General features: G+C 43.6%; 2 protein-coding genes across 3 annotated transcripts; both read right to left on the bottom strand.

Moving 5' to 3' along the window:
- Window positions 1–98,615: 98,615 nt before the first annotated feature.
- On the bottom strand, window positions 98,616–224,292 carry INSC (INSC spindle orientation adaptor protein). 2 transcript variants are annotated; one of them, XM_082660485.1, is made up of 13 exons: window positions 224,092–224,292; window positions 188,517–188,617; window positions 162,535–162,880; window positions 161,500–161,552; window positions 160,242–160,365; window positions 146,937–147,050; window positions 140,936–141,061; window positions 124,376–124,547; window positions 120,196–120,374; window positions 110,921–110,987; window positions 106,644–106,799; window positions 105,031–105,107; window positions 98,616–98,836 (listed from the first exon to the last, which is right to left on the bottom strand). In XM_082660485.1, the coding sequence occupies exons 1-13, from the start codon at window positions 224,185–224,187 to the stop codon at window positions 98,708–98,710; spliced, it is 1,740 nt and encodes a 579-aa protein (XP_082516611.1). In that variant the 5' UTR covers window positions 224,188–224,292; the 3' UTR covers window positions 98,616–98,707. The 2 variants fall into 2 exon arrangements, with proteins under 2 accessions (XP_082516611.1, XP_082516612.1); XM_082660486.1 differs by lacking the exons at window positions 140,936–141,061; window positions 224,092–224,292 and having other exon boundaries at window positions 188,517–188,612.
- A 27,563-nt stretch (window positions 224,293–251,855) lies between these two features.
- CALCB (calcitonin related polypeptide beta) lies at window positions 251,856–254,454 on the bottom strand (the record flags this gene model as incomplete). The annotated part of the gene is made up of 3 exons (XM_082660813.1): window positions 251,856–252,015; window positions 253,972–254,103; window positions 254,369–254,454. The coding sequence occupies 3 exons, from the start codon at window positions 254,452–254,454 to the stop codon at window positions 251,856–251,858; spliced, it is 378 nt and encodes a 125-aa protein (XP_082516939.1).
- Between the last annotated feature and the right edge of the window lie 33,904 nt (window positions 254,455–288,358).

The following is a 288,358-nucleotide window of genomic DNA, read 5'->3' as shown; positions in this document are numbered from 1 at the left end:
TATCTTAAAGGCTCCACACTGGCTGGGGTGAAGCTGCCCAGAGGCCCCTCCTTGGATCAGGTGGGACCTGCTAGGCTGCCAGACTGGTTCATTAGTGGCCTGACATCACACATCTGCAATTGGGTAATTTCTCCCTCCCGCCATAATGAGAGCTCATAACTATGTTTTATATAAAGCCTATTATGCATTTGCGCAGAGACCATAAAGGGTCAGTGATTATAAACTGTGTTGGGAGTCTCTGGGGCACCCATCATACTACCCAGTCCAGACCCACCCTGTGGGATGCATTTGAATGACAAAGGATGGGTGTGTTGGGAGGGGAGGGAGCTGTGAGTGTAGAACTCCTGGCCGACCAGGAAGGGTTTCTGGAATATGGCCCTGTCCTAAAGCACCCTGGTACCACCTATTAGAATTTAAGACAGACTTAGAGTTTGCTGAAAATATGAGGTCTAGGAGGAGGTCATGTTTTGAAGCCCTTTTTCATTTTAATTTCTCTCTTACTTTTTCATATTTATATATAAATATATAAACATATGCAATATTTGATTCTGCTTTTACTGAAACTTTTTTGGAAAGGAGGCCACTCTTCCGTCTGGACGATAAAGGATTTTTGAGGACTGGCATAAGGTCTGAATCTTCACCCTTAGGTTCTGTTAGCATCTCCACACTTGCTAACTGTGTTACCTTGAACCATACACATTAACTTCGTGGGTCTCAGTTTCCTCATTCATAAAATAGGATCACCATACCTCACATTTTTGGCAGGACTGTTTTGAGAATTAAAGCATAACAACATATATATTGAGATTTATGAGTTTCAGGTACTTTCTATGTGTCAATTCATTTAAACCTCTCAGCAACCCTTTGTGGTGGGCCCTGGTGTCATTTCCAATTTTAAAACGTAGAAACTGAGAAGTTAGGAGGTTGGCTCAAGATCACAGGGCCGATTAGTGACACAGCTAAGATTCAAGCCCAGGCAATCTGACTCTGGAGCCAAAGAACCCAGCAACAGTGCCTAGAACAAAGTAAACACTCAAAAAATAAATGGAAGTTTCCATCATCATTCTTACCAGCTTCGAGTCAATTCCACGCACAAATCTTTATGACTATTATCAGACTTTTGGTATGACTCCAGGTCCTATCAAAGGGGATAGAGACATTCTGAGGGGCCACTGCAAAGTAGAGCCAGAGTTGCCTGGTACCCCCAGAGGGTTGAACCCTAGGCTACTGAGGGGATAGAACAGAGCCCTGAGAATGAGACAGAGACAAAGATGGCAGGAAAAGGACACAGGGTACAAGACCAGAAATTTAGCCTCTAGTCCCCACTGTCACCTGACAATCATGGGACCCTGAGCAAAGTCAGCTGCCCTCAAGGTTCTGCCCAAGAGATGGCAGGGGCTGTCTGGACTGGCTCCGGGACTAGATGTGAGGGGTGAAGAATAGGCCAGAGAAGAGAGCATGCTCACACTGAAATATGGTTTACACTGAGCAGGGGGTCATGGGCCCGTTGCTGGGTTTCCTTCCTGGAGGTCACCCAGCTTGTTTGGAAGGCCTAGCCTCATTGTCCTGAGGTTACCAGAAGCACAACCAACAGAAGACCTTGGTAGAGAGGATCAAGGAGCCAGAGCTCTGGCCTGGCCCACCAAGGATCTGTGGCATACCCGGGCCCAGTTACAGCCCCTTCTGACCTCAGTTTTTCCCATCTGAAAAATGAGAGGGTGGATGAAACAAATTTTAATGGCTCTAACATCTTGAAAATTCCACATCCCCAAGCCTGACTTTATCCACAGCCTTATACTAATATCCTTGGGGCAGAGCGATTTCATTTAGGTCAAATGATTTCCCTGCACATAAACAGAAGTGAAACAAAGGCCCCCTTTCTCCAAGTCGTCAGCTCTCTCACACACAGGCACACACACACTTACACACATGCACGTAAACCCTCATAATGTTCATACAGGCCACTCCCCTCCCCAGTCGTGCACAAAGGCTCACACACACAGGCACGCAGAGGCACAAACACCTGGACTCTCTAAGCCGCTCCTTCCCCCACCCCACTACTGCTCACTCCCCACCCCCAGCCCTTCCAATTCCCCTGCTGGGAAGCAGAGCGGCCCTACCAACCTCCTGAAGTTACCTAATCTGATGGGCTGGTGCCACCCAATGGTCAGGATCAGAAATGCATCCTTGGTTCCAAGAACCAAAAGGATTGGAAAGGGTCCAGGGTCATTGCATCCACCCCTCTCCCTCTAACAAGGCTGTATCCAGAGCTGCCTTAGACGGATGAGGCTTTCTATAATCTTTAAAACCTTTCAAACAAGAATTTCCTTGCATGTCGCTCCTAAAAAGGCTCTTCTTTTCCGAAGGTCAGGGTATTATCATCAACACTCTGGGCAGGCTTGCAGTAGAGCCTAAAATAATTGTGTGTGAACTCTGTTCAGCACCATTCTAGAAGCTTTAGATGTGATATCTTTTTAATCCTCACAACAGCTGTCTTGGCAGGGCGTGTATTATGATCTTCATTTCAAAGAGCTACAACCAAGAAGGAGTGGCACTAAGACTGGACTCTAACTCAGCAGCCACTTGGCCATCCTGGACCTCAGTTTCATCCTTTGTACCTGACTGTTTCCAGTCATTCATTCAGTCATTCTTTCCTTCATTGAGTATTGACTGAGCACCTATTATGGACCAGGATCTGTGTTGGTCCATAATAGGTGGTCTGAGAATTCAGCAATCACTGATGATGGCCTTTGCCCTTAAGGAAGTCTCAGTCCACTAGAATCAATGACCACTACCGTCCTCCTAGGTCCCTGACTCTATGATCTTAGTGTATCTTCTCTGCCAACTTGGACAAAAGCCCTGAGGAGAGGTCAAGGGGAGAAAAGTGAAAAGCTGTAGCCCAGGGGGAAGAGGCAGCCAGCCTACAGAGCAGGAGGAAGGCCAGCGTCCTTGCCCAAGAGGCCCCTGATCCACACCCTGCTAGTCTGGGACTGGTCAGTCTGGAGCTGCCTCAAGCCCTTTCAGGGCCCAGATCCTCTCAGAAAGGAAGAGGAGTGAGCTGTGGTTATTTGGCTTCAGAACAGCTGCCGCTTGGGCCATACCAGAGAGTTCGGGGCATACCAGAGAGGTCAGAGCCAGAAGTGCGGAAGCACGTCCGGGAATAGAAGATGAAGTGGGAGAACAAAGCTTTAATGATAGTTGTGGTTGTTGCTCTGACAGTCACAGCCCCTGTAACCAGATTCCACCCGGTCTTACTAGGTATCTGTCTCTCCATATATTTCCTCATAGAGTCACACTGCCCCAGATTCACTTCCTATACCCCAAACACCCTACGGTCTACGAGTGCTTAACCTTTGCTCTTTCTCTTACTAATTAACGGACAGAGTAAAAAAATAATAGAATCCTATAATGTCAAGCCCTGCAAGAAATCATCTAGTCCAAACTTTGTGGATGAGAAAAATACAACCAGAGAGGGGTTAGGACTTGTCCAAGGTCACACAGACAATGAGTAGCATGGTTGGGCCTAGAATTCAGGCACCCCTTTCCAGTGTAAAGACATTTTTCTACTTTCCCTCTTATTTTCCATTCACATGCAGTTAGACACTGATGAGAGTCTACTTTAATTCTGAAACTTTTTTTTTTTTTTTTTTTTTTTTTGCGGTACGTGGGCCTCTCACTGTTGTGACCTCTCCCTTTGCAGAGCAACAGGTTCCGGACGCACATGCTCAGCGGCCATGGCTCATGGGCACAGCCGCTCCGCGGCATGTGGGATCTTCCCAGACCGGGGCACAAACCCGTGTCCCCTGCCTCGGCAGGCGGACTCTCAACCACTGTGCCACCACGGAAGCCCCTGAAACATCTTTTTATCTTTCCTCTCGTCTTCACTTCTCCCATTCAACCCTGTGAGATCATATGCCCCTGGAAGATAGAAAATCTCTTTCCTTCTTCCAAAGCCTTAATATTTAGCACAATGATAAACATGTAAATGCTTAAAATTGGATGGGTGGATGGATGGAAGGATGGAGAGAAGCATGGATGAGTAAAGTCTTCTACATGGAATTTTTGCTCTCACATCTTACCTTGTCCCCCAGTTTCCAATTTCCCCACAACCTGTCCTCCACAGTGGTCTTAGAATGACCTCTTTAAAAATAAAACTGAATCTTTCTCTTCCCTTTGCAAAAGCATTGAAAACTTTCCTATCATCCAATGGATAAATCAAGACCATCTGGTCTACAATATTCTAAACGGGTCTGTCATCTACCATGCCAGCCTCATGTGCTATTAACAATGTAAACACATCATACACATTCATACCCCAAACTCTAGAAGTACCTGACAACTTGCTATTCCCTGAATGAAGAAACATGTGTGGCCTCATCTCCAGGAACTTCTTGTGTCAGATTCCTTTCCTGCCAATACCAGAATCTGTTAACAACCTAACCAACCTTCAAAGCCCAATTGAAATGCCTCCTCCATGAAGTCCTCCCTAACTCCCTTAATGAAATGTCTATGCTCAGAGCACGTAGTTCTTCAGACTTTGGTAAGCATGGCGCACCTCATTCTGCCCCTCCTAAAATGACCTTTTGAAACCTTTATGCTGCCTTTATCCTGGGCATTGTACTTAGTCGTTTTTAATGTCCATATCTCCCAACAGACTCTTGGCCGCAGATCTGAGGATCTCACACAAAGTAAGTGCTTATTCAGCATTTGTTGAATGGAAGTTCTTCTTACTGCACCATATGTTCCAATTGTCCCTGAGGGTGCAGTTTTATTTTATTCTAAAACCACTTAAGTTACTTTCTAGGCCATTATAAGCAAGAGCCCTGTGGGGGTGGAACAGAGTCTCCAACGAGCCACAGCTCTAGGGCAGCGGCAGGGCAGGATTGTAGAGATGAAAATTGCATACAAAAAAGCAGATCTCTTAGGGAGGAAGGAGGGTGAGGGAAAAGAACTAGATCCCATTGGGGGAAGACCCAAGGAGTCAAATTTTGATTCAACATAAAGATCTTGGTCACGATGAAATCTGTACAGCAATGAATCAGGCTGAGCAATACCTCAGGAAGTAGTGAGCCCTCTGGTCCTGCAAATATGTAAGTAGTGGCTATAGATGACCACTGAGGACAAACCTGAGAATATAAGGTATTGTATAGCAATACCTTATATAGGTTGGCCAATAGACTTGTAAGGTCCACTCCAGCACTGAGAATCTGGGATCTCATCAAACCTCACAGGAGTGGCCCAAGCAAAATTACCCAAAGTTAGTTTTTTAGGACAATTACTGCTCTTTCTCTCTCTCCATTTCAGCACTTCCTCTCACCCTGATCCTCCAAGAACTCTGCCATCACAGAGTTGCTGGGAGTAGGAGATGCTCTTGGTGCCCCTCCCATATCCAGCCCACCCTGGAGGTCACCTGTGCCTTGATGGACATTTCTCATATACACCGACCTCTCAGGAGGCCCCAGTGGGACTGAGGCCCAGGTGCCCACAGAAGTAACCAACCCACTAACATACCTTTCCTTGGCTTCTCTCCTTTCCTTGTACCCCCCCACTATTTCACTTCTTCCTGGAACCACTTTCTAAATAATCTACGTGTACCCAAATCTTTGTCTTGGGGTCTGCACTGGGGGATACAACATGTTCTACATGTTGAGGGGTCAAAACACAAACTTTGTGGTTACTGAACACTGGATAGGAAACCCAGTTTAGTGACCTCGGGAAAGGTAATAAATCTCTCTGAACCACCTTCAATGTATAAAAAGAGTTTAGTAAGACCTACTTCCCAGACTTCATAGCACTGTGTGTGACACAGCTCTGTATAGTTATATTCACTGAGAGCTTACTATGTGCCAGGAACTGTGCTAAGATAAATGCCTTATATATAAATATATATATTTATATATTATCTCTAATCTTCACACCAAAGGAAAAGTAGGAAGAAAACTGTAGTGGACTCATGGTGGCCCCAAAGAGATATGTCCACATAATAACCCCCAGAACTTGTGACCTCATTTAGAAAACAGGTCTTTGCAGATATAATTAAGTTAATGATCTCAAGATGAGAACTTCCTGGTTCACCTAGGCGGACCCTAAATTCACTGAAGGATGTTCTTATAAGGACAGAATAGAAGAAGACACTGAGGAGAAGGTCATGTGGAGGTAGATGCAGAGATTACAGTGATGAATCCACAAGCCAAGGGGCACCTGGAGTTACTAGAAGCTGGAAGAGGCAAGGAAGGATTCTCCCCTAGAGGCTGTAGAGGGAGCTCAACCCTGCTGACACCTTGGTTTTGGATTTCTGGCCTCCAGAACTGTAAGGAAATACATTTCTGCTGTTTTAGCCACCAAGTTTGTTATAGTTTGTTATAGCAGCCCTGTAAAGCTGATACAAAGGTACTATTGTCCTTGTTATACACCTCAGGAAACCAAGGCTTACAGAAAAGTGCCTTACCCAGAGTCATCCAGCCAGAATACGGCAGAGCTGGGATTTGAACCCAAGTCTGTCTGACTGCATAGTTGCCACTCTTAGCCACTACATCAAGGGAAATAAGTTGTGTGATGTGCCTAGCACTGTGCCTAGCATTATAGATGCTCAGAGAGTGTTGATTTGCTCACTCTATCTAAACTTTCTCTTCCCAGTGCCCATTTTACCCACTGACCATTAATAGGTAGTCAAGAGTTAATCAGATAACCCTGTTCCTGCTAACCCATGAGATTTTCTACAATGGGTTTCTACCTGGGATACGGTTACATTACATATATCTAAGAGGTTCTTAAGAATCACCTTGTCTGGTAAGCATTTCAGATCCATGGCAGCTGGTGGAAAAGGTAGATTGGGGTCCATGCCTTGAGTTAATGTCAGTCTGAATTGAAGATGTACCAGCGTCATCAGGATAGATTCTTTAATTAACCTGCTAATCCTGTCAGGGATCGGGTTCACTGTCTTTCTCCAGAAATGTGTTATGTGTCTCTTCTTTCACCACTTTGTCATTTGCTCTATTTTAGATTCAAGGTGTCCTTAAGCTGTGCTTTAAAAGACTCTCTGTCCTCTAAGTCAACAGCTGTTGGCAAAGTGGACCCTCAGACAGTATCTCATTGCTTAATCATCACAGCGCTTCTCACAATGTCTGCAAGAAGCAAACATTCAGTGATTTTGATGCAATAAATACATTTTGAGCAACTACTGTGTGCTTGGCCCTGATCTATGCATTGCAGAAGACAAATAAGACCCAGGTCCTGCCTCTCAGAGATAAAATAAAGCAGGTAACTGTAGCATTTCCCAGTCTTTTTACTTCATGATGGGCACAGAAAATTATAATAATTTTAAGGGAAAATTTACAAGGCTGCTAGAGGTCTGAGGCAATCAGCCCAGGGGTTCCAGCTCCCCAGGCCCCACCAATCACCCCACGGGACTGGACAACCAGGATTCCCACACACTAGTGAGCCATTCACCCTCTACCTTTTGGGAAGATATGCTGGTAGAAAACCATAGTTCTCATCTTTGCTCTTTGCAGGCATTTGTGTCCCATCAGTTGAATGTGGATTCTCCAGTTAAAATCCAACACTGCTGTACTTTTCCAGTAATGAGGATCACTTATTTAGCTATGACCTTTTTTTCCCACAATTTTTTAAAACTTCAGTCTACCTCTAAACTGCTAGACTGGGCTCCCAGGAAACGAAATGAATAGGCAAGGAATAAGATATTAACAGGAAAACTCAGAGACAATTGAATTGTTTTGCTTCTTGTTTAGTGTGAGGATATGGGAGTGGTTTTACAGTTTGTTTTCTGGTATATGCATTTAGAAAGAGGTTCTTTCAAAGATCTGTAAAGGCGGCCCGGATTTCCAGGCATTTCACAACCTGAACAGGTTTCCAAATCCATTGAAACAAAACAAGAACTAATAAATTTGTCCTCCAAAAAGTACAAATAAGGTGCTCAGAGATGATAAAATTTCTGTGTGTGGTGAATAAATGGATGAAAGAATGAATTTTCCTCCCCAAAGTTATGTTTAGTTATACTCACTGTTACCCTGTTGTTTTTATTTTTCATCGACACAGTAGAGGGTGTTGGGGGAGAGGAAATCAATGAGAAAAGCCAGCATTGTGGGTGAACATACCAGAACCTCAGTGGTTTCCTACCAGAGATGTACACTTAAATCTAATCATGAGCAAACATCAGACAAACCCAGAGTGAGGGACACAGTACAAAACAGATGATTTACACTCTTAAAAATACGTCCATATTTCAGACGAGGGAATTTTTCCAGATAAAAGGAGACTAAAGAATCACAAAATTTAAATACAATGTGTTATCCTGAATTGGATCCTGAGCCAGAAAAAAAAAGTGCTATAAAAGACGTTATTAAGATAATTGGTGAAATTTGAATAATGTCTGTAGATTAATATCGATCTTAAATTTGATTTTGATAATTATACCGCAGTTACATAAGGAAATAGCCACATTCTTGGGAAAAGCACACTGAAATACTTAGGAAAAAAGGAATATATATATATATATATGTATATATACATAATTACATATTTATAATTATATATGGTATATATTAACTATAAAGGACTGTGGCAAAATGAGGCAAATGTTGACAATTGGTGAACCAGGTATAAGGTATATAGGAGCTCTTTCACTATTATTGAAACTTTCCTGTAAGATTAAAATTATTAAAAGTTAAAAATTAAAAAGCTAGTACATAAGTCATTAAAAATTATAGCTTGAATCTCTTTGCATTGCTTCCCACTTCCTGTATACTTTGCTCCCTTCTGCGCTTGCTTTTAAAACTTCCCCACCAAAAAAAAAAAAATTGCTGAAAAAAATAGGGAAAATAAATCTAACATTTCCTACTACTTGGTGGTAGGAACAATTCACTGATGTTCTGCAAATATGCTGGTTGAGTAAAAAACAGAATCACAGTAGAAAGAGCTTAGCTCTTTGAAGAAAGGATCACATATGGAGGAGACCAAACAATGCCTTGAAAATAGCCTCTAGTGCTGAGATTCTTCATATTTAATCAAGCCTGGCCAAAAGCATTGACTGTCCTGCCTAACTACAACTGGCCTGGGTACTTGTGGTACCCAAGTTTGGGCCTCAGTTTATCCACTGTATTAGTTTGCCAGGGCTGCCATAACAAAATACCACAGATGGGGTGGCTTAAACCACAGAAATTTCACAGTCCTGGAGGCTACAGATCCAAAGTAAAAGTGTCGGCAGAGTTGGTTCTTTCTGAAGGCTGTGGGGGAAGGATCTGTCCCAATTCTCTCTCCTTGGCTTGTAGAAAGCCATCTTTTATCTGTGTCTTTTCACATCTTCTACCCTCTGTAAGTGTCGCAGGGTCCAAGTTTTTCCTTTTTGTAAGGACATCAATCATATTGGATTAGAGCCCACCCTAATGACCTTATTTTAACTTGATTACCTCTATAAACACTATCTCCAAATAAGGTTGCATTCAGAGGTATAAGGGGTTAGGACTTCAATATATGAATTTTAGGGGGGGACACAACTCAACCCATAACACCCATCTGTGAATGGAGTCCTGGACTCTATTATCTCTAAGAGTCCTTGTAGCATTTTACATTTCTAGAAGTCCAAAACCCTCAATATCCAATCAATACACATTAATTGGCCAAAACAGAGCTCCAATCCATTCCAAAGATATGGAATTTCACATTTCCAAGCCTGCAATGAGGAAATAAGTCAAACTTTGGAGAAAACACATCGGCAGCCCATCTCTACCATCTTTTGAATGATCAAAGCAGTAAGATGGAGATGTTGAACATGACCACTGGGGCTTGTTCCCTAATGGACTATCCACCATAGTCTTCTAGTATATTTCCTGTGGCTGAAGGTTGAAGGATTAGCAAATCTTTTTAATCATTCTTTGCATAAATACTGAATGAGTGCCTACTATGTGTCAAGAACAGTGCTAGTGCTGAAATGACCAACATTCCAGTGGAGCTTACATTCTGGTGGGAGTGAATGAGGGTCACGCTTACTGCCAACTAAATCCTTCTGTTTAGATGGAATAGGAAGGAAAAGAGATGGGGAGATAGGGGTTCTGAGCTGTGCATACTTCAACACGAAGCTATTCCAGTAACGGTTAGGGTGTGTCCTGGAGGGACCCTGAAATGAGAAATTGCTTTAAATCTACTATCCCCTCATTTTCGCTCATTTCCCATTGGCCTCTCATAATGGAGCTTCTCAAATTTCTTGAGTGTGATTCTATGAGATTTTCAAGGGTAATTTTGACTGAGATTCTTGCCTTAAACTTTGGAGCCATACGCCCACGATCCCTGAGGTAAAATCAGCTGATAAAATCAACTAGTATGCCAGTTTATGGACCTATGATTAATAACCAAGTTTGGTGGATATAAGAGAGAGAAAGAGAGAGAGAGAGAGAGAGGGAGGGTGGGAGAAAGTGGACAATTTACAAGAAAGAGATAGCAAACTAATAATAAACTCTCCTTTCTGTTCCTCAATCCCCCAAACTAGTGTTTCCTTGTTTGCTTATTTTTGTTTAAGGAAGTAAAGACCTGTGTTTAGATTAGAGGCTCCGGATATCATGGTTCTGAAGGACTTGTCATCCTCAGGTATAAATTATAAGGTGTATAAAAGATAAGGCTAACTGCAAAGCTAGACAAAGTTTGGACGAAAATAAACTCCAGACTTTTATCTCAAAGGCATAAGGGTTCTGTCCCAATTCTGAGTTCACAGTAGGCCTGATTAAAAATCTGTTGGTTAAAAAAATTACCTTTCATTATAATGCATTTTCTCATTTTTCTTCCATGTTGAGAGTGACTATTTCCGTTTGTGATGATCAGCCTCACATAGATGCAAATGTGCTAAGTAAAATCAGGTGTATCAGAGCGCCTGTCTTACAAAAGACCTTTTTACAGCCTAACCCAGCAAGCGGAGAATTATTCCTGCTCTATGTACTATATGCAAATGCTCAGATTATAGCTAATTATATTGTTGCAAAGCAGAGCCAAGAAACTGCTACAATACTCCTAGTCTCCTTGGGGAACACACCATGAAAAGAACTCTTTTTTTCCTCCTTTGTAAATTACACCATGATATAATTGGGTCTCACTGTTCATGTAACACCCCACTCAGGGACAGCGCAAGAGAAACGAACAATGTCTTACTAAGGCCCTGTTAAGATCATTAAATGTAGATCACAACACACTAGCAGGCGCCCAAATCTTAATGTGTCACAGTAACAAAACCGGGAAAAGAAAAAAGTGACTAGTTGCGTCATATTATTTTTCTCTTACAATGGAGTTTAAGGTAATAAAGTGTTAATGAATTTGGCCCTGTGTAGTTGGCATTGTGAGAGAACTTTTTAAAAATTTTTTACTACATTGTAGGAAAAATTGTCGTATTCTTTTAAGCAGCTGTTTAGAGAAAAGATTTGACAGTGTATAATTGACTCTATTTTTACTGCATTTTCATACGGCATTGTTAGGATTATATACTGTACTGAGTTCTGCTTTTCAGTTTTATGCACTAAGAAATTTTCCCCTTAGACAACTTTTCACTAGGGATAAACCAGAGCCCAGCTAGACAGTCAAAAATGCCCATCCCCAGCTTCTCCCACTGGACACCCTGAGAGGAGCTGTTGAATTATTGTCGCAATGCTTTCCGAGGGAAGAGACCTCTAAGATCAACTCCCTCGGCCTACAGCTGAAGTAATATATAAATATATTTCTAGAATTACACACGCACACCCAGACACACACAGAGCACACCAAAATGGTAACCATAGTTCTCCAGGTTTTCTCTAGGAGCTAAGAATTTGAGAACGGTGTGTGATTTTTCCTTTATTTATTTATTTATATATTTATTGCATTTCTCATTTTTTTTCAAAAGCAACATTCTCCTGGGAGAGGGAAGAGTGTTTTTAATAAGCCAGCTCCCCGACTCCTACCACAGTGCCCTTTCCTTCTGCCAGGCTGATTATGTGTTGCAGACACACTTGTTGACCACTTCATTCCTAAGATCTTGTGCATTTTAAGTTTAGCTTTATTTCTCTTTGGATTCAAATCAATGTGTCATAGATTCTAAGAAGATATTCCAAATTTGTCTCTTTTTTCCCCCTCCCACTTTTTTTTTTTTTTTTTTGCAGTACGCGGGCGTCTTACTCTTGTGGCCTCTCCCGTTGCGGAGCACAGGCTCCGGACGCGCAGGCTCAGCGGCCATGGCTCACGGGCCCAGCCGCTCCGCGGCAGGTGGGATCTTCCCGTACCGGGACACGAACCCGTGTCCCCTGCCTCGGCAGGCGGACTCTCAACCACTGCGCCACCAGCCCCCCCTCCCACTTTTGATTATAACAATGTAATATTGCCTGCTGGTTGAGTAGAGCAGTGATAGAAATATTTGACAGCCAGTAAAACTGGGGGCCAAGGCATCAGAAAGGACAGTGGTTACAAACCTCCTGTGCCATCCTAGCATGTCCTGGCTGGACATCAGCCCTAGTTAAGACCATGACCTTTGGAGTCAGAGAAGCTTGTGTTTTTAACTTGGCTCCATCATATACTGGGCATATGACCTCAGGACAGCTACTCTCCTAAAGCCCTTTTAATGAGACCGACCATTGAAAACCCAGTAGGGGATTATGAAGATTAAATGAGATAATGCATTTATAAAGCACTTAGCAACATGCCCGACACAGAGTGAGTATTCAATAAGCGATGGCTGTAGCTGTTATGATCCATGACAGACAAGGATCCAGAGCATTATATTTTTTTATAAAAGGGAGGCATTAAAACCCTTGTCTTGACAAACTGTTAATTGATTCTCTGACTCTCCCACATCCACCCCTCTTTGTGCACCTTCCCCTTGTCCATTCATATATTTCCGTGAACTTGTGGTTGCTGCCAAACGAATAGAGCGAAACGGGAACTCAGTTTAATTGAAAATGCATGTGTCAGGCTTCCCTGGTGGCGCAGTGGTTGAGAGTCCGCCTGCCGATGCAGGGGACACGGGTTCGTGCCCCGGTACGGGAAGATCCCACATGCCGCGGAGGGGCTGGGCCCGTGAGACATGGCCACTGAGCCTGTGCGTCCGGAGCCTGTGCTCCGCAACGGGAGAGGCCACAACAGTGAGATGCCCGCGTACCACAAAAAAAAAAAAAAAAAAGAAAATGCATATGTCATTGTAACAATGTGAGAAAGGTGCCATCGTTCAGGCCCTCACTTCCCATCACACACACATATGGGTGCTCGCACGTACACACACATGCAAACACACACACACATTCACACACAGAATAAGGTGCACTGCATGTGTCTGAAATTATTCTGCAGTTTGCCAAGGAAGGAAAGGCCTCTATTTTTCAGTGTAGGGGTGATAATCTGTGGAGGTGAAATGACATTTTTGTAATAGTGATAACAACAGCACAACTTACATAGTACTGTTATGTGCTCTTTATACATATTAATGGATATACCACTCACTGCAATGCTACAAGATAGGCAGTAACATGATACCTGTTTCACAGATGAAGAAACTGAGTCACAGAGAGGTTAACTGATTGGCCCCAAGATCACACAGAAAGTAAGGGGCTGAGGTGGGATTCACACCCAAGAAGTCTGCCTTCAGCAATATACATTTACTGTTCTCTTACAATCTAACATCTCCCACATGTTGAGAATTTTCTCTGTGCCAGGTACCCTGTGTTTATGGTATCTCATTTACTCACCCTACTAGATATTGTAAAGTTGGCAAGGGATAGAACCCAGGTCCAAACTTAGTCCTATCTGACCCTAAAATCACTCTGTTAGCCCCCAGAATATACAAGAGAGGGGTGTCTTCTGAGGAAACTCTAGGAGAACCAACTCAAGTGCCACCTACCTCAGAATTGTTTCCATCAACAGCTGCCTATACTTATCTCACCTTGCCAGCAATCCACATAACCCTTAGCACCTGCACCTCAAGAGTTTGTTGCCTTTGGTTTCCACAATTGTGTCACATGAATTCCTGGAAGCTCCCTGAAGAAAAACATGTTATTTGAGAGCCAGGCTCATATCTTTCCCCTCTTCTATCCCCACAGCATCTCGCACAGAATTAAGCACATAATGGGAAGTCGCTCATTTTGGTGAAGACTTTACGTGAAATCTAAAAATCTAAAAAAATAGAAGTACCACAGAAAAAGAGGTAACCTTTGTGCCCCAAATTCTCATCCTTTGTCCATGCTCCAATTATCACTTCAGTAAGACAGAACCTTGTCACTTTATATCAATAACAGGACTCACAGAGCAGCAGGGACAATGCCCTCCTCAGAATAACTTCTAATGATGAAGCAAGAGTCAAGTCAGGAGACATCTCTGATGCAAGTTTCATGGTGATTTTACTAAAGGACTCATCAAATCAGTGCATTGTTATGTGACTTTAACTTTTGACTTTCATAATAGTCTGAAACAATTCTCTTCCAATGCCTATAGCCACTGCTATTACCTTAGTACCGGTTCTCATGAATTCTCCTAAGTGGTCTCCTTGTTTTAGTCCATGACCTCTCCCTTCCATCCTATCTATGGCAAAAACAAAAAGCTGTGTGGTCACCAGATTCATTTCCTTTTCCTTCTGGGCACATAGATGGATAACATTCATCCCCCTTTGCAGTTAGATGAGGCCTACGACTGGGTCCAGACCAATGAAGTGTAGAGCAATGTCATGCATGCCACTTCCAGTGTGGCCCATAAAAATCCCCTACTTGCCATCTTTCACTCCCCTCCCATTTCACAGTGACCACATATTGATGTTGAAAATGGGACAACAAAATGGAAGACTCCAGGTTCCCGAGTCAACATTTGGCAAACAACTGCCTGTTCTTCACTGAAAGGTGTGTGAAGAGAGAAAAACAGAATTTTTATTGGATTATGTCACTGATCTTTGGGGTTGTTTGTTATAGCAGTCAGTGGTTACTTACTCTAGTACTTGCTCCATGATGGCAGATGAGTCAATCTCTAGTGGAGCGCCAATCGTTTCACTTCCAAAAATTACCAGGAATTTCTATCCCATGTTGGAGAGTCTTCTGACCAGGGACCATGTCTCACTCATCTCTGAATCCCCAGTACTTAACACACCACCTGACCCAGAGAAGAGAAGGAAACAAATAAACCTCTTTATTTAGTAAATATGTGAAAGTGCCTACTACTGTATACTTGACATCCTCCCAGGTACTGGGCAGACCAGGTGAACCAAAAATATTCCCTGATTTCCCAGAGCTTATTTTCTAGTAAGGGACACAGACCACAACATACCAACAAAAAAATATATATTTTAACATAATTTCAGATACTTGTATTATGTAGGAAATGAAATGTAGCAATGGTATAGTGATTGACTTGAAATGGAAGACTATTGTCCATAACTTGGTTAAGAAAGAGTCTTCTCAAGAGATAACATTTAAACTAAGACTTAAATTCATTTATCCATATAACAAATAATTCTTGACCCATTTAATTTGTTTTACTCACTGTGCTAGGAACTAGCAGGTGATAGATATTTACTGAGTGTACTAATGAATAAATTTAGCATGAAATTCAGTTCTTTAACTTGGTATCCATGACCTGGCTTCAACTCATTTTCAACAAAGAAAGAGGATCAAGGCAGTAGGAAGGAAGAAAAAGACAATGACAAAAGGTCAGAGTTAGAGAGAGAAAAGGGAAACAGGAGAGGGGACACAGGCTGGGAGGTAGTCTGATCCTGTGTCAATCCATTCTCTTTGATCAGCTGCCTCTGCAGCCCCAGATAACAAATGCCTCCTGATAGACTTGGAGGCTTCCATTCCGGACTGTCCCATCTAACTCAGTGAGGGCACCTGGGATCCCCTTCCTAATGACCCCCTTCATGCTTGACCAGCATCCTCAGAAAAGTGCTCTCTAGGCCCATCCACCTCTTGGACTCCAGATGGGCCCCCTTTATCTGACAACCTCCCTGCACTCTTCGGGTTTCTTCTAAACACTGGCCGCTTCCAGATCCATCTTTAAGCATTCCCTGAAGGCTAAGGCCCATGGCCACTAAACAAAGACAGAAGTTTCCAGCAAGCCTTGCTGAGGAAATGAGATTCAACATTACCCTAGAGAAATTCTCAATATACAATAGCCAGGCTACAGTCTCGGAAAAAGTTATGCCTAGTGCCAAGATGTTCACACCAAAGCTTCCTCTATGCCCTATAGGGCTCCACTGGCAGTTATGGGTTATAACTCTGGAGAACATGACTTTCAAATATCCCAGTGACAGGATCCTTTCCACAAGCAATAGAAATATCCTTAAAATGCTATTGTGTGAAGAGCCTAAACCACACACTGCAGCCTAATTTTTTACTCTGAGAGCAAAATATTCCTCTCAAACCATATATTACTATTGCTCTGTTCTCCCGTCTTATCCTTCCCTATCTGATGCCACCCCAGTCGTGACAACCAAATATGTCTCCAGACATTGCCAAATGCCCCCTGGCGTGAGGGAGACAAAATCACTCCCAGTTGAGAATCACTGCTCTGGTTGGAGAAGGATGGTCCTTCCCTATATCCCCATAGCATAAGGAGGGGGAAGAGAGGAGTGGAGAGGAGAAGAGGGGAAAGGGAGGAGAGGGGAAGGGGACACGAGCTATCTTGGTTGGGTCTCTCTATGCCCTGCAACCAATGGAGCCTGAGTAGGACAGCTTCCTCTGAGGCTGGTAGGAGCTCAACATAGTAGCTATTATTATAGTCACTGTCATTACAATTACTATTTATAGAGGGGAGTTGAGCATGGGGGTGGGGTTGGACCAGCTGATCTTTAAAGTTCCTTCAATCCCCGGGAGCCTCTGGTTCCTCACCCAGAAAGCCCCCAAGTGTGATGTTTCCTTCTTGGTAGCAATCTTACCATCTCGCCTCCCATACCCTTCACTGCTGTCTCTTCAATCTTTCCACCTCACCAATTCAAAATACTTTCCTAACACATGAAAATACAGTGCAAATAGCAAAAGTCAAGTCCCAAGTTTCTGTCAAATCACCTAATCGTGAAACTAGCAAAGTCAAATGCAGAAAGTCTATAAATTAAAATTCCCTGTTTCAACAGTGAACACCTGACCCAGAGCTCCAGCAGATGGCTGGGAGTGACATCAGCCATGTTGACTCTGGACCTAAGTGGTCCTTCCAGGAATGCCTCCTGAAATCCTGGTCTTTCCTGGGCCTTCATGGTGACTGTCCCAGTACCACAGTCCCAGGGACTGGCAAGTTGGGCCCAGGCTGTTTTTCTTCCTGTCTAAAGATCAAGGAAGGATGAAGCTCAGCCAGGTAGAAGCCCAAGGGGCAACCTGACATGCCAATGTGTAAACCCTTTGGGAGGAATGGAAGTATGAGAGTAGTCCTCACACAGAGTCCAAGTGCAGCTGGGAGATGTCCCAGCAGAACACTGCCATGAATAACCAACCCCTCCTGACATCATTCTTTCTAAGTCACTGTTTGTGCCACATCTGTTGAAATACAGATAAATTATTCTGAAAATATTTATTGAACACTTACTATGTGCCAGGAAAATTCACCCACCTACCATAAATATACCTATATAACTGCACATGATTACCAGGACACAGAGAGACACACGAGGTTACACAGACACACATATTCCATAAATGGTAGCACATACGTGAATATATACAAATATACACGCAAACACATAGCATTGTAATGTATATGTGTGTAGTCACACAGAATCGCACATATTACATTACAGTTGGTGCAAGTGACAGAAACAACTCACATTGGCATTAATTAGAAGGTGAATTCATTGTTTACAGAATCAAGATGAGGTGGTACAATGAAGCTGGGTGCAGAGCAAGGATACAGCTGAGTCTCAGGAACAATTGAACTCGGAACTATGGACTTTATCAATTTCATGTCCTGCTTTGGTCTCTATCTGTCTGGTCTCTTTCTATCTGGGCTGACTTTGCGTGAAAGGCATATGTGTAGCCAAATGAGGGAAATATGACCTTTATTCACGTACGGGAAACGTAACCAGACATTTCCTGATCTCTAGCCACAGATCATGGTAAATAGAAATTACTAAAGTGCTTTCTGGCTCCAAAACCAAAAGTCCAAGGGATGGGAAAATTGATCCCAGTGCCCATTTGCTTAGTCAGCTTAGGATAGGTTATGCTGCAACATATAGGTAACAACAACAATGAAAACCCCTAAAATCTCCATGGTCTATTCCCACAAGGTTTACTTTACTTGTACCACACGTTTCTCATGGGCTGGCTATGGCTCTGCTCTACAGCATCTCCTGTCTGGGACCCAGGATGACAGAAGAGCCTTTACCTGAATATCACAAGTCTCATGGCAGAGGAAAAGGAGAAGAAGTGGCAAGACAGGCAAGGGCTCTTAGAACTTCTACTCAAGTGTGACATGTGTAACCTGGGTTCTCATTTCCGTTGGCCAAAGGAGGTCATTCAGTCATTCCTAACATCAATGGGGGAAAGGGGAAAAAGAAAGGTTTGAACAGTAATCCAAACTACCACTCCATCTCCTGACCATTGAAACCAGGTGAGTGGGTACTAGAATTGACTCATCCTTAGACAAATTAAATTGGGCCAGGAGGCAGGACCAGGTTGTGCTACTATGGTGACTTCAGTGGTAATACCGTGAATAAGGAGTAACACTGTTATAAGTCGCCCCAAATGGGGATTGCTGGGCAGATAATACCATTGTGTTACAGAGATATCTCAGATGAACTGACGTGCAGATATGTGCTCAGCCCAACAAACCACATGGCGTACACGTGTACACACACTTGATAACTCCCAGGTATGAATACAGGCACACATACACAGATAGGCACACACACATGCATGTGCACACATGTGAACCTGTAGCGGTGCCTGTTTGTGCACACATACATGCACCATGCACATGTTGGGGTCCAGTCTGCCTTCATTTACATGTGAACCCACACGCACATGCCACCCTCAAGCACACATGCACACTCCAGCTCAGCGGGGAGTGGCTGCTTCTTCGCTGGAGAGATCAAAGGCAGCTGCTCCCTCTGCATATTTAAGGAGCCCCTGCTGCGAGCCTGTAGCTCTTAGCTGAGCCCCCTGCCTAGGCAAAGCCCCACTCTGGGAAATGCCGCCCACCCCCAACTCCACCCCAGGGGAAAGTCTTTGGAATCTGATCACTTACTTCCCCAAGCCTTTTAGGAAGGATCCAGAGAGAAGCCCAGGGTGGGGCTCTGGAGGAGCAGTGCAGCCTGGCCCCCAGGTCCAGGGCCCGGGGCTGCAGTCAGGCCTATCAGGCAGAGGGGATAGTGCCCTTGGGGCAGCCAAGCTCAGTTCAGGGGAGGAAGGACTGGCATTGCCCATTTGCCGAGAGCCTGTATTTCCTCCTGAGGGGCACGCCTGCTGCCCAGGAACGTCAGATTTGAGGCTTTGTAGAAGGAGGCCCAGACACGGAGCGGAGCCCCCGGACACAGGCCTGACTTTGCCACAAATTCATTTGGACCAGTCACTTTCCTTTTTGGGCCTCAGTTTCCTAGAAAAGTATACATTCAGAGCTACCTGAAACCGCCCAATCTAGGAATGGCAAACACCTGGCACACCTACCTCTGCTGAAACTCATTCCAGGCACGGGGACACCGCAAACCCAACACAGCGCCCCTTCTGGCCAAAACAGAATGAGGCCTCAATCATTTTACACTAAATACTCTAGAGATACTGATTCATCAGAGTAGACTCATGAAAGGAAACCTATCACCAGTCCTGATCTATTCCTAGGACTTCATTGAATCGATGAAGAAAATGAGGCCCAGAAAAGGAAGAACTCTTCTTCTAATCTCGCAGAAGTAAGTTAGGAGGTTGAAATAGATGAACTCTCAACCTTCCTTTCCCCTTCCACCCTCCCCAACCCTGCTCTCATCCAAAAGAGGCAAGTGGGTTTCCTCTTGTTTGCAACCTCTGATCAATTTGCAAGAACCGTAGGAAACTTGGTGTTGAGCAGATTCCCTAAGACTGTGCCTGGGCTCCATAGGAAAGGGCATAGTGATCAATTACCAACATCTGCTATCAGCACAGGTAGGCAGAGTGGGGCACCAGGCCCCATTCTAGGCTAAGCCATGTTTATTATAGGGGCAAATGACACACTTTCCTACATATGCAAGATAATAATCCTGATTTGCCTGTAAAAGGAAATATGTTCTTTCCCAGGAGTGGAGATGTTCTGTGTTGAGCCCTGGGAAGGGTGTAGGAGCCTATTTAAAATGATAGGGAGAGTGGGAGGGAGGGAGACACACAAGGGAAGAGATATGGGAACATATGTATATGTATAACTGATTCACTTTGTTATAAAGCAGAAACTAACACACCATTGTAAAGCAATTATACTCCAATAAAGATGTAAAAAAAAAAATAAAATAAAATATAATGATACTGCTGGACTTCCCTGGCAGTCCAGTGGTTAAGACTCCGCGCTTCCACGTCAAGGGGGCACTGGTTCGATCCCTGGTGGGGAAAGTAAGATCCCACATGCCACGTGATGCGGCCAGAAAAACAAACACAAACAAACAAAAATGACACTGCCAAGGAGGAGATAAATCCTAAATTCTGGGCTCAACAGCCAACTGGCATTCTCTTAAAATCTGTTTCTACGCTGATTGAATCTGCCCACCAGAAAAAGTATCCACATAGTATCCACACTCTCTGGTTCCTTTTGCAATAATAACAATACCAAAGCAACAACAATATAATAACAATTATTGAGTACCTACTGTATGTCAGGTACTATGCTTGGCTCTATACACACAGTGTGTCTAATTCTCTCAACAGTGCTGCAAGGTAGGTTGTATATTCATACTTTACAGGTAAAGAAATGGATGCTCAGAGAAGTTATGTGACTTGCCCAATAACACTCGGGTAGGAAGAGGGTAGGATTTGAGCCCATATCTGTGTGCCAAAACCTCTTCTCTTTTCACTAAATAATGGTCAGATCTGTTCTGAATCAAAAAAAGAGACAACATGAGCTCTGAAGAAGCCAGATAGCTTTGGCGTGGGGGAAGACAGAATGGAATATTGGTACCCATATCTTAACAGCATTTCTCCCATCCCTCGCTTCTTAAATTCTGCATTCAGTCAAATTTAAAACTAGAGCATATCACCCACATTTCCAGATTTTAGTAAACAGATATTATGAAAATTTTATTTCAACTGCTGAATGCTGTTTATTAGGCTTTTATTCTTTTATCTTTTTACCACAAAAGCATAACACCACCAGCGAAGAAAATGGAAAAAATACAAATACACATGCAGAAGAAAATACAAAATACTCCTAACCTCTTCCTAACCTCTCCACCAGAAATGACCATTGTTAATACTTTAGTACACAACCTTCCAGAATTTTTCTATACATACTTTGTTTACATGAATTCATCCTGCAATACCATTTTTATAATTTGCCTTTTCTTTTCATGACCTCATGTTATTCAACTACTGCATCATTTTAATCCACTGGTTAACAGCACATTGTGTGAGTGTATCATATTTTATTTAGCCAACACCTATTATTGGACATTTAGGTTGTTTTCAATTAAATGTCATCAACATAAAAATTATTATAAATAAATTTTTGCACATCTTCATGGTAGGTGATTTCCTTAGGATAAATTTCTAGAATTTGAGGGTCAAATACACGAATATTTTAAGGGCTTGTTACCTAATCCAAATCGCCCTCCAAAAAATTTTGTATCAACTTATAAATTCTGTCAGCTTCTCCTGATCTTTGCCAATACTGGACATTTCAGTTTTAAATCTTTGACTGCTTCTTCACACTTGTGAACATGAAAACAGAGTGAGGCACTTTGGAGAGGCCCCATGGGGCACCCTGCGGGTCACAGGCGTTGATGGTGAAAATGGACATGTTGATTGATTTAAGTGGACAGGCATTGGCATCACTTGAAAAGAAGAGCCGATACATCAGATCATCTGACGACACGCTACCCCACAAGCACACTGCATAGATCCAAGTGTAACATACTGTGGAGCATGACCTCCCCAGTCAGAGAGTGAGCTCTCTGAGGGTGGGGACTAAGCCATACTTGTCCCTACAACCTGCCAGGGCCTACTGCAGGGCCCTGCACACAGGTAGTGTCTCTGGATCTACTGTCTTCATCTTGGTCAATGATGAAATCATTGGGGGTTACGGCATCCAGCCTGAGGCCCCACAGTAAAAACTGGAAAGTGAGATGGCCTGGCTCAGAGGAACAGTCATGGGGCTTGGATTCAGGAGTTCTGAGTTCAAGTTCTGGCTCCCTTACTTACTTTGGGCAAATTTTTTAACCTCTTTGAATCTATTTGCCTCAACTAGAAAAACACATCAGTACTGAATCATAAGCCTGGGTTAAATGAATTGATGGATAATGCAATTGTTAAGCACTGTTACCAATATCCTTGTACTAATGATCGTATCAAACACTTGGAGTTGTTGTCTGGATGTTCTTCACCTGGGCAAAAATGCAAACTCAGAATTAATCACTTTGAAATTTTCTTCTCCTTAAAATAAAAATCCCAATAAATGATCAGGGTTAGGGTGTCCAGGACGATAGACCAGAGTTTGAATCTTGGCTTTACCACTTAGTAGCTTTGCGATCTTGGGCAAGTAACCTAAACATTCAAAAGCTCAAGTCTTCTTTACTGTAAAATAGGGATAATAATAGCGTTAACTTCAGAAAGGAAAGAGTATATCCATTGTGAGGACCAAAGGAGATAATATACGTTCAAGTGCCTGGCCCAGCCTGGAGGTATAGCAGGAACTCAAGAAATATCTTCTTCTCCCTAACTATAAATAGGACTCCCCTATCAATCAACCTCAGCCTTCTAGCTGTCATTTTTTGTTGTGTAAGAAATCACCCCAAACTTATTGGCTTAAAATAACAGCCACGCATTTAGCTCAGAATTCTGTGGATCGGCAATGGCTGGGAACTGCTGGGTGGTTCTTCTGCTGCCTCTGCTGGGCTCATGCACGTGGCTGCAGTCAGCTAGCATGGAATGGCTTCAATCACATGTCTGGCAAATGGCAGAGTATCACTGGGGCAAAGGAGATAACTAGGTCATGGGTCTCATCAGCCCATGCGCTACCAGGCGCTTGTTCACATGATGCTAAGTGCAAATTTCCAAAAGCAGCAAGAGGGCAAGTCACTGTGCACAAGTCCGCCAATGGCCCTCTGGCAAAAGCCAGACACATAGCCAATCCCATATTCAAAAGGTGGAGAGCTAGACTCTACCTCTGGGTGGGAGAAGCTCCCACATCACATTAAATAGGAGTGTAAATACTGGGATGGGAGGAATCCACGGCCATTTTTGCCATTTATCTTAGAGGTGAGTGCTTCTTCCAGGGCTGTCTGCACCCTGTGACCCAGTTATTCACACAGAAAGTATATCTCCTCTATGCACGTCAGAAAAGTCTTCCATAACTTTCCCAGTGTTCCTGCAAACCAGTGCCAACGTGGTGCCATGATCTCCAGCCTAGAAGCCTGTGAGCAGGAGACAGAGACAAAAGAACAAATGCTTAAATTATCTGATGAATGTCAGATACATTAAACTAATTTATGTAATAATGTAAGCACAGTGATGGGAATGTAATATGAGAGACATAAATTATACATTATTATTGTCAGCTCTAGCACTTATCTTAGTAGTGTGTCAAAATACATCCTGATATGTTAACATTTATAGAAATGAACAACAAGTGCTTGTGCTCAGGGATCTGGCAGTGAGAAGCTGGATGTCATTTGCATGTGTACACCAAGCCATCATTGTCTTGCCCCGGAATGACCAAGGACACGAGAAGAAGGTGCCTATGTGCTTCACTTCCCTAACAAGCTCTCAGCTCAAATGCCCCTGGCATGAGTTCCAGAGTGTGGTCAATATGGGAAGCCATGAAATATGGGAAACACGGTCTTGGGGTCAGACTGACAATTTATCAGCTCTCTAATCCAAGTCATCACACCTCTTCAAACCTCAGTTTCCATATCTATGAAATGGGAATAATAAATCTATCCTCAAAAGATTGCCATAAGCATAAAATGAAATTATTTTGTTTGTCTTCTCATGGAGGCATCTCTGGGGTAGTGGTAGGGGATGTATCTGAAGCAATTTTAAACATTGGGAACCTGCAGGAAGGCTTTCCTACTCATCTCAAGCACAGTTAGTGACTGCATGACTATGGTTATCTTTATTTATCTCCATTCCATCCACAAGATACTGTCTGATATTCCCCTTTCTCTGTCGTGTTATGGCCAGACTATAAATTTTATGTCCAGAGTTTAACACTAATAGCAAACTCCTAGGGCTAATCTGCAAGGAACTATGGGTTGACCTTGAACACATCCAAGGCCTGGCCTCTGAGGCAAGCAAGACACAGAAGTCTCTAGACATTAGAGGAACCTGCAAGTAGGACAGCTCCCATGGAGAAACATGGCCCTGGGGAGGGGAATCTGGCATACAGGGGCAGGTAGATGGGCAACCATCCTCAGGAGGAATGACCCAAGGATGACGGCCCATCCTAAGGAAGGCAAGGGGGGGTCTCTAGCTAAACCAAAGCCAAGTTCTGAGCACAGGAAACCCCAGGGCAGAAGAATGAAAAGGAGGGGCAGGCAGAAGCTTGGTAGAGAACCCCATGAGAGACTCCGTGTACAGCCCCAGAAACTCAGTGTCCAGCAAGGGCAGAGGTGAACCAGAGCTGATTCAAACCTGCCTGCCCAGTATACCCACTGGCCTGGACACATGAGCAGGCTGAATCTATAGGGATGGGGGGCAGGGGGAGGGACACAGAAGGTACTGAGTCCAGAAGTGGGAAGTTGGAGAAATAGAATCCAGACCTGGGAGAACAGCAATGGCTCTGAGGCTAGAACATGCACCCCTGGAATCTGTCTCCGCTCCCCTCTCCTTAAGACCCCCACCTTCGGGACTTCCCTGGTGGCACAGTGGTTAAGAATCTGCCTGCCAGTGCTGGGGACACAGGTTCAAGCCCTGGTCCAGGAAGATCCCACATGCCACGGAGCAACTAAGCCCGTGCGCCACAACTACTGGGCTTGCACTCTAGAGCCCACGTGCCATAACTACTGAGTCCACGTGCCTAGAGCCTGTGCTCCGCAACAGGGGAAACCACCGCAATGAGAAGCCCGCGCACTGCAACGAGGAGTGGCCCCCGCTCGCCGCAACTAGAGAGAGCCCCTGCGCAGCAACGAAGACCCAACACAGCCAAAAAAGAAAAAAAAAAAAAAAAAAAGACACCCCCCCGCCTCCCCGCACCTTCCAGGCCTATTATCCCTTCTGCAGCTGGAACTCAGGAGGGTCCAGATCTACTTTTTACAGCTCAGTTTCTTCATTCTGAATGGGAGCCAAAAGGCCTCGCCACTTAATCTATGCCCCTTCTAGACCAGCCATCTCCCCAGGGCTGGGTCTAGGGAGGGGCAGGCAAGGAGCTTAGCGTGTACATTTAAGGAGGAGCTCCCTCTCGGGTTCATGCAGGTGCAAGCCCAGCACCTAAGAGGGAGTGCCTCCTTCAGTCTGACACCTGCTTGCCTCCCTTGCCCCACCCTAGTCCTGGCCCTGAGCCCCTAGCCCTCTAGGGCCTGTGTGAGGAGGTCTAGGTTTGAAGCAAAGAACGTCCTTGGAGCTCCCAGGGAAATCCTCAAGGCCACAGCGTCCTCTGCTCTCACAGGTCACTCTGACATGAGGAGAACGACTCAGCTCTCTGCCGGGAGCAGGACACCTTCTCTTGGCCCCTGACAGCCCCTGGGGAAATAAGCAGAGATCTGAATACTTAAATCCAGTCCTGCCCTCCCCGGCCCGGGAAGGCCTACATGGCAACCCCATTACCCGTGGGATAACATCCAACCTTCTTAACTTGGCATTCAAGGCCATTATCTGTTCTGGCTTTTAGCACCCTCTGTTGTGACCACTTGCTATGTGACTAACGGGACTGGATGTTGAGCATCTCCAGGGAAAGCCCTACCCCCCTTCCCGTTCCTGGTGCGTAGATATCTGATGAGTTCCTAAGCACCTATTTTACGCAAATGCTGTGTCAGGCGCTGGGTATACTACAGAACTTATACTCTAGTTGGGAGACACAAACAAAATACAAATTAAATACATCATATACTACATGATACATGTGGTAATAAGAAAAGAAACCCCAGCAAAGTGACAGTGAGACAGAATGGGCTTTGCTATTTTAAATATAGTGCTCAGGGAAGGTCTCTGAGGAGTTGCTGTTTGAGGAGAGAGCTATAGGAGTCAAGGGAGTAAGCCATGTGGATATTTGTGAGATCATCTCCCATGTGAGGACAGCAAGGAAGGCCCACGCAGGTGTGTGTCAAAGGAGAAATGCATGCCTCCTCTCACACCCCCTGACATGTGCCTTGGCCACATCACAGCAATTTTTCATGAGTAGACTGTTGCACATGCTATTCCCTCTGTTTGACGTGCCTTCTACCCTGTCTTCTCTGCTTGGAAAACTCCTACTCATTCTTCAAAACCCATCCTTAAATCACTTATCTGTAGGTTTCCCTGACAGGTAGGTACAATGGGCTTCTTCGTCCTCTGTGCTCTTACAGCAGTTTGCACATCCTCAATGATAGCAGTTGAATAGGTCTGTCTCCTCTATAGATCATGAACTCTCCAAGGGCAGAAACCTCCTTGTTCCAATACAGAACTCTGTTTATAGGTATTCCTACTAACAATGATCAAGCTTACCTTCATGACTGTTCCCTTGTTTCTAAGTAAAATATGTCTCTCCCTTTTTCATGATCTGCTTTGTAGGGTGATTACAAAAGTCTGCAAAGATAGTAATAAGAAATGACTTTCTTCCACAGATGCATTTACAGGTTAATCCTAGGCTCAACTTTATTTTTTTTTTAATCTCTGTCATCTAATTCAACAAGTCAAAATAAATTGTTGGGGAGGGGAAAACTCACCCCATCCCCTCGTAGTTCTTTGAGCTGTCGGAATTTAAATGGCATAAAACAAATTAACAGGGGAAAAAGCAAATTTAATTACATACACACAGGGAATCCACATAAAGGTGGGAGATTCCAAAGACAGTCAGGCAAAAGGAGGTACATGTGTCTTTCTGGACTAAGGAGAAGGGGGCAGCGTCTGGGACTTCAAAGGGAAAGAAGGCAGTCACAGGAAGATGAAAAAAAAGCAAATGTTTGGGAAACAAATGTTTGCTGGGCCATGTAGAAACAATGGGACCCCAGAGAGGAATTTTAACAAACAGATTTTGCTAGGTTCCTTCGTGTCTACCATACCTAGTTCATATTATAGTATAGATATCTCTGGTGATACTTCCCTTCTCAGAACAGCTCCTCTGTCTAAATCCTTTTAGGTAGTTAGGGGAAAGGTCAAAGTTTCTTCCTGAGATTTTGTTTCTTAAAAACAATCAGCCCAAAATAATCTTCATGCCAAAGAGTCACATTTGGGGTGACTCTTTGTACAAAGCAAATTTTGCTTTCCTTCAAAATAAATCCTGGCACTGTAATAGCAGATTCCAAAGAAAGATCTTCACCATTCGAATGGGATATCCTGAAGTCAGGACACTTTTAAAAAAAAAAAACTATCCATGCATCATCATTTGCCCAGCAATGCCTAGTACCTTAGATGAAAGTCAGAAAATGTTTGATGAATGAAAAGTTATGGGTCTTCCTTGGGAGAACATGAGTAGAGAAGAGATGCCCTTTTGTTAAATGTATTTTGTCGGTGCAGCCAGCCCAACACAAGACTTTCAACTAGAGCACAGGTCAGCAAACCAGAGCCCCAGGCCAAGGATGGCCCCCAACTCTTGTTTTTGTAAGTAAAGTTTTATCGGAACACAGCCACTCCCATCTGTTTACTTATTATTGTCTGTGGCTGCTTTCACAGGACAATGGCAGAGTTGAGTGGTTATGACATGGATTGTATGGTCTTTTACTGAAAAAGTTTGCTGGCCTCTGAATTAGAGAATCATGGAAGGTAATGCATAGTCAAGTATAGATTGCCCTGTGAACAGCCCCTAAATGCTATCTATGGTAAAGACTCTCTCCGTGTCATTTCCTTCCTCTACAGTACAGATAGCCTTCCTCAGCTCAGTTTTCCTAGGCACTGTGTTGGTATAATGACCACAGACCCCTCCCCACCTGAAGGGGCTAGAAGATGGAGGTGCCCAAAAGCAGGCTTCAGCTGGGAGGGATGCCAACTCTCTTTTCATCTGATCTACAACCCCCCGACACCCAACCGGCAATATCATTTTCCCCATCTTCTTGCAAAGCCAAGCAACTTTGCCCACCCATTTGCCATTCGACAAAGTCTTTTAAACAGATGACTTTTAATAAGTTAATCCATTCATTGTCTGGAGCTCTGAAAACTGACATAAAAGCACAATGACGCCTAATTAAACTTGTTCTGTGAAAACTAATTTGTCAAACCCAGAAGCACAGTTCATAGATAAATGCTAATATTTGAAAGTCAAATTAAAGTTGAAAAGCTTTGTAATAACAGTTAATTAACTCTTGTTTTGTTTTCCTTCACTGCAAACTGGAACCAACTGCATTGCGGGCGCCTCTTTAACATTTTGGACCACAAAGATAAAATTCAAAGCTTTGAGATACGCCTTTGATGTTGGTATTCTCTGCAGATTTGATATTATTTTAAGTCTCTTTGTTTAAAAATTCATTTTTATTATCCCTGCATGAAATGCATGGCAATTCCCCAAATAACGAGCCATCAGTGCAATTAACATCGTCGATCGACACCAGCGTCCTGATAATTAATACAGACGCGCTGCCTCCCCAGCGAGAACTGTGAGGGCTTGGTTTTTCAGAGCAACTGTTCATTTACAGACTCAGCTTCAACCTAATGAAAATGGATTGTGAAACTTTAATGAACAAGACTTTGCTGTCATAATAATAAAGACTTTGAAACAACGTGGAGGCCTCCGTAGCAAGCGTCTGGCGCTGTGCTTGTTGCTACAGTACATCAAACCAATTAAGCCATATGATGAATATTTACACCGAGGTTTTTTTCAGCTCTATGACATAAGATAAACTCGTAAAAGTGAGCATTAATTCTGCATCAACAGTTTCTGACATTACGTCGCAGCAACGACGCGTCTGCCCAGCCAAAAGTCTATGTCTGCCTACCTCTGTTTTGTCTTAATAAATGTCAACGAAGGATTAGAACGTTCTGAAAATCCAATTTGCATGCACAGGTTGTGAGTAAAAGTGCAAGGAAAATATCTTCCTTGAGGTGCATGTATATTTGTGTATGTGTGTGTGTTTTGTTTGTGGGTATGTGTATGATAGTACCCAGGGGGGCCTGTTTTGTACGTGTGCCTGGGGGAGTGTGTGTCTGCCTTGTGTACACGGCTCTGTGGGGATAGGGTGTGTAACGGTGCATAAACTCATTTCTCTGTGCATATATCACTTGTGTGTATACATTTCTATCTCTGAGAAGGTGTATATGGGAATGATTTTATGGGTTTGTTTGGGTTCATATGACTATTCCTTGTATCCGTTCAACAATATTTACTGAGCACCTATTATGTGCTAGATAACGTGAAGTGACAATGGTTATAAAATCTTTGAAAGCATCTCTACTCAGGGCACTATGATCTGGAGGGAGACTCTGTACATCAATTAGTATCTAATCAGAGTACAATGTGCCAAGTGCTAAAATGGGAAAAGGAAACAGTATTTTGGGTGTGCATAACAGGAACATATAACGTAAAGTAAGAGAAATTAGGAAAGACTTCTCAGAAGAACTGGGATGTAAGCTGAGGCCCAAAGATAAGGAGGAGTTAGCCAGGCAAAGAGGGGGAGACAGGTGAAGAAGATGCATCCAGATGCCTTTGTGTGCATACATGTGCTGCGAGCATGGCAGGTGGATTGTGTCTAGGGTCTGTGTGGTGTCAGTGTGTGTGCTTTGAACAAAACATGCATGCATGCACCTCTGTATATCCAGGCCTTAGTGTCTCAGGAATCATAGCACTCCCTGGCTGGAAATATCTCAAGACCAGACACCACTCATCTAGACTATAAATGATGCAAATGGAGAGCAAAGGGCCATGACTTTGGAAGGTTCCTGGCAGCAACTCTGGATTAAAAGATCTGTCACCCCCATTTCTAATCTAACCCAAGTTTGTAAGTCAAGCTTTCATGTATCTATGATTGCCTGAGGTTCTTATTTACAGAAACATAGAGCTTCCCAGAGGCTAACGGAAGATGAATTTACCCTGTGATTTTGAGCACAAGCTCAGTAGCTTAAGAATTTTCAAGTCAGGGGCTTCCAAACAATCTTCTTCTAGATGTAAGAGTGTCAGATACAGACAAGTCAACCAAACTACCGTAACTTCTGAACATAGCTGTATCTCAGTCATATACAATTGTGCACACATGCATGGACACAAAAGAACAATTCCTGATCCTATTATGGTTTAAAAAAATGTCAAGGCATTAGCATTGTTCACAGGCAAGCTCTATCAGAGCAGTGTAAGATTGCACAAGGTGGAGGAAGGGTCATAACTGATACTACTTGTGTTCAGAGCACATATAGGTACAAGGGAGGAAACAATTGGGCCAAAAGAGCTGTCACAAACCGTGTACTTTATCCACGGGGAGCTTTTCAGGCATTTGAAAATTCATTTTACTCACAAAATTCTTGGATGTTCTTTTCCTAGCCTATGGAAGAGGAGAGGCACTCACTCAAATTTGTAGAGAAAGCTACTATTTGCAGATGCATCAGCAGAAGTGATGAGGCAAAACTGTATTCTGGGGCCATTTATCGTGGAGGCACACAGGCCAACCTACTTTCCCAAACGTTCTCTCTGAGCAGTTGTTGGCGTTCATCATGATGATCCTGAGTCACCAAGAGAGGTTAAATCACTCAGTTTCCTCTGGTGAAGAAAGGTATAAAGATCTGCAGCAAAATCATTTTTAAAGTTTAAAGGGTTAGCCCTTGGCTATCCAGAAAGTTCGACTACCTCGGTTCAGATTCACTAGCATAAACTGAGTGCCAACTAAGCATTGGACAAGATATTTCCACCAGTCATCTCACAGAATCCTTATCAAAATTCTGAGAAGTAGAATTTATTACCCTTATTTTAGAGAAGAGGAAATAGAAGCAGAAAGAAGTTGGGTAGTAAAGGGCAGGCACACTTCTTTTGGTTCTCACTCTTTCTACTTTTCGATACTTATTGCAGAACAATGGATTGCCCCAGGGCTCCAGAGACATGAGGTCTTAGGACAGATGCTTAAAATTTCCCCACATGTCTGTTGGCAGGCAATGCCATCACTATTTGAGAGGTGTCTTCCCCTTGCATTTATCCAAATCCTCAGTCAGCATCGTAGTTCTGACTTGGCCTCCCTCTCAGAATCGGCAGAAATAGGGACTTCTAAAGGCAAAACCTGAAGAAAGATTAGAGTACTCAGAGTGATGCATCAGAGGACACAGACTCTTTGACACACCAAAAAGGCCTGGGGAAAGGAAAGTGACATTTATGCTTTTCTGTGTGTTTTCTTATGTAGTCCGCACAATGGTCTTGTAAATATATATATCTATAATGTGAGTACGTGCATAAGTGCACATTACAGAATTCCCCAATGCTGTGCCAGGCACCATGCAAGCATTATCTCTACTCTTAAAGATGTAGCAAGTGGATAACACAACCCCAAGAAATCTGTGGGGCAGAGAGGTTTAGCAAGTTACCCAAAGTCACAAAACTACGAGTGGTAGTGCTGGGATTTGAACACAGAGTGTGTGACTCTAAGTCTTTAGGTTATATTATTCTGCCTTCTGAGAATAAGCCCTTAGGCAAAAAGTGGCTAAGCCTATCACATCTGCAAAGATCTGTCCAGTCTGGGGTTCATGATACAAAAAGAGGGTTGATTGTCTTTTATCATGGGCTACTGGGACAGCCCAGCTCCCTGGCTGGGGTCTCCCCAGTCTTACAGGCTTGGAGAGAAGACCTAGTTCTATGTCTTCTGAAAGTAGGAGAGCCTCGTCATTCATCCTGGAGATTTAGAACAGAGACTCCAGGGACCTACAGACCTCAAGCATCATCTTATCCAACCTCTTTGCAATATCCCAGGGTGCCCTCTTGAAAACCTCTCAGTGCCTACAAATTCATCCCAAATGTGGACCATTCTATCTTTGTAGAGAGTTCTTGTTCTACAGAGTTAAACTAGAGTTAAAATCTGTCTCTCTACAGCTTCCACCCACTGGTCCAAACCTGAGCCCTTCCTCCGTGGACTCCCTTTCCATTCCAAGTGTAGAAGCAATGAGGGCATGTGCTTCTCCTCAGAATGCACACCTGGGGTCTGTTGGTGTCTCCATTTTCCTGATTGAGCTTCAGTGGGTCTCAGACTTGAGGACTGTCTGGCAGTCGGACCAGCACTGAGTCCTGGGAGGATCTGGCCAGCCCCCTCTGCAGTAGGGCTGAGGGAGGGATGTGTACTCTGCTCAGGCTTCAGCCTCTACATCCCCTGCTGGTCAGACCTTCCAAGAAAGTCCCATCCCATCAGACAGGGCCTCCTCTCCAGCCTCAACACTGGAGTCTAGGATCCGTGTGAATCATCGCCCCCAGGTGTCTAAAGATCTGTTAAGTCCTTAGCAAATTACAAGAGTGCCCAATGAATGTATGTTATTATATTATGTTATTATTGTTGTTACCTGACAATAGTATCCAAGGGTAATTAGAAGGGGGTTGGAGGGGGCACTAAGACTCACCAAAGACCCTACACTGCCTCTGATTTGATAAGAAAATCTGAGTCCTAATTATAGTTCCACCATTAAAAAATACTGATGAGGAGGAAGAGGAAGAGGAATTCGATGCTAAGGGCCACAACAAGAGCAATCACCATTGCTACCAGGCACGTGGAATTGAATGCTTACAGCAACTTTGTAAAGTGGATACTATTATTCGTCTTGTTTTACAGATGAGGAAACCGAGGCCTAGAGAAGTAACTTGCCAAGGTCACATAACTGGTAAGTAATGGGATGAGAATTTTGGTGGTCCAAGAATCCCTGGGTCTATACTATTAACCGCCATGTGATACTTCCTGTCACTAACCTGCTGTGTGAGTTTGGGCAAGACACTTCCCTCCCTGGGCCTTAATTCTGCATCACCTGGGGTTTTCACAGCTCCAACAGACCAAAGAATTGACTTGAGAAAAGCAGTGGAGGCCCCGGAGAAGCCGAATCTCCCCCACTGGGCAGCCACCCTCCACCTTCCTGCATCTGAATTCCCTCCTGGCTGCCAGGGCAGCTCTCAGGCTCATCTGAACATGCAAATCAGAATTAATTATTCAAGACTGGGCCTACTTTGCATACCAATTCCATTTTCTTCTGTGTGGGAAGGTTCTCACCCCTTTTAACAGTTTCGAATAATGTGCATCAGACCTTCAAAATAAAAACAAAAGTTTAAGAAAAGAAAACTGGAGGAAGAAGGGATAAGCTGGTTTCTTTCTCTGGGTGTTCTTTCTGGCTAGGGCTGGGCCTTGCTGGCTGGAAACCAGGACGGCAGAGGCCTCTGCAGGCTGGATGGTCTCTGCCATTGATGGTGGACAAGGAGTTCTTGAATTTCTGAATCGTGGATATCTCTGAGAATCTGATGAAAGCTGTGGAGTCTCATCTCCAGAAAAGATAAAAACCTACAAAATGTGGCATACAATTATGGAGTGATTCCCTGAGAACCTGAAACTCAGCTCTGGACCCCTGGTTAGAAAGCCAGGAATTGCTCAAATCAGAAATATTATGGGGATGAAGGCCCAGCAGGATTCCTGGGCATGCAGGTGTGTCAATGAGTTAAGAAAGATGCCCAACCTAGTCAAACACAGTTTACCTGAGATGCCTAAAGACCCCTGGTCCTTCACTGAGACAAAGGTGGACCAGGGCCCATCCCAAGGCATGAGAGCCTTGATTGGCTCACTTGAGAGTATGTGCTTCAAGGAAGATATCTTCAACCACATTTCCGCAGAAGATGAAAAATTTGTTATTTATAAATTATACTATTTTATATGATCACAACTTTAAAAATAATCACACAGAAAAAAAGATGAGCAGAAAATAAGTAAAATTTTTGTGGAAGTTATCACTGAGTATAACAATAGGTACTGATTTTCTTTTTGCTGATTTTCTATATTTTTTTCTAATTTTCTATAATGAAAAGTTTTGCCTCATGATTAAAAACACATGAAGTTTACCTTAGATGTTAAAATGGAAGACCCATGGGTAGCCCTTGATTAGTCTCTAAGAACAGAGACACATGGTGATATTAATATCTATCATGATATTAAAAAAAATAATAATAAAAGTTGAATTAACATGTAGGTACAGCTATGATGACCTGAATGAGGTAGAGAAAAGAAAACTGGCCAGAGGAGAAACAGAAGAATGAACCATACGCTCAGAGAGAGGCAGAACCTATGTGCCCCTCCCCTCCGCCACCAGAACAAGAGAGAAAAGTCACACCCTGGACCCCGACTCCCTCAAGAGACCTGGCTGAGTTCTGTGACATAGCTTTAATCTTTCCAATAAATCCTCTTTTTGCCTAAACTGGTTTGAGTGGGCTTGGTCTCATGTAACCAAATAATACCTAAGACAGTGGGGAAGCCGAACAGGACATGTATGGCTAGTCTATGATTGGGTGTCTGTGACATCTGAGTGAGTGTGGGTGACATCTGAGAAATTATGTGTAACATCTGCATGGGTGTGTTTGTGTAACAGGCTGAGTGTGTGTAACATCCAAGCATTTGTGACATCTTGAGAGAGAGTGTGTATGAGATCAAAGTCAATGTATGTAGCACTGGAATAAGTATGCGTAGTTAGCTGGAGTCAATAAATGTTTAAATCTGTGACCTGTCAGTTGTAATTTCTATCAATTTCCCCTCCACAATCTAGTCTTACACTCAGCCCAAGGGTCCCATCTTTGCAAATCTCACCTGGTGCCAGGGAAGACTTTCTCGGGACACTTTTCTGCCCAGCTCCACAGGCCTGGGGAGAGAAGAGCAGCCGTCAAGTTCACCCCCTCCCTGCTCTTCAGGCAATGTCAGCTGATTCTCTGCAACTCCTTTGGAAAACTCAAGCCCAGAGCCAAGAGGCATCTTCCCCTCGATCTTAGCATCAGGCTAGGATCTCATCTGATGCTCAAAGCAACTCTTAAGCATTATCAGTGCAGAGATAACCATTCCCTTGTCACAGATAAGTAAAATTGAGGTCCATAGTGATGAAAAGACTTGTCCAACTCGCACAGGATTTGTGACAAGCAGTCAGGGTTTGAACTCAGGTCTCCTGACTCCAGAGCCTGTGTTCTTCCCAGTATGTCACACTCCTCCCAACCAGACTCTGCAGATGTCATGAATAGTTTTTCTCAGCCCTACTCAGGTCTCAGTTCTCTTCCAATTTCCCATCAAGAGCTCCCAGATGGGCATCCATGGCAATACTGAGCCCATGGCAGCAGAAGTAACTACAGCCACTTGCTGGTGGCTCTGAGCCCAGTGGCACAGGAGTTGACACAGGGACAAAGGACACTGAGCCTGCAAAATACACAGGCCTACACCTGAGCAGTGTTGAGAAGGCTGATTCATTCTGTGGATTTCTTGGGGTTGTTTTTATTTGGAGAACTGATGACACAGAGATTGCTGCATAAAACCCTGCTAAAAGTGTTTCATCAAGGCTGATGCAGACTCAGAAAGCCCAGGAGATGTGGCCTGGTTGAGCACTGTAGCAGAAGTACATTTCTAAAGCTGTTTGGGGAAAATGGGGAGACTCTAGCCATATCCAATGAGTGTTGGGAAGGCATCATACTTGGCAGAGGTCTAGAAGAATGTATCATTTCATTAAATGCTTAGGTCACTGGTGTGTGTGACCTTGTTTCATCCTGTTTCCTTCCCTGTTGGTTCAATGAGACCTGCCCAGCCCACCTGCTCATTGCCCTGTTGGTTCAATGAGGACCAGCTGCAGTGACCAGTGAAACTACGTGAGTTAACTCCTATTCCATTACCCCAAACTATGTGACTTTCCCAGGCGAATTCCTACAGCTACAATAGGCTTGAAACTCCAATGGGATTTTCTCTCTAAAGGGAACCTAATGGTTCCAACCCCATTCCTACTGCAGGATCATGCAGAACAATATCCCTCCTGGACTCCTCACTGTGAATACATCCATCAGATCCTTTCCTCAGAGTGGGATTTTATGGGAAGGATGTGGGGAGCATACAGGGAAACTGGCTAAAGTTGAGGAAGAGGTGGAAAGTATGGGAACATAAAGATGGCAAGCTGAAAACCTGGAAGACAAACTGTACCAACACCTCAGTTTGCAGGTTTGTCCACTCACTTTCAAAGTGGAGATCCTTGTGGCTGAGCACTGATGAAATTTCTGCATGTTGGGCACAGTTGCAAGCATTTCATGTCCATTAACTCTCTTAATCTCTTTTTCCTCCAGCTCTTGGGCTCACTACCTTGCACAAATAAAGTAATTCATGGGCTAAAAGATTACCAAAATGGCTAAGGTGGATAACTGGGATAGTGAGATAGTAGAAGGACAGAAAATGGTCTCAGGGTAAGTCCTTTGTGTCACTGACATGAGTTTTGAAAACATTTTCCTGCTCAGATTTTTCATAAACTCTTTTCAGTGGATCAATTTTTATCCTAGCTGTCCTTTTCCCACTTGGCTAAGAAACCATCAAATGAAAAATGGTAGATTTCTATTAGAAACAGAAGGTGAAATCACAAGTACCACTATTAATGAGGTGATTTAAAAATATATATATTCAATCAAGAGTAATTGGGGCTGAGCATAGTAAGTCATGGAAAATTATAAGCTCTGCCCACTCTAGGGCATGACTGACTATTAAAATCTTTTTCACACCATTGCCTACAGAAAGCAGCTGGGCACCATGCCACCAGGGAGGTGGAAGCAGAATGGCCCCATTCCCTAAACAGGCTTGCAAAAAAGAGGACAATCAGTTGAATTGCTGAATCAAACTTGACCCTTTTTATGCCACATCAAGTGGATTTTTGACAAAGAATAGTCAAGAGTTAACTCCTCAAGAACAAGCCATGGGATAACATATTCAGTGGAGAAACATATATTCAATACATTTATGGAATACCCACTGTGAGCCTTTACATTGGTTATCCCATTTTCTTAAATTCTCAAAACAAATATATATATAGCCCATTACATTCACCCTTGTTCATAAAGCCTGAAACTGGAGTTCAGAGAAGCCAAGGTGAACATGGTCGATCCATGGCAGAGCTGCAGTGGTATATGCTGACTCCACTCCCACAGTTCTTCTCATAAGGCCACAGACAGCTTTTTGCTTGTTCTGCCTTCACCCAGCCATGGTTCGACCTTAGTTAACCAGAACTTGAACCTGGGGATTTTCTTGAATGTTCTTCTCCATTTTACTCAGAGGTAAAGGGAAAGCCCTCCCATTTCAACCTTGGTAGTTGATACATTTGGAACAATGTCTGGATCTCTTTTCTGTATTGGCCTGTGCCAAGAATGTGGTGAATTAGAGCCTTTCTAGGAAGGAACCACTTGCAAAAATGACCTCTTTGAACACACTTCTCACTGTCCAGGACTACAAGCGGTGGGAATCCCAGAATCTCTGAATGTCTAGGTTCTCTTATCTGGGCCCTTGTCTTCTTGCCACTCCTTCCTTTTCCCCTGCTCCCACCATGTTACAGATTAGGACCCAGAAAAAGGCAGGGACTTGGTTGACTTAGATATGGCCTGATCCTAGTTTGTATCTTTTCTTTCTTACTAATAAATCCTTTATATGAGGCTGCTTCATTGTGTTTTACATCATATCCCCCCACAAAAAGCAGAGGAAAAATTAAAATTATAGTTTGATGAAGTGTTTGATTAGCTAGGATCTGTTTTGTCAAGGTTAGAGGCCACGCTGTATGATGGAAAGAAGTCTAAACCAAGAACTAGTTACAAGGGTCCCAGTCTCAAATTCGCCATCCGTTACAGGTGTGACCAGGTGTCAATTTCTTCAACTTCACGTGGAACTAATGATACTTACTTACTTCACAAGATGGTTGTGAAGATCAAGCAATATAATGAGTATTAAAGTATTTGGAACATATAAAAGGGCTTTCAAAATTGTATGTGACTTGTGCTTGTGACTTAGACCAGCAGCATCCCCATCTCTGATACCTGTAATTTAAGCATTACCAGGACAATAAATGGAGTAGCATGAAAAGAGCAAAGTCTTTGGGATCAGATTGGCACTGGTTCAAATGCTGAATCTACTTGCTATTTGAATGCCCTTGAACAAATTAATTATGCTCACTCAGTCTCCGTTTTCCACCTATGAAGTGAAAATAGCAAGACTTTTCTCACTGAGTTGTGTAGAAGACTAAAATGGTGTGCCAGTAAATGTTTAACAGTCAGATTTCTGAACTAAAAAAAGCCCTGGTTTGTAGTGTTTTCTGGTTTCTGTGGTGTAAATACTCTCATCACAGCTGACTTCAAGTTACCAACATGGCATCATTGGATGCTGAGTTGGGAAGCTGTGCCCACTTGGCTCTTGCAAGCCAGCCTGAGCCAGCACAAGCCCACCTCACAGGTTAGATGAGTTAATGAATGTGAAGACCCAGGACAGGTTTCCTGTTTACCAGGAAATTGATAAATGTACATTGACTTTATTTTGCTTGGGCTCTGTCCTCCAGGGCTCAGAATCTGAGGCAAACTGGGAGGCAGGGATTGGGGTTGGGGATGGGACCTACAGGCAGATTCATTCGTGGGGGTAAAGGAAGTAAGAGTGATAACTGGAAGGAAGGGGCATTCTGGCACTGCAGTGAGGACCAGATAACTAGAGGAAGATAATCAGTGGAAGAAGGAGGAATCCTTCCCCCAAGTCCTGGATGCAGTGAAGGACTTGAATTCATACCCAGTCCTGGGACCATCCGGATCCTCTTCATTCCACCATCACCTAGGTAACTGGGGCAGTGTGGGAGTAGTTGCCTGGCAACAATGCCCACTTCTCTACTCCTGTACACACCCACATGCCCTGACCTCTGGTGACATTCCCTCCCATAGGCCACCACCCGTCCCAGCAACACATCTGCTGCTCCCAGCCCCTGGCTAAGCCAGGCCCAGGGCCTGTTTAATCAGAGCACATCAGCCCAGAAATCCACAGGTCAGCCTGCTCACATGGAAGAAAAGCACCAAAGAAAAAGAGCCCAAACCAAGAGAGAGGAACCTTGGAGTCTAGCCTCAGCTTCACACAGGACCTGCTGCTGTGGGACCTTGGACAGGTAGGTTGCTTGACTTCTCTGAGTGTTTGTTTCTTCATCCTCAAAGTGGAGGTTTCCCTCTCATCTGTATAATGGGGATTCTCTTTCACCTGCAAAATGGGAATTATAATGCCTGCTGGGCCAACACACAGAATTGTCCTTGGGTCCATGTGTGTGAAGAGTCCCCTGATGTACATCAAGTGCAAGGGGTGTCAAGGTGATTATTACAATTGCCAGCAATCCTGGCATCAAATGGACTTCCAGCCTCTCCAGAGTTCCCTGAAGCTAGGCAGAGACCTTGGCACCAGGAAACCAAGGGCTGAGTGAAGCCGAATCCCTTCCAGGACAAAGCAGATGATGTGCTCTAACGGATTCTGAAGAGGGTTTGTGCTCCTGCCCTTAACCATTGTAGAACCATTCACGTAGGCAGCACGGAATCCTGCCCAGCAGCTCTTTCTCCCCGAGAAGAAAATTGGCAGCCCTGGGAAGTGAGCAGCTCTCAGGTTAGACTTGATTAGGGACCAATTTGGGCCTGTTAGCCGAGCCTCCAGTATCATCTCGGCCAATTACTGGCCCAGCCTGGCCTGCAGCTGGCTGCTCCCTTCCAAGCTGGACATTTTTATTTCCAGCAAAGCTCTCCCTGAGCCTGAGGCAAGAGACCAGGGTGACTGTGGCCCATTAAAAAGATGGAGAGAGAAATAACTCACTCAGTAAGGTAATGGTGTGGGTGTGGCCTGAGCTGGAGCTTTAAATTAAAAAAAAAAATCCTCAATAAACAGTCTTGTGCCTTAAGTATGGGAATTTATAAACTCTCCCCAGCTATGGGGCTCTGATGACTATTAAACTTCACGTCTGGCAGAGGAATTTTGGCCTTATGGGCTAACCGTGCTGCTTTACCTCTGCCAAGCCAAACAGGCTGGCAACCCAGGAGGGAGGCCAGTGAAGCCGTGCTCAGACTGCTCCCACCTTCCCAGAGTTCCTGGGGCCGGGCTATCCCCCAAACAGTGCTGGTCCCTAGGAACCAGGAATTCTGCCAGAAGACTCTCCTTCCGGCTGCTTTCCCTGCCTCTGCAGGAACCTGGCACTCACTCCGGCTCCCTCCAGGCAAAGCATTGCTCCCAGGAATGCACGCGAGAAGGGTCACATCTCAGAATAATGTACTACCTCCTCCCCCGTGGCGGGTGCTGCCTTGTGTATTTAACAGCATGGTACTTCAGTCTCAGCATGGCGGTCAAAGCCCCCCACAATCTGCCCCTTCTTACCTCATTTCTCGCCCTTCTCCGCCTCCCACGTACCCCTCCATGCACTCTTCATACAGTCTCCTGCCTTTGGGTCTCTGCTTATGCTGCCGCCTCTGCCTAGACGCCCACGCCCTTATATTGTAATGGTTAAGTGTATGGACCCCAGGGCCAACCTAGAGTTGGAATCCCTACTTGCCAGCTATTTCACTTTCGCAAATTTAACCCGTTAATACCTCAGACTCCTCAACTCTAAAATAGAGATTATGATACCTGCATCCTAGGGTTAGTGTGAGGATTAAATGAGCACATGTGTGTGCCTACGTATGCATATGGGTATGCATTGTGTTTGGCACGTAGGAAGCATTATATAGCTATTTGTCGTCATTATTAACCTTTAAGATAAATGTCAGCAAACTACAGCCTGCAGACCAAACCCATCTACCTGTTTTCATAAAATAAAGTTTTATTGGAGCATAGCCACAGCCACACGCATTTGCTGACATATTTTTTATGACTGTTTTCCTGCTATAATGGCAGAGTTGTGCAATTGTGACAGAGACACCGTGGTCCCAAATCCTAAACTATTTACTATCTGCCAATTGTATTGACCCCTACTTTAAGCTCTAGTTAAAGATGATGCTGATGCTAACACCCTCCACCCCATCCCAGGCTGCATTAGGCATCCTTTCTGTCCCCACCCCGCACTTCCATCCTTTCCCTTTCGCACACTTACACGCTGCAGTGATCTGCTAGGGATCTGCTTCCACCATTGGACTGTGAGCCCTTCAAGGGAAGGAACCGTATTTTCTTCATTTGCTCTTCTCCCAGAGGTCACAGCAAATAAGTTATGACTAATGGATGAACTAGGAATGGATCATACCTGGAGCCACAAAGAGACTCAAGCACAAACTTCGTAGGCTGAACAATGCTGCCCAATTTGGAATGGGGCGCCTAGCTCACTGAGTGGAGGCACCTGAGACATTGACAGGAGAAGCCTCAGCTGTGTCTCATTCTTTTCTGTGCCTCCCAAGATAGAGCCATTTCAGACTGAAATAGCTTCACAAACATGAGCTGATGAGGCAGAAGGAAGAGCAACCTTGATATCCACAAACAAGTTTTTGTTATTATTAGTTTTCAGTGTCTCAAAGGCTCATTTCCTTTTCTCCATCTTTCAGTAACCGAGTGTAGTGCTCAGAGGTGACTCAGCAAGTTACACACATGAGGTTTGAGGGGATGGATGGTGATGAGTCAGGAACAGGGCTAAGGAGCCAAGAAACACAACAGGAAATAACATTCCCAAGTAATAAGGAGGCTAAGAAAACGGAAAGATGGCCAAGTTTGAGGTTTTCTAGCACTTTCTTCCACCTAACCTTCAGTCAAGAAAAGAAGGACATTTAAGTTGAAGATAAAATTGGTAGGAGAAAGGATGTTATGACCTTGATGAATACCTTATTGTCACAATCATGCAAGCGGGAGCTACCAACTCACAGCCTTGAAAGAAATGATTGTCTTGACATCAGATATGGAAAGTACTCTATGAGTCACAGAGGGAAGGAGGGAATATAGTGATGGTCAGGCAAACAACACACAGATAGAAAAGGAACCTCAGTCCCTGCCTTCAGAGAGTCCATCATCTAATGAGAGGTTAAAACCAGTCGGACTGTAATTGTCCGCGTAAACCTGAGCAAAAACCCAACTGACAATGTACACAATGAACCCCAGAGACTAAATCAGTTCCTATTACTGTGAAATCTCAGTTTAACTAAAGATTCCCAGCCAGTGACGCACTGACTGTAAGCAATATTTAAAACAATAAAACCACCCCCTAACAGGAAAAGAATTCAAAGAAGCCCTTGGGGTCGCTGTAAAAATGTTTGGCCTACATAAACACTTGCTACGTAATCGAGGACCCAAGAATGCTGGGCAAAAGATTAGGTGAGATGTAACTTTGACAGAGTTACCAGTAGAAGTTACCCTTCTGACCAAGGGCAGCAGAAATTCCAGAAAGGGAAGGTGCCACAAGCTTAGCATTTTCTGAAGTGTATTCCTTGGGTTGTTTCTAGATATTTTACCTAGAAGTTGTTAAGTGGGCATCTTTATAGTAGAACCTTGACTCTTAGAAAGGGATAAAATATATGGCATTTCTTAAATTTCTCACATGTATTTGATCAGGAAACATCTTTTATATAGAGTATCACCCAGCTCTCATGCTCGGCAGAGACAATTAGGAAAATGATAAAAGTGTTGGTAAAATTGTGAGCTCTTTGAGGAAAGAGTGATTTATTTCTTTTGGTCTTGCCAGTGCCCAGGACTGCACCTGGCACAAAGTGTTCAGAAAATGGTTAGTGGAGTGGAACCTCCTAAAGTGAGAAGCTGAGGTCCTGAGCTTAAGTCACAGATAATCATAGCCTCAGTCCTCATGAACTTTCCACAGCACAGAGAAGGTAGAGAGAAGTTCCATGAGGATGCTTCTCCAGTCTCCAGAGTCCAACAGAGCTCAATTTAGAATAATTTTTGCCAGAAGAAACTTGGATAGCTTGTCCCATCAGCTCAGGATAAAGGTTACTCTTCCTTGACAGATGATTGAGTCAGATTCTTCTGAAACAGGGAGGGCCTATGAACCCTCTTTCAGAAACTGAAGTAGCCAACCAGCTCATGACTCCCCCAAAGTAGCCATCACACAGGGAAAATGCCATCTGTCACTTTCATCTGAAATTAGCAGGATTTCCTGAATGATAACATTTTACAGAATGTTTAGCAGAAATACTCGGGCCAGATATAAATAGGTTTCTAATAATCTCATGAACAAAACTGTATTCTATAACATTCTTGCTGTAACCTTATATACACTATTAAAGTACCTAAAAATTATAGAAATTATTTTATCGGCTACATTAATTTCCTCTTGAAACATCTCAACGTATCAACTCGAAATTAAGCATCAGAATTCTGCAGTTGCATTTAAATGTGTTAATACTCAGGTAAACAAACCCAAGGCTGAAATTGTCTACAAAGAATGGAAGGCAGCTTGTTGGAGGTTCACAAACACAATGTAGGATAATTATACGCTAAAACACTTAACCTTGGGAACATGCAGGAAATTTACAAAGATCAATTGCTCATAAAAAAAGAAAAAAATTTTAATCAAATGAGAGAGTTATCTAGTAAATGGTTAGAAAACTTGATGGGAATTCCTTTGATAATACCATTTTGATTTGATTAGTTGTACTATTTTTATATCTTTAGTAAACAGAGTTTGATTATACTGCTGAGTTTCTTTTCTGGAGAAATATTACAAACCCATTAGTGGCTATGAAGAAAACGTAGAAGGAAGATTCAAAATACATTTTTAAATTACAACCCACCCTTCTCTCCTTCTCCTTGTTTTCTAGTGATGTTAGTTTGTGAGGGCCACGGTAGCATAGTATAGTAGCCCCCCCTATCCTCAGGGCATCTGATTCAAGACCCCCAGTGAATGCCTAAAACCACAGATAGTACCAAACCCTAAATATACAGTTGGCCCTCCGCATCCATGGGTTGTGCATGCATTGATCCAACCTATCATGGATTGAAAATATTAAAGAAAAAAATTCCAGAAAGTTTCAAAAAGCAAAACTTGAATTTGCCATGTGTTGGCAACTATTTACATAGTATTTACATTGTATGAGGTATTGTAAGTAATCTAGAGATGATTCAACGTATAAGGAAGGATGTGTATAGGTTATATGCAAATACTATGACATTTCACATAAGGGACTTGAGCATCTGTGGATTTTGGTATCCACAGGGGACCAGTGCCCTGTGAGTACTGAGGGACAGCCGTACTGTGTTTTTTCCTATACCTACATATCTATAAAGTTTAGTTTATAAATTAGGACAGTAAGGGATTAATAACAATAACTAATAAGAAATAGAATAATTATAATAATACACTGTAATAAAAGTTACATGAATGTGGTCTCTCTCTCGCTCTCAAAACATCTTATTGTATAAAATTAATGCCTTTTCCATCTTAACTTAAGCACCTATCATGCAACGTGGCCATAACTTTTGCAGTATGAGGAAGGAGAGTAAAACTAGCACAGATTTCTTTTTCTTTCGTCATAATTTCATGGATAGGTGATTCGTTCTTACCATAGATCTTAGTAACTTCGGCATATGATTTTTATTTTCTTTCCTTATTAAGTTAAGAACTTTCACCTTTTCACTTATAGAAAGCACTTTACGGCTTCTCTTTGGCAGATCTGAATCGCCAGCATCACTATTCTTGCACTTTGGAACCTTTATTAAATAAAATAAGGAGGACTTGAACACAAGCACTGCGATACCAGGACAGTCGGATCTGATAACCTAGATGGCTACTAAGTGACCAATGGGCAGGCTGTGCTGGACACAGGGACGGTTCACATCCGAAAGGCATGAAACAAGATGGCATGGGGTGGTGAAAGTTTCATCATGCTACTCGGAATGGTGAGCAATATAAAACGTATGAATTGTTTATTTCTGGAAGTTTCCATTTAATATTTTCTGACCACAGTTGACTGCAGATAACTGAAACCTGGCAAGCGAAACCGTGGATAAGGGGAGACTAGTGTACCACAGACTGGGTGACTTAAACAATAGAAATTTATTTTCTCACAATTTTGAGGCCAGAAATCAGAAATCAAAGTGTTGGCAGGGTTGGTTCCTTCTGAGACCTCTCTGCTTGGCTTGTGGATGACTGTCTTCTCCCCTTGTCTTCACATGGTCTTCCCTCTGTGTCTACCCTTGTCCAAGTTTCCTCTTTTTATATAGACACCAGTTATATTTGGTTAGGACCCACCCTAGCGACCTCATTTTAACTTCATTACTTCTTTAAAGACCTCATTCCAAATAGTTACATTCTAAAGTATTAGGGATTAGGACTTCAGCATATGAATTTGGGGGGGAACACAATTAAGCCCATAAGACTTCTCTTCCTCCATTTCTTAAAGGAGAGAATATCACTGCCTTAAATTTTTCCACTTGATATTTACATTATGCTCTCTAACTTTGTCGTTTACTACAATTATTTCTATCAATTTTTATCTCGATTTTTATCTCCTAAATTTCTCTCTCATTTCTCTTCCTCAAGTCTTCATCATCCCTCACTTAGTTCCTGCAGCAGATTTTTCCCTGACTTCTCCCAGCATCCAGCAGCCAGAGTGATCTTTCTACATAAAAAATCTTATAGCTGCTTCTCTGTTTAAAACCTTTCCTGAATATTTAAACATCCAAAATTCTAAGGAGCTATAAATTACACTCCCGTGGATTTATCCAAAGGAAAGAATCAGAAAATTATACGGGTATTTACTTGCAAAGAGTTTTGTTACAGAATTGTTTACAATAGAGAAAATTGAAAGTCATCCAAGTCCCTAAGAATAGAAGACTGATTAAATACAAATTATATATGCATCCATGCAATAAAATACCATGCAGTCATAAAAGGGATGAGACCAGGGGACATGTTTGTTGACAATTTTAAAATGTCTGTCCTCTATTAAATAAATTTTAAAAAGCTAAACTGTATATATGGTATGTTCTTATTTAAGACACAGATGGTTAAAAGATGGATAGATTGAGAGATAGATCAATAGATAAATAGAATTCTGGAGAGACAAAGATCAAATTTTTGCCAGTAGTTATCTTTGGTAGTATTACAAGTGATTTTATGTTTATCTGCATTATCCAATTCTTCAAAAACAAATATATATTGCTCATATAATAAAGAAATTAAAGTTTAAAAAGAAAAACTCAGCTAATTCCCATTTCCCCACAGATATAAGTTCAAGCTTCTTAGCATGACATCCAAAGATCTTCACCCTGGATCTAGACTACCTTTCCAGGTGTACCTCCTGTTATCCCTCCTCGCCATCCCCCACCCTATCCTCCACCACTCCCTGTTCCCCTATCCTGCTATCTCCTCTCTTGCTGTCTCTTATTTCTGTGTTCTTTCATATGTTTTCCTTGATACTAGTGAATTACCTTTCTCCACAACTTTTGACTGACAAACTCCTATTCATCCTTTAAAACCCATATCAAATATCACCTCCCCTGTAAAGTTTTCACTGTCCTTCAAGATATAGTTGCTCCCTCTTCTGGATTCTTCTTTGGTTATGCTTCAAGCTCAGCATGTAGCTTCTTTTATCTTGATTAATGTTCCTTTCACTACTCTGTGGGCTAAATTAGACTCTTAAGGAGTTAAAGAGCCCGTGAAAAATTGGCTCCCACTTCTGATGGGGTGTCTTTGCTGTAGGGCAAAGTGGGAGGATTAAAGGGAGTCTTTAGAATTTGGACCCAGTCCCCCTTCCTTTGGGCAAGCTTTTCCTGACCACTCCCACCCCTGCCTCAGGCTAGACCAGATCCCTCCCAGTTATCTTCTTGGCTATTTCCTCCACTGATTACTGCCAGCCTCCCTCTGAAGACTGTTTTCTCCGTTGGGGCAGGATCCATGCAGGTCCAATGAGCATCTCCAGTGCTCATCACTGTAGGTACTCAGGTCTTTCTTGAATAAGTAAACAAGTGAGTACAGTGCCAGCCCCGTGCCTAGCCCACAGCAGCCTCTAGGCAATATGTCCTCTTCCCCATGCCTTTCTCTGGTACTATGAAGTTTGAATAGCCCACACCCTGTTCTATGCCCAAGAAATCCCTACCCTCTACAGGAGATCCTAGAAGAAATCACATCACTGCTCTCTTTCAGAATGATGTGGAAATATCTCCACCAGAGACGTTCTTCTGAGGCTGGAGGAAGCTCTGCCTCGTGCTGCATAATGAACTGTGACATTTCTCTCAGATTTCTTTATGGCTCTTCCAGGAAGGACCCCTTTCAGGACCATTAAGAAGAGTGTGGACAAAGATATATGCATTAAAAAAAAACAGAAGGAAATAAAATAAAGTGTTAACCCCGGCTTTCTCAGGGTGGTGGGTCAATGTGAGAGATTCTTCTCCATACTTTTCTATAATTTCTAAATTTCCTGTATTAAACATGCTTTGTGTTTATAATAATAAAACAGCACCTTTTTTAAGAGAAAGGCTGTCCTGGTATGCCTGCAATGACACATGAGTAAATCTCAGATTGCATTTCATCATTGGTATACACACCCTTATCGGACAGCAGAGTGGAGCACAAAATGACCTCAGATCAATCTTCTTCACAGATCATGGGATACCTGCCTGTCTGGGTACAAATCAGAATCAGAAAGCTTGGACCAAACAAGCAGGAGATGGTTCTCCTGCCCAGGAAAGCTCCATGGGCCTCAGGATGAAAGTCACTGCGTCTCCGGGAAAGAAGAGAGGTCTCAAAGTCTCTGCAAATATTAGAGAACTAAACTCCCTCACTTGATTCAATTAGTCTCATATTACCTTATTTTCATCAGTCTGGTTGCCCTTCATCTGCAGCAGCTCCCAGTATAACAACCTCTCTTAAAATATGCTTTCAGATCTGTTGTGACCGTGGCAGACTGTTTTAGGGCCACCACGTCCGTTGTTGGGAACACTATACACTCATTAATCATAAGATCCAGCTACAATGGAGAGGTTAAGAGAGCAGAGAGCCTGGAACCAAACTGCCCAGTTCAAATCTCAGCTCTGACACTAAAACTGTATGATATTGCCCAAACTCTTTGACATCTCTGTGCCTCAGCTGAAATGATGATAATGATAGTACCTACCTCAGGGGGTAGCTAGGAGGATTAATGGGGTTCATCCACGTAAAGCACTGAGGGCAGTTTCTGGCACAAGGAATTTGAGACAAGTATTAGCTGTTATCATTACTGTGACCAAAACTGCGCTGCTGTTCATTTAGGTTTTTCTGTTTGGCTGTTGTGAGGAGAGAAGAGTTTAGCTGCTAAAACTCCCCATCGACTGATATGAAGATTAAAGTCAAACCCCCTCAGATCTTGGGCTTTCCCCATGTCGGAATTGTGCAATTGATTTTTAAACCTAGAGGCAGCAAAATGGATTTACATATTTTCCAAAGAAATTCCAGAGAGAAAGTGAGAGGCCGAGTAGAGAGGGGCAGAGAAAGAACAGTGACAGAGAGAGACAGAGACAGAGAAACAGTACAGACTGAAACTGCTAGCCTGGCAGCAGGAATGAGGGCCTCAAAAAGCTGTTCATTTCCCAGCTGGGGTGGTTTTTTTTTTTTTCCCCCTGGGTCTTTCCTTTTTTCATTTGTGTTCACACTTCCCCCTCTTGTGGCTCTTCAGAAAATCACACGTGCTTCTTGCTTTTCAGCGGATTTCCAAACTGGTGAACACTCAAGGCTGGCGGCCCTGGCGGAGGCAGCTGAGTCAAGCCTGGGGCGGGGAGGCCAGTCCACACAGACCACCTGCTCCTTTTCCAAGCGTCCGGCAAGCAGAAAGAGTCTGCTTCTCTCTCTCATCACTAAAGAAAGAAGAGTTCTAGGAATGAGTGCCACATCCTTATGGGGATGCTCCCAAAGGGGTTTTTTGGGGGTGTCGGGAGAGGGCATGGACTCATTTGGGAACAGGCCAGTAGGAGAGAAAATGATCCAAGTTCAAGGAGATCTGTGTCCCTCATGGCTCATATGCACCCCTTCCAAGCCATCTCTGTGTCTCTGCTCACACTGTAACCTACACCAAGTACCCATCCTTCAAGAACTAGGGTAAATGTCACCCCTTTCATGATCTTTTTTACCCCCTCCCCAGACCCTTATTCCCAGTGGAAGTGTTTTGTTCCTCCCTACAGCACCTTATCTAGGACACTAATGTGGCACTAATGTGGCACTAATGTAGCACTGGTCAGGTCTGCTTTCTGTTGCCATTATATGTGCCTTTGTCTTATCATCCCATGAGACAGTGAAGAGTACAGGGAAGGGGCTGGGTTTCATTCATCTCCAAAGACTCAGCCTCCAGCATAAGGCTTGCTATATAAGAAGTGCTTAGGATACACTAGATGAATGCTCTTTGGTTGTGTGCTGGGATGTGTGACTTCATGCAGTGAATGTCTCCCTTCCATGACAGAGGGGCCAAGTCAGGCTGGATCTGAGGGTCCAGGAGTCCCCAAGTGCATCCATTCTTTCCTATGAGGACTTTCCAGACAAAGGCAATTATAGTTACCTATGTCTCCATTTCAAATTTAGAGCCTACCTGCATTTGAAAAGTGTTTAAATGATCTCTGCAACTTATTTTCAGATGATTCAGAAGAAAATGAAGTTAGTGAAGGAGGCAGAAGAGGAGAGGAGGAAAAGGAGGAGGAGATGTAGACAGTGACGAAGAAGAAGGGGTTGGGGAAGAAGGAGGAGGGGGGAAAAGAAAGAACAAATGTCACATTTGGCGAACCTAGCTGCAGGGTATATGGATGGCCATTGTACTTTTCTTTCCATCTTTCTGTAGTTTTGAAGTTTTTCAGAACAAAAAGTTGGGAGGAAATGCAAAAAAAAAATGGTTTGCAGTTTAAAATTAAAGTAAATGGCAGAGTAAGAAATAAAATCAGGACACAATTAAAATTACTGTCTCTCAATCTAGGGACTATGCATGGGCCTTAGGGTTTACAAACCTCAGGAAATTTCAAGTACAAATGTTACGTTACTGCATTTTTCTAAGGAGGAAGTTTATATTTTTCATCAGATCCTCAAGGGGTTTGTAACATCCCATTCACCTCAAACATGTTACAACAGTAACCTAAAGGGAACGGAGAGAATGGCTGTTACCAGACACAGGAGAATCAGTAGCCATAAAATGACAGACTAAAGTCATCAAATTTCAGAGACAAGAAATACCTCGGAGATCAAGTAGCCCAGACCTCTACATCCAGATGGGGAAACTTAAGTCCAAAGGAAGGTCAGTGAGTTTGACGCCAACAAATTTAACATGTTTCACTGGCTCATAAATGACAACTGGGTCCACAATGGTCTCCTTATGTCAGGGGGAATATTTCCCCCCAGAAAAGCCATCCTGAAAAACATTACCAGACAATGGCCATTTGTCAGCCCCCCTAGACAAGGACATGCATCTTTGTTCTGAACCAGATGACCACATTCTTACAGGGTTGATTGCAAAGGAAACTTTGTCGAGGGGTTACGGGTGTCTCAGTGGGACCGCGGACACTCTGAGCTGTAGGGTAGAAGAAGCGGACCACTAACTAAGATTGATGGATGGTGAGAGCCCTGGCAGGATGAACAATGCAGGGACGGCCAAGTGGGGGAGCAAAATTAGTTTGCAAGATTAGAACTTATTAAGACAAGTCAGACAACTGTCATGTCACAGCTCCTCACAGTAATGCTGATTGGCAGGCAAGCATTTCTGATTCTGATGGCCACGGCTGCGAGGCGTCTGCAATCTGTCTCGCATGACATCCACTGGCTGGCAAATCCCCCCCGCAGGAGAAGTCAGCTTTTCTTAGAAAACTGTGTCCCCGGGGTCTCGTTGGGCAGGCCTCCCGGGCCAAATGTGCGTGGCAAAGTAGGAGAAGGTAGGGAGGATGCGGCGGCGGTCAAGAATTTCAGCTGAAGTGGAAAGGTAGACTTCCTGAGCTCAATGCAACAAGTACTTCTGGGTCACTCACAGACCGGGAGCCAGATGCGTACAGCAGGGAGATACAAAAGGCACCATGATCCCTGCCTTAAGGAATGTTCAGCTTCACTGGGGAACCCAGATGTATACACGTGGCCAAGTTCAACAGGATGCAAAGCAGGCCAGAGGCAGCAAAGGCCATCCCGGGCCAAGCCCCATCCAACTGATTCTAATGAATGACCACTTATCTCTGCCCCACTCACTCTTCTCTAGACTAGTAGGTCAGTAGTTCAGCCTATCAGTTTTCATTATCATTCAAACTGGAAGAATTTGGAAATCGTTATGACTGATTTATACCCAAGTCTTGGGTAGCACATTTTCTTTACTTGTTTGCATTGTTTGAAATGTTGAATGTGGACCTTCTAAACTGACTTTATTAAATATTGAGAAAACACAAGAGAACATTTGTAAAAGCATGTGTATTCATCTATGTAGGCCAGGTTATACTGCAGTGACAAGCCTGAAATGCCAGTGGCTTAACATAACAAACATGGATTTCTTACTCTGCAAAAATCCACTGCTGATCCAGATACCTCCTTGTGATAACTCTTCAAAATAATGAAATTCAGCGATTCGGGCTGCTTTGATATTGTGGCCCCTTCATCTCAACATGAAGCCATGGAAGGGAAAGAGCTGGAAATCACACACCAACTTTTCCATTCTTTGGCCCAGAAATCTCATGCATACACACACACACACACACACACACACACACACACACACACCAGTTCTGCCTACAGCTCATTGGCTTGGAAGAGTCACATGGCCTTGCCTAAGTTCAAGGGGGTAGAGACCTGGGAGGGAACAGATGAAATATCTCTGCTACAACTTGAAGGCATGGAGCACACACTTTTTTACTCATCAACAAATTTTAAAAAAAGAACATTATTAGTGTATGTGCCTGTGTCCCCTTCTCAGATGCCAGCCCCATTCCATCCCCCTCAGAAGTAAATGTCATCTTGAATTTTGTATTTCCTTATTCTTCTTTAGATTTTCCCACATATTATTGTATCCTTAAACAACATAGTATTCAGTTATGCATTTTTGAACTTCATATAAATGGATGCATGAACTTTGTGACATTCCTTTTTTGCTCAACAAGATTTATCCATTTTTCTGCACAGCTGGAGTTCAATCATTTTTCACTGTCTTATAGATTTCCACGGAAAGGAACAAATTGCCCATAATACTGCTGAATGGACATTTGGATTTTCTCCAGTCTGGGATATTGCAGAGGATGCTACTGTACACATCCTTGTGAATGTCTCCGGATAGACTTGGGCAAAAATTTCTCTAAAAAAATTTACTTAAGATGGAATGTCTGAGATATAAGTAGGAATGATGAGCATAGAAGTTGATAATTATATAAATCTAAAAAAACTTAATTATATAAAACAATATAATTATGTCTTATGGGTTAGGAAAAAACAAGGGTAAATAGGCCAAAACCATAACAATTGTCTGGCAAGGATTGGTTGAAGGTAAAATATTTTAAGGTCCTTGTAATGCTTGGGATGGTAGTAAATATATTGTTCAACTTTTTTACTTTGACAAGTTAACCATGCATGATGCTTTTCCAGGATAACCAGTAAAAGAAGAGAAATTAAATGAACATGAAAAATATGAGGGAAAAAATACTCAATTCAAAAAAAGCAAGAAGAAAGAAAAGAAAGAAAAGGTAAGACACATAGAAAACACAAAATAAGGTGGTAAAAACAAATAGTTATAATAAATATAGATAGATTTGATCTATTTAAAGACAAATATTGAACAGTCAGCTCTACTCACCACTAGTCCCTCCCATCAGAAAACTTACACAAGCCTCTTAGATAGCATCGTCCACCAGAGGGCAGACAGCAGAAGCAAGAAGAAATACAATCCTGCAGCCTGTGGAACAAAAACCACATTCACAGAAAGATAGACAAGATGAAAAGGCAGAGGGCTGTGTATCAGATGAAGGAACAAGATAAAACCCCAGAAAAGCAACTAAATGAAGTGGAGATAGGCAACTTTCCAGAAAAAGAATTCAGAATAATGACAGTGAAGATGATTCAGGACCTCGGAGAAAGAATGGAGACAAAGATGGAGAAGATGCAAGAAATGTTTAACAAAGACCTAGAAGAATTAAAGAGCAAACAAACAGAGATGAACAATACAATAACTGAAATGAAAACTACACTAGAAGGAATCAATAGTAGAATTACTGAGGCAGAAGAACGGATAAGTGACCTGGAAGACAGAATGGTGGAATTCACTGCTGTGGAAAAGAATAAAAAAAAAGAATGAAAACAAATGAAGACAGCCTAAGAGACCTCTGGGATAACATTAAATGCAACAACATTTACATTATAGGGGTCCCAGAAGGAGAAAAGGGAAAGAACCAGAGAAAATATTTGAAGAGATTATAGTCGAAAATTTCCCTAACATGGGAAAGGAAATAGCCACCCAAGTCCAGGAAGCACAGTAAGTCCCATACAGGGTAAACCCAAAGAGAAACATGCTGAGACACATAGTAATCAAATTGGCAAAAATTAAAGACAAAGAAAAATTATTGAAAGCAGCAAGGGAAAAATGACAACATACAAGGGAACTCCCATAAGGTTAACAGCTGATTTCTCAGCAGAAACTACAAGTCAGAAGGGAGTGGCATGATATACTTAAAGTGGTAAAAGGGAAGAACCTACAACCAAGATTACTCTACCTGGCAAGGATCTCATTCAGATTTGACGGAGAAATCAAAAGCTTTACAGACAAGCAAAAGCTAAGAGAATTCAGCACTACCAAACCAGCTTTACAACAAATGCTAAAGGAACTTCCCTAGGCATGAAACACAAGAGAAGGAAAAACTACAAGAATAAACCCAAAACAATTAAGAAAATGGTAATAGGAACATACATATCAATAATTGCCTTAAATGTAAATGGTTTAAATGCTCCAACCAAAAGACATAGATTGACTGAATGGATACAAAAACAAGACCCATATATATGTTGTCTACAAGAGACCAACTTCAGACCTAGGGACGCATACAGACTGAAAGTGAGGGGATGGAAAAAGATATTCCATGCAAATGGAAATCAATAGAAAGCTGGAGCAGCAATACTCAGATAAAATAGACTTTAAAATAAAGAAAGTTACAAGAGACAAGGAAGGACACTACATAATGATCAAGGGATCAATCCAAGAAGAGGATATAACAATTATAAATATATATGCACCCAACATAGGAGCACCTCAATACATAAGGCAACTGCTAACAGCTCTAAAGAGGAAAGCAACAGTAACACAATAATAGTGGGGGACTTTAACACCTCAATTACACCAATGGACAGATCATCCAAAATGAAAATAAATAAGGAAACAGAAGATTTAATTGACACAATCAACCAGATAGTTTTAATTGATATTTATAGGACATTCCATTCAAAAACAGCAGATTACACTTTCTTCTCAAGTGCGCACAGAACATTCTCCAGGATAGATCACATCCTGGGTCACAAATCAAGCCTCAGTAAAGTTAAGAAAATTGAACTCATATCAAGCATCTTTTCTGACCACGACACTATGAGATTAGAAATGAATTACAGGGAAAAAACGTAAAAAACACAAACACATGGAGGCTGAACAATACGTTACTAAATAACCAAGAGATCACTGAAGAAATCAAAGAGGAAATCAAAAAATACCTAGAGACAAATGACAATGAAAACACAATGATCCAATACCTATGGGATGCAGCAAAAGCAGTTGAAGAGGGAAGTTTACAGCTATAGAAGCCTACCTCAAGAAACAAGAAAAATCTCAAATAAACAATCTAACCCTACACCTAAAGGAACTAGAGAAAGAAGAACAAACAAAACCCAAAGTTAGCAGAAGGAAAGAAATCATAAAGATCAAAACAGAAATAAATGAAAGAGAAACAAAGAAAACAATAGCAAAGATCAATAAAATTAAAGGCTGGTTCTTTGAGAAGATAAACAAAATTGATAAACCATTAGCCAGACTCATCAAGAAAAAGAGAGAGAGGATGCAAATCAATAAAATTAGAAATGAAAAAGGAGAAGTTACCACAGACACCACAGAAATACAAAACATCCTAAGAGACTACTACAAGCAACTCTATGCCAAGAAAATGGACAACCTGGAAGAAATGGACAAATTCTTAGAAAGGTATAACCTTCCAGACTGAACCAGGAAGAAATAGAAAATATGAACAGACCAATCCCAAGTAATGATATTGAAACTGTGATTAAAAATCTTCCAACAAACAAAAGTTCAGGACCAGATGGCTTCACAGGTGAATTCCATCAAACATTTAGAGAAGAGCTAACACCCATCTTTCTCAAACTCTTCCCAAAAATTGCAGAGGAAGGAACACTCCCAAACTCATTCTATGAGGCCATCATCACCCTGATACCAAAACCAGACAAAGATACTACAAAAAAAGAAAATTACAGACCAATATCACTGATGAATATAGATGCAAAAATCCTCAACAAAATACTAGCAAACAGAATCCAACAACACATTAAAAGGTTGTACGATGTATGAACATATGATGTTCATATCGTGTATGAACACCATGATGAAGTGGGATTTATCCCAGGGATGCAAGGATTCTTCAGTATACGCAAATCAATGTGATACACCATATTAACAAATTGAAGAATAAAAACCATATGATCATCTTGATAGATGCAGAAAAAGCTTTTGACAAAATTCAACATCCATTTATGATAAAAACTCTCCAGAAAGTGGGCATACAAGGAACCTACCTCAACATAATAAAGGGCATATATGACAAAACCACAGCAAACATCATTCTCAATGGTGAAAAACTGAAAGCATTTCCTCTAAGATCAGGAACAAGACAAGGTTGCCCACTCTCACCACTATTATTCAACATAGTTTTGGAAGTCCTAGCCACGGCAATCAGAGAAGAAAAAGAAATAAAAGGAATACAAATTGGAAAAGAAGAAGTAAAACTGTCACTGTTTGCAGATGACATGATACTATACATAGAGAATCCTAAAAATGCCACCAGAAAACTACTAGAGCTAATCAATGAATTTGGTAAAGTTGCAGAATACAAAATTAATGCACAGAAATCTCTTGCATTCCTATACACTAATGATGAAAAATCTGAAAGAGAAATTAAGGAAACACTCCCATTTACCATTGCAACAAAAAGAATAAAATACCTAGGAAGAAACCTACCTAGGGAGACAAAAGACCTGTATGCAGAAAACTATAAGACACTGATGAAAGAAATTAAAGATGATACCAACAGATGGAGAGATATACCATGTTCTTGGACTGGAAGAATCAATATTGTGAAAATGACTATACTACCCAAAGCAATCTACAGATTCAATACAATCCCGATCAAATTACCAATGGCATTTTTTACTGAACTAGAACAAAATATCTTAAAATTTGTATGGAGTCACAAAAGACCCCCAATAGCCAAAGCAGTCTTGAGGGAAAAAAATGGAGCTGGAGGAATCAGCCTCCATGACTTCAGACTATACTACAAAGCTACAGTAATCAAGACAATATGGTACTGGCACAAAAACAGAAACATAGATCAATGGAACAGGATGGAAAGCCCAGAGAGAAACCCACACACCTATGGTCAACTAATCTATGACAAAGGAGGCAAGGATATACAATGGAGAAAAGGCAGTCTCTTCAATAAGTGGTGCTGGGAAAACTGGACAGCTACATGTAAAAGAATGAAATTAGAACACTCCCTAACACCATAAACAAAAATAAACTCAAAGTGGATTAGAGACCTAAATGTAAGACTGGACACTATAAAACTCTTAGAGGAAAACGTAGGAAGAACACTCTTTGACATAAATCACAGCAAGATCTTTTTTGATCCACCTCCTAGAGTAATGGAAATAAAAACAAAAATAAACAAATGGGACCTAATGAAACTTAAAAGCTTTTGCACAGCAAAGCAAACCATAAACAAGACGAAAAGACAGCCTCAGAATGGGAGAAAATATTTGAAAATGAATCAACAAACGATTAATCTCCAAAGTATATAAACAGCTCATACAGTTCAATATTAAAGAAATAAACAACCCAATCCAAAAATGGGCAGAAGACCTAAATAGACATTTCTCCGAAGAAGACATACAGAATGCCAAGGAGCACATGAAAAGCTGCTCAACATCACTAATATTAGAGAATGCAAATCAAAACTACAATGAGGTATCACCTCACACTAGTTAGAATGGGTATCATCAGAAAATCTAAAAGCAACAAATGCTGGAGAGGGTGTGGAGAAAAGGGAACCCTCTTGCACTGTTGGTGGGAATGTAAACTGATACAGCCACTATGGAGAACAGTATGAAGGTTCCTTAAAAAACTAAAAATAGAATTACCATATGATCCAGCAATCCCACTACTGGGCATATACTCAGAGAAAACCATAATTCCAAAAGACACATGCACCCCAATGTTCATTGCAGCACTATTTACAATAGCCAGGTCATGGAAGCAACCTAAATGCCCATTGACAGATGAATGGATAAGGAAGTTGTGGTACATATATAGAATGGAATATTACTCAGCCATAAAAAGGAATGAAATTGAGTCAGTTATTGAGACGTGGATGGATCTAGAGACTGTCATACAGAGTGAAGTAGGTGAGAAAGAGAAAAACAAATATCGTATATTAATGCATGTATGTGGAACCTAGAAAAATGGTACAGATGAACCGGTTTGCAGGGCAGAATTTGAGACATAGATGTAGAGAACAAATGTATGGACACCAAGGGGGAAAGTCGCGGGGTGGGGTGGGGATGGTGTTCTGCTGAATTGGGCGATTGGGATTGACATGTATACACTGATGTGTATAAAATGGATGACTAATAAGAACCTGGTGTATAAAAAAGTAAATAAAATAAAATTTAAAAAAAAGACAAATATTGTCAGACTGATTTAAAAAACAAAAAAGAAAACAGTCATCTCTGACCAGGAGGTACCTCCAACAGTAGAACAGATCTCCACACAACTCCCTTTGGACCTGAGGTATGACCCCACCACATGGGATATCTACCCTCAGGCTGTGGGTTCAAGGCTTCCAGGACAGAATTTGCATTAATGCTACACTAATTTCTTGAAATAAATTGCAAGCCTTCCATGTTTGTCCCTGGACTGGAATAGTTTCAGTACCATTGTCCTTTCTTTTTCTTTAAATGTTAGTTCCAGCTCAACTCTCAATTTTAGATACAATTTATAAAGTTTTCTCATGGGATGTAGTAAAGAAAAAACATGTCCAAAAGAAGTAATACAGATGTTTAAATGGAAGTTGGAGATAAGCTGATGTGCTATTGAACTCAATATGAGTTCTGAGAGAAAGGCAGGATCAGGTACCCATCAAAGAAGTCTTTCAGCCAGAGCACCTGAAAGGATGACTTGTCACCATCTGAGATGAAGGCGGCTGCAGGAGCACAGGAAAATACCCTCTTGGACAGAGTAAAGCATCCAGGCCACCTGATATAAAGATTTTCATCTCATGAAGTGCATTTATATACAAATATTTAGTGAATAATTTCAGCATAATGAAGAAGTTAGCATTATGAAAATCCAAAAGATCATCCCTCTTGAAGAAGACTCAGTTTGATTAACTATACCAAAGAACCATGGTGATTTGCAAAATTTCATACATACAGATAGTCAACAATTTGGCCCTGGGGAATTTGAGGAGAACCTGGCCCAAGGATGCAGTGTTGGATAATCCCCCAGGGCACCATTTAACTCTGCTACAATATGAACAGTACACCCTGGGAATTGTGCAATCCAGTGGCCATGGCTTGACCCATCTAATTCTACTAGGAAGAGCTGTGGAGAGAGAAAGGATAGGGAACCTATAATGCCTACAGGAGGCACATATAATGAAAAGCTTCCTTGGTGAAAAGTGAACTGTCATGGATGGAAACTTGCCATGGAATGAAGTCTGGGGTCAGCTTAAAAGCTAACCTGATCATCAATGTAGACAAGTTGCTTTCTTATTTCTGGAAAACCACCAATCTTAGCTATATGGGCAAAACTTTGACTCCCGTGGAGCTAAACAATGAAGACTTTTGGGGGTTCATTTTGAGGACTCTCTGAATGCAGGGGAGAACTGTGGCTGTGCTTTGCAGACCCTGTAAATCTCAGTTCTCAGATTGATGGGTCTTGTAAGACCATGCTGTACACAGCAGCATGATGTGACTGGGCTCAGCTCGTGCCATATCCACACTGATCGACTTATTGTCATTAGTATCATTAACATGCATGCTGTCTCCTTGTTGGTCTCTGGATCTGTTTGGAGTTTTTAAAGGAGCAGAACTACTGGTGAGGCCTCAAACTGATGACCATGTCCATTTTTCTTTTTAAAACAAAAGCCTTTTATTAGCAACCATGCTTGTGACCAAAATGAAGGGGGAAAAAGACATATTAAAATGACGTGGTTCCAGGCAAAATGAATTTGAGTTTTCATGTGCAGTTTGGGTTTGTGATATTCTTTATCTCTTTTGTTGCAATCTCTTGTTTTAGTATTGTGATAAAGTTGATTATAATGACATGTCTAAACAATGAAGACTTAAACAAAAGAAACAGACAAGAAGATGTCATGTGGGATGCTGTTCAAAAGACGACCTATTTTAACTATTGCAAACCATCTTCTTTTCACAGTAGGGTCTTCATTCACCAACTACTATTAAAGAAGTTTCCATGAAAGACTTTGAAGAAAAAGAAACAAAATCCAAAAGACACCAAGAATTCCAATTGGCTATGGGTGGAGAAAAGAAGGACTATATCACAGCTGAGGAAGAAAAAAAGGCCTCCATAGAATGGAGAAGGTGAAAACATTACACTGTAAGTGCCTAAAGATAGTCAAGAGACCTTGGCCATTTGATTACAGATTAGAAAAATAGGCATCAGTGCCTCAAATGAAGGCTCAGAACATGTAGAAAAACCCATGAAGTCTTATAATTGTGGCTAATTGAATATTTAATAGGTTACTTTAATATGTAATAGGCAAAGATTTAATCAAAGTACCCATTCCAAAAGAATAACTGAGTATTCTGAATGAGCACCTGGAAGGGAAAAAGTATTACAGTACTGATAGAATAATAACTGCTAATGAAATATCTATACCTTTGAAGGCAAAATTGTTGACATACTGAGTAGAGTATCATTGTTTCACAAGCAGTGACTACTAGTTAATTAGGATATTTTATCACAAGGAATTCAGATTCAAATGAATGCAGAAATGTAAAAACTGCAGATTACCCTGTAGTTCTCGATGAATAACAGATGTTACATTTTTCTGTATCATTTTGAATTTAGTAACGTAGGTATTTAGAATAATTTTTAATTTCAAACATCATTTTTTCCCCAAGAAACTAAAGCTATAAGAAAAACTGCAACAGTGTATATGCTGTCTGTAAAATCATATACATTTTGCCTTCCATGACCACTGTTCAGAAGAGTTAGGCTGAGGTTATAGGACTGTTCTAAAAATGCTGTGACAGAGTGACTGAAATATCACATAGATAGAGTCTGAACAATCAGGTAACTAGTCAATCATGAAATCTTTCTATTCTAACCTTACTTGAAAAATTATATGAAGTAGTTGGAAGAGCAGATCGGATGTTACAAATGGGACTTCTAGAATATATGGAGAAAAACATACCTCTCTTCTGAGACTCTTCCTCTCCATGATGAACAGTATTCAGACTGGCCATTCACTGTGTGTGCTGGAGCATCCCATTGCTCACTAATCTCGGATACAACTGTAAAAGTGCATTCATACCAACAGGATGTGCATATTGAGATAACCCGTAATCAAACATGGGATTTTATAGAGTCTGCAATAGCAACCCAGGTATATGGGGGAAATATTGGCCTTTTTCCTAGCCCCTGGTTCCACCCATTTAAGAGAAGTTCTACTTGTCCTTCTTAACTCATTCCCTGTAAAACTTGGTGTTTCATTCCTCACAGATGAGGGACATCACCAGGAAGTCTCTGTTTATTAAATATATGTAACAATAGGGGAGAGCTTCAAGATGGCGGAAGAGTAAGAAGTGGAGATCACCTTCCTCCCCAAAACTACATCAGAAATACATCTACATGTGGAACAACTCCTACAGAACACCTACTGAACGCTGGCAGAAGACCTCAGACCTCCCAAAAGGTAAAAAACTCCCCACGTACCTGGGTAGGGCAAAAGAAAAAAGAAAAAACAGTGACAAAAGAATAGGGACGGGACCTGCACCAGTGGGAGGGAGCTGTGAAGGAGGAAAGGTTTCCACACACTAGAAGCCCCTTTGCAGGTGGAGACTGCGGGTGGCGGAGGGGGGGAGCTTCGGAGCCGCAGAGGAGAGCACAGCAACAGGGGTGCGGAGGGCAAAGCAGAGAGATTCCCGCACAGAGGATCACTGCCAACCAGCACTCACCAGCCTGAGAGGCTTGTCTGCTCACGCGCCGGGGCGGGCGGGGCTGGGAGCTGAGGCTCGGGCTTCGCTGGGATCCCAGGGAGAGGACAGGGGTCGGCGGCGTGAACACAGCCTGAAGGGGGCTAGTGCACCACAGCTAGCCTGGAGGGAGTCCGGGAAAAGGTCTGGACCTGCCTAAGAGGCAAGAGACCATTGTTTCAGGGTGCACGAGGAGAGGGCATTCAGAGCACTGCCTAAACGAGATCCAGAGATCGGCATGAGCCACGGCTTTCAGCGCGGACCCCAGAGACGAGCATGAGACGCTAAGGCTGCTGCTGCCGCCACCAAGAAGCCTGTGTGCAAGCACAGGTCACTATCCACACCTCCCCTCCTGGGAGCCTGTGCAGCCCGCCACTGCCAGGGTCCCGGGATCCAGGGACAACTTCCCCGGGAGAACGCACAGCGCGCCTCAGGCTGGTGCAACGTCACACCGGCCTCTGCCGCCACAGGCTCGCCCCGCATCCGTACCCCTCCCTTCCCCCTCCACCAATCAGCGGCTCCTTTAACACCGTCCTGTCTGAGCGAAGAACAGACGCCTTCAGGCAACCTACACGCAGAGGCGGGTCCAAATCCAAAGCTGAACCCTGGGAGCTGTGCAAATAAAGAAGAGAAAGGGAAATCTCTCCCAGCAGCCTCAGGAGCAACGGATTAAATCTCCACAACCAACTTGATGTACCCTGCATCTGTGGAATACCTGAATAGACAATGAATCATCCCAAATTGAGGAGGTGGACTTTGGGGGCAACGATATATATATTTTTTCCCTTTTTCTCTTTTTGTGAGTGTGTATGTGTATACTTCTGTGTGTGATTTTGTCTCTATAGCTTTGCTTTTACCATTTGTCCTAGGGCTCTGTCTGTCCGTTTTTTGTTTGTTTTTATTATTTAAAAATTTTTCTCATAATAATTATTTTAATAACTTTATTTTATTTTATCTTCTTCTTTCTTTCTCTCTATTTTCCCCCCTTTTATTCTGAGCTTGTGGAGGACAGGATTTTGGTGCTGCAGCCAGGCATCAGAGCTGTGCCTCTGAGGTGGGAGAGCCAAGTTCAGGACACTGGTCCACAAGAGACCTCCCAGCTCCGTGTAATATCAAAAGGCGAAAATCTCCCAGAGATCTCCTTCTCAATGCCAAGACCCAGCTCCACTCAACGACCAGCAAGCTCCAGTGCTGGACACCCTATGCCAAACATCTAGCAAGACAGGAACACAGCCCCATCCATTAGCAGAGAGGCTGTGTAAAATCATAATAAGGCCACACACACCCTAAAACACACCACCAGACGTGGACCTGCCCAACAGAAAGACAAGATCCAGCCTCATCCACCAGAACACAGGCACTAGTCCCCTCCACCAGGAAGCATACAGAACCCACGGAACCAAACTTAGCCACTGGGGAAAGACACCAAAAACAATGGGAACTACGAACCTGCAGGCTGCAAAAAGGAGACCCCAGACACAGTAAGTTAAGCAAAATGAGAAGACAGAGAAACACACAGCAGATGAAGGAGCAAGGCAAAAACCCACCTGACCTAACAAATGAAGGGGAAATAGGCAGTCTACCTGAGAAGGAATTCAGAATAATGATAGTAAAGCTGATCCAAAATCTTGGAAACAGAATAGAGAAAATACAAGAAATGTTTAACAAGGACCTAGAAGAACTAAAGAGCAAACAGACAGTGATGAGCAACACAATAAATGAAATTAAAAATTCTCTAGAAGGGATCAATAGTAGAATAACTGAGACAGAAGAACGGATAAATGACCTAGAAGATAAAAGAGTGGAAATAACTACTGCAGAGCAGAATAAAGAAAAAAGAATGAAAAGAATTGAGGACAGTCTCAGAGACCTCTGGGACAACATTAAATGCACCAACATTCAAATTATAAGGGTCCCAGAAGAAGAAGAGAAAAAGAAAGGGACTGAGAAAATATTTGAAGAGATTATAGTTGAAAACTTCCCTAATATGGGAAAGGAAATAGTTAATCAAGTCCAGAAAGCACAGAGAATCCCATACAGGATAAATCCAAGGAGAAACATGCCAAGACACATATTAATCAAACTATCGAAACTTAAATACAAAGAACAAATATTAAAAGAAGCAAGGGAAAAACAACAAATAACACATAAGGGAATCCCCATATGGTTAACAGCTGATCTTTCAGCAGAAACTCTGCAAGCCAGAAGGGACTGGCAGGACACATTTAAAGTGATGAAGGAGAAAAACCTACAACCAAGATTACTCTACCTGGCAAGGATCTCATTCAGATTTGACAGAGAAATAAAAACCTTTACAGACCAGCAAAAGCTAAGAGAATTCAGCACCACCAAACCAGCTTTACAGCAAATGCTAAAGGAACTTCCCTAGGCAGGAAACACAAGAGAAGGAAAAGACTACAAGAATAAACCCAAAACAATTAAGAAAATGGTAATAGGAACATACATATCAATAATTGCCTTCAATGTAAATGGTTTAAATGCTCCAACCAAAAGACATAGATTGGCTGAATGGATACAAAAACAAGACCCATATATATGTTGTCTACAAGAGACCCACTTCAGGCCTAGGGACACATACAGACTGAAAGTGAGGGGATGGAAAAAGATATTCCATGCAAATGGAAATCACAAGCTGGAGTAGCAATTCTCATATCAGATAAAGTAGACTTTAAAACAAAGACTATTCCAAGAGACAAAGAAGAACACTGCATAATGATCAAGGGATCAATCCAAGAAGAAGATATAACAATTGGAAATATTTATGCACCCAACACAGGAGCACCTCAATATATAAGGCAAATACTAACAGCCATAAAATGGGAAATTGACAGTAACACAATCATAGTAGGGGACTTTAACACCCCACTTTCACCAAAGGACAGATCATCCCAAAGGAAAATAAATAAGGAAACAAAAGCTTTAAATAACACATTAAACAAGATGGACTTTCTTGATATTTATAGGACATTCCATCCAAAAACAACAGAGTACACATTCTTCTCAAGTGCTCGTGGAACATACTCCAGTACAGATCATATCGTGGGTCACAAATCAAGCCTTGGTAAATTTAAGAAAATTGAAATAATATCACGTGTCTTTTCTGACCACAAAGCTATGAGATTAGATATCAATTATAGGAAAAACTGTGTAAGAAATGCAAACACATGGAGGCTAAACAACACACTACTTAATAACCGAGAGATCACTGAAGAAATCAAAGAGGAAATCAAAAAATACCTAGAAACAAATGACAATGAAAACACAATACCCCAAAACCTATGGGATGCAGCAAAAGCAGTTCTAAGAGGGAAGTTTATAGCAATACAATTCTACCTTAAGAAACAAGAAACATCTCAAATAAACAACCTAACCTTACACCTAAAGCAATTAGAGAAAGAAGAACAAAAAAACCCCAAAGTTAGCAGAAGGAAAGAAATCATAAAGATCAGATCAGAAATAAATGAAAAAGAAGTGAAGGAAATGATAGTAAAGATCAATAAAACTAAAAGCTGATTCTTTGAGAAGATAAACAAAATTGATAAACTATTAACTAGACTTATCAAGAAAAAAAGGGAGAAGTCTGAAATCAATAGAATTAGAAATAAAAAAGGAGAAATAACAACTGACACTGCAGAAATACAAAAGATCATGAGAGATTACTACAAGCAACTGTATACCAATAAAATGGACATCCTGGAAGAAATGGACAAATTCTTAGAAATGCACAACTTCTGAGACTGAACCAGGAAGAAATAGAACATATAAACAGACCCATCACAAGCACTGAAATTGAAACTGTGATTAAAACTCTTCCAACAAACAAAAGCTCAGGACCAGATGGCTTCACAGGCGAACTCTATCAAACATTTAGAGAAAAGTTAACACCTATCCTTCTCAAACTCTTCCAAAATATAACAGAGGGAGGAACACTCCCAAACTCATTTTACGAGGCCACCATCACCCTGATACCAAAAGCAGACAAAGATGTCACAAAGAAAGAAAACTACAGGCCAATATAACTGATGAACATAGATGCAAAAATCCTCAACAAAGTACTAGAAAACAGAATCCAACAGCACATTAAAAGGATCATATACTATGATCAAGTGGGGTTTATCCCAGGAATGCAAGGATTCTTCAATATATGCAAATCAATCAACATGATACACCATATTAACAAATTGAAGGAGAAAAACCATATGATCATCTCAATAGATGCAGAGAAAGCTTTCAACAAAATTCAACACCCATTTATGATAAAAACCCTGCAGAAAGTAGGCATAGAGGGAAATTTCCTCAACATAATAAAGGCCATATATGACAAACCCACAGCCAACATCATCCTCAATGGTGAAAAACTGAAAGCATTTCCACTAAGATCAGGAACAAGACAAGGTTGCCCACTCTCACCACTATTATTCAACATAGTTTTGGAAGTTTTTAGCCACAGCAATCAGAGAAGAAAAAGAAATAAAAGGAATCCAAATTGCAAAACAAGAAGTAAAGCTGTCACTGTTTGCAGATGACATGATACTATGCATAGAGATTCCTAAAGATGCTACCAGAAAACTACTAGAGCTAATCAATGAATTTGGTAAAGTAGCAGGATACAAAATTAATGCACAGAAATCTCTTGCATTTCTATACACTAATGATGAAAAATCTGAAAGTGAAATTAAGAAACACTCCCATTTACCATTGCAACAAAAAGAATAAAATATCTAGGAATAAACCTACCTAAGGAGACAAAAGACCTGTATGCAGAAAATTGTAAGACACTGATGAAAGAAATTAAAGATGATACAAATAGATGGAGAGATATACCATGTTCTTGGATTGGAAGACTCAACATTGTGAAAGAGACTCTACTACCCAAAGCAATCTACAGATTTAATGCAATCCCTATCAAATTACCACTGGCATTTTTCACAGAACTAGGACAAACAATTTCACAATTTTTATGGAAACACAAAAGACCCCGAATAGCCAAAGCAACCTTGTGAAAGAAAAACAGAGCTGGAGGAATCAGGCTCCCTGACTTCAGACTATACTACAAAGCTACAGTAATCAGGAAAGTATGGTACTGGCACAAAAACAGAAATATAGATCAATGGAATAGGATAGAAAGCCCAGAGATAAACCCACGCACACACGGTCACCTTATCTTTGATGAAGGAGACAAAAATATACAGTGGATAAAAGACAGCCTCTTCAAAAAGTTGTGCTGGGAAAACTGGACAGCTAGATGTAAAAGAATGAAATTAGAACACTCCCTAACTCCATACACAAAAATAAACTGAAAATGGATTAAAGACCTAAATGTAAGGCCAGACACCATCAAACTCTTAGAGGAAAACATAGGCAGAACACTCTAGGACATAAATCACAGCAAGACCCTTTTTGACCCACCTCCTAGAGAAATGGAAATAAAAGCAAAAATAAACAAATGGGACCTAATGAAACTTAAAAGCTTTTGCACAGCAAAAGAAACCATAAACAAGACGAAAAGACAGCCCTCAGAATGGGAGAAAATATTTGCAAATGAAGCAATTGACAAAAGATTAATCTCCAAAATTTACAAGCAGCTCATGCAGCTCAACATTAAAAAAACAGAAAACCCAATCCAAAAATGGGCAGAAGACCTAAATAGACATTTCTCCAAAGAAGATATACAGATTGCCAACAGACACATGAAAGAATGCTCAACATCATTCATCATTAGAGAAATGCAAATCAAAACTACAATGAGATATCATCTCACACTGGTCAGAATGGCCATCATCAAAAACTCTACAAACAATAAATGCTGGAGAGGGTGTGGAGAAAAGGGAACCCTCTGGCACTGTTGGTGGGAGTGTAAATTGATACAGCCACTATAGAGAACAGTATGGACGTTCCTTAAAAAACTAAAAATAGAACTACCTTATGACCCAGCAATCCCACTACTGGGCATATACCCTGAGAAAACCATAATTCAAAAAGAGTCATGTACCAAAATATTCTTTGCAGCTCTATTTACAATAGCCAGGACATGGAAGCAACCTAAGTTTCCATCAACAGATGATTGGATAAAGAAGATGTGGCACATATATACAATGGAATATTACTCAGCCATAAAAAGTAACGAAATTGAGTTACTTGTAGTGAGGTGGATGGACCTAGAGTCTGTCATACAGAGTGAAGTAAGTCAGAAAGAGAAAGACAAATACCGTATGCTAACACATATAATGGAATCTAAGAAAAAAAAGGTCATGAAGAACCTAGGGGTAAGATGGGAATAAGGATGCAGACCTGCTCGAGAATGGACTTGAAGATATGGGGAAGGGGAAGGGGAAGCTTTGACAAAGTGAGAGAGTGGCATGGACATATATACACGACCAAACGTAAAATAGATAGCTAGTGGGAAGCAGCCGCATAGCACAGGGAGATCAGCTCAGTGCTTTGTGACCACCTAGAGGGGTGGGATAGGGAGGGTGGGAGGGAGGGAGATGCAAGAGGGAAGAGATATGGGAACATATGTATATGTATACCTGATTCACTTTGTTGTAAAGCAGAAACTAACACACCATTGTAAAGCAATTATACTCCAATAAAGATGTTAAAAAAAAAAGAAGAAGAAAGCAAGGAAGAAAAGAAGGAAACAATTTTCTTATCTCATTGTAATAAGGCAGTATTCCTTAAAAAAAAAAGGCTTTAAACCTTAAATTCTCTTTCCTAATCAAAATGTGCTTTTGTATCTTTACACTATTCCTCTTATAACCTGTATTATTCATGATGTTTAATTCTTGAAATAGCACATGGCTGAAAACAGAAGCTAACCCTCTTGTCCACTGTGAATTAAATCTTCTTTTCCTAGGACCCATCTACAATGTACTGTTTGGGGTTTGCCAACATAATTATTTTCTCTGAAATAAGTTCCAGCATTTTGCCTTTTTAATATATAGTTATACAATATATTGTTAACACAATATAGTTAATATAGTCAATATAGTAAATACAACTATAACACACATGATATGATGCCACTTTGGTGACTTTCTTCATCCATGTAATTCTGAAATTTGAAAGTATATTTTTCATATTCTAATGAACTGAGTATTACCTTTGCAAGGATAGAAATATAAAATAAATTCATAATAAAAAAACAAAAAACAGATGAATGGATAAAGAAGATGTGGCACATATATACAATGGAATATTACTCAGCCATAAAAAGGCATGAAACTGAGTTATTTGTAGTGAGGTGGAGGGACCTAGAGACTGTCATACAGAGTGAAGTAAGTCAGAAAGAGAAAAATAAATACTGTATGCTAACACATATATATAGAATCTAAAAAAAAAAAAAAAGGTCATGAAGAACCTTGGACCAAGATGGGAATAAAGATGCAGACTTACTAGAGAATGAACTTGAGGATACGGGGAGGGGGAAGGGTAAGCTGGGACAAAGTGAGAGAGTGGCATGGACATATATACACTACCAAACATAAAATAGATAGCTAGTGGGAAGCAGCTGCATAGCACAGGGAGATCAGCTCAGTGCTTTGTGACCACCTAGAGGGGTGGGATAGGGAGGGTGGGAGGGAGGGATATGCAAGAAGGAAGAGATATGGGGACATATGTATATGTATAACTGATTCACTTTGTTATAAAGCATAAACTAACACACCATTGTAAAGCAATTATACTCCAATAAAGATGGTTTAAATAAATAAATAAATAAATAAATAAATAAATAAAATAACCTTGAATTCCACAAAAGAAACCAATAAATGACCTGCAAATTTCTAACAGACTCCTATGAAGTCCGCTGCAGTTCCCAAGGCATCTGGAAAAGTGTCTGTTCTGATGTGTCCCTGACATTCAAGTCTTGAATAATGTGCAAAGTGGCTCTTTGAGATCACATTATGTCATCCATCCATTGAATTCCATCTCTGACCAAATATGAACACAATAGTGACATGTTCCTTCAACCTGTAACTTAAAATGTGGGTCAAGAACTGATCTGGAGAATGTGGGATGCCTCTACTACTTCCTAAGGAACATCTGGAGTATATGAATCCACAGCTGCCTTTGTCTATCTCAGTGCTTCCTGGATGACTGTTATCCACCTTTCTTCTTTAGCATACTCCCTATGAATGAATGTGGTATCTTTCACTGAACGTGATCCAACTCTGTAAGTTATCCTAAAATATGTGTGCCCAAGATTAAATGCTGGACAAAGGCTTTTGTTTATTCCAATGAGGCCTTAGAAAAACAATCTGTCTCTTATCTAGGTCCTATCTAGTCTTATCTGGGTGTAGTCTCATTAATGAGAAATGGTCAATATTCCTTTTTATGGCACTTATCCTAGTGTATTCCAAAATTCCATATCATTGATAAAAAAAAAAAAGTGACGTCTCCCTCTTCTACTCTTAATTGGAAAAGAAAACATTTCCAAGAAATGATCTAGACTCATTATGCGGATCTTCTGCTGGCCCTGTGGAGATATCCAAACTACCTCATAAAACATCTTACTTTCATGTGAGCACCGATGATACTTCTTTGATGAACAGTTGGTAAGATGCTGGTTTTGGCCTTAGTTCAGTGTGATATTATATATGATAAAAGTGTGAGGCTTCTCTTTTCTATTCTTAATAGTATAAATGTGCCCAGAAATGCTTGTATATAGCCTTTAAAGTATCAGAGTGGGCCTTGAAGAACATCCAATTATGTTCCATCAAAGAACAGTAGTCCTGATACCTCTTTTATCCCTTCTTCTGTTGGTATTGGAGTATTCATCCCTTCACTAATGATGTAGAGATGTGTGACATTTCTCCTTTCCTGTGACTCAAAGGGGCATACCTTATATTCATCATGAGACTATGAATTGGACTCCACCTTTTTATAGACAAATAGCTTTTGAACCTACACAACAAATTGCTCTGCTCTTGGTGTCATTCTAGAAAGATCTTTATTTTAACCTATTTTATTCACTTCTCCAAAAATACAAATCATCTGCCTCTAAGGATAAAATTAACTCTTGGGTGGATTCTCACTTTTTCTCCATATCTAAGAAGAATTTTGAGACCTTACCCTTATATTCTGGTAAACACCTCCTGTTCCTGGAAATCATGTTAGAACTTGAACAAGTACATGTCTGTGGTCTCAGGCCTGATGGACTTTGTTTGTGAGTCCCTGCACACAATTCTAGACTGAGAGAATCACAAGTCTCTTGGAAAATTTCATTTAGACAAAAGATATTTTGCACTTCTAAATTTTAGATAAATTTTACTATGGTGACTGAAAGAAAAAAATGTATTGATATAATATAGGAATACAGATAGATTAAAAGTTAAAGAAAAAAGGAAAAACATATATCTTACAAATACCATACTAAAGGAGTAATAAGATGTTTTCAATGAAATATAAAATAAACATGAAATTAAGGGAATACACAAAACCAAAAATTAGTTCTTTGAACGTGCTAATAAAATTTACAAACTTCTGGCAAACTTGATTGATATAAAAAATAAAAGCTCAAAAATACTAGAAATGAAGTATAGGACATAATTTGAATTTGGTAGAATTTAAAAGATAGTAAGGATATATTCTGAAATTTTTATGCCAATAAATATAGAAATATGAATTATAAAACCCTTCAAAAATACAGTGTACCAAAAACTGACTCTAAAAAAAAAGGTGAATAGTCCAATAATCCTTAAATAAAGTGAACTGGTCCTTTAAAAAAAAATCTTCCCACTAAGATCTTACTGATTAGCTTTACTGATTAGTCAAAATATTCTTACCTTAAAAATTATTCCAGAAAGAAATTTATATAACTTTCATTGAATATAGCATGACCTTGATTTCAAAACCTTATATGGATAAAACAAGAAAGAAATTTGGTGACAAAGAGACACTACAGAAAGTCTATTTGCATTCAAAGAACACATATAAAGATTTTATAATACACTCATTCCACCCAACTTATACATTATTGTTGACAGATATTTTAATTTAACTTTAGTTTTCTTAATCCACAAAAAAACCTTACTATTGCTTTATAAAATGTTCACTAAAATGTACCCACACATTTGCCACTTTCTTTACTGTTCATCCTTCATCCCTCAGACCTTCCTTCTAGAATCACATTTATTGTGCTTAAAACAGTCTTTAGAATTTCCTTTAGTGAGGACTGTTTGATGACAAATTCTCATAGATATTGTTTATCTCCTTCTATTCTTAAAAATTATTTCCAGGTAGCTATTTTCTCTCAGTGCACAGTAGGAAGAATAGTGCTCCCTCCCCAAGGAGACCCACACCCTAATGCCTAGAACCTGTGACTATGTTACATCACACAGCAAAAGGGAGTTTGCAGATGCAATTAAGCTTATTCATCCTAGAAAAGGGAGGGGGGTGGGGGTTGGTAGCCTGAGATACCCAGGTGAGTCCAATCTAACCACATGAGCCTTTAAAAGCAGAGAACTTACTGGGCTGAAGTCAGAGATATGCAGCAGAAGAGGAAGAGAAGACAGAGAGATTCCAAGCATGAGGAGGATTTGAGACTCTGCTGCTGACTCTGAGATGCAGGGACCCATCCACAAACACCAGAGAGAGCCTCTAGGATCTGAGGGGCCAGCAAGGAAACACGAACTTCAGTCCTCCAGGTAAGGAACTAGCTTATATCAGCAACCTCAATGAGCTTGGAAATGGATTCTTCCCAGGGCTTCCCAATAAGAGGCCAGCTTGCTGACAGCGTGTTTTCAGCCTTATAAAACTCAGAGCAGAGAGACTGGAGGAGTCAACCTGGACTAGGGACCACAGAACCGTGAGATGATACATTGTGTTATTTTAAACTGCTAAATTAGTGGTAATTTGTTATGACAGCAATAGAAAACTAATACTCAGTACATTGACAATCTCATTTCACCTATGGCTTTCATTTTTGCTGTTGAAAAACCAGCTGTTGTTCTAATTATCATTTTTTTAAAGTATTTTTTTTCTCTGACTACCTGTAAGATCTTTGATGTTCTGTGATTTCATTTTTATATATCTGCATGTGTATTCCTTTTTTTTTTTTTTTTTTTTTTGCGGTACGCGGGCCTCTCACTGTTGTGGCCTCTCCCGTTGCGGAGCACAGGCTCCGGACGCGCAGGCCCAGCGGCCATGGCTCACGGGCCCAGCCGCTCCGCGGCATGTGGGATCCTCCCAGACCGGGGCACGAACCCGTGTCCCCTGCATCGGCAGGCGGACTGTCAACCACTGCGCCACCAGGGAAGCCTCTACATGTGTATTCCTTTTTATTTGTCCTACTGGGAAATCATTATGATATCTTTTATCAGTGTTGGGAAATTGTGAGCCCTGACATCTTCAAATGCTTTCTTCCTCTTCTGGAATTCCAGTTTGGTATATATTGAAACTATTGGCTCTATATTCAATTTTTTTTACCTTCTCTTACATGTTATCCATCAAAGACTCTCACATGTACACTTTTTTCAGATATATCTTTCAGTTTATCAGTTCACTCTTCAGCAGCTTCTAATCTGCTTTTTTTCTTCCAGTTTTATTGAGATGTAATTGACATAAAGCACTGTATATGTTTAAGGTGTATAGCACAATATTTGGATTTACATATATCATGAAGTGATTAGTGAAAATCCATCATCTCATATAGAACAAAAATTAAAGAAATAGAAAAAATATTTTTTTCTTATGAGAACTCAGGATTTACTCGCTTAACAACTGTCATATAACACACAGCAGTGTTAATGATATTTATCATGTTGTACATTACTTCCCAGTACTTATTTATCTTATGCCTGGAAGTGTGTACCTTTCGACTGCCTTCATCCACTTCCCCTCCCCCCACCACCACCTCTGGTAACAAATCTGATCTTTTTCTACGAGTTTGTTTGTTTTTAAAGTATAATTGTCCTACAACACTGTTAGTTCCTGTTACACAACATAGTGATTGGTATTTCTATACATTTCAAAATGATCACCTTTTTAAAACCATCTATGGAATTCTTATTTCAATTATTTTATTTTTTATTCTTAGAAGTTTTATTTTTTCTATTTTAAACCCATTTCATCATTTATAACAGTCTTGCTCTTTTCAAATATTGTGAATCCTCTATTTCTCTAAAAATTAAATATTCTCATTAATATACTGTATTTGATGATTCGAATATCTACATTCAATGTAGGTCTATTTCTTCTATTGTTTTCTTCTGGCCTTTTCTTACAGCGCTTAATTTCCTCTTGGTTTGTTGGGTTTGTGGCTTTTTTTTTTTTTTTTTTTTACTGGGTTTATATATCTTGGAACCGTACCTGTAGAAATGCTTCAAGGCCTTTGAAATTGTTTCATCCAGAGAAAACTTTATTTTCATCTGATTAAGGGACCACTTTAATTAAAATCCTTGGCTTGGATATTTTTTGACTCACCCAAGTAATGTAAATTCAGGTTGCAAATTCATGTAAGAACCATCCTGTGGCATAAACTTCCCTCCGTATTGGTGCCAAGAATCAAGACAGGCAGTTTCCTTTCAGTCTCCTGGGTCAGAGGTTTGGGCTTATTTATAGCTCACGTTTATACTGAGGATGCAATCCTTTAGAGCCCCAACTGTTTTTTTGTTTTGTTTTGTTTTGTTTGCGGTACGCGGGCCTCTCACTGTTGTGGCCTCTCCCGTTGCGGAGCACAGGCTCCAGACGCACAGGCTCAGTGGCCATGGCTCACGGACCCAGCCGCTCTGCAGCATGTGGGATCCTCCCGGACCGGGGCACAAACCCGTGTCCCTTGCATCTGCCGGCGGACTCTCAACCCCTGCGCCACCAGGGAAGCCCCAGAGCCCCAACTTTTTGTTGGCAAGCTTCTCTTTAGACTCTGCACTTCAAGCAGGCTCTGGACTTGGTTTTAACTCAGCAATACCACACAAGGCTCTGAAAGCCATAGCTCCTTTTCATCTGGTTTAGCAAATACCCTCCTGGTAAAATACCCTGCCCCTGGGTTTCTACTTTCACTTGGTTCATAGCTTCTTATTCCCTTATTAGAACCTTTAATAAGGTGTTGTCTATAATGTATTTATTGTTTTCAGTGAGACCCATCAGGGTCCCCTGTATCTGGCACATTGCTAGAAATGGAAGTTCCGTGTGCTCTTATTCTTCAAGATGAATTCTCCAAGGGGAGGGCAAGCTACCACCTGCCTCTTTCCTCTCTCTCTTCGGTACCTTCTGAGGCACTAGGACCCAGCAAATGGGAACCCCATCCTACACTCCAATAATTAGGATAGGATTACTTGTCTGATTCACGCTGCTATCCCCTGCACTGAAACCCAGTCCCACTGTTCCCACTATGTCTGATGCTCATGCCATCTGGAGTTCTGAATCTTCCTCACCAACCCCAAATCAGTCCAGCCTGATTCCCATACCTGGCACAGAAGTGGGTTACACCTGAGTGCACTTGATCTTTAATTGCCTGTTTCTTTTCTGGGAGGTCTGCCCTTTTCCTGCTAACGTTCCCATCTCTCACAATATTCCTTAGAGCAAACACTGCAGAGCCCTAACCTTGCTAGAACCAAGTGCTGACAACAGCAGGTTCCAGAATGTGGCATGCGGTAAGAAAGGAAGAATCACAAACTTTGGAACCAAAAATATCAAAGTTTACAGTTTACCTGGGGGTGAATTACCACTTAAATTCTCTAAGCCTCCTTTTTCTCATTTGTAAATAATCTTTGTCAGATTATTGAAAGTACCAGAGATGAGGTATAAAGTATCAAATGCAAAACAGGTATTTAATTAGGTACCAAATGGCAGAAGAATACAAAGCTGATGGGGTTTCTGTGGTTGAGACTGTGTTACCCTGTACTGTGAAAACTGGATTTGGGGAATTACAGAAAGAACAAGAAGTCTGCTGTTAGGTATCACTCTGATGCAGGAAAGTAGAATCAACTATCTGAGGCCAAAATGGAATGTGTACTAGTGTGGAGGTGTAGAAAGACTGACAACCAAAAAAACTAAAACCAAAACTGAGAATGTAGAAGAAAAGAACTTAGATCAGAGGCAGCAAGCAATGCCCTAGGAGCAAACGGTAAATCCTTGATATTTCTTATACTACTCTTCCCTCCCTCACCACTGGCAGGCATTACGAATTAATGATGATGAAAATAATAATAATAATAGCTATATATGTTACTGTTCTAAGCTCTTTACCAAATTCATTCATTTATTCCTAAGAACAATTCCATGATGCAGGTGTAGTTAGTATTTTATAGCTAAAGACACTAAAGCATGAAGAAGAAACTTGTCCAAGATTAAGCAAGCAACAGAGCAGCCGGAATGCAAGCCCTTAGCCACTTTGATATGTCGCCTCTCCAAGAGTATACCGTCATGCTCTTATCAGAAGTCCCACTGATATAGCCATGCAGGAAGCCACTGTCAATTATCTGAGTTGTCTCCTAAACAGAAAAAAAAAAAAAATCTGAGAACTGACTTTTATCCAACAATAGAAAAAAATGAGTGAAATTGCGTAAAAATCTAATTTGAACTCATCATACAACTCTTTCTTATATTGGGAGAGTATGGGATAGAAGAGAGAAAAAATTAGTTATTTATGTCATGATCAATAGTTTCTTTCCAAGAGAAAATAATTTCATGAGTATCTACAGAAGCAGCTTTCAACATTTTTACCACAACGGAATTCTTTTCATTCGTTTGTAAAGATAATCCTACTTTTAAATAAAAATTCCCCTATCAAACAAAGTGCAGTTTTTAAGGAATAAGTGACTTTCTTGTCTTTATTAAGCAACAACAAAATCTAATGACTATTAGAGCTTTCAATCAGCATGTATACAGCAAGCCCCAAGTAAAGGAACCTGGTGTCTTAGTGCTCTGAGCTACCTCTCCTCAGTTCATGATCTCCATTTACATCTTTACTGACTCACCAAGGGGTCCATAGAACCCAGTCAGATTGGATTTTGATTCTGGAGAGATATTTGGGAAGTGATCTAGAGCCCAGTGAACCAGAACATGACAGGATTTCCTTTCCTGTTACACAAGGACAGAGCAATTGCTGAGTTGGGCCCAGAAAACAAGGACTTCGTAGTGTATGGTTACAACATGGCCCCTTCATCTCTCTTTGGATTTTGACAAGCAACTTGGCATTTTTGTTGCTGAGACTGTTACAGAATAGTGATTGTTAATTATACCCTAGATGTCCTGCCTCATTCTGCCATGGATGTATTATGCTAAATGTGGGCAGTGAGCAAAAGATCTTAAATTTGATTTCAAGTTGCATATCTCAGCCTGCTGCCAGACCCGCCCAGGGCAGAAAGCATCAAAAGCAAACTGTTGAGAGTTCTGCTCCAGAATTCCTAGTTCCTAGGCTGGGAGGTATTCAAAGCGTTCAGCAAATGTCAGTATGAATTTTTATTTTTTGGATTTTATTTTATTCTTTTATACAGCAGGTTCTTATTAGTTATCCATTTTATACACATCAGTGTATACATGTCAATCCCAATCTCCCAATTCATCCCACCACCACCCCTTACCAGTTTACCCCCTTGGTGTCCATACATTTGTTCTCCACATCTGTGTCTCTATTTCTGCCCTGGAAACCGGTTCATCTGTACCTCTTTTCTAGGTTCCACATACATGTGTTAATATACGATATTTATTTTTCTCTTTCTGACTTACTTCACTCTGTATGACAGTCTCTATATCCATCCACATCTCTACAAATGACCCAATTTCGTTCATTCCATTGTATATATGTACCACATCTTCTTTATCCATTCATTTGTTGATGGGCATTTAAGTTGCTTCCATGACCTGACTATTGTAAATAGTGCTGCAATGAACATTGGGGTGCACGTGTCTTTTTGAATTATGGTTTTCTCTGAGTATATGCCCAGTAGTGGGATTTCTGGATCATATGGTAATTCTATTTTTAGTTTTTAAAGGAACCTCCATACTGTTCTCCATAGTGGCTGTATCAATTTACATTCCCACCAACAGTGTAGTAAGGTTCCCTTTTCTCCACACCCTCTCCAACATTTATTGTTTGTAGACATTTCGATGATGGCCATTCTGACCAGTGTGAGGAAATATCTCATTGTAGCTTTGATTTGCACTTCTATAATAATTAGCAATGTTGAGCATCTTTTCATGTGCTTCTTGGCCAGCTGTATGTCTTCTTTGGAAAAATGTCTATTTAGATCTTCTGCCCATTTTTGATTGGGTTGTTTTTCTGATATCGAACTGCATGAGCTGTTTGTATATTTTGGAGATTAATCCCTTGTTGGTCACTTCATTTGCAAATATTTTCTCCCATTCTGTGGGCTATCTTTTCATTTTGTGTATGGTTTCCTTTGCTGTGCAAAAGCTTTTAGGTTTAATTAGGTCCCATTTTTTAATTTTTGTTTTTATTTTTCTTACTCTAGGAGGTGGATCCAAAAAGATATTGCTGTGATTTATGTCAAAGAGTGTTCTGCCTATGTTTTCCTCTAAAAGTTTTATAGTATCCAGTCTTACATTTAGGTCTTTAATCCACTTTGAATTTATTTTTGGGTATGGTAATACACAATGTTCTAATTTCATTCTTTTACATGTGGCTATCCAGTTTCCCAGCACAAATTATTGAAGTGACTGTCTTTTCTCCATTAAATATTCTTGTCTCCTTTGTTTAATTAATTAATCTACAACAATTAATTAAATGCCCATAGGTGTGTGGGTTTATTTCTGGGCTTTCTATTCTGTTCCATTGATCTATATGTCTGTTTTTGTGCCAGTGTCATACTGTTTTGATTACTGTAGGTTTATAGTATAGTCTGATGTCAGGGATCCTGATTCCTCCAGCTCTGCTTTTCTTTCTCAAAATTGCTTTGCCTATTTGGGATCATCTCTGTTTCAATATAAATTTAAAAATTTTTTGTTCTCCTTCTGTGAAAAATGCCATTGGTAATTTGGTAGGGATTGCATTGAATCTGTAGATTGCTTTGGGTAATATAGTCATTTTGACAATATTGATTCTTCCAATCCAAGAACATGGTATATCTTTCCATCTGTTTGAGCCATCTTCAATTTCTTTCATGAGCATCTTAGAGTTTTTGGAGTACAGGTCTTTTGCCTCTTTAGGTAGGTTTATTCCTAGGAAATTTATTCTTTTTGATGCAATGGTAAATGCATCTTTTGTTGTTAGTGTATAAAAATGAAACCGATTTCTGTGTATTAATTTTGTATGCTGCAACTTTATCAAATAATTGATGAGCTCTAGTAGTTTTCTGGTAGCATCTTTAGGATTTTTTATGTATAGTATCACGTCATCTGCAAACAGTGACAGTGTTACTCTTTTTCCAATTTGGATTCCTTTTGTTTCTTTTTTTTTTAATCTCTGATTGACATGGCTAGACTTCCAAAACTATGTTGAATAAAAGTGGCAAGAGTGGACATCCTTGTCTTGTTCCTGATCTTAGAGGAAATGCTTTCAGCTTTTCACTGTTGAGTATGATGTTAGCTATGGTTTTGTCATGTATGGCCTTTATTATGTTGAGGTAGGTTCCCTCTATGCCCACTTTCTGGAGAGTTTGTATCATAAAAGGGCATTGAATTTTGTCAAAAGGTTTTTCTGCATCTTTTGAGATTAATCATATGGTTTTTAGTCTTCAATTTTTTAATGTGGTGTATCATACTGATTGATTTGCAAATATTGACAAATTCTTGCATCCCTGGGATAAATTCCACTTGATCATGGTATATGAACTTCTTAATGTATTGCTAGATTCAGTTTGCTAGTATTTTGTTGAGAATTTTTGCATCTATGTTCAGCAGTGATATTGGCTTGTTATTTTTCTTGTGAGTGTGATGTCTTTGTCTGGTTTTGGTAACGGGGGTGATGGCGACCTTATACAATGAGTTTGGGAGTGCTCCTTCCTCTGAAATTTTTTGGAATAATTTCAGAAGCGTAGGTGTTAAGTCTTCTCAATATTTGATAGAATTTGCCTGTGATGCCATCTGGTCCTGGTCTTTTGTCTGTTGAGAGAATTTTAATCAAGTTTCATTTTCAGTACTTGCGATTGGTCTCTTCATATTTTCTATTTCTTCCTGGTTCAGTCTTGGAAGATTGAACCTTCCTAAGAATTTTTCCATTTCTTCTAGGTTGTCCATTTTATTGACATATAATTGCTTGTAGTAGTGTCTTATGATCCTTTGTATTTCTGTGATGTCAGTTGTAACTTCTTTTTCATTTCTAATTTTATTGATTTGAGTCCTCTCCCTCTTTTTCTTGATGAGTCTGGCTAAAGGTTTATCAGTTTTGATTATCTTTTCAAACAACCAGTTTCACTGAGTTTTGCTATTGTTTTCCATCTCTATTTCATTTATTTCTGCTCTGATCTTTATGATTTCTTTCCTTCTACTAACTTTGGGTTTTGTTTGTTCTTCTTTCTCTAGTTACTTTAGGTGTAAGGTTAGGTTGTTTATTTGAGATTTTTCTTGTTTCCTGAGGTACGATTGTATTGCTATAAACTTCCCTCTTAGAACTGCTGTTACTGCATCCCATAGGTTTTGAATCATTGTGTTTTCATTGTCATTTGTCTCTAGGTATTTTTTGATTTCCTCTTAGATTTCTTCAGTGATCCATTAGTGTGCTTTTTGTTTTGTTTTGTAGCATATTATTTACCCTCTACGTGGTTGTGTTTTTTGCAGTTTTTTTTTCTTGTAGTTGATTTCTAATCTCATAGCACTTTGGTCAGAAAAGATGCTTGATACAATTTCAATTTTCTTAAATTTACTGAGGCTTGCTTTGTGGCTCAGCATGTGATCTATCTTGGAGAATGTTCCATGTGCACTTGAGAAGAATGTGTGTTCTGCTGCTTTCAAATGGAAAGTTTTATAAATATCAATTAAGTCCCTCTGATCTAATGTGTCATTTAAGGTCTGTGCTTCATTATTGATTTTCTATCTGCATGATCTGTCCATTGATGTAAGTGTGGTGTTAAAGTCCCCTGCTATTATTGTGTTACTGTCAATTTCTCATTTTATGGCTGTTAGCATTTGCCTCATACAATAAGGTGTGCCTATGTTGGGTGCATATATATTTACAATTGCTATATCTCCTTCTTGGATTGATCCCTTGATCATTATGTAGTGTCCTTCTTCGTTGCTTGTAATGATCTTTATTTTAAAGTCTATTTTGTCTGATATGCGTATTGCTACTCCAGCTTTCTTTTGATTTCCATTTGTATGGAATACCTTTTCCATCTTTTCACTTTCAGCCTGTATGTGTCCCAAGATCTGAAGTGGGTCTCTGGTGGACAGCATATATAGGGGTGTTGTTTTTCCATCCATTCAGCCAGTGAATGTCTTTCGGTTGGAATATTTAATCCATTTACATTTAAGGTAATTACCGACATGTATGTTCTTAATGACATTTTGTTAACTGTTTTGGATTTGTTTTTGTAGGTCTTTTTTTCCCCTTCCTCCTTTGTTCTTTTCTCTTGTGATTTGATGATAACTTTAGTGGTGTGTTTGGATTCCTTTTCTTTTTTGTGTGTGTATGTATTACAGAGTTTTGGTTTGTGGTTATCATGAGGTTTTGATATAGCAGTCTGTATATATGCAAGATTCTTTTATGTTGCTGGTCTTTTAATTTCAAATGCGTTCCAATATCCTGAATTTGTACTCTCCTCACAATTGCTGCTTTTGATATCATATTTTTGTGTTGATAATTTGCTATTTTACTGTATGTTTGCCTTTACTGTAAGATTTCTCATTCATAATTTTCTTTTTTCTATTTGTGGTCTTTTCTTTTCCACCTATAGAAGTTCCTTTAGCATTTGTTGTAAAGCTGATTTGGTGGCACTGAATTCTCTTAGCTTTTGATTGTCTGTAAAGCTTTTGATTTCTCCATCAAATATGAATTAGAGGCTTGCTGGGTAGAGCATTATTTGTTGTAGATTTTCCCCTTTCATCACTTTAAATATATCATGACATTTCCTTCTGACCTGCAGAGTTTCTGCTGAAAAATCAGCTGATAACCTTATGGGGATTCCCTTATGTTATTTGTTGTTTTCCCTTGTTGCTTTTAATATTTTCCCTTTGTCTTTAATTTTTGTCAGTTTGATTACTATGTGTCTCAGCACATTCCTCCTTGGGTTACTCCTGCCTCGGACTTTTTGTGCTTCATGGACGTGGGTGACTATTTCCTTTTCCATGTTAGGGAAGTTTTCAGCTATCTTCAAATATTTTCTCAGGTCCTCTCTCTCTCTCTCTCTCTCTCTCTCTCTCTCTCTCTCTCTCTCTCTCTCTCTCTCTCTTCTCCTTCTGGGACCCCTATAATGTGAATGTTGGTATGCTTAATGTTGTCCCAGAGATCCTTTATACTGTCCCCATTTTTTTTCATTCCTTCTTCTTTATTCTGTTCTGCAGCAGTGATTTCCACCATTTTGTCTTCCAGCTCACTTATCTATTTTTCTGTCTCATTTTTTCTGCTATTGATTTCTTGTAGTGTATTTTTCATTTCAGTTATTGTATTGTTCATCTGTTTGTTCTTTATATCTTCTAGCTCTTTGTTAAACATTTCTTGTATCTTCTCGGTCGGTGTCTCCATTCTTTTTCCAAAATCTTGGGTCATCTTTACTATCATTACATTTAATTATTTTTTTGGTAGATTGCCTATCTCCACTTCACTTAGTTCTTATGGGGTTTTATCTTGTTCCTTTATCTAGAACATATTCCTTTGTCATCTCATTTTGTCTAACTTTCTGTGATTGTGGTTTCCATTCCATAGGCTGCAGCGTTGTAGTTTCTCTTGCTTCTCATGTCTTCCCCCTGGTAAATGAGGCTGGTCTAAGAGGCTTGTGCAGGCTTCCTGGTGGGAGGGACTTCTGCCAGCCCACTGGTGAGTGGAGCTGGGTCTTGTCCCTCTGGTGGGCAGGGCCATGTCAAGTGTTGTATTTAGAGATGGCTGTGGGCTCAGGAAAATTTGGGGCAGCCTGTCTGCTGCTGGGTGGTGCTGTGTTCCCACCCTGTTGGTTGGCCTGAGGCATCCCAGCACTGGAGCCTACAGGCTGTTGGCTGGGGCCAGGCCTTGTGACAAAATGGTGGCCTCCAGGAGATCTCACACCAGTGAGTGAGACCTTGTGTGCACACTCCAAGAGAACCAATTCTCTTTCCCTCAGTCCTGTGGAGTTCCTGTGATCAAGTCCCACTGACTTTCAAAGCCAAATGTTTTGGGGTCTCCTTCTCCCAATGCCAGACCCCCAGGCTGGGGAACTTGATGTGGGGCTCAGAATTCTCACTCCTGTGGGAGAACCTCTGGAATATAATTATTTTCCAGTTTGTGGGTAGCCCACAAGTCAGGTATGGGATTTGATTTTATCACAAATGTGCCCCTCCTACCATCATATTGTGGCTTCTTCTTTGTCTTTGGATGTAGAATATCTTTTTTGGTATGTTCCAGTCTTTTTTGTTGATCTTTGTTCAGCAGTTAGTTGTGATTTTGGTGTTTTCATGAGAGGAGTTAAGCTCAAGTCCTTCTACTCTGCCATCTTGTCTCCTAGTCTGTATAAACTTTTATATAAGTGTTATTGAACTGTATGTATCTTTCATAACTCTTTTTTCTAGTCCAAAATATGGATTGTTGTTTTGAAATGTATCAGTATGACAAATTTCCAGTACTTCATTTATAGTACTTCACTGTACAAATGTACCACTATCCTCTCTATACAAAAATTTAAAATATCTACAAGGTTCAAGATGTCATATGATCAGTAATTAATAACACGTATATGAATCTTGGGCTTGGACTACATGAGCTCTCTGGTTCCAGTCTTTGAAAAGATTATGTGGATTTTTAATTGTATTTTGTGATCCTGCAATTTTATGATTTCAGGGCTTAGCTAGTTCCATTGTTAAGGAAGTTTCAGGCAGTAAAATGAGAGCCACTTAACTGTTAGGGAATATCACTAAACAACAAAGATGAGAGGAAAGATATTTTAATTGATGAATAAGTATTAAAAGTTCAAGTTTGGTTTGAGAGAACTCTAGGGAGTTCCATCCCACTCCATGGGATATGCCTGTAGAAGGAAGGCAGAGGTTGGAGATGAGGTATATGCCCCGCTCCCTGACTCTCCTGGACTGGTCTTTGGGGCAGGAAGTTGATCCCACTGTCCTCTGATCAGAAGTCACAGTGAGCAGCCAACCCTACAAAAATGAGTTAAATAGTAACTTGAAAACTACAGAAAGGCTCCCAGATATTCTTGCAATTGAACAGCCTGGAACCCCATCTGCTCTGTGGCCTCCCCTGTCCAGGGTTTGAGCCATGACTCACACGAGATTCAGCAAAGTGAAGGAAGTCTTGATCTTAAAGGCAGAGTATACAGTACAGCTGAGGTGGGCTCACATGGTCAGCTGCAGTGAGGAGAAAACCCACCAGCACATGCAATTACTCCACAAGGCCATCGAACACAGGTGCCAAGAGATAAATAAGGAGATGGACACCTTGGGCAAGTTCTTAGAGAAAGTGAAAACGTCTACTGGTCATTTGACTCAGAGCTGCCAGCATGAATGGAGTGATAGGAGCCTTCCTAGGAGCAATCTCAGAGAAAGAGACATTGACTGCCTTTGCCAAGGGCCACTTTCTTCCTGTTCGATGGTGTGACATCTGGCATCCATGAGCACCTTCTACTTTTGCGATCCTCCATGTTTATTACTTTCTGAAGAACCGCATGGGAAAGCTCCAAATACCAGGCCCTTGAGGAAAATGCTGGAAAACCAGATGGCATTTGTTTTCTGGGGCTGGGAAATGAGATTGGATGTGAATTTTAAGGAAAGACCTCCACTTTCCTTGTCCGCTACACGGGCCTTTGAAATGTCTTGTTCAAAATTTGGAAATTGTGTGCACGGACTTCCACAGGGAAAGTGCCAACTTGGTGTGAGGCAGTGAGTTTCCTCAGATGGTCATATGGTGCATTTCTCAAGACAAACCATCTAAAGAGAACTTCCCAAATGAACTTTTAACTTGAGAGGCACTGTAGAAGTATAGGTAAGCTTATTATTAAATTTTAACATGTTTGAGATGTGAAGAATAAATTTTTCGAAGACCTCAAAAATTAGCATGCCCCTCTCCCCAACTTGCACTTCAAGGTATGCATGGGTCGAAGTGAAAGCATAGCACAGCTGGAGCAGTGGCAGAAGTGGCCTGAAAAACAAAGCTGAAAAATACTCTGAAAGCTTCTCTTTCTCTTTCCTGGCCTTCCCTGAGGGCAGAAATCCAAGGAGCCTCACTCACATGCAGTGTCACCCCCATATCCTGGCTGTCATCCATGGTCACCATGGCCTGCACCAAAGTGAGAAATGTCTCGGTATGAAAGGTTGATATGCCTGAAGTGAGACCAATTTAGTCTCAGGGTGGAGGAGAGAGACCATGGACTTTAAAGAAAATGCCATGTAAATGATGTAAGTAAAATGATAAGGATCTCTTTTTTTTTTTTTTTTTTTTTTGCGGTACGTGGGCCTCTCACTGCTGTGGCCTCTCCCGCTGCGGAGCACAGGCTCCGGATGCGCAGGCCCAGCGGCCATGGCTCACGGGCCCAGCCGCTCCGCGGCATGTGGGATCCTCCCAGACCGGAGCACGAACCCATGTCCCCCGCATCGGCAGGCGAACTCTCAACCACTGCGCCATCAGGGAAGCCCGATCTCATTTTTATGTGTTGCCAAAATGTGAAAAATATGCAAATAGCCCGTTACGGGTTTCTATTGGGACTACACGGTTTCCTTGGAGGGCCTCAAGTCTGAGACTCACAAACACACACATATAAATATTCCCTAATTTTTGCTTTTATCAGTCATGAATAGCCCCAAACTGTATAAAGAATCACAGATAAAAATCACAGGGAAGGAGACAGAAGATTGTGGACATAAATAGAATCTCTACAAAGGGACCATCAGAGATCTCTAACGAAAAAGGAATTTTAAAACAATTGTTCCCAAAAGCTGGCATGGCTTTAAAATTAGAACTGATAACATACAGCATCTACTTTGATTTGTCTTTGATGCTTTACTCTGAAACTAGGCTAAGGAGAAGCTATTTTAGAGATTTTCCTGGTATTGATCAGAAACTGCACAGGATTTCTACTTTGGTTATTTAAGTTACATTTCATTGTCTCATTCCCATTCACTGTCTCTGAAATAATCTTCATATCTATTACTGTAATTTTAACAAATGAATAACTAAAGTTTATCAGTGCTTAAAAATTATTTAAATAAAAATGCAAACTAACAGTAAGGTATTACTGTAAAGCACAAAGAACTATATTCAATATCATGTGATAAACCATAATGGAAAAGAATATGAAAAATTATATATATGTATAACTGAGTCACTTTGCTGTACAGCAGAAATTAAACACAACATTGTAAATCAACTATACTTCAATAAATTTTTTTTAAATTGCAAACTATATTTTTTTCAAATAAAGAGAAAGCTCAGAATTTGACAAAGTGCTATACTTCTGTTTTAAGATCAACCATGGTGTTTGGGTTTATGTGTAAAACATTTGTGCACCAAAGTAGAATGATGATGGGTTTAGTGTCAGACAGCCTTTGCTCAAATCCTGTCTACCAGTTATGTGATGTTAGGCACATCACAGAGTCTCTCTGAATCTCAGTTTACTTATTTGTAAGGCACTAATAATAACTACTTAGCACAGTCATTTTAAAAATTTAGTAAAGTCATGGACGTTACAGTGCCTGGCACAGAGCAGGTGCTCAAAAAATGGCAGCTGTGGTGATAGTAGTTGTAATTTTCCGGGACCCAAGTCCCAGCTCTTCCATTAATTTGCTGTGTAATTTTAGGCTAGCCTCTCTACTCCTAAGTATGGGATGTAGAGATGGGACTAGATAATCCCTACATCCTTTTCGGGATAAAGTCTCTGTTTCTAACAAGCTATGGGTCTAATATTTGAGGCACTGTAAGAAGGGTCAGGGAACCTGCATAGATGCAAATGTGAGATTTGGTTAACTTTAACTGTAGCCACATTTACTGTGTACTTGTCATTAGGCACTGGTCTAAGCCTTTTCCATGTATGAACACATTTAATTCTCACAACTCCATGATTAAAGCACTATCATTACCCTGTCTTACAGAGAACACAGAAGCACAGAGAGGTTATGTACCTTGCCCAAGGTCTCACAGATAGTAAGGAGCAGAGCCAGGATTCAAACTGAGGTGGGCTACAGAGCTCATATTTGTTTTAACCAGTGTGCTTTACAGGCTTTCTAAGGAGAGTGGTTTACTGACAACTAACCCACCACCCTCCAGTCTAAATTCACAGGTAATACCAACATTTATTCCTTTTCATTTTTCTTTCATGGCCCAGAGCAGACCTTTATAATGTTTGGTAGAGGATGATTGTTCTACATAGATCCGGGGCCATGTTTACCTTCTTGTAAGTATCTGGTGCTAACGTCCTGCTATCTTCTAATTAGCCTCTGAAGTCAGAGAAATGTGGTTTCAATCCTCACATTAGTAATAACTATTTGAATTTAGCAACATACTTAACCCCATCAAGTCTCAGTTGCCCCATCTGTAATGGAGAGTATATATGGGAATCTTTTATTTTTATTTATTTATTTTTTATTGAAGTATAGTTGATTTACAATGTTGTGTTAGTTTCAGGTGTACAGCAAAGTGATTCAGTTATAGATATACATATATATTCTTTTTCATATTATTTTCCCTTATAGGTTGTTACAAGATATTGAGTATAGTTCCCTGTGCTATATAGTAGATCCTATTTTATACACAGTACTCTGTATATGTTAGTCCCAACCTCCTAATTTATCCCTCCCCCCCTTTCCCCTTTGGTAACCATAAATTTGTTTTCTATGTCTGTGAGTCTCTTTCTGTTTTGTGAAAGAGTTCATTTGTATCATTTTTTTGATTCCACATACAAGCAATATCACATGATATTTGTCTGACTTACTTCACATAGTATGAAAATTCCTAGGTCCATCCATGCTGCTGCAGATGGCAATATTTCCATCTTTTTTATGGCTGAGTAATATTCCTTTGTGTATATATACCACATCTTCCTTATCCATTCATTTGTTGTTGGACATTTAGGTTGCTTCCATGTCTTGCCTATTGTGAATAGTGCTGCTATGAACATAGGGGTACATGTATCTTTTCAAATTATAGTTTTGTCCAGATATATGCCCAGGAGTGGGATTGCTGGATCATAAGATAACTCTATTTTTAACTTTTTAGGGAAACTCCATACTGCTCTCCAAAGTCACTGCACCAATTTAAATTCCCACCAACAGCATAGCAGGGTTCCCTTTTCTCCACACCCTCTCCAGCATTTCTTATTTGTAGACTTTTTGTTGATGGCCATTCTGACTGGTGTGAGGTGATAACTCATTATAGTTTTGATTTGCATTTCTCTAATAGCAATGTTGAGCATTTTTATGTGCCTATTAGCCATCTGTATGCATTCTTTGGATAAATGTCTATTTATGTCTTCTGCCCATTTTTTGATTAGGTTGTTTGGTTTTTGGTTATTGAGTTGTATGAGTTGTTTGAGTGTTTTGGAAATTAAGCCCTTGTTGGTCACATCGTTTGCAAATACTTTCTTCCAGTCTGTGGGTTGTCTTTTCATTTTGTTTATGGTTTCCTTTGCTGTGCAAAAGCTTGTAAGTTTGATTAGATCCCATTTGTTTATTTTTCTTTTATTTCTATTGCCTTGGGAGACTGACCTAAGAGAGCATTGGTACAAATCGAAATTGGTTCAAGATTGCAGAGTAGAAGGACGTGTGTTCACTCCCTCTTGCAAGAGCACCAGAATCACAACTAACTGCTGAACAATCATAGACAGGAAGACACTGGAACTCACCAAAAAAGATACCCCACATCCAAAGATAAAGGAGAAGTCACAATGAGATGGTCAGGAGGCAAAATCACAATAAAATCAAATCCCATAATCACTGGATGGGTGACTCATAAACTGGAGAACAATTATACCACAGAAGTCCACAAACTGGAGTGAAGGCTCTGAACCCCATGCCAGGTTTCCCAACCTGGGGGTCTGGAAATGGGAGGAGGAGTTCCCAGAGAATCAGACTTTGAAGGCCAGTGGGATTTGATTGCAGGACTTTGACAGGACTGGGGGAAACAGAGACTCCACTCTTGGAGGGCACATACAAAGTAGTGTGCACATCAGGACCCAGGGGAAGGAGCAGTGACCCCATAGGAGACTGAACCAGAGCTACCTGCTAGTGTTAGAGGGTCTACTGCAGAGGCAGCGGGGGGTGGGGGGGTGGCTGTGGCTCACCTTGGGGACAAGGACAGTGGCAGAAGAAGTTCTGGGAAGTACTCGTTGACATGAGCCCTCCCAGAGTCCGCCATTAGCCCCACCAAAGAGCCTGTAGCCACCAGTGCTGGATTGCCTCAGGCCAAACAACAAACAGGGAGGGAACTCAGCCCCACTCATGAGCAGACAAGTGTATTAAAGTTTTACTGAGTTCTGCCCGCCAGAGAAACACCCAGCTCTACCCACCACCAGTCCCTCCCATAAGGAAGCTTGCAACAAGCCTCTTAGATAGCCTTATCCATCAGAGAGCAGACAGCAGAAGCAAGAAGAATTACAGTCCTGCAGCTTGTAGAATGAAAAGCACATTCACAGATAGACAAAATGAAAAGGCAGAGGGTTATGTACCACACAAAGGAACAAGATAAAATGCCAGGAAAAGAATTAAATGAAGTGGAGATAGGCAACCTTCCAGAAAAAGCATTCAGACTAACGATAGTAGAGATGATCCAGGACATTGGAAAAAGAATGGAAACAAAGATCGAGAAGATGCAAGAAATGTTTAACACAGATTAGAAGAATTAAAGAACAAACAGAGATGAACAATATAATAACTGAAATGAAAACTACACTAGAAGGAATCAATAGCAGAATAACTGAGGCAGAAGAATGGATAAGTGACCTGGAAGACAGAATGGTAGAAATCACTGCTGCAGGACAGAATAAAGAAAAAAGAATTAAAAGAAATGAAGACAGCCTAAGAGACCTCTGGGACAACATTAAACTACCAACATTCACATTGTAGGGGTCCCAGAAGGAGAAGAGAGAGAAAAGGACCTGAGAAAATATTTGAAGAGATTATAGTCAAAAATTTCCCTAACACAGGAAATGAAATAGCCACCAAAGTCCAGGAAGCACAGAGAGTCCCAGGCAGGAAAAACCCAAGGAGAAACATGCTGAGACACACAGTAATCAAACTGACAAAAATTAAAGACAAAAAAAATTATTAAAAGCAGCAAGGGAAAAATGACAAACAACATACAAGGGAACTCCCATAAGGTTAACAGCTGATTTCTCAGCAGAAACTACAAGCCAGAAGGGAGTGGCACGATATAGTTAAAGTGATGAAAGGGAAGAAACTACAGCCAAGATTACGCTACCTGGCAAGGATCTCATTCAGATTCAATGGAAAAATCAAAAGCTTTACAGACAAGCAAAAGGTAAGAGAATTCAGCACCACCAAACCAGCTCTACAGCAAGTGCTAAAGGAACTTCTCTAAGTGGGGAAAACAAGAGAAGAAAAGGACCTACAAAAACAAAAACAAAACAATTAAGAAAATGGTAATAGGAACATACATATCGATAATCACCTTAAATGTGAATGGATTAAGTGCTCCAACCAAAAGACACAGACTCACTGGATGGATACAAAAACAAGACCCATATATATGATGTCTACAAGAGACCCACTTCAGACCTAGGGACACACACAGACTGAAAGTGAGGGGATGGCAAAAGATATTCAATGCAAATGGGAATCAAAAGAAAGCTGGAGTAGCAATACTCATATCAGATAAAATAGACTTTAAAATAAAGAATGTTACAAGAGACAAGGAAGGACACTACATAATGATCAAGGGATCAATCCAAGAAGAAGATATAACAATTATAAATATATATGCACCCAACATAGGATCACCTCAATGCATAAAGCAAATGCTAACAGCTATAAAAGAGGAAATTGACAGGAACACAATAATAGTGGGGGATTTTAACACCTCACTTACACCAATGGACAGATCATCAGACAGAAAATTAATAAGGAAACACAAGCTTTAAATGACACAATAGACCAGATACACTTAATTGATATTTATAGGACATTCCATCCAAAAACAGCACATTACACTTTCTTCAAGTGCACATGGAACACTTTCCAGGATAGATCACATCTTGGGTCACAAATCAAGCCATGGTAAATTTAAGAAAATTGAAATCATGTCAAGCATCTTTTCCAACCACAACACTATGAGATTAGAATTCAGTTACAGGGAAAAAAAGGTAAAAAACACAAACACATGGAGGCTAAACAATACATTGCTAAGTAACCAAGATATCACTGAAGAAATCAAAGAGGAAATCAAAAAATACCTAGAGATAAATGAAAATGAAATACGATGATCCAAAACCTATGGGATGCAGCAAAAGCAGTTCTAAGGGGGAAGTTTATAGCAATAGAATCCTACCACAAGAAACAAGAAAAACCTCAAATAAATAATCTAACATTACACTTAAAGGAACTAGAGAAGGAAGAACAAACAAAACCCAAAGTTAGCAGAAGGAAGAAATCATCAAGGTCAGAGCAGAAATAAATGAAATAGACATAATGAAAACAATAGCAAATATCAATAAAACTAAAAACTGATTCATTGGGAAGATAAACAAAATTGATAAAACTTTAGCTGGGCTCATCAAGAAAAAGAGGGAGAGGACACAAATCAATAATATTAGAAATGAAAAAGAACTAACAATGGACACCACAGAAGTACAAAGCATCATAAGAGATTACTACAAGCAACTCTATGCCAATAAAATGGACAACCTGGAAGAAATGGACAAGTTCTTAGAAAGTTATAACCTTCCAAGACTGAACCAGGAAGAAATAGAAAACATGAACAGACAAATTACAAGTAATGAAATTGAAACTGTGATTAAAAATCTTCCAACAAACAAAAGTCCAGGACCAGATGGCTTCACAGGTGAATTCTAACAAATATTGACAGAAGAGCTAACACCCGTCCTTCTCAAACTCTTCCAAAAAATTGCAGAGGAAGGAACACTCCCAAACTCATTCTACGAGGCCATCACCCTGATACCAAAACCAAAGATACTACAAAAAAAGAAAATTACAGACCAATATCACTGATGAATATAGATGCAAAAATCCTCAGCAAAATACTAGCAAACAGAATCCAACAACACATTAAAAGGATCATACACCATGATCAAGTGCGATTTATCCCAGGGATGCAAGGATTCTTCACTATATGCAAGTCAATCAGTGTGATACACTATATTAACAAATTGAAGAATAAAAACCATATAATCATCTCAATAGATGCAGAAAAAACTTTTGACAAAATTCAACACCCATTTATGATAACTTTTCAGTAAGTGGGCATAGAAGGAACCTACCTCAACATAATAAAGAGCATATATGACAAAACCACAGCAAACATCATTCTCAATGGTGAAAAACTGAAAGCATTTCCTCTAAGATCAGGAAAAAGACAAGGATGTCCACTGTCACCACTATTATTCAACATAGTTTTGGAAGTCCTAGCCATGGCAATCAGAGAAGAAAAAGAAATAAAAGGAATACAAATTGGAAAAGAAGTAAAACTGTCACTGTTTGCAGATGACATGATACTATACATAGAGAATCCTAAAAATGCCACCAGAAAACTACTAGAGCTAATCAATGAATTTGGTAAAGTTGCAGGATACAAAATTAATGCTCAGAAATCTCTTGCATTCCTATACACTAATGATGAAAAATCTGAAAGAGAAATTAAGGAAACACTCCCATTTACCATTGCAATGAAAAGAATAAAATACCTAGGAAGAAACCTACCTAGGGAGACAAAAGAGCTGTATGCAGAAAACTATAAGACACTGATGAAAGAAATCAAAGATGATACAAATAGATGGAGAGATATACCATGTTCTTGGACTGGAAGAATCAATATTGTGAAAATGACTATACTACCCAAAGCAATCTACAGATTCAATGCAATCCCTACAAAATTACCAGTGGCATTTTTTATGTAACTAGAACAAAAAGTTTTAAAATTTGTATAGAGACACAAAAGACCCCGAATAGCCAAAGCAGTCTTGAGGGGAAAAGACGGAGCTTGAGGAATCAGACTCCCTGACTTCAGACTATACTACAAAGATACAGTGATCAAGACAATATGGTACTGGCACAAAAACAGAAATATAGATCAATGGAACAGGATAGAAAGCCCAGAGATAAACCTACGCACCTATGATCAACTAATCTATGACAAAGGAGGCAAGGATATACAATGGAGAAAAGACAGTCTCTTCAATAAGTGGTGCTGGGAAAAATGGGCAGCCACATGTAAAAGAATGAAATTAGAACACCCCCTAACACCATACAGAAAAATAAACTCAAAATGGATTAGAGACCTAAATGTAAGACTCTTAGAGGAAAATATAGGAAGAACACTCTTTGACATAAATCACAGCAAGATCTTTTTTGACCTACCTCATAGAGTAATGGAAATAAAAACAAAAATAAACAAATGGAACCTAATGAAACTTAAGAGCTTTTGCACAGCAAAGGAAACTATAAACAAGATGAAAAGACTACCCTCAGAATCGGAGAAAATATTTGCAAATGAATCAATGGACAAAGGATTAATCTCCAAAATATATAAACAGCTCATGCAGCTCAATATTAAAAAACAAAGAACTCAATCAAAAAATGGGTAGAAGACCTAAATGGACATTTCTCCAAAGAAGATGTACAGATGGCCAAGAGGAACATGAAAAGCTGCTCAACATCACTCATTATTAGAGAAATGCAAATCAAAACTACAATGAGGTATCACCTCACACCAGTTAGAATGGGCATCATCAGAAAATCTACAAACAGCAAATGCCAGAGAGGGTGTGCAGAAAAGGGAACCATCTTGCACTGTTGGTGGGAATGTAAATTGATACAACCACTATGGAGAACTGTATGGAGGTTCCTTAAAAAACTAACAATAGAGCTATCATATGACCCAGCAATATCACTACTGGGTGTATACCCAGAGAAAACCATAATTCAAAAAGACCCATGCACCCCAGTGTTCATTGCAGCACTATTTACAATAGCCAGGTCATGGAAGCAACCTAAATGCCCATGAACAGATGAATGGATAAAGAAGATGTGGTACATATATACAATGGAATGAACGAAATTGGGTCATTTGTAGAGACATGGATGGATCTAGAGACTGTCATGCAGAGTGAAGTAAGTCAGAAAGAGAAAATCAAATATCATATATTAATACATATATGTGGAATCTAGAAAAATGGTATAGATGAACCAGTTTGCAAGGCAGAAATAGAGACAGATGTAGAGAACAAACGTATGGACACCAAGGGGGGAAAGCGTGGGGGGGGGGATGAATTGGGAAGTTTGGATTGACATATATACACTAATATGTATAAAATAGATAACTAATAAGAACCTGCTGTATAAAAGAATAAAATTCAAAAAAAATAAAATAATAGAAAAAGAAAGCATTGGTACAATTTATTTCAGAGAATATTTTGCCTATGTCCCCTTCTAGGAGTTTTGTGGTGTCATGTCTTATATTGTATTTAAGCCATTTTGAGTTTATTTTTGTGTATGGTCTGAGGGTGTATTCTAACTTCATTGATTTTCATGCAGCAGTCCAACTTGCCCAGCACTACTTGCTGAAGTGACTCTTTCCTCCATTGTATATTCTTGCCACCTTTGTCAAAGATTAACTGATTGCAGGTGTGTGGGTTTCTTTCTGGGCTCTCTTTTCTGCTCCATTGACCTGTATGCCTGTTTTCGTGCCAGTACAACACTCTTTTGATTACCATGGCTTTGTAGTATTGTCTGAAGTCTGGGAGGGTTATGACTCCAGCTTTATTCTTTTTCTTTAGGATTGCTTTGGCAATGCTGGGTCATTTATGGTTCCATATAAATTTTAGGATTTTTTGTTCTAGTTCTGTGAAAAAATGTCATGGGCAATTTGATAGGGATCACATTCAATCTGTAGATTGCTTTGGGTAGTATGGCCATTTTAACAATATTAATTTTTCCAATCCAAGACCATGGGATATCTTTCCATTTCTTTGAATTATCCTCTGTTTCTTTTATCAGTGTTTTATAGTTCTCAGCATATAAGTCTTTCTCCTCCTTGGTCAGGTTTATTCCTAAGTATTTTATTTTATTTTATTATTATTATGTTTTGCAGTACGCGGGCCTCTCACTGCTGTGGCCTCTCCCGTTGCGGAGCACAGGCTCCGGACGCGCAGGCTCAGTGGCCATGGCTCATGGGCCCAGCCGCTTCGCAGCATGTGGGATCTTCCCAGACCGGTGCATGAACCCGTGTCCCCTGCATCGGCAGGCGGACTCTCAACCACTGTGCCACCAGGGAAGCCCTATTTTATTTTTTGATATGATTTTAAAAGGGATTGTTTTTTTACTTTCCCTTTTTGATATTTTATTGTTAGTGTAAAGAAATGCAAATATTTTCTGTATGTCAATCTTGTGTCCTGCTACCTTGCTGAATTCATTTATCAATTCTAATGGGTTTTAGGTGGCATCTTTAGGGTTTGCTATATATAGTATCATGTCATCTGCATATAAGGACAATTTTACCTCTTCCTTTCCAATTTAGACACCTTTTATTTCTTTTTCTTGTCTGATTCTGTGACTAGGACTTCCAATACTATGTTAAACAGAAGTGGTGAGAGTGAGCATCCTTGTCTTGTTCCTGATTTTATTGGGAAGGTTTTCAGCTTTTCACTGTTGAGTGTTATGTTGACTGTAGGTTTGTCATAAATAGCCTTTATTATGTTGAGATATGCTCCCTCTATACCCACTTTGGTAAGAGTTTTTATCATGAAAGGATGTTGAATTTTATCAAATGCTTTCTTCTGCAGCTATTGAGATGATCATGGTTTTTTAAAATTTTTTTTTAAATAAATTTATTTATTTATTTTTGGCTGTGTTGGGTCTTTGTTTCTGTGCGAGGGCTTTCTCCAGTTGTGGAGAGCGGGGCCCACTCTTCATCGCGGTGTGCAGGCCACTCACTGTCGCAGCTTCTCGTTGCGGAGCACAGGCTCCAGACGCGCAGGCTCAGTAGTTGTGGCTCACGGGCCTAGTTGCTCCGTGGCATGTGGGATCTTCCCAGACCAGGGCTCGAACCTGTGTCCCATACGTTGGCAAGCAGATTCTCAACCACTGCGCCACCAGGGAAGCCCAATCACGTGTTTTTTGTCTTTGCTTTTGTTGATGTGGTGTATCACATTGATTGATTTGCATATGTTCAACCATCCTTGTGACCCTGGGATGAATCTAACTTCATCATGGTGTATGATCTTTTTTTATGTGTTGTTGGATTCAGTTTGCTGATAGTTTGTTGAGAAACTTTGCATCTATATTCATCAAAGATATTGTCCTGTAATTTTCTTTTTTGATAGTGTCTTTATCTGGTTTTGGTATCAGAGTGATGGCTTCATAGAATGTCTTTAGTAGTGTTCCCTCCTCTTCAATCTTTTGGAAGAGTCTGAGAAGGATTGGTGTAAGTTCTTCTTTGTATATCTGGTAGAATTCCCCAGTGAAACCATCTGGTCCTGTTTGCAGGGATTTTTTTTTTGTTAATTACAGTTTCTATTTCACTTCTACTGATTGGTCTGTTTAAATTATCTATTTCTTCTTGAGTCAATTTCAGTGGACTGTATGCTTCTAGAATGTCCATTTCTTCTAGGTTGTCAAATTTGTTGGCATATAATTGTTCATAGTATTCTCTTATGGTTTTTTTGTATCTCTGTGGTATCAGTTGGTATTTCTCCTTTTTCATTTCTTATTTTATTTGGGTTTTCTCTCTTTTCTTCTTAGTGAGACTGGTCAGAGGTTTGTCCATTTTCTTTGCCTTTTCAAAGAACCAGCTCTTGGTTTTATTGATTTTTTTCTATTTTTAATCTTTATTTATTTCCTCTCTGATCTTTAGTGTTTCTTCCCTTCTGCTGACTTTAAGTTTTGTTTGTTCTTCTTTTATACTTCTTTTAGGTGGTAGACTAGGTTGTTTATTTGAGATTTTTCCGTGATTTTTGAGGAAGGCCTGTATCACTATGAACTCCCCTTAAGAGCTGCTTTTGCTGAATCCCATAGATTTTGTATGGTTGCGTTTTAATTGTCATTTGTCTCAAGGTATTTTTAAATTTCCTCTTTGATTTCATCATTGACTCATTGGTTTTTTGGTAGGATGTGGTTTAGTGTCCATGTAATCCTTTTTTCTTGTTTCTTTTCCTGTGGTTGATTTCTAGGTTCATGCCTTTGTGGTCAGAAAAGATGCTTGAAATAATTTCTATACTCTTAAATTTGTTGAGGTCTGTTCTGTGCCCTAGTTTGTGGTCCTAAAGCATGTTCCATGTGCACTTGAAAGGAATGTGTATTCTGGTTTTCTGGATACTATGTCCTGAACATATCAGTGAAGTCTTACTGTTCTATTATATCACTTAGGATATCTGTTGACTTGATTTTGTATTTCTTCTTTGTTCCTTTTTTTTTTCTTTTTGGTTTTTCTTTTGTGGTTGATGGTTTTCTTTTGTATTATGCTTGTGTTTTCTTCTTTTTGTTTTCTTGTGAGTCTATTATATGTTTTTGATTTGTGGTTATCCTGTTTTTCAAGTATGCTAACCCATCACCATACCTACTTGTTTTTTTTCCTTATCTTATTGCATTAGCTAGAATGTCCAGTATGATGTTGAAAAGGAGTGATGAGAGACAATATCCTTGCCTTGTACCTGATCTTTTGTGAAATCTTTGAGTTTCTTAGCTTCATAGATGATGTTAGCTGTAGGTTTTTTTGTAGATAATCTTGAGCAAGTTGAGGGAATTTCCCTTTATTCCTAGTTTATTGAAAGTTTTTTTTTAAATCATGAAAGGATATTGTATTTTATCAAGTACTTTTTCTGCATATATTGATATGATCATGTAATTCTTTTAACCTCTTATGTAATGGATTTCAAAACTTTCTTGAATTGCATAAAATCATATCACAATAGTAATAAATCTTTCAGACATATTCATAGATTTTTGTGATACTTTCAAACAACGATATTGGTAAACCAGCTCTGTGGAAAAAAACAACAACACAAAGCTTCTGATTTGTAGCATCTTCCAATTTATGTGGTATAAATACTCTCAGTATTTCCAGTTACAAGGTACCAAATGAGCTTACTGAACGTGGAGCTGGGAGGAATTCCTTACAACTGTCCCTTGTGAACTGGTATAAGCAAACTCCAGCACACCACTACTTTCAAGTATACTTTTGAAGAGGTATTTTTCAGTAAAACCTCATCTGATGATACTGTTTACCATGAGGTTAAAGAAGAGCAAGCTAAGGGAAACTGAGTTCCTGGGACTTTGGAAACCTTTTGATTTCTCACTAAATCACTCAGAAATTAACCCATTTATGCAGCTATGAAAACAATATACTTTCTATGCAGTTTTAATAGTTGAGAAAGTTTTTGTGGCATGAAAACTTGGGAAGCAAGAAGTTAGCCTAAGACATAATTTAATCAGAAAATTCAAGACACGTTTCATGTGATTTCATTTATTAAAGAATAAAACTAGAACTTCCAGTATATTCTGTCCAACTATGAAATGCATTTAAAATATTTTAGAAAGAGCAATTCCAACTTTAAAAAAAAAAGAAAAACTGCTGGACAGCTAAAATACTCTTGTTACCAGATTTTGTTTTAAAAAAAATGAAGCAAGGTTATATAGTGAGAGTAGAGAAAGCAAAAGCAAGTGAAATCACCCATGACAATCTGTCATATTAGCCATTATGCATTTCAACATCTGCAACTGAAAAGTCACAGAAGTCAAAAAATAAAAACAAAAAAGACTCCCAAGGACCACAAACTGCCTGATGATGTTGCTATAATGTTTAGCCCTCTGTTAATTTCACATAAAAAATAAATTAAGTATAAATAAGGAGGTGAGGAGGCTGGTGTGTGGTCAGGTGCGTTAACAGGTATGTACTCAGAGGGGGCTTGAGAATGAGGCCGAATGCCTTTTGTCTCCCATACTTGCTACACAAAACTCTCCTCCATGTTGCTGCAGAGTAAGAAAGAGTCCACAAGCCGGGGCTGGACCAGCTGCTGGAAGTCAGAGTCCTGGAGGCCTTCAGGACAGACCCCGGCCAATCTACGCAGAGCAGCCTGAGGAGAAAACAGAAGAGATCAGACTGCGCCTTCAACTTCCCTGAGAGATGCATTTCAGTAAGTGGCTCATTTACCAGCCCAATTTGAGATGATCATCACCTTGACACCTTAGTGATATGGTCCTTTTTGTCACTTGGTCACCACAGCAACCTTATTACATAGTCACTGATTTCAATGGTACCTTGATCACTAAAGGGGATGTCATCTGAAAGTTTTCATGATCTTAATTAGTCTTGCCATCTTGGTTTTTCAGTCATCTTAGGAAACTGATTGTTTTGAAGATCTGTCATTTTAAGGATTTGGTCAATTTAGTGACATATTTAAGTTCAAGATTTATCTTAGAGACTGGAACTACCAGAGGCATCAGCGGAATTATATTCTCACTTCCAGGTCTTTATAGAAACCTTAGAACAGCAAGGGCTATTCATTTATCCATAAATTCAGCAAGGTTCTGAGCAAAGCATTTTGGGATGGGAAGGAGGGGAGAGGGAGAGAAGAAGGAGGGTCATAAAGTTAAAGGAAATGGAATTTCTGCCACCAAGATGGGGATGAACAGGAAAGAGAAGTGCAGGCAGAATGAAACTACTGCCCAGGTCCCCATACACTGAGTGTTGCACTCTTCCCTGAGTACGCCATCTTGTTTTACATCCATGTGCCTTTGCTCAGATCTTTCCCGTGATGTGAAACCCCTCCCCAACTGTTTTTTAGGTGTTTATTCCCACACCAGACTCTAAGCTCCTTAAGGATAGAGACTTTTATTTTTCTCTGTATCTACAAAGGTATGCTGAAAAAAAAACCAAACAAATGTTGAGTTCTACTGCTAGAGTAACCTGAAACTATAAACGTGAGCTGTGTACCTACCTAGACCTCTTTGCCAGTTAGCTGAGGCCATGTATACTAAGTGCCCAATGAATATTAATTCCTTCCATCTTTCTCAAGCCTGAACAGAGCAAGGAACAAGGTGGGAGCTTAAGGATGCCCTTCCCTTGGGAAACAAAGAGAGAGGGGACTATCTTGAGTGGCAGAAGAAGCAAAGAAGGAGGAATGCCCACTCTTACTGAGTGTCTACATAGTATCTCATTTAATCCCCACAGGATACAGCAAGGTAAGTATCATGATATCCAATTTAGAAATAAGGAGACAGACTCAGAGAGCAAAAGTGGCCTTCCCAAGATCACACAGCAGCCCAACTCCAGGGCCTTCATACCTACACACACAGAGACAGGATGCTGCAAGCCCAGGACACTAGGTTATAATGAGTACAAGGCAAACATATAGCTCATTACCTAGACATGAGAAGTAATCTATTGCTGAGAAATCGCCAAGTTGGTGAAAAGAGAGGATGGCTTAAGTTGTCTGTTGGACTAACAGACACTGCCATGTCCAAGCTGGTTCAAGGAGAAGGGATATGCATCTCTGTTCACATGAGCAGGGTCTTAGACGATGGTGGCAGGAAGGAGACTCCAGGCGACTGTCTCTAACTAGTGTGTCCTGCCTCTCCTGGGGTATGATTTCCCCAAGGGCTAAAAGGCTGAACTCCATTGCACTTTCTGATTCCTCTGGGCTCCAACTGGGAGAAATAACCTTACTGCCTTTGAGTTGTTACAGTAAAAATGGAACCAGGGATCTTCCACAGATATGAGAATATAAAACCATCGATGTATTTTACATCATCAAGCATAAAAATAAAGCAAAAGAGAGGGAAGAAAAAAAGAGAGACAAAGAAATAGATAGAAAATAAACCCATGAAAAGAGAAAATGTAGAAGAAAATAATAGACAGAAAAAAAGAGACAGCATCAGAAAAACAGAACAAGAAGGAACTATTAAAAGAGAGAGGGCTCCCCTGGTGGTGCAGTGGTTAAGAATCTGTCTGCCAATGCAGGGGACACGGGTTCGAGCCCTGGTCTGGGAAGATCCCACATGCCACGGAGCAACTAAGCCCGTGCGTCACAACTACTGAGCCTGCGCTCTAGAGCCCGCAAGCCACAACTGCTGAGTCTGTGAGCCACAACTATTGAAGCCCATGTGCCTAGAGCCCATGCTCTGCAACAAGAGAAGCCACCGCACTGAGAAACCCATTCACCAAAACGAAAAGTAGCCCCCGCTCGCTGCAACTAGAGAAAGCCCATGCACAGCAATAAAGACCCAACGCAGCCAAACATTAATTAATTAATTAATTTTTAAAAAAAGAGAGAGAGAGAGATGAACTTGGGAAAGAGAAGAGACCAAGCATAACAGGAGATCAAGAGAGAAAGAGATGGTATCAGAGAAAAAGAGAGCACACCCTGGGGATGGGAGGATAATAGGAGAGAGATAGGAGGAGGTGAAGAGGTAGTAGAGATGGGGGAGAGGACTAAAGGGATAAAAAGAATGGGGGAGGGGAAATAAGGAGAGAGAAACATCCCTAAGGGAGGAGGCAACCTCTAGACAGAGAGAAAAGCAAAAGCAAAACACAAGAGAGAGAGAACTAGAAACAGACCCCAAAAACCACGAAGGCAAATAGATACCCTCCTCTCGCCAGGGTCCTCAGAAAGTGTGTAGGGTTCATCATGAGCCCAAATGGTCTCAGAGCACCCCCTCCTCAGCATCCAGGAGCTCAAAGGGTCCTTCACCCTTCTGAAGCCTTTTACTTGGCCTCCGCTTTCCTCAGAAGGTTAACAACCTTCCCAGCATCTCATTCCCAGACAGTCTGAAAACACGCAAGAATTAAGCCCCGTACCCCACTGACAGCCACTTCATTAAGGAAAAATCAATTCTGTTTGCAAGAGACAATCCATGCTGCCACTTTTCCAGATGTGGGAGATGATAATTGAAATGTCCTCCCTTCACCTGAATAGAGTCTTTAAAACTGGGAAGAAGTCTTGGGGAGGGGCAGGAGAGGTAGCCTCCAACTCCATCTGCCAGGCCAGGCTCCAAGCAGCCCCCATCTCACCAGCCAGGGGGCTGCACTCAAGTATGGAGCCCCTTCTGGGAGACAAAGCACGAACACCCACCAACACTGGGGGCTGGGGGCTGAGCAGACAAGTCCATCAGTCCCTCAGCCAGGCAAGAAACAGTCACCAAACCCAAGGTCCCATGGAGATACAAGAGCTGGAAAAGGGACCCAGCCATGAGAAGGTTCCAGGGTAGAGGGGGAGAAATACAGATCCCCTCCCATGAGCCAAGGTAGCATGACTAGGGCCACAAGCCCTAAGGGGACAAAGCATGGCTGGAAGCAAGATGGTCAGGGCAAAAAGTCAAGACATCCAGCATCAGGCAGGCCTGTGTTTGAATTCCAAGAGCCTCCCCTTATAACACCTAAAACACAGGATAACACAACATGCTTCCTGCTGGGGAAAATAAAATACGAGCAGGCAGGTCCAAGCCGCAGAGAACTCCCAGGAAGCCTCAAGGAGGAGGATTTTGATATGAGCCTTGAAGGCGGTGCTGGCAGAGCTATAGAGAGGACATCTGCTTGGGACAAGGGCCAAAGCACAGTGTCAGGGTGGTTCAGGGCATTCTGACCCGAGCTGGACAGGGCCTGGAGGCAGTGGACGGCCTTCAGACCCCAGGTGGGTCAGAGCCAGGCTGTGAAGGGCTAAGTATGTGGACAGTAGGCCATAGGTAACAGGGAACCAGGGAAGGGGTGCTCATGGAAAGGTCATGATTGTAAACTGTCATGAGGAAAATGAGGCCAGCAGGCACATGAAGGATGGATTCAGAAGGAAGGGGCTCTATTCAGCATCCAACAACCTGTCCCCAAGGAGAAATGTAATCCCTTTACCACCAGAAAGTCCTTCAAGTGGTTGAAAATAGAGGCCACGCCCTTCTGTGTGTTCTCCTTCAAACTCATGATAAAAATGGAAAAGGAATCATAGCAAGCCCACGTGTCTGAAAGGAGCTTTATAGTTTCTCAACATTTTCTCAGGCCTATTCAGTGTCAGGCAGTTGCTGGCTGCCCAAGTTGTGAAGATAAGGTAGTTGGGGCCAATGATTATGTGTTTGCCAGGTATTAACTGTCTCCATTTACTCACTAGACCAGACAAAATGAAGGCCTGTGAACTTGCATGAAAACAATTACACCTTTACATTCACTGGCCTCTAACTGAAACAGCCTTTCCTTCAGCTGTGTGTGAATGTAGCAACAGATCGAGATGGCTCAGCGGTGCCTGTTACTTGTTCACCAATAGAAATCACAGACCCTATAGGGCCTTCCTGGAACAGCATCTCCCTCCATATCCTCTACCTGTCTCTTGTCTGTAGAAAAACTTTAGTCTCCTAGGCTTCCCCGAGTTCCAAAGAGTGCATTGAATCAGAGAAGTGAGAAAATGCAGAAAGAAAGGAAAACAGTCAAGCAAGACAAACTAATAAGAGTTTAGCCATTAAACAAAGTCAAGGACCTTTAGTTCCTCCTCAGGGGATATAGATAAAATTCTGAGCCATGTCCTTTGAACTCTTTCACAGATACTGAAACCTCCACCAGGTGGAAGAAGTTAACTGTATGCTGCCCACATTAGACCCCAGACCTGTTGGAACCAGAAGGTTGATGATGCTGACTCCTGATTTACCTCATCACCAACCAATCAGAAGGATGTCTGTGAGCTGATCACACACCACACAACCCCCCTCCCTCACCCTGTCTTTAAAAAAACTTTCCCTGAAAGCCTTCAGAGAGTTTGGGCCTTTTAAGCCCTATCTACCTGGACTCCTCACTTGGCAACCTGCAGTACCCACTGCACTTTCCTTCACCACAACCCGGTGTCAGTTGATTGGCTTTACTGTGCATGGGCAAGCACACCCAAGTTTGGTTCAGTAAATTACATTTTTGGAGGTACCTTCAATATTATTTATGCTCATTGCTAGTGAAGACTTGAGGCTAGCTTTTATTTAAGGAGCTAATTTAAAAGTGTATATATATATATATATATATATAAACATATCACCTGCTTTGATAGTCTAATAATTATTTTAATATGATGGTTTTCCTTTTAATTCTACATATTTTACTATATACATTTAAAACCTAATACTGAGAAGGGGTCCATAAGCTTCCCCAGATCACCCAAGGCACAAAAAGGGTGAAGGTTGTTCTGCATGTACCAGAATAAAAGGCCCAACAGAGCTGAAATTTTTGTCTTTTTTTCCCCCCACATCTGTATCCCCAAAGCCCAGAAGAGTGCATGGCTCATAGAATCACTTAGCAAATATTTACTGAATAAAATTTACAGCACTTAGTGACCTACCCAACATCACACGGCTCATTAATGGTAAAACCAAGACAGATGTGTCTGACTGTAATGCCTGCTGCTCCTACCACCATACAATGCCTGTCAGGAGCTCCCAGAAATGGGATGAGCTCAGTTAAAAAAAAAAAAAAAAAAGGACGGGGTGAGAAGGGACTTTATTGTGAAACAGCTTGAAAGACCTCTAGATCCATCCCTTCTGCACAGTCAAAGAGGATAAATCAAAGATCTGGCACCCCCTTCTGGAAGTTAAAGGGCTTTTACAGTGGGCTTCCCTGCTCCTGGATGCTTCCAGCTGCTCTGCTCTAGGATTTAATACAGCCCAGCAGGGAGGATATAGAGACAGGTTGGGTGTTCCCCATCTGGTGCTGCTGGTACTTTCATGGTGGACCCAAGCATCAAGAAGTTGGGTGGAGACCTCCCAGGATGTGCTAGCTTGGTTGAGGGTGAAGATCCTGGGGACTGGCTGAATAATCCTCTGTCCTGTCCTGTCCTACTCCACAAAGGAGGAGGGAGCTACGAAGCTGGAAGAGAACCAGTAGAGCGGCTCTATCTGAGGAGGAAAGGAGGCTTTCTCACAGTGTCCACTTTGGAACAGGCAGAAGACATCTTACCCTAGCTACCACATGCTGCAAGCACCATAGCATCACCACCATCACCCAGCATCCTGCCAGCTGGGCCCCTCTGGTCTAGACCTGCTGTCAGATCCCCCAGGACCTCAAAGGTCCTAAATGTGTGGTAATGGGGGTTCCCCAGGCCTCTGCCTTTCACATATATGACCTCATATAATTTTCATCACAATCTTATGAATTAAGTGAAACAAGTATTACTCTTTTAAAGAGAAAAATGGAAATCCAGAATAAGTTGTCCGGCTTACCCAAGCCTGTCGTGGCACAGCCTGTTCCCCTGGTCCCTGGTCTGCAACCCCAAAGCCCAGGAAGAAAGCTGGGGGAGGATTGGGAACTCACCAGGCAGGCCACCAGCACGGCGTCACTGCTGTTCCTCTTGGAGGGTGAGCGACAGAGTTCAATGAGGCGGGACATACCTGCGTGAGACACGGGGAGACCCTCACACCCAGGTCGGGGTGGGCCTGGCCAGGCCTGACCCAGAGGTGCTCCCATCTCTCACACACAGTCCTCTGCACGGGGTCCTGTGGAGGGAGGCGGCTGCCAATCGGCAGGGAAGACTTTCTGCTCCCTCAGGTGTAAATGGACCCTGGTCAGGGCCAGGATGAGCTGGAGCATCAAAACCAAACCCCGAAGTGCCAGAACACTGGCCAGGATGGAGTTCACCCACAGTGTGGAGGAATGAGCCACAGAAGATATTGCAGGTCTTCCCAAGAAGGAACTTCCCATGCAAGTTCTTCTGATTTTACCAGCTATAGTTAACATTTACATCTTTATCAGAGGAACTTCCTAGTACCTCTCCACCCCCAGCTGCCCATTTGAGTCAGAAAATATATTGTGGCTAAGATTATAGAAGGCTACATTTGAGTACACTAATATTTCCTAAGCCTTTACAGAGGAAAGTCAAATAAATGACTTTGCTTTTCAACCCAAATTGACTTTTTCAAACTCTAACAATGGAAAAAAATAACTCCTTATAAGATGGTATGAAAGGTATGCAGACAGATTCTGTATGTATGTATTTATCCTCCGTAAAGTCATTTTGGAGCCAGAGCTCTCTGCTGCCCCAAGGCCACCTCTTGCTGTCCTCCAAGTGCCTGGATGGTTGGCAACACTGCCATCTCCTGCCTCTACCTGGGTGCCCTTTCCTAGCCCTCACAGCCAAATAACTCCCGGAGCCACAGCTGAAGAGTCACCTCCTTGTTACATTATTTGAACCACCTGGATAAGTGTGGGCTACTTCCTCTGTGTGCCAATTGTGTCACTGACAGCCTTTGAGCATTGCTCTGTGATACTCAAGTGTAAATTTTTCTTTCCATATCCACCACCTCCATTAGGCTATAGGCCGCTGTGGTTAGGACGCGGTTATAATCAGTGTTATATGCCCAGCACTCAGAACAGAGCCTACCATAGAGTGAGTGCTCTGGAAACATTTGTTGGGTAAATAAGTGACTGACTGAATGAACGAATGAGTGATTTAATGAAAAAGTTAATGGTGGATAAATGAAGTAATGAATGAGTTAATGAATGAATGTGTGATTTAATGAAAGTTAATGGTGGTTAAATGAAGTAATGAATGAGTTAATGAATGAATGAACAAAAGGATGAATTCATGAGTGAATGAATGTGTGGATAAATAAACAAATGAGTAAGCAAATAACTGAGTAAATTAATGAATGAGAAAATGAATGAGTGAATGGGGTCCTTGTTAACAGGAAGCCTACAAGTGAGTCACTCTTCTGGCCAACTTAAACCTCTCTAGACTCCTCCTCTCTCTTGCTTCAGCCCCAGGGGAAAGGAGGCTAAGTTGGGGCTGCACCCTGGGCCCCCATGCCAGCATCTCCCGGCACAGTCGGCCCTGCTCTGAGTCCTCTGTCACCACCGCCACCATGAAATCAGGACCGTTCCCAGCCCCGGCGCCCCTCTCCGCCCCTGACACAGCCAGCACCACTTACAACTCAGCCGCACGGCCTCCCGTGCCACATCTGGGTCTCGGCTGAGACGGGCCAGGGTCACTGCAGCCTTCTGCTGGACTCGCTCGCAGGCCGCCACCTCGGCGGGGGTCCCAGACCTTGGCTTCTCAGACAGCAGGCCCATGATAAGCTGGACCCCTGGGTGGAAAGCGATGAACAGTTGGTAGGTGCCCAAGCAGGGAGACTTCCTCTAGCTGCAGGCTCAAGCAAAGGCTGTTGGGATGACTCGGGGCTCTCAACCACAGGAGGAACCTGGACAAGCCCTCCTCTTCTTCTCCTTCTGCCCTGGGGGAGTCTCTGATTCCACATACCAAGTCACTACACCCCTGGAAGGGACATCTGGAGGATATCCTTTCAATTTCCTTTAAATGCTATAACAGCTTTTACTACATCCCTGATGCTGTGCGAAACACACAGTAAATGCACGAACCCTAAAACCTCCCAACAGCCTCATAAACTAAGCACTATATAATAATTCACTGTGAGGCACAGAGAGAGGTGAAGTATCTTGCCCAGGGTCACACAGTAAGTAGCTGTAGAGCTGGTGTCAGAACCCAGATAATCTGGTTACCCTCCATCATCTCTTCACCTCTGATGCTGGTTGCATCTGAGACAGGTCCAGAGGTAATGGGTCCCCCTGGTGGGAGGTGACCCAAACCTAGACTGGATAATCACTAGATCAAATGTTTTAGAGGGGTATCATGTACTGGAAGGGAGTGGAGTAGTTGGACCAAGACATTTAGGCTTGAATTTGGTCAGCTGAGAACCTCTCCACCCTTCCCTGAAGCCAGATCTGTCCTCTGATTGGCCTACAAAACCACACCCACATCCACTCCCACGTCATGCCTTTGCCCATCTGATTCTTTCTGCAGGGGATGTCCTTTTGCCTCTCACTCTCCATTTAAATCATTCCCATCCTGCAGGTTGTAGTAAAAGTCCATCTTCTGTGGGAGGTATTCCTCAGCTGCCCCAGCCCACACCCTTCTTTCCTGCACAGAGTGGCACTTGCCAGCTTAGAAATTCAACCAAATATGGCCCACAGGTGTATTTTTGCTTTTTTTCTTGCTTTACACAGTGTCTAATTTTTTAAGAAGTTTTTGCTAATATGCAAATTGGGAGATTTCTATAAAAATCCAGATTTCTGGCATCTGAAAAATTACTTCCTGATCTGAGAAGACTGGGCCCACATTTCTGCTTAACAACAATTTGCTGAAGCTTATTATAAGCTTACTCTTTGAAATGAGATTGATCCAGTCCATGTTGAGCCACGTCATCCATTTATATCACCTGTGTGGGTCCTGCAGGCATCTAAGTTTGCAACCTGTAACTTAGACCATAGAATCCGAAGGGTCCTTAGAGTTCTTCTAGCCCAGCCCCTGCCTCTCTCCCCCATTTCACAGACGAGTACCTGAGGTGTGGAGAGATGAAGTGACTTCTCAAGTTCACATAGGAGTCACTTCCAGGCCAGTACCTCAGTCATGTGCCTCTCCAAATCTTACTTGAACCAGATGCAACTTCTAAGCCTCCTAGATCCCAATTCAGGGGGCAGTGAGTAACTTAGTTGTGGACCCTGAGGTTATTCAGTCCTGAGGAGGGGCCATTTCTCTCTCTGGTGAGCTGTGTAAGTGCCCCATTTCTCCCCCCTACAGCCTCAGGGGATGCTGCAGGCCCTCCCTTTCTCAGCCCCTATTGGCTCTGCCACCACAAACTCTGGTCCTGGGGCAAGGGGCTTCTCTACAAACCCCTTCCCTGGCCACTGAATGGAACACGGTCTTCTGGCTTCTTATGCCCACAATGTCCCTAAGACAAGGTCATAGCTATTAATGTCCTGAGTATATATGGCATGGCCTATGGGGACATAAACAGGGGGCACCAAAATGACAACTTCAGGAAGTGCCACAAGATTAAGAAATTTGACTAATTCCTCCAGGTCAAGGTTCCCATAAAGAAGCCATTTTCCAAATCCCAGCTTCGTACCTAGAGTCTGACCAAAAATAGTTTCTCATATACGACCAGGTGAGCATCATGGGGGCAAGGATTTTTGTCCACTTCCTGAATGGGTATATCCAAAGTATTCGGAATAGTGCTTAGCTCAAATATTTGGGAATGAATATCAAATGAATGAATGTGAATGTATTCATGTTAGAAGCCTTACAAATATATAAAAAACAAAGTTTCCTTTAAATGTATACCTTATAAGTCTTATCTAGAAAAAGATAAGATGCAATGAAATTGGGGCTGCCTACAAAATCCAGAATGTGTTTCCTAAGTTCTGGTCAGGCTCTGTGCCACAAAAGTTGCCTGAGAGTTGTGGGCAGTTACAGCTTAGAGACCAGGTCCCAAGGCCATGTTCCCTCCTCAACATTCTCTCCAGCTCAGCCCCAGCCCCTGAGGGAGAAGCAAAACTAGCTGAAAGGGCAACACTGATGCCACTGGATTGACAAATAAGAGCTTGGACTGCCCTGGCCTGCCTCCCAGTGTAAGGGTGACCAGTGGTCAGAGTTTCTGACTTTCCAGTATGGCCCATTCATCCAGCTCCCCACCACCAACACTCACACACAGTTTAGGGCAGGACAGAGACAAAATCACCAGGCTTCAGGACAAAGCATGTCAGAGTCCTCCTGGTGGGAGGACTTCCTTTCAAAGCATAATGAGGCTTGCCCTGTCCAGACCAAGGAGTCCTACTGTCTTGCAGTGATCCCTGGCTGAATCACCTCCACTGCTGGTCCCTCAAATCCTGACCCACTTTGCTAAATAGTTTCTTCATCAAACTCTCTTCACTTAAACCCTATGAGACGGCCACTGTTTCCTGAAAGAGCAGATACACATAGCACAGAGCTCATTCTGTGCCTGACACTCTTCTAACATGCTTTATATTAATCCCCACATCATCCCTGTGAGGTAGATATTACTATTGTTCCCATTTTGCAGATGGAAAAATGGAGGTCACAAAACTAGTAAATAACAGAGCCAGGATTCAAGCCCAGGCAATCGTTTCCAGTCTTCACAGTCTCAACCACCATGCCCTCCTTCCTCTGCTGCATTACTTTACTGCAGATGTCACGCTTTTGTCACGTTATCACTTTTGTCCAGGTGGGGTCTCCTTCTAGACTGTGTGAGATACTCTAGAACAAAGGCAAGGACTTAACTTACCTCTGTGTCCTCACTGTCCAGCACAATGCCAAGAACCTAGTAGGTCTCAATAACTTTACTGAATGAGCCCGTCAATAGCACTTTGTAAACCATAAAATCCTCCACAGATGCCAGATACTCCAATCCCAAATCCATTGGCCTATGGAGACCCACTCCCACTGACCACTTGAACTACAGGCTCTGGGTGCTGAAGGAACAGGCCATAAAAGACACCCCTTCAGCCTCTCACCCTCAGCCAGCTCAACAAAGTTTCTCATTATTAGCCCAATCACATAAAATTAACACAGAATGATGCCTTTCCATTAGTAATAGAGCAATGGGGGATGGGGAATGTGTTCGTGTTAAAACAGCGGGGCAACCAGGGAGAAGGGGCTTAACAGGGGCAGAGGCAGCTGCCTAGGCTCCCAGCACACTCCTCGTTAGCATCTCTTGGTTTCCAACTGGTTGCTAATTGCTCTCCTATTTCTCAGTCACAGGAAGCCCTCACCACTTTGTTCCCAGCTGCAAGGCAGCCAGCTGACCTGCCCTCCAGCGGAGACCTCTTAGATCAGCTTCCGGGCACCTCACCCGAACCTTGGTGACACCGTCCGCATGAGGTGGGAGGAGGGGAGCAAGAGGAAAAAGATGCTCTCAGGTGAGGCATCAAGGGATGCAGCTGCCCTGACCTGATCCCCCACCCTTCGGCTTTCCACTGTGGCCAAACCCAATATGATGAGAATGATTTAAAGTTGGAATGCATCCTTTGTAGGAATAGATTTTTACTTCTGGATCATAGTGAAATCTGTCTTCCCTTCACCACCCTGACTGAAATAGCCAATTGCCACCCTCCTACCTTGGGTTTACCTTATCTTCTTCCCCGCTTTACTTTCTGCATCTGATGTTCTCTTCTTTTGTTCCGTGTCTGCCTCCCACTAGATTGAAGCCCCGTGGAAGCAAGAAAACACTTACATATTGGCCTACTTGCCCACATAAGCACGCATTCATGTGCTCCTGCAAGTGTGGAGACCCACATGCACGAATACATAGGCCTTCACACAAACACAAAGGCACAGGGTCCCACAGAGCCACATAACCTGTACGGCGTGCACACCACTGAAAAGACATACCGTTCTCCTGAATGACGTCAGAGGCACACTGCTCTAGGACAGACATGTTTGCCAAGATGGTCACAATCTGGAAAAGAGGATTGAGAAGCTAAGAAAATGGGAACGCCTGTACTGACAGGTGAGCCAGGAGCTCTACAAAGCTTTCCCTTAGCCCGTGACTCCTTATGGTCCACCTGGCCCATCCTTCCATGGTACTTTCTTCCATCCTCATGGGCTTCTGCCACTCAGATGGGTTTCCCCAGTGACTGATGCCCATTCTTCAGCATGTGACTCTGGGATGGCCCCCAGGGGCCCCAGGACACTGCAGGTGAGAACAGGGTCACCTGAGTGAAGATGGAGCCTCATCATCTTTCTGCAGGGTCCCTTGGCCCCAGGCCCTGAAATGCATACAGAACTGGCAGATTTTTGGCTAACCCCTGCCCTGGATTGGGTTCCCTCCAATCCCAGCTTCTTGCCCTGATACGGAACCCCACCTACTTTCAACCCGAAATGAATGGAGACTAAGGTTAAGACAGAGATCATGACTAGGAAACTGAAGGCAGCATTACGCCGTAAGCTTCAGGTATTGTACGGAATCTGGTGAGAGTTCATGCTCAGCTACACTTTATAAGCCTGTGGGCTGCAAGCCTTGCTTGTCAGGCATGGCTGAAGGGCTCTGCCTGTAGGAAAGGGATGCTGACACCAGGTAAACACAGACCCTTGGTTACAACCTCGTGGGCTGAGCAGCCAACAGCCCACCCCAACCCCGCCCCCTGGCACAGTCAAGTTTGCACAGAGAACTCACAGCACAAAACTGGATTAAGGATGGGCCAGCAAGGGACCTCCTACAGACTCCAAACTGTAGAGGGTGCCAAACACCACTGGAATATGTTGGAAACGTGGCACCTGTTAACTCAGATGCCACCCATGACACTGCTCCTGACATTAAATTTAGCAAAATGAAAATCCACCCACTTCCATGGAAGTGGACAGCACTCTCAAGTGGTAATTAAAATCAATAATAAAATAAAATAATATGTTTTCCTTGGTGCAGGCCTATCTCTCTTGAAAGATTTCTTCAAAACCTGTCACATGGTATAACTGGAGGCTGTGCCAGTTAACAGTCTCCTGACACAGTTCAGGCAGCTTAGTTCTGAAACTGGATAATGAGTAGTAATGTGATGTTGACCAACAAAGCGTACAATCTAGATTTTAATGGGTTCAACATTGGCATATTACTCTGGATAATAAACGCACGTAACAAATCTCTATAGGAAGGGAAAAGTTTGCCACATTTATAGAATATCTATCTCCTCCGTTCCCCACTAAATACGTGCCTGAAAGGGATACGCCTCCTTAGGCTGCTGTGGCATCCTTATGTGTCAGCCCTTCCAGCTTGGACCTGGTAAGGGGCCTGGGTGGGCAAGTATGATGGGGTGGGTGGCCAGGGGAGGGACAGGACTTACACCAAAAGCTTCATCCTGAAGGCCACTCTGCACCACCAGATATTTTATGAGGGGAGTGACAAACTCCTATTTGCATTTTAGGAAGGTAATAGGACTGAAGGAGGGTTAGTCCTTGGAAGCTCTTTTTTCCTACCCTTTCAGGATTGTGAGTGTTTGTGGGCTGAGTGAAAGGAGTTAGAAGAAAAATACAGGTAGAAGATGCAGTCAAAAAATAGAAGCTTCCCAAGGGATTTCCCTGGTGGCCCACTGGTTAAGAATCCACCTGCCAACGCAGGTGACGCAGGCGACACGGGTTCGAGCCCTGGTCCAGGAAGATCCCACGTGCCGCGGAGCAACTAAGCCGGTGCACCACAACTACTGAGCCTGTGCTCTAGAGCCGGCGAGCCACAACTACTGAGCCCGTGTGCCACAGCTATTGAAGCCTGCATGCCTACAGAGCCCGTGCTCCACAACGAGAGGCTACCGCATTGAGAAGCCTGAGCACCGCAACGAAGAGTAGCCCCTGCTCGACACAACTAGAGAAAGCCTGCACACAGCAGCAAAGACTCAATGCAGCCAAAAATAAATAAATTTATTTAAAAAAAGAAAAAGCATCAAATATTCAATAGCATTTTGTTTAAAAAATAAAAAATAGAAGGTTCCCAAGAGGCATAAAGTGTGCAGTCTTATGAGGAAGGAGACACAAGGCCAAGCCTGTACCAAACTGCAGTTCACTTGGCCTTCTCTGGGCTGTGAGCAGTAGCAGGGGGCACAGGCTCTGTTCTCACCACTAAGGGACAGCTCCACTCCAACCATCATCAGCCTGGCCACTGAATAAAGATGATTGCTTGACATACAGAACCAAAAGAGAAGGAAGGTAGGGAGGGAGGGAGGAAGGAAAGAAGGAAAAGAAAGGCAACATAAAAAAGGAAAAGGAGGGCTTCCCTGGTGGCGCAGTGGTTGAGAGTCCGCCTGCCAATGCAGGGGACACAGGTTCGTGCCCCAGTCCGGGAAGATCCCACATGCCGCGGAGCAGCTCGGCCCGTGAGCCAAGCTGAGCTGGCCGCTGAGCCTGCGCGTCTGGAGCCTGTGCTCTGCAACGGGAGAGGCCACAACAGTGAGAGGCCCGCGTACCGGAAAAAAAAAAAAAGGAAAAGGAAACCTTTGTCTGCAGCATCAGGTTCATTACACTGCAATTATTAGCTGTGTCACAGGCACAGGTAGGTCTTTGTGTCAGACTAATTTAGATCCTGTTAATGAAAATTACTTCCTCTTTACAGAACCTGTACCCCATGTGGTTTTCTGAGGTGCAGATGAAGTATTCAATTAAGCACAATTTGAATAAATGCCAATTATGCCCTGCTTTGAGTCCCCCCTTTGAAACATCCTTGTATGTGCCCTGGTATAGACAGGAAGGCAGATCAACAATGTTTCTCTTCACAGTTAAGTCCAGGGATGAGATTTTAGGGACAACTGGTTTACCTTGTTGGCTACAAGATAGCAATGCTGTCAGTGGAGAGAGTACAGGAGCCAGACAAACAGTTTTCCCCTGCCCCAGGCTAAGTCATTCCTGTCTGATGGTTTTTAATTAAGTCCTATTCCTCCTGAGTGAGAGGCTACTGATCCCTCTGTAGTTATTAGGGGAATCAGAGGGTATCAGCCTCAAGAGAGGTTCTAGGTAAGAGGCAGTATAGCATAGTGGCTACGTGCATGGACCAACCTGTTCCAAATCTTGGCTCTGTCATTATTTTCCGTCTGATCTTGACCATGTTACTTAACCTTTCTGTGCCTTGGTTAATGAGGTATATTCGTTTTCTATTGCTGCTAAAATAAATTACCACAAACTTAGTGGCTTAAAACAACACAATTTTATCTTGCAATTCTGGGGGTCAGAAGTCCTAATTGGGTCTTATGGAGCTAAAATCAAGGTGTTGACGGAGCTGCATTCCTCCTGGTGGGTTTAGGGGAGAATCTATGTCCTTACCTTTCCCAGTTTCTAGAAGCTACTCACACTGCTTGGCTCCCAGCACCCCATTGCTCTGACCTCTGCTTCCTCAGTCACATCTTATTCTCTCTGACTCTGACCCTTCTGCCTTCCTCTTATAAGAATCCCAGTGGCTACACTGGGCCCACATGGATAATCCAGGATAATGTTCCTATACCAAGACCCTTAATCATACCTGAAAATATCCCTTTCACCATGTAAGGTAGCCTACTCACAGGTTTGGGGAGGGGGCATTATTTGGCCTACTACAAAAGATAAAAATAAGATAATAAGACTGTGATAAGTATTAAGGGACAATGTTTTGTCAAGCACCAAGATCATTTGTTAAATAAAATGAATACTATTTGGCCCCGGGGAACAGAGTCTGAAAGGACCCAGGCCTTGAAAGATTGTATCAAGTACCATCCGGTACAACACCCAGCGTCGCCAAGATGTGAGGCTGATGTGAGATCCCTCCCAAAGGGAGGCAAGGTACCAGAACAGGAGAAGCCCTTCCCAGCAGAGAACCCAACAAACTTTGTGCTCATTACTTTCTGTGGCATTTTAAAATCGTTTTTCCTCTGGCCTCCCAGAGACCTTAGGAACATTGAGGCAAATAGCAAATTGAACCAGAGTAACAGGGGAAATCCCATGTCACTGATTCAAGAAGAAATGCCCCCATGTGGTAAGAGGGAGGATGGCAAAGCCTTTGACGATAGCAGACATGCGGAGGAAAAGGTTTACTCTGTGCTTGTTCTGGGAACACCTGTCCACATACCAATCTCAGGCTCATCTCACATCCGTAACAATGGCTCAGCAGTCAGCCCTGATCACACCTGGACTCTACCTCTGTGCCTTTCCTTTGCTCTGTCATAAACTAATACTGAGGACCATACCACTTAAAAGGCAAGTGAGGAATACCCAGGATACCCAAATAGAGACGGGTGCTCTGATCTGATAGAGCTTACAATGCAGGAAACCTGACATATATTTAATGAAAAGTTACGATTGCTTTTATGCTGTGCAGTAATTAGGACAAAAAGGCCAAGAGTTCATAGAACTGAAATTAGAATTACTCTTTAACTACTGATGGAATATTGAGATTTCTACTCTCACTGTGTTAACTCTCTAAAGCTCTGGCAACCATGTCAACTGCAGCTCTGAGACCAGCCAGCAGAGGAAGTCCCACTGCTTCTCTGTCCTGCCCTCTTTCCTCCACACCACTTCCTCCATCAAAGAGCAGGAAGAATCAAGACAAGAGCAGTGGTCTGAAGGATGAAGGGCTCGGAGAGAGGGAGGGTGTGGTCTCCTTGAACACACTTTCTCCCTCGAGGCCAGCGAGGCAAGGGGGTCTGGGAGAAGGCCCAGCCCACTCCCTCCCTCTGATAGGTGTGATCAGGGCCACAGGAGCTGAGAGGGCTGGACAAGTGTGGAAACCAGGAGGGCACCTGCCTAGGCCCCGAGACAGACCCTGCTCCCACCCTCTCTGGTCCCTGGTCTTCTCACAGGCCTGGCTTTCCCTCCTCACTACCAAAGGTGCGAGACTGGAGGGCTGAGCTCTGGGTTTAGGAGAGAGAGCCACTAAGGCCATAAAAATGCCTTAGATGTAGGTCCCAAGCCGTTGGTAAACTAAACCAAAACTCTCTCCCTGGGAATTGCATCGAGTTTGAGGTGTCAGTCTCACAGTATTAGAGAGCATGTAAACACCAGACCATGTTCTCTGGGCTTAGTTTTCCCTTGGCTTTATAGGGAGAGGTTCCTGGGGCAAATCAGGACTGGGTGTTGTGATCCTGGGTTCCTCCAAGCCTCTCTGGATCGGTAGATATGCATATATAGTCATATGCAAACGAACTCCACTGCTTTAAGTGGCTTATAGTCTCTCTCTCTCTCTCTCTCTCTCTCTCTCTCTCTCTCTCTCACACACACACACACACACACACACACACGCATGCACACATACACAGTACAACCTGCAGAAACTGACACACAGATTGAAACAACACACACCGTGCATTGACTCATGCCACATTACACTCACCACCACATTAACCACATTTCCTGACCCTACCTTCCTGTCCCAATCAGATTCCTGACAGTCTCTGTCTGGACCCATCCCAATCTCTGGTTCTATCAGAGACCCCTGGCCTGTTCATTACTGAGTATCTCTTTGGTTCTAACTACTTTACGAGCATTATGCCATCTAATCATCATAATGACACAAGGAGGGAGAAAATATTAGTATCCCTATTTCACAGATGAGGGAATTGTGGCTCAGAGAGGTTAAGCAATTTGTCTAAGGTCACACAGCTAGGAAATGGAGTCAGGATTTGAACTTAGGTCTGCCTGAACCCAAAGCCTGTACTGTTTCTACCATGTCATATATGTATGTGATAGGGCTGTATAAACTATAGAGGGCTTTTGCAATGTAAGTCAAAATTGCAATCCCTGGTAACTGACATTTCTGACAAATGGACTCCTGATAATGGTATTCACAGTGAGGGCTCAGAAATGCTACAAAATCTGGACATTCTGAAATGCCAAGCAGACCATGTGTCTTCATGGGAAGTGAATATACCAGCACCGTTCACCTCTGTGAAAGCAATTAATTTCTAAAGGCCATAAAGTCATGTTCAGTGAAAGTCTCTGCTGTGGCTTAGACAGGAAAACCGCATCCCTTTCACCCTAGGTTGTCACAACTCGACAGACAGGGCAGAGATGAGCCAGCCCTTTCCCCCCACCCTATTATCACGCCTGTAGCTGGATGCCCTGGGCAGCATGACCCCTAGAAAATACCTCCTGGGGATGAAAACACAGGCCACAAAGGGCTTGTTAGGCAGGAAGTGCTTCTGGATGCCTGACCACATCCAGCTCCCCTAGATGAGCAGAGGGGCGTGGAAGAGCCCCTCTGCTTAATTTGTTGGACAGATTAAGTAGACTCAGTTTGCTGGGTTGATAGAGGGGTTCTCGCTGAGCTGTTCAAAGGGAGGCGGACAAATATAGATCCAAGACCCAGAGGCTCTGCACAGCACTGGCGTCATTGGCAGATGCATTACCGGAAGCCTCAGGGGCATTTAATCTCCTAAGTGTTTCAGGAGGCGGTAAGCACTTCAGAGTCTAATTCATCTTCTTTGTCTTCATTACTGGGAGCCCTCTGATCACCTTAATCCTCCCTCTGCCAAAGGAAAGAGCCATTTGTTTCTTTAATGGGTCTTCTCTCACTAGCTAAGTAGTTGCTCTGAGTCAGGGCTGAAGGTGAGGCCATCCTGAGGACAGAGGAGAAGAGCCTGGCTCAGCGGTGGGGTGGTGGGAAGGGCGGGGGGGCGCGGAGATAGGGGGATGACAGAGACAGGGCAGTGGGAGAGTGTGGCAGGAAAACGCCTGACTCCATTTGCATAGAGCTTGACTACATTCTCCATTCTCTCCCCACCCTGAGCCCCTCCTTCCTAGGAATCAGTGAGGTTCCAAGAGGGGGCCAGTCACTCCTCAGGATGAAAAAGGGTCTGTACATATAGAGCCATGGGATGTCTAAGCTGGAGGAGACCATCCCACTTTACAGATAAGGACACTCCCCTCTGAAGGTTCCCCATTCAGGGCTGAGTACCACACATTCAAAGGCCAATAATAATAACAGACAGTGGCTTCCATTTATTTCATAGTTTCTGTGTTCCAGGAACTGTACCAAAAGTTTGTATTAGTTTATTCAATTCTTATTTTATCTCTGTGAAGTATGTATTATTCAATTATTTCTCACAGATGAGAAAAGTGAGGCTCGGAGTGAATTGCCCAGAGTTACATGATCACGTAGTAGAGAAGCTTTAACTGCATGTCATCTGATCCCCTAACCCCTGTTCTTACTGCCTCACTACTGGATTTTGTATGAAATGACCGGAGTTGGCTACAGGAGAGGTACTTGAAAGGAAAGGGACCTAAAATCGCGTCAGGTAGGTGAGAGACCCAGCAACTGGAGGCGTCTAGCTGAAGAAGAGAAGAGGGGGAACAAGGCAGATCCTGCAGAGTGAGCCCTCCAGTCCCATGCCCCACAGCCAAGGACAGTGACTGCAAAGGGCCAGCCCCCGCCAGGCGTCAAGCAGCCAACAGCCAGCCCAGTGAGCCACCACTCCTGATCTCTTTGTACTCCATACCTTGTCTTTATGGGGCTTGTCCAACTAAGAAGTGAGAGATTGAACAGGAAAGGAAGTCTGGAACTCCATCAAGCAAGGCTTGGAAGACCAAACTGAAGATTTTGGATAATTCGCTATCTGTGCTCTTCCTTGCAACATCAAGTTTGAAAGATAATGATAGTCGTCACTTACTGAGGACTTAGCAGGGACAAAGCATTGTATCAGGTCCTTTACGTGTATTATCTCACTCGCCCTCACAAGGACACTGCAAGGTAGATGATAAAACCAACACCCAGGAGGCTGTGACTTCCCAAAGTCACCCAATTAATAAATGGCCCCAGACAAGGTTGACATTCAGTCTCTCTGACTCCATAGCTCCACTACCCCCTCTTCATTTTCAGAGATGGCAGCAGATAAGAGTCAAAGACCCAGGTCTATGTCAGGCCAGGACTCAGTGCTGGCTAGCTACTTGTCAACCAGATGATTTGGGGGATACTCTCTTGAGCCTCAATACTCTTATCTGTAAAATGCAGCAAATATTATCAGCCTCACGATATTAGTAGAACCCTCCTATGCAAATGCTTATATACTAGAAATTCTCTCTGAATGGGAGTTTCTATGGTTGGCTGCCTTTCCACAGGTGATTCTAAAGACAAGAAAGAACTGATGGAGTGCCACCCTACTTCTTCCCTTTCACGTCCTAAACAAGCATTTATAGAATTTCGCCAAGGGTGCCAGCTCTGGGCTAGAGGCCTGAAGAAATCCCGGGGAAGTATAGAACACAGACCATGCCCTCAGGGGGATAAACATGAAATAACTGGGAAGGAAGAAATATCATTGGAAAAGTCAACACTGCATTGTGAGGTGTGGCCTCCAAGAAAAGGGTGATCCCGGGGAGCTGGGGCCGTCTGGGAAGGCTTTCCCGGAGTTGCTGGGGTAGGAGCTGGCACGTGAAGCTGGGGCAGCTTTGACTGGACGATGAGGCTGGACGAAAGGTGGAGCTGGGGAGCTGGGTTACAGACAGGGATGAGCTGGGTTGGAGGCTCATCTAACACAGAGTTCAGGCACCTGGTTGAATTTACAGAGAACTAAAACCCACCAATCCACTGCCCCCACCTCTGGAAGAGAAACAGGAGGCTGAGTACAGCAGAGGTGGGACAGGATGGAATTCCATAACCTCAGAGCTCAAAGGCCATTGAAAACCCCCTCATTCAATGTTTTCAAACACATTTAGTAGTAAAATCCTTTTTCCCCAAACAAGACTTTACATGGAGCTCAAATATACAGAAAAAAAAAAAAAAATTGAGACTGATATAGGGGTTGAGGCCCAGAAGCAAGGCTGTGCTCCAAGACCCTGTTTCACAGAGGCAGAGAAAGGAAGAAACTCGCTGCAGGTAAAGTGTCAGACAGGCAGGTGCCCACACGGCTGGATACAGACCTTTGGAGGAGGTCCAGGGATCTTCCCATGGTACCTCTCTGCGTCTTAGGATGGACAGGTCTGGATGGAGATGGAGGAAGTCTCTCTAGTGGTTGGGATGGGAGAAGAGGGTGGGAATGGGCTTGTGGAGGTGCTCCAAGGGCAACAAGGCATGTCGAAAACATATTCCTTTACCTTCCCCCAGATTGCTACTAACAGGACCGACAGTGAGCTGCAGCCATGCTGCCCCCCAGAACCTAAGCCCTGGCCTCCTGCCCTCTGACTTCACGCTTACAGGTTCTGGGCCTGGTTCCCCATGAGCTGCTCACCTGGTCCCGGGTGTAAGGCGTGTCTACTCTCTGCTTGTCGCTGCAGGCCTCCAAGAGGACACGGATGGCCTTCAGCTGCAGGAGCATCTCACAGGCCATCGTGTCAAAGAAGGTGATGTTGGCAAGGGCCGCAGAGGCCAGCAGGAAGACTTCCCCAGACGAGGCCTCTTGGCACAGTTCTGGATGGTGAAGAGAAAGAAAACAGCTTCACTGCCGAGCGCTTTCATATCAGTTACCTCATTTGGTTTCCACAATAGCTCTGGGAGAAAATGTGGGCAGGTGTTATAATTCCCATTGTACAGATGAAGAAAGTAGTTACTGGAGAGGCAGATGTATCTTCCTACATATGTAGCAGGGGTGGCATTTGAAACCTTATGTGTGCTTCCTAATCACTCCATCCAACAGGTATTTACTGAGTGAACACTATGTACCCGGCACCCTGGTGTTTTGGAATGGGCTGGTGAACAAAACAAAAGGTCAGGTCTTTGCTCCTGTTAAGCTTACATCCTACTAGCGGGCAAGACAAAATGAATTTTTAAAAAGCTAATATAAATAACTGCAAACTGATAAATGTGAAGGAGGAAATAAACAAGTGCTAAGACGGAGAATAACTAGAGGCCCGTTGGGTGCGTAAGGAAGTTCTCCCTAAGAAAGTGACTTTACTGCTGAGACCTGAGGGGAAAAAAATGAAGCAGTCATGAGAACATTGTGAGGAACAGCATGCTCCAAGCCAAAGGAACAGAATGTACAAAGGCCCTGGTCAGGAAAGAGCTCCTAGTCTATGTGTGTGTCTCCAGCAGCGTACACTAGACCTGCTGAATTTGCCTTGAAGAGGTTGAAGTTAAAACATAAAAACACTACCTCTCCAGCTGCCATCAGCAAAGTTTCAGGATTTCCTTTTGGTCCCAGGAACAGGGTCACCTGGCTGCAGAAGAGTCCTACACCAAGCCTCTGAATGTCAGGCTCTTTCTCTCTGATCCTCGTGGCCATAACCCAATCCTAACCGTATCCCCCCACTTACCATCTGTAACTGTACTGAGGGTCTTTAAGGAGGAGAGGACCACCCCCAAACCCTGCATCCCTTCCCCACCTAATACATTCCCCCATGGGCTCCACATGACCTAGAATGGACTCCTGCCTTGGAGGAGGCATAAAAGGATCCATGGTGCTGCCCACCCAACCCAATGGACTTGACTTCTGACCCTCAGCTCCAACTTGACCGCTAATCAAGGTGCTTCCTGGGTCCAGGTCCCTCCTACTGACAGCACCTCTATGAAAATACAGGAAGAGAAGCCATGCTCCAAGAAAACAGCCACAAGAGAGAAAGAAAGCTTTAGGGGCAGAGTTGAGCTGTGTTCTATCCTGATCTCTAGTTCTTGCTTCCAAAGAGTCTACTTCTAGGTTCTGGCATTAAACCTGGCAGCTCTTGGCACCTTCCAGTGCATGCAGTTTCTGGTTCCTGCCTTTATAGGGACAGAAAATAGCATTAGTTGAACCCCTGTAGTGTGTCTTACACAGTGCCATTAATTTCTGAGCACGCTTAGAGCAGAAAGTGGTCACCTTCATTTAGATGTAGAAGCTGAGACTCAGAGAAGCTGGTAGTAGCAGAAGCAGAAGCTGTACATTCTTGACCTCACTAACTCATTCCATCCTCACGACAACCCAATTTTTTATCACAGTTTTATTGGTGAAGGAACAGAGGATTCAAATGTTAAATGATTTTCCCAAAATTGTGGAACTGAGGAACGATGGTAATTTGGGAGGGAGGGGGCTGGAATCAAACTGCTTGACCCCAAAGTCCCCACTCTTTCTACATTCCAGGCTGCCTCTTGTCTCTAGGCCTCTTTGCCTCATTCCCAGTGATGCTTCTGTAGATCTAGTTTCATTTCTATCAGGAGGGCAATGCCTGCTTCTGGGCAATGCTGCTCCCCACAGCCCAGGTATGACTATTAAAATACTTAGCATCTTGATCTAGCCACCCTGGGCTGGGGCAGCACATTAGCCAAGGAATTAAGAACTCTGATTTCCCCTTTCCAATGACTGCTTTATCCTCTGATTTGGGGGGAACCACTAGGGTCAGCCCTTCCACGCCATCTCCCTACGTCCAGGGTTTGAGGTAGGACCATACAACTCACAGCCCAATTTGTTGCAAGATTTCTTCTAGGTCCGAACACCCACCCTCATTCTTATGAGTCACCATTGCTGCCAACGCAGCAATTATTAACACAACCACCTAAGTGCCTTTTAATTTTAATGCACATTTATTTGAACTGCAGGCTGAATCACCTGGGATGTGTTAGGAAGACTAAATTGAGGATTCCAGTGACTCATTTATAAATGTTTCCAGGGAATGGCAAGAAATTGGAGGACTATTTCCCACCAAAGAACAGAGCCCTGGCTACCTGCCCAGAAGATAAATCCCATCTGCTGAGTCTCAGAAAAGACTCCACCACGCATCTTCATTAGGGTGAAATAAATAGGGAGACTCCTCTTCTCCAGGGAGAAATCCAGCCAGGGCAAAGTAAAATGGACATATGGCAATAATGAAAGGTTGTTTGGAATATATATGTTTTGATTTAGTATTTGCTATTATTTATAAACGGGGAGGTTTTCCATAAAACTTAGGATTTTTGTCTTTTTTTTAAATTGGCCTTTCCTACATGGCAACAATGAACTGGAATTTATCAGTGATTGCCCCTCTTTAGTCACTGCACATGCTTTAAATTTCAATACAGGACTCAAATCTCCTTATTTTCTTCTTCCTTCTGACCTCTTCACCTCATTTATGTTTCCTGCCTAGCTCTGGCATATGACCGAGTACCACACCGCTGGCGTAAGTGAATCCTAACACTGTTATGTGGCCTTGAGAAAGTTCCTCAACCCCTCTGGGCCTAGGTTTCTTCTCTTATAGGGTGGGCATTAAACTTGATGGCCTCTTGCGTTCCTTCCAGCCAAGACTTTGAACAATTGGCTTCTGCATTTTCTCAAATTTGAATCAATGTAGATGTTGACAAGTTGATTTCTCCCAGCCTGGCCTGTGGATTGCCACGACCACAGTAACTAGAGTCAGCCATGAAAAATCAACTTAACTGATGCTTCCTGCGTGCAAAGTACTTGCAGATCTGAAAATTCTAGAGCTAGAAGGAACCTTGAGAGAAACAGGTCCTGACCCCTTGTTTCATATAATAGGAAAATTGTAAAGTGAGCTCTGCAATGTGACAGGGCAAAATCTTGCACAGCCTGCACAGGGCTGCCAGTCAAGAGCTTTCTGTTGGCTGGATTTATCAAAGACAGAAATCCAAGTCCAAGTGTTCTGACTCCAAGTTCACTGTTCTGTGCTGCTCCTAAATTTGTGCTATTCCAGATATTGCCAACCCTGCTTTGGTAACTCCGAGCACGAACCCTAAATTTTCTGATGAGATCAATTTTCATTCAGTTTCAATGAGATAAAGATAGAGAGAAAAGTGACAGAGAAAGGGATCGAAGTAGAAACCCAGAGCATTACCAGAACTTATCAAAGAAAGGATGTAGTTTGCAAAACAAGTTTCCTGAGGATTGTCATCCAGGTGAGTCCTCCTAGCTCCTGCGTGTTTGCAGGAAGATTGCATTCTAGATGTGGGGCTCTGATTCTCCTGCCAGGAGCACACAGGTCTGAACAGGGGACCCTAGAAGAGTCAAAGTTCTCAGGGCCCCAGGAAATGAGGCCAGTGGTGGGACTGAAAGCAGCAGGTGGTGGGGAAAAGCTGCTCTCTGAGAAGCTGCTCGCCCCCAGTCATTGCTGCCACATTCGCTGGGTACCGGGTACCATAGACTGAGATTTCAGGAACAAAGCCCATCAGAATCTCTCTGGATAAGGATCTGAACCTCAACATTTGAGGCCCCACTCTTCCCTGGGGCTTGTCCTGTTCTATTTGAAAGGCCAATTAATCTCAATCTGAACTCAATTCAAGGAGCTTCTTGGACGGCTGCAAACATTTTAATAGAAGACTTGACAACAGAGCTCTTTAAGGCCTGACTCTGATACTTCAATGGTGGGATTTCAGCTAGTGTGATCTCTGTGCAGGAGATATGTGGGTGCGGTGAGGGGTGGGTGGACAGGGAGACCTTCCTGTCCTTCCTAAAGACAACTGTGACAAGGTCCTCCTCACCCAACAGTACCCTCCAGCCCCGGATGACTCACTAACGAGAGCTGTCACGATCTCCTCCATGCTCTCCAGGAAGCTGCTGAGGTGCTGGGTGAAGGGCAGGTGTGGGGAGGTGACTTGGGCGACCACAGCCGCAGCCTCAGCCCGCGTGGCTTCTGAGTGGCTGTCGTCAGTCAGGATGTCGGCCAAGCACAGAACGCCATCCACCTGCCGATGGAGAGAGGGCACAGCCCTGTGCATCCTGGGAGAGCACATGCTCAAGATAATAATGAGAGAGACTCACAGTCCAGCCTGGACCCCAGTGACTCTGGGGGCTTATCCTTTGGCTCCAAAGAGATCATTGACTTCCCACGGCATCTTAGACAGTGGACATCAGCAGGTGTCCAGGGGCTAGGCCAGGGCATCCACCAGAGCGAATTGTAGTAGAAAGAACAATCTCTTAGAAATCTCACATCCCTGAGTTCACATCCTAGCTCCCTCTCGCTTGGTCACTCAGCCTCTCTGAGATTGTTTTCTCATCCACCAACAAGGTGTGAGGAGTTAAAGAGATGAGGCAGGTGATGCTGGATCCAGAAGCGATGCTTAACAATGTTGGCCCCCTCCTCCCCTCCTTGGGTCGGCAGCAGGCTGAGCTCATCAGCATCTTTCCTCCCGCATCTTGTCCTCCACCACCTTCCCCCCGTAGAGAGAGGGCTGCTCCCCTGGAGGCCTTGTTCTCTCTGCCCCACCAGAGAGAAACAGACCTGGGCAGAGTGGAACCTGAATGCCAGATAAAGACTGCAGCTTTCAGTTCTGCTCCAGTCGGACCTGCTCTTGGCATAGTAACTTCTGCTTACTGAGTGCTTGCTATAGGCCAGCTACACTGTGCATGTGTTACTACACCATCAGTCCTCATAACAGCCTTCTGAGGGCAGTGCTGTTGTATACAGCGTATGTGTTATTATACCATTCATCCTTTTAATAACCTTCTGAGGTCAGTGTTATTATTATCTTCAATTTACAGCTGAAGAAACTGAGACACAGAAAGGTTCATTGACTTACACAAGATGGCAGACTTTAAAAGCAGTTGGTCTGGGATTTGAACCACAATGGTCTAGCCTCAAAGCCCATGGTTTTGAAGAGGCATCACACTGCCTTCTAAGACGTGACACCTGAACTCAGACCCCAGCCTCCAGCAAAGGTGAGCAGGTGAGATTTGTTTAGAGAAAAGGCAGTAACTTGCTAAGGTTAGCTCAGCAGTGCCCCTGCAGCCCTCCGACGGCCCAGGACACCCGCCTGCCTGCAGACCCTGCCACCAAGGGCCAAGGAGACCTTCCCTTGTAAGGGGTCGGCGTGGGGAGGGGCGAGGCAGGGAAAGAGCTGGGGTGAGGTGAGGTGGGGAGGGGCCTGCGCTGCTGCCCTACACCTGCCGAGGGCCGGCCTCCTGTCCCTGCTCCCTTACTTCCTGCCACTCAGCTTCGGCTGCTCTCCAGAGGCTGCATTTTGTTTGACTAATTACCCCCACCATGTTCTGGGCCTCCCTTAAATGCTCTTGGGAGTCTTAGGTCCATTAATTTTGAAAGCGTTTGGCAATCTCAGACTCAAAAGAGACAAATGTGGAAACAGGAGCCCGAGGAACTGTCCGCAATAAAACTCACCTGGATGTGCTTAATAAAAGAGCAAACAGGAGGCAGCAGCCCCTGCAGGACTGGGCTCGTGCCAGGTGTTTGACTAACAGGCCTCACCTGGGCCCAGGGAAGGACACGGGGGCTACTCTGGGCCTAGAAACAGGGAGCACCCCTCTTACTGCCAACCTAAGACGCCTCTGAGGCTTATCCGGTTCGTCCCCTTCCTCCTTCCAGCACCATCCAAGGCAGTAGCTAGGGAGCAACAGGGTCTCTAGTGGGGGAATGTCTCAGCCAATCCTATTCCCTAATCTCATCTTGGATGCAGACGGAGTTGCATCTCAGACCCAGTTGGGAACGGTGGTCAGACCCAAACCTAATCCCCAACGTCTGCTGGGAGATGGGCCAATCTGAATGCACCAGAGAGGCCAAGAGGTGGATGGTCCCGGAGGGTCTGTGCCCCCCAGGCCCTGCACACTAGGCATGCTTCCCAGCCCAGACTGCCACTCAGCAAACTCACTGAGCACAATCTTCCTGGGCACAGGCTGAGTGCCAGGCTTTGCGCTGGAGCAGTGGGGCAGGGACAAGTGACCCATCCTCACATGACTATTGGACACTGTGACTTCTGGTGAGGATGCTCCGTGGGAGACCTCCTGGAAGCCACTCTGACTTAGTGCCCACACCCCAGCTCGGGGAGGGTGGCCCTCCTCGGAGCTCATGTCCAGGCACATCTACTCTCATAACAGAATTTATCACACTGGATGGCCATGTTTCTCCAAGTGGCATCTGTGGATGACACCAAATTCACTAAGAGTTTCTTCAAAACACATTCCTGGGCCTCACCCAGACCTATTCAACCAGGCTCTCTGGCGAGGCCTGGAATCTGGTTTTTAACAAGGTCTGAAGCCGACTTTATATACCAGCAATTTGGAGAAGCACCCTGGGATGTGATTCTCCACTTCCTTTTCTGTCTGGCTGTCTCTGACATCTTCCTGGAAGCTCTGCAAGCCTGGGGACCACAGCTTGTGCACCCGTGACTTCTCCAGGGCTTGCACATAGTAGGCTTTCAATAAAGGGGAAAAAATGCAAGAGAGAAAATGGGACCTAGGTGTGTCCTAAGTGAGGACACACTTTAGACGAGTGAAGGTAAAGAAATGGCATTGCAGGTGGAGGGGATATCGTAAGCAAAGCCCACTATAGGAAGGGGCAGCTTTGGAGAACAGCCAGCTTGGGAACATGGACCCCAGGAAAGTGACCCTGGATTGTCATGTGGACCAACTGTCCAGGCCTCTGGCTCTGATGTCACTGACCGGCCACTTGGCCTCCTGCTAGCAAGCTGCCACCAGCCCAGATTGATCTCCGTATCCATCACCGTCTCAGCAACTCCAACCCAGTCCAGATTTTCAAGCAGAAGCCCCTGAGGGGCCCTCCACCACAGGGCTCTGGGCCTCCCAGTGCCTGAACCAATGCCTGCAGTGTCAGAATATGCACAGGCTCTGGAGTCACACCTACCTGGGTCTGAATCCTGCTGCCATATCTTACTAGCCAGACAATTTTTGGTACCTACTTTGAGCCTTTATATATAATGGGAAGAAAACTACCAACCCCAGAGGCTGCTGCAATCTGGAATTGTTAACTAAGAGAATGCAGGTACAGTGCTTGCCACATGGTGGTACCATCACGCCACCTTATCCCCCCCTGGCGGTTGCAGTCATCTCTCCTAGACTTGGGGCCCTGAATCCTAGCTCACCTCACTTTGCCTGCCCCAGCTGAGGTCTCCCAACTGGGCTTCTCTCCAGGGCTCCTTTCTGCAGCTTCTCTGGACCTGAGACCCCATGGAGAACCTCAGCCCTGTAGGTTGGGGCCCACAAGTTTACCCGCTTGCTTGGACGACTTTGGGTCATGCAGCCCAGAACTAGAACTTCTAAAAGGTCAGTGACTCCTCTTTTAATACCTGACCAGGAACAATAAGATTAATAATTACAATTCCTGAGAAGGGAACAGAGAGAAAAAGTGCTACCCATGCATCTCTAATGTTCAACAAACAGTAACTGAGCCCCTTATGGTGAGAGATGCTAAACTAGGCAGACTGATACAGAGATGAATCAAGAATAAAATAAGAGACAGAGAAAGACAGACACATAGAGAAACCAAAGGTGGGGGGTGGAGGGAGAGATCATATGCTTAAAAGGATTGGGGAACTTGACTGGTACAAAACCCAGCCTGTCCATTCCTCTCTTATTTGACCTTTCTGAATCATCTCCCCCTGCTGAGAACTCTCTCTATCTAGGCCTCTCTCCTTCCTGGGCCTCCGCAATACCCACTTTTGGGCTCACATCCTCCTAGCTAACTGCTTCTTTTTTTTTTTTTTTTTTTTTTTTTTTTTTTGCGGTACGCGGGCCTCTCACTGTTGTGACCTCTCCCGTTGTGGAGCACAGGTTCCGGACGCGCAGGCTCAGTGGCCATGGCTCACGGGCTCAGCCGCTCCGTGGCATGCGGGATCTTCCCGGACCGGGGCACGAACCCGTGTCCCCTGCATCGGCAGGCGGACTCTCAACCACTGCGCCACCAGGGAAGCCCCGCTGTTTCTTAGCCACAGGTTTTGCCATCAGCCCACTTTGTACCACCTCAGTCAATAGCACCCAAACCCAAGTGGCCTCAATGACTCACTATGATGACCCCCTAGCCCTCCAGCCCTGACCTCCTTTCCCAAGATCCACATCTACATTTCCAGCCTGCTACTAGGTCTCTTGATGTTCAGTTCTAAAACGAATTTTCTGGGACATTTCACAGGCATCTCAAGTTCAGTTCACTTTCGGCTGAACTGCTCATCTTCCCCGCCTTCCCTCCTCGCTCCCTCTCAGACCCAGGTGAGAAGCCACCTCCTCTGTGAACATGCACCTTCCTCCCCCAGACAGAGGGTCTCTGTTCTCCCAGCTGCCACACCACTCTGGTGTGCCCACAACTAGAGCACTTATCGTGCTGGATCATCCTCCCCAGCTTACATGCCCATCCCTGCACTAGATCTGAGCTGCTCAGAGCAGCTCCTGTACTGAATCTTCTCTGGTCTCTAGTACCCAGCTGAGGCCTGACACACAGTGGTTAACTTGTGAAGTGTGGGCTGAATGATGAGGAAACAGAGGCACAGGGTGGGGAAGAGACTGCCCAGGCCACGAAGCAAGGTAACGCCAGGGCCGGGACTCCCATCCTGGTCTCCCCGCTCCTGGCCCTGTGGCCCCTCTGTGGGGCCTTTGGTGAGGCAACGTAGGTGAGAAGCTGGTGAGAGGGCCAGGTCAGTGAGGGCCGCTCAGCTCAGCTCCAGTGAGGGCCTGGGAGAAGCCCAGCCTGAGCCAGCTTCCTCCAACCCTGATCCCACTTCCTCCAACCCTGATCCCATTTCTGGAAAGTCTCCATCCCCAAACACCCACTTCCCATCCTCAGTCATAAACTTAATGATGCCAAGAGAACAATCTAATCAAAGCACTTTCACATCCCTAAAGAAATTGCTGCTGGAAGCACTTAGAGGTAATTAGCTTTTACCTAGCGTGGAATGGGCCTGGGCAGAGGACAAGCTTTCCTCATGGGAGGGTGCTCACGTGTTGGAGAGGATGGTCCGGCCTGGTCACTACCTGGGCTATAGGACTGATGCAACAGGAATCTGCTACAGAGGGAATGGGTGGGCTCGGAGAGTCTTACTGGGCAATGGGAGAAGGAGTGTGGAAACCACGCAGTTGAGGAATCCAAGTGTACTGTAAACATCACGTCCAATTTATGAGCAATGTCCTCCTGCCGGTTTTTGGAAAAGCATCAGTGGTGGCTTTGATGTGAATATCAAAGGGACACTGGCTAGTATACAAAGGCCCATCATATATCAGTGGTGCTGGTCTGCTCCTTCCTAATTCCTTTTTGCATGTTTACTTTTTAGGGAAAGGCAGAGGAGTTGATTGTTGTAACAGATAAACAGATTCATGCAAATGCAGTGATAACTCAGGCTCAGTGGGGGAGCATGAGCTAAAGACCCCCCACATTTCCTCCTTCACCTTTCTGTCCACTTGGACACCAAAAGCCTGAAGAAAAAAATAGAAGACAAGTGGGAACCACAAAGCAGTTGCAATCCTGCTCATGGATGGATCTGTCTGCCCAGAGTACAGCCGAAGGGAAAATTCAGGCACAGAGAGTGAAACAGGGTCGTGCCCAGGGAAGCAAAGACAAGTGTGGGCCAAGGGACAGGGCAAAACATTCGGTGGAATAAAGGAACCTACGAGCCAGAAACAGGATCTGATGAGGGCAAGGTTCAGGACAAATTCTGTGAACAATGTAAGGGGTTAAAGGCTCACTTTATAAAATGACGTATTTGTTCTAAGGAGTGGTGGTAGAGCTGGGAGCCCAGTAGAAAGCCACAGAAGGTGAAATGGGCCTTCAGGAGGATAACACTATCTTCCTCCCAAATGAACGCATCCAGACCCCACTCAACTTCTTTTGCTTTTCCAAACAAGAATCTTTGATTAAAAGCCAAATGTCAAAATAGACAAAAACAAATATGAATATGTAATAGGGAATGGAACAATGGATGGAAAGGATTATATAACCAGCTTGGCAGCAAAGTCAGTGAGGTGAGTTATTGAGGTGGAAAGAAATCAAGAATTAAATCACTTAAGAATATAAATGGAAAATAATTTCCCTGTCAAGCAAGTGATTTTCCTTAAAGCAGATTGTCGAAAAGATGCTCTGGAGGCATTGGGTAGTGGAAGGAGTGGAGTTTGTGAGAAGGTATCAAAAGGTCACTAGGAAAAAGTTCATTTCCCTTTGGGTGAGGGTCACTAGGCATCTGCTGATGTGAAAGTACCAAGTTTTCAGCAAAGCGCTACTGGCACAGCTGGGGATCTGAACTGTGCCAATGGGCTTCTAGACCAGTGGTTATTTGCCTGGTTCTCAGATGATTAGAATCATATGGGGAAGTTTTAAAATACTAATGCCTGGGCTTCACCACCAGAAATTCTGATGTAATTGGTCTTGGGTGGAGTCTTGGCATCAGTATTTTTAAAGACTCCTCAAGTGACTCTAATGGAGATCCTGGGTTAAGCACCTCTCTTCTAGAGGTAGCTGTGGTACAGTGGAAGTTGCACAAGCCTAGGAGTAAGAAAAACCTGGGTTCATAACTTAACTGTGCTAGTTGCTGACTTGGTGAAATGAGCAAGTTACTCATCTTCTCCAAGCCTCAGTATTCTAATCCTTAAAATGATAATATCCACTTAATGTAACAGTGAATAAAATATCAAAAGCATTCCCCCTGAAATCAGTAACAAGACAGAGGTAGCCTTTATGGCCACTCCTACTTAACATTTTACAGTGGCCCTAGCCAATGCAACAAGACAACAGAAAGAAATAAAAAGGTATAATGATTGCAAAAGAGAAAGTGAAACTGTCATAATTTATAGATCACATGATTGTGTACATGTGTACATGATCCAAACCTGTATAAAATCCAAAAGAATCTACACACCATTAAAATTAATAAGTGGGGCTTCCCTGGTGGCGCAGTGGTTGAGAGTCCACCTGCCGATGCAGGGGACACGGGTTCCTGCCCTGGTCCGGGAAGATCCCACATGCCACGGAGCGGCTGGGCCCGTGAGCCATGGCCGCTGAGCCTGCGCATCTAGAGCCTGTGCTCCGCAACAGGAGAGGCCACAACAGTGAGAGGCCCGCGTAAGGCAAAAAAAAAAAAAAATTAATAAGTGAATTTAGCAAGATCATTAGACACAATATTCAAAATTGTATTTTCTATGTATTAAAAACAATTAGAAAATTTAAAATTTTAAATAACACTTACATTAGCATAAAAACATACCTAGAAATAAGTCTTAAAAAAGATATGCAAGGTGTCAACACTAAAAACTTAAAACATCGCTGAAATTAAATACAGTCTATGTAAGTAGACAGGTACGCTGCATTTATTGACTGGAATACCCTATACTGTTTAAGAAGTCAATTATCCCAAAATTTATTTACAGATTTAAAGAAATGCCAATCAAAATCTTAAATTATATATAGAAATGTAAAGAACTTAGAATTACCAGGATAATCTTAAACAAGAACAAAATTGGAGGATCTATACAACCAAATATTAAAATTTATTATAGACTGCAGGGACTCAGCCAGTGCCATGTTGGTACAAGGATGGGAAGAAAGATTAACTGAACAGAAAAATAGGCCAGAAACAGACTCATACCTGCGTTATCACTTTACCTACAACAAAAGCACCACTTTAATTCAGTGGTGAAAAGATGGTCTTTTTGATAAATGGTGCTGGCTCAATGGGATATCATATGGAAAAACACTGAATCTTGAACACCAAAAAAATTTAATTTGAAATAGACCATTGACCTAAATGTGAAAAGTAAAATAATAAAGCTCCTAGAAGAAAATATAGGAGACTCTCTTCATGATTTGGGGGAACACAAACCTTTCTTAAATGGAGACAAGAAGCACTAACTACAAAAGAAAAGATCAATAAATTGGACTTTATCAAAGTTAATTTCTATCCATCAGAAGACACCATTAAAAGAATGAAAAAGCAAACCACGGACTGAGAATATGTACTCTCAATACATGTATCTGACAAAGGGTTTGTATGTAGAATATGTATTTTTGAAGCTTATAGATTGATAAGAAAAACAACTCATTTTTTTTTAATGGGCAAAAGTGTCAAACAGACATTTCACAGAAGATAACCGAATGGTCAATAAGGACATAAAAAAATCGCTCAAAATTATTACTTGTCAGGGAGATGAAAATTAAAACCATCATGAGAGATCACTCTATGTCCAAGCAGGCCACAGGCAGGGCACTGCATGTCCAGCTATCACAAGGCTTCAAACTAATTATCTGTACTTTCTTTTTATTTTGGCCGTGCTGGGTGCGGTACATGGGATCCCCTGCACCCCTGCAGTGGAAGCACAGAGTCTTAAACACTGGACTGCCAGGGAAGACCCAAACTAATTATTTGTACTTTTATTTATTTACTTATTTATTTTGCGATACATGGGCCTCTCACTGCTGTGGCCTCTCCCATTGCGGAGCACAGGCTCCGGACGCGCAGGCTCAGCGGCCATGGCTCACGGGCCCAGCCGCTCCGCGGCATGCGGGATCTTCCCGGACCGGGGCACGAACCTGTGTCCCCTGCATTGGCAAGCGGACTCTCAACCACTGCGCCACCAGGGAAGCCCATATTTGTACTTTTAAAGTAGCCCAAGGGAGAATGAAACACTTCTTTGGAAACTGTGTGTTCATTATCTGTGTGGGTCTTTTCATTGCCCTTCTTTCTCTTGTCCTATAAGTCTCTTCCTCTTTCTCATCATTCTTTGCTCTCCTCGTCTCTGTCTCTGTGTGTGTGACCAAAGGACCCACCACCTGCTGTCAAGGGATGGCGGATGCTGGTTCCTGCTGCCTCTGTGCTTTGAGGGCTGGCCTGCTCTGTGCTGTTGGTGCCAGGCTGTTCCCAGGAAATGGGTCCTCCCTCATTAAATTCTGCCCCGAGACCTGCACATTCTATCTTCCCTCAATCTCCTCACTGTCTCCCCTCCCTGCTATAGCAACTTCCTTTCCCCTGCTGGCCTCCTAGCTGGCACTGGCCCTACTCCAGAAGCCAAGGGGAAGCCAGTGCTGATGGTGCAGGCCCCACCTCTGCACCCCGTCCAGTGCCCTGAGCAGCCCTGGCTTCCTTCCCTGCGGCACAGCGTCCCTTCTCCCCAACACAAGAGGCGTGGCCGGGTTGCAGCTGTAGCTCTTTTCCACCAGGTGGCGCTGTTGCACAGCGCATGGGGACCCGAGGCCCGGCTGAGCTGAGCCTTCGCCCGCTGCTGCATTTAGGACTGAGGCTGCCCTCTCCAAACTCAGGTTTGGAGTGCAGCACAGCCCCGGAGCCAGCAGGGCCTTCCTTCAGTCTGGACGATACTGGCCCCTAATCTCTAAGTGAATCTCACAGGGAGAGGAGGGGGGAGGGGGGCAGAGTGCCTAATTCTGTTCTCTCCTCTTCACATCCTGGCCTCCCTCAAGTCCCCCCACCCATACCCTCAAGGCAGATGGAAGGCGTTGGGAGACTTGGCAGGTGGGGAAGGGAATGAGCCACACCCCCTCTAGAAAGCCCCTTTGCAGGTCTGAGGAAGGTGACAGTGTCAGTCCCCACTTCTGTCTGCCTGTCCACAGTCACAGCACCGACAGCTGACCTGGCACCCTCGGGTTCTCTGCACAGTTCGCCATCCAGGGCAGTTGAAGGCCCACACCTGGGGGCATGAGAGCTGGCGGAAGCTGATAAGGGTAGGTGTGTTGAGCCCCAAAGAAGGGTGAGGAGACATCTGGATCTCATTCCGAGGCATTTTCTCTCTCCCTCTCTCTAGGAGCTACTACAAGGTAAAGAAGGCGCTTCAAGTCAAATTAAGCAGAGTTCTTGCCTGGCATCCATAGGTCCTCTCTCCCCACCCAGCCTCACTTACTTATTTAGAACTGACTCCATGAAGATAAAGTAGCTGCCTCGCTCTGGAGTCTGCACACGATGGTCCTTTTCGGCTAATGGGGTGGGGGGCATAGCAAACTGAACCTAGAAGCAAAAATGGGGTTCTCAGCCCCAGGCTCTGCCTCTGCCAGTGTCTCTATGCCTTCCAGCCTCAACTTCCCCTTCTGTAAAATGGGCATGACCATCTCTCCCTGCCTTCCTTGCAAAATGATCGTTTGAACCAAATGAGCAAAAGGATGAGAAAAACCGGTTTACTTTTTTTGCAGATTTGACTTCTTTCTGACCATCTGCAATAAGGACTCTACAAGGAGCAAGCAGTGGAGAGAAAGTCCTGTAAAGCAGCAGCTAGAGAGACAGAGCCTCCCCACCATCCCCCAGAAACCGCTCCCTCCCACCCAGGGTCTCTGGGTCCAGGCCTCCCTGTCTGCAGCCTGGCCCTTCAGATGTCAGGGCATCTCAATCCCAAGAAGCTGCCCCAGGAAACGGGGATGAGGTGAGAGAGCTGCCTGGAGACAGGCAGCAATTTCTCCATCCCTCGCCACTGACGCTTTTCTTCTCAGACTTGAAGTTGAGCCCTCCTCCCCTCCCCGCTGCTCATCATTAATTTCTCCATCAATTTTCATTAAGCTCTCCTCTTGGCTCCAACACAGGATGAATTCCTTATTTGAAAAAATGAAATAAGAGGGAGGGGGTGGGAATAAAAAAAATCTCTTTTGAAAGCAAGATTGTCTCTGGTCTCAAGTCTGGAAGAGGCAATTACTAGAACCGTCTTGGAGGTTGTCTGAGGCTGTCTGAGCATTGGGTTTGGAATGCCCCCCACCCCTTACGGCCCTAGATTCTAGGTTCCTGCCCAGCCGCTCCCTGGACCCCAGTCCCCAGTCCAGCTCTAGTCCCCAGCCCCCCCCCCCCATCCTGGCCCCTGGCTCTGTCCAACATTGACTGCTGCAACAATAGTGCCCTGATGGTCCCATTACCCACTCAGAACAACCTGGAACTCTGCCAGGGCCATGGCAAAATCCCAGGACTGAGGCTTTCTGGGAGCATTGCAGGATTTTCCCCAGACCAACCCGAAAATGTGAAGACAAACAGGCCAGGAAAGAGGGAAGGGAAACAGACACAGGCGATTTCTTCCTCCAAGCAGGCCCCACCTGCATTGCTGCATCACATCATCATGGCAGCCCCACGGAGGAGGTGGTGTCCCGTTTTATAAAGAGAAAACCAAGGTTCAGAGAGGACTCACTTTCTAGCCCCCTCTCAACCTCCCCCAAAACCAGCAGTTCTCACCCTTGGTAATGCCAGTCCACCTTCCCAGCTCTACTCTGCCCCAAGGCTGCCCTGACCAGTCCAGGTGGGCTAGGTCACCTGGCCACCAGACAGAGTTGGGTCCATCTGCTCTCACTGGGCTGTGTGGCTCTGAAGCCCTCACTCCCTCTTTGGCCCTGATTTTCTTCATCCCATCTTCTCCAAAGTGGGTCTCAGAGAACACTGCCTCCTCTTCTGGGCTCCCCCAACTCACTGAGCCCGGAGTTCCTAAAAGACTTAGAGCCCCACTGGCCTACCAGCCAGCTGTGGAGTCCCTCTGCCGAGGCCACTTTCCCCTGGCCTGCCTGGGAGCTCCACCTTGGTCCTCGGGGCCCAGCTCCACTGCTTCCTTGCTGCTGCCTTCACCAGCACCCCAGGCACAGGTGGTACCACCAACCTGCGGCTTCTGATAGCCATGGGGCTACCACTTGGCCAGCCCATGTGGGAGACAGGGAACACAGCTGCCTGTCTCTCCTCCCAGAGCCCAGCGCAGGGGCTGGGGAATGAGGGGTGACTCTCTGCTGAGGACACAGGATAGACTTCCTGAAACTCGCTGCCCTGGCAGGAGCACGATGGTGAGAGGCTGTGGGCAGGATGAACCAGACCTCTGAAAAGAAAGCATGGAGACTTGAAAGACCCTTCAGGCACCTCTGCAGAGGCCTTTGCTATGTCTTGACATCTCGCTGCTCCAAACCTGCTCGGGGAATATCCACGTCTGCCCTCTTCCCGGACCAGTACCCAGAGCCTGGTTCCCTGGGAGCCATTGCCCTGCAGTCCCCACCTCAGAAGGGCCAGCTCTTCCCAGGGTCACAGAGTATAAAGAACACGGGCTTTAGAAACCAGCCAGACGTGGGTTTGAATCCAAACTACACATTCATGAGCTGAGGGAACACAATCTCTGAGCCTCAGTTTCCTCACCTGTAAAATGGAAAGGTTGTAGGGACTCGTGCTCCAGCCCCACTGACTTCTCCACACTGTGCCCTGGGCAGCATCTTTGGCCACGCTATCCCCTCCTGCTGGCATGCCAGAGCTCTCTTCTCCACCAGACCATCATCTTCTTCAGGTCACTCATATTCAGAACCCCGGCAACTGGCATCACACCCGCCAAAATCAGAATAGCTACCATTTATTCAGAGCCTCGTGGGCGCCAGGCACCAGGTTACTGCAATCTATTTATCTCTGACAGCCCTGGGAGGTAGATTTCATCATGCGCATTTGATTGATGAAGAAACCACACCTCTGAGAAGTTAAGTAACTTGCCCAGGGAAACGTGTCCAAGTTCGTAGGTGGGAAAGCCTGGATTCCCATACAGAAGAGCCTGACTCTCAAAGGCCACAGTTTTCCCGGAGCTGGGCTGCTTCACAACAAATGTGTGATGACGGAATGAATTAGTAGCGTGATGAGATGGTGAGGGACTGAGTGAGCAGGCAAGGAAACGAGTGAGTTGAAAGTAAGTGAACGACTGGATGACAGAGAAAGAAGAAACAGGTGACTGGGTGAATCTATGGCCACTCGAATGCTCCAAGCCCAACAGAGCTCGGGCATCACGCAGCAGGGCCAAGGATGGATGGGCTGTCTGGTGACCTGACTAGACTCATACTCCGCAGGGGTCTGTGGGTGATTTAATGAACCACTTTAAGGTTGGAGAGAAGCGGTGGTGGGTAGCCGCATGACAGAAGTGGATTTTAACCAAATCCAGCACATTTCTTGCTGCCAATTAATTACGGGAGTCTCAGGGAGGAGGCTAGGCCAGTAAGTCAGGGGGAGGCTGGGACTTTGACATTATCTAAAGAGGGCATGAACTGTGCCGGGTGAGTGGGCAGCAGGCGAAAGCCCCAGGGCACCTGCTTCCCACCTCGCCTCTGCCTTGCCTGTTGTGCTGCGGCTTCTGCGAATCAGCCTGTCCCCGGATTTCTTCACCTTCCGTCCTAAACGTGGACAACGGCTGACCTCACCAGAGCATCTGAGGCCAGCGCTCAGCAGCCGGATCACAGAGCCCATGTGGGCAGGACCTGGGGGAGGGACAGGTGATCCAGGCCCTCCTGGGTGTCTCTAGAACATCTCACAGCTTTGGAAGCAACATGACGTGGAGGAAAAGAGCATGGACCTTAGCCTCACGTATTGGAGTTGAGTCCTGGGTTGGCATAATGATTCACAGCCCAGGCTGACTCTGGCTCAGCAGAGCTGGGATTAAATGATCGCCAGGCCATCTATTAGCTGTGTGCGCTTGAGCAAGTTGCTTCACTTCTCTGAGTCTCCCTTCCTTCTACAAACCACATGGATGATAACAGCACCAATGGATTAACGATTAAGTGACACCATGAAAGATGGGGTTTAACAAAGTGCTTGTCCAAAGCAAGTATTCGATAAATGTTATTATCCTTTTAGTCACTGTCATGATGTCCTTATTACCTGATAGAATAGGGGTCGATAAACATTTTCTGTAGAGGACCAGATAGTAAATGTTTTTGACTTTGTGGGCCTCATGGTCTCTTGCAATTATCTAATTATGCTGTTGTAGAGAAAAAGCAGACATAGAGAACACCTAAACAAAGGAGCCTGGCAGTGATCCATTAAAACTTTATGGATCAAAAATTTGAATTTCACATAATTTTCATGTGACACAAAATGTTCTTCTGATATTTTTACAGCCATTTAAAAATGAAAAAAAATTTCTTAACTCATGGGCTGTACGTGCCAAAAACAAGACAGCAGGATGACTTCGGCCCACAGGCTGTAACTTGCCACCCCCTGAGCTAAAACGTAAGCTCTAAGAGGACCAGGGGTTTTGTCTGTTACGTCACTTCACATCTCTGGGCCTCGGTTTCTTCGTCTGTATAATGGGGATGCTTGCACACTCAAGGCAGATATCAAATGGAATCAGGCTGCCTGTGAAGACACTTGGCAAGCTCTGTGACTGCAGAGCTGTAGTAGCTGTTTCCGACCACACGGGGACTCCTTTCTGACAAGACTCCCTCCTGCTCACTGCCGGGCACAGAGTTATTTCAGAAGTATGTGTGTGTGGAAAGTAATCTGACCTGGAGGAGGGGAAAGCCCAGAGACGGTGACCTTCTCCTGTGCGAGTTGGGGGTGGGAGAATTAGGACTTTGGCCAGAAACAGCAAGGTGGTCCGGGTTTAGCGGCAGGGATTTTTTTTTGGCAGTCTGAGAGTATCCATTAAACCAGTGAGTCAGTGAGGTCGACTGGGCATTAGACAAGCAGACGGGGTCCAAATCCTGGCTCCAAAACTTACTCTGTGATTTTAGGTGAGTCACTTACACTGGCTGAGACTCAATTCCTCGTCTTCAAGGTGAAGATATGAATCGTGCTCACCTCACGAGGTTCTGGTGGGTTAATGAAGGGAATGCGTGTAAGGGGCTAGCTCAGCACGGGGCGCTTAGTAAGCCCTCAGGCGCTGAGTGTCCCCCGTCCTCTTGCTCGGTGGGTAGGGGCTGGCTCCCAGGCCGGTGGTCCATCTGGCCTGGGAAAGACGCATTGGCGCCCTCTGGCGTTGGAGCCCCGCGGGAGAAATTGCCTCCACAGCCTTCCCAGCTGCACAGGTTTTCACTCTGAGCAAAGAAAGTCCTGCTGTCTTTCTTCCCTGGATTGAGGTTTCCCTGCTGCTCTGCAAACTCTCTAAAGCCAAGAAATGTACTGCTTTTGGAGAACTGGTGATTCTAGTCCCTTCTGCCTTTTCCTCCCCTTCTTCCTGCCAACCAGCATGAAAGAAGATGAGAAACAAACGCGTATGGCCATTTCCCGCTGTCTAAGGAAGAAGATTTTATGGGAGAAGAGAGGATTATTCAGCACATGAAGCTGGAAATGCTCGATGCATTTACTGCATGGAGTCTGTGTGTCTCGCCACTGCCTCTCTCCTCCATTTTATCACCTAAGCAAGCACACACAAAGGCTTCTGACCCCATGGGAAGGGGGCACCCTGTCCAGAGGGCTGGCACTAGCTCCTTCACCACTTTGCTGTGTGACCTCAGACAAATTACTTCCCCATTCTGAGCCATAGCCTTCTCATCTGTAAACTGAGCAGATTTCCCATGCACCCTCCATCCTCAGCTAAAAGCACCTCAGAGCCTGTGATCCTGGGACTCTGTCCCATAACCTGAGCAGATTTAGAAAGAAGCAGGGTAGAATGTAAAATGACCATCTGTCTAGGAGTCCGGACCAAAGTAAAGAAACTGAGGGTAGGGTGGAGGTTTTCTGGGCAGCCAGGACCAGACTGCGGGAAATGGATGCAGAGGAAGGGGAGAAGTTTGCTGTCCCATCCCCATTTAGACCAGTCACGAGAACAGACTCGAGGTACCTACCCCTCACCCTGCAGGCACCACAATTGTCACCAGGTCATGCCAGGCCTTTCTATCTCTCTTCCATAAAAAAAAATCAGCATCTTTCCTTGAAATGTGGTTGAGAAATCCCCAAGTGTCGGCACTAGCCTCCCAACCCTCCTGCTAACATCCCTGAGGACCCAGCTGCAGGCACAGACCCACTCAGGCAGAAGTGTTGAAGCAGCCTCAGCCCTACAAGCTGGGGTAAATGGGAGGTGGTAGCTGGAATCGGTCACGTTGCCCTAGGTTGGCCTGGAGCTAGGCACCTGGGACTGTCAAGTCATCACCTGCCCTCCAATCCTGGCCACCTCCAGTGGTGTTGACCCATCATGTGCTTGGACTCCAGTTTCCCTTTCCCTTACCCAAGCCCTCTTTGGGTGGAGCCCACCTGCTTGCCCAGGCACCCATGCCCACCCTGCTCATGCCTATCCTGTCCCCGGAGGAGCTGGATCCTCTTCCTTCTGCTGGGGTCCTGCCACGAGAGAAGGACCAACCGCCCTTAACCTCGACACCCCTCCCCACCTGACTTGCCTGCCTCCTGCTGTGTTCCCCCCCACCTCCCACCCTGCCCCGCCAACCAGGCTCTGTTGGCCACTCCACCCAGGAAGTGCTGAGTGTCTCTCTGGACCCTGCCTTTCCCGCTGAGCTCCTCAGTCTCGGCCCCCTTCATGTCTTCATCGACCACAGTCAAGATCCCAGCAGCCCCACATGAATGATGCCTGGGAACAGGAGGGACTCGGGACTTGCTCTTGCCAGACGTCCACCAGGAGGTCGCTCTCCCCATTCACCCACCCGCTCAGGGACCTCAGGCCCCGCCCAGCCAGTCAGCTGCACCCTTACCTTCTCCAGCTGGTGGACACCCTCCTCCACGCAGCAGATGGAGGCCAGCGTGCGGAGCGCCTGGGGGTACAAGCACCGGAAACTGTCCTGCCGGCAGACCTTGAAGAGCGCCACGACCCCACCCTCCTGCCAAGAAAAAGAAAATGTCACATGAACTCACCGTGTGACCTCTCCAGGGGCCGACTCAAGAATTACTGATACCCCTCACTCAGCAGGTGTGTTTTGGGGTCTGTAGGGTGGCAGAATAGCCACCCCAAACTATGCTGCTTTAGTGTAAAGATTATTTTGAGCTGAAGGCAATTAAGAAGAAGCAGATACAAAACAAGATCTCTGTCCTCTCCCTATTTGACTAAAAGCAGGACATAAATTTAAAAAGATTATACCCCCTCTCCTCTCTCTACTAGGAAGAACAAGAGTTAATCGCTGGAGACAATATTAGACCCTTATCAGCCTGGATTTGGAACCAGAGGAATCCACATAGCAGACTTCAGTCTTTATCTACTATTAGTTTCCCATCTATGTGTCTTCCCACAATTTGCCACCCCTAGAGAGTCAAGGTTCTCTTCCTTTGTCTTACCACTTCTCTAAAAATATACCGTTCCTTTGCTAAGATGCTACGTTAAGCCCAAGTTCTAACCAAACCTTTGAGTTACTCATCTCTGACCATTCCCATGCATAAGTACAGTGCAAGTGCTAATAAACCTGTTTTTTTTTTTTTATTTTGTTAATCTGGCTTTTGTCAGCCCAATTTACAGGGCCCCAGCCAGAGAACCCAGGAGTGTAGTAGTAAAAAAGAATGTTTCCTCCCCTCTGGTTTCTATACACACACACACACACACACACACACACACACACACACACACACTCCCAAGCTCCCACATGTGTTACAGTGAAATGCCACCTCCAGGAATAATGTCACTCTTGGTAATCTAAACTGGAGGCGAGGGGCCAGGGCAGGCACACGTGCTGGGGCCAGGCTCAACCCCAGGTAACACGGCTCCCAGACTCCTGGCAACACCCCTCAGCAGCCGCCATGGAATAAGCCTAGAGTTGTCAGAAACAGGTTCTAGAAACAAGTCTGAGGCAGATGGAGGGAACTGAAAGCTAGATGCCTCGTGCTGGTTCTCACTATGCCGGTGACCACCTGTTACTTCTCAGATGCTCCCACCACCAGGGCAGGCACAGAAAAGGGAGCTTATTTACCTCAATACTATAATTTATTTCCATTTGGGGGGTGGGAAAAACTGAAGTCCAGATGGGTGAAATAATCACCCCCAATCCACACTGGTCTTGTTTTCACTCCTTCACTCCAATTTGTAAAAGGAAAAAAGAAAAAAACGTTTAGGATTGATCCGCCGAGCTCTTGAATGTGAACCTGTACTTTTCCTTTTTGAGACCTTGTGGTGACCTCCCAGGAGAAGTCTGAGAGGATTTCTGAGAAGAGTCTGGGAGTGAGGTGCTCATCCTAACTGGACATATTTATTCTGCAGAAAAATCACTGAAGCCGCCTTGGATCCCAGAGCAAAGTGAGAGAGAACAACAGGTCACAAAGGCGACTCACCACACGTCCAGCAAACTGGGGGCAACCCCACCGTGGACATCCACGTCCAAAGCAGGGGAAGCTGGCTATCCCACATCTGGCTTTGCCCTGTTTCCTCCTTCTCTCCTTCCCTGAGGGCTGGAGGGGTGCCTAGGAGTGGCAGCAGGAAAGAATGCACGAGCAAGTGGTCTGAACTTGGTCCTGAGGGGCACTTGCCTGTAACCGCGCCACTCCTGGCTCTAACTATGCCCACTGCCCTCGGTTCCCCAAACTGAGAAAGATGTTACAGGAAGAAGGAGGTGGGTTCAGCAAAATTACCATCCCCAGTCAGATTTTTCAGAACTCTCTCAACAAAAAATGTACTATGCACGAAACAGGCACTGTTCTGTGTCCCCAGGGACGTAGCAGTGAATGACTGAAAGGATCATGTATGAGTAACCAGAAGAAGCAGCAATGACCACTACGGCCCAGCACAGCCTCACTGCAATGTCACCCCAGATCTCCCCTTCCCCACAGCCCACGATGATAAGCCCCGGGCCCTTTGCAGTCTCAGAGTTTGGCGGCTCACCACTGCAGGGACCAAGATGAGAGTACCCAATTCTGGGGGAGTTCAGAATTTCTGACATTTTATAATATTCCTCCTTCCTTTTAGGGTAGTTTATTTGGTGGGAAAGGACTGGTACATTTGTTCAGGCAGCACAAAAATATTAATGGTTTATTATATGCCAGACCCTCTGCTGGGCACTGCCTCCGTCCCTGTCCATGCTGAGTTCCTTGTCTGGCAGACAACGTTAAAAGCAGAAAGAAATCTGGGTAGCTGTGTGTTGAAATGGGGAGGGGTTGCAGGGTTAAAAGAGCACAGAGTAGGAACTCCTGACATAATTTGAAAGGGGATGGTTATAGAAGGGTCAAAGGGTCACTTAAAATGATGTGATTTTAAATGCACATCATTATTCTGATAAAAAATATGCTCTGGTATGGGGACAAGACACATACCCCTCTGAATTCTTGCTCCACAGTCTTTTATCCCTGCCTGCCTACTTTCCCACGGTTCCTGGGACATCTGATAAGGGTTGCACATAAAGACCTTACCCAGAGAGTCACTGACATAAGATCAAATTACTCTTTAAAGTAAGAAGAAAGAACAGGAGTCCTAAAGTCTCCCTGGCCAGCCTTGTTGGCTATTAATGACCTCCCACCAGATGTAAATATATATATATATATATATATGTTTATATGTTTATATATGTATGCATGTTTATATGTGTGTGTATTTAATCATATATAGTACAAATCTTATTTATATATGTACAATGATAGATAGATATTTACGTCTGGAGCAGACAATGAAGAAATGACGCCAAAGAATGGGAGGCAGAGAGCCAGGATCAGTGTGGCAGCCTTCCTTTGGCTCAGGAGACGCCAAGTCTAGCATAACTATATTTAAGCCTCTGCATTCTCATTACATCCTTTCCCAAGCCTGTGAAAAATGGTCTTCTTAGCATTTTTAGCTACTAGGAGAAGAAGGGGGAATCCTGAACCCAGACTGAGGGGATTCTGGTTCAAATCCTGGCTCTGCTGCTGGCAATCTTTGGTTAACAATGGGGTCGTGACAGCTACATGACTCAGCTGTTGAAGGAGCAGTGAGTTAATGTTGTGAAAGGGTCGAGCACCCAGTGAGGGTGGGTGGACCTGGACAGCCAGGTTGGGATCAGGTCACAGAAGGCATCCTGGTTAGAAGGGTGTCTCATACCCTCATGAAAGGTGTCCCAAGGGCTGGAATATGTGGGAGGGAGAGGAGATAGAAAGTGAGATGGAATGTGAAGCCCTCATTGAGGACCGAAAAGAAGCACTCAGCTTAGAGTGGGACCAGGAGCTGCCTGAGCTTGTGGAATCGCACTGTTGGCTGGAGGTTGTTTAATTTTATAGAAAGCTCTGGGCTCGGAGCCCAGCTGTATAATGGTATGCATTATTCAGACAGGCTCAGGGTAAGCTGTCATAAAGCTGGAGGAGGCCACTTGAGGGGTGTGTAGGCTAGTGGTAGGAGGAGGATAATAGAGGAGCTGGAGTGGCGAGGAGGGGGTAATTCTAACAACGCACAGGGAAGTTTTCAGTGCTCTGCACTCAGGAAGGAATGGGATTATTTGCCACCACTGTCATAGGGAAGACTGGGTTTATTTCTCGGCCATCAGAGGAACCCAAGGGGATGAGAGGATAGACCTCAGACAGGTTGCCCAAATCATCTCATGGGGGTAGGTCAGATGGATGAAGGACCCAAGGACAGACCACACCGGGCTCCAAGGAGGTGAATGAGGAAGGCCACTGGGGGAAGCTGCCCCACATCTGTTACCATATTGGGCATATTTCCTGAGCATCGGAGGTGAGGATGCTGTGCAGGGCATACCAGGAACTCCCAGCCCCTTTGTCACTGTCAGGACTGGAAACCCAAACATCGATTTTGCTGGAGGACCTAGTCTCTCCATCTTCCAGGCTGGGAAGATGGGAGTCATCATGGAATCATCTCTCTGCATCAACCCTCCGTCTACTCTCCCCCAAGGACTGGAGACAGAAGAAGGTTGATATTAAAATTCTGGAGTCAGCAGATCTAGTTAAAATCCCATCTGCATTTAATGTGCATGAACTTCTCTCTGAGCCTCTGTTCCCTATTCTTAAAAATGGGAATTATAATTATAACACATCATTAGATTATCGGGAGGATGAGATGAGATGATGAAGGGAAAGCTTAGTGCAGTGTTTGACATATAGAAAGGATGCAGTAGATAATAAAGGTTGTGGAGAGGGGAGGAAGGCAAGGGAGGATGGGGATGAGGAGAAGGCAGACAGGAGGAAGAGGAGGGAGCCAGGCTGCTGAGAGGCAGTTCAGGACAGCAAACAAGAGCATAGCCTTTGCTGTCAAACAGCCAGGTTCAAATTCACCTTGGCCACTTACTAGTGGAGTTTTGTTTTTTTTTTTTTTTTTAAGGTACGCAGGCCTCTCACTGTTGTGGCCTCTCCCGTTGCAGAGCACAGGCTCTGGACACACAGGCTCAGCGGTCATGGCTCACAGACCCAGCCGCTCCGCGGCATGTGACATCTTCCCGGACCAGGGCACGAACCCGTGTCCCCTGCATCAGCAGGCGGACTCTCAACCACTGCATCACCAGGGAAGCCCACTAGTGGAGATTTTTAAAGCTCCCTAGTGATGCTAATATGCCTACAGTGTTGAGAACTTTTGAGTCACACTTTGGCCCAAGAAGCTGAAGGACCAAGGATTGAACCAGAAGTCACCACTGTGGGCTTTAGGATCATGAACTCTGAATTCAAGAGACTTGGGTTCTAATTCTGACTCCACTCTTTATCAGTTGTGTGACCTTGAGTCAGCTTCTCAAACCACTTCCTCAACTATAGATGGGAAAAACATGATAACTACTTGTTTGGATGATTTTATGATTTAAAAGAAATAACGTTTGCAAGGCACTAAGCACAGTGGAGAGCGCCCTTAAACGTTAGCTATTTCTGTTGCATACAATTTACTTCTCCCTTGACCAGAGTTGACAAGCATTTACCCTCCTGTTCCAGATTTCCTTAAAGGCTTAGATCAGTGATTCTGAGAGTGGCCATGCCTCAGAATCCCCTGTAGAGCTTATTAAAATGTGGATTCCCGGGTCTTACCCCAGGACCTCGGTAAATCTTGGAGCGCGACAAACCATTTACGTTGTGTTTTCCAAAAACTCCCTGAGGGATTGTGATGCAGGGTTAGGACTGGGAACCACAGAGCTGGAGCATCTTCTTGTGACTGACATCTTAAGTCTATTGAAGGATATAACTTTGATTCCAGTTAGATCATTATTCTATCCCCAATGGTAATGTCATTTCTCAAGTTTAAAAAAAAAAAAGAGGCAAAAATAAAACAGAAGGCCTTAGCAAGCCCCTTAGGGAGCTACCAATTGCCTATATTTGTTCTAAGTGTTTGGATCCAACACTTAGAATGAGTGCAGGGGCAAATTGACCATGAAGTTAATGAATTACAACTCCCATGTAATTAATGAAAACCACTGCCCTCAATTTTGTCTTTCCTTCATGTCATAGTGCAGTGACAGCAGGCATTTTTAAGATCCAGCCGAGAACCTAAGTTGGAAGGTATGTTTGGTTTGGGTTTGGTGGGATATGTGAAGATGAGGGAGAAGAGTTGATATTTATAACAGACACCTCGTGAAGAAAGATGATAGAGGCCCCAGGGGCACCATCTTCTTGTCTCAAGTGGGAAATGAAATCAGAGGAGTTAGCCACTATTAAAGATGGAGACACCAAGGCCCAGAGAGGGGAGGTAACTCTTCCAAGGTTACATAACAAGCAAATGCTAGAGCCAGGACAGGCTTCCTAAGCCAGCTGTCCCCACCAAACTAGCTTCCTCACACTCTCCCCAGGCCCATCACCTTGGCCCCCATCCATGAAGCTCACCTTCGCTATGATGCGGCACAAGGGAGCCCCCTCTTGGGTCAGGCTGAACAGGTTCCCTGTGGTGGATTCTGTGGTGTAGATATTGTCGGAGGCATCGATTTTTCTCACCAGTGCCTAAGAAAAGAGAGCAAAGTCTGACGGTTACTCACTCATCTACCTTCTGCTCACCTTCCTTAATGGAATACCCAAGAGTGTCCTGAAATCTGTAATCCTGCCCCATCTCCACTACCCCATGATGGGGGTGATGAGGTTCTAACTTAGGGAAAGACATGAGTCAGGATGAGGTCTGAGCTACATTTCAGAAATATGGGATAATTTCATACCCCTGGGGCATGGACAAAAAATGCGCCCCACTCTAGTCAATCAGAAAATCAACTCTCATCACTGATGGGCTCAGCAAGCACCTTTTTGCTATTCTACTGGCTCCTGATGAGAACAGAAACCATCGGTGAAATAAACAAACCATCAACTTGAAAACCAATGAGTTGCTACAGATATGACCAAAGAATTTGCTCATTTTGGATGGCCGTTAGCTAATGGCAAAGTCCCGCTGGGTGATGGGTTCAGGAGATGAGTCAAGAGAAACATTCTACTCTGTAGTATCTTCCTGCTCAGAGGACATTTGCCTTAGGTGGACAGCCAGGCCAACACAGCAACCTGGTATCCTGTCAAAGACTGGGTAGCTCAGTGAGGAACGCCACTAATTACGGCTGAAGAATCTAAGGCTGGTGGTAAGAGGGCCGGGAATGACCAAGCACAGCACCCTGGGAGGCTCAGGAAGAAGAGCAAATGGAAAATTCATCAACAAATGGGATATGAAGATTATTCCTAGAAGAGTTTAGCTTATTTCTGGGAGAAAGCTTTTCACGGAACTTGAAACCACTTCATAATCAGCCATTTGTTTTGAAGGTTGTGATTCATCAATTAGAGATGACTCCTACCTGCTAATTAATGTTCATTGCTTGAGTTTCTCCTGGGAGGTTGTGGAGATGGAGACTGGGGAGACTTGCCTTTGGGGGCCTCGTGCGAGAAAGTAGGACCTCTGGGAAGCCACTTGTGCAATTTCAGTTGCCGTGTTTATTTTAAAATATGAAAACGGATTTGTTTCAAATTCATTCTGGTGTTATGGAAAAGACACAAGGAAACTAGGAGATCTCAGTTCCAGTGCCAGCCTGCCTTTTTTAACACACTACACTGATGAGCAAGTATGTATATGGTTAAAAGTATGGACTCCAGAGCTAAACTGCCTGGGTTCAAATTCTGGCTCTGCCACTTCTAAGCTCCCTAGAGCAAGTAACTCAGCCCTTCTGCACCTTAGTTTCCTCATCTGTAAGACGGCAGAAATAACAGTGTCTATCTCTTATGGTTGTTGTACCCATCTTTTAAAGTTGCTAATATATATAAAGAACTTCTAAAGGTATCTGGCACATGGAAGCAAAATAAAATTCTTAACAGTTTTTATCTTGAGATCTTGGGCAATTGAGATAAACCCCCTAGGCCTCAGTTTCCCCATTTGTAAAATGATTTAAATTAAAGGGGTTTGAGTCTCCAGGTAAATAGCTCTTCCATTTTTCTTCTTTATTCAAACTCAGAATTCTTCACACATAGCAAAATGCCAATCTTCTACATATAGCAGTCTAAGATTGTGTGTAATTAATCAAACTACATTAAATATAAAAATTATTTCCTGATTGGATAGATGCCGCTTGTAAGATATTTAACAAAAGGTAAAATTAATAACCAAGATTTGTCACTGCAAATCTGTATAATGAATGTACTTAGAATCATTCCCTATCTTTGCTGCAAGCAGTTATATAAGTGATATCAGTGCTAACATGAAAATGCAGATTTCATATCCTGGGGTCCTGTACTTAAATGATAATTACCTAATGTTCCTGATCAGTGTTTTTACTTGAAGCAAATTAGCATTATGTTACACTATTCAAACCCACTGTCTTTTGCAATCATTTTCTGCTATTAGACCATTTATGTCTGAGGATAATTTCTTGTTAACGTCTATACTCACATATACCATAATTACACTTCAGATTTGTCTCAGTGAGTCAGCTCTCTGACAATGAAAAGTTGTAAACATCCTTTTCACAAGGATAAATTTGGAAAGAGAAGAGATCAAAGGCTCCACGGAAATCATCAAGGCTCTAAGTATCACAATGCGTCAGAGCTGGAAGGCATCAGAGCTAGAAGGGCTCTCAAAAGTTTGTTCAAGATTTCCTTCCGAGTTGAGAAAACAGACACAGAAATCTGCCCAAGGTTACACATATGGTACATGGTGGAGTTAGACCTTAACCCCTGTGAATCTGACTCCCTATTTACCAAAGTCAGTGAATCCATGTCCCTCAGTGCCGGCAGGACCTCCCAGGGGCTAGTGGAGATGGAAGTCTCAAAACAAGGAGGAAATCCAGCCTCATGAGCAGCTCTCACCAAACTGGAGCACAGTTCTCCACCCGGGCTTCCATTAGCATCTACTATGCTCTGCCCTGTGGCAGCCAGAGCTTCTGCTGCAGGGGGCAGAGCTGACCTAGAAAGCCCCACCTAGATCCACCACCATGTTCCTACCGAGGCCATACTTCCCCTGAGCTACTTCCAGCTGTGACTCAGCACAGCAGGGGCACTGCTGTGAGTCCATGACTGCAGGCAGGGGCCTCCTCTCCCAGGTGACTTTGGCTTGAAAATTCCATCTCTTCCTACTCAAGTCTTCCTCCCCCTTTTCTCTCTCAGTTATCAGCCCTGCAACATGGTTTTCCACTGCCTTCTCCTGCTTCCTTCCCTCTATCCTTCATAGATGTTTCTTATCAAATCCTATCTTGGTATTAGTTTCAAATGAACACAGTCTCTAAAATCAAGTTTTTTCAGGTAATCGAGGAGGAATTGGTGAATTTTCAAAAATATGCTTCACCCTCTATCATGAGAAGAGTGGTGAAAGAATGGAAACAAAATGAAGGAAGATAGACCGATTAAACTGAATGACAGAATTTTTTTATGACAGACCAGGCAGATACGAAACAAAAAAATATAGGATCTTGAAGAAGAAGAGAAAGGGATTTAAAAAAAAGGGGGGGGGTGGTTAAGGAGATACACACAATCTAACTACTCTAAATAAAGAATTTGAAAAGGGGGATATATTTTTGTTTCTCCATCAGAAAGAGTGACTGCAGCCCAGTGAAATTTATCAGCAGGGGCAAACTCTCAAACATCAGCCTGGAATAAGTTCCTCAGAAGGAGGCAAGAAAATACTGTGAAGCCTCTTTCTAAAGCTTCAGATAGAGACTCCATAGTCTTAGATACAGTTAGGGCAGCCCAGCCATGCAAAGGGATTACATATACATGGGTTGATTAAAGATGGCCACAGATTCTTCGCTGCTCCTCCCATAGAGAGGTGGGTTCTAATTCCCCCCCTCTTGAATCTGGGCTGGCCTCAATGACTTCCTTGATGAACAGAAGCCAGCACTCGGTAGAAGTAACGTTTCAGGACTTCCAAGGCTAGGTCATAAGGAACCTTGAAGCTGCCACTCAGGCTTCTTGGAACATTCTTTTCAGAGTCCTAAGCTACCAGATAAGAAGTTTGATAACTCTGAGACTGTCATGCTGGAGATGCCGTGTGCCATGTGTAGGACCCCTGATCAATTGCTCTCAACTGAGACCAGCTTTCCAGCCATCCCCTCCAAAGCACCGTACATGTGATGAAACTTTCTAAGACTCTCTAAACCATCTGCCAGCTGAATACCTCCAAGCGACCTCTGCTGATGCCACAGGGAGCAGAAGAATTAGTCAGCGAAGCCCTACTGAAATTCTCTACCCTTAACATTGTGAGATATAATATTAAAAACTGTTGTTAGAGTTGTCTGTTGTGTTAATAGAGTTCTAGATACAGGACAAAATTACAGAGATCAGCATGAAATATTCAAAGGATTACTAGATAAATTTCAAGTGAAAAGGTTTTAACATAAGGATATAGTATCGCCTGTGTCCCAAGAGAACATTTTGGAGAAATGCCTGAATTAGGACTTGGAGAAAGGCTCAGAAAGACTAGACATAATAAAGAGGAGACAGACAAAATAATAACTGAATCCAGGCTTGGATTAGCTACTGGTCTGATGGGAAAATATCTCCTGGGTGGGAATATCCAATTGAGAGAGGCAAAAATGGGTAAGATCACTTAGAACTAAAGGTTTAGGGCAGATCCAGACCTTAACTGATTTTATTTCTCCCAATAAGGGAAATCCTAAAATCTAAAAGATTACTTTTGGAAAACAAAAGAATCTGTCAGAAAGGAAAGAGGAGTCAAAGTGCGAATGCTGCTCAGTTGAGTAAATAGTGCTCATTCTGTGAGTTAGATAAGAAAAGAGACCCACGTGAGAAGCAGGGCAAAAGGTGAGAAACTCAGCTGAGTCTCCCTGAAGGGAGTGGGAGATTAACAGGGAGACAGAAAACTGCAGACATAATTCATTACTGGAATAAAAAAAAGAAAAAGATATAGCAGAAAAATGTTATTCAAGACGGAAATAGTCAAAAGGTATGGGAAGACGGTGTTCTGAGAAGCACATGGCAGAGGGACGGGTTCTCAGTAGGTGCATAAGGCAACAGACTTCAGGAGCATAACAAGAAAACCCTGGGGCTTCCCTGGTGGCGCAGTGATTGAGAGTCTGCCTGCCGATGCAGGGGACACGGGTTTGTGCCTCGGTCTGGGAAGATCCCACATGCCGCGGAGCGGCTGGGCCCGTGAGCCATGGCCGCTGGGCCTGCGCGTCCAGAGCCTGTGCTCCGCAACGCGAGAGGCCACAACAGTGAGAGGCCCGCGTACCGCAAAAAAAAAAAAAAAAGAAAGAAAAAAGAAAACCCTTCCTAGAAGACAGGGTCTTAAGGCCTAAGCAATCCTCAGCGAGAGGCAGAGACAGCAGCCATATTATAGAACTAGAGTGCCTGTGTATCCTATGTCAATTTTTTTTCTCACTTAACCCTAAAAGAATTTTTTAAAATATATGACCCCTTGCACATTTTTAATTTGACAGGTAAAATTTTGCATCATAAAGAACAAAGTTGGAAAGGATGTAATTTCCAGCAGACTATAAATATTGACTAAAATAAAATGATTACATCACTCTTTTAGATGTATCCCATGAAATCTAAATACCAAAACAACTTGATACCGTCATCATCCATTTAAAATTACATGAACAATCTCTTTAACATTTGAACATTTTGCATCTTTTCTTTTCATCTTTAAACTTACATTCCCATCCCCATTCTCCCTCAGAATTTTATCTTAATGTAATACATTTAAGTTTCAAAGTATTTTACTGATCACACTTAATCATGATTATCATTGAAATTTTCTTTTAATTCCTGTGACTATAAGGCTCTAAGTGTTTAAAAATAATCTCTCCTTGCTTGAATTAGTATTACAATTATCATCAGTACAATTGGTCAATACAACATAGATGATAAATTTTGATAATTATAAATCATAAAAATTAAAATTTTATCATAAATATATCTCCTAATGAGATGAATGAGGCTTTGTAAACTTTGTAGGTTTTCTAATTCATTTATCCATGATTGAATATTGGCTTAATGCTATATTTTTAGATGTAAATCCTGAAAAAATCTTGTTCCCATAAATCCCGTGAAGAGAGGAATGGGAAGAGTATGTATAGCCAAGTTGCTCACCCTTTGAGCACATTCTGAGCTATGTAATCATATAGTGATCTATCATCAAACACTATTTTTAATGATCTGCCAGCTGATAACACCTATAAATTTGTAGAAGCAAAGAACTGGAAACCATTTGACTTGCAAAACATTTGTCATCCAATCATTAGAGTTATTCATTCACTTGTCTCAATTTCTGGGAAGAATTCCAGAAGTACTTTACCGAGACATATTAAGTAACTCTTAATTATACCCACTACTCTTTCACTTAGAGCACCTTGGATTATCCAAATTATTCAGAAAGGATTAAGAAAATCAAAATATTATTAATTTCATTAACAATACAATTTTAATAAAATATTTTTGTGTGTTTCAAATAAAAAACTTGAAGCTACAGCTTTTGCTTATTTAATTAATGGAAAATACCCACCCTATAACCTAATTGGCAAAGACTATTCTTTAAGCCAAGCCAACCAGCCAAGTCAACTTAGCTTTTTCTCAATATAGACCTGACTTCATTTTTAATTAAAAAAATTTTAATATGTATTCCAAGAAATGCTAAAAAAATGCTGACAAATAATTTTGGAAATCATTCTGTAAGGAGAAATGCTAAAAACTGTCAATATTAAAATAATATAGACTTAAAATAAAATTTGATTTACTTGTGTATATTCTAAAGCCAAGATAAAACAATTTATTAAACTTTTCATAATGCAAAGTAATATATAGCTAACATTGTAAAGTAATTATAAATCTGGAAATAGGATAAAAATCACTGCATTCCTTCAGTAAATAGATGTGTATATGTATTGAACTTTGGTGTTTATTTCAGGAAATAATTAAATAAGGTCTGAGAATAAAAATATCTGAAATCATTCGACTGTTTTTTGTAGCTCTTTTTTTTTTGAGGTTTTTTTTTTGATGTGGACCATTTTTTAAAATTAATTAGTTTATTTATTTATGTTTGGCTGCGTTTGGTCTTCGTTGCTGTGCGCAGGCTTTCTCTAGCTGCGGCGAGTGGGGGCTACTCTTCACTGCGGTGCGCGGGCTTCTCATTGCGGTGGCTTCTCTTATTTGGAACACAGGCTCTAGGCACGCAGGCTTCAGTAGTTGTGGCGCATGGGCTTAGTTGCTCCACGGCATGTGGGATCTTCCCGGACCAGTGATCGAACCCATGTCCCCTACATTGACAGGTGGATTCTTAACCACTGCGCCACCAGGGAAGTCCTTTTGCAGCTCTTATGATCGAACTTCTCTATGTATTTAAAGGAGAAAAGTATTTATACTTAAATCTAATTAGTCCAGCTGCCAGCAATTAACTATATCTTTTGCTAACAGAAAGTAGAAATTAGTGTAAATATTTCATAAAATGTTTTGACAAAATAGTCTTTAACTGCTGCCTTAAATAATGTGCATCAAATCTGAAAAGAAAAATCATGCAAAACTTGTATCTGTGAATTTTACCCAGTATATCTTGAAAAATGTGGTCTTTCTCAAAAATATTCGTTACATTTAAAAGAATCATTATCATTAACCTTTAGACATCACTTAGAGTTGAGCATAAGATACAGCTGAAAGGAATTGCTTGCATTTAAAAAGTGCCCCCCAGGGCTTCCCTGGTGGCGCAATGGTTGAGCGTCCGCCTGCCGATGCAGGGAACATGGGTTCGTGCCCCGGTCTGGGAAGATCCCACATGCCGCGGAGCGGCTGGGCCCGTGAGCCATGGCCGCTGAGCCTGCGCGTTCGGAGCCTGTGCTCCGCAGCGGGAGAGGCCACAACAGTGAGAGGCCCGCGTACCGCAAAAAAAAAAAAGAAAAAAAAAAGTGCCCCCCAAAAGCCATTTTGAGTGTTTGATTTGTGCTCTCTTTGCTTTGTCTAAGGAGAATGTCCCTCAAGACGTATGCACGATTTGAGAATAAATGGAAATAGAAGGGATAAGATAAATTGGAAACTTTCACAACCAACCCTCCAATACACACATACACACACACACACAAACACACACACACTACCATTCTACCACATTTCTAGATTCAGAAAATCTGCACACTGGACAAAATACACAATTTCTAATGCTTTTCTCAACAGAAATATTAAAAACATGGAAATACATGGAGGCCTAAAGGTTTATGGTTCATGAATGTAGGCTTCTTTTTTGTTTTATCTCCCCATTTGCACTCCAAGGTTTTTGCAAAAAGGGGCAATGCACTATAAGATTTGGGATGGGTGAGGAATATGCCTTTCTTTTGGAAAATAATAGAAGGGCTAGTAAAAACTGTGTATTATTAGGAGGATTGTTTCTAGGAAAGAAAACAAATGAAAACTGAAGATCTGGAAATTGATTTCCTTAAAAGTATACGTGCTTGCATTTCTCCTAGGAAATCTTTGGGAACCCAGAGAATGCAATGCATCTGAAGCAGTAGACCACTGGCCCAAGTCACTTCAAGCAGCCGAAATCAGTGTAGCCTGGGGTGGCAGAAATGCAAAGTTTGGAGGGACTCTTGAAATTAAGAAATGTTGAAAATGCTGGATGGCAAAGAGTGCAAATCAAACAAGTCCTTGTGAAGGAATTACAAATGCCTGACTTTGCAGGAAGAAGATAAACGTATCACACGCCCTTCTATGAAAAAGGAGACATTTTTCTCCCATATATGGTAAGCATCGTACCACAATTAACCTGTGGTGGATGCTTTCCCCCCGTGAATGTATGTTCACAAATCCTTGTGGACTGTGGACAACTGAAATAAACTGACATCCTGTTGCAGATGCAACCAAGACAGTATCTGTCACCCACCCTCTTTCTCTCAACTGCAGATGAGTGTCTGTTAAGGTCTTCAGCAACCCTAAAGACAGAGTCTTAGGAAGACATGTTGACTGGAATTCCTGCCCTAAGGATTGAAGATTGGCCTGTTTTAACTCTCTGTGAGTGCAGCAGTAGTGCTGTGATAATATTGTGTATCCAAGGTACTAACTCTTTGGACCCTTTCATGTATCGTGGGGAAAGACCAGTACAAATTGAAAAGCCCTGAAAAAATCCCTCCCATTGCTGGAGAGACAGCCTGGGCTGTAGCTGCCCAAAGAAACATGACTCCACACACACACACTGGGATGAGACCCTCCTGGCTAAGAGGAGAATAAGAAAATTAAAGAGAATTCTATTAACCTAAGGATCGAGGGCTTTGAATTATTCCTAAGAGTAGAGGGATTCAGATTTGGGTTTTCTTTCTTTCTTTCGCTTTATTTTCTCCCAGGGAACTTTAAAATGAGATAGAAGACCATTTTAACATTTTGAACATCTTTATATTTCTCATCCTGGCAAGTATGTTTGGATTATCTTTATCTTACTGTTTAATCCCATTGCAGCCTCTGATTACCTATACTGGACAACATAGCTGAGCAAAATCTGAGAATGAGAAAAAGAACAGGAAAGCAAATTTTGAGCTTTAGTTACAAAATCTCTTTAGAGTCAATTTAATGAATGTAATATTTTAAGTCATTTCCAAGCCTTCTGGGAGCAAAGTCTAATTTGCCCACTGGGATTCCAGAAGGATCCACAAAGGAGTAGAGTTTGTTATTTGGGGGGATGGCTTCCTGAAGGTGTGAAAAGTCTGCCTCACAGGCAGGTGACCTCCTCCTCCAAAGGGCCCAGCCACACTCCTGCCTGACCACAGCCAGATAGATGGGGCCAATAAGATAATAGGACAAGAACTGTGAACACTGAGGAGTAATACTTGGTCCCCACTCCTTCTGTTCCACCAGGGAGAGATTTCAGCCACACCACCTCTGCTGGCCTCAGTCCCCACCCTTCCATGTCACCTTGCCGAGAGGGCAAGGATGAGTTAGTGAGTTTGGAAGAAGGAACTGAGTATGTTTAGCTTAGCGGCTGCCTCTTTCCTCTTAGGACGTGTCCCTCTGGTCTGACCTCTGTCACCAGATAGGTGCTTGTGCCCCAGGTGAGACCTGAGGTTGACCAGCTCTGTCTGGGACAGGAAGGGGAAGTTTAGGGGTGAGATGAAGTTTTAACAAGTTCACTTCAGCCACACAGCCAGAGATACAGTCCCTAACCAGTTTTATTAGAATAAAGGTGATATTTTAAATGAAAATAAACATTGATTGATGGCATGAAAGGATGAATGCATATACAGTCTACCCACATGAAGCGGAATCGAGGATTCAGAGGTACAGGTGAGAGTTGATTTATTCAATAGAGAGTCCCCTAGAAGTCGTCTTCAAGTAAATCATCTTTTCTAAATCAAGCTTTTTTCTCTTACCTCCCACATGGCTAATCCTTTAATCCGAGAAAGTTTAATCCTTAATGTTCATTAATTTCCCATTGGTGGCTCCTAACAGTTAAGCCTTAACTTTCCAAGCCCACCAAGTAATTAAATTATCTCAATAAACAATTAGTGATTAGCGGATTAGGAGGCTCTTTTTAGCAAAGCTTGTTGTCAGCGTCTCTTAAGGTAGCTCAGGTCTGTAGTGAATAAAGCCACTGATGCAATCAGAAGAGTGTCAGTGACTCCTGTGTTGTCTTAGTTAATGCTAACAACAACCCAAGGTAGAGGTGAGGAAACAGGACATTAAGTAACTTGCCCAAGTTTGTGGATGCAGTAAGTAGCTCGTTCAGGGTTTGAACCCTGATATGCCTCCAAATGCCATGCTCAATCCACTACCCCATATTCATAGAATTACACACTATCAAGATTGGAAGAAACTTTGCAAGTCACTCAGTCCGACCTCCATCTACTGCCGATATCCTCCCAGGCATGACTTTCCCACCTCAGTGACGGGGATTTCCTAAGGCAGCCCCTTCTACTGCGGGGCAGCCCTATTGCTTTGCCAACCCCTTTTTCCATGGAATGTCCTATAGATTCACTTCACTGGCCCAAGGTCCTTCTTCCCTTTGGAGGTAGCAGAGTTTCCATTCTTAAACATCCCTGCTCCTCCAGCTATTCCCCACATACCTTAATCTTCGGCCCTTCCCCGTCCTCCTAGGAAGCTCCTCTGAGCACAATCATTGTCTCAATAACACATCTGGGGTCTGGAGCTGGACATAACATTCCAGGATGGAGCAGACCAGTGCAGAGTAGTGCTATATTATCACTGCCCTTCTTGTAAGCACCATTCCACCATGTGTTGTGTTTTTGTGGTGGGCATGGAGGGCGGATGGAAAGAGTACTGTTCCTCTGCTCAAAAGCCTACATGGCTCCCTAGTGCAAAAAAGGCATTTCCCAAATTGCATTTCCTGAAACACCAGCATCCCAGAATAAATGGGTGTTTTAAGAATAAAAAAGATCTGTGACTAGGTAAGTTTGGAACACACTGCTTAACATTCATTCATTAATAAATCTTTATTAGATGCCTGCTGTATGCCAGGTACTGTTCTAGTCACTAGATATATATTCATGGACAAAAGAAAGCAAAATCCCTGTTTATGGAAACTATAGGTCAGACAAGAAATACTATGAATGTGTGAGGACCTTTTAGAAGACTTGCAACACACAGTAACACATCATAAGAGAAATGCTGATGCAAAAAAATAAGCTTAATTTCATTTATGTCAAGATACCCCAAGCGTAGGATCCTTGTATAATTACTAATATACTAGAGAACAGGATTTGAGTTACCTGTTTAGGAAACACATGCTCACAACACTGAACAGCTTACCCTGCCTTCAGCCAGTGTATCTCTTTATGTCACCACTGTTTTGTATGGAAACTTTCCAATGTAAAAGGATGCTAAAGGTCAGCCAAGAAATATTAAGAGCACAGCAAGCTCAGCCCAAAGGAGGGCTTAGAGGACACCACTGGGCATGTGGGAGGGAAGGGGGGTTGTCAAGAAACTAACAAATATGCAGAGGCATGGAGGACAGACGCTGCTTCCCCCACCAGGAGAGGGAGACCAATGGGGGGCTCAATTCTAAGAGAAAAGCAGCTGATCTAACAGCTCCCAAGCTGAGCATCAATGAGGCAGGTGGCCAGACTGGAAATGGGGCAGGATTTAGCCAGGGAAGTAGAAGCACCGGGTCAGGAATTCCACACCAAACAAGGTCAGGACGAGGAAAAAGCAGAATGGACGCAGTGCCCCAGGAAATCAGATACCTAGTCCACAAAGCCCAAGTCGGCTCCTGACAGCCCAAGGAGCTTTTCCCAGGAATCTGTGACCTGGAGCATCAAAAAGACAAGCTACCCTTTGCCCCTGGTGGAAAGAGCTAAGGACTACCTCCAACCCCAGCTGGCTTCCATTTACAATCCAACAGAACTCTTTTAAGCCCTTTTAAGTGAACCTGGTACTGCCAGGCAAGAGGGCACCAAAATGGCATAAAAAGCATCAGCGGGCACCTGAGCTCCTGCTCAAAACTTCCTCCAGGCTCCTCTCCTCCCCACCGCTAACTTCAATACCCTCGCTCATCACTCCTTCAATTTCTTCACCCACTTCGGCCCCATGTTCCACTGGGTCCCTCTAGACTTCCATTTGGGACACTGGCCTTAGCTTGAACCACCACCTGCCGGTACGCGTGACTGTCAACATTTGCTCATCGTGCCAGCTCCAGGGCCCCAGCCCTGGCCCTTCCCTTCCCTCGTCCCAGACTCTCGGGGCAGGGAGAGTGAACTCCGCAGACCCTTCTGGGTTGGGAGGGTGAGGCTGCACAGGGCCAGCTACCCTGACCAGCAAGTGAACCAGGTCAGAAGGGCCTGTGCTGTGTACAAGACGAGCCAGACACATTGGGAAGAGAGAAAGGAAACTCTGGGATAGATAGAAAGGCCAAGTTTGGAGAGAGGCCGATATGGGAAGGGATTTGTTATTTGTGGAAAGCTCTTATTTGGTGGTGGGAAAAGAATGGCAAATATGTAACACAATATTTCTGTAACTATAAATAACATGCAAATACCTTTCCTAATGCAAACCATATGGAATCAGCTTTTCTGGGAGGCTTTTAAAAATAGGAAAAGGCAAGAGAAGGAAATAATATGTATTTAATCCAAAAGTGCTAAGCACTTTTCATACGTTGTTTGCTTAGTCCTCTCACTTCTCTTCTAGGGAAGGTCTTCACTTTATATATGGGGAAAATGAGGCTATGGATTAAGGAATTTGACCAAGGTCCCATGATAAACCACAATTTGAAAGTAGATCTGTCAGGTTCCAAAGCCCTCGTTCTTTCTGAAATCAAGTACCACCTTCCCTAGAGGCAGGGGCTAGACTAGCTGACCTTCCTAGATTCTTCTCTATTGCCAGGATATTCAGAATTGACTTGTTCCCAGCAGGTGCCCTAAGTCTTTCAGGAATATAAGGATCTATTGTGTGCACTGTGAACAATAACTCAACAGAGAAGATTTAAGGTGGTGGTAGCAACACTGAAAGTGCAACTGGGAGACGCTGGGCCCTGCCACTGCCTTGTTGTGTGACCTTAGGTCAGTATCTGCCCTCTCTGGGCTCTAGTTTTCACATCTTGAAAATGCAGAATTGGGCTAGATGGTCAGGAAGGCTCCGTTCAGCTCTGACAGTCCTGTCTCTCAGGTGTTGGAGTTCGCTTTGGTGGTCTGAGGAGGATGTCCCCCAAGAAAGCCCACTTTAGAGCTTCCCCGAGCCGGGCCCAGTCCCTCTGCCCACCTCCACTGCCCAGTCCACACTGACCTGCACCTCCCGGGTCAGGGCCAGCTCCAGCAGCTGGCCAAAGTGCTGGCCCAGCGTGCTCAGGGTCTCACTCACACAGGCCTTCATCGACTTCAGGATGTGCTCATTCTCAACCTGGAGGCACCTGGAGAAAGAAACCCTGGGTGGGCCACTGTAAGGGGCAGGCACTCAGCCCAGAGCCATTTTAGGGGACAGATCCGGGCCTGCAACAGGCCTGGTGGCGATGTAAGTGGCCTGGGAAAATGACATCAGCTCCTGGGGAGTCAGAGATGGAATATTCCAAGGCTGGCTTGTCCCCTGGCTTCCTAGTGTTCAAAGAAGTGCTGGCCTGCAATAGGAGCTAACAGTCCATGTTGCCAGGAAGAAAGGCCATCAGAAAGCAGTCAAATCCATACCTCTGGGCTTCTCCCTGGGAGAACCTGCCATCATTGCGGCCAGGGTCTAGGGATGGTGGACGGGAGTCATAGAGGAGGGCTGCTGGTGTGCCAGGTATGCCTTGCTCACTCTAAAGGTATATGGCAATGCCTGTGACCCTTTAAGAAATAGCTACCTAAAGCGTGCAGACAGGAGCCTTTGGGGATTTTCCACTCACACAGGAAGACCAAGGTCAAATCCAGCCCTATGACCTGAGAATGTTTCACAACGGAAGGCCAAAGACCCCATGGCAGTCCTAGGAATGTCAAGTTCCAGGTTTTTCTTCTAGGGCCTGGGGGCTGGAAGGGGTGAGGGAGGGTGTCAACACGCACCCAGGTGTGCATACAGACAAGGTTGAGTGTGTGTACGTTTCTGAGTGTAGACGTATGTGTGTTTATGTATGTGAGATACGAAGAGATTGTGAGTGTGTTTCTGTGATCGTGTGAGTGTATGTTTATATATCCGTGCATGTCTGTGAAATCCTCGTCAATGTGTATGTGAGTGTAAAGGTGTGTCTGCTTTCACCTTGTCTTGACTTTGGAGATCAAGGGGCTTCCCAAAGCTGGGGTAAACTCTTTCCTTGTTACCAACCCTCAAGAATCCTCTTTCTTCCTATGCCCAGGCCTCTCCTCTGCCTTTTGCATTCTCCCAGGCCTGAAAAGCGAGCAGAAAATCCCAAGGGAGTCTTTTAAGGTTGCTGATAAAAGTCAGCAAAAGGAAACTCCCAGACCACCACCAGGCCTCCCCACTCCCACTGTCCCTGTGGGAGGAGATGCCAGCCCCTTTCCCTGCCTGAGGACCGGCTGGCAGACCCTGTCTAGATTCACCCAGAGGCCAGATTTACCTCTCAGTGACCGCTGACAGCTCTGAGCACTTCTCCATTAGCAGCTTTTCAATCTGCAGAAAAATAGATCAATTTTATTCAATTCAGTGAGCACTGGTCGAGGACCAACTGCTGAGCTGGACCCTCTGGGGCATAAAGATGAAGAATCAAATCAGCCAATTTGTAAAACAGGCACATAAACTATAACACAGTGTGGTATGGATGGCAAAAGAGATCATCATCAGTTGCTTTGGGGGCTCAAAAAAAGAAAACTGAGCAATTAGTTATGCTGGGGGATCTGGGAAGCTTCAGAGAGGAAGGGGCATTTGAGCTGGGTTTTAAAGAATGAATAGAAGTTTACTGTCTGCAAAGTGAAGCAAGGAAAAGGGTAGAGCACTAAGGTGCAAAGAGATGCCAGAAGAAAGAGAAATAAAGGGGGATTTTCAGTGGTTTGCTTTGGACTTGGAGGAGATTCAAAACCATGGGCTTTGGAATTACACAGCCTTAGGTTGAATCCGGCTTATACCATTCACTGCATAACTTTGGGCAAGTTACTTAGGCTTTCTGAGTTTCTGTTACCTCACCTATAAAGTGAGGACAACAACACTAGCTAATATTTTTAATTAATTTAATTTAATTAGGACTCAGCCCTCACAACACATCTATGAAATAAATGCTATTATTATACTCATTAGGATGATGGAACTGGGGCACAGAGAAGTTAAGTAACTTGGCAAGGTCACACAGCAGACAGAGCTGACACTTGAGCAGGCAGGCATTAAAGAGGGTGTATTTAACCATTGCACGTTTTCTCTCAGTGGTTGTGTTGGCCTCAGAGGTTGTTCAAGGTAAATGAGGTGTATGTAAAAACATCTAGCACAATTCCTAGAACAGAGCAGATACTCAGTAAAGGTCCTTACTGTCTTCTCTGCTTCATTGGAAGTGGAGAGAGGTCCCTGAGACAAGAAGAGTTAGGACTCTACACAATTCAGACCCACTCTTCTAAAAGGCAACCCCATTCCGAGTGCCCACCCACGCCCATGCCAGGCAACCCACCTGGCCCATCTCCTGAGAGGAGCTCCTGCTAACAGCGCTGTACTCGCTGACCATGGAGCGGGCGTGGCAGGTCAGTCGCACGCTCATGCTATGGACACGCGCCCAGCGGTCCTGGGCCAGCTTCTGCCCGATCCTACGCAGCTCAGTGCTGATGACCCAGCCCCGCTTGAGCAGCAGCTGCAGGGGGTCTCCGGGTCCAGAACCGCCTGCCAGGATGAGGTCTCCCTGTGCATCCTCCTCCAGGCTGATGGGCTTTGCCTGCAGGACACACATGCACTCACACTCCGTCATGAGCTTCAGGTCCTCCATCCAGCGCTGGACCGAATCCACCTGCATCAGGTGCAGCCTGCAGCCGGGGAACAGTGCCATGAAGCCTATTAACACTCCACAATTTCCAAAGGTTTCAATTCCAAGCCATCTGGTGTTTACTAAACACCTACTATATGCTCATCACTGTTTCTTGCATTCACTTACCTTAATCCTCTTATTTCTCATTATGTCCATCTTACAGATAGTAAGATGTTTTGAGGGCAGATGACCAGACAAATCAGGCAATGAAATCTGACAGAGTAGCAGATTATCTTTACAATAAGAGGAAAATAGAAATAGCTTAAATATCAAATATTAGCTATGTCAAGTAAGCTACGGTACAGCTACATGGTTATATAATGTGCACTTATTTAAAATAATGCTTTCCAGAAGTTTATAGCAAAGAAAAATGTGTGCACTAATAAAATAAACCCACAGTATGCAAAGCAGTATGCAGAAATGTAAGCACGATTATTATAACTATGTTTAAAAGCTATCTCTAGAAAAAATATTTAAAAGAAATATTAAAATGCTAGTGGTTTTTTATGAGTGGTGAAACAAAAAGATTTTTCATTTGTTTTCAACCTTTCTCTAATTTCCAAATTTACTTTCATAAGCATATATACTAATTTTGTAATGGAACAAAATTAACTCTATTTAGTACAACAGCTGAGAATATCCATTAGATCTTAAGATCTTTGTTAAATAAAATTCACTCTAAAATTCACTTAATCAAATAATAGTAATATCAGATCATTAACAAAGCTTTGAACGTTGCTTGAATGAATTATATTTAATATCACATAAGTGCCAGACACTGTGGGAAAAGTGGAGATCAACATGCCACACCTCCCCTCTCATGGAGCTTTTGATCTGCCTAAAGAATCAAGACACAGTAATGAGAAGTTAAAAAACAATAGATTTCAACATCATTCAAAGATTATGACAGAAGACGACATACACACTTAACCTTTAAGGCTGGCTCAAGTCCCTTCGCCTTGGCTTGTAACAGTGTTCAAACTAGTCTTTCTGTTGCTAATCTTACCTGCCTCCAGCCATTCTCCACCTGCCACTAGTCATTCACTCATTCCACAAAACAGTATTCAGTGCCTACTATGTACCAAGTACTGTTCTAAGCTGGGCTATAAGAGCAAGCAAGTAGATAAAAGTCATTTCCCTTGTAAAGGTTACAAACAAGTGAGAGGACAGTCAACTTCCAAAGTAATTTCCAGAATAAATAAGCAATGCATACAATACGTTGGAGGTGGTCAGTGCTCTGAAGGAAAAGAACAGGGAAAAAGGATAGAGAGTTGTGGGGGTGAAAGGGGGAGTAGGCATTGCAATGTAAAATAAGTGGCTCAGAGAAGGCTCACTGAGGAAGGGACCTTTGAGCCAAGACATGAAGGACATGAGGGAGTGAGCCATGTAGATATCTGGGGGGAAATTGTTTCAGAGAGAGAGAACAGCAAGTGCAAAGGCCCTGAGGCATAAATGTCCTTGAGATGTGTGAGAAAGACAAGAGTTAACCTGGCAGAGAGTGGGATGGAGGACTTGAGGTGAAAGCAGTGGAGGGTGGAGGTGAGCAGACCCTATGGAGCTGTGTGGGACAAGGTGAGGATTTGGCTTTTATTCTGAGTCAATACAGCCAGCACCCAGAAGGCATTGATGAGGCCAGGTAAGTAGGGCCAAGGTATCAAGTAGGACTGAAACGATAGCGGAATGCTCCAATTATCATGGTTAAAATCACGCCTTCATATTTACTGTTATTTAATGAGGAGTAGGACTTTCTGAACAATGCAGCTGTTTGTCTATGAGGTTTTTAAATGTAATTTTTAACCACAAAGCTTATACTGTTTATGCAAATTGTGCATGTGGTTTCTTATAGCTTTTTAAATTGTTAAAAATAAAAGCTTACCAACATCCTTTCTTTCTCCCTCTCCCGTCATGAAAAATAGCTATTATATTTTGTAAAGAATTTGAATAGATGATAGATAGATGGATAGATAGATGAAAAATCACTTTGTGGATATACCACAATTTATTAAACCATTTTCCCTCTGCTGGGAACTCACTTTTCCAGTTCTTGACCACTATAAACACATATGCCCTTATATAACCAGTATCTTCATTCTATGCCCTAGACCCCCAGGAGTAGGAGTGAAATTCTATAGATGCTGCCATATTGGCTCTCCAAGGCAGCAACGCATCCCATTCCCCGAACAATGCAGGAGAACTTTCTATACATATATCTTGTTACTCCCCTGCATGAGTCCTCAGTGTGCCCCCACTGACCACTCCCCCATAAGTTAAAATTCCTGAGGCTTAGATGGGGAGTGTCCAAGATCTGGCCCCAGCCTCCCTTCCCACACATCTCCCTTTTCCACCTTCCCTCATATCTTAGCACCCCCACCATAGACACACTATACTCCAGGCACTCTCAACCTTCCTGTTTCTCAAGCGTGGCTCTCTTTTACAGTCTCCCCCATGGCCTTGCACAGACAATTCCTCTCAGATCAGAATTCCCTTTCCTTCTTCTCTACCTGGCAAGCTCCTATTAACCCTGCAATACCCGGCTCTCGTGTTACTTTCTCTGAAGAGCCTCAGTCAGAGCTTATCAGCTGCCCCCCAGGACCCCCACCTCTCTGTGCATCCTCCATCGGAGCACTAATAACATTCTATTGCAATTTGTATGTTTGTCTGAACTCTCCAAGTCCTGTGAGGGACATCCCTCGTGTCTGGTTTATTACCAGCGCCTGACATATACCAGCTACACATCTGAAAGAGCAGCAGGCATTTACTGCCATACCTCTGCAGAAGACTCCACATGCCTCCACCATTCCACCTCCCCAGGGAGTGCCCCACGAACAATGTCAACTAAAAAGAATGCACAACCTAAAAATTGAGAATTATGTTTTATTTGGCGGACAAAACTGAGGACTTCCAGTCTGGGAGGCAGCCTCTCAGAACAGCTCTGAGAGACTGCTCCAAAAAGGTAAAGGAGGAACCAGGATATAGAGGAGTCTTTGCAACAAAGACCAAATAGTCAGAACATCACAACATTACTGTTAAATAAAGATAACCAGACATCTCAGGTTAATGAATTTAGCACTTTACTGTGTATGGGAAGATGCAAGAGTCTGGGCTCACTGAAATCATTCCTTTGATATGTACCTTAGCTATCTAGGGCCAGTATCCTGTGCTTTCCCATCCTGCGTCCCCTCAGGGTGGCTGCAGAGGCTGAGGGCTTGACTGCGGGCAGCCCGTTTTTCTCCATCCTGAGTTCCCTCGGGGCTCACCTTTGCGGGCGGCTATAGTGGCTTGATGGCTGCAACATCCTTTGTTTACTGACATGGCAGGCAACGTTTTTCATTCACGACAACATGATTGGAAAGGTGATATAGAGGATGGAAAAGTCTATGACCCTCATGTTCTAGAGATACAGAACAGGGAGGCAAACTGACCTAGGGGCTTTTAGGGGGCAACAAATGAACTAGTCACTCACTCACTGACTCATTCTCTCCATAAACACTTTGCTGTGGACATCTGTTGTTTTTGTCTTCCCATCATTCTCCCTCCTTCTGCCATCAGTAGCAAAGACGAGTTCTATTAGCTGCCTCTTGGGGCAACCTAGACTTCAGCGTTTCTCTCCTCTTTGGGGAAGGCCCCTCCTCCCAAACACAGAGTGGTCCCCCAGGGGAGATGTCTGCGCTGTGTGAAGACACCCTTGGCCATAGCTGGTGGTTAATCCATGGGTGGGCTCCTGAACCAAGCTGCATGAATCCAATTCCCTCTCCCCAAACTGAGAAGCTTAGAACCAAGAGTTACACAGACTGGAGTTGTTGGACGCAGGTCACGTTCGTGACGGCAAATTCCGTTGTTCCACCAGGAACTCCAGCATCATTTGGGGACTGGGAAATAAGGCCAAGAGTTAACTTCCATTGCTTGCAACCAAAGGAAACTTTTCTAAAGCACACATTCACAAATAACTAAGCAGAGTTGAGTCGGTGCCATCCCTTAGAGAAAAGATTTTCTGGGAATTCAAAGAAGGGAGCTACTCCTTTCAGTTGGAGATCAGGGGACGGTTCATGTAGAAAGAGGCATTAGAGCTGGGTAGGGTTCGGACACACGAAGACAGTGGGAGAATCCTCCAGGGTGCGGCAGACAACAGGACAATGAGTAGGTTAGTTGGGCTAGAGTTATATATTCTGGAAAAGAGGCTGCTGTGAAGGGCAGAACTGGAGAAGGGGGAAAGCCCTGATCTTGAAAAACTTTGAAGCCAGAGTAGGGGTTGGGCATTTATGCTGAAAGCCACAAGAAGCTATCCAAGGGTGGCAGGCAGGGCAACAGGGGTAGAGACCAGTGGAGTTGAAAGACTCCTACCTAAATCACAGCAGCTGGAGCCAGCACCCAGCACAAAGGGAACCCATGGTGCTGGGGTGGGCTTTTAGCATGTCTCCCTGTGGAAGAGCTCTGGGGTCCTCATGGGGGAGTTACTCACACCCCCTTACTTCTGGCCTGGGTGGGAAAGGGCCGTGGAAGAACCAGGTAGAGAGAAAAAGGGAGTCAGAGCCACCACATGCCTCTGGTGTAAGCCCATCCCAGGAGGCCTGATTAGATTCCAAACTCATATTTTCATCACCCGCCTTCACCCCCAACTCACACGCAGGCATTACTCAGTTCTTACTCTTTAAGATCTTTAAAAATTAGAAAGAAAGTGGGATTTTAGAAGCTGTGTTGATTAAAATCCTAGCTGATTTATCACTCTGCTGGTAAGAGAAATGGAATGACGAAACTATTGATTTCCCCAATGTTTGTGCATTTGTGCCCATGCGTGTCCGTGTTTGTGGATATGAACTCATTCGGATGTCTGTCTATATTGTCTGTGCGCCAGTGTCTGGGCGTCTGGGTGAGAGTTTGTGTATCTCTACCTGCGTAAATACTCAGATGAGTTTGTGTGTTTACTGGTTTTGTGCCAGAGAAACTCGATGATTAAAAACGGATGGGGTGGGGTGGGGCTTGAGCATGGACTGCACTTAATCACTCAATTCCAAAGGAAAGAGTCTATTAAGTGGAGAAAAGAAGTAGCTTTGCAGTGGAGAAACCTGGCAAATACCACCTTAACCAAGAGATCAAAGTGAATCTCACTGCTGATACGCCACGTTGATAGCATGTACCCCTGATACTACGTGATGAAGACACTTCACCGCTGCAGCATTTTCCCTGAAACCCATAACTCAGTCTCATCATAGGAAAAACACTGGGGACCCAAACCAAGGGACGTTGTACAAAAGACCTGACCAGGACTCATCAAAACGGTCAGGGTCATCAAAAGCAAGGGGTGACCGAGAAACTGTCACAGGCCAGAGGAGACTAAGGAGACGTGACGATGACGACATGTAACAGGATGTCCTGGATGGAATCCTGAAACAAAAGAAGACATTCGTGGAAAAACTAGTGAAATCTGAATAAAGTCTGGAAATTAGTTAATAGTAAAGCACCAATGCTGCTTCCTTAGTTGTAGCCAATGTACCAACCTGCTATTAGACACTAATCAGAGGAACTGGGTATGGGGTGTATAGAAACACCGTGCACTATCTTGGCAACTTTCTGTAAATCCAAAACTACTTAAAAATTTTTTTTTAATTTCTTTTAAAAAGATGAGGTTCGGCAGGGAGGTGGAGTCCAGAAGACAAGCCTGAGTGTTTTCTACCCCAACTCGCCAGAAAGAATCTCACATCACTTGCTTCTTCCCCAACCAGAAGCATGGGCTGAGACAGTCTGTCTCTCTGACTTTGTGTCGTGAGCCTGCAGAAAGAAGACTTAGAGCAGCGGTCCCCAAGCTTTTGGGCACCAGGGACCAGTTCTGTGGAAGACAATTGCTCTAGGGACCGGTGGCGGGGGTCGGTGTGTGGGGTCTGGTTCGGGCGGTAATGCGAGCGATGGCGAGCGGCAGATGAAGTTTCACTCTCTCGCCGCTCACCTGCTGCTCTGCGGCCCGGTTCGTAACAGGCCTCAGACCAGTACCGGTCCACAGCCCAGGGCTTGGGGACCTCTGCCTTGGAGCATCAAAGCTCCAGTGGACGGGAGGGAGAAACCTGGCTAAGGAGCCTGAAGCGGAAGGACAGAGGGTCCGCAGTTGGGCTAGGGCATGGAAGTTGTCCTCTAGGGGGAAGAAACAGTGGAAGCCTAGCTGGCTTTGCCTTCAGTCGACCCCATCAGCCGCCCTAGAGCCCAGCAAGGGCTGAATCCCAGGCCAGCCTCTTGGACTTGTGCCTTCTATGCTTAGCTACCTCAGGGAGGCCTCCCTCTGGCGTTCAGCCCCTCATACTGGCTCAGGAAGATGCCGCTCCCTCATTAATTGCCTGAACAGGCCTGGAACCAGAGCTTCCTCAGGACAGAACCGCTTATCAGGTAAAGGCCTTGAGCGTAAGAGGAGCTTCCGCAGGCCCAGGCCAACAAGGCTTGCACGTCTGCGCGCAGGGGTAGAAAGAGCTGGCTCTGCTGTTCGTCATCTGTGTAATTGAAGGCAGGCTGCCACTGCTGCTGCCTTTTTTTTTTCTTCCTTTTTCTGAGATTTTTATTGAAATAACATATGTATATAAAAGTGAACAAATCATAATATCAAGCTGCAGTTCCATGAATTTTCATAAGGTCAACACACCCTTGTATCCAGGAACCAGATAAAGAAATAGAATATTAGCAGCATCCCAGAAGCCTCCCTTGCACCCCCTTCTGGACACTCCCCAACCAGAATAACCAGTATCCTGACTCTCACAACATACATTCGTCTTTTGAGTAAGTTTCTTAACCTTTCTGAGCTTCAATTTCTTCACCTGTAAAACAGAGATAATGACAGAACCTTCCACAGTAAGTTGATGGAAGGATTAAATTAAATGGTGAACGTAAAGGGCCTAGGACAGTGCATAGCACAAAGGAGATTCTCAAAACTGTTCATCCTCTTTGCTGCCTTTCCCCATAGCAACACTTTAGCACCTCTAATCATTATAATAGAGGCTAGAATTTAGTGAGCACATTCCATGTGCTGAGCACTATGCTAAGTGCTTTACATGAACTATTTGATCTACTCCTCAGGACAACTATCTGAGTTGGGTCTTATTATCATTCCCATTTTACAGATGAGGAAACTGAGATGCAGAGAAGTAAAATCACCCAGGGAAAAAGCAGTAGCACTGAGATTGAAACCCTAGTCTCTCTGGTTCCAGAGTCTACTCTTAACTGCTATGCTTCACTGCTTCCTATTCTACCTGAAGAAGAACAGAGAGCAAGATAAGATGCCTTAACACAGGGAGATATGCAGGGCCATTTTCCCAAGAAAGAACTTCAGGGGCTGCTTATCAGCAACAGGAAGATGAAGGAAAGCTATGAGCCCCGGCTCTGCCTAAAGCTCTGGGTAGCGGGAGGACCAGGATCACAGGCCCCAGAGATGTAATTGCTGCTTTCAGGCCAAACCCACTCCCGGCCGTGCAGTTCCAGGAGCTGCCTTCCAGGGTGACAGCCTCAGAGATGAGGACAGACAAGGGGCGCCTGTGGGGAAAGCAGAATCTGGTTTTCTTTTAAGAATGAGCTTAAAATAACTTCTATTTCCAGAGATTGTTTAAACAGATACCTCCTCTTTCTCCCCCAGCAGCAACCAAACATACAGAGAATAAATGAGCAGAGTAGTAAAGCCCATGGGCCCCTGCCTCCTCCTGACCCCGCTCAGTGGCTCATCCCACTTAGGTCCAAGGCCAGCTCTGACCAGGGAAGAGAGGACGTCGGAGGTTCTGGCCCACCGGCAGGTGGAGGGCAAAATGGGCTGATGCTCAAGGCATGTATATACCTATGAAGCCTGACTTTGTCCAGCTTGCTTTGCACCCAAGCTGCCCTAGTTACAACTAAACCATCGGGATAATAATATAATTGTGTTTAGCTAAAAAACAAATAAGTAGGGCTTCCCTGATGGCTCAGTGGTTGAGAGTCCGCCTGCCGATGCAGGGGACACGGGTTCGTGCCCTGGTCCGGGAAGATCCCACATGCCACGGAGCGGCTGGGCCCGTGAGCCATGGCCACTGAGCCTGCGTGTCCGGAGCCTGTGCTCCGCAACGGGAGAGGCCACAGCACTGAGGCGCCTGCGTACCGCAAAAAAAAAACCACAAAAAAATAAGTAATAGAGGATTGATGAAAAGCAGCTCTGAAGTCACAGGGAAAGGGAAAATAGACAAAATCCACCAGTAATAACAACTAATGTTTATTGGACCCCAGGACTCTACAATTATCATGTAGTATTTTATTCTCACAGTAACCTGATTAAGTGAACACTCTTATTGTCTCCACTTTACGGATGAGAATACAGAGGTGCAGAAGACCTACATGACTTAAGAGAGCCAGAACTCCATGTAGGCAGCCTGATTTCATAGACTATGTGCGGCCGTACTAAATGGTTTCTCCACCTGTCTCTCTCGTCCACCAGACTTTGAGATCTTCTCAAAGGCAGGCACTGTCTGATCTATCTCAGCATCACCAGCACTCAGCACAGGGCCTGACATATAGCAGGTGTCATTATATACTTAATTGAATCAAGTAAACCAGAGACCACCTGGGAAACGGACTGTGAGCCTTGCCATGCCAGATGAAAATATTTCCAGAACTAGCAGAGTGTCATGCAAGATGAGCATGAGCGCCCTGACCTGGCACATGGATTGGAATCCCTGAACTCACCCCTTCCTCTCTTCTGGGGCTCTACTTCAGAAGACGTGGACTCTGTCTTTGGCTTGGATGTCAGAAAAAGCATAGGTCAGCTCATTGTGATACTTTTTTCCCTGTGGTTAAAATTTGAGGTTGGGTAAGTAACTAGATACCACAAAAGACATGATGATAAACTTTTTTTGTTTTAAATAGAAATACTTAAAGCAGGTGTCAGCAGAATCAGAGAGACCTTTGTAAAAGGCATTGTTCAAACATTCCTATATTCCACCAAGCCATGCTCTGGTTGGGTAGAGCTTGGACCTTTAGCAACCATTATCCCAATTCTCAGAAATTTCAGGCAAATGGTTTTCCAGTGAGGTGTGGAGATATATAGCTAAGCCTTGGAGAAGTAGCTGAAGGGAGGTCTGCGCTCCCATAGGAAGGGCCTGTCCCCACATGATGCCTGTAACATAAAATATTCTCAACCAGTTTGATAAGGTTTAAAACAATACCTGGTCAATTCAGTGAAACACTACAGATGCTGATCATGTGCCAGGCTTTGTGCTGGTGACCCTTGCCCTTAGGAAGCTCACACTGTCTAAGAGATAAACAGACATAAACAAATATAGCCCAACCTCATTCTCATCCTAACATGATGTACCAGAGTGTCAAGTATTTCCAGGAGTTCCTAGAGTTCGTCTCATATATATATTTCCCCCCCCCCCAAAAAAAAGACTGGTTCAGTCAACCACAAGGCAGCATTGGATAATTCTGTCATCTCTTCTTCCTTTAGCAGCCTTACACTAGGTATAATTCTAGTTGCCAGGTCCTGCCAGGTCCACCCAGCATGGCTGCCTTTCCTTCTAGGTAATATCATGCTGTCTGATCTCTACTAGACATCTCTGACTGTCATAGTCGCTGCTTCTTCTCTTACTGCTGTATCTTCTAGGTACCACTGTGCCGGCATCAGAGCCAGGCATGACACTGGGTCTTCTGGGCATCATGTGGCTTCTGTTGGGTACCAGTGCTCCCCTCAGGGCATGAACTCTGGAGCTAGATTGCCTGGATTAAATCCTAGTCTGCCACTTGCTAACTACAACTTTGGGAAAGCCTCTTTGTATTTCAGTTTCCTCTTCCTCAATGGCAAAAGGGAATGATAATAGTACCTAACTCCTAGGCTTTTTGTGATTATTAAATGAAGTGAATATATGAATATATATATTCACACACATACATATGTATACAAACGTTTGTAAATATTTGCTTAGAATAATGCCTGATAGGCAATATTGCATGTGTTAGTTATTTCTGGAGTGATTTGAATTAAAGCAGCTGGTAACATCAGAACTTAGTTACTTAAACGTGAGAGAAATAAGGAAGAATTCTGGAAAGATGACAGTAGTGGCAGCATAGTTTATCAATCACTCCAATTTCCCATATAAAAACTGACAGAGCAACTAGATAACAAGGTCCAAACCCCATGGATAATATTTACAGCAAAGCTAGATGATAAAGCATTCCTACAAACCTCAAAATACAAGCGTGGGGCGGGAGGGGGCAAACCACCTGCAGGTACAAGACTGCTCGGTATCATCTGTATGAGAGGAAGAAGAAGGAAAGAATAAGGTGGCATCTGGAGAACATGGGAAAGGAGAACCCCAATGTAGCCACTGGGTATTTACTGGAAAGCACAGTGTGACGATTTGAGAATAATAACTGAAATTAGAAGGGGTTTGCCTCTCCAATGAGGTGAGTGCAAGGCACGTACTCTGAACTCTCAAAACTGACCCAACAGGAATCTCTTCTACAACAAAACACCACCTTAAGAAGAAACTTTTGGGAGTAAAATCGAAATTGAGAAGGACAGAGATAATAGAGACAGAAGGAAGAGAGTTCAGACCAATGTGAGGGGCAGAACAGAGCTAGGAACCTTAGAAAGCAGATCACTATATTTTTGAACCCTACACAAAAGCAAAAGAAGACGGAGCTCTATGAAGTTAGAACAGATTTCCTGAGCCCTACTTCCCTCTAAAAGTTTATGGAAACTAATTTCACATACAAATGAGCAAAAAAAATTTATTAAAGTATCATCCCATGCATAGTTATTTTAGAAAGAGAATAAAGAGCAGAATAATATTGCTACGATGAGATAATGCCAAGAGAATGTACTCAAAAACAGAAGGAAACTATAAATTACTGTTTCAATATTTCAACAACCATTATCAAATGAGTTTAAATTTTTAAGAAAAATGATATATACCGAGTATACTACCTATATGGAAACAAGCATACAAGGTGTATTCTAGTAAGATTATTGGACTTTTAAAAGAAAAAAAGAGGGCTTCCCTGGTGGCGCAGTGGTTGGGAGTCGGCCTGCCGGTGCAGGGGGCACGGGTTTGTGCCCCGGTCTGGGAGGGTCCCGCGTGCCGCGGGGCGGCTGGGCCCGTGAGCCGTGGCCGCTGAGCCTGCGCGTCCGGAGCCTGTGCTCCGCAACAGGAGAGGCCACGGTGGTGGGAGGCCCGCGTACCGCAAAAAAAAAAAAAAAAAAGTGCACGTTATTTATAAGGGACAGGAAATTATGCTCTGATAACTTTCTTAGAGCAATCCTTTATACCAGAAAAAAAGTACAGTAACATATTTAAAATATTCGATATGAAAAGAAACCAAGGATATTATATTTAGCCAAATGACGTTCAAGAATAAGATGAGGAGTCCTGATTTGTGTGGCAGCAGTGGTGTTGGAAGACAATCACTCAAGAATAATTAAGATAAAATCGATAGGACTTGAATACCAATTCAGATGCAAGATGAACAACAGGGACTAGTCAAAGATGTGACCCAAATTTTTGACTCAAGCAGATGAATGGACAGGAGAAACCAGTTCAGAAAACAGGAAGGCGGGTTCAGCTTGAGACTTGTTGAGTCTGATGGGACGACTGTCTCTTCTTTTGAAGAAGGCCCATCCCTCTCACTGGACTGCCCTCCCATCGAACTTCATTCCCCAAACTTCCAGGCCCTCCCAGACTGCACGCAGAGTGTGTGACCCACATACCCTCACACATTCCACCCTGAATATTCATTCAGTCAGTATTTCCTTAGTGCCTACTTTGTGCCGGGAACTGTTCCAGCTGCTTGGGATACAGAGTGAACACAGCCAACAAACAGCCCTGCCCCATGAAAGGTACATTACAGCAGGGAAAACAGACAATAGTAATAAACGTAATCGATTTAACAGTGCCTAGTATGTTAAAACCAGATAATTTCCATTCAAAAGAAGAGTTAGAATAAGTGGGGACAAGACTGTTCATGTGAGAGGCAGGGAGGGAAGAGCCACTTCAAATAGTGGGTCAGGGTAGGACTCATTGAGAAGGTAAGCTGAGAGGGAATGCTTCAGAGAAAACCAACCATGCTGATGTACGGGTGCTTTCGGGGCAGAGGGAAAAGATGGTGCAAAGGCCTCCTGTGGGAGTAAGCCTGGGCGCTGGAGAAACAGTACAGAGGTAAGCACGGCCAGAATGGAGTGGAGCAAGGGAAAGATCAGTAGGAGTGAGAAGGGACTCAGGCTAGATCCTAGAGGGCCCTGAAAGCCACTGCAAGCCCTCTGGGGTTTCACTCTGAGTAAACAGCAGGATTCCTCCCGAGACATCCGAGGATCCTTGTCATCAGCTGGGTCCACCTGGCCCCTACGCCGTTCTACAACCCAACCTGGAAGGCTCTCTCACTAAGGGCTTTATAAAAACCACACATAATGAATTTAGACTGACTTAACCTCTGCTATGCGGTGAACTATAAACTGTTTATTGAACAGTTAATGTAAGCATAATTATTTATGCAACAAGCTGTAAATAATTTACAGTAAGGTTAGGAAATTAACTTCCCACCTCTCTTCACTAAGGCACTGGTGAACTGGTGAAACCCAGCCAGCTGAGACCAAAGGAAATGTTGCTTCTCTGATCACGTTCAAATCTTCCAGTGTTTTCATTGCCCTGCTCCTGAGCCACGTTGAGCTGCATTACAGGCCTTTTTCGTGTTGAGGCTTTTGTGAAAGGGGCAGACAATTCTCCATCTCTGTCCCTAACCACTCCTAGCTCACATTTTAAGGGTGGAGCCTTCCCCAGCATATGGTGTTGGACAGCTCACAGCAGCCTTGCCCCTAACTTGTGGCTGACCCATGCATGCAATGCCAGAACCAGGAAGGAAGTAATCTCTCCTTCGATGAATCTGCACGATGTTTCCTGCATCACCTATTGTGCTGGGGATGGCCTCTGTCTCTCCGTGTTCCCTGCAGTGACCCTCTGCTCCAAGCTGCAGCACTGGAAAGAGTTTTCAGATCACTCCCCAGAAATCCCCATTTTCATTATTCATCCTAGCCCTTTTGACATATGTGTTCCATAACATTTTCGGTTAATTGAACGGTCCTGTATAACACGGTAAGAGAGTTGATCCTGCTTTTCAGATATTCCCAGGAGTGCTGGCCCACGAATACACCTCGAAGCTAATACCTGCGAGTCATTTATGAAGGGGATATGGATACTGGCATCATAGTCACTTTGTTCTGTCCTGTCTCCAGGTTTTGGCTTCCAGCAATCTATAGAAGGACTTGAAGGTAGGGAAGAGATTTGGAGTCTCTAACAAATCAATATTTTAAAAATCTAGCATAGTTCCAAGCATGCTATAAAGGAAATATTTTTTGAGTACCTTCTGCTTGCCGGACACATATCAAGCGCTTGCCCATGCAGTATCTGTCTTGCAGTTACAGAATGCTATTGATTATCCCCCGTCTTACAGGAAAAAGTGAGGCTCAGAAAGCTCCCTGCAGGTCATCAATGACTGGGTCTAGATCTCAATCCAGGTCAGCCTGCCTCCAGAGCCTGTGCCTTCACTACCTCCCCAGACTTTCCGGCACGCATGAGTGTGCTGTCGTTTCTGTTTCAGGACAGGGAACATGAATTTGGCTCTAGGTGACTGTTTCCAGTCCAGGGAGCCAATTTCATGCACACATTTCACAGCTGCCTCCTCTCTGATGACTCAGGAGCAACCCCTCTTGTTAACTTTATCAAACTCTGGCATTTTGAAGACACAATTAGTACTCCCTGGCCTTCCCTTAACTCAGGAAAAACTTACTTTTGAAACTCTAAAAAGGATACATGTGTGTACGTGCATTGTCAGTATACATATGAGAGCCGGCGTGATGCTACTCACAGTAAGAACACCTGATGCGGATCCATCACTCTGGCCTCATCCCACTTTCACCTCTTAATAGCTGTGTGCCCTTGCATGTGACGCTTGCCCTCTCTGAGCCTCAGTTCCCTGACCTCCTCATTCCCAAACCATTGTCTCAGCCTCACCAAGTTCTTTCAAGCGCCTCTGCTGAGACTTCCAGCCTCCCAGCCTTTTCACATGCTGATCCCTCTCTCCCCATCTCCTCTTCACCTTGCTGATGCCTACGTATCCTTGGAATCTTGGACTAAATGTCTCTCCTGAAGTAGGTGTCTCTGACTCCTAGATGAGCTTATGTCCCATGTGTCCCATGTGTCTGGAGCACCCTGTCTTTCCCCCATCATGACACAGGTCTCAATTATTTAACTACCTGTTTATCTGCTAGACCATAAGCAGGGCAGGGCTTCTCTCTACCAGGCCTACCCTGCATCCTTCCCCTCGCACTGGGCCCAATACAGTGAAAATGCTCAGTGTCTATTTATGGAACTGAATTAAGTTTAAAAATCTATCAAATGGGAATAACAATGACCTGTACCGCCGTACCGTCTCATCGGGTTATTGTGATAAGCTCCATAATCATTACTGCTAACATTTATTGAGGCTGAGCCCTGTGCCAACTACCAAGGAGATGGCTTCATGCAGTTCTCACAGTGACCCTGAGAGCAGGGCACTATCATCATCTTATCTTTACAAATGAGGAAACTGAAGCTTAGAGAGGCTTACGTGAACTCTCTGATATCACCCAGCTTGTAAGTGGCAAAGTTTGGCTCGGAACCCAGCCCATCAGACTCTAGACCCCATGTCCTTAAATGCCACTCTAAACTGCATTATGAAAGGCCGTGCTCTGTCCAGATGGCGTGTTTAATACTGTCAGGTAAAGATATAAATGCATTCTCACATGCCTGAGCTGAGTCGTTGCTTGTCTTCAAGTTTCACGGCTGTAACACAGGACCTGATGTGTAGACTAAAGAGGGTTTACTCTAAGACCCTCTAAAGAGGGTCTAAAGAGGGTCTAAAGAGGGTCTTTCCTCTTTACTTCAAGGAGAGTATTTTCATTTGCCAAAGTGGAACATTTAGGAGAATTCACATATCCTACATGTCAGCTGCCATCCTGGTACCTCTGCGGGATTCTGGAAAAGGCAGGTGAGAGTCCAGAAGTAACCACTAGAGGGTTTCCAAGAGCAGGTCTACACCGTTGCCATAGACTCCACCAGCCTCCAGCCCCCAGCACTTGGACCCCCTTCCTCTACCACACTCTCACTCTATCCCCAGCCTCAGGCTCTGACCAAGAGTCCTCTATCCCCAGTTGTGGGCGGACTCCAGGCATCCTTAAGATTTGGCTTCAAAAGAGCCCCAGATGCAGAGGCCAGAAGCAGCTGCCTGTCCCACCAGGTCCTGCAGCCAGTACATGCATCCTGATGTCCTGGTGTTTTCTGTGTGCATTCTCAGCGCCAGCCTGTTCTAGAAGCTGAGGACAAACCTGAACAGGAGAAAGTCCCAGTGCTCACACAGCTCAGGCAAGACCCTGAACAGGCAAGAAAGCACCAAGAATCCAATCTGGTCACAGTTATAACAGTAGCTGATGTGTTGAGTTCCAGCAATGATCCAGGCAGTGTTCTAAGCCCTCTCAATATATTACTCCTTAATCCTCCCCACAGCCCTGGGAGAGAAGACTGTTATTGCCCCCATTTACAGACAAGGAGACTTCTGTTGGGAGAGGTCACAGGGTGGGTAAGTGGTGGAACCATCACTCAGACCCATGCTCTAGAGCCCAGAGCCTCTCCTCGCATCAACTAAACACCACACTGGCAGCAAGAAGCTGTGAGCAGGAGAGTCTGGGATCATAGGAGACAGAGGGCCTGACTTCGCCTGGGAATATGTACACAAAGGAAATGACATTTGCCCTGGTTCTTAGAGGAGAGGAGTTGGCCAGGACGACAAGGACAGAAGGACTTCCACATAAATGCAAAACTGCCTAGAGACATAAAAATAGTAATACGACCAGAAGTTTCACTGGAATCAAGCATCAGGGGCCTATGAGGGGTGGCCAGGAAGGGGCCTAAGGAGAGAGACAGGGACCAGTTGATCAAAGACCTTGAATACCATGATTAGGGATTTGGGTTTAATCCTGAAGGCAATTTAGAGACACTCAAAACATTTTAGAGCAGGGCGGTGACACAACTGTGCAGAGACTCAGTAGAAAATGGACTGGAGTGAGTTAAATACCATACAGGAGGGTGACCTGTCGGGAAATGATGGTTATACAGCAGAGAGAGGACAGAAGGCTGAACTAAGGCAGTGACCTGGGAAGAAGTGAATGGTCTGGGAGGGAGATGAGAAGATACAAGGGTGAAGGAGGGAAAGGAGCAAGGCTGCCTCCTCAGCCTCTGGTCTGTGTGACTGGTGCTGCCCTGACTGAGACAGGAAACCCATCCAGGTAGGAGTTAGTTTTCATTTTGCTTGGTTTCATGGTGTTGCACGATGACAAGTGGGATACGCGAGGTCATGGCAGAAGTGGGGTCTAGACCCTACAGAAGGGTCCCTCAAAGAGGCCCCACACCTTCCCAGAGAGGAGAGCAGGCCTGGTGAAGCCGGCACAGCCCTGCCACAAGCCGGTCCACTCCCAGCCGCCGTCACTGTGCCGCCACATAATGAGATGTTCTTCTCAATTTTGGAGCCCGGGGACTGTGGCTTCTTACGGTTTGGACTGCGTCAGTGCTGAGCATCCCATAATTGCATAGCTCATCAGGTTCTCTGTCATTAGCTCTCTGGTTCTCAGGGCTCCACCTTTCCTACTGCATTTGCTGGTTGACCCCAACATAAAAAATCTGGTTAAACAGGGCAGCTCTTGCTGTGCAGCAGGCTCTGCCCGCTGTCCCTCCACCTCGCAACTCCCAGTGGTTCAACCATCCTCAGCCGTGAACTTGGAGCTGCCATCTCACTATACGTGAAATCTTTCCATTGCGAGTACAGATGATCTGATCTCTCATACAAAGGAAGGAATTGAAAACTGAGGTCAAAGCAGATGGACTGGCAATGAGTCACACACCCTTCACGGTGGAAACCACCACAGTGAGGAGCCTGTAGGGTCTCCAGCCAAGGAGCTGGAGGGGCCAGGGGCCAGGACCAGGGTTGGATTTCCTCCATTTCCACAGTGAGCTGGAATCTGAGCCTGATGCTGGGAAGATGCCCCCTTGCCTGTGGGGCAGGGAGGGCATCCCAAACAGTGAATGGGGCTCACAGGAGCCCTGTCCAGTATCTGGAAGAGCCCCTGAGAGAAGTAGATGTCTACTCCCCAAGTCACCCTGCTCCTTGCTCCCTGATGGTGGCTTTCCTGGACATCTGGAAGGAGGTGAATAAGCCCCCAAATCTGGGTTTTCTGGAGCCTGGCAGCTTCCAAACACAAAGCCAGATGTAACCACAATCATCTTCACATACCAGGATACTGGTTGGATAAATTATTTTAAGCTGGAATTATCCAGGGTGGAGTTGGGGTGGGGGAAGGGAGGAGCATAGTCTTATACTAAGGCATTACAGTATGAAAAAAATGGGCTTCCTAAAATATGTCTAAAATCAGAAGGAATTAACTACCCACACAGCAAGCAGGGAGAATTACAAACAATAGAGCACCTCTGGGCACCAAGAACTCTCTCCTTCAGCCCTCACAGTGGTTTGATGGTTGGCGATTACCAACCCATTTTACAGATGTAGAAACTGAGGCTTAGAGGCATTACTTAACTTGTCTAAGACCTCATTGTTAATAGTCATAATAAAGTTAAAATTGATTGAGTGCTTATTACTTTCTGGACACTGTGCTAAATGCTAGAACCAATCTTAATGCTTACTTAACCCTCAAAACAATCCCACGAGGGTCACATAACTGAGATTTGGGAGGTGAAGTGACCTGGCCAAGGTCTCGTGGTAGATAAGTGGAAACAAGAATCTATGCAGTCTGAGACCAGAACCTTGGTCTTCCCTAAATGCTGTGTTCTTTAATGGTCTTCAGCAATTTAGCTGATATTCACACCCTCAAATCCATAGCTGGGGCTCTTTCTCCTATGCTGGACTTCCCTGATGTGATTATCAATGCCTTTTTAAAGATGGTGATCATTTAAAGACTGTATACTACAGTATGCCTAGTCATTTTTCAAACTCTTGCCTTATTTCTTTTGGGGAGAGAGTAGGGTGTGTGTTATTTAAATTCAGGACAGAACTACTGGCCCACTGGCCCCATCATCACAGATCTCTGACGAGTTTGCACCAGAAGTACTGCCAGAACAGGAAGCCAGGGAGACCGTGCAGAGTGCGGAGGGACCCTCTCAGGACTCTGGCTGCGAAGGGTCTCCCCACCCGCTTCACTGTCCCTGCCTCGGCTCTTGCCACTTAGATTGCCCTCCTCATTCTTCAAAGCCCATCACTGGGGGAAGGTAACTATGTCTGACCCTTCGGATGCCAAAGGGAACAATTCTTCCCAGTTCAGCAGACACATGTCCTGGTCCCCAGTTGCTGATACCAGTTCCTCATTGCCAGATAAGCCTGCTGGCCTGGCATCCAGAGTTCCCCAAAACACTGGGGGTCATTAGTTTAAGGAAATCTCTGCCTACATTCTTGTTGGTTCATTTTAACTACTTTTCACTCAGAATGAAACTTTAATTATTCCTTCAAAATCTGGAATTTGGATTTCTCTGCCTTATTCTATTCCACCTGCTGTGTGAAGTGGAGAGCCTTCTGTAAGAATACATTTCTATGCCAAGAACACTTGGTAATGGCCTCCAAACTTTACCGAGTACCCCAGTGGGCCAAGGTATTGGGCTAGGTGTTGGGATTATAAAGGAGAGATGGTAAGAATATGATCTCCAAGAGGGCAGGACCTTCTATTACAGTGAGACATAATCTCTCCACCTAGCACAGCACCTGGCACATCATAGGCACTCAATAAACATTTACTGAATGAATAAATGAATGACTGTAAATAAGCAATTATGGTTCGGTATGCTCCCTATGGCGTTTTGAAGTAAGGAGAAAGAATTTTGAGAGCACAGAAAGGATGTTCATCTCAAACTAGGGTATCTGAGAAAGCTTCCCACGCCAGCGCTTGGAAGGACGCCTTCAAGTTCACCAGGAGAAGAAGCAGAGTTGGAAGATGGTAGGATTTCAGACAGAAGAAACAGCATGTGCAGAACAGTGGAGGCGAGGAACCACATGTTGGGAAGACGGCAAGTTGCTAAGAGTAGTCAGAGGGGTGGAATGAATTCAGTCAAAAATAAGAACTTCAAATCAAGAAGCATGTTGGAGTGCTAGGTTTCATGGATTTATCTATATTATAACCTAGCAAAGCAGGGTGCACTACCCTCTCCCCTGGAGAAGAGCACTTCTCCAGGCTGTACCACAGGGCTTCCATAAAACCTGAACAGGGCACACCCTCAGATGCTGGAAGGGGCTCCCAAACTAAAATGTCTTACAGTTTCCATCCCAGCTACAAGGCCAACACTAAACCTCTTCATGACTTTCGTTGGAAGGAATAAGACCCTGTTTGTTTTGGTCAATGAGATTCTTTCATATCCTTGAGGCACTAAAGTGGGCTACTTTTGTCCAGAAAAGGGAAGACGATCCAATACTCACTCACAGACTTCTAGAAGTTAGAGCTAAAAGGGTCCCTGGGGAAACTTTTGCCTACCTCCTCATTCTCAGATTAAGAAACTGAGGCTCAGAAAGGGAAAAGGATTGTCTGAGAACACACAGCAGGTTAGCATAGAGCCAGGGCTGGGAAGGAAGGAAGAGAGGAAGGAAGACAGGATGGAAGGAAGGCCAGCCTCTGGTCCCTGGTTGCTGCTCCCACTACAGTGTGCTCTCCTGTAAGACATTTAATGATGAAATTGCAGTGACATTTTTTTCCAGTGAATTAAAACCAAAGATTAAAAATATTTCTGAATCGCTATTCTTTTTTTTTTTTTGCGGTACGCGGGCCTCTCACTGCTGTGGCCTCTCCCGTTGCGGAGCACAGGCTCCAGACGCACAGGCTCAGCGGCCATGGCTCACGGTCCCAGCCGCTCCGCGGCATGTGGGATCTTCCCAGACCGGGGCACGAATCCGTGTCCCCTACATCGGCAGGCGGACTCTCAACCACTGCGCCACCAGGGAAGCCCTAAATCGCTACTCTTTAGAAGAAAATAAATGTCTCTCCAACTGTCTGACTCCTTCAACCACTTAAATCTTTGACTTCCATTCAGAAACAGTATTTAAATTAATCAAGGTAAAACTCTAGCTTATCCTTTCCCTCCAAGCGGCACTTTTCCACCATAAAGAATGAGAATAGCTTGCTGGAGACAGACAGGTGAGTGTCTTGGAGAAAGGAACAAAATCCAAGCTATGGAATTAAATTTCTCACAGTCACCTGAAACTCCTCAGCTGTTAGTCATTTTTCAAACGTTTATTAAATATTTATTCATTCAACAACCAGTTTTTGAGTTTATTCTGTGTGCATTTTAACCAAAGGAGCACAAATATGAATCAGAAATGACTTTGGCCCTCAGGACATTTATTACTGAGTAGGAAGGATGACATTTACATAACTCATTATAGTACTACTCAAGGCCTGGCCCAGAGTAAGTTCTTAGTCTCAAGTAAATTTCATTCAAATGAATGAGTGAATGAATGAAATTGATATCTATTACAGATCATTGCTAATGAGAAGATTCCACTGGGGCTAGGACACAGAGCTGCCAGAATTTGCTGGAGGCTAGGAGGGAGAATAAACTTAATAAACAGAGCCCAGGAAAGGCAGGACTCCCCAAAGGGCAGGAGAGGGCCTGAAGAGTATTATGGCAGCTCCATTTCCCTCTCTGGGCCTCAATTTCCCTATCTTATAATGCAGGGAGCTCTGAGGAAACTTCCAGCAACAACATTGGATACCTCTATGATCCCAGTTCCCGGCACCATAAGGGAATTTAAATCCAACCTCTCCTCTTAAAAATATCTATTGAATCATCGTCCCTCTGCCTTTACAAGGTCACGCCCTGTGTTTCTGTGGATTTCTCTTGGGAGATGGGAGAAGGAAGGGAATATGATTCTAGCTTTGATTAGCCTTCGTTTTGGTTTAAACAACAGACAAATATCCAATTATCCCATTGACAATTACAGTATGCACATTTCACCGCAGGCGCAGAAAGCGACCCAGCAGCAGAAAACCAGCCACAGACCAAGGGTGTACACATGCAAGCCATTATCTACTTGGAGACAGGCTGGGCTGCAACGGCCCCACTGGCTCAGGGAAGCTGGGCGGGTCCTCGCCAGCAGGCCAGGGGCAACCCAGGAGGCCGCCTGCCACTAGCTGCAGCTGCATCCAGCCCTGGCTCGTTTCAGATTCCAGGCTGAACAGAAACACTGTGAGAAAGCGATTCCCTCACAGTGAGACACCCCAAATAAAAGCCCCAGGTTGTATACTTGCTACAAAACCAGGCCTGATCAAGAGATAAATTAGTGAGTTGCACAAGGGAAGGGACCACGCCGTATCTGGTCACAATCATGTCCTTAAGCACACAAGTCCCACACAAAGCACGTGATCTGCACTCAATACATATTTTGAGAAATTATGTGGAAGGCTAGTAAATAAACGACTACTTGAATGAGTGGAGGATTTGCTTGTGCAATGCCCTCGAGAACGTCGTGGAAAAGACAGCCAGGATAGAATGCTGGCCGCCACTCCTGTTCGAGCACCATCTGGGAACGTGTATCTCTGCTCTGATCCTTGTCAGCCTGTCCTGGACAAGTAGGTGACTTAACTCCTCAAGCCTCATTTCCTCATGGGATGGACGTTGTATGTGCCTCTCAGATTCCCCCTCAGGGGAGGACTTGTTGTCCCCAGCTGGCGGACCCCCCCAGATACTGCCTCAGAGGCACCTCACCTGAGGTCATGCCTGCCCACACACTCCAACGACAGATCAAGGTGGGATATGAAGGTTCTGGCCACTCTGGCCAATGAACAACTCTGATCCCAAAGGTCCCTGTGAGGTCAGCTGAGTCGTCATCAAGCAGGCATCACGGCTCCCCAGCTCCCCCTGCCCAGGCCTGCTTCCTTCCTCTCCCTTCCACAGGTGTTGATCCCAAAGGCACTCCCTAATAACCATCTTGAAATCTCAACTCCATCTCAATGGCTGCTTCCCAGAGGACCTAAACTATGGCTCCCTCATTAGCAAAAGAGAGATAATAATAAGTATACACAAGGGCTATCGTGAGGACTGAGTTGCTATGTGTAAAAGCATCCAGCTTTTAGCAAATGCTGGATGACAGTGAGCCAACTTTGTTATGGGGTTAGTGAAGCCCAGTCCTTTCATCAGTATTCCCACCCTCACTGGCAGGAAACCAGAGAGAAAATGTCAGTGTCTCAGCTTGATCTGTGGGTAAGAGAAGTAGTGGAAGGAAGGAAGGAAGGAAGGGAAGGAGGGAGGGAGGGAGGACATGTCTGGATGTGGCCCTGTGTGCATCCCTCAGACTGGCCTCCAACCCACCCTGTAGGAACCTCTCCACAGAGAGGGTCCAATCAAAGGACTGGGCCGTCAGGATCCCTGCAGAAGATGAGGGCTATGCTGCGATGGTAGAAAGCACAACCCTGGGAGCAGGCAGACAGGTGGCAACACCCGGACCACCATGTCTGGGTCCCAGCACCACTACCACCCAGCCCAGAGCCAATGGAGGGAATCACTGTACCAGACACAAAGAGGGGAGCCCAGAGACGCAAGAAGAAAGCAAAGATCAGCTAGAGACACAGCAGCCACAGTCTCCTGCTACCCAGAGTGCTGAGGCCCTGTCCCCTGCAATCCCACCAATAAGTCCCTGAACCCCCAGGGAAGTATTTGAACCTGAGCTTGCGAGGGTTTCCACTGCGGAGGGAGGGAGGGAGGAGGGGTGTGTTAGTGTTACAGGGATGGCCTGGTGACGTGTGGGTTGGCACCCTGAGGCCTAGAGAGACCTTCCTTCCTGGACCCCAGCACCTACACGACCTTTAAAAGCACTTACGACTGACACCCTGTTACAGACAATAAAGCTGGTGCTCGGACAGGTTAGGCGGCAGCCAAAGTCACACAGCTGATAGGAAGCGGAGCTGGGATTTGAGCCCAAGTCTGATTCCAAGGCCTATATGCTTTCAACCACTTAGAGTTCCCGCATTACAGTTTCCAAGAGGAGGGTTTTGTGCTTTGGCTTGTCTGTTTTATTATTTTTAAATACGAAGACCTCCCAGGAGATTCAGACACAGTCAGTGTTGAGAGAACTATCACACACCTTCCTGTCGCCCACGCCAATTCAGCTCAGGATCCCAACCCCTGGCCTCAGACTCAGTGGCTCCCTGCCCTCTGTTCTCTTCCAGGAGCCTGCACCTAGGAAAGCTCTATTTGATGCTATTTACCTGTAAGGATCTCAAATACCAAAGGCCTAACGCACAGGATTCACCCAGGCTGTGAGATGATCCCACACAACTTGACCATATTTATTTATTTTGTACATTGAGGTGAACAATGGCACTCCAGAGTGAAATTCAGCCTCACTGGAACACAACAAAAAGTCAATTATCCAGCATTAATTATTTACCTGGAGACAATAACCACGGTGCTGTTCCCCACGAGAGAGGCTACAGCTTGGAGCAAGAGGAAAGTAGAGGTGGCTGCTATTGTCTGCCCATAATGTGGCATCAGATCAGACAAATGGACCCCTCTGACGTCCTGTAAATACACATGAGCCTCCGCTGTGAATGTAGCTCATGCACATGCCTCTAGAACACAGACGATTAATAGGGTGGTAGAGGATTAACAGGATTCGATTCCCCCAATATCCTGGGGAGGTCTGCCCTGGCAATGCCAAGCTATGACTATATGAAAGGAAATACCACCTTCTCTCTGCAGCCTGCCCTGCTCTAACAGAACTGTAAGGTTGAAGACATTCTAAACAAACATTTTTGCAGGTTGCAGTGTTTGTGGAACCATATTAGTCTGGTGTTTTCCTCCCAAGGTATTTACTGTACAATATAAGTTAGAAAACCTGTCCTGACTGACTCGAAAAGCATAGTGATCTGATTCCTAAATCATTTTTATGTAATTTAACTTTCTTTTATCTTTAAAAATTCTGAGGAGCTTGGAAGAGAGAGATCAGTGGTTCCCAGGGGCTGAAAGAGTGCCAGGATGTGACCTACCTTGGCTCCGTATTCTCTAGTCCGGGGACATACTCTTTATTTAAAGATGTTAACGTTGATTGAGCAGTACTTACTCTTTATTTAAAGAAGAAGTTAACGTTGATTGAGCAGTTTCTATGTTTCAGGCAGGTGATTTATATATCTTTATACATCTTTATAAAGTCTCATCACAACCCGACGAGGTAAGTATAAATATCTCCATTTCATAGATCAATAAACTGAAGCCCGAGGTCACAGCTAATAAGTAGCGGAACCAAGAATCAAGTTTGGGTGGAGTGGGTCCCAACTCCTAACCACCGTCCTAAACAGCCCTGTGATGACAGCTTCCCCAGCCCCCAGCACAGCCTCTGGTCTGACCATCCCAACACCCATGAGTTCTGTGGAGGTGTCCCAAAGCCCTATTGCCACAGCTGCTGCTGCCCATCTGGATACACAGTTTCCAACCTACTACCTGGGCAGGACAGGTGATGGAAAGACTAAGATTCCTCTTCATCTAGAACGGTTCCACTCTTTTCTGATTATAAAATAATACTCAAAAATCAAACAAACAATATAGAAATGCATGATGTAAATGAGTTGAAACCCCCTGCAATTCAGGTGAGGAGTTAGTAGAGATTAGGTGGTAGTGGTACCATAATATATTTAAAGCAAAATACTACAGAACAAAACAACGATTTAACAGCCCTGCAAGTGCTACTTGGATTCTGCTGCCTCGAAACATCCCCGTCAAAATGTCTGAGCAAGGAATGAAGGGCTAAGTTTGAGCCTTGAGCACTCAAACTGCAAAGTTCCTCCATAGATCAAACCTGCATTAGAGTGACCAACCATCCCAGTTTGCCCAGGACCGAGGAGTTTCCAGGCACACAGGAATCTCAGAGCCAAAATCAGGACAGTCCCAGGCAAACCGGGACAGTTGGTCATCACAGATTTGCTGCCCTGGTGCCTCCACCTTTGCTTCTGTCTCAGGCCTCCAGGACCAGTCATGTCAGATCTACACCTGCTTCCCCATCCCTTTCACCTGTGTGAAGGCAGCTCTAGAGCCTCAGGTCTTTCCTTCCCAGCTCATCATCCGGGCCTCACCTGCTGCTCAGTGTACTCCTCCCCCACCCTCCCCACACTGCCGCTCAGGGCAACAAGTGCTTCCCAAGGATCAGCTCTGTGCCCACTCCTGTCCCTGGTGCTCTGAGAGAAAGCCACCTAATGGTAGGCTGACCTCTTCCAAGAGGCTCAGAGAGGCCACTTCCCCCAGTGGCTCCAGCCTCCTGGCCCTGGCGGGATCCACAGCTGCCTCTGGGGTCCCCTATCTTAGCAGCACACTTCACTTGACACTTTGCTTCATTGTCTGCCTGGATCTTAAACTAGCTCCTTGGAGAAGGATGTGGCTGACTCCTCTGTGCCCCAGGGCCCAGTTCCATTTGTATTTGCTGAGTGACTGTGGCATCCCCGATATCTTGTCCTAAGCCTCCTCCCCAGCACAGTGTACAGACAGAAGGGGCCACCTGCAAACCTCAGGATCCTGGGGCTAGGCCTCAGCCAGAGTCCAGATGGGGCAGGCCTTGCCCTGAGACACAGCAGTGGGACTTACCGCTGACCCGGCAGGGGGATGGAGTCCAGGTGGCGGCCTCCAGGCAGCGCCATCATGTTGACGCCAATCTGCAGCAAAGCCTGCCCACAGCGGTCGGGGCCCTGGAGAGAGAAGGCAGAATGGGGTCAACGAGGGCCGCCCGAGTGAGGAGGCGCAATCATTTTCTCTTCTAAATCCTGGCCACAGGGATTCATCTCAGGTGTGGAGGGAAGGCCCCCTGGCCCTCCTCTGCTGTTTCAACCAGTTTATACTCCACTATCCTCACACAAGCAATGCAGTACTCAGGTCTGATCTTGATTCTAAGCCCCTAGAGCCCACTATGAACCCCTAGAATCTTTTCTTATGTCTCATGGCCCAAAACGTACCTAACGCATTTTGCTTTGCACCAAATATTGGGACACATAGACTAGCAAATATTGCATAGGACATACTTATACTTAAAACGTTTAGAGTTTACCTGAAATTCACATTTTACTGGGCATCCTGTATTATTAGCTAAATCTGGCAACTCTCTGTGCTAATTCCCTTACTATCAATATATACTGTGACAGTACTAGGTTCTTCACTTTGCTTATGCCTGGGAAATGTGACCCTGTAATAGGCATGGTGGTTGCTTCCCCAAATCCATTCCACTTTAGATGATGTAATTTCACGCAAACTGCCAGGAATTGGTTTAGGAATAGGCATGTGACTCAATTAAAGCCAATGAGCCATGACAGAATTGCTTCTAGGAAAAGTTAACTTTGTCCTTAACTGCAAGCCAGACACAAGATGAGGTAGTATCTCTCCCATTGGACCTGAACAAGGAAGCACGTCGCTCCATTGCTGCTAGAGACCATCTTGCAATCAAAAGGGGACCCAGCTGGAGAAGAAAGAAGGCACCAGAGGAAAAACACCTGCATTCTTGATCACTGAGCCACTCAATCAACCAGTGCTGAGTCTGGCCCATCTCTGGGCTTCCTAGTATGTAAAGTATAAACTTCTTGTCTAAGTGAGGATTTTGGTTTAGTATACCCAAAAGCAGCCTAACTGATAAAGGCAATCCAGGTTCCGGGGCCTCCAATCCCAGCACTGAGCACCCACTTGGCTTGCCTGTGCCTCCTAGGTTAGACCAAGACAACAGTGTTCTTCTTCCTCCATACAATCAGCTGCCCACCTGTTTGTCTCCTGCCTCGAAATCCCATCTCCATTCTTCCCTCTCTGCCACCTCTTTCTCCAAGCCAGTGAAGAAGCCCTCCTTGGGGAAAATGGAGATTCTGTCACCTTTGCCTGGGTAAAGCAATAGTCAAGAGATGGTTGTCTGTCACTTGTCATATCCTGAGCTTGAGGACAGCAGATTTCAAGACATTCAGAGAAAACACGAGTCTGAACTTGTGGGAGGATACAGCTGAGGAGGGCAGCAATTCAAGCCCAGAAAAACTAAACTCTTACATTATGATTAAAAGTGACCCTTATGAGAAAAGAACGGAGGAGGACTTTAATTAACAGTGATGTGGCTGGACATAAAGTACCCCTTGTGATGCTTGGAACAAAAGACAAAAAATGTGAATCTGAAAAGTACAGGGAGGAAGAAGCCCAGAATAAACTAAGGCTTTAGATCATTCCAGAGACTCACTGTCACTGCCTGTTCCCTGTTCTGCAGACGCCACTAGACTGTGAGACCCTGGATGGCAGGGACCACTTGGTTTCAAGTGCTGGGCACTTAGCAAACACTAGATATGTCTATAGAAATAATGAGTGGAATGAAATTTTAATACATTTATGTTGAGCCCTAATTCTTCATCTGCAACTGAGAATAATAGTATCTGTTTTACAGGGCTATTATAACAATGACATAAGATCAGGAATGCAGAAGTGTCAGGCGAGATTGAGAGCTAAATAAATAGTTATTATTATGTCCTGAGAGTCTGCGCTGTGTTCAGTCCTGTGGTCAGCTTTGCCAGGGGAGATGCATAAAATTAGATACAGCATAAAAAGCACCTAGCACAATAACAGTGCTCCACGAGGCCTCTTTATCATCAGGAGTATAATTAGTTTTATTACTTTCATTATTTTCATTATTGAGAAGGTATATTTTTGGAACCCAGTGAGTAAGCAGCCTGAAGAGAATGGCACAAAAGAAAAAAGCTAGAAACAACAAGATGAGGTATTTGTTCCGTTTTCAATGAGTCTGATGAAAGAACCAAAAAGGGAAATACCACCCTCTCAGAGTGAATGCTTTGATGTGATCAGAGTTCAGTGAGCAAGCAGATCTTATTTTAGCTCCATCTTCATCATGGAGAAGAAAGAGGGCAGAGCAAAAAGGTTGAGGCAAGTGACAGTAAGGAAAGTTTAAGGACACAGGAAGTTCCAAGGCCCTTTAAAGTGTGAACAAGTTAGGATTCTGTGAGCACACCCTAGAATACTGGAGGACCTCCTGGATCTGATCAAGTCGTATCTGAGGGACCCTGAGAAAGGGTTCCTGAATGCAGGAGAATATTCTGATTTTCCAAGAGGTAGATTCCAGAAACACATCTTGGTGACCACGAAATTCTAGAACAGATTCCTAATCACTGGCCTATGAGCCCGTCAGGGAGAAGCCGGCTAGAACCCAGATGGAACAAATCACGCTCAAACAATTTCTTCCTTTTCATTAGCAACCGCTGGGCTCTCAGCTGAGGGGGATGCAATAAACCTAATATATCTTGATTTTGTTAAAACATCCGGCTGAGATGTCCTCATTCCTCCATGTCATCCACAGCTTCCCAGCAGTTAGGCCAGTGGAGGCTGCCTGCTAACAAAACCTTGGGTCATGTGATGGCACGTGTTCCCAGAGGCTGGAGAGCCCTCCTGGGGACATCTGGGCTGCACGTGTATCACTGCCCTATGCACAGACTGTATTATTTATGCCTCTTTCCCTCAATGGGACAAACTCCCGGATGTCTGAAACCCCATCTTTCTCAGTGTGGGACTGTGCACCTACATGGTTGAAGCTGGGATTGTGAATCAGATTAGCTCTCAGAGGAGCCACAGCTCATATTTACTGGGTATGGGGAACAGGTAAGACAGAAAATCTGGAAGGTGAGATAGGGACTATCAAGAGCTAATCTGGCTGATGTTATAAAAGTGCAAAGAATAATAATTGCTAATATCTTTTGAGTGTGTACTATGTGCCAGGCACTGTTCTAAATGCTTCATATAGTATTAACTCATTTAGTACTATCATCATCCCCTTGTTGCAGATGAGACCTCTGAAATTCAGGGGAACTACGTGCACTGCCCCAGATCACACAGCTAGTAGGTGACAGAGGGCTGGTATCCAGGTTTTATGATCAGAGGGGAGATGAGGTGCTGGAGCAGGTGAAGGTGATAAGCGCAACAAAAGTGACACAGGTCCAGCATTTGCTAACTGGAAGCCTGACTCCATTCCATGGGGGCAACACCCAGCCCCTACCCTTCACACACAGATGAGTCCTCTTCCCTCTCACCAGTGCCTCCCACTGCTCCCACCTCCGAAGCCATGAGTCCTCCAGCTTCATTAAGTGTCGGACCTCAGTGACACAGCCAGAGGACAGAACAGTGCTCAAAAAATGAAGCATCCAAACACTGCACCCAAATGGTGGGAGGAAGAGGGGCACAGACAGTGGGGGCATCTCTCCAGTTGCTCATTGGCTGGTTCCTTTGGTGAGTCGTAAGGACAGAGTTATGGGTCCTAAAGGGATCAGGGGATGGGAAGCCACAGTCCCAGCTAAAGCCTAAAGTGTCACCAGCTTTCGAAGTGACAGAGCGGCATGGACATATATACACTACACAATGGAAAATAGATAGCTAGTGGGAAGCAGCCACATAGCACAGGGAGATCAGCTCGGTGCTTTGTGACCACCTAGAGGGGTGGGATGGGGAGGGTGGGAGGGAGACGCAAGAGGGAGGAGATACGGGGATATATGTATACGTATAGTTGATTTACTTTATTATAAAGCAGAAACTAACACACCATTGTAAAGCAATTATACTCCAATAAAGATGTTAAACATAAATAAATAAATAAAGTGTCACCAGCTTTGTAGAGAGACCTGTTTCAAGCGTGCTGGGTGGCTGCCCCCTCCCACTGCCCTAAGCCAGACTCAACCTATTGAGCAGAGAGAGTAGAACCCCTCCAAAACTGCTCAGCATGTCAGGAAACCAAGAATGAATTCAAGGTAACCCCTCTGCCCCATGCCATCTGTCCTCCCTGGTATTGCAGAATGAACTTGAACTTTGGAGTCTGGTAGATCTGGATTCAAATCCTGATTCTGTGCCTGGTAAGTACATGACCTTGGGAAAAGCATCAACCCTCATGAATGTGGTTTCTCTGATTATATCGGCCTCCTAGGAGCCTCATGCACATTAAATGAGATCACTCATAAAACTCCCTTATAGATTAATATAATATAATATAATATAATTCAATGTAATATATCATGCACTTGGCACGTGCTAGCCTCAAAGTGGGAGTACACTTCCTCATGGAAGGAAGAGCTGAGAAATATATCTCAGGCAGAGGTGCTACCTTGCCCACGAGAGAGGTGAAAAGGACACCTGCAGGAGTGAGCAGGAAAGAGGAAACTCCATCACCTCCACCCCCAGCCCAAGGGCCTTCCTAATTCATTGGAAATCCTACCCCGGAGTTGGCAGCCTGGGTTCTGCAGGGCTCTTGGCTGTGTCTCCCCACCAGGAGTGGCTCATTTTCAAGAAAGACTTGAAGCCTTAAGTGTCTCTGATTTAATTCAATGCCTGCTGGGACAACTGCTCATTTCTGCTCCTGCATCCCATTAGAGGCAGCCCTTGCTCACCTCCGTTTGGCTAAGGAGCCAGCTTGGGCTCTGGAGGAAATGAAGGCTATTTACAGTAAATTATTCAATTAGAACCAGGAGCAAGGGCGGCTTCTGGTTGTCTAATGGGCCAAGCCGAGTACAGCTCAAGGCAGGGCTGGGATTGTTTAATCTGCAGAATCCATTAGGGCTGTCAACGGGAGCAGAACAGCAAATATTGTGGGAAGCAGTTAAGCTCCAGCAGCAGCAATAGAGAGAAGAATGGGAACTGGGGAAGGGGGGTGGGGGGGAGGGTAGGAGAGGCACTGACCCAGGGATTCAGTCAAGTCCCTCATCATACAATACCCTACCCCCTCATTATTTCTCCTCCATGGAATTTATCACAATTATAAACAATTCACTGTGAAATTAGTGCTTAACGTCTTTCTCCCTTGAGGATCATCCCAGGGGTGGGCACTAGGTCTGACCTGCTCTCCCGCTGTATCTCCTCCCCACTCCCACCACCCCACCCCCTTCCTGACAGTGCCTGGTACATAACAATCAGATCAATTAACACTTGTTGATTGACTAGGTGAGTTCTTTTTTTTTTTTTACATCTTTATTGGAGTATAATTGCTTTACAATGGTGTGTTAGTTCCTGCTTTATAACAAAGTGAATCAGTTATACATATAAATATGTTCCCATATCTCTTCCCTCTTGCGTATCCCTCCCATTCTCCCCATCCCCCCCCAGGTGGTCACAAAGCACCGAGCTGATCTCCCTGTGCTATGTGGCTGCTTCCCACTAGCTATCTATTTTACGTTTGGTAGTGTATATATGTCCATGCCACTCTCTCACTTTGTCCTAGCTTACCCTTCCCCCTCCCCATATCCTCAAGTCCATTCTCTAGTAGGTCTGTGTCTTTATTCCTGTCTTACCCCTAGGTTCTTCATGACATTTTTTTCCCTTAAATTCCATATATATGTGTTAGCATACGGTATTTGTCTTTCGCTTTCTGACTTACTTCACTCTGTATGACAGACTCTAGGTCCATCCACCTCATTACAAATAGCTCAATTTCGTTTCTTTTTATGGCTGAGTAATATTCTATTGTATATATGTGCCACATCTTCTTTATCCATTCGTCCGATGATGGACACTTAGGTTGTTTCCATGTCCTGGCTATTGTAAATAGAGCTGCAATGAACATTTTGGTACATGACTCTTTTTGAATTATGGTTTTCTCAGGGTATATGCCCAGTAGTGGGATTGCTGGGTCATATGGTAGTTCTAGTTGTAGATTTTTAAGGAACCTCCATACTGTTCTCCATAGTGGCTGTACCAATTCACATTCCCACCAGCAGTGCAAGAGTGTTCCCTTTTCTCCACACCCTCTCCAGCATTTATTGTTTCTAGATTTTTTGGTGATGGCCATTCTGACTGGTGTGAGATGATATCTCATTGTAGCTTTGATTTGCATTTCTCTAATGATTAATGATGAAGGAACTTCAGCTTCCGCACTGGTAAACCGGAGACAAAGGTACCTATTTCCACCACACTGTTGAGAGAATTCAGTGAGACAAAGGTCGGAGGGCCTTTTGCAAACATACACACTGCGTGGAAAGGGCTCTGCTTCCTAACATCCATGAGACAAAGCCACCTGCCTCTCCTGAGTTTTTGCAATCCTCCCTGTCTGTTGGTACCCCTGGGCAGCCTCCCTCCCTACCCCCAGCTCCATGCTCATCAGGTTCTCCAGACAGACAAGCGTACCAACAGTCCCAAAGCTGCATGAAAACTACAACAACAGGTAACCAAGAGGATGCTAAGGGAGGTCCATTGGGCCTCCAAGCAGTAGTAGGTGAGAATGGGAGGTGGTGGGAGGGGTCATGGAAGGTTTCTCAGGACATGCTCCCAAAGCTGAGAGAAGAATGTGGGAATAAGGGAAGGAGAAGGGGTGGGAAGGAAGTATGTGCGGGCAGAGGGAAGGGCATGTGAAAGGCACAGAATCCTGAACATGGTAAGGTTAGGGAACTGCAAGTGTTTCTAGAAGGCTGGAGCCCTCTGGGCTGGTGGTAGAGTTCAGAGAAAGCTATCCCAGTGGCATGGAAATACAGAAAAAGTAATGGTCACTTTCATCTGGGGAATAGGCCAGACTTCTTAGAGGAGCTGAGTCTTAAATGCAGGGCGGGCTTTTGCCAGGTGAAGATGGGACAAGGACATTCAGTGTCAGGAGAGCAGCGCGAGCCATAGCAAGGAGACCAGAAAATGGAGCAGGTATTAGGGACTCTCCCAGGGGCTGGAGGGAAGGTGCCTCTATAGTCCTATATACGAAAGGAACTGATTCTTTAGATTCTATCCTGTGGATGATGGGAGCCACTGAAGGTGTTTGAGCAGGAGAGTGAAATAATCAGAGTGGAATTTCAGTTCCCATGGTGAACAGTGGAGTGGATGGGCCTCAGGGAATGAGACCAGCAGCTGGAGTTCATTAACAATCTCCCAGGGGACACCGAAGTCCCTAGGGCTGGAGAGGTGGGGTCCTGGGGGTGGAAAGGAGGGATGCAATGAGCTTTGTGAAGTAACGACAACGGGCCTCCTTCCTCACTCCCTCTCCGGGCCTCTGTGTGACCTGTCTCCCATGGGTGGCAATAGTCATCAGAGATACTTCAGTACTGATAGCTGCGGCGGCCAGCCTCCTGCAGCGATCAGATACTTTAAAAACGCTTATTCCCAGGGGAGATGCAAGAAACCAAGCAAGCTGCCACCCAGCCCTGCTGAATGGACGGAGCCTCATGAAATATAGAGAGCGCTGGCTCCCTGGAGGAGGCCCCAAGGGCCCCTCACAGCTGTCAGACGAAGGAGCCCAGCAAGTAGGCAGAACAGACCTCAGGGCTCACAGAGCCAGCCTTGTCCCCTCAGGCCCTGAGAAGCCTGGATGGACAGCCCAGAAGGACTGTGCGTCAGGTAGAGGGGGCCCACCCAGACCTCAGCCCTGCTCCTCAATTCTGGGGCCAGAATAGTTTCCGTAAAGCACAGACAAGATCCCAAGCCTCCTCCTTGATTAACTGGATACATCTACTTTCCAGCCCCTACCTGGAAAGTAATAGGAATCCCATATGCACAAATATGTCCATGAACTTGACAGGGGTAAGACCATAGCCGCCAGCCAAAATCCGGGCAGCCTTCCTGGAGGAGCTCACATCATAATCTTAGAGTATTAGAACTAATAGGAAGCATTAGTGATTACCCCCTTGTAATAATAATGATAATAATAATACAAAAATGAGGAGGAGTAGAGGGAGAAACACTTATTAGGTGCTGTGTGTCAAGCACTGTTCTAAATGCTTTACAGTTAATCCTCAAAATAACTCTATGAAGTAAGTTACTATTATTGTCCCCAGTTTTCAGATGAGGAAACTGAAGCACAGAGAGGTCAACATGAACAGATAGAGAGACATTCAGAGAGGGGAAGAAATCTGCTTGAGGTCACACAGTAAGCTGAGCTACACCTGGGACCTGCACCCAGGTCTCCTCACTCCCATAAACTCCTCCCATGGGAAATCCAAAGAAGACTTTGCCTGTTAAGAGTCTGAAGAGACCCATCCAGGTTCAGAGCGATTTACCCTAGGAAATCAATGGCGCCACAGTTCCCCATCTGTAAAACAGGGATAATTACACCTGCTCTCTCTCCTTTGCTATGATTACCAAGCAAAGGGGAATGGACAGTGGACAGGGAAGTTCCAGGGATTCCTAGTCTGATTCAGCTCAGCCTTGGAATGGGACAGGCAGGTTGACTCAGAGGTGCCCATGAGTCCCCAAAGGTTGGAGGAAAAAGAGCCCCGTCAAGCTTTCCTGGCTGAGGCCCGTGTGTCCCAGTCCCTGATTAACATGACCACCCATCCCCCAAATGGTTCCAACTTGTCAAAGCCAACCCCCAGCAGCTTCCCCTGAAGGAGCGTGAGAGACAATCCTGTAGGGAGGTCCAGGCTCCTGGATCCAGGAAAGCCATGGATGCCCCCATCCTGTGACTCAGGGTGGGCCCTTCCCAGCGCCAGGGCTCTGACACCCCACATGCCCATGAGAGGAGCACCAAGCCCTGAGCCACACAAGGAAACTGCAGTTACTGGCATCTGTGAGCTGGCCCTGAGCTGCTGATTTTCTAAGGGTCATAAGTGAGAAAATGGTGCCCCAGACCTCCAAGACCTTAGGTGGTATGCAGCCCCTGAGGGAGACTTGGTTGGGCCTTTGGGCCACCACCATCCAGAGCTCTGCTGGTTAAGAATGCAGACTGCCAAGTTTCAAATCCCAACTCCATCAGTTATTAGCTGTGTGACCTTGGGTAGTAGGTTTCCTCATCTGTAAAGTGGGATTCCTATATCATAAGGTTGAAATGGAAGAGATGGTTTCTTCCTCATGGCACTGCTGGGCAGATCAGTAAGATCACATATGTGAAGTACCTGGCACCCAGGGGTGCTTGATATAAAGATTGGTTCCACTTCTCTTCTGGTGAAAACAGTACGTGTAGAGAGGCAGCCAAATGGAGGCCATTCTGCTACCTCCTGAACTATGTCCAGCTAGTCAACTGCTCCTTACTCATTAACTTTTTAACTATCCCTTCTTTCTAACTTTTCCTGATGTAAATGTCAGCCAACTGCTCGAATGTTCTTTAGCTTCAATTCGCAAAAGCAAGAGTCCTCTCTCACTGGGCCCAGGGCCCAGGATGCTAAAATTAACAATCAGTATACTTTAAGCTAATGACTTACTGGTCGTGGCTGCCACGAATAGACATAACTCTCAGATAAAGGCCATTAGAGAAAATTGAATAGCTCCAATGTGGTGAAAATTTGGATACATCCTGTTTCATAAATCACGCTCAGAGGTCACACTGGGCAAGCTACTTCCCTCTCTGAGTCATGATGAGGACCCAGCTTGAGGGGGGTCTATATACCCTTGGGAAAGAGGACAGAAGAGAGAAGACGGTACACTCTTTTGCAGTTTCACAAATGTCATTTTCTCTTACTTCTAAAGCCATGAGCAGGCCATAGTGCTACATCAACAACCATGATAGTCCGACCTTCTCGGATTTTATTTCCTTCTCAAATCCTCCAAACCGGAGGTTACTCAATAACATCTGGAAAGTAGCATGATGAGGTTATGGAAATCCAAAATCTCGGGATTGGGATCCCAATCCCAGTTTTGTCTCTTACTAGGGCTCTCTGACATTCAGCCTCTTCATCTGGAAAATGGGAATTGAATCTATTTTCAGGGTTGTTGTAAGAATCACATAAGATCATGTACCCTGCATGATGCTTATAAGAGCAAGTGAAATAACAATACCATAACTACTTAGAGCCAGGGAGACAAGTTAAAGGTGTCACACAGGAAGTCTCATGATATCTATCTTTGTGCCTAAGTAAAGATCCATTTCCTGCCCAGACCTCGGGCCCAGAGAGCTGCTTCACACTAAAGGGGATTAAAAAGCAGGATATATTACACATATTGAGAAGAAGAAAAGCTTCTCATGGAGGAGATTTGATAAACACCTCATACACAGAGACCATGCTTTGAATAAGCACAAACAACGACATTAAGACATTTTCTATAATCAGTAACATTGGCCATGAAGAAACAATTAACATCCCAGTTCATACCCTATGTGACCCAAGTAGTGTGGGGCATTTGAAGGAGAGTCCAGACTGAACCAGAACTTTGGCTCAGCCACAAGGGCAAAGGGTTCTCAGCAGCTCACTAATGAAAAGGAACAAAAGACAGGGAACCAGAACACGTTCTAGGGCCATTGACTATAAATAGAATAACCCAGAGTGAGAGCACGACACAGTCATCCTCAACAAATCCTACTGTCATTATCATAACGTCCTCAGATAAAGAATCCTCTATGTGAGGGTGCAGTGTCAGGTACTTGGACCACATGTTCCAAATATGATTATCTGAGTTAATTAATTGGGGCACAGAGTGGGTCAAACATGAAAAACAGCCCATTCGTAGAATACTGTCTTACTGAGGCTCAATTATGTTTAGGAAGCCATACATCACAGTAGCACCTGAGCAGTACTTTACACAGTGTCTAGCACAGAGTAGGAGCTCAGTAAATGTTGGTCATTCCCCAAGAGATTGTTTCATGGTTCTCCAAAAACATCTTACTCTTCCGTAATTCTACACATTGGTCATGCCACTCCAGCACATCCAGACTGAAATCTCCTCAACTCTCTTTTTCTATCTCTAAGTAATATCAATGTTTCAGGACTCAGCTTTAATCCTACTTCATCTGGGAGGCCTCCAACCACCCTAACCTATAGTAATTTCTTCCTCCAACAAGTTACTAGGAATAAATCAAACTCTGATGTCTTAAATTTTTTTTTAATTATATTGTAATGAAAGGTATGCTTTCTTCCTGGTCCTCTCTCTTCCCCTTTCTGTCTCCTGAGTGATGCCAGAGCATCTGGAAAGGCCAATATGGCAAAGCCAAAAGAAGGAAGAAGATGAGTCCTGAATCACAGTAGAGTCACCCAACCCATATCAGTCCATGTAGTAAGCAAGAAACAAAGATAGTGTGCTAAGTCACTAATATCTGGGGGGTCGTTTGTTGCACCAACTAATCTTAATTAACCTAATTGTGAAAATTAAAGTAAATATGATATTTAAGTCACTCATAAGTGTGCTAGGCACAGAGGTCTCTCAATAAATATGTTTTCCCCCTTCCTCCTCAGTCTTGGAGAAGATGGTAGAATATTGTGTTTGTCTACTGACAATTAGCCTTCTGGACACAGACTCTAACTCATGCACAATACAGCCAGAGTCCAGGAGTTGATGAGGTAATGGTAGAATGGAATAAATACCTACAAACATTTAAAGTCCTATCAATTGAGACTAAGGTTCCATTTCTCAATCACTGTAGTCTTTGCTCATATGTATCCATTCATATTAATAGCCAAAATTTAGTATGGTCAGATGGTTCTAAGATGTATTTTTTTCATATTTTAACATATGAAATTGGGATGTAATTTCAGTCAATGGCATCTTTGCATTGTGTCGTAGTTTAATTGAAAGCATGTTCTCTTTTTTATGAAGTTACAGGGCATCTTACAATCTGTGGCATCTTAAATTTAATGAAATATGGTATTGGGCACTTAACTGTATGTCAAGTACACTTCTAGGTTCTTTTTATAAGTTATTTCTCAAAAAAAATTCAAAATAATTAGTACTACTATTATCCCCATTTTGAAGACATGGAAATGAAGATCCAGAGATTCAATAATTTGCTATGGTACATAGCTAGTAAGTTGAGTGAGGGTAATGACTGTACCCTCTCTTTAAGGAAATTCATACTATGCCACTATGTTTTAGCATCTTATTTTTACTTGATAATTGATTTCTCTTCTTATAGAGAAAGTTCACACAGGAATTTTACGTACAGCAATATGGTATAACATATATCCTAAAATACTTCTTCATAAGAATTTTAAAGGATTGATAAAGATGTTTTAATGCTTTTAAAATGTATCACTTAGCTGGCAAAAATGTAGGAAATCTGGAGAAACCAAAAGGAATGCAAAAGCAGGAACCAAGAATAACAAGCAAGAGTTGAAGGTAGTTTTTGCCCTGAGAATATCTGCTGAATGCTGTATTCCCTAAGCTTCTGTTCCATGTAGGTATGGGGTAGGGCAGACAAGGAACAAAGCCTAGGGGCTACGGAAACAATAAAATAGTGGTCTAGAAGGTCAGAAACCCAATGCAAAGGTGAATGAGAAATAAATCTCCTATTCAGAAGGTGCAAGAAAAGTTGTCTTTCCCAACTTTGATGCTGGGTTAAAGGGAAGTAAAGTCTCTCCTGAGAATTAATGATCACAATATGACCTTCAAAAAGGTTTGTAGCCTGAATTCACATTGTCTATGAAGGGAAAAAACTCGATTAGAGAATTCAGCTTCGAGAAATAAAAGACAGCCTTGGAAACATTTTCAAGGAACAGAGCCTATAAAATATGATCAAGCAGATTGCAGAAAGAACCAGATAGAACTTATATAAATTTAAAATATAATAATTAAAATGAAAAACTCACTGGACAGATTAATCACAGCTAAAGATTGGATTGGTGTATTAAAAAAACAAATCAAATGAAATAATCTGAAATGCAGCCCAGAGAGAGAAAGAGACCAAAAACAGGAGAGAACTAAAGCTAAGGAATACAAAGTAAATTAGCCTCACAAGTATTTACTCAGATTTCTAAAGGGAGATAAGAGGGAGAACAGGGGGAAAAGTGATATCCCCCAAATAGTGGCTGAAACATTTCTCAAAATTTTTGAAAGACAAAACAACTTTCAAATCCAGAAATCGCAATGAATCCCAAGCAGGAAAAATGCAAAAGATATACACATCCTAGATAACTTGTAAGACTAAAGAGCACAGAAGACAGAGAAGTTTTAAAAGCATCCAAAGATAAAAAGAGAAACAGAGACAGACAGAGAAAGAGAGAAATTAGATTTACAGGTGACCATTAAATAACAATGATGAAAGTCAGGAGAGAGTGGGAAAATATCTGATTACAGAAAATAAGTATCCTAAAATTCTACCCCCAAAGAAACTCTCTTTCAAGAATAAGAAGGAAATAATAAGTACATTTTCAAAGAAGTAAAAATCCCACACCAAAGGAAATTCTAAAGGAATTATTTCAGGCAGAAAGAATGTAATGTCAGAAGGAAGGTTTGAAATATAAGAATGAATGATGAGCAAACTTACGTGTACTAGGTGAGTAAATACAAACAAAACTTGACTGTAAGAAACAATAATAATACCTCATTTGTGGGATAAGGAAAGAAAGAGAAATTTCAAATATGTATATGTATATGTAGATTCAGAAGGGGATGACTAAAATAAGTTAAAGTGTTCTAATTTTCTTTTATTTGGGAGGAGGAAAATAGAAATGTAAATTAACTTTATCCTTATTAGGTTATTATTTGTGCTATAATATTTAGGGTAACCAACCAAAAGAATACACATAGAGGTATAGATAGATATTACCCTTCAAATATGTAGATGGGGAAAAAAACAAGTAATAAAAAATTCCAAAAGAGGAAAGAAGTGTGGGGTGGGGGGTGTATCAGTGAATAATAGTAATGACAGTAAGGAGAGAGAAACTAAACTAGCCACTTGTAAGCAAAGATTATAAAGCACGCATTACAGACAGAGAGAGAGAAAGAGAAAAAAAGAGAAAGAGAGGGAGGGAGGGAGGGAGAGAGAGAGAGAGAGAGAGAAGGAAAGAGAGAAAGTGTGTTATGTGCTGGCTCCAAGAAATATCCCTAAAACAAAGCACCCAAGACAGCTTGAAGTTAAAGACAACAAATGATACACCATAGAAATATTTACCTAAAGAATTCTGGTGCCAGTGTATTCATATGATACAAAACAAAGTTTAAGATAATAAGCATTATAGAGGTAAAGAGATGCACTACGTAAAAATAAAAAGTTCAGCCCATCAAGAAGATATAATAATGATGTACATAATCACAATAATACAGATATACAAAGTAAAAACTGATAAAATTTCAAGGAGAAGTGAACGAGTTCAGAATCACAGATGGAGATTCCAACACAATTCTGTCATTGATTGACAGCTCAAGCCAAAAAATATCAGTAAAGATACAGAAGATTTGAATGTCACAATTAAGTTAGAGTTAATGTTTATGAATAGAACACTGCATTCAACTTATCAGGAATACACATTCTTTTCAAGGATTCATGAGCCATGATTTTTTTTTAATGACTAGTGACTGGATCTTAAAGCAAGTTTCAGCAATTTTCAAATGACTGGTATCCTACAGATTGTAATCTCTGCCCCAATATGAAGACCTCCATATGTTTGGATATTTTAAGCACACAAATCATAGGTCAAAGGAGAAATTATAACAGAAATTAGAAAATAAACATGAATGCTTATGAAAACACACATATAAAAATCATATAGTATAGGGGCTTCCCTGGTGGCGCAGTGGTTAAGAATCCACCTGCCAATGCAGGGGACACGGGTTCAACCCCTGGTACAGGAAGATCCCACGTGCCATGGAGCAACTAAGCCCATGCACCACAACTACTGAGCCTGCACTCTAGAGCCTGCAAGCCACAACTACTGAGCCCACATGCCACAACTACTGAAGCCCACACACCTAGAGCTCATGCTCCGCAACAACAGAAGCCACCGCAATGAGAAGCCAATGCACAGCAACAAAGAGTAGCCCCTGCTCAACCACAACTAGAGAAAGCCAATGCACAGCAATGAAGGTCCAATGCAGCCAAAAATAAATAAATTTTTTAAAGTACTAAAAAATTTAAAAAAACAAATCATATAGTATACTGATAAGTAAAATTAAGAGCAAAAATTGCATGCTTAAATTAGAAAATATGAAAATTGGAAGGATTCTAACTTCTAACAACATGAGAGATTTTTAAAAGAAGAGAATAATTTCAAAGAAAGTAGCAAGAGAAAAATAGTTAAGATAGAAGCAAACATTAAACAAAACACAACAAAAACATAAACACAAATGAAATGACCAATAGAGTTAGTTTTCAAAAACAAATAAAATAGATGAACTACTGGTAAGATCAGAAAAAAATCAGAAAAAAGAAAGGAAACACGAATAATCAATATTAGCAATAAAAGCGAGTCTATTACTACAAATGCAGCAGAAATAAAAGAATATGATGGATAATATTATATGGACAAGAATATTCTGCAATCTCACTGAAATCATAAATAAACTAGATAAATTCCTATAAAAATACGATTTACCAAAAATGACCAAGAAGAAATAGATCTATAACTACTGAATAAATTAATCAATAGTTACAACCCTTCCCTTAAGGAAACCACCAGGTGCAGAGAAGTTCACAGATGAGTTTCTATCATCAAAGGAAAGATAACTCTTCCTTTGTCAAGATCTTCCAGAGAATAAGAATAAAAGAAAACATACTTCATTTTATAAGACTGACATAATTTTAATACTGAAACTAAAGAACACAAGATAGGAAATCTTTAGGACAACCTCATGTATAGACATAGACAAAAATATAATAAATAAAATATTAGTAAACAGAATCCAGCTATATATATAAAAAGAATAATAAATCATGGTCAAGTTGGGTTTAGCCTAAAAATACATGGCTGCTTTAACATTAGAAAATAGATTAATGAAACTCACTACATTAATAGGTAAAAGAAGAAAAACCTTATGACTATCTCAATAGATGGAGAAGAATAATTTTATAAAATTCAACAGCCGTTCATAACAAAACCTTTAGAAAACGAGGAGTAAAAGAGACCTTCTTTAAACTAATTAAAGGGCATCTATTGAGAAAAAAATATACAGGAACAACATATTTAATGTTGAAAGCATTTCCTGTGAGATCAGAAACAAAATTAAAATGCCACCTCCCACCAACTTCTATTCATTATTGTATTAAAATCTTAGCTAGTGTAGAAAAAAAGAAAATGTATAAGAATGGAAAGAAACAAAACTGTCATTATTCACAGTTGATATGATTTTCCACAGGGCTTCCGCAACAGCACACAGCCAAGGGGGTGAGTGGAGGCTGAAGTTGGCCTCTGCTGTGACCACTCAGCCACACACCATACACAGGGCTGGGTCCACCAGACACAGACCTGCAGTTCACATGGCAAACCAAGTCTCCATGGGTCTATGTCTTCCCAGACATGGCATCTTTCCCAAATTCCTATAAAAATGTACCATGAACTAGCAAGTTACCCTCATTACCAATGTGGAAAGACCAAAAGTATCTACGAAGAAATTATTTTAATTCATGAAAAGGCTTAGAAAGGTGGCTAAAAATATATATACAAAAGTCAAGTATAGTCCTAGACACCAGCACAAAACTAAAATGAAATTTAGAAGAGAGGGCATTAACAAAAGCAACAAAGATATATAAGGTATACAAAAATTAATCTTAAAATGTGCAAGTCCCTTATTGAGAAAATGATAAAATATTGTTAAAAGATATTAAAGAAGGCCAAAATAAATGAAGAGGTATTTCATGTATATAGACAGGAAAATGTCAATTCGCCATAAATTGACCTATAGATTCCATGCAATCCCAATCAAATCCCCACAAGATTCTTTCCTAGCACTTGATGAGTAAACCCAAGATTACTCCTGAAAAAATAAAGAAATTGGGAGGATTTTCCTGCCAGATAGTAAGATTTATTTTCAAACAGTAAATACAATGTGATATTGACCCTGGAATAAACTTAGAGAATTGAATAGCAAGCCCCAAAATAGACCAAAGCAAGTGTGGAAACTTGATTAATGAGAGAGGAGGAGGAAACAGGAGAGACAGAGTGAAAGCATGTATGTACATCCCAAAGCATAAGCAGAAAGTGAAGTGGGAAGGGTTGGGGTGATTCCCACTGTTGCTTCTGCCTGGTATATGAGGGGAGAGCTCCTTCTTGCCCACACTTATTGCCCCTGAGCCTCCCTCTTGCCCCAGAGCAAAGACTGAGCTGGTTTGGGCAAGAGAGAAACAGCTAAGAGGGTTGCTCTCAGAACCCCCTTCTACAGATAGAAAAGCCCAGCCCATGTCCAGGACAAGCATATGAGAAAGCTTCTGAAAATGAGAAATGGAAAGTTAATTAAGAAGACCTGGTATATGATCCTTTTAATGTGCTGTTAAATTCGGTTTGAATAATCAAGTGGGATTTATCCTGAGATGCAAGGAGGGTTCAACATACACATATCAATAAATATAATATACCACATTAATAAAAAAAAGGATAAAAACCATATGTTCCTCTCAATAGATGCAGAAGAAGCATTTGACAAAATCTGACACCCTCTCATGAGAAAAGCTCTCAACAAATTGAGTACAGAAGGTACATACATCAACATAATAAAGGCCAGATACGACAAACTCACAGTTAACATCATATTCAATGGTGAAAGTTTGAAAGCTTTTCTTCTAAGATCAAGAACAAGACAAGGGTGCCCACTGTCACCACTCCTATTCAACGTGGTACTAAAAGTCCTAGCCAGAACAATTAAGCATAACAATTAAGCATAACAATTAACAATAAAAGACATTCAAATCAGAAAGGAGAAGTGAAACTGTCTCTGTTTGCAGATGACATAATCTTACATATAGAAAACCCTGAAGACGCCACCAAAAAGGTGTTAGAACTAATAAATGAATTCAGTAATTTTTTTTTCTTTCAGGATACAAAATCAATATGCAAAAATCAGTTGCATTTTTATACACTAACTACAGACTATTTGAAAAATAAAGAAAACTATCCCATTTACAATAGCATCAAAAAGAATAAATTACTTAGGAATAAATTTAGCCAAAGAAGTGAAATATCTGTACACTGACAACTATAAGACATGGATGAAAGAAACTAAAGAAGACACAAATAAATGGAAGGATAACCCATGTTCATGGAGGAGAAGAATTAATATTGTTAAAATGTTCATACTACCCAAAGCTGTCTACAGACTCAGCGTAATCCTCATCAAAAATCTAATGGCCAAAAAAAAAAAAAAAAATCTAATGGCATTTTTAACAGAAATTAAAAAAAAAAAATCCTAACATTCATATAACACTTCAAAAGACCCCAAATAGCCAAAACAATATTGAGAAAGAACAAAGCTGGAAGCATCACCTTTCAGATTTCCAACTATACTACAAAGCTATAGCATCAAAACCATATGGGACTAGCATAAAAACAGACACATAGATCAATGGAAAAGCATCAAGAACCCAGAAGTAAACCCCTGCATATATGGTCAACTAATATTTGACAAGGAAGCCAAGAATACTCAAAGGGGAAAAGAGAGTTTCTTCAATAAATGGTACTGGGAAAACTGGATGTTCATATGCAAGAGAATGAAGTTGGACCCCTACCTTTTACCACTCACAAAAATTAACTCAAAATGAATTAAAAATTTAAATGTCAGTCCTAAAACTCTAAACCTCCTAGGATAAAAGTCCCTTGACGCTGGTCTTGGCAATGACTTTTTGGATCTGACACCAAAAGCAACAGAAGTAAAAATAAACAAGTGGGACTATATCAAACAAAAAATTTCTGAATAGCAAAAGAAACAATCAACAAAGTGAAAGGCAACCTACAGGAAACTGGGAAAAATATTTGCAAACCATTTAACTGCTAAGGAGTTAATATCCAAAATATATAAGAAGCTCATACAACTCAATAACAAAACAAAACAAAAAACTAATTGAAAAAATGGCCAGAAGGCTTGAATAGACATTTTTCAAAAGAAGACATACAAACGACCAACAAGTACATGAAAGGTATTTAACGCCAATCATCAGGAAATGCAAATCAAAATCACAATGAGATATCACCTCATACCTGTTAGAATGGTTATTATCAAAAAGACAAGATACAAGCGCTGGTGAGGATGTGGAGAAAAGGGAACCACTGTGCATTATTAGTGGAAATGTAAATTGGTGCAGCCACTATGGAAAACAGTATGAAGTTTTCTCAAAAAAATTCAAAATAGAACTACCATGTGATCCAGCAATTCCACTTCTAGGTATGTCTGAAGGAGATGAAATCACTATCTCCAAGAGATATCTGCACCCCTATACTCCTTGCAGCGTTATTCACCATAGCTAAGACATGGAAACAACCTAAGTGTCCTTCAATGAATGAATGGATAAAGAAAGAAAGAAAAAGAAAAGAAAAAAAATATATATATATATACACATATATATCACAATGTGATACTATTCAGCCATTAAAAAAAGAAGGAAATCCTGCCACTTGTGACAACATAGATAGCCCCTGAGAGCATTATGCAAAGTGTCATATAGAGAAAGACAAACACTGTATAACCTCATTTATATGTAGAATCTAAAAAAGCTGAACTATAGAAACAGAAAGTAGATTGGTCGTTGCCCGGGGCTGAGGGTTGGGGCATATGGGGAGATACTGATTGAAGGGTACAAATTTTCAGTTATAAGATGAATAATTTCTGGAGAGTTAATGTATGCATGGTGACTATAGTTTACAATACTGTATTGTATATTTGAAAGTTGCTAAGAAAGTATTGAATAGATCTTCAAAGTTTTCACCACATGAATAAAAAGGTAAACGTGTGGTGATAGATGCATAACTAACCCTATTGTGGTAATCACTTCACAATAAATATGTATATCAACTGATCACATTATACACCTTAAACTTATACAATGCTATATGTCAATTACAGCTCAATAAAGCTGGGAGAAAAAGGAAAAAAAAAAAAAAAGAAAGACCTGGGCTTTGCCGGATACCCACCACCCTGCTAAAATAGTCTACGGCAGACAAGAACACAGGATCATCAGTGAGAAAGTTGCCGCAGAGGGCCTGCTTTTTGCCCTGACCTGCGTTTGCATAAGCAGGCAGTGCGGCCAGCACAGACCCTCACTACTGTGCCTGGGTTGGGTGGGCTGCCCCAGGCTAAGAACACTTCAGCCTATGTGGTACAGATATGCGGGGGCAGATGCTGTCATCCTAATACTTGTGCCACGTGATGAACACTACAACCCCCATCCCACGCAGTCTTTAGAACTCTTCCTTTCCAAACCCAAAGGGTAGCACAAAAGAACATAAGCCAACAGCCAAGAAACCTGCAGCCTCATCTCAGCTCTGCCAGCAACTAACTTTGTGAACTTCATCAAACTACTTAACCTCTCTGGGCCTCTTTTTTCAAATGTAAACTGGAAATAATATATCTTTGATTACCTGGCACAGTTGTTATAAAGGCTGAAATACAACTAGAAGATTACACTGCTTTGTATCCCTATACAAGCTCATAAAAATAAGAGGGATTTTGTTAGTCAATATGGAAATAAGAGCCTCTTAAAAGAACCAAAGGTGGAATTTCAGGCAAAGTAAGAGACCTGGGCGAGGATAGAAATCTCAAAGTTAGGGTCTTAACCAAAATTCCTGTTAGTATTATGTAAGCAAGAAACCTGGACTATTACAGGACAGGTCCTCAGGAACCCTCTTTTCCAACCCTGTGGTTCATGAAAAGGAAACTGAGGTTCAGAGAGGGCAAAAGACTTGCCCAAGTCACAGAGTCAATTTGTAGCTGAAACCAGACTAGAATCCAAGTTCCTTCTTCCCTTCCTCTCAGGTTCTGTTCAAAACCTGGCCTAGTCCACGATGCTGCCTTCGAGAGGGTGATGACCCCACACCTGAAGAAAGCCCCACTGCCTCCCCCAGGACATTCACGGAGGGACGCCAAACTTAGGACGCTTATTTTCCTGGGTCTACAGGTTCAGCGTGCTGATGCATGTAACTCACTCCGCTCTGGAAATTCCTCTGCCAGCGCCACAGTGCAAGACAAACAGATTGTGTTGACCAAGAGCTTAAGAACCAATTACTCATCCAGCACAGATGCAGGGGTCTGGGCTGGCAGGAGCTATAGCTTGAATCCCTCTGACTTTTCAGGAAACTGTCTCTAGCTCAGCCGCCCCCCACCCCGCCTAGGATCCTGAATGTGAGGATGGAAGCACATCAAAGGACAATTCCGTCTGAAATCCTGCTGTTAAGTCATAGACTTCTGCACACTGTGGGGAAAGAACAGGACCTCTTCTTAAAACTGTGGCCTTCAGCTCCTTGGGACAGCAGGGTTGGGCTGAAAACCTGGGCTGAATAAAAGTGGGTTTGGTGAAATCCCTGGGGGCCCAGCTGCAGGCCAGACCAAGCACTGCACTTTCACCCCAAACATGCATCCCAGGTGCCCAGCTAGCGACTGTGAAACCCCCTGTGGTCTGCTCTCTCAAGCTGGGCAGGGCCTCTCTCTCTTGCAGTGGCCTCAGGCCCAGGACACCCAGCCCCTCTCCACACCTGTCACCTCTCCCTCTTGGCAGGCACCCTTGTGACAGCAGCCCCCACACTCTCTCACATCCATGGTCCCTTTGCCAAGGGCTGTGAGTATAACTGAGGTAGAGATGGTCGCAGGCCAGGCCACATGAGTGCGTGAGGGAGATCCAGAGCCAGGCTCTCCCCTACTCACAGGCAGCTCCTATCCCACATCTGAGACCAGGCTAACATCAGCCTTGGTCCAGGTCAAGAGAACATCTGCTCTGTATCAGGCTGATAGAGAAGTTCAGGCTCTGTATCAGATGATAGAGAAATTGATGAATAAAACATTTCCTTTTTCTTAGAATTTCCTCTTCCACTGAAAGATATATATATAAATGTGTAATTAAATAAGACATAGTAATTCCTCCAAGATGAGTTCAAATAAGATGCTTGACCTTTCTCTGCCACACGTGCTCTATATGGCCTTGGACAATTTATGCCCCTTTTCTGGGCTTCCAATTTCCCATCTGTGAGAGGAAAGGGCTGGATTAGATAAGCTCTCCTCTGAACCTAAGGTTCCTACAATCCAAGGACCCCCTTCCCAGAAGCTTCTAAAATAGCCATTTGTGGCCAGAGATGAGACCCAAACTCTTTTCTCCAGCTTGCTCTGCCCTAGAACCCAGGCTGCTCTGTGCTCTTTGCTCAAAGACAGCTTTGAGTTACAGGAGACATCTGGGGTTTGTCCCAGTGATGACCACTCACATTACCTGCTGCTTCTGTCGGCCATTATAGCCCCTACATCACTGTATCCCTGCCCGCTGTGCATCTGGGGCCATCCAGCGTTCCCCCCAACCTCAGGGTCCTTGGTGGTCATGAGGCCAAGCAGGCTCACGCAAGGCAACTGTCTTCTTGCTGGCTGCCCAGCCCCCAGCCTATTCTAATATTAGTTTCAGCTGCTTAAAACACAGCTCTCATTGTGACATGTTGCTGAAAATCTATTATGTCTCCCCAGTGTCCCTCAACTCAGGTCTGAAATCCTTAGCCTGGCACTCATGACTCTCCAGACCCTGCTTCCAGCCTACCCTGCCTCTTTGGGCCTTACCAAACTGTCCTCCCCGACATGTCCCTTATGTTCACGCTTCAAGGCAAGTTCCCTGTTATTCTTCAGGACTGACTTGCTGTCCCCACACATCAAGATTCAGCTTAAACGTGGCCTCCCCCTAGAAGCTTACTCCGAACCCCCAGACCACAGGGCACCCAGAATCCTGAAGTGCTGACTGCTCTCCCCCCACCCCCGTCTTCACATAGCTTGCCCTTTCACTGCCTCCTGGCCTCTGTTTAAATATCTGCCTATCAGAGAGAACCTCTTGACCTGGTATACATGTACAAGTCCCCTCCTACCCTTGGAACCCCTTTACCATACTTTATATTTCTCCACAGCACTCATCACCACTTTGCATATATCAACCTGTTTACTATCTTCCCACATCAGAAAGCAATTCTGCTCGGGCATGTGTTTTGCTCACTGCTATATCTTCAGTGCCTAGAACAATGCCTGGCACAGAGTAGGTGTTAAGTAGATCGTTGTTGAATGAATGAGTGAGAGAGGGAATGAGTGAATGAGTCTGTAACTTAGATCCTGGGCATCTTCGGGCACTTTTCCAAGATGCTCTTATCTGATGTGGCTGCCATTGTCCTATGTCTGCTCAGCCCCAACCCTGTCTGATGTCACGGCAGATGGACAGCGCACATTCTGTGGGGCTCTTTGTAAATGACAAACCTCAGAGAACTGAAAGAGCAGTTTCTGGAGGGGCGGGGCCAGGGTTAGTCTACTGCCTGGTTTCTAAATGCCACATTTTAAATCCCACTGTCCCGCCCTCCCCCCAGCCTCTCTGCAAATTCCACAGGGTTAAAAGGGCAATCCTGGTAGAAAATGAAGAAGAAAAAAAAAGTGTCCTCTTCTCCATGGTGGTGCTCATGGGGAGCTGTTGTCTCTCTTTCCCTTTCAAGCCTGAGCCCCAAGTATCTCTGCAGAGCCCAGCTATCTGATCAAGGAGCTTAATTCCTAAGCTCTCATCACCATTGAAAGAGGGGAAGGGACACTAGAAAAGCAGGAGGTGAAATAAGAGGAGCAGTTGGTGTGGTGGCATCTCCCTCTCTTCCTGATAACACCCTGCAAGCACACATGGCCTTCAACCAGTAAAGTGACACCTCCCCACCCTGATGTCTCCTCATCTGGGCTCCTGGGCTGTGAGGACCATATGAAAGAGGGATGAAGGAGAGGGCAGGGAGGGTGACTCATCAGCCTTGAGTCCTGCTACAGATCCAACATAAACTCTTGTTTGTGGATGGATACATGTGGTTGGGCGGGTAAGTGACTGAGTGAAGGCGAAATAGATATTGAACGAATGAGTGAGGAATGCAGGAGTGAGTGAGCTGGAGTGACTACTGGCATCTTTGTAAGGAGAGCTCACTGGGCTTAGTAAGACCCTCTCTGAATTCTCTTTTAGGCCTATATCTAGCGCAGTCTCAGGGGTGGGGAGGAGGTTGGCAATTCCTGACCCATGGGAATCATGCAAGTAACTCTCAAGTTCCAAGGAGCCTTCATAAATGTTTGTTAAATCCTTCGTAGCAGCCAAGGAGCCAGGTCAGACCACCTGGAGGCCCCTCAGATCTCCTGTATCCTCTACAAACCAGAAAGGGGGTACAGCTCAGGGATGCCATGTGATTTAGCTATCTTCTCCAGGAGCTCCTTAGAATTGCCCAGGAATTAGCTGTCACCTATCACCAGTCCCCTCAAAGCTCTTGAACGACAGTCTAATTTGTTTGCCCAGAAGACGGTAAGATGTTTGGGGGGGTAGACGTGGTTGAGAGGTACCTCAAATGTAACATGTCCTAAAGTGAATTACCTTTCTCCCCAGATCTACTTCTCCCCTAGAATTTTTATTCTACTGAATGGTACCACCAGCTGGTTGCTCAGCTGATAAAACTTCATTCATTCATTCATCCATCCAACAAATATTTGTGACATGTGTCAGTAACATGCTAGCTACTAGGATAAAGTAATGAGCAAAACTCATCATCAAATAGGAAAAGTAAACGTTAATTATCATGAAAAATTGTAAATAAATGTAAAATCACAACTATGATAAAGGCTTGAAGGGGTACATGGTGTTGTGAAGCCCTGTAAAATGAGATTTGACCTAATCATGGAAGTGACAGCTGAGCTGAGAGCTGAGATATAAGTAGGAATTCAGTAGGTGAAGACATGAAGGAAGAGTGTTCTAAGCAGAAGAACAGCAAATGCAAAGGCCTGTGGCCTTGCCAACTGACAAGCCCAAGGGACTGAGACAAGGCCAGGAGAGAGGGTGAAGAAAGAAGCTGGGTGAGACGGTGTAGGAGTGGAGGCAGGGGTCAGAAAAATTAGACTTTGTAGGCTCATTAAAGAGGTTGATCTTTAGCTTAAGATCAATAGGAAGCAACTGAAGTATTTTTAAGGAGGGAAATGACATGAGTTGTGTTTTTGTTTTTTTTTTTTAAAAAGGTTTTTTTAGGGCTTCCCTGGTGGCGCAGTGGTAGAGAGTCCACCTGCCGATGCAGGGGACACGGGTTCGTGCCCTGGTCCGGGAAGATCCCACATGCCGTGGAGCGGCTGGGCCCGTGAGCCATGGCCGCTGAGCCGCGCCCGGAGCCTGTGCTCCGCAGCGGGAGAGGCCACAGCAGTGAGAGGCCCGTGTACCACAAAAAATAATAATAAATAAATAAATAATAAATTTTAAAAAAAGCTTCCTTTAAAAAATTAATTTATTTTATTTTATTTATTTTTGGCTGTTTTGGGTCTTTGTTGCTGCACTTGGGCTTTCTCTAGCTGTGGCGAGCGGGGGCTACTCTTCGTTGAGGTGCGCAGGTTTTTCATTGTGGTGGCTTCTCTTGTTGCAGAGCCCGGGCTCTAGGTGAGCAGGCTTCAGTAGTTGTGGCACACAGGCTCAGTAGTTGTGGCTCGCGGGCTCTAGAGTGCAGACTCAGTAGTTGTGGCACACGGGATTAGCTGCTCCGTGGCATGTGGGATCTTCCCAGACCGGGGCTCAAACCCATGTCCCCTGCATTGGCAGGTGGATTCTTCACCACTACACCACCAGGGAAGCCCCTGAGTTGTGTTTTAAAATACATTTGGCTGCTGTGTGACAACAAATTGGAGGGAGTATAAGTAGAGCAGTTAGGAAGTTCTCACAGTAGTCCGGTAAGATGAAAATGGTGCCTTGAACTAGAGTGAGACTAGTGGAGACAGAGAGAAGTGACGGATTGGGGAGAGATTTTCAAGACAACATCAACAGACTTGGTGGTGAATTGTATATGAGCTTTGAGAGAGAAAGGTGTTGAAGATGATTGCCAGCTCTCTCTGACTTGTGCAGCTGTATAGATGAAGGAGCCATTCAATGAGATCTGAAATACCTGGAGAGGACCACATATGAATAGGACACTGCCAAGCAAGAACGCAGAAATTCTGTTTTGGACACACTCAGCTTGACAGGCCTTGGAGATGTCTATCTCCCTCCTTCGTCTCCCTCACCTTCTGCATTCAACCAGCTACCTGATTCTACTTCCTCTCTTGTCTGTCTTATTTCAGGTCCTTGTAAGTATTTCCTAGATAATTGAAAGAATCTCCAGGCTCTCTCTCCTTCCAATCTATCCATTCCACACTGTAGGTCTTTCTAAATATCGCCTCCTCAAACAGTCCCTCCTTCACCACCCATCTAAGCCACCCTATCCCCTCACTCTCTGTCTCAATCACTTGAGTTCTTCTTTCTAAAAACCTATAATAATTTGTTTTATTTTTTTATTATAGAAATAAATATGGACATATAAGTATACACCCTAGCTCTGTTTGCTAAATGCAATGACACACCAGTAACAGGGAGCACATGTAGCCCCAGGTCTTGTTTCTAATACCATTCTCCACTAAAAGGATCCAGGTCTCCTTGGAGAAATGACTAATTCCAGGGCTGGGGCAAGGAAAGAACAAAATGAGCCTGGAACATCTTGCTAAAGCAACAGTAACCAAATGCTCAGAGAATCATGGGGAAAAGTCAAAAGAAACAAGAGCCAGACTGAGAACCTCCCACTGATCTAATCTTGTACATTTCGAACATCAAAATAAAATATACAAATTGATTAAACCCATGAATAAATTAATTAAGAATTTATGAGTTCATAGTAATGAAAGAAGGGAGGGAGGGAGGAAGGGAGGAGAGAGAGAAAGAGAAAGACAGAAAGAAAGGGAGAAGGGAGAGATCTTTCCTACAGAAAAATGCCAACTAATAAATATAGAAGCAATGATGGATTCAAAAGTATCAATGATGATAAAATTAGTGATTAAACGTTTGATGAGGAATAGGATGTTTACAAAACCTCGAAGTATCTCTCCACAAATTACTTATTGATTACTAAGGGAAAAACAGTAATTTCACAGGAGAAACTGGTGAACATCACCTCAAGCAAGTGACAAAAGCTTCCATCACCAGCACTGGGACGGTCCCCACAGCCTGTGCTCGCTGGTATGCTAACCTCACTTCATGCTACTACTGCCCAACATGCATAGCTTGGATCCAGTCATGTAGAACCATCAGATAAACCCAAATGGAGGGGGATATTCAACATAATAAATGGCCTATACCATTCAAAACACAAAGGTCAAGAAAGATAAAGCAGAGGAATTGCTCTGGATTAAAGAAGACCCAGGAGACATGATAACAAAATGCCATCTGTGGGTTGGACCCTGAATGGGGCGAGGGAGACAGGAGAGCTATAGAGACATTATTGGGACAGAATTGTACTGTAGTAAGAGTATATCTTTTTTTTAAGGAAATACACACTTAAGTATTTACGGGCAAAGAGGCACCATGCCTCCGATTTACTCTTAAATTGATCAGAAATATGAATATTTTGTATGTATTCATATACATATATGTATTCATATATACATATACATGATAAAACCATAAATATATAATTATAATAAAGTATAAATTATACAGATAATTGAAGTATACATAAATAAAAAATAATGTATTTTTTATATTGTTGGAGAGAGAAAGAATGAATAAAAATGAAGTAAATGCAGTGTCTTGTAATCAATTAAGGGATACAGATAAAGAAGGTTTTTTTTTATCAGTCTTGCAAATTTTCATTAATTTGATATGATATCAAAATTAAAGGTGACATAAAATTGTTTGTTTTTATGTTTGCTGAATGAATAAGTGAGCCCATATCCAACCATGACCCTCCGCTGCTTAAAATACCTCAGGGGCTGCCCACAACTGTCATGATAAAAATCAAAACACCTCAGCACAGCCATCAAGGCCTGACGCCCGTCGACAGCCCTTTGTAAAGTCTCCCATCTCTCTCTCATCACTACTGACCAAACCCTCGCTGCCTCAAGTCCCCCAGGCTTACCACACGAGGCAACATTTCTGTGCCTTAGCATGTGCTGGTTTCTCGGCCTAGAAAGCCCTCCTCTTATCCTCCTGGAATCTTCCTGTTATCTTTCCAGATCCAGACCAGGAATTTTCACCTCTGGTAAGGCCTCCCTGATTGCCCCAGTTGGGGGTGACACTTCCTCTTCTGATACACTAATACCTACCATGATCATGTCCCACAGACAGGCTTGTCACTGTTTGCTCACAATCCTGTCTTGCCTTGAGGACTGGGATATTCCCGACACCTGTATGCCCAGTGCTCTGCACGGGCCCTAGCACATGACAGGATCTCAGTTAATACTGCAGCATGGATACATGAATAATAGTGACTAAACTTTCTGCATCCTCCAAGAGAGCTCCCTGACTTCAGTCTCTTTCACGATCCTCAAAAAATACAGAAGAATAAGGGAAATTAGTTCTTCTAATTTTATGCATGAGGAAAGTGAGGCCCAGAGAGGGTAAGAGAAAACAATGTACCCAGAGGCTGAGCTAGGGCTGGAATCCAGATCTCTTGCCATCAGCCCAGTGTTCTTTCCCAGAAGGTAGGTGGGACAAGAAGGAAGAATACGTCATTTACAGTTGACCTGTTCTGTGCTGGACACTACACTTCAATAAACTTTCCAGTTCTAGCATCACCACTGCGTCATAAGGAATGCCTTTTTACAGATGTGGAAACAGGCTCCGAGCCAGACCTGTCTGATGGCAAAGCCCGTGCTCTTTTCTCTGCACATGGACAGTATATGCAGCCCACCTCTGACCCTCTATCAGAGGCAATAATATGGCCTGAGTCAATCGTTCGGTCCCTCGACCATGTCTTTTAAACCAGCACCACACACAGACCCACAAGGCAGCCCACACGCCCAGACGACAGGCTGCATTTCACATGGCTTCCAAACCCAGGATATTTGGTTTGTAAGACAAAACCTCCATTTCTCCAGCAGAAAGTGAACACTATACACAATTACCCAGCCAAATTGCTGACGCTTAGACACTGCCTCACGCCGAACAGGGTCTGGTCTGCCCAGAGACATCCTCAGAGGATCCAGGACTCCCCCAGAGCTTGGCACTGAGGGCACCATGTAGCAGGAAGAGGGGGGACTGGGCTGGCGGGATCACAGTGTCTGGGTGTAGGCTCGGTCCCCAGAGATTGCTCCAGGGAAGAAGTGAAGTCACAGAAGCGCACCCCAAGGGAGTGGTTGGCAGGGAGGGGGCGGGGTTGGCAGGGGTATCCCTGCCCAGCCTGGGAGGCCTTCCCCACCCCACCCCTGCTTCCCACAGGGCAGCCGTCTCCATCTGAGGCTGGAAAGGCCAGTGACGCTGATGATATTCAGGTCCTAGAGCCAGAGAAGGCAAAGCCCTCAGCTCTTCCCCAGCTGGCCCAAAGGCCTGGACTTCCCTGCTTTCAGGGCCTTTGAACTGGGGAGTGGTCAGTGGACCACAGACCACAGTCTTCACCACAGACTCCAGCGTCAGACAGACCTGCGGTGAAATTGTTGCTGGCTCTGACCTTGGGCTAATCATTTAACCTTGCTGTGCTTCAGTTTCCCTATCTTTAAAATAGCAGCGCCTGTCTCCCAGTGTTGTTCCAGAGGTTTCCTGAAACAAAAGATGCAAAGAGCCTAACAAGGGGGTTGGCCCTTAGCAGACACTAAAAAATGTGAGTAAGCGTGAGTACGCCTTCCCCCACAGAAGTTCTGACTGCCTCACCCAGTGCTCTCTTGCTGGATTTGAAACCTGTTTTCACCTGGTTGAGCTTAAAGTCCAGGGAACACCCAGAATCCTCAGCAGAGATGCAATCAATCAAGTCTTAGTCTTACCTTTTTTTTTGAGGTGGCATTTGCCTGGGAAGGTACAAACCCGTCACCCGCACCGACCCACCAGCACACCGCCCAGTGCCAGGCATCTCCTGAGGCCTCAGGCCAATGATTCCTCCTCCCCTTTGTAACCAAGTGCTTCTGGGAGGATTAATCTTGAACATGGGAAACAGCTGCCAGCATCGGGTGACTTAATGCATACTGAGAAGCAAGATCTCAACACAGTGCCTTAAAGCCCACCACGAGAGTCCTTGTAAGTAATCTTTAGTGCTAAGCGTTGCCCCCCACTCCTCCCCTTTCCAAATACTAATAGCCTTGGGGAGGTTAAAAGAATCAGTCTTAGAGTAAATTAGTTAGGGGTCTCGCCAACTTTGCAGTGTGGCTAGAGCCCTGTCCTGCATTCAGATGACCCTGGTGACACACATCTCTTGCAGATAAGAGGTGACAAATGACTTTCTGACCACATGGCAGACTTGAGAGCCCCTCATGGGGACAAGGAAAAACTGAGCATTAGCCTATGGCCTCACAGATCCAGGGGAGGGGGCAGAAGGGCCCTTCGCGTGTGCCCATGCTCTTTATCCTGAGCTCCGGCTCCAAAGGGCCATCCCTGATCACAGACCATGTGGTCCACGTGGTCTGCTCTGAGGGAGGCAGAGCTTAGGTCCAAGAGACACAGACCTCTCAGCAGAGCCCTGAGCCTAGGCGGGGTCACATGAGGAAGGGGTGGCCATAGGGCCAGGGCCAGGCATAGGGCAGGGGTCAAACTCCTTCGGGCACCCAGACACTCATGCTTTTGAGACAGGGAGAAGCTGGCAGTTGAAGCAGTCAGAGGAGGGGACATTTATCAATGGCCCAATTCATTCACAACAATCCCCATTGTCTGAGCCAGCACAGAGATGGGCATTTTCTCCCAGAGCTGCTGGGAAGAAAAGCCCCAAGACATGGTCACAAATCAGAGCCCCAAAATACAGAAGCCAAAATTGAGACATATGGTTTGAAAACCAGATGAAATATTTGAAATTGGAGATGTCCCCCCAAAATTCCATGCAACGTGGTTCTCATCCTCAGAGACCAATAGAATGCTTAATTGCTGATTGTTCATTTATTTATTCTGATCTCTCTTTACGAAGGATGTAGGAGTTTACAGCTAAAGATTGGTATAATATAAAGTTATTAAAGCAGAAATTAAAATTCAAAGCCATGTTTCCAATGAACACGTTTACTAGGATGAAGCAATATGATGAACTAAGAGCTTCCTGGCAGCCAGAGTAAGAAGGTAAACACACAGGTGATGTCATGAGCTCAGCAGTCACACAGACCTGTAGAAATCCCTTGAGCACTCTAAGCTTCAATTTCCTTGTCAGAGGAAAAAAAAAAAATGGGACTATTAACCTAATAAGGTTGCTGTGAAAAGTAAATGAAATAAAGCATGTATTATAGATTCAATAAATAGTGGTTGTTATTATTACCATTTTGGGGGTTGTCTGATTTCTCTTCTTTAAATTGGAACTATGTGACCTTAATAGGGTTGCCTTGATGCTCTATGAGTCCTAATTGTTGCTCTGAAATTCCGATTGGTAGGTATATGTATTTGATGAACTAAAACTGGGGAACCAGCCTGGGATTCACAGTGGGTACCTCATTTTCCAGAGTCTTTTCCTGAGTCTTAAGATGGCTGGGGGCCTCCACAGATAAGAAGGCTAGGGGAGGCACAGAGACTTCCTTCCCCACCACCTTCACTCTGTAAAAGGTTGCCCAGCTGACCACAGCCTGCCCTTATTTAACCATCCTCCCCAAAGGTCAGGTGGAGGACCAGGCCAGGGAAAGGTAGGTTCCAGCACCCCCTCAGGAAATGCATGAAGCCCATCTGCTCCCCTGCATACTGGAGGAGTTGGTGGGGTGAGAACTCAGACACTCCTTAGACCAAACCATAAACATTTAGAAAGAGAAAGTCAGTGTCATCGTTCTAACTTCCCAACTGAGGAAGCACATTTAGTGAGGACACCTCATTGAGACCTGTCCACAGGAGAATGGTCAGGATGGGAGAGGTCTAGAAGCCGTAACAGCAGCAGCCAGCTAATATTTGGGGCACCTACTCTTCCGGGCACTGTTTCGTGTGTCCCCAGTCCCCAAGGGGGGAGGTCAGGGAGAACAAGATTCTGTCAAAAAAAAGAGATAACCACTGGAAAGGAGCAAAGCAAAGGCTCTCCCTTTCAGCCTTGCCTGCAGATGGGAGACTCAAAACAGGGTTGACTAAAACCAAAGAAGAGAAGAAATCAGCCCATCTCAACTCACTTCTCCTGCCTGTCAGATGACTGTCTGGGCCCAGCCCACGGAAGGCTCACTGCTTTTCTGCTGCAGGGGGAATCTAGAGAATAAACTAGAGCGTGGAGCAAATTACAGGTGCTGAGCTCTGCCTCAGATCTCAGACTGGCCCTGCTTGCCTTGCCAGACGGTCCTTTTCACTTCTAAAAAGGCAAGACTACTCCAAGAGCAGCCTCAGTTCTAGATCAAATGGGACACTCTGAAGGCATTGTATCAACATCTGCCCTGACCCCCCAGCCAAAGCCCCCGGCTTACGGTATTTCCTACTAAAGCCAGTTTCTTAGACTTGTCCAAGGTGCCACGTGTAGGCTAAAGGGGACTGAAAAGGGGACCTAAAAGGCTGAGAGTGGGTCAAGCCAGGGGTGCATGTTTGTGCATATGCGTTTTGCACACGGAGATACCTGTTGGATATGTGTCAATGTCCTCAGATGTACATACTGAAAGCAGGTGAGTGTTTACACGGCCCTCCTGAGATACAACATGTGCAAGACTGGTGTGGGTGGCGGGAAGGTGTGCACACATGAGCAGCTGTGAGTGTGTGGGTGTGGGTGCCCTGTGTTTGTGGGTGAGCATGGCTGAGTGGTCCTCCCACCTCCTCCTGCAGTGACAGTGGGGCTGTCTCCGCAACCCTGGCCAGTCAGCCAGGCTGGCTCAGACCCCCATTCAGTCCAGTGTTGGCGCTGAACTCCTGCCCCGATCAGAGTCCTGAGAAACCAAAGCCGAGTGACCCACAGAGAAGACATCCCAGCTGGGGACAAGTCGGGTCACCCTAGAAAGTCTGAGTTCAGATAACACTCCTTATCCCCAGCTTCTGTCTTCATCTGCTCACTCACACACATGCAGCCATCGACACACGACCCGCTCAGCCCCATGGAGCCTGCCTACCACACTCACCAATGCACACCCAGCGTACAGACACGGGGCAGCAAGGGCCACGCAGACACACGTGCCACCTAGGGCGCACTCCAGGCCCACCTACACAGAAGTTCCCACACATACTGACACACTCACACCCTGAGACATATGCTAGAAAGTTCCCTCTGCTCACATACCAGCCCAGACACACGTCCTCCCACTGGCGCTCGCTCCCACTCACAAGCACTCACACTGATACACTTACACCTACTATCTAAATAGTCACAAGCATGCTCTGTCCCGGACCGGGCTGGGCACCGAATCCAGCCTGGGGAGCGCCGCCTACTTACTCCGAGCGAGTGAGAGCGCCTGTGCGCGGCTGCATGCAGCGGCCAGGCCAGTGGCGGCAGGCACAGCTGGGGCTGCAGAGGCTGCGAGCAAGTGACCTGCTCGGTGGCCCAGCCCGAGGGCCGCCGGCTGCCCGCGCCCCACCCCGCTCTGCCCCCGCCCGCCGCTCCCGCCCGCCGCCGCAGGACCTCCGGCAACAGTCCGCTCGCTGCCAAACCTCTGCCCCGCGTCAGCCACCGCTGCCTGCAGTCTCAGCCGGGCTGCGAGGCTCTTTTGGTGCCCCTGGCAGTGCAAACTTTGTGCTCTCGGCTGTGGGGAGCCCTGGAATGGGGACGCGGTCAGGTCTAATTAGAGACCTGGCTCGCACGGGGCCGGGCGGGAGTCACGGCGGGTAAGCACCCCGGACCCTCGGAGCCGTCCCGACCCTGGTGCCCACATGTGCCCCACATGCCAACATCTGGAGAGTAAAGGGAGTGCGTTGGAACTGAAACAAAACAAGGAGGGGTTTGGGTGCGGTTCACACGCTCTGCGGAGGGAGCGCTGAGCTTTGAGCAGCCCCCAAACGCCTGGAATGCCACTTGGTTTATTGACCCTCAGGTGCTTCCCTTTGGAACCTAAGTCGCTCACATAAGATCGCTGACCTGCCAGAAAGGACAGAAGATGGTTGCAGACACTCGTTTTAACTTGGGGCACATCAAACTTCCGCTCTGCACTTAGTGTCAGATGGCTAAGTCTAGAGAAGAAGGCTGATTCCCACCCCAAAGCTCAGGAATGTCGCATTCCATCCAACCCCCTCCACCCTGCCGTGAATCATTCCCCACCAGGGGCCTGGAGTTCCTCTACCTACTCTGGGGCCACCAAGGAAGAGCAGACCCTAGCCTCCCTCGGGCACTGTTTCCAAATTTGAACCTGCTCATTGGCAGGAAGTTCTCCTTGGCATCTAGCCTAAATCCCTCATGTGCAACTACTGTGTGTCAGTATGCTCACGCTTTGTGTTCAGGGACAGGAAAACCGGTTCTGTCTCCAAGACACAATGATCACTCCAAGGTCCCATCTCAGCCTCTCTTCCTTGACGCTAATACCCGTGTTCCCTTTTTCAGGCCCTGGCTAAAAATGATGATTGCTCCCTGGCCCTGGACACATTGCAGCTCCTGACCTTAACTCAACTGCCTCAGCTCTCTGGGGACCCCAGACTCTGTAGATGCCCAAGTCATCCTCCTCAGACAAGCCAGCTTTGACTGCAGCCTCCGTCCATTGGAGACACCCTGATTCTACTCCCCAGATCCTTGAGAGGGGCTTCAGTTCCTATCTCAGCAAAGGCTATCTCAGGGCCCGGGGACAGAGCTTGAAGGCCCAGCCATTCACCTGGCTATGCGTTAACACTGAAGCCACAGCCTTCCTCAAATGGGCAGTTTCCTGAATCTTTGAGTCCATTTCTGGTAGATCAGGTAGTGTAAAAAAAAAAAGGGGGGGGGGGCTTCCCTGGTGGTGCAGTGGTTGGGAGTCCGCCTGCCGATGCAGGGGACACGGGTTCGTGCCCCGGTCCGGGAAGATCCCACATGCCGCGGAGCGGCTGGGCCCGTGAGCCATGGCAGCTGAGCCTGCGGAGCCTGTGCTCCGCAATGCGAGAGGCCACAACAGTGAGAGGCCCGCGTACCGCAAAAAAAAAAAAAAAAAAAAAAAAAAAGAGCCTGGACTTTATCCTCAAAGAAACCTAACCTTGCACACTGCCTCTACTACATTCTAGTCATGCGTCCTTGGACAAGTCACTTAAACTCTCTGAGGCTCAGTTTTCCCATATTTACAATGGGGATCATGATAATCTCTGCCTAGCTCATATGTTGCTGAAAGTATGAGACGAGCTCAGGAGTGTAAAAGTACCTGAATAGCTAAGATAGTTTTTAGTATGCTAGAAATGGAATGAGGCTCAGAGCATGAACAGGATGAATATTAGCAAAAAACTTCAGAAATATTTCATTCCCAGGTACAAACTCTGGGTCCGAGTTTCAGGTAAAGAGAGGAACAGACTTGGTTTTTTAGATGTTCCTTTTAGGACACTTGGTATGGATGTCCCCCACCTGCATTCCCAAACACACACACACACACACACACACACACACGCACACACACATCCACGTTCCCAGATACATACAGCACAGCCCAGCCTCCTGGGCTCATGTCGGCCCCATAGGCCCCAGCCTCTTATACCCTCGCTGGCCGTCTCTCCATTCCCAGGGGGCCTTCTCATGGCTCCAGTCTTGGCTGCAGCAACTCCAAGTCTCCTTACAGGGGCCCTGGCAGGCAACTCCTCTCTCCTCGCCCATCCTTCTGGGCCATGGCCCCCGCAGGCCTGAGACTCCAGGCAGAGGTGGCAGAGGCCTTCTCCAAGGCAGCTCAGAACTGAGGCTGCGGGGGGAGCTCAGAATTGGAGCACCATCCCCCTCAGCCTCCTCCCCTCCGCCCGCCTGGCTTCCCAGTGCTGTCCTGCTTAATTCTTAATGGAAATTCCATCCCCGGCGCCGGCCCTGGCTGCCTCAGGGAGTCCAGGCTTGGGCCAACAGCAAACTCCACCCAGAGACAGGAGGCCTGCTTGGCCATATAAACACATACATACATACACACTCAGCAGACAGACATGCCCAGAGTCATTCACAAACTCAGAGAGTCTCACCCAGACACATACCCACATACCCAGAAGGACAATAAGTATTATAATCACTAGCATTTACTGCATGGTGCTAAGTTTTTTGTAGTTATCAACTTCCCTAATCTCACGATTACACTGGGTTCGTGGACGTTAGCTATTATCCCTAATTTACACATGGGGAAACTGAGGCACAGGGAGTAATAACTTGCATTAGTAATAATAGCCTAACACGTGAGCACCAGGAACCATGCTCAGGGCCTTATGTGCATTGTTTCATTTTGCCACCGTGGTAACATTTTGTAGTAGTTATTTTTATTCCCATTATACAGACAAGGAGAATGGAGGCCAGATGGTTTAAATCATATGCCTGTGGCCTCACAGCTTGTGAGATGAAGGGAGACCCTATATAGATATGTGTGGGAGCCCTCATGAGTGAAAAGGGAGACATACAGGTAAACAGATACATGCAGACTCTCAGGGGCACAACCACAAATAGGTCCTTCTACCAAAGGAGAAGCCACAGAAATGGTTCAGAGCTGCAACAGGCAAAGGTCCCCTCTAGCCTGACGCCGTGTTCTTCTTCCCTCCCAAAAGGCCCATCCCAGCTCCACCAACTTCAGGAGTCACTTCAGGAAGGACAAGTTAGACCTAAATGTAGGGCAGATTTCAGGTTTACAGTTCAGTCAGCCAGCCTGAACTACAGTCAACCCACAGCCTCAGCTCCAAATCTAGTTTACCCAGCACACCGCACATGGTCACCGGAAGAAGTCTCAGGTGCTCTCTTCTGAAGGGATCATGAATGAACCTCATGCAGGTAGCACCTCAAAGACTCTGGCACTGTCAGGAGCTGGCCGAGGAGGGCTCCTGGCCCCCGGCCCAGATGAGGCTGCACAGGACCCACAGGACAAGGCATGGTACCAGAGCCCAGGCCTCAGGCAGAACAGAGCATGGGCTGCCCGAGGGAGCTGGTGCCAGCTCCAATCTTGCAGAGAAGTGGCAAGACTTTGGTGGGAGGAGGGTGGGCACAGGAGGGGCAGGGCTATGATACAGGACAAGTCGCAAAGTCCAGAGCCCTGGGAGTTGGGGGAACAGGACTGCAAAAGAAGAGAACAGAAGAATTTAGCAGTCCAGGAACTTGTCCACTGCTGGAAATTTCCATGCTAAGTTAGACATCTCCAAGCAGGGGCTGTGCTGGCACTGGTGCTCATTCCCAGCAGCCCCAGTAGCGTGCTCAGGAAGGCCTGCCATGGCCAGTGTGATCCCCATTGTCTCTCGTCATTTCCTACCCCGTTCCCCTCCCAGAACTCCTCAACTGCTCCTGCTCACAAGCCCATCCATTCTGTGGTCTCAGAACAGCTCAGCGTGGCAACCTTGTGGGACATCTACTTTGGAAAGGGGTTTTTCCAGAGAGACGTGCACAATTTAACCTGGAATCATGCAGCCAGGCAATGGCTCTCAGAGGAGGAGGTGTTCAGAGACCAAGAATCTGCATTTCTAAAAGGTTCCCAGCTGATGTGGATGGTACTGGTTTGGGGGGTCATGCTCTGAGAACCACTGCTTTATAGAATAAGAGAAAGTCAGAGGTCGTTCCAGCTCAAAACTAAGGTGCAGCCTAACTTTAGAGGGCAAATGGTTTCTTCTGAAAGGCCCCTAAAGAAAGAATTTCCATTCCTGTCAGTAGTCTGTACTTTCCTTTCCCCAGCTGCCATCTCCCCAGCTTCTGTGCTGGCCCTGCCCTCTGTTGGTCAGTCTCCCTTGGACTTTGTGATGGCTCTCTCTGCCTCAGTCCATCTCAAGTAAGACACAGCATCCTCCACTCTGTCCTCCACCTACTCAGAGAAGGTTATCAAGATGAGGAACCTGTACAAAAATAGCTGATGACCAGACAGGCTCTCATTTCTGAGGACTGAGATATCAGATCAGAAGGTCCTGACGATCGCAGCTGAAATGCCAGCCCACCCAGAGATATGAGCGATGGGCAAGGATCCAGTACCCATGGCTGTGACCTTAAGTCCTGCAGTCCCCTCCTGCAGCCTTGAGACATGCCCATGGAGATGCTGTCTTGCCTCCAGGGGTGATGGTGGGATAGGCCACTCAAGAAGGACTGGGAGAGGGGAATCTGGCCATAGGTCGGTGTGGACACCCCATTGACTCACTCAGGCCATCTATCTCTCTCCAGGCCTTCCTCTACAATGCTCTCAAAAGGGGAAATTTCCCTCAACTCCCAGAACCAGTGTGAAAACCTGTAATGTAACTAGGATGAAGGATGTAAGAACCAGAAAGGCTCTCAGCGATCTCTGGGAGCAGGGGTTCTGAAATTTTATTACCCACCAGAATCACTGGGTCGGGGAGGGGAGTGAAATGCAGGTTCCCAGGCCTCCCTCAGAGGTTCTGATTCAGTGGGTTGGTGGTGAGCTGAAGCCTGGGTACCTCTCTCTTCCCAATCCATGTTCAGTGACTTCATGCTGGTAACTTGAAATTGGCCATAATGGAAGTATTTATTTACACCACAGAAATTGGGCAAATACTACAAATCAGGGCATTTTGTTTTGCTTCACTTTGGTTGGCTTTGGAAAGCCTGTTGTGGACAACTTCCCAGCCCGCTGCGGGGCATGTGCATCTCTACTTTCAAGCATCCCAAGCAATTATGATGCAGGGCTTTTTAAGAAAAAATTGATCTAGTAATTAGGTTCTAACTCAAACCCTTCATTTGACAGGGAAACTAAGGCCCAGGGAGGGAAAGAATCTTGGTCGAGGTCACCGTAGTAGGCCCCTTGTGGGATCACGGCTGCTCAGTTCAGGACAGCGGGGGCTGGCAGGCAGCCCTGTATTTTTCTTGACCCTCTCCTGCAGCCTCTCCACCACACACCAGCTGTGGCTCATTGGCTAAGAGACGCACGGCAGGAAGGTCTCGCCCCTTGTGAGCCAATCAGATTGACTTTCATCAGCATTTAGAATTTTAATAAGTTGGACTAGAGGTTATTAGTGGCCAGATCACCTGACTGGAGTGCCCTGGCCAGCAGTGCCCTCAGCACATGAACTCCAGCTGCTTCTGGCCCTAGGACTACCCTGCCCATCCCAAGCCTTCACTGTTCAACTCTTCATTAAATTCAGAGAAGAGTTGACTTTCCTCCCAGCAAATTCCCTTACTTAAAGTAACAAGCTATTTCCCATTACTTACAAGCAAAATCATCTTGAGAAACATAGCCACAGAGTAAGTTAGTGAAAATAAGAGCCCGAGATTCCTGCCCCTTTTTCTTTCCCCTATTTCCCACCCTCAGACAGGATGCAAAAGGAGAGTGTGCAAATATGCAGTTCTCCAGGGTGGTGGTTTTCCAAGAGTGGTCCTAGACCAGCAGCGTCAGCAATTCCTGCCATCGTATAGGAAAGGAAAAGTCTCAGACCTCCTCCAACAACTACTGAATCAGAAGCTCTGGGGCTAGGGTCCAGCAAGCTGTGTTTTAACAAGCCTTCCAGGTGATTAGTATACCCGTTACACTCTGAGGACCACCATCTTAGCAGGAGGGGCTGTAGCTTCTGCCTCCCTAACAATGAATTCAAACGCTGTTGAGCCAGGAGGAAAAGCGATCAGGGTGCCAACTGTGTGGCCAGCCACACTCCTCCCTGGCTAGCATCCTTGTCCCCACACTCCTGGGCAATCTCAGGCATCCGAGCTGTGGCCCTGCATCCCAAGCTAAGACAAAGGCCCTCTTTCCAAAGTTTAAGGGGTAGCCCCTTTCCAAAAACAGCAGGACAGTCTCAGCAGAGACACGGCAGAAAAATGTTACTTCTGTCACTGTTTTGGTACCTAATTAAGGGAGTGACTTAGTGGACATTCCTTGGCCCTTTGGATCTCAGGGGATTGTTCTGGACAGCCTGAGGACAGCTTCAGGTGTCCTTCTGGAAGGAAGCCTGCTAAGGGCCTGTCTCTAGAAACCACTTTGGCTTCTCCAGCATGAATCTACTGTTTCCTCTGCTTCTTGTGCTCCCCGGGTTCAGGGAGAAAGATGAGCTTCGAGGGTAACTGAAGAAGTGAGGTCTTGGGAAAAGGAGCAAAATAATAATAATAAAAATCTACTATGGGCTTCCCTGGTGGCGCAGTCGTTAAGAATCCGCCTGCCAGTGTAGAGGACATGGGTTCGAGCCCTGGTCCGGGAAGATCCCACATGCTGCGGAGCAACTAAGCCCGTGCACCACAACTACTGAAGCCTGCGCACCTAGAGCCCGTGCTCCACAACAAGGGAAGCCACCATAATGAGAAGCCCACGCACCACAACCAAGAGTAGCCCCCGCTCGCAGCAACTAGAGAAAGCCCGCACACAGCAACGAAAACCCAACGCAGCCATAAATAAATTTAAAAAAAAACTACTATTATTACATAAGAAGTCAGTCACTGACTTCTTCCCATATACAGACCTGCTGTACTAAGCACTTTCTATGACTTACCTTGTTTGTGTCTCACCACGATCCAGTGATGTAGTTATTACTCTCCCCTCTTTAGAGGTGAGGAACGAGGGCAAGAGAGGTTAAGTAGCTCTCCTGAGATCACACAGCCAGTGAGTGGAAGATCAAAGGTTCAGACCCAGGTCTGTCTGAGCGTAGGTCCACGAGTTTCCCAGCGTGCAGTGCAAGAACACAAGTGCAGAGGTGCACCTGCTGCTGAGAGGGAAGGCCAGGTGCTTGCTCAGATAGGCTGGGGGAGGGGCAGGGCAGGGGCCTTTTCTGCAGTGGGAGGCCAGGTGACTTGTGGCAAATAAAGGGGCAGAAATGGGGGTAGGGGCTTGAGGAGTCAAAGAAGGAACAGCCCGGCTCCCCTGGGAAGTAGAAGGAGCAGATTAGGAATGACAATCGTAGCCAGACTAGAGTTGAAAAACACACATCTTACAAGGAGTCCGTGAGAGCAATCACACAAGCCAGACTTAGCGACTCCAGATCGGAGTCTGGGGACACGGGCTGACCCCGCGTCTAGAAAGTGTTCCAAGGCAGGGATTGCAGGGAGCTTACCATCTATCGTGAGAGGGGAAACAGCTGGGACATCACCTCACTCCGCGGGGTGCTGCCCTGAAGGACTTCCCTCCCAGCCCCGGTAGAACCTGACCCAGATTCCTGAACGCAATGGGGCCTGTGGACAGAGGCGGCCGGGGCGGGCACTGGGAGTCATTGCGGAAGCTGTGAGCCTGGTAAAGAAAGACCTTTCCCACCTGGAGAACGGGAGGCTCTGGAGCTGGCTGTGGGTTGAAATCAAGGCATGTCATTAAACGGTACCACCTCTTCCCAGCTGATCAAAAAAAAGACCTGAGGCAATTTTTATTCCTCTTACCTCACCAGCCCCCTGCCCCCAACATCCAACCAGTCAGTCTGTCCTGTCTGCTCTGCCTCCATGTTGAAACCCTGACCATCTAAAACCCCTTAACCACAAAGTTGCCAGACTCATCCTTTAGCAATGTGAGTGAGATCACATCCTCCTCCAACCTAAAACTCTTCAACCGCTTTTTTTTTTTTCTTTAGTTTTTTTTTGGCTGCACTGGGTCTTCATTGCTGCGCACGGGCTCTCTCTAGTTGCAGTGAGCAGGGGCTACTCTTCGTTGCTGTGCGCAGGCTTCTCACTGCGGTGGCTTGTCTTGTTGTGGAGCACGGGCTCTAGGCGTGCAGGCTTCAGTAGCTGTGGTGCATGGGCTCTAGAGCGTAGGCTCAGTAGTTGTGGCACACGGGCTTAGTTGCTCCACGGCGAGTGGGATCTACCCAGACCAGGGCTCCAAACCGTGTCCCCTGCATTGGCAGGCGGATTCTTTTTTTTTTTTTTTAACATCTTTACTGGAGTATAATTGCTTTACAATGGTGTTAGTTTCTGCTTTATAACGAAGTGAATCATCTATACATATACATATATCCCCATATCTCTTCCCTCTTGCGTCTCCCTCCCTCCCTCCCACCCTCCCTATCCCACCCCTGTAGGTGGTCACGAAGCAGCGAGCTGATCTCCCTGTGCTATGCAGCTGCTTCCCACTAGCTATCGGTTTTACATTTGGTAGTGCATATATGTACCTGGCAGGAGGATTCTTAACAACTGTGCCACCAGGGAAGCCCAAGAGCTTCTTATTATTGCACTTAGAATAAAAGTTCTAGACCCTTTCTTTGGCTCACAAAATTCTACCTGATTCTTCTCTCCACCAGGGTCTCAGGTCACATCATCTTCCTAAGAGAGCTCTTCCCTGACCACCCAAAGTAAAAAAGCCCCTCCCCTGTCATTCCCCTGTTAATACCACTTATCACTCTCTGAAATTTCCTTGTTTATTTATTTGTTTGACTATTATCTGTCTCCCTAGTGCCCCACTCCACAAGAACGGAGGACCTACCTTCCAGTGCAGTGCCTGGCACATAGTAGATATTCAGCAAACTTCTGTGGAATGGTCTGAGCACGGTGGTGGAAGTAGCTGTCACTTGTGGCAGAGCACAGAAGTGGCCAAGACCATCCAGGAACCAGATGCCAAGAAGATAAAGGCAGCCAGACAGAAAACCCAGCCACTGAAAGGAAAAGGACTTGGGTTTCTAAGAATCTTCCCTATGAAGGGTGTTTGCACCCCTGGTTCGCGAGGCCCAACAGCTTCCCTGTCCTGGAGGTTTCACAAGACACCCCTACACTCTAACAACATTTTTCTTATTTCTCTTAAACTGGCTTGAGTTTTTTTTTTGCTTTTGCTTACAATTCTAAAAGTCCTAATGTATCCCCCCTCCCCATGTCTCCTTGGTGAAGGCAGCACCGAAAGAAGCCCAGCCGTTAGTGGGAAGAGCACAGCACGGGGGATAAGAATCAGAGGCTTCTCTCTTACCTCTGTGACCCTAAGGAAGTGTCTTTCCTTTTCTGAGTCACAGAGAGTCACCTGAGACCTAGTGCAAGAGTCCTCTCAGGTGTATCTGACAAGGACTCCGAGCCCATAAAGTAAAGAAAGGAACCATCTTCCAGGCAGAAGGCATATTCTGTATATTTTTGTTTCCCAGTCAGGTCCCAGCAGGAAAAGAAGTCCACTTAGGTGGGACTTGGAGACCTGAAAGGCTATTTATGGTCAAGGATAAGAGAATAACAACTGGTTTGAGGCGCCCAGGTACTGACAACTGTGGGAAGATGCTACCACCTCTAAGTCTAGGGGCAAGGGGGGAAATGGCTTACGGGTGCTCTGGTGGAACCATGGAAGAGGTCATCTCAGAACCATGGCACCAAAGTGGGAAAGAACTTCTCTAACCTCTCTCTGCTCCTCCATTTGACCTCCAGCCAGTACCTCCACTGGCAAAACCCAACCAGATAACCCAGGGGATGTGATCTGAGGACCAGCTCCTCTGGACACAGAGCAGAGCAGAGAAGGATGGAGAAGCTATGGGGGAGGGTGTACAGTACAAATGGATAGTAACTGGAACCCAGAGAAAAGCCAAGACCTACAAACTCTTTCAATCCCCACAGCCTCCCACACATTTAAATCTCTATAGAAGTGCTACAACTCTCAAGAACGTCAGTGAATTGTTACAATGGTCTCAATGGGCTCAGATTTACAGCCCTGGCCTAAGGGCCTGCCAAAGACAAAGGCAAGAGCTTTAGCTTTGGGGCTTCCCTGGTGGTGCAGTGGTTGAGAGTCCGCCTGCCGATGCAGGGGACACGGGTTCGTGCCCCGGTCTGGGAACATTCCACATGCCGCGGAGCGGCTAGGCCCGTGAGCCATGGCCGCTGAGCCTGCGCGTCCGGAGCCTGTGCTCCGCAACGGGAGAGGCCACAACAGTGAGACGCCCCCGTACCAAAAAAAAAAAAAAAAAAAAAAAAAAAGAGCTTTAGCTTTGCCCCTGAGCACATGCAACAGCTGCCATGAGAGCTTCCAGAAGTTTCACCAGGAGATAAAAATTCTGACAATCTGAATAACTGAAAAGCCTTAATGCCAACTCCCAGATACATTACTGAGGATGGATGGGTAATTGTCCAGAAAGGATTCTTCTAATAGAAACCATGCCCAGCCAGGACTGTAGGAAAGAAAAAAATGATCTATTTTAAATTCCTTGCAATTAATACCCACCTATGGTTTAAAAGATCTGGTCTCAGACACACCCATTCCTGGAGGGAAATCCTCCAAAACCCATACATGCCTAAACCATATTAGGAAAGCTGGGAGAGTGGAGAGGACAGGTTTTAATCCAGAAGACTAAGACCCTTCTAAGAGTGAGAGCACTGGGAATGCTCTCACAGAAAGAATGTGCTACTTCAGAAGATAGTAACCTCACCAATGCTGAAGGAAGTTTAGTCCAGTAGAAAATGAATAAAGGCCAGTCCTGTGCACATCGCTCAGAATATAAATGATCAAGGCAATCTGTGACCTTGGGATGCTCACAGTCTACTAAAGAGACATAATAGACTATCTCATGCTAGGAGATAATTAATAAGAGAGATGTGTTAAAATGTCCCACCAGAATTGTGGATTTAGGCTTTATATTACTTTGAGGCTGTTATTAGGTTCATATACATTTAGAATTATTACATCCTGTTGGAAATTTTTAAATTTTGCTACTATAAGGTGGCCTTCCTTATCTCAGTGATGCTATTTGCCTTAAAGTCAGTTTTATTCAAAATTAATATAGCTACACTACCATTATTTTGGCTACTGTTTGCATGGAAGATTGTTCATTCTTTTACTTTGGCCCTTTCTGTATTCTTACGTTTTAGATACCTCTTGTAAAGAGCCTGTAGTTAGACTGGTCTTTTAATTCAGTCCATGTAAATAGAGGTAAAGTATTTATGTGTTATGCAGATGGTTATCTGTGAGAAGAGCTTTCCAAAGAAAGGAAACAGTCAAAGCAAAGGCTCTAAGGCAAGAGTGTGCCTGGTGTTTTGGAGCAAAAGTAAGGAGACTAGTGACATGGAGGGGTGCGAAGAAGGGAGGGGAAGTAGGAGGAGATGAGGGTGGGGATAGTAGAGAAGAGTTGGAGCAATGCTCTGAGTAGTGAAAAGGGGATGGGGCCCAGTGCATACGTGGAAGAAATGGCTCTAGCTTGGAGCACGGAAAGTTCACCTATGGAGTCTAGCGGGAGACGAGGACCTGGGAGCAGAGACCAGTGGTGTACAGGTGTTCTGGTGGAGTCTGGGGAGGCTCTCTTCTGATCGATGTCATTTGATCAGGAAAGTAAGAAGCACAGTCAGGGGCTGAGAATAAGGACAGTGGAGGAAGTGTCAAGGTTTTGAGGAGAAGGTGTGAATAATGATCTAGAAGTAAATGGGAGAGTGAATGGACTAAGGACATACAATTTCCTGGCAGCAATAAAGGCTTAATTAAAGCTCATGGATTTAAATTGAGGCAATCAATCAATATAGTTGTGTGATTTTTCTCCAGGCGTTAAAGGTCCTTGATCCAGACGCCAAGTTGCTGAAGCCTCCTGTACCACATTCTGCTGAATGGCCATCTGGTCTCTCCTTAAACACTTGCAGTGACAGGGAGCCCATCACTTCCCGAGAAGCCCCTGCTATCATTAGACAGCTCCCACTGTCAGAAAGTGTCTCCCCATATTAAGCTGGCATTTTTCTTCCCATTTGTTCCTCCTATGTGTGAGCCTCTGGGTCTGTTTCTGTTTTCTGTTGTTTATGTTGCTCTGTGTCCCCCTGTGTCTAGTCATCCAGAAATTTGATAACATAGCCAGCTGGTAAGGCTGGGAGAAACAAGAACTCTTACACATGGCTGGGGGGGATGAAAAATGGTAGATTACTTATACTTAGCAAAATTACATATGCATTTACTCTCTGACTCTACAATCCCACTGCCAGAAAGAATAAAAAATGGTATCCCATTAGATTAAAATTAGATTAACATGATCCTAGATTGTGCTCATGCACATTCCCCCTAAGGAAATAAATATGAATATTTTATGAAATTTAGCTCCAAAGTTGATTGTTACAGCATTTTTACAAGAATAAAAATCTGGAAATAATTTACATGCATATAAGGGATTGATTAAATAAACTCTGGCACATTTATTCAATGGAATGTGAAATGGACATGAAGAATGATACAGTAGAAGAACATGGAGTGGCACGGAAAGATGGACCCTGCAAAAGGCAGGTTTCAAAGAAGTTTGGTGGGATACAATTTTATAAATATGCACATAAGATATTAAAAAAAAAAACACATACCAACCTACTAACGGTGGATTTCTCTGGATGATGAGATATCTAAGAAACATACTATTCTCCCCACCTTTTGTTGTTGTTGTTGTCTTTCCTGTAGTTGCTAAATTTTCCATATTGAGTATTTTAATTTTATAATTAGGAAAAAGTTATTTAATTTTTAATTTAAAAAGAAACCCTACCAGTCTTTTGTCATTGAGTCCAAGATGCAGCCCTCCATAAAAACCTCCCTTATTTTGTCTTCACTCAACCCCCACAGGAGTAGTCCTGTGTCAAAATACAGAGATCTCTGTTCATTCCCTTAATGCCCCTCCCACTCCCGCCACTCCTCCATCTCTGCCCCAGCCTTTGTCCTTTGAGGGAAGTCAAGAAGGCAACAAAATGGTTCTCACTACGGCTGCTCTTTTCGCAAGGTCCCTCAGACAAGAGGAAGCTTCCAGCCTCCCTCCTCCCTAAGGACTACCATCTGCCCCTGGAATCCTTAGTACCTTTGGTAGGACGTTGCCTCACACCTGCGTGGGAGGCGTCATTATTCCAAACACAGGGGCCAGAAAACCAAGGCTATGAGAGCAGGGAGAGGTGAATCTGGGAGACCAGCTTGGGACCAAACTGGGAAGAGGGGATCCTGGCAGAGCTAGCTTAAGTGCCTGCTTGGTGCGCCCTCTGGTGTAGAAGGGGCTGCTTTGCACCCAGAGGGAGGGACTGGTGGGAGACTGGGTATTTTAAGATGCTGCCAGCCCCTCTGCTTTTATTTTTGACATCCTCACCCCACATCATGTTAAGAAGCACCTGCATCCCACATTAAACACTATTTCTATACAACTACATAAGAGTTGAGTGGGAGTGGACCAATGGACATGTAGATACTTAAATAAATATACAAATAAACAATTTTGTAAGACCCACACGACCTGATTACCATGCTTACTTTAACACCACAGTGTGTCTAAGTATATCAAGACAATGTGGTATTCAAGGGGGAAAGGGGGAGAGGGATAAATTGGGAGATTGGGATGAACATATACGCACGAATATATATAAAATAGATAACTAATAAGAACCTACTGTAGGGCTTCCCTGGTGGCGCAGTGGTTGAGAGTCCGCCTGCCGATGCAGGGGACACGGGTTCATACCCCGGTACGGGAAGATCCCACAGGCCGCAGAGAGGCTGGGCCCGTGAGCCATGGCTGCTGAGCCTGCGCATCCAGAGCCTGTGCTCCGCAACGGGAGAGGCCACAACAGTGAGAGGTCTGCGTACCGCAAAAAAAAAAAAAAAAAAAAAAAAGAACCTACTGTATAGCACAGGGAACTCTACTCGATATCCTGTAACGACCTATCTGGGAATAGAATCTAAGAAAGAGTGGATATATGTATATGTATAACCGATTCACTTTGCTGTACAGCAGAAGCTAACACAATATTGTAAATCAACTATACTCCAATAAAAATTAATTTTAAAAAAAGACAGTGCGGTATTGGCAAAAGAATAACTACATTGATCAATGAGACAGAATTGGGAGTCCAGAAATCACATGCACAAATATGATCAATTGATTTTCAACTAAGGTGCAAAGGCAATTAAATGGTTAAGTAATAGTCTTTTCAACAACTGGAACAATTGGGCATCTGTAGGCAAAGAAATTAGTCTCGACCTATACCTCTCACCTTATACAGAAATTAACTCAAAATGGATCCTAGATCTAAATGTAAAACATAAAACTAAAAATCTTTTAGGAAAAAGTATAGGACAAAGCCACTGTGACCTTGGGATCTGGGGTTGGGCAAAGAGTCCTTAGACAAGACATGACACCAAAGCACAACCCATTTAAAAAATGATAAATTAGACTTCAGCAAAATTTAAAACTTTTGCTAAGAAAATGAAAATGCAATCCACAGATTGGGGAAAACATTATCAGATATTACATATCTGATAATAATTTTGCATCCACAATATATAAAAAACTCTCAAAATTCAATAATAATAAAACAAGCAATCCACTACAAAATGAGGAAAAGATTTGGACAAACACTTCAACAAAAGGGAAAAACGATAGAAAATAAGCACAGGAAAAGATGCTCAATGTCATAGTCATTAGGGAAATTTAAGTTAAAACCACAATTATTTACTACTATGTACACATTAGTGGAGTTACTAGAACACTCATACATGCCTGGTGGAAATGCGAAATGGTACAGCCACTTCAGGAAATATTTTGGCAGTTTCTTATAAAGTTAAATATATACTAGCCATAGTGAATATGGTAGATATTAATCCAGCTATATTAATAATCACTTTGATGTCAAGTCTAAAAGTACCAGTTAAAAAACATGGATTGTCAGAGTGGAACAAGAACAAAACCCAACTATATGTTGTCTATAAGCAACCCACTTTAAATATAAAGATGCATACAAATTAAAAGTAAACAAATGGTTGTAATGTATAGCATGGCAACTATCATTAATAGTACTGTACTGCATATTTGAAAGTCGTGACGATCGGGAAGATGGTGGAAGAGTAAGACGCGGAGATCACCTTCCTCCCCACAGATACACCAGAAATACATCTACACGTGGAACAACTCCTACAGAACACCTACTGAATGCTGGCAGAAGACCTCAGACCTCCTAAAAGGCAAGAAAGTCCCCACGTACCTGGGTAGGGCAAAAGAAAAGAGAATAAACAGAGACAAAAGGATAGGGATGGGACCTGCACCAGTGGGAGGGAGCTGTGAAGGAGGAAAGGTTTCCACACACTAGAAGCCCCTTCGCGGGCGGAGACTGCGGGTGGTGGAGGGGGAAACCTTCGGAGCCGCGGAGGAGAGCGCAGCCACAGGGGTGCGGAGGGCAAAGCAGAGAGATTCCCGCACAGAGGATCGGTGACGACCGGCACTCACCAGCCCGAGAGGCTTGTCTGCTCACCCGCCGGGGCGGGCGGGGCCTGGAGTTGAGGCTCAGGCTTCGTCAGAGAGCACGAGAGGACTGGGGTTGGCGGCGTGAACACAGCCTGCAGGGGGTTAGTGCACCACGACTAGCCGGGAGGGAGTCCGAGGAAAAGTCTGGACCTGCCGAAGAGGCAAGAGACTTTTTCTTCCCTCTTTGTTTCCTGGTGCGCGAGGAGAGGGGATTAAGAGCGCTGCTTAAAGGAGCTCCAGAGACAGGCGCGAGCCGCGGCTAAAAGCGCGGACACCAGAGACGGGCATGAGACACTAAGGCTGCTGCAGCTGCCACCAAGAAGCCTGTGTGCGAGCATAGGTCACTATCCACAGCCCCCTTCTGGGGAGCCTGTGCAGCCCGCCACTGCCAGGGTCCCGGGATCCAGGGACAACTTCCCCAGGAAAATGCACGGCGTGCCTCAGGCTGGTGCAACGTCCCGCTGGCCTCTGCCGCCACAGGCTCACCCCGCATCTGCACCCCTCCCTACCCCCGGCCTGAGTGAGCCAGAGTCCCCGAAGCAGCTACTCCTTTAACCCCGTCCTGTCTGAGCGAAGAACAGACGCCCTCCAGCGACCTACACGCAGAGGCGGGGCCAAATCCAAAGCTGAGCCCCTGGGAGCTGTGAGAACAAAGAACAGAAAGGGAAATCTCTCCTAGCAGCCTCAGAAGCAGCGGATTAAAGCTCCACAATCAACTTGATGTACCCTGCATCTGTGGAATACATGAATAGACAACGAATCATCCCAAATTGAGGAGGTGGACTTGAGAGCAAGATTTATTATTTTTTTCCCTTTTCCTCTTTTTGTGAGTGTGTATGTGTATGCTTCTGTGTGAGATTTTGTCTGTATAGCTTTGCTTCCACCATTTGTCCTAGGGTTCTATCCGTCCGTTTTGGTTTTTTTTTCTTAAAAAAATTTTTTTTTCTTAATAATTATTTTTTATTTTAATAACTATATTTTATTTTATCTTACTTTATTTTATCTTCTTTCTTTCTTTCCTTCCTTCCCTCTTTCTTTCTTTCTTTCTTTCTTTCTTTCTTTCTTTCTTTCTTTCTTTCTTTCTTTCTTTCTTTCTTTCTTTCTTTCTTTCTTTCTTTCTTTCTTTCTTTCTTTCTTTCTACTTTTTCTCCCTTTTATTCTGAGCCGTGTGGATGAAAGGCTCTTCGTGCTGCAGCCAGGAGTCAGAGCTGTGCCTCTGAGGTGGGAGAGCCAACTTCAGGACACTGGTCCACAAGAGGACTCCCAGCTCCACATAATATCAAATGGCAAAATTCTCCCAGAGATCTCCATCTCAACACCAGCACCCAATTTCACTCAACGACCAGCAAGCTACAGTGCTGGACACCCTATGCCAAACAACTAGCAAGACAGGAACACAACCCCAACCATTAGCAGAGAGACTGCCTAAAATCATAATAAGTCCACAGACACCCCAAAACACACCACCAGAAGTGGACCTGCCCACCAGAAAGACAAGATCCAGCCTCATCCACCAGAACACAGGCACTAGTCCCCTCCACCAGGAAGCCTACACAACCCACTGAACCAACTTTAGCCACTGGAGACAGACACCAAAAACAACGGGAACTACGAACCTTCAGCCTGCAAAATGGAGACCACAAACAGAGTAAGATAAGCAAAATGAGAAGACAGAAAAACACACAGCAGATGAAGGACCAAGATAAAAACCCACTAGACCTAACAAATGAAGAGGAAATAGGCAGTCTACCTTAAAAAGAATTCAGAATAATGATAGTAAAGATGATCCAAATTCTTGGAAATAGAATAGAGAAAATGCAAGAAACATTTAACAAGGACCTAGAAGAACTACAGATGAAACAAGCAATGATGAACAACACAATAAATGAAATTAAAAATACTCTAGATGGGATCAATAGCAGAATAACTGAGGCAGAAGAATGAATAAGTGACCTGGAAGATAAAATAGTGGAAATAACTAATGCAGAGCAGAATAAAGAAAAAAGAATGAAAAGACTTGAAGACAGTCTCAGAGACCTCTGCGACAACATTAAACACACCAACATTCGAATTATAGGGGTTCCAGAAGAAGAAGAGAAAAAGAAAGGGACTGAGAAAATATTTGAAGAGATTATAGTTGAAAACTTCCCTAATATGGGAAAGGAAATAGTTAATCAAGTCTAGGAAGCACAGGGAGTCCCATAGAGGATAAATCCAAGGAGAAATATGCCAAGACACATATTAATCAAACTGTCAAAAATTAAATACAAAGAAAACATATTAAAAGCAGCTAGGGAAAAACAACAAATAACACACAAGGGAATCCCCATAAGGTTAACAGCTGACCTTTCAGCAGAAACTCTGCAAGCCAGAAAGGACTGGCAGGACATATTTAAAGTGATGAAGAAGAAAAACCTACAACCAAGATTACTCTACCCAGCAAGGATCTCATTCAGATTTGATGGAGAAATTAAAACCTTTACAGACAAGCAAAAGCTGAGAGAGTGCAGCACCACCAAACCAGCTTTACAACAAATGCTAAAGGAACTTCTCTAGGCAAGAAACACAAGAGAAGGAAAAGACCTACAATAACAAACCCAAAACAATTAAGAAAATGGGAATAGGAACATATATATCGATAATTACCTTAAATGTAAATGGACTAAATGCTCCCACCAAAAGACACAGACTGACTGAATAGATACAAAAACAAGACCCATATATATGCTGCCTACAAGAGACCCACTTCAGACCTAGAGACACATACAGACTGAAAGTAAAGGGATGGAAAAAGATATTCCATGCAAATGGAAACCAAAAGAAAGCTGGAGTAGCAATATTCATATCAGACAAAATAGACTTTAAAATAAACACTATTAGAAGAGACAAAGGACATTACATGATGATCAAGGGATCGATCCAAGAAGAAGATATAACAATTGTAAATATTTATGCACCCAACATAGGAGCACCTCAATACATAAGGCAAATACTAACAGCCATAAAAGGGGAAATCGACAGTAACACATTCATAGTAGGGGACTTTAACACCCCACTTTCACCCATGGACAGATCATCCAAAATGAAAATAAATAAGGAAACACAAGCTTTACGTGATAAATTAAACAAGATGGACTTAATTGATATTTATAGGACATTCCATCCAAAAACAACAGAATACACATTTTTCTCAAGTGCTCATGGAACATTCTCCAGGATAAATCATATCTTGGGTTACAAATCAAGCCTTGGTAAATTTACAAAAATTGAAATTATATCAAGTATCTTTTCCAACCACAACGCTATGAGACTAGATATCAATTACAGGAAAAGATCTGTAAAAAATATAAACACATGGAGGCTAAACAATACACTACTTAATAACGAAGTGATCACTGAAGAAGTCAAAGAGGAAATCAAAAAATACCTAGAAACAAATGACAATGGAGACACAACAACCCAAAACCTATGGGATGCAGCAAAAGCAGTTCTAAGAGGGAAGTTTATAGCAATACAATCCTACCTTAAGAAACAGGAAACATCTCGAATAAACAACCTAAACTTGCACCTAAAGCAATTAGAGAAAGAAGAACAAAAAAAACCCCTAAAGTTAGCAGAAGGAAAGAAATCATAAAGATCAGATCAGAAATAAATGAAAAAGAAATGAAGGAAACGATAGCAAAGATCAATAAAACTAAAAGCTGATTCTTTGAGAAGATAAACAAAATTGATAAACCATTAGCCAGACTCATCAGAAAAAGAGAGAGAGGATGCAAATCAATAAAATTAGAAATGAAAAAGGAGAAGTTACAACAGACACCAAAGAAATACAAAACATCCTAAGAGACTACTACAAGCAACTCTATGCCAACAAAATGGACAACCTGAAAGAAATGGACAAATTCTTAGAAAGGTATAACCTTCCAAGACGGAATCAGGAAGAAATAGAAAATATGAACAGACCAATCACAAGCACTGAAATTGAAACAGTGATGAAAAATCTTCCAACAAACAAAAGCGCAGGACCAGATGGCTTCAGAGGCACATTTTAGCAAACATTTAGAGAAGAGCTAACACCTATCCTTCTCAAACTCTCCCGAAATATAGCAGAGGGAGGAACACTCCCAAACTCATTCTACGAGGCCAACATCACCCTGAGACCAAAACCAGACAAGGATGTCACAAAGAAAGAAAACTACAGGCCAATATCACTGATGAACATAGATGCAAAAATCCTCAACAAAATACTAGCAAACAGAATCCAACCGCACATTAAAAGGATCATACACCATGATCAAGTGGGGTTTATTCCAGGAATGCAAGGATTCTTCAACATACACAAATCAATCAACGTGATACACCATATTAACAAACTGAAGGAGAAAAACCACATGATCACCTCAGTAGATGCAGAGAAAGCTTTCGACAAAATTCAACACCCACTTATGATAAAAACTCTCCAGAAAGTAGGCATAGAGGGAACTTTCCTCAACATAATAAAGGCCATATATGACAAACCCACAGCCAACATCGTCCTCAATGGTGAAAAACTGAAAGCAGTTCCACTAAGATCAGGAACAACACAAGGTTGCCCACTCTCACCACTATTATTCAACATAGTTTTGGAAGTCTTAGCCACAGCAATCAGAGAAGAAAAGGAAATAAAAGGAATCCAAATCGGAAAAGAAGAAGTAAAGCTGTCACTCTTTGCAGATGACATGATACTATACGTAGAGAATCCTAAAGATGCTACCAGAAAACTACTAGAGCTAATCAATGAATTTGGTAAAGTAGCAGGATAAAAAATTAATGCACAGAAATCTCTGGCATTCCTATATACTAATGATGAAAAATCTGAAAGTGAAATCAAGAAAACCCTCCCATTTACCATTGCAACAAAAAGAATAAAATATCTAGGAATAAACCTACCTAAGGAGACAAAAGACGTGTATGCAGAAAATTATAAGACACTGATGAAAGAAAGTAAAGATGATACAAATAGATGGAGAGATATATCATGTTCTTGGATTGGAAGAATCGACATTGTGAAAATGACTCTACTACCCAAAGCAATCTACAGATTCAATGCAATCCCATCAAACTACCACTGGCATTTTTCACAGAATTACAACAAAAAAATTCACAATTTGTATGGAAATACAAAAGACTCTGAATAGCCAAAGCAACCTTGAGTACGCAAAACGGAGCTGGAGGAATCAGGCTCTCAGACTTCAGACTATACTACAAAGCTACAGTAATCAGGAAAGTATGGTACTGGCACAAAAACAGAAATATAGATCAATGGAACAGGATAGAAAGCCCAGAGATAAACCCACGCACATATGGTCACCTTATCTTTGATAAAGGAGGCAGGAATGCACAGTGGAGAAAGGACAGCCTTTTCAATAAGTGGTGCTGGGAAAACTGGACAGGTACATGTAAAAGTATGAGATTAGATCACTCCCTAACACCATACACAAAAATAAGCTCAAAATGGATTAAAGACCTAAATGTAAGGCCAGAAACTATCAAACTCTTAGAAGAAAACATCGGCAGAACACTCTATGACATAAATCACAGCATGACCCACCTCATAGACAAATAGAAATAAAAACAAAAATAAACAAATGGGACCTAATGAAACTTCAAAGCTTTTGCACAGTAATGGAAACCATAAACAAGACCAAAAGACAACCCTCAGAACGGGAGAAAATATTTGCAAATGAAGCAACTGACAAAGGATTAATCTCCAAAATCTACAAGCAACTCATGCAGCTCAATAACAACAACAAAAACAAAAACGACCCAATCCAAAAATGGGCGGAAGACCTAAATAGACATTTCTCCAAAGAAGATATACAGACTGCCAACAAACACATGAAAGAATGCTCAACACCATTAATCATTAGAGAAATGCAAATCAAAACTACAATGAGATATCATCTCACACCAGTCAGAATGGCCATCACCAAAAACTCTAGAAACAATAAATACTGGAGATGGTGTGGAGAAAAGGGAACACTCTTGCACTGCTGGTGGGAATGTGAATTGGTACAGCCACTATGGAGGACAGTATGGAGGGTCATTAAAAATCTACAAATAGAACTACCATATGACCCAGCAATCCCACTACTGGGCATATACCCTGAGAAGACCATAATTCAAAAAGAGTCATGTACCAAAATGTTCATTGCAGCTCTATTTACAATAGCCAGGACATGGAAACAACCTAAGTGTCCATCATCAGATGAATGGATAAAGAAGATGTGGCACATATATACAATGGAATATTACTCAGCCATAAAAAGAAACGAAATTGAGCTATTTGTAATGAGGTGGATGGACCTAGATTCTGTCATACAGAGTGAAGAAAGTCAGAAAGAGAAAGACAAATACCGTATGCTAACACATATATATGGAATTTAAGAAAAAAAATGTCATGAAGAACCTAGGGGTAAGACAGGAATAAAGACACAGACCTACTAGAGAATGGACTTGAGGATATGGGGAGGGGGAAGGGTAAGCTGTGACAAAGCCAGAAAGTGGCACGGACATATATACACTACCAAACATAAAATGGATAGCTAGTGGGAAGCAGCTGCATAGCACAGGGAGATCAGCTCGGTGCTCTGTGACCACCTAGAGTGGTGGGATAGGGAGGGTGCGAGGGAGGGAGATGCAAGAGGGAAGAGATATGGGAACATATGTATATGTATAACTGATTCACTTTGTTATAAAGCAGAAACTAACACACCAATGTAAAGCAATTATACTCCAATAAAGATATTAAAAAAAAAGTTGTTAAGAGAGTAAATCTTTAAATTTCTCATTACAATAAAAAATTCTGTGACTATGTATGGTGACAGATGTTAATTAGAAGTAAGTAATCATTTTCTAATATATACAAATATCAAAACATTATGTTGTACACCTGAAACTAATAATTTTGTATATCAGTTATACCACAATTTTAAAAGTAAATGCTAACACTCATCAAAAGAAAGCAGGGCTAGATATATTAATTTCAGACAGAGAAGACTTCAAAAATAGGAAAATTATCAGAGATAAAGAAGAGCTAAATAAATGGAGAGATGTTCCATATTCGTGACTCAATATTAATACGCCAGTTCTTCCCAGTTTTATCTATAGATTCAGTGCAATCCCAATAAAAATCCTAGCAAGATATTTTATGGATGTTGACAAACTGATTCTAAAGTTCATATGGAGAGGCAAAAGACTCAAAACAGCCACCAATCTTGAAGGAGAAGAAATTGGAGGACTGACATTACTCAATTTCAAGACTTACTATACATCTACTGTAATCAAGATAGTGAGGAATTGTTGAAAGAATAGACAAATAGATCAATGGACCAGAACAGAGAGCCCAGAAATAGACCCTCACAAAAACAGTCAACTGATGTTTGACAAAAGGCAGTACAATGGAGTAAAGATAGTTTCTTCAACAAATGGTGTTGGAACAACTGGATATCCACATGCTAAAAAATTATTCTAGATGCAGACCTTTCACAAAAATTAGCTCAAAATGGATCATAGGCCAAAATGTAACATGCAAAACTATAAAACTCCTAGAAGATTATATAGGAGAAAACCTACATGACCTTGGGTAAGGTGATGCTGTTTTAGGTACAACACCAAAGACATGATCCATGAAAGAAGTAATTGATTAAGTTGGACTTCATTAAATTGAAATCTTTGCCCTGCAAAAAACAGTGTCAAGAGAATTAGAAGACAAGTCACAGACTGGGAGATGATATTTGGAAAAGGCACATCTGATAAAGGCCTATTCTCCAAAATATACAAAGAACTCTTAAAACTTTGAAAATGGGCCAAAGACCCTAACAGAAACGTCACCAAAGAAGATATACAGATGACAAGTAAGCATATGAAAGGATGATCCAAGTCATATGTCATCAGGAAAATGTATATTAAAACAGCAGTGAGACACCACTACACATCTATTAGAATGGACAAAATCCAGAACACTGACAACACCAAATACTTGGCGAGAATGTGAAGTAGCAGAACACTCATCATTGCTGATGGGAATGCAAATGCTACCAGCCACTTTGGAAGGCTCTCTAGTAGTTTCTTACAAAACTAAACATACATTTAGCATATGATCCAGCAGTCGCGGTCCTTGGTATTTACCCAAACTAGTTGAAAACATATGTCCACATAAAAACCTGCACACAGATATTTATAGAAGCTTGATTTATAATTGCCAAAATTTGGAAGCAAACAACATGTCCTTCAGTAGATGAATGGATAAACTGTGGTACATTCAGACAATGGAATACTATTCAGTGCTAAAAAGAAATGCACTACCAAGCCATGAAAAGACATGGTGGAAACGTAAGTGCATGTTACGAGGGGAAAGAAGCCAATCTCAAAAGGCCGCATGTTGTATGATTCCAACTATGTGACACTCTGGAAAAGGCAAAACCAGTGTTTGCCAGGGGAGTCAAGGGGAATATTGAACAGGCAGAGCACAAAAGATTTTTAGAGCAGTGAAATACTCTACATGCTATTATAATGATGGATATATATCATTATACTTTTGTCCAAATTCATAGTATGTACAATACCAAGAGTGAACTCTAAGGTATGCTATGGACTTTGGGTGACTATCATGTGTCAGTGTAGGTTCATCCTTGGTAAAAAAAAATATATATATATATAGATATATATATAGATAGATATAGATATATATATATATAGTTCTGGTGAGTGATGTTGATAATGCGGGAAGCTGTGCATGTGTGAGGGCAGAGGGTATAGGAAAATCTCTGTCCCTTCCTCTCAATTTTTTGCAAACCTAAAACTGCTCTTATAAAAAGTTTTTATTTAAAAATATAACATAATATATAGTTTAGAACTATGTAAAATATGCACATAAAAGGAAGACAATAAAAACAAATCATAGTGGTTGAATTAAGCTTATTGAAATCTTCTTTCATATATTGATTTTTCAAAGTTTCTGAAATTAGTTTTTCTTACTTAAGCAATACAATTATGTTTATCACACTGAATGCAGTAACAAGCAAAATACACAATACCACGTGTAAACTATTTGGTAGTAATTATCAAGAATGTAAACGTATATGGACAAAGATTAGAAGGTAATTGTAAAAATAAAAGACTTCTTAAGGAAAAAAATATAGACACTTGCCAAATGACTCACCAATCCCACTCCAAGGTATTTACCCAAAAGAAATGGAATGTATTGTATTAGTTTCCTAGGGATGCCATAACAAATTACCACAAACTCAGTGGCTTCAAACAACAGAAATTTATTCTCTCATTCCAAAATCTAGGTGACAGAGAGCTGCACTCCCTCCAGAGACCCTGGGGGAGAATCCACTCCATGCCTCTTCTAGCTTCTGAGAGCTGCTGGCTGATTTGGCTTCCTCGGTTTATGACTCTCCCTACCTCTGTCTTCACATCATCTTCTCTTCTGCGTATCTTCCTCTTTGTGTATCTCTTATAAGAACACATCATTGGATTTAAGACCGACTTGGATAATCCAGGATGAGCTCATTTTAGGATCCTAATTTAATTACATCAGCAAAGATCCTTTTTCCAGATAAGGTAACATTCACAGTTTCCAGGGACGAAGACATGGGCATATCTTCTTGGGGGCCCCAGTTTGGCCCACTACACTTATCTTCACACAAATATCTATACACAAAAGTTTATAACAGCTCTATTCATAAATGCCCAAAACTGGAAGCAACCCAGGTGTCCTTCAGTGGATAAATGGATTAACAAACTATAGTACATCCCTGTAATGTAATAGTGCCCAACAATAAAAAGAAACAAACTATATACATGCAACAATATGGATAAATCTCAAATGCATTAGGTTAAGTAAAAGAAAATTCAGACAAAGTTACGTATTGATTCCATGTATATGACAATCCAGAAAAGTCAGAAGAATCTGATTAGATGTTTTCCAAAGAAGACATACAAATGGCCAACAGGTACATGAAAAGGTGTTCAACATCACTAATCATCAGGGAAATGTAAATCAAAACCACGATGACATATCACCTCACACCTGTTAGAATGGCTATTATGAAAAAGACAAGAAAAAACAAACGTCAGCAAGGATGTGGAAAAAACTCAACACTTGTGCACTGTTGGTGGGAATGTAAATTGGTGCAGCCACTATGGAAAATATGTAGAGTTTCCTCAAAAAATTAAAAATCAAACTACTATATGATCTAGCAATTCCATTCCTGGGTATTTATCTGAAGGAAAGGAAATCGTCTTGGAAAGATATCTGTACCCTCATGTTCATAGCAGCACATGGAAACAACCTAAGTGTGCATTGACGGATGACTAGATAAAGAAAATGTGATATATGGGTAGATATAGATATGGATATATAGACATTGGTGTATATAGAGACTTTTATATATAATGGAATGTTATTCACTGTTAAAAAATGGAAATCCTGCCATTTGTTACAACATGGATGGACCTTGAGGGCATTATGTTAAGTGAAATAAGTCAGACAGAGAAAGACAAATACTGTATGATATCACTTATGTATGAAAAAAACCCAAAAACCGAACTCATAGAAACAGAGAACAGATCTGTGGTTGCCAGAGGTGAGGGTAGGGAGCTGCAAATGGGTGAAGGCAGTCAAGAAGTACAAACTTCCAGTTATAAGATAAAGAAGTCCTGGAGATGTAATGCACAGCATGGTGACTGTAGTTAACACTACTCTATTATCTATCTGAAAGTTGCCAAGAGAATAAATCTTAAAGTTCTCATCGCAAGAAAAAACATTGTAACTGTGTGTAGTGATGGACGAACTTACTGTGGTGATCATTTCACAATATACGCATATATCAAATCATTACACTGGACACCTAAAACTGATACAATGTCATATGTTAATTATATATCAATTTTAAAAGATAAATATTTTTAAAAACTATAGAGAGAGAACATAACAGTTGTTATCAGGGTTTAAAGACTGAGGGGGCAACTGACTGCAAAGGAGAAATGGGGGACTTCTGAGGAGTGATAAAACTGTTTTGTGCCTTTATTGTGATGGTGATTACATGACTCAAATGCACTGTCAAAACCCATTGAATTGTATGCCAAAAAAATGGCTTTTCTCTATAAAAATGTAAATATATATGCTTATAAAGAGATACTGGGGCTGGAACTCTGCAAACCACATTTTTCTTTGTCAGGTGGATCCCTGCCAATTGGAGGTCCTCAAAGGAAACAAGAAGGCATGAAGAAGAAACTTGCTTCTTCTTATTTTGATTTCTGTCTCTGTCAGCATCACCCCCAGTTTCTCTACTCTGCCAGGGAAATTGGTTCCTGTTTGCAGTTTTGTGTTCTTTCCTACACTCCTAAAACAGTCTTGTTGCACCCCTTCAATGCGTGCTGCTGTTGCTTCAATACCAGCATCAGATGACCTTCCTTCTCAATGGTCTGAGAATTCTTCTTTAAGTTCCTAGATTCTAATTCCCTCACCACTTCCCCTCATTTTCCCAGCCCTGTGGATGGTAGCTGCTTCCTTTGGTTTTTATCTCTGCACTATTTCTTGTTTTCTTTTGCCTTTTCAGTACTCTATTGCCTACTTAGTCAATGTCTTAGAGTATACTTTCTGTTAAAATCACTGACGTGGTTTCTGTTCTATGGACTAGAAATTGACTGATAGAAAGCCCGGGTATTTCCTGTGCCCTATGAAGTCCTACATGATCTGTCTTCCTCATTACATCTCTGACCTCATCTTCCACTTTTCTTTCCCCTTTCCCACTCTCACTCACAAGAAATACAATTGATAAAGGAGCATGTTAAACCTCACCACAAGGGTATAGCCATCAAAATTCAGAATATGGGAAACTCCATTAGACAAATAACTTAGTCTCTCCAACAAATAAATTGCAGGAGGGAAAAAAAAGATAGAGGTGAAACCTCTAGATGGGAAGTGCCTTAAAACGTATCAACCAGCAGCAAAGTGAAGACCTAATTTAAGCCCTGATTTATATTTATATATTTATATACATAATATATATAATTTATATAAGATTAATATATATGATATCATATATCTAATATATAAGGTAATTGAGGGATTTGAACTATTTAATTGTTAAATGGAATTTTGGTTATATTTAAAAGTCCTTCCCATTTGGAGATACAAGGGGAAATATTTATGGATATATTGGGTGGTAGGGGAGGTCTGGGGGAAGAAGATGGCTCATAGATGTAATAACATTGGCCGCAAATTGATCCTTCTTGAAGCCAAATGTCTTAGTCCATTCAGGCTACTGTAACAAAATACCGCAAACTGGGTGGCTTATAAACAACAAATATTTAGTTCTTACAGTTCTGGAGGCTGGGAAGTTCAAGACCAGGGTACCTACAGATTCAATATCTGGTGGGGTACCACTTCCTCATTCACAGCAAATTTCTCACTGTAAATTTATATGCAGAAGGAGCAAGGGAGTTCTCTCAGGCCTCCTTTATGAGGGCACTAATCCCATTCATGAGGGGACTAACCTTGTGACCTAATCACCTCCCCAAGGCCCCACCTCCTAACTTTGGGGGTTAGGGTTCAACATATAAATTTGGGGAGGGACACAAACATGCAGCCTATAGCACCAAGTAATGGGTAGAAGGGATTCATTTTATTATATAAAGACTAGGTTGTTTGTATGTTTTAAATTTTCCATTTGTCTTCAAAAATCTGAGGGTCTACCATGTGAGGCAGCTAGGTCAAAGAATGGCTCACAGGTCTCTGGAAAACAACAGGAGCCATTGTTGAAAAGCATACACTGCAGTGGTTTCAACTGTAACCTCTGGAAATCAGCACCTGTGTTTGCCACTGTCTATTTGTGTGACCTTGGACTTCACTTCTCCATGCCTCTGTTTCCCTACATGTAAAGTGGAAATGATAATGGGGTCTAGCCCTGTGGAGTTGTCCTGAAGAGTAACTGAATTAATAGGTATAAAGCACTACCTTGGAACATCATCTGGCTCATAGTCATCCCTCAAAATATGTCTATTATTATTATTATTGCTATCAAATAGGAAGACAATTTGAAATGAACCAACCGGGTCTTGAAACAAGTGTATCCAAAATATGTCTTTAATCTTAATGAAGTTCACAAATGGCACAATATTGACATTTCTTTAAACAAATTATACAACCATGTTCTTAGACAATAAAGCATAGCATCACCATTACCATGTGTCCCCAGAGGCCATAGAGGCAGTGATTTAATGTCCCCCTAAGATTTGCCAGAGCTGCCATGGTCAACAGGACAGCTTTCAAAGAACCAATTTGCTACCAGATAAGCTAATGAGAGATGCCATCACATTTACTGCACAAAGAATCAAATATAAAAAAGATGCACAAGAAATATGGAATTAGCTTATTTTGCATTCAGTTTCATTCCTTTCAAGTGACAAAGGTGCTTTTTTTTTGATATCTATTAGGATGCAAACATGTATATCTTCCTTGGGGCCTCCTCACCAAGTTGTTGTCAACAGAAGTTAATAGAAGTGGTGAGTTCAGCTTCCTGGTAACCTGAGATGAAAAAGAAATAAAATAAAAAAGAAGAGGAGGAGGAAGAGGAAAAGAAGAAGAAAGAGAATTAGGAGAATCAGAAGGACAAGAAGAAAATAATCACAATTCTTACTGAAAGAACACAAATTTATAAAAGTGCTTCTTCAACTGAACACTATTTATAAATTATGGATATGAGATGTAAGCAAGCTTTGAAGGCAAATGATAAGCAAACAATTCAATGGTAACTATTAATATTAGCGGTAGTATTATGATTATAGCCCTCTGGTCTGAATCTGTGAATACTGATCAAGAGTTGAGTACTTTCTGAAACTGGGTTCATTAATGACAAGTGGCCCGGGCTAAGATTTGCAAGGCCCTACCTTTCTAAATACAGCAAGTTTTTTTTTTTTTTTCTCTTTTCTCAGAAAGATGACACTGCATCTCTGCAGCCTGTCCTAGTGCTCTGATTTCAAGCTGAGTTGTAGAAGGAACTCACTAACTCAAGAAGAATAATGTAAGTGGAGAGAAGGGATCTGCAGCTAGGTCCAGTGGGTTTCAAAATGTGGGTCCTAACCTCCAAATCCCTTCCCCTCCCATCTGACAGTACAAGGCAATCACCTTCTTCCCAGAGTCATTGCACTGCTCAGGCCTGAAGGTCCCTGCGGCGCCGGCCAAAGGCTTCAGACCCCACATCGGTGGGCACGAAGTTGCTCTTCACCACACCCCCAGATCTGCTCAGCAAGCCTGCCAGCCGATGGGTCACACAGGTGGCGGTGTTGCAGGACCTCTTCTGGGCAGTGATGCTGCTTTGCAGGATGGAGAAAAAGAGAAGGCCTGTCAGTGAGAGGCTGGGGCAGGAGCCTACCCCATAAGGCCTTCATAAAGAGAATTGTAGCTCTTTGACACACCACTTAAGAATAGGTGTTTCTCCTAAATGCAGTTATCAAAGCTGTTAGGGCAAATGGCCTGGCGGCCTTTGCTAGAAGCCCTGCCCAAAGATTTTCACAAAAAAATCCAGTTCTAAGCCATGTGGCAAGTGCTAAAACCCTATACTTATCACTCCTTACATATGCCCACCCCAACATGTAAGGAGCATATAGACGCCATACCCTAGCCACGAGCACCAACAAAACCACTTTCCATAGAAAAATGAAAATTCCCTGAAGTCTTACCTGGAAGAGGCTCAGAGCACAGGGTTTGCAGCATCGTCCCTCAGAAATGCTTACCTGCTCCTCAGCACACCTGTTCTCGTTGCTGGAGCTGGTTCACGGGGACCCTCACCAAGTCCTGCATCCTACTACCCTAAGGCTAAGGCTACTTTCAAGCATAGGCCCTGGGCACTCTCAGGCCTGGGACAGGGACCAGAATAATGACCACCAAAGTGCAAATCCTTTTAGAAAATAGGTTTATTCATCAATGATGAGGCATGAGGGATGAAGCAGGAATTGGACGGCTCTGCCCATGACATTCTCTGGTATCTCAGAAGCTTCCCTCACTCTCTTATCTCTAACCTTGTCTGTGAGTCCTGCTCTCTTTCTTTCCATCCTGTGGTCCCCAGCATTCTCTGTCATAAGCAAAGCTACCAATACCAGCTTGAAGAGCAATCCAGGCAAAATCTGCATGCATTAACTTCATCCATGGGAGCAAGAAAGGAAATCAGGAAGGAGTGAGTGGAAGGAGTTCACTTGGCATCTTGGGGCACCCCAAAATGGGAGGAGCGGTCCCTCTCCAAGCTGCTGGCTATGTCACTTTTCTTGCCAGGTGTTTCAGGCCCGAAGCCCATGCCAGAGAATCTATGAAAGTTGTTCAGGTCCTTCCAGTACGCGCTCAGCACACAGGTACTCAGATTACTGCACCGCTTAGCTCTGGAGCCATCCAGGCTGCAGGGAAAAGACATGCCAGACAAAACCATGCACCAGAGCTGCCCCTGAGGGCAGTCATGCAGAAGGTTAGACCCAGGAGGGGGTGCCTGGAGCAGAGAGACGAGAGGGGCAGGCAGGAGGGTGGCTCACGCATCCTCCATTAGGAGAACTCAGCGGTTCGCTGAGCCAGGGCAGTGCGGGGGAGGGCTGTGGTGAGGAAAGGGTGACCTTTTCTGGCATTCCACATGCTGCTCAGTCCTTCATGCTCTGCAGAGAGGTTCTCAGGGTGAATGCAAGTGCAACATGTGACTCTGCTGGTGTGAGCTCCAAGCTCAGGGTGCACAGGGAGGTGCGACTGGGGAGGGGTGTCTGGCCCCATGAGAACATGCACATCTCCACAGATTCTACACATCTAAAGGCCCTGGACCTACCTCAGACACTGCTCTACCTGACCCCACCCTCTGCAAGGCCTTTGGCTTCACCTTGCAAATGTGCAATGAAGGTGCCTTGCAGGTGTGAAAGAACAACACACACAGGTTAAATTTCTAAGACATCCAGAGCTATAACAGCCCATCCCCTGGCTTCACACTTACCAGTCCTAACTCATCCAGTGCTGGGTGTTCTCCTCAGTCAGGCAAGACCAATTCCCAGAGTAAGTGATTCCACACCTCCCCATTTAATTTCCTAACAGCTTTCAGGAATGGATCTTTTTAATGTGTCTAACCACAGTCCCTCCAGTTGCATGTGGACCTCTGTCTTCCACGTAGGCTGAGAATGACTGAGTCCCAGGTCCTGGCGAACAGGGACAATCTGCTGAACTCTTGGCCCGATGCGGTCTCTCCTACCTCTCTGGGATATGTCCTCGTGAATATGCCAGGGCTGGGTGCTGAGCCTTACCTGGAGTCCTCCGTCTCCTGCTCCGGCTCATTGGTCTTGCTCTGCACATAGGCCTTCACCAGTGCAGCCAGCAGGAGGCGCCCTTCCTTCTCACTGAGTGCCCCGGGATCTGGGAGGGTCTCCAAAGCAGACCTGGAGAGAGGAAGTACACCCAACACAGACTCTAAGTCCCTGCCTGCCTCCTTCCCAGGATAAGCAGCCAGGCTTCCTGGTCTCCGTGGCTTATCCCTGAGGATGTGGCTCTCCTGACTCCCAGCCCACAGGGCTCAAGCCCAGTGTACACCTGAGGGTGTTGATTCACTGTGAGCCTCCCGCTGCTGTGACTTCAGAGGCACAGAACCGCCTGATCCCAGGGGCAGTGGAAGGGGAATGCTCTCGTGGCTTCAGGCTGTCTCACCTGAGTGGTGTTGCCTCGAGACTGCCTGCCTGGCACAGGACCAAGATGCTGAAAGCCAGGAAGGGGGAGGACTTCCCGAAGCCCATGATGCCTCTCTGTAAAGGGAGAATGACGTTACCACTGCACCAAGACCAAGCACCGCCTGGAGCCCACAGACCCAAGTTCCAGTCCGGCCCGGCCTCTGCCACAACTGCCTTGAGAATTCGGGCAGGTTACCCCGCCTCCCCACGGCTCAGTTCGGTTCATTTGCCAGATGGGCTGCTTTGAATCTCAAAATATACATTACACTGAATCGCATGGTACAGCAGAAACAGGTGTCCTGGGGTGAGGGTGGGGGATTCCGGTTTTGTCCCGTGGAAAGCCAGGAAAAAGCCATGCACATGCACATAAATCCACACCTTCTGCCCTATGCAGAAACCAAGCGAGAACCCACCCTTGCTGTGGACTGTGCCTGTCTTCATAGGGACTGAGAAATCTAGGACCACCTTCACCTCCTCTGGACTTTGCCACCAACAGTTGGGAAAGGAAGGCAGTAAGGGTAAACTGGAAAGGAGCGCTAATCTCTCAGTCTGTGGGTTTGGGTTGGGGATCATTTAACGTGCCGGTTACTGGCGTCTCTCGGTTCTGCCCGAACAGCCAGCCTCTGCTGAAGCGCAGTTTAGCAGCAGGTGCTGGGCGCCAGCTCAATGTTCTGGCCGGCTGACTGCACTGCCCCAAGCCCGCGCCAATGCCCCAGGGACGCTTGCAGGCTGGAGGCGCCTCAGAGGAAGTTTCAGGGCTCAACCGTCCTGAGAACCAAACGTGATCCCTCGGGACACAGACTGCTCAGGGCACTCCCAGACCAAACTCGGGAAGAATCCTGCACGCAAAGGACTGGCACAAATGCAGGGGCTGCAGACCCAGGAAGGCTAGGAAGCTAGGGCTGGGCTCACGGAACTTCCAGCGCCCAGGCGAAGCCCTGGGGATGCTTGCGGTTCCACTGGAGCTAGTTAGAAGAAAACGAGCTGACAGCCCCAGTCTCCTGTCTTCTTCCAAGGGGAGAGACGGCTAGCAGCACCTGGCTATAGGTGGGCCGGGATGGCCGTGAGAAGCAAAGAGAGGCAGGCAGGCAGATGGGGCAAATTAGATGAACTATGCAGAGGCTGGTAATTAAGAGTGAGCAGAGTGGGAAGTTCTCACCTGGCGATTCGAGTTTCAGGAGAGCGCGAGATGCGGGTCCACCCGGATGGACAAAACGCCTGCTGTGGGCGTCTTCCCCGCGGAGCTCTCTGCTCTTATGCCACTGATGGGGGGCAGGGAGGTCCCCACGAGCCCGCGCGGCCAATCCAAAGTGGCCAGGAGCGACCCAGCTCCGATTGCGTCATTGCTCGCGCTCCGCACACCAGTCCACTAGGGAGGGGAACCATCCGCTCTGGCTGTCACTCGCAATGAGGTCATTGCTTGGGCAGCGGGAGGGCTCGGAGAGAGCGGAGAGACTTCGACGTCCAGAAAGTGGGAGGAAATTGTGTAGAGTTTGGTGTCACCGACAGTGAGGGGCCAGAGTTTCTCTTACTTTCTTTGTGCCTGAACTCCGGCCTTGCACTCCCTCCAGCCACGCCAGTAGGGACTCCGGCCTGGTCCCTTAGATTCTGAAGGGATCTCAGATGAAATAGACCACGGTGGAAGAAGGGGATGGTGGGGGGAAAAGGCCCTTAAAAAATTGATCCCTCTGGACCAACTGGGGTGATCTGGGATATCCTCCACTCCGTCCTCTCCTTCAACAGCGCCCTGGCGCCCAGGGCCCCGCAAAGTTGGTTTGCTGCCAGTCTGGCAACCTAGCCTCTTTCTTCTCGCTTCTCTGGGACGGGTAGGAGTGAAAGAGAGGACTCGCACTGTCTGCGCAGAGGGCTAGGCATTCCTCTCGTGCTCCCGAATTCTCGACTGCGGGTTCTGCATCCCCCACTCTAACCGGGGATCCTGCGCTGCGGCGCTGGAGTTGGTTTACACAGCTGTCCGGCGCCTCTGCCTTCTGTTTTCCAAGCTGCTGGGCCAGGACGCCTGTGTCCGGGTTTCCACCTGTCTCGCCCTACACCCCAGCCCCACTTCCCTGAAGCCCTTGATTGCAGAGCTGTCCGGGGTCAGCGCCTACCAACGGGGCAACCTTTGGACTTTCACACACGCGCCACTCGCAGCCACAGGCCGGCGGGTGCGCGTCCAGCGCTCACCTACCTGGACCCCAGCCACACGCTCTCCTTTCGCACTCACACACAGACACTCCGCAGATCGCCAGCACTCGCTGCAGCAGATGCGCCCTCACCAGCTGTTCGCAAAGGAGGGAGCTCGCATCCACCCATACCGACCTCGCCCAGATCCGAAAGCAGCCCCCCGAGTTTCTGCTTTCAGAAACAGGCAAGTTTTATATGCACAGGGGTACACACTGTCCCCCAAGCACGGACATAGACACAAGCACAGGCACGCGCACGGACTCTGCCTTTCCCTTTTTCCTTACGGAAAGCCGGGTCTGGAGTCCGCGCGGCGGGCGCCCGCGACACCAGGGAGCTGGGAGAAGATCCCAGCTCTGGCTGAAGGGGCGTACAGTGTCATGGGGGTAGAGGCAGTGCGGAAGAAGTGAAGGAGCGCAACCACCTTCAGGCCCTCAGGCTAGCCCTGCTGAACGTGGTAGCTGCGACCCCAAGTGCTCCCGCCGGGCCCTCCTGAGCTCGCGAAGCCTCTCCGGAAGCCTCGCCCAGGGGTGCGGGGCAGGGAGCGAAGCCAGAGGCTGGCGGAATGTCCGCAGCTGGTGACGACCGTTTCTGCAGGTCAGAAGGGAGCTCAGGGACGTCTGTCTAGGCCCTCCGGGTCTTATTTTCTGTGGCAGAACCCCTCTTGCGGGCCGAAGACGGCCCTCCAGCACCTGGGCAACCGAAACTCCAGGTCACAGCCCCAAAGAATCCGGGCCGCCAAACCGGGCGACTCTTGCCGGGCCTGCTACCCCGGCGGGCAGAAGGCACAGAGGCTGCTTGACCCGGAGTCTCCCCTACCCCCGGGAACGCTGCGCCGCGCCGAGAAGGTGGCTGCGGGCTCTGGCGGCAGGAAGCAGGGCAGGAGGACTCCCAGGACCCCTGTAATCCCACACCAGAAAGCGCTGCTCTCGAAGCGGTTCCGCTGTAACAGTGGGACTGTCTCTCTGCGCCCCAATGGTAGGGCTCGCTTCCGGATGCAACCGGTGACACCGAAGCGGCCTTTACTTGAGGGCCCTTCTCCCAGAGCCCTGCAAATGTGAGGGGACACTCCTGCGTCCCTTTCCCGGACTCTGGACGGGGAAAGGGGCTGCCAGGTGGAAAGGCGCAGCTGGGAGATGACTAACGCCTCCGCCCTCTTCGCCGCCTCTTCCCGGACCACTGCCACAGTCTCTGAGGTCTGGCAGAGAGTAGAGCCCGTCCCAGCAGCTCTGGGCAGCACCGCTCCCCAGAGAGGACCAGCGCAGCGGGCGGGGTAGGAGAGAAGGTCCGGAAGGCCCCAGAGCTTGGGCCCCACGCTCCCTAGCCTCCTCCAAGTTATCTGTGGCGAGCTGAGCGGGGAAGCCCGCAGAGAGCGCAGGAGTCGCGTTTGGGCTTTGGCTTCCCAAGAGGCCCCAAAATATGAATTTAGGGGTAACTTTGAACTCTTGGGGCTAAGGACTGAAAAGCTGACAGCCTCTCCAGAGACTCTGTCTGTGTCATTAGAACTTTTCTGAAGTGTTAGGACCGACAGCCTTGCTGCCACCTCTAGCGGGGCACAATCCCCGGCGGCGCCTTCCACTCCAAAGGCACGCGATGCGTAGCCCACAATCCGAGCAGAGCTCCTGCCTGGGGTAAAGTTGGTGAAAGTTTCTATAAAAGCTGCAGAGACTCGGATCCTTGCGCTCTGACAAGAAAGAGGAGTGCGCACCCGGACCAGGAAGCCCATCTTCACACAAATTGTCCTGGTACTGCGCTTCCAATGTCTTCTTGGAGACCCCGAAGGGACCGGCTATTTTAGCACTGCGTACCCAGAATTATTTAACCTAATCTTCCTCCACTAGTGTCTTTGCACAGTGTTTGGAGCATAGTAGGTGCACAGCAAATGTTCGGTGACAGGGGAGTGAGGGAGGGGACGATGAATGAACAGTTCCAAGAGTTCATTCCCTTAAGAGTCAGCAGTAAATTCACAGCCAAGGTGAATTGCACCCAGTTTAGATCCATTAGATGGAAAAGCAGATTGCTGATCCAAAGACGCACCTCTTTTTATTTCATAAAAGGAATCAGTGTCATGGTGAAAACTTTCTGGAATCTAACGTGAGAGGAAGGGCTTCTCTTCTGAACTCCAGCTTGAAAAGCAAAATAAGGCATTTTTCCTCAACCCATCCTTTATTATATTTGTGACATAATGGAAGAAAAAGTCAATAAAATGTGTTTTCTAAATCGAGAAAATTACATTTTGATTTTCCTGGAACTGTTCTGAGCTTCAAGGCATCCCCAGTCTAACTAGCATGAGGATTTACAGCGAATGGTTTCCCAGGAATATCTTTTGCTTTTAAATTGTCTCAAATGTTTCGATGCTTGGTTTAACTAGTTTATGTACTTAACCTTTAAATTTTGAAAATGATTGTCATTAAATTGTAGAGAGAAAGATTCCATGTACTGTAGCTTCTGAAGTTTATTTTTATTTGCTTTAACTTACTCTCTGCTTTCTTTACAAATTTCTTTGGAGAAATATTCCTTAGGGGAAAGTTTTATTCACTCAATGAATATTTATTGAGGACCTACTATGTGCCAGGCATTGTTCTAGGCACTAGCAACTCACAGTGAATGAAACAAAAACCCCTGCCCTCCTGATGCTTATATTACAGTGGTGTATTTAACAAGAGTCCTTGTATATCACCCTCCACCCAAATAAAACACATACCTATCCTTGCACCCTTTCATTATAGTAATATCATCTATTTGTCAAATAGATATTCAGTGTTTATATTATGAAGACCATGTACAGACTAGCTGAGCCACATATTGTACTTTGATTACATTTCTTTGTATGTTTTGTTTTTAGTTAGTAATTCCCTCTCTTTTCATTTGTTTAATTTTCTTTCTGCCCATCACCTGTTTATTCCTTTTCCTAGGTCCTACTTGTCCCTCATTCTTGGTTTACTACCTCACTTTGGTGGAGCAAACTCAACATTATATGATAGATTTTTCCGGAAATAGAATTCTAAGTTGGAAATCATTTGTGTTCAGAATTGTGAAAGTATTCTCTATTTGTCTTCTATTTCCAGTGTGACTGTTGAGAAATCCATTTCTATTTTTTATAAGTTCTCTTCCTCTCTCTCTTTCTCTCTCTCTCTTTCTCTCTCTCTCACTCTCCCTCTCCTTCCCTCCCTCTCCCTCTCCCTCCCTCTGTTCCAGTCTTCTAAAATACCATGATGTTTTGCCTTGGTGTGGACTATTTTTATTTATTGTTCTAAGTACTGGGAGAACACTTGCAATAAGAAAATTCGTGTTCTTCAATTCAAGGAAATTTTCTTGCTTTATTTCTTTGATAATTTTCTCTCTCGGTTCAACTTTCTGGGAGATTTTTTTTTTCAAATTTATATTGTTTTTAAATTCTTTTGATCATATTTTTAACTTCCAATAGCTTTTTAAAAATTCTGTGTTACTTTTTACATCCTCCTGTTTTTATTTCATGGGTGCAACATCGTCTTCTAGCTCTCTGAAGCTGTTAAACATAGGTTGTTTGTTTTGTTCTTCTCACTTTAGAGACTACCCGCACATTTCTAGTTCCCCCTAGCTGCTGATTTATATTTCAGAGGGAAGTAATAACATGCTCATCAGAAGATGAGGATGGCAGAGTTGTCCATCGATGGACCTGAATATAGAATGATTAGATGAGAAGCAACCTTGTCATTTTATTGGGGGAGGGGGGGCTAAACTATGAAATGAATAACTGTAAGTCTTTTCCCTTGGCTTTTCATTTGTCCTAAGAGGACTCCTGCAAGGGTCAGTGGGATGGGGGTTGTGGGGTGGAGTATAAGCCAATAAGTAATAAAGGAGGCTGGGAGTTTTACCATTCATTATGGTAATCCTGCAGTCTTTTCTGACACCTAGTCATCTAACTACATAGGATATAGAAGGAAATCTTGGGTCTAACTACTCCTTTTAAAGGCTTGCAAACACTCCAATTTTCAACCCATCTTATAACACCACCAACAGAAGCAACCAATTCCTCAGAGCCCTGAGCTTGTCTGGGGTCCTTGCTTCTTGATGGCCTTCCCTGCCCTACTAGAGTTTGCACTAGAAATGTATGTCTCTACACAGCTTTCTCTTCTGCTAAGCCAGTTAAGAAGACTGGCTGAAGGGTAGGAGATACAGACAGTCATTGCAGAACCCTCAAATTACATTCAATCCACTGGACGCTCGACTCAACTGAGTCCCACTCCCCATCACAGGCCACCAGCCGGGAGGCTTCTTCCTCCAAACCCCAGAGAAATAGAGATGCCAACATCTAACCCACAGAAGTCCCTTCTTAGAGAATATTTTTAGAGTTGTCTGTGCCTTCCAGAGAATGAGCAAAGCATGGTGGCCCAGACCCAAGCTGGTCACTCTGAGAGATGGACAGTGAATGACGTCAAGGAATTACTCAGGTTGGGTTCCTCTGAGATGATTAAAATTCTTTCTTGGCTCAGACTCACAGGACCCAAATTGACTCTCTCCTCCCTGTCTGAAAGCATTGTTCCACACTGCAAAGAAAGTAGAAATACAGGTCCTTAAAACTTTCTTGTAAAGCTAATTAGAGTCAAAGCTCCTGCAGTCAACACTCTCAGAATAATGAGAGTTTTAGCTAAAGTAAATTCCCAGGTAACTGAAACATACTCTAAATGGAAAACACACATTTTTAAAAGCCATTTTGGATGGAAACCCTTTTAAAATGCATGACATGCTCCTCTTAACCTTCTCTGGATGACTCACAGCCGTCATCAAGAGAACATCAGTCACAGTGTTGCATCCTATGTCAGGGCCTGAATTAGTTGGACTGTTTACCTCCACACCTGCTGACTCCAACTTCTGTGCTTTTGAGCTCTTGGTCCATTGTTTTCAGTTAGCATATTAGTTATTCATATTCAGTTGACTATGAGATCCTCTTAGTCAGAATCTCAGGATCACATTTTTGGGTTGTGATGGTTTCTTCTGGTCACCGTTAATATATCTGCCTCTAGCCCCAGGCCCAGTCTACCTGAATTTTCACCTGCTAATTCAACATCATCAGGAAAACGATAGACACATGTTCAGTAGAACTGGCTGGAGCAAATCAGAAGGAGGAGGGTTAAGGGAAGGATCTGAGTGTCTCTCTTATGAGTAATGGTAAAGAGCTCTAATGCATTTTCCTGGCCCTTTTTCTGGCCCTCAACTATGTCTTCTATAGAGGGTGTTTCTGGATAAGTGAGTGTTTCTATAATGTTAAGGAAGTTTGAGACAGACCATAAGTTTAAAAGAGGGTCTTGTATAACAGTGCTGTCCAATAGAACTTTCGGCAACAATGGGAATATTCCAAATCTATGCTGCCCAAGACAATAGCCACAAGCCACATGTGGCTCTTGAGCACACGAAATATAACCAGTGCAACCAGAGAGCTGAATTTTAATTTGTTTTAATTAATTGAAATGTAAAGAGCCACATTTAGCCAGTGGCCACAGTACTGGATGACAATCTATAGTACAGAGTAGTAGATAAATGCACAGATTCTGGAGCCAGACTGCCTGTTGTTCAAATCCTGGCTCTCACACTTATTAGCTGTTTCACCATAGACAAATAGTTCAAAGTTTCTGCGCCTCAGGATCCTCCTTTGTAAAATGAATATAATCATATTGCTTATTTAATGGGGCTTTGTGAGGATTAAACAGGTAATAAACATAAAGTGCTTAGAACCGTGTATGGCAACTAGCAAGTGCTATAACACGTTAACCATTGTCTCACATTGGGTTTCTTCAGAGGCAGAACCCAAGACAAGAATTTGGGTATAAACCATTTATTTGGGAGTTGTACCAGTAAGGGAACAGGGAAATGAGACAGGGAAGGGAAGATAACCATTATAGAGTATGATAATAAGCAGGTTACTGCTGCAGGTAATTGAGGCTTTATCCTGCTGGAGATCCTCCAGAACACTTTAGAGAGAAAGCCTCAGAATTATTCCACCCCGAAAAATGGTAAGTTATTTATCCACCAACTCCAGTCCATCACCAGTTTAGGGGTGCTCCCACAGGTGCTAACTCCCTAGCACATCTTGGCCAGTCCTGCATGGCCAGGCTTCTGTGGCCTGAGAAAATTCCCAGATAGAGAGTCATAGGTGCTTGCAGTAGAAAGCTATAGGTACAAATGGGAATAGTAAAGACTGATGAGGCACTAAGACCGTCTGCTATAGCCCATTTTATTATTATAAAGAGTCTGCCACTGCTTAATGACCCTCCCTAGAAATAGGCAAGAATAAGTTTGCCATCCATACTGTGTTGTGATAGATTAGCAAACAGGCTGTGATACGCTGATGTCACTTTGTCAACTATTCCCACCCATCTGACTCATAAGGTCTTTGCTCAGAGTATTTAGAAAGCCTTTCATGGTGCCTGAGTCTTAGGGTCCATTAACTTCAGCGCCTATTTCATCAGTAAGCAAACACCAGAAAAACCAGTACCCTCTAGTCTCTTGCAGCAATAACTCAAACACACACAGAAGCCCTTCCACTCAAAAGAAAACATAAAGGACACGCTGCCAAAGACTCATTAATGCTGGATGAACTTGGGGCAGTGGGGGGAGGGGAGATTCCAATCCTGATTTATTAGTTTTCATGACTTGGTTTGTTATTTCTTGTTGAACAGACCCTATTTTCTCATACCTAGCATCTTAGAAATTTCCTTGGCCAAGAAATTACTGGGGCATATCTTCTGTTTATCGTTGAAGATAATTATATCAGGCTTTTTTCGTGTATGGGTGTTCTCAGCTCGCTATCTTGATAGGTTAAAATTAAATTTTCATACTCACTCCTGAAAGGCTGGAGGACTGGGAGATGGCAGAATGTCTCTTAGCAATAATGCTAGTTGTTAACATCTGACTCTGTATTCATCAGGGTGCTTAGTTGTGTATAACAGAATTCTCCAAGCTAATTTAAACAGGACAGTACTTGTTACAAGGTATTGAGTAGCTTACAGAATTTTTTAAAGGGCCAGAGAATCAGGTCCAGATGCCACACACCCAAGAATAATACATCCAGGAGAAACTAATCATCCCACGGAAATGTAGTGGGAAGTCCATTGCTGCTCACCTATATCAGTTTTGACTCCAGGGAATTCCATGGTTGCCCCAGAATATCCAGTTTCCTCTCATACAGCCAACATCCTAAAATGTTCACTTCTGCCCTCCAAATGAATTATGAATGCCTCTGATTGCCAGTGCCTCTGATTGCCTAAATTTTGTGTGGAATTCTCACTCCAAGAGGACCTGAGAAGAAATGTTTTTAATGTTCTAATCTCTGTAAAAAGGCTTGCAAGAAGGGGTTCAATGGGAATTGAGTAAATCACATATACCTTCATTTGGATGTCTAATAAGCCTCTCTACCTAACCATGTCCAAAAAGAATTTTGGTTTTTTTTTTCTGTCCAAATCTCTTCTTCCCTCACTTTTACCCATCATAGTAAACGGCAGCACAAATAACTCAGTGGATTCAGCTCAAAATGTAGGTATCATTCTTAATTCCTCCTTTTCCTTCATCTGTATCTAATCCAGCGATTAGATATATTAACTATTACTCTACTCCTGTTTACTCTCCCACCCTAAAAATATCCCAAATCCAACCATTTATCTGTCTCCACCAATATCTTAGTCCATTCAGGCAGCTGTAACAAAATAATAACAGACTAGGTAGCTTATAAACAACAAATTTATTTCTCACAGTTCTGGAGGCTGAAATCTGAGATCACAGTACCAACATGGTCAGGGGATGACCCTCTTCCAGGTTGCAGACTTCTCATTGTATCCTCACATGGAAGAAGGGGGCAAGGGAACTCTCTGAGGTCTCTTTAATGGGCACATTGATTTCATTCATGAAGGCTCTGCCCTCATGAGCTAATCACCTTCTCAAGTCCCCAACTCCTAATACTATCTCATTGAGCATTAGAAGTTCAACATATGAACTGAGGGGTGGGGAGAGATAAATAAACATTCAGACCATGGCAACAAGGGACCATAGTCCAAGCCACCATCATCTCTTGCCTGAACAATTCCAGTAGTCTCCTAACTAGTCTCCTGGATTTGACTGTTGGCTCTGTAATTCCTTCTCCACATAACTCTCAGAGTGATCTTTTAAAAGCATAGATCAGGGCTTCCCTGGTGGCGCAGTGGTTGAGAGTCCGCCTGCCGATGCAGGGGATACGGGTTCGTGCCCCGGTCCGGAAAGATCCCACATGCTGAGCAGCGGCTGGGCCTCTGAGCCATGGCTGCTGAGCCTGCGCGCGTCCGGAGCCTGTGCTCCGCAACGGGAGAGGCCACAACGGTGAGAGGCCTGCGTACCGCAAAAAAAAAAAAAGTAAAAGGCATAGATCATACTGGGTCACTCCTCTTCCTACAACTCTCCAGTATAGTTAGGATAAAAAATTTAAATGCTTTTCCATAGCTTTAAGACAGACATGGTCTAGCTCCCATCAATCTTGCCAGCACCCTCTGGTACCAGTCTCCCCTCACCTGTATACCCACACTGGACTTTTTGGAAGTCTTAGAACTAACACACCAAGACCTTTTCCACTCCAGAGCTTTTGCACTTGCTGGTTTCTCTGTCTAGAAAAGTCTTCCTTATCTGTCAATCCTCCCCTTCTATGACACCACACAATACACACACACACACACACACACATGCACGCGTGCACACACACACACATCACCATCACTACTACCACCACTACTTTTGATGGCTGGCTCCTTATCACTCTTCAGTTTTCAACTTAAAATCAAATGTCACCTACTTAAAAAAGACCTTCCACAACCAACCTATCTAAAGAAGTCCCTCCAGTCTCTTTATGACATCAACCTGTATAACTTCCTTTACAGAACTTACCACTCTCTGAAATTATCTCTGTAATCTACTTATTTGTATATTATTGTCTTCTTTCGCTAGAAAGTAAGGTTTTTGAGAGCAGTCTCCTTGAATATCTTGTTCACCACTGTATCTCCAGTACCTGGAACAGTGCCCAGCACAAAGGCTGGATGTGATAAACATCTGAAGAATCATGGATGTATGTGAATGCTTACTCTGCAACACTTAGCAGTATGCTAAGAGCTCTACTTAGATCATTTTACATAATCCTTATGTATTAATCTGGCTTCTCCAGAGAAATAGAATCAATAGGAAATTACATACACAACATATTTACTATAAGAAATTGACTCACATGATTAGGGAGTCTGAGAAGTCCAAGATCTACAGTCGGGAAGCTGGAGACCCAGGAGAACAGATAATAGAGTTCCAGTCTGAGTCTGAGTCTGAAGACTAAAGTCCCAGCTCACAGACAGCCAGACAGAAAGAAAGAATTTTTCCTTATTCAGCCTTTTATTCTTTCCAGGCTTCAATGGATCGGGTGAAGCCCACTCACACTGGGGAGGGCAATATATTTAACTCAGTCTGTGAATTCAAATGTTGATCTCATCCTCACAGACACACCCATAAATAATGTATAACAAATATCTGGAAACCCTGTAGCCCAGTCAAGTTGATACATAAAATTAACCATCACACCTAATAACAACCCTGTGAAGTAGATACTGTTATCCTTGCTACCCATTTGAAAAACACAAGGATGGAAAAATTAAGTACTAGCCTAATGTCACATCTAGTAAGCTTAAGGGCAGGATTTAAGCATAGACAGTCTGACTCCAGAGCCCACATTTTAAATATTTATGTTTATTTGCCTCTCTCATAGCAATTATACACATTCAAGGAAGCAGGAAGCTCTTGATAAATGGTCCCCTGAGATCACCCATGTCAAACAGGCCTGGAGAGTAGAGTGAACTGTAGGCAGCCCCAAACATCTCCCCCAGGTACCCAGCCATAATTGTTACAGAAGGCTCTTGGGGGACCGTATTAACTCCCTTATAGACCATCACATTCCTTTGATCATTTCTTTTCATCCCTTCAGTATATCTGAAGACCATAACAGCACCCTACAACTTTTCAGAGAGTGTGCCTCCAGTCCCAAGACCAGAGCCCAGTCTCTCCTTAGTTGACTACTTCTCCACAGTGAGTAAATTGCATAGGTCAGAGGTGATGTCTGTCTTCCAGAATTGAATGAATGACTGAACTATCAGGTGCATGAATCAGAGTTGACCAAAACACTTGACCTAAGGGCAGCAGATGTGATATCCCAACTGAAACCAGGTACCAATCCTGAGAAGGCAGAGATGACATACTGTACAAATTTCTGTTTAGAAATGGACATTGCTTAGAACAGTGCCTGGCACCTAGCATATATTTGTAAAATGAACAATAGTGGTATAACTACTCTTTTTGCTTTTTTGTTAGTTTGTTCTGTTTATTCATTATCACCACTGTCTTGTTAGATCATCGATGTTTTTGGACATCCAAGTTTGTGATCTGGAGTTAGGGAAAATTGCATTGTTTTATATAATAGAGGGATAAATAAATTAAAGTTCCCTTAGGGCAGTCTGGAAGCAATGGGTGAAAGGAGAAAGAGGAAACAGCTGAAGCCCCAGAACTCACAGGGGGTGAAGAGCAAGGGAGAAACTCTTCTTGGTAGTTAAGGGATAAGGTGAGGGACAAAAGAATTGAAGACAACAAAAATGCCTAATATGAAAATTTAGCCTATTTACCTATCAAGCTGTGATGTGACTTATCCTTTTACCCCCATATCTTTAATAAAGTTGATTATAATCTTTTCTGTTTTGTTGGTCTGGAGTTTTTTGAGGAAATCAAGGAAGGTATTGAGTTTTTATCTCAGAGTCCACATGAGGCAGAATCAAAGACAGCACACACAGAAGCTGGAACCGAGAGATAATAAGGCATGAAATAAGGGTTTGAGCTGACTATCTTGTAAGGGGTTGGTAGACCTCAGCTCAGATCTGGGCTACACCAGCATTGGGACAGCCACTCAGTGAATGGATTTCTCTAGATTATGGCCTTCCATCAGTAGAAATGGGAGTCTTCCTCTACCCTTCTGCCTCATGAGATCCCATTGGAAGTTGTTCACTGAAAAATCTTCATGCCATTGCATCAACCCCCTTGAACTCACTGTGCCTGGCCCCAGCTCAGCTGTGACTCACCAGTAGCTCATAGCAAAAGAAATCCAGTAGAGGGCAAAGCTCTTACCTTCCTTATTAAGAGCCTCTATGTTCTCATGCGTCATTTGGTAATTGAGATTGTCAATTAGTCACCACATCTCTGGTTCTCATTTTCCTTTCTTCCAACTAAACTCAACCGTCAGCCCACACAATGGAAGTCAACAAAATGAGGTAACAGCTTTCTATGTGAGTCACTGTGGGTGACTCTGAGAGCACTGTGGGGCAAGTAGCCAGAGTCCAGGCAAGCGTTTCAGCCATCCAAGAACTGGCACGTGGCCCAAGAAACACTCTCACCTGATGACGGACTGGTGGGATGAGTCTTGGAGGAAACAGTTCCCAACAGCAGGAGAAAGAGTCTCTTGGCTCATGCACAGCAATGCTCTTCTCGATTAAAAATGTTGTCATCATTCACAATGCAATGTGAAATCCTTTTTACAACGTGCTCACATTTCTACAAGTTTCCATCTACTCTGCATATTAAAGACAGGACCCTTCCATGAAAAGGTGGCATATCTAAGTTACTGCTCGGCCCAAACAGCTCTATATAATGGACAGAAAATGGCTTGCTGTCCCTCAAAGGGTAAATGCAAGGAGGGAGATTTCCATGAGCTATTTCTCTTTGCTGAGCACTCAGAGGAAAAGTATAAGTGGTTGGAAGAAGGCTTTGTTCTCTAAAAGACTTTTAGTTATTCCTGAGAAATCCCTCTGCTTATTCCCGGAGAGAGGTCATCTCTTACATGCTGTAAGGCAGACAGGGATCAGCAGCCAACGAGAGGTGCTCAGAGAGATTTCCAACTAATGCAGCCAGAGGAAAACTGCCAAAGCAGCAGAGCTCCTTAGGATAAAGAAATTGAAGGATATCTGGGGGGTGAAAATAAATCCTTTTTGAAAATGAAGGGATGCTATATATACAAATTGCCCTGTACCTCAAATTCTGAACAATGGTGTCACCAGGGCTGGCCGTGCAGACCAATGACACAAAGATCTTCTCAGATATGCTTGCTGGCCCTTTCCTCCAAAGGTATCTATCCTGTTTCCATCTCATTCTCATAGGATTTTCCTTAGGGGGCTCATAAAGATTTCACTTTAGTCATAATCCTGGTGGAACTGGGTTGGACCTTTGGGATAGAAGACCTCTGTACAGGGATTGGAGTAATACAACCTTTAGCTTGTAGTCAGAGACTGGCAGGAGAAAACTAGGTTGTCCAGCCTGGTAGTGTCTAAGAGGGCAGATTTTTAATTCCAGAAGCAATCAGCACTGAGTGTCAGATCTCACTGGTGAAACACAGTGATCAGGACTCCACAAGGGAGGGATCACTCAAGAGTCTGAGTCATAGTTCAAGCCATAGGGTCTGGATCTCACCCCAACACCCAACCAGAAGATTGGGGGAACTGGAAACCAAAAGCCCCCCCTTCCACTCTGAAGGTGCTGAAATGAGGTCGAGAGCTAGGCAGCTGACTTGTGGGGACCAACATATTTCAGGACTAAGTGTTGCGTCATAAGAGAAGTAGGGAGAGCACTAATTGGTACTAGATGAAACAGGGGTTCCTAGTTACAACTATCAGCAAAAAAAAAATTATGGTCTGCAGGGAGAGGATCTAAGAGGACCCTAATTGGAGTTGAGCAGCTGGCAAGTGGTCTGAGGAGCATGACAATTCCAGGCCCTCTAAGATGGTAGGACAGCCACTATTAAGATAAACTCTGTTTCTGACTTACTTCACTCTGTATGACAGGCTCTAGGTCCATCACATCTCTACAAATGACCCAATTTCAATCCTTTTTATGGCTCAGTAATATTCCATTGTATATACGTACCACATCTTCTTTATCCATTCCTCTGCTGATGGACAGTAGAAACTAACACAACATTGGAAAGCAACCATACTTCAATAAAAATTAATTTTAAGAAAAGATAAATTCTGCCATAGTGAGACTGTCTTACTATGGAAGATTTGCAATTAAAATAGACAGCCAGGGACTTCCCTGGGGGTCCAATGCTTAAGAATCTGCCCTCCCAATGCAGGGGACATGGGTTCAATTCCTGGTCAGGGAACTAAGATCCCGCATGCTGCACGGTGGGGCCAAAAAAATAGGCAGCCGGCAAATACAAGACAGGGGTTTGGCAATGGTTTTGTTGCAATTCTTAAAGAACTCTAGAACAAAACCCAAGAGACCCAAAAGACTAGAGTTCATGGTTGAATTTTAGATAGTTAAACAGGCAGTCAGGAGTTTTTGTTTTGTAAGTCTTGTCTACCCTTTCCTGTTCCATCCCCAATCTCATCCATTCTGTCTACCAATAATGCACTTTAGTCCCTGCACTTGGCACAGTTATATGTGTGTATTCACTTCAGAATGGGTAGTTCAACAGCAAAGCCAGAAGACAGCCTCACTCAGCTATTTCCCTGGGCAGGAAGTTCCTTTTGAGGTAGGGGCACTTATTATACCAATAACAATAGTAACAATAATATTGATAGCAACAATAGAAGATAACATGATTTCATACATCTAGGCTAAGTGCTAGCATTTGTTATCTATTGTATTAATCTTCACAGCATGTGTTATCTATTTTATAAATTTTCACAACAACCCTATGAGATATGGTCCGTTACCAGTTCCATTTTACAATTGAAAAAATTGAGACTCAGAAAGATTAAACAATTTCCCCAAGTTTCGATGGCTAGTAATTGGGATGTGACATATAAAGAAAACTGGCTCATTCAACACTCACTCCAGTTCTTCTCTGGTATAACATGCATCACAGAGCCTGGAAATTAGAAACAGCACTACCCAGGCACCCTCGGAACTGGACTCCAGGTGCAGCCTAGGGTCTCATGAGCAACACCTGGAGGCAGAAATGACTAGGGGGAGCCTCTCTGTGGTTTCTTCATGTGTTTCTTCTGGAGCAGCTGTGTAGGAATTCAGTTTCTGGTCCCCAACGTCACAGGTGCAGCAGCAGTAGAGGCAGCGGCATCCCCTGGAACAGACTTGTGGTGTGTTTGAGTGTTTCCCCAAGTTGTGTTCTTAGCTGGGCAGTAACCAGGCGTGTGGTTCCTTGGCCTCCCCAGTGTCTTCAACCTACCTAATCTCCCATAACAAACACGTTTCTGCTTAGAGTTAGAGTGAATTTTGTTGTCTACAACCAAAAAACCCTGAAAATTCACTGTGAGAGCAAGGATTCAAACCCCGGCCTGTCTGACTTGTAGCCCAGCACTTAACGTGGGTTTTTTTGGGGAGACAGGGACAATCTTTTTTTTTTTTTTTTTTTTGCGGTACGTGGGCCTCTCACTGTTGTGGCCTCCCCCGTTGAGGAGCACAGGCTCCGGACGCGCAGGCTCAGCGGCCATGGCTCACGGGCCCAGCCACTCCGCGGCATGTGGGATCTTCCCGGACTGGGGCACGAACCCGTGTCCCTTGCATCGGCAGGCAGACTCTCAACCGCCGCGCCACCAGGGAAGCCCAAGGGACAATCTTAAATAAAGGGGGCTCTTTCAGGCAAAACTTAAGCCAACGTTGTTTAATCACTTGAGTCTCTGAGAACGCTAAAACGTTCCACATCTAGCTAACCTCTTTACATTCTTCCCTCACATATCACACACAGGTCCTCCTGCACAGAAGCGTACCAATATGCCCCCCCAACCTGTTATTTAACCCCAAGGCACCCTATAGTTCCCTAAGCCCAGTATTCAGGACTGTAACAGCTTATTAAATCATCCCAAATGCCTATTAAAGTGTGGGGTCTGGGAGGCCAGGGTCCAGACCTGTCTTAACTCCCCTCTGTATTCCCAGCACCTGTCACGACCCCTGGCACAAAGTGAACACTCAGTGAATATGTGTTGAATTCTCAAGCCTTGCCCCAAATTAATAAATATATAAATATGTGAGGTAATGGGTGTGTGAATTAACCAGATGAAGGAAATCCTTTCACAATGTATATGTATATCGAATCACCAAGATATACCCTTTAAATATCTCACAATTTTGTCAGTTATAACTCAATAAAGCTGAAAAATATATAAATAAGTAAATAAGTGTTAAAAAGATGAACTGTGGAAACAATTCCCTCAGTGGTAGCACATAGCAAAGGGCATTTCTCAGGCATTTGAAGGGAAGTATATCCAAAGTCCCATCTCCTGTATTGCAGAAGTTTGTTGCTGATAAACTCTGCATCAGGACTGGAACTTGAGGCAACTGCAGGCAGACAGGCTGAGAGTCCTCAGTAATAAGTGGGTTATCAATAGTGCCAAGAAGTATACAGTTTAGGAAGATCAGTCTGGGTGATAGAGCATGGGATGGAGATTCTTAGTTGGTAAAAAAAAAAAAAAAAAAGGTTAGAAAGGATCTACAATTCTTACAATTCTGGTTAAGGGCTTCTTCAATTCCCCGATGGGAAGGTATTGGTGGTTACCCTCGATACACACTGTAGGAGTGTCTAAATAGTCTGTACAATAAGACAATATTGGAAATATACACAGTATATGTTATCTATAATATAAACTATATATACCATATATTATAAAGCATATATTGGCACTGTTTAAACTATCTCAATGATTGATGGTTTTTATTTATTATATTGAGATATGAATTCTTGAAGGATATAACTTACTGGCATGGGGTGAATTTCACATAATTATAGTTCAAGCATCTGAAATATTGATTGAGAAAACTAATTTACCAATGCTGATAAGAAATCTTAGTATCTTAACTGGTTGTAATATAGGATTCCCTGATTGGAAAAAAGAAAGAACAAGCAAAAAGCCTTCTCTCATTTCCAAATACCAATCAATGTATCTCTAGACTTCCTTGGATTTCCTCTTACCTTCTACCACCCACCCATCCCCTTTCTTCCCCACAAACTAAACATAAAATGTACCACTAAACATGTAATCTAAGCTAATGGGTATTCCTTCTTGTTTTAAGTTCAGAATTAAACAGCTTTGAATTATAAAAAGGCATGAGAATTCAAATGTCTTGTCCTAGCTAAGAAAAATAGTTTAAATGCCTGTGTGTTCAAAGAGAAAAAAAACATAGTAAAGTTGTTCAAGAAAGGATAAAAATCATTTCTAGTAGGTTGAGATTTAAGTTATAGAAATGAACCAGGTACTTAAATTAAATGTCAGGAATAGGGTTTTTTTTTTCATATTCTTGCTAATATGTACACTTTGTGCAAAGCTAATTACATAGACGAGTGTGGTAATTTGTCTTTTGGGTCCAACAGACACTGGAGATGGCTTTGTAAGAACGGTAGGGCTTCTAAAGCCAAATCGCCCAGAGCCTTTTCTGTGGGAGGCACTTTGCTAGGTGCCCTAGGGAAAGCAAGAAGTATAAATTTTTTACAGGAATTCATGCTGGAAATGTATTCTTGATTACTCCTGTGGAATTTTCCAGGCAGAGAAACGTCCATTAAGGTATCGGTCTGGGGAAAATCACTATTTTCTGAACACACCCATATCAGACCCAGTTCATGCAATATCTCCGATTCTTATGGCCACACCTACTTTTCATTACTTGTGCCACAACCAAGCAGCCTTAACGCAATTCCCATGGTCACAGAGCAGGTCAATGAAGCTGCCCCTTTCCCCCACCACACACACTGATCAAGTGGCCCCAGACATAGGGCTGATAGAGAAGGAGGGACCTGCAGAAGCTCTGCTTCTCTCAACAGCTCCCTGGTGCAGGAGGTAGTAATGCCACCTAGGATGGGCTTAAATCCATGGGAGAAGATGGGAGGAAGCAAACGAATTGATCCCTGTCTCCCCTTTCCTCCTCCACCCCCTTCAAGTCCGCACACGGACTGTTTCAAAGGTGCAGCAAGAGCTTACTTGGCCCCTCTGTGAGACCAAGCAATCCATCGGATTTGTTATCCATGAGTAGTGGCCAACTCAGTTGCACATCCCTGTGTGTTTGTCTTCCCCCCTTCCCTTGCCTCACTTCTTGCTTTCCTTCACGTTTACTATCCTGGGATTAAACTCTCCTCTAAAATGTTAGGATGCTAAGTTTTTGCCACAGATCTTGTTTTCTAGGAAACCCTTGCTAAGACAGTCCCAGCAGTGACCCTGGGAAAGCAAACCTCATAGTGAGATTTGGAGTTGGATTATTCACTGATCCAAAGGCAACAGGAACTCTACTGTGGTAGTAAACAGAGTGGTGATGACCCTTGGCAGGTAGGCCATCAAAATTACTGAGGCTGTCTTCCACCTGTAATTAACTAAGATGCAGAACAGCAGGAAATTGGATATTGAGATGATCAAGTGTCTACTTCAATTTACCGGTTTAATCTTATAGGTTTAGCCTGTTTTAGGGTCCAGAGAACACTCCATACACCCTACAGGGGGTAGTTATTTGTCCTTATCACAATTGATACATACTATGGATATGAGTTTGCTCTCCCTGCTCAGCACCACCTCTCATGGACTTAAGAATGCCTGATCTATTGATATTGTGTCCCACACAATATTGGCTGGGACAAAGATAGCCATGTTACCTCAAAGAAAGTGCAACGATTGGCTTTCCACATGCCCATCCCCAGAAGTATCGTTTACAAAATGGTGGAATGACCTGATGAAGACTCAGATAAGGCACCATCAAAGGGGCATTCTGCCACGTTGGGTGCTGTCCTCCAGAATGCAACATATGTATTAAACCAACAACTTAAACATTGTGCTGCGTCCTCATGAGCTAGAAAATGCAGCTAAGCAGTAGAAATAAGACTGGACCTCTTGCCAGTACTCCCAGTGACCTACTTGTAAAATTTTTGCTTCATGTTTCTGTTGTGGATCTCATGAAATGCTGAAGAATAAAAACTAGATATTTGAACTGTCAGAAGGACAACTGGTTAAATGGCAAAATCTGAAGATTACTTATTGATTGACATCAAGCTGGAGAGAAATTTGTGGTCACATGCCATAAAGGTGTCATGAGCATTTGAATCTATGACTTTGGTATATCTATTGAACAACTTATTCAACAGAAATACTTAAGCATTCAGAGGACTCTAGTTCTCAAAGGGATGGACATTTATCACCAGATAACAGATGATGTTGGAACCAGAATGAACTTTAGCTTGGCATTTTGGAGACAGTATGGTGAACAACCTGAGATCCAGTGCTTCAGTCAACATGCTTATATTTAAGGATATTTTGGGCACCCCAATTTTTGGCTGTTTGGAATATGCATTCTTAAATTCTGTCTTTTTGTGCTTTAAACACTTCACCATTTCATTATTTGAGGAATTATTATTTTTGTAGAGTTATTTTATGTCAATAATACATAGAGGGGACACCACTGACATCTCTACTTAGAGAAAATTTATGGATGTTATACCTATAAATTCCTAGGATTATCTGAAAGATGGTCTCTGGCAAGAGTTATAAGGGAAAAAAACATAAACCTAGTAACAACAAAGAACAGGGAAGTTGTTTAAAATAAAAGGAGAGTTTGAAAAGTGTTACTAGCAAACATTCACTAATGAAATATTCATAAAGTCAGCTGTTCTAAGGACAAAGGTCTGTTTAAAGTTAGAGGATTATATTAATTCTTGCCATTCAGTGGAACTTGTACCATGAAGAATTATAGCAACTAAACCTACAATAAGATTCTGTTAAAAGAAAGGAAAATTTTTAAAAGACCCAGCAAAAAAATGAATCAAGAATGTCTGTATTAAATGAGTTAGTAGCCAAAAAATTACCAGGATGTCTAATCTGCAATATGAACGAATGAATGAAATACTTTCTGCTTAAGCTGCCTCAAAGTTTTCAGCCAGAATCTTCTCCCAGAACACAGTTCTTAAGTTCAAATATTAACTGGGCTTGGAGAGACTTGGAGGTCCTGTTAGGCTCAGTGTTGTAACTGTATTGTGTATAACCTTCCGCTCAGAGGAGGAATATATAACTATTCAAACTTTTTTAGAAGCTTTCTTAAAGCTTCTAAAAACTTTCACTGATTCTTGGTATAAAATGTGTCCCATTAAAACTGGGCTTTTGTGCAGTCTCTTTGGAGAGGTGAGATGCAGCAGATGAAGAAATTAACCGGAGATCCTGAGAATAAAATTCTATTTTGTGCTCTGTAGCATTCTGGCAGAGTTACTGTGTCTGCTGCCAAATATTCTATTCGTGGGGGCAGAGCTGTTCTGTGAGCTTGGCAGCGGGAGATAGCTCTGTGTATATGAAGATGACACAATAGCTGGCTGGTGGCAACTGACATGCCCGTTCAGACTTGCCAAGTGAGAAGGTATAGGAGACATGGATACACTGGCTGGAAATTCAAGCAAGGTTTCACTGTGGTCAGTATACCTGTATAGTGTACAGATGTACAGGTGTAGTCTCTATATACACACTCTAATTCTAAGCTTTGAAGTTTAGAAACTCAAATTTTTTTCAGTTTACTCAGAATTGACCAGGCTTGGGGAACTGACCCTGAACCCCCATGAATTAAATTCATCAAGGCTGATGCATGTAATTTACAATGAAATATACGCCTTCCTCTTTCCAAGGATCAGAATTTTATGTCACTCTCTGGAGCTCACTCTTCCTCATTAAGACACCTGAGGAAATAAATTAGTTATCAGAATCTTTCTTAGTCAGCAGAAAAAACTGAGGTCCAAAAATTTGATACCCAACAGGGATATTTCATCTCATCACTGGCAAAGCCTGGTAAGATCCTGCTCTACAAAAAAGGTTACTCCGTTGGTCAGGATCCTCTGCCAGATACAGTCTTTGCACCCCTTGGGTAATGCCAAACTGATACTGACAAATTCATATCTTCCTGTTTTCCTTTTTACAGACTTCATGTGGAATAATCCTACAAAACACAACTTCAAACAGACTGCAAAATTTATGTTTATTCATGCAAATATTTATTTATTGCAAATATTATGTTTTCTTCCCCCCAAAATCTGCGTAGTACTGTTAGTCAAAATCACAATACTTGGTGATAAATAAGTGGTGATTGTCTAATAGGGTAAATTCTAAAATAATCCTCCAGGTGCAAGGTAGAACAGGTTTTTAAATTACTTATGTGGGTTGGGGAGAGGGCAAAGATGACTTAATGAGATAGTCAATTACTTTTGCTGTGAAGCGTCAAATTCAAGAGGTCATGTGTCTTTTGGACTTGTGGTCATATTTTCCCACACGTTTTGACACTCAAATTGCTGTTAATACTGAATGTTTGTATCCTCCCAAAATTCACATGTTGAAGCTCTAACCCCCAGTGTGTTGGTATTGGAGGTGGGGCCTTTGGGAGGGAATTAGGTTTAGGTGAGGTCATGAGGATGTGGCCCCCATGATAGGATTAGTGTCCTTATAAGAAGAGAGAACAGTGCTTTCTCTCTCCACACACTAAGAGGCCATGTGAGCACACAGTAAGATGGTGGCTGCCTAAAAGCCAAGAGAAAAGGCATCAGAATGAAATCTATGTTGCCAGCACCTTGATCTTGGACTTCCCATCCCCCAGGATGTGAGAAATAAATTTTTATTGTTTAAGCCACCCAGTCTATGTTATTTTGTTATGGTAGCCCAAAGAGACTAAGACAAATGCCATCTGCAATAAGATCACACAGATTGTTATATCCACATTTCCTGAGCAGTTTTTGCAGAATTTTTTGCTGGCCCCTCTGGAACAAGCAGATCAGTTCTTAACCACTATTCCTTGGCATGGTGAGTTGGGGGAGGGTAATGCTTAAATCCACCAATAAGTAACTGCAAATCTCTTTAATGGCATCTTGGAAATCTTCCAAGAAGAAGCATAAATGCCCTGGGTTCATTTATAGGTCATAATTTGTAATTTGTCTCCAGGGTTTTTAAAAAGAAGTATGTATTTATATGCAGATTGATGGTTCAGCATCTTTAACCCTGACTAAATAGGTTTGGGACAATGTGTAGGCTACTAAAATCCCTTTGGTGGACATATTTCCTGAAAGCCTCTTCAAGCTCACTACTCTTAGGGGCTTCACAGAGTAAATCATTGGCTCTATGGAAATTTCATCAAAAAGATCAGGTCACAGATAGATCTGTGGGCACCTGTGTTATAGCTGAAATAGGAGATATTGTTTCTATGATCCCATGACAGGTGCTTGTTTCCTAAAACATGCCAGGTGTTTTGCAGGACTCTTCACCTCCTTTAATGTCCAAAGCAAACCTTTGCAGTAGGTAGTATTATATCTATTTTATAGCTTGAAATATCCAAGCTGAAAGACAGTAATTAACTTTCCAAAGATATATGTCTAGTACAGACTAAAGCCAAGATAGGAACTCTTAATCTTTACATTCCATTTTCACTCCCTTTTCACCAAATCCAGCTGCTTCTTAAATGAACCAAAGGTTTAAAACATTATAGAAGTAGCCAACTGATTATGTACTAAAAAGTATCCACTAAATCTAAGAGTTACCCCAGCACTACTAATTAACAGAAAAGGTTCCCAAAAGATAAGCTTCTTCCTCACCTACTTACCTGGATCTGCTTGAAAACACCCCTATAAAAAAGGGTGGAGGACATTTTGGTAGGGAAATGGGTCTATTTCAGTGCCCAAGAAAACCCAACACATAGTGCTAGAAAGAGCTGCTTTATCTTTTTCTAAAACCTGAATTTGTAATTGATCCTAGAAAGAGACTGCAATAGCTCTCTATATCTCTCTCAGAAGACCACTCTTTCCATTTTAAAAAATCCCTACTGTTTGCTCAGTTATCCCAAGTCTACAGCATGGAATAGCATCTGGTACAGTGCATGCTGTTAATGTTCTTTTCAGAGATCAAATTGTGGTTGCTGGCTTTCTGCGTGCACCTCAATGGTTCAGATCTCCAAGGTTCCCTTCATTTCATGCTTACGTCAACAGCAGGAGCACATGATGTTTGTTTGGGGCCCTTTTTTAAATGTCTGGAAATTTCTTGGCCTATGGACAGTTTGTGGGGAAACTGTTATCCTCAAAGAAAAAGAGTACTACTTTCCCAGTGGCTCCAGGCAAACTCCCAGGCACAGCTCTCATTGTACTGGCTTAAGTCACCTGTCTATCTTGAGCAATCACTGTTTTAAAAGGGACAGGCACTCCTATTTGTCAGGCCTAAGTTCACGCCTCCTCCATAACTGAGATGTGAGGTCAGTTTAAAAGACTAATATTTTAAAACTTTTTATTGTTGTGTAACGTTCATTTCTAAAAATTCATGAATCTGACGTTAAACTAGATCTGAATACACACCATTTCTTTGCTCCTCTTCTCTTCAGCCTCCATACGCCCTCCTTCCTTCCCTTCCTCCCCAACTTGCCCCTATGCATCATGAGAAATCAGCTTCCAACTTCCCAAACAGGAAGTTCCTAAAAGGAACTTCATAAGATCAGCAAACATTAAAAATAAAGCTTTTCAACACAAATCAATTCCCTTGCAAGCCCTGCTATACAATGTCTGAACTTGAATTCTCACTTTGATTTCCATTTAGGATTTCACACATGTAACTTATGCTTCACAGACTCTTTACCTGCTAATGGACAGCCTCTTCTGCCTCAACAATGTCTGCCCTGAGCATGGTACTGCTAGGACTCTGGGGTGGAGTGTTTCTCATGAATGCTCACAAATAAGGCATTGGTAACAACAGGGCATCCACCATCACTCCCCTATGTCATCCACCTGGTGATGCATAATACTGCTGCCAATGCCCACGGATGAGCCTCATCCAACGGGAACCATCACCTTCTATCTGACCAGCAGCTCTTTGGGGAACCACCTCTGCTCCATTTTCTGTCCACATGTAGTTTGGAGGACTGACCTCACATCTTGGTTGTGGAGGAGGGATACAACTCAGGCCTAACTAATAGGAGTCCCCATCCCTCTTCAAACAGTGATTGCTTCAGAGATGGACATGTGACAAACCAGTACAATGAGAGCCATGCCTGGGAGTTTGCCTGGAGCCACTGGAGAAGTAGTGCTCTTTTTCTTTGGGATCATTAGCTAAAAGGCAAATGTACACCTAGGGCTGCTGGCATACATTTTTGCCACCACACTGGGAAAAAATCTGCTGAGAAATGAGCTAAAATAGAGAGAAGCAGAATCAAGTAGAGAAATGGAGTCAATCCAATGACATTGCCTCAATCCTCAATCCAGCCATACCTGAAGGCAGGAATGCCTTCAATTCCCAGTGAGTCAATAAATCTTTCCCTTTAAACTACCCTGTCACTTATAAACAAAAAGACTCCTCACTAATGCACTTAAATGGTTGTACCACTTCTGGCTTGTGAAGTCTGAAATCTAATACAAAACATGAACCTTCCTAATTAATAACTACAACTCTATTAGAAATGAAATTTATTCTTTTTTGAGACCAAAATAACTTCCTGAAGTATCTCTCTCATCCTCAAACTTCCCTCTATTTGAGAATCTGCCCTAGATCAAAAAACGATTCCTCCTTTCCGGACCTGACTATACTTTGATTTGTTAAATTTCTTTGAGATGGAAATCTCAGGCCACTACAAAAAAAAAAAAAAAAAACAAGGCAGAGGGTTTCACGTGCCTTTTTACTCCATATTAAATGTAATGTTCAATAACCCTTTGTATCACCTTCTTAGCATTCAGCACATTGCCTGGAGGCAGAAAATGTCAATTATTCAGGAAGCCTAACCCCCAAGCTGGTTTGCTTATTTATGCTGGGGACAAATAACATTGGGTGGAGTGTCTGAAGCCTACAGCTGAGCCTCTACAGGAAATTTCTGAGTCATTTCTACAGCACTGTAAAAGTGGTGCTCTGACCTTTTATTACATTCCCTGAGATTGAAAACAGAAGATAAATTCTTCCCATAAACTCTCCTAAATTTAATCCCATCAAAACCTTGTTTGGTTGAAATTCTCATTAGGGGAATCCAATTTGACCTTACACAAAGGGACTCACTTCCCCTAAATATATTAAGGCAACCATTCCCAATCCTCCTCAGAATTACCTAGGGTATGTTGTTGTTGTTTTCAATACTTTCAAAAATGAATTTGTCCAATTAATAACTCTTTTTGGGGGAAGGGGTGGATTCTTTTGGTTCTTTGTTCATATGGATTTTTTCTTTTTCTTTTTTAATAATTTTAGACTTACAACAAGTTGCAAAAACAGTACAGAGAATTCTCTTGTACTCTTCACCAGCTTCCCCCAATGATCAAACCAGGACATTAATATAGGTGTAATACTATTAACTAAACTACAGACCTTATTCAATTTCACCAGTTGTTACATGTACTCATTTCACCCAGGGTATTTTCTAAAACACACAGACATCTGCTACCACCTTATATTTTGATTCAATTGGTCTGAGGTGGAGCTTGGGCATGAATATTTTATAAAAATTTTCCCAGGTGACTCCGCAGCCAGGGTTGGGAACCACTGTGTTAGACAGAGATACACATTCAATTAGGTAAGCTAGCAAAATTCCTAAACAAAAGAATGGAATTAGGATATGTTATTTATTTTCTCTCAGAGTAATCAGACAGATATTTTACCGTGACATTTGTCCTATGATTTTAGGTCCTCCATAATCTAAGAATAATGGTAATATATTAACAGTCTACCTCCCCTTGAGAAGAAAAAAGTCATTATGTGGCAGTGCAATATGATATTCAAACCCCCAAGGTGAAGATTGCTCAGAGACACCCATGTGACATCATTATGTGATTATATTGCCAAGGTCAGAATGAATTGGACCAGAAGTCAACAGTAAACTGGATTTTCTTCTGAGGATCTGAAGTAGTGCAAAAAGTGACTATTTAAAAAAACAAAAGAAAAGCTTAGGAGCTATGGTGTAGTCATTTTAGCCATACGGACTGGACACCAGGAGCAAGCACATGGAGAGAAGTTGCCTGGGTTTCAATCTGTTTTCCAGTTCCTGGTCCAGGCCTTCCTGGGGCCCAGCTGCACTTTTGCCCTTGGTTTCCTTTTGTCAGTCTATATCCTTTTAAGAAAATCATTTTTGTTTAAGCCTGATCAATTTAGTTTGTAATGCTTCAGTCAAAGAATACTGACTAATATACAGGATTTCCCAAATGCTGAATTAATCACCATTTCGCAACAACACTGTTCACTTCACTCTTCTGCACCTTTTGCCCAAGCTCTTTCTTTGGGCCTGCAAGTCAGCTTTTCAAGGGGGAGGGGCCATGTTCATTCACCTCTGATTTCCTAGAGCCTAGAGTAGTGTCAGAAACAAAGCAGGTGCCCACATGCTGTGGTAAACTGAATAATGGCTTCCCAAAGACATCCCCAGAACCTGTGAATATGTTACCTTACATGGCAAAAGGGACTTTGCAGACGTGATTAAATTAGGGATCTTGAGGTGGGGCAATTATCCTGGGTTATCTAGGTGAGCCCAATGTAATCACAAGAGTCCTTATAAGAAGGAGGCAAGATATTGAGAGAAAAAGAGATGTGACCACAGAACCAGATGTTGGAGTGATGTGCTCTGAAGACAGAGGGAGAGGCACAAGCCAAGGAATGCAGTTTACCTGTAGAAAGAAGTCAGAAAAGGCAAGAAAACAGATTCTTCCCTAAAGCGTCTGGAAGAAACGCAGCCCTTCCAACACCTTGATTTTAGACTTCTTACCAACAAAATTGTGAAAGAATAAATTTGTGTTGTTCTAAACCATTACTTTTGTGGTCATCTGTTATAGCAGAAATAGGGAACCAGCATGCTTACTATTCACTGACTGGTTGATTGAATGGTTGAATGAATGAATGCATATCCAATGCTTTCTAGAGACAATTTTCCTGCTTTTATCACTGATATAAACTGAGCTACCTATTGGCTTCCTGCCTGAGCCTCAGTGGCTGAAGTCTGATAGAGTTCAACTGACCCTTCAACACCTGCAAAGAGCCAATGGGCTCCCACTTTGGGGTAGGAAATTGGGCCACCTGCCACTTCCACCTTGGAAAGAGCTCTTTAGCTGCATCCAGACCATCATCAGGTGGTCTTTGGCAGCCTGAAAAATAAATATCAGCTCTTTCTTTTAAGACATAGGATAAACTGAGCTCAAACTGTGGTTATCTCTGAGAGGTGGGATTTTAGGTGGGATTTTTACTTTCACATTATGCTTCTCTGTGTTTTTATAATTTTTTACACTAAACGCATATTTTTGTAATGAGAAACACAAGTAACATAATTTTAATTCTGGGAAAGAATCCTCTCTTACCTAAGCTTTCAAAATACAATTCCACATTCAATGACAGTCTTGTTTCTGGAAAACAAGTTGACAATTTACAAGAACCATCTTCTTTCCAAAGGAAATGCATATTAAGATAAGAATGGAGTGTTATATGGGATTAGGCTAAATGTCTGTCTCCTCTGATTGCAGTCAGCATCCACTGTCATATGACAGCCCTGCACCATTGTGAGATGGGCAGACAGGTACTGACCAAGTGATGTGGGACCCTGGCCTTAGCAAGGATGCCTGCTGCATTATTTTTGTATTAGTTTATTTAAGGAGTCAGCAGACATTTTTATGCAAAGGGCAGAGAGTAAATAGTTTAGGCTTTGCAGGCTGTACAATCTCTGTCATAGCTACTCAACTCTGTCATTATAGTGTGAAGGTAGCCATTCCCAACATGTAACAGTGTGGCTGTGTTCCAATAAAATTTTATTTATAGACACATCAATTTGCATTACACCTAATTTTCATGTGTCACAAAATATCATTCATCTTTTGCCAATCTCTAGTTTATGCCATTTTACAGAGTTCAAAGAGTAGATTTTTATTCTCAATTAACTATGTAACATGGAGTTTTCCTTATAAAAAATATAGCTCCATTGTTTTTAGAAACACATATGAAAGCCAGTGCTTAGGTTGTTATTGTACATATATCAATACTATGATTATGCCCAAATATTTAAAATCTTTACGTGATTGAAAGTCACTGATTGCCACTTCCAATTTCTGGTACAGCATAAAAGGAGCTTGGAAGTTGCCACTCCATCCTAACAAGTAAAAATCTGAACAGACTGAAAAATCAACAACTTTTCTAAGATCCATAAGGTAGTTGAGGACAAGGGCAAACTGCTGCCTCCAAATTGGAGAGACAGACAGGCAGGCAGGGAGTCATGGCTTACCGAAACAGAGACTAAGAAGTGGAAACCTCTTTGGGAACCAGTGCTGGGGCAGGAAAACCTAAACTACAATTGACCAGTTGCCGGAGGCTCCACATAGACAACTCTAAAAAATCCAGGGGGACTCAGGCATGGAGGAGGAGGCAGGGAACTCAGTTTTGTGAGATTTACCTCCAGGAGTTTGACCAGGCTTTCAGAGTAAATATTGGAGAAAAATATTCCCTTGTGCTTTCAGCAGGGGAAGGAGAAAAGAAAATGTTTTTTTTCTTTTCTTGCTAATAATTTTTTTAACATTTTATTGGGGTATAATTACTTTACAATGGCATGCTAGTTTCTGCTTTATAACAAAGTGAATCAGCTATACGTATACATATATCCCCATATTCCCTCCCTCTTGTGTCTCCCTCCCACCCTCCCTATTCCACCCCTCTAGGTGGTCACAAAGCACCGAGCTGATCTCCCTGTGCTATGTGGCTGCTTCCCACTAGCTATCTATTTTACATTTGGTAGTGTATATATGTCCATGCCACTCTCTCACTTCATTCCAGATTACCCTTCCCCCTCCCCATGTCCTCAAGTCCATTCTCTACATCTGCATCTTTATTCCTGTCCTGCCCCTAGGTTCTTCAAAACCTTTTTTTTTTTTTAGATTCCATATATATGTGTTAGCATACGGTATTTGTTTTTCTCTTTCTGACTTACTTCACTCTGTATGACAGACTCTAGGTCCATCCACCTCACTACAAATAACTCAATTTCGTTTCTTTTTATGGCTGAGTAATATTCCATTGTATATATGTGCCACATCTTCTTTATCCATTCATCTGTTGATGGACACTTAGGTTGCTTCCATGTCCTGGCTATTGTAATGGAATCATTTTTAAATACTATAGCTCATTCTGTTTTTCTTAACAAGGCCACCCTCAGGAGAAACTGGTTAACCAAAGCCTAGTCTGATGAGGTATTATCATGACCTAAATGTCCTGGGAGAAGGGGAATATCCAACTACAGTCAACTCTAGCCCTCAACTCTAGCCATTCTCTACCATCTGAGAGGGGAGAAAAAAACTGAGAAGCACTTGTGAAGTTCACAACCCAGAGGCATAGGCTCACTAAAAGACTGAGACCTAATTATAGGACTATGGAATGCTTCCCCTAGCCCCACACCTCACCGCCACATTACTAAAGGCCTATTTATAGCAGTTCCTTTTCCCTGTTACAACATGTTCAGCTATCAAGAAAAAATTAAAAGGCATTCTAAAGGACAAAAACCACAATATGAATATACAGAGCAAGCATCAGAAGCAGACATGGCAGGGATGTTAGAATTTAAACAACTATGGTTAATATGCTAAGGGCTCTAATGGATAAAGTAGATAGCATGCAAGCATACACGAGAAATTTAAGTAGACAGATGAAAATCCTAAGAAAGAACCAAAAAGAAATGCTAGAGATCAAAAACACTGTAATAAAATGAAGAATGCCTTTAATGAACTTAGCAAACTGGATATGGCTGAGAAAAGAATCTTAGGACTTGAGCATATGTCAACAGAAACCTCCAAAACAGAAAGGCAAAGAAAATAAAGACTTGCAAAAACAAAAGTGAATATCCAAGGACTATGGGACAGCTACAAAAGGTGTAACATATGTGTAATAAAAATACTAAAAGAAGAGAAAGAGAAAGGACCAAACAAAAGATATATTTGAAACAATATTGACTGAAAATTTCTCCAAATTAATGTCAGACACCAAACCACAGATCCATGAAACTAATAGAACATCAAGCAGGATAAATGCAAAAAACAAAAACCAACCAAAGAAACAAAAAACACCCCTATACATAGACATATAATTTTCAAATTACAGAAAATCTAAGATAAAGAAAGAAGCCAGAGTTTAAAAATCACCTTACCTATAGAGGAACAAAGATAAAAATTACATCTGACTTCTCCTTACAACCCATGCAAGCAAGAAGAGAGGGAAACAAAATATTTAGTGTTAAGAAAAAAAAAAATCCCATCAACCTAGAATTCTGTACCCTTTGAAATTATTTTCCAAAAGTGAAGGAGATATAAAATCTTTCTCAGACAAATTAAAATTGAGGAAATTTGTTGCCAATAGACCTGCCTGATAAGAAATGTTAAAAGAAGTTCTTTAGGGAGAAGGAAAATAATACAGATAAGCAACTCAGATCTACATAAAGGAAAAAAGCATCAAGGAATGAATAAGTGAAGATACAGTAAAAGTTACAGATTGCCAAAAAAGATTTTCTTAATTATTAAAATATCATATTTTACCTAATAAGGTCCTATATAGAGAGCTTATAAATATCTATTAGAAATAATATTTGCTACAAATCAATTTTCACTGCAAAGTAAAGGAGTTGTTACAGTGGAGGATTACTGGACTGAATGTCAATATTATGACATAGTATGAGTGTGTTTCATATTTGGTAATTGCAATCATTGTTGCTTTTGTTGTGGTCATCCATTTACAATGCTTGGTGTCAGTTTATTTATGTCTTGTAAAAAAAAAAAAGAATATTTGCTATATATGATGTGTTTGATGTGACATAAGTGAATCCAAATGTTCAGCTTGCCATTTAGCTATGCAACTATTGTCCACATATGAATGAACGTGAAATGGTAAAACAAGAATGCCCCCACGTGGCAGCAGTCATGGGAGATCGAATAGCAACCAAGAATCGACTCTTCCCACGAAAGCATGCAGAACTGAATCCCTGTGTTGTCACAAGGGCATAATGCTGATCACCCAGATACAAAAGACAGAGTGCTCAAATTAGAGAAGGGCAGGAAGCAACAGAACTTGGCAAGTGGAGAGATAGGTCATTCCTAGGGCAACTAGAAATTATACCTTGCAAAGTATATTGAAGGTAACAATACTCGTTAGAAGTACAATTGATAAATACCAGACTCTAAGTGAACTTTGAGCAGGTTCATAAGCAGATTAAGAATGGATGCCCTGATACAAGGAAGGAAAAACCCAGGGAAATAATAACCATAGTTAACATGTTCTGAGAGTCCAAAATGCATGGACTCTGGAGCCAGATTGCCTGGAATTAAACCTCAACTCTGCTATCTGCTAACTGTGTAACTTAAACTTTCATGCCATCATAAGGTAATCGTATCTGCCTTTTGTGAGTGATAAAATGAATTATACATATATAAATAGAATAAAATAGTATATAGTACCTGGCATAAAGTGAAGGTTATATAAATGTTAGCTACTGCTATTATTACTTAAATTTTTTTCTTTTGAATGCTTATTTCATGCCAGGCTCACTGCCAAGATAGTGAGAGATATGAACTCATTTCATTCTCACAACAATCCTATGAGTTACACAAGTATCTCCCATTTACTGATGACAAAATTAAGCCACAGAGAGGTTAAATAATTGCCCAAGAGCACAGAGCTAGTGAGTCTTAGAGCCAGATTTGAGGTCAGGTAATCAAACTATAGACCCAACCCTTCTCACTGCCTCCCAGTGAGAAAATATCATTCAAGATAAGCACGACCTGAAAAGGAAAAATTCATGTCAAGCTTTCTATCTTAACACCAGACTTCCTCTTCGGCATTTCTACAGACATCTAATAGGCCCTGCAGACTTAACAGGTTCAAAGCAAGCGCCCATAGTTTCCCCAAAACCTGATCCTCCCATGGTCTTCCCTCTTAGTTAATGACAACTCCATCCTTCCAGTTGCTCAGCCAGAAAACCTTGGAGTCAGACTGGAATTCGCTCTCTCACATACCATATATCCAATCCATCAACAAGTGTTCTGGTTGACTCTGTCTCCTAGATATGTCCTGAATCTGCCATGTCCCTCCTCCTCCATTGCTACCACTCGCTCTCACCACCTCCTGCCGTGATTACTGCAGTAACCTCTAACTTCTCTCCCTGAATCTGCCCTCACACCCTCTGCAGGGCCCACCAACAGCCTATTTTCAACGCTGCAGCTGGAATGTCCTCTTTCCCTGCCTCATCCTCTCTTAGTAGCACTTATCACCTTCCATTCTCTAGATTTTACTTATTTATTTTGTTATTGTCTGCCTCCTCTACTAGAATAAAAGTTTCATGAGGGTAGGAATTTTGTCCGTTCTGTGCATTGTCAAAATGTAGAGGATATCACATCACTCCTCTGCTCAAAATCCTCCAAAGGTTCCCTTTGCACTCAAAGTGCCAAAGTTCTTACCAGCTACATTGGCCATCTCCACAAGCTCCCACTTCCACCCTGTGCACATCGTGGCCATTCCACCTGGTACTCTTCCCCCAGGCAGCCTCAGGCCTTGCTCTTTCTTTTCCTTCAGTCCTTTACCATTTCAGTGACGTCTTGTCTGACATGACAATGCAAAATTCAACCCCATCCCACTCACAATACTTCTTAGCTTTTTTCTCTCTTCATTTTTTTTCTTAGGAGCATTTATCACCACCTATATTTTATATTTTACACACTTTGATGTTTTATTTGTTTATATTTTTTATGGTCTGACTTCCCTACTAGGATATAAGTCTTTATGGAGGCCAGGATTTTAGTCTTTTTTGTGTACTTTGTAGCTACAGTGCCTAAGAGAGTTCCCAGCACATAATAAATATG

This window comes from Grampus griseus (assembly GCF_964374135.1).
Source record: "Grampus griseus genome assembly, chromosome: 8".
NCBI classification, from domain to species: Eukaryota; Metazoa; Chordata; class Mammalia; order Artiodactyla; family Delphinidae; genus Grampus; species Grampus griseus.
This window is presented reverse-complemented; position numbering and strand designations above follow the sequence as displayed.

What these genes read in the sequence shown, in the direction of transcription:
- INSC (XM_082660485.1), bottom strand. Translation starts at nt 224,187, where the DNA reads ATGAGAAGGCCCCCTGGGAATGGAGAGACGGCCAGCGAGGGTATAAGA. An exon ending in CCTCTCAGGAGATGGGCCAG is followed by an intron (nt 161,553 to 162,534) that starts GTGGGTTGCCTG and finishes ATTTTTCTGCAG; the next exon opens with ATTGAAAAGCTGCTAATGGA. An exon ending in TGACGTCATTCAGGAGAACG is followed by an intron (nt 106,800 to 110,920) that starts GTATGTCTTTTC and finishes CTTTCCACCCAG; the next exon opens with GGGTCCAGCTTATCATGGGC.